The 246,303-nt window shown below is 43.5% G+C and overlaps 2 protein-coding genes across 5 annotated transcripts; one reads left to right on the top strand and one right to left on the bottom strand.

Moving 5' to 3' along the window:
- The first annotated feature begins 3,990 nt into the window (after positions 1-3,990).
- LOC119978808 (urotensin-2 receptor) lies at positions 3,991-19,511 on the top strand. Its single transcript, XM_038820686.1, has 2 exons — positions 3,991-5,470; positions 19,237-19,511. The coding sequence occupies exon 1, from the start codon at positions 4,371-4,373 to the stop codon at positions 5,433-5,435; it is 1,065 nt and encodes a 354-aa protein (XP_038676614.1). The 5' UTR covers positions 3,991-4,370; the 3' UTR covers positions 5,436-5,470; positions 19,237-19,511.
- A 56,116-nt stretch (positions 19,512-75,627) lies between these two features.
- On the bottom strand, positions 75,628-239,116 carry smurf1 (SMAD specific E3 ubiquitin protein ligase 1). 4 transcript variants are annotated; one of them, XM_038819401.1, is made up of 18 exons: positions 238,849-239,116; positions 150,788-150,826; positions 147,427-147,535; positions 140,890-141,023; positions 133,080-133,145; positions 125,392-125,476; positions 119,493-119,731; positions 116,393-116,477; positions 116,152-116,298; positions 113,570-113,774; positions 113,295-113,398; positions 103,433-103,547; positions 100,998-101,176; positions 100,197-100,334; positions 94,121-94,241; positions 90,508-90,709; positions 82,135-82,219; positions 75,628-81,505 (listed from the first exon to the last, which is right to left on the bottom strand). In XM_038819401.1, the coding sequence occupies exons 3-18, from the start codon at positions 147,501-147,503 to the stop codon at positions 81,406-81,408; spliced, it is 2,082 nt and encodes a 693-aa protein (XP_038675329.1). In that variant the 5' UTR covers positions 147,504-147,535; positions 150,788-150,826; positions 238,849-239,116; the 3' UTR covers positions 75,628-81,405. The 4 variants fall into 4 exon arrangements, with proteins under 4 accessions (XP_038675329.1, XP_038675331.1, XP_038675330.1 ...); XM_038819403.1 differs by lacking the exon at positions 140,890-141,023; XM_038819402.1 differs by lacking the exons at positions 147,427-147,535; positions 150,788-150,826; positions 238,849-239,116 and adding an exon at positions 133,823-133,912 and having other exon boundaries at positions 140,890-141,013.
- Positions 239,117-246,303: the final 7,187 nt, after the last annotated feature.

Raw genomic sequence — 246,303 nt, forward strand, 5'->3', positions numbered from 1 at the left:
TGGCGATGGTCATCGCTTGTGTTATGGGTCCAGACCAGGACTCCAATTTTGGTAAAGATCCTGGATGAGAACTCAACTATTTAGATTTGGCAATGATTCTGGATCCTGACGGCACAATACATCAAGTGTGGGGCATAAGAGCTTGCTGTAGTTCCTCTGGTTTTCTGTGTGACTGAGGTGGTGATGCTGATGATGGAGAGGATGGGTGCATTGGTGTCAGCTTCCTCCTCCTCTTTGGGGTCTTGCTTAGTCTCAAGGCTCTCCTTAATCTCTTCCTTCAACTGTGGACATGAAGACACTTCATAATTTTCAATGCTATCATTCTTATGCATACTTTCAATCTCCTTTTGGACCTGTGCCAACTTGAGTGGATTCAGTCTATATGGATGTTGCTTAATTGGAATAGAATTTCCTACATCTACATCATGTATAATCAACCTTGTACTTCCTGATTTGTCCCCATATATAGCTCTAGGTGATTGTAATAGCTCTTTCAGGTCACTCTGATTTTCCTCCGGATGGTAACTCAGTAATTTATCCCAATTTGTTATTATTTCCTTGTTGTTCAATCTAATTTGAGGAATGTCCAATTCAGAATCCTCTGGATTTATCTCTTCTCCCTGAGTTATAACAACTAATATATGCTCCTGCTTTCTTTCCTTATCAAAATACCTTTTCAGCATATTAACATGACACACTAGCTTAGTTTTCCGTCTATCTGGTGTTCTTATCACATAATGCACCTCATTCCATTTCCTTTCAATTTGGTAAAGCCCATTAAATCTTGCTTTTAAGGGGTCACCTATCATTGGTAATAATATTTTCTCCCCACCAATAATACTACAAGTTTTTGATTTCTTATCCTCCTCTTTTTTTCAGCATATGCTGTGAAACGTTTAAATGCTTCCCAGCCAACTCACCAGCCCTATTTAATCTCCCCCTAAAGTTTGGTACATAGTCCAAAACGTCTTAGAATTATGTCTCACCAATTTCTCCTCAATCAATTTAAGCGTACCTCTTACCTCATAACCAAAAATCAATTCAAATGGGCTGAATTTAGTTGATTTTATTAGGTGCGTCTCTAGTTGTAAATAGTACGTAGAATTCCTTTACCCCGATCCTCCGGATAATCCTGACTATAGGCCCTCAACATGGTCTTTAAGGCTTGGTGCCACCTTTCCAATGCTCCGTGCGATTCTGGATGATACATGGGTGATTTGAATTGCTCTACCCCTAAGCTATCCCTAACTTCCCTGGAGAGCTTGGACTTAAAATTTGATCCCTGGTTGGATTTCCTTTGGGAATGAGTATCTGGTAAAACAATTTGATTAACTCCTCTACAACGCTTTTAGATGCAATATTTTGTAATGGAATGGCCACTGGAAATCTAGTAGACACATCCATTATAGTCAACAAATACTGATTCCCACTTTTTGTCTTAGGAAGGGTTCTCACGCAATCAATTAGGACCTTAGTAAAAGGTTATCATTGACTCCAGATTTACTGGGGCTCATTAATGCTACAATGTGATCCCAAATGATTAGCTCTTAAAGTTTAATGATAAATTTCCAATTGTGTTTATTGAAAGGTATATGCATGCACCATGAAGATGTGAAAAAACAACCCCCATGACACAACATCCAGGATGCAGACATAACAGCTAGAATAAAGAACACAAATTGATGGCTAGAAAATGTGAGCACAGTAAGAAGTCTTACAACACCAGGTTAAAGTCCAACAGGTTTGTTTCAAACACGAGCTTTCGGAGCACGGCTCCTTCTTCAGGTGAATCTCACATTCACCTGAAGAAGGAGCCGTGCTCCGAAAGCTCATGTTTGAAACAAACCTGTTGGACTTTAACCTGGTGTTGTAAGACTTCTTACTGTGCTCACCCCAGTCCAACGCCGGCATCTCCACATCATAGAAAATGTGAGATAATGGAACCGATGCTCACTGTGGAACTGTATTGATATAATAGATACAATGGATAACATGTTCATTCTAGGAAGATTTCTTTATAAAATAGCTGGCAAAAAAGACTTGTTAATTGGGAAAGGAAAGTCAGGAATAGTTTTGGATTAGGATATTGTACTTACGGTATGACTATAATCTTAACACAAATATATGTGATGTGACATATGTTCAGTGTCTTGATGTAAGCATTTCATACAGGGTGGCACAGTGGTTAGCACTGCTGCCACACAACTCCAGGGACCCGGGTTCAATTTGGGCCTCGGGTGACTGTGTGGAGTTTGCACCTGTGGAGTTTGCACTTTCTCCCAGTGTCTGTGTGGGTTTCGTCCCACAGTCCAAAGATGTGCAGGTTAGGTGGATTGGCCATACCTTTTTATTAAAGCAGTAAAACATATATACAAGGCCAAACGGTACCATGCTAAATTGCCCCAATGGTCAAAAGGTTAGGTGGGGTTATTGGGTTAAGGGGACAGGGTGGAGGCATGGGTTTAAATAGGGTATCTTTCCAAAACTCGATGGGCTTAATTGGGCCAAATGGCAACCTTCGGCACTGTAAATTCTATGACATGTTCCTGAACTGCTTAACAAATCTGGGATTCATTCTTTGATTATTCGTTTATAAAAGAAATCAGGTTGCAAGTGATGTTTCCCCTTTAAATAACTCAAATTAACACTGCAGTCGAAAATATCACATTCGTTTCCTCTAGGCTAGTTTGAAAATTAAGTGGAAACTACGCGCTGTTCATTTTCTCTTAACATTAAAACAAACATTTATACTAAGTTTACAAAAGTCTAGAGGAGGTCAAACAGATAGCCTGGGCATTTTGTATAAAGTAACGCCATATCCTGCTATGTAACAGTTGCTGTCCTGTAGAAGTCATTTCCAGCTAAGTGTTTTGAGGAAGTCAATGTGGTGCTGAGTAAATACAAACATAACAATGCAGCTGATAGAAAGGTCAACGAGGGAGATTGTCTCCCAGATGAAACTTCAGGTTGGTCGGCTGCAGGGCGTTAGATTAGGAGCGAACTCCGTTGGACTGGACACCCGAAGCTTTTAAATATAACCGAAATGTTTATTCTTGAAAGCCGAGTTTAAGGTGCTGAGGCAATTAGATGAACCGTTTGATAAATATTCTTGTCCTTTCACATAAATGCTGGTTTTTGAAGCCAGTTTCATCCCTGAAAATTATTAAATCACACAGCACAAAATGAGGCCATTCGGCCCCTCCTGACGGTACCAGCCCTTCGGCAAAGTTGCCTGATTAGTCTCAATCTCCACCCACCTCTTCGGGCATTTCTTCGCTCCCCCCCCCCCCCCCCCCCCCCCACGAACTCGTAAGAATTGCGACGGAATCTGTTGCTACCACCCTTTCACTGCCGTGTATTTTACATCAGAACAGCCCACAGACATTTTTTAAAAAAGAACAAATGATCATCTCCACTCTGGTACATTTGCCCCTTATCTGAAATGTGTTTTCCTCTGGTTGCTGACTCTCCCGCCAGTGACAATTGTCCTGATCAAACGTGGGGGACGCACAGAAAGCAAATAAACTGGTATTCTTCAAACCTCTCTCTCTCTCTCTCAGATCCGCCACGTTGCCTTTGACAGACACAGAGAACCCCTCCTCTCTCCACCCCCAACACTCTGAAACCAACCCCCATGCTGGCTGTTGGAGAGACTTCCACTTGCATCTTCCCAGACTTCCGATGCAAAGTGGGAGATGTGCAGTTTGTTCCAGCTCCTGTGTGTGAAACCATGGGCAGCAGGCAGAGATGCAGTCAGAGCGGAGCCCCCGGTTAAACTGTGCAAAACATTACAACAGGGAATAAGCACCCAATCTCGGTGGCTCAGTCTCCATCATCCGGCTCTGCGCATTATTTTGATGTTTCAAAACACTTTTGAGCAGGTGCAAGACTTCTCAACGGTCCCGAATTCGAACCTTTGAAGGATTTCACATCCCAAGTTTTATTATTATTTTTTCTGGGACATTGAAACTGCCTCCGGGCTGCAGGAACTGCAGAGGGTTACCGAACGCTATCGGATGGAGTGTTTCCTTTGAGGATTTGGGGTTATCGAAAATCTGCTAATATTTCCAAACGGGGTGCAGTGTCAATCTGGGCGAGGACAACCTTATCAGTCAATGTTTTAACCACCCTGGCCGCCGTGTTGTTCCTTGCTTGAAACTGACTTTGTTTAGATGTACTGAGCAGGTCAGTTACTGACTGAAATTGTCATGGACATTGAGAAGCGGTTGCACTAACGGAGAGCGGTTAACTTTTCCATCTGGTTGCCCCATGTCGAGATGAGCTCCCTCCCGTTCGCTCAAACGAATTGAATGAATCAGCCCACGTTCCGTTTTTACCAAATCCAATTTAGGGTGGACAGGATTTGAAGCATGGAGGCAATTGTCTCTGGGACGCCCGGCAACTTTTCCTCAATGACAAACTCTTCGTCTTCAGTTTTGGAGTCATGGAATGAGGCGTTGATCACATTACTGCTGGGGACCGTCCTGACCATAATGTGCCTGATGGGGATTATAGGTAATATCTATACCCTGGTGGTGATGACACTCTCCATGAGGTTTGCCGGTTCCATGTATGTGTACATTGTGAACCTGGCTTTCGCTGATCTTCTGTATCTCGCCACCATCCCTTTTGTGGTGTGCACCTACATTGCCAAGGACTGGTACTTTGGAGAAGTTGGCTGTCGGATCCTTTTCAGCTTAGACTTTCTGACCATGCAGGCCAGCATCTTCATCCTGACTATTATGAGCACTGAGAGATACCTGGCAGTGGTCAAACCTTTGGCTACTTTGAGGAGAAACAGAGCCTACAGAAGGATCATTACTTGTGCAGTTTGGTTCATTTCCTTTCTCCTTGCCCTCCCTACAATGATAATGATTGATCTTAGACAATTTAACAAGAATGGGTCAGTGAAACGCATGTGCCACTCTACATGGCCAAAACAGGCATACAAGGTATATCTGACTGTACTCTTTCACACCTGTATATTGGCTCCAGGGGTAGTCATTGGATTCTTGTATACAAAGTTGGCCCATACTTATTGGATATCCCAAACCAGGATATTCAACAGCAAAGAAGTGAAGAGATCCCCCAAACACAAGATCCTCTACATGATCTTGACTATCGTCCTTGCCTATTGTGTCTGCTTCTTGCCTTTTTGGGTGTGGCAACTGTTCCCTCTCTATTACAGTGAAATTCCAAATCTCTCTCCCAAAACATATGCATATGTTAATTTTTTTGTGACTTGTTTGGCATACGGCAACAGCTGTATCAATCCTTTCCTCTACACCTTACTGACAAAAAATTACAAGGAGTACATGACGAATCAACAAAGGAACTCCCTGGAGTTCTCACAAAGGAAACAGTACAGGAATTCATCCCAAAGATCATTTTCTTCTGGCACTCAACAGTGCACAGAAATTGTAGCACTCAACTAAAGAGAATTGGAGGGAGAGCTGGTACAGTTTAACATGTGAGTATGCACAATTTGTTTTCAATTATTTTTTATTTTCCCATTTTGAGTAGGTTCTTTCCCCTGACAGATCATCTCGACATACCAAGGGTGATCTTATCTTACTGCTTGTTCTATATCATGTGTACACATGGGTGATGTTATCACACTCCACGTCATATAAGTAATTGAAATAATGTGTTTGGTCTGGTTGGGCTTTCCTAACTAGTCTGTTTAAATAGAAGGAGAGCCTGGGAAGATAACCTTCTGTTTAAAGTACAGACTCCTTTTTAAGAGTAAAAAAACTAGGACTTGACCAAATCTGCTTTGACTTAAACAAGCAGCTGCATAAGTATCTATTATCAATAACAAAATACGTGAGTAGCAGAACCATCTTTCCGTTATTCTTTACAGAAGGTTTTGTAAAATACACCAGATGTATTAAAACAATTCTGCTCTGCGTCCCCCTCAATAACTTCTTATCCATGAACGAAAATCAGAGTTTATAATGATTCGGCAGTCACAGAGCGATACTGACACTGAGCAGAACATTAATAAAAATGTTGATTAGAATTGACATCTGATTGTCAATTGAATATTAACAGTTTGCGAGAGAGGGTACAGGACCAGGTATTTCAGGCTACAGTCTGATCAGCACTTGCATTTTCTATACCAAGCCATGTTGGGTGTACAGTTGTATAACTGACTAAACCGGGTTCAACCTTATTAATTAAAACAAGTAAATCACAAGAAATCCCATGCACCATTGATTTAAAACACAGGAGTTCACTAGTCTCCTGGCCAGCATTTATCCTTCAACTTACATGGCTAAAGAATATCTGGTCATTATCACATTGTTGGTTGTGGAATCATGTTGTGCCCATAATGGTTGCACCATTTCCTACACAACAAAGGTGACTGTACTTCAGAAGTACTTCATCGCTTTAGGGTGACATTGATACATAAAGGCCGGTCTTTCCTCTTTAAACAGTTGTTTTTTTTTGACTGGTTGAAGCGTACAATGTTCAAATACTGTTGTGCGAGGCAGAACAGTATGAAAGGAATATTGTACATGGTGTGCTTTGAGGCAAATTGTGGATCTGCCGTAATTTAACACAAGTGGCAGAAAGGACCATTCAGAATTCCGACCCTTCAGGCAGACAAAATAAATTGTTCATGGTGAGCAGCTATTGAGGGGGACCCAGAGCAGAATTGTTTTAATACATCTGAATTGAGGGGGGAAAAGGTGATCTCTTAACAAACATTTATTTAGAGTGTAGATTGTAAACTTGCATCATGATATAAAAAGCTCAATATTTGCATTTGACCCGTACCTATCAAAGGTGAGTAGTTTTCAGCCACTTGTCAAAGACTGCTATACCTCAGTTGTTTTCATCACATTTGGTTAATATTGGCAAATGAGCCAGAGAGGAGTTTAGAAGATTTTATTTTAAACCCAACTAGTTGCGATGATCTGAATGGTGAAAACAGGTACAGGCATAAGATTTCAATTGGGAATTACAAAGCTTGGAGAAGTGAGTGTAATTGGATCGTTCTTTTGAAGATCCAGCAAAGGCAGGATTGGTGATATTGTTCTCAAAGATTCAAAAATTCCCTTTTAAATTCTAAAACAAAAGTTGATTACTTTGTTTGGATATCTGAATGTGCCCATTTTGTAGAAATGATAACATTTTATATCGTACACTTTAACGAGTGTTTAAAGTAACAATTTAGATCAACTCTGTCCCCCTCAATAGTTTCTTACCCGTGAACGAAAATCAGAGTTTATAATAATGAGGCAGTCACTGAGTGATACTGAGCAGAACATTAAAAAAACATTGATTAAAATTGACTTCAGACCATCAATTGAATATTAACAGTTTGCGAGAGAGGGTACAGGACCTGGTATTTTCAGACTACAGTCTGACCAACACTTTCATTTCTCATACCAAGCCATGTTGGGTGTACAGTTGTACAACCTAATTGTCTGGTTTCAATCTCATTCCTTTTTATCCTCCGTATCACTCACAGTGCACATAGGAACAAGCCATTCAGCCCCTCGAACCTGCTCTGCCATGCAATAAGTTCATGGATGATCTGAAAGTAACCTAAAATCTGCATTCCTCCTACCCCGATAACCTTTCACCCTGTTGCCTACCAAGAATCTGTCCACCTCTGCCTTAAAATTATTCCAAATATCTAATTTCACCACCTTTTTCAGGAAGAGAATTACAAAGACTCACAACCCTCTGAGAGGAAATAATTTGCCTTATCTCTGTTTTAAATGGGTGGCCTCTTATTTTCTTTTTTTTTTTAAAATAATTTTAATTCAAATTTTCCAACAACAAATTTTATCCCAACAACGAAAAGAGAAAAACAATAACCCCTTCCCCCAATACAAAACCAATAAATTAACAATAAGAAAGAGTAATAAACATAGAACCATAAGAACGAACCCCCGTAACCTTCTTCAAATCCACCCAGTCAAGGCCGCTCAGGATCTTATATGTTTCAATCAAGTCGCCTCTTACTCTTCTAAACTCCAGCAGATACAAGCCTAGCCTGTCCAACATTTCTTTATAAGACAACCAACCCATTCCAGGTATTAGCTCAGTAATACTTCTCTGAACTTCTTCCAACACAGTTACATCCTTTAAATAAGCTTACCAATACTGTATCCAGTACTCTGAATATGGTCTCACTAGTCCCCTGTACAGCAGATGCATAACCTCCCTACTTTTGTCTTCAATTTCCCTTGCAATAAGTGATAACATTCTATTATCTTTCCTAATTAGTTGCTGTACCTGCGTACTGGTTTTTTTGTAATTCATACACTAGGACACCCAGATCCCTCTGCATCTCAGAGCTCTGCAATCTCTCACCGTTTAGATTATATGCTTTTTTTATTCTTCTTGCCAAAATGGACAATTTCACATTTTTCCACATTATACTCCAGATCTTTGCCCACTCACTTAACCTATCTATATCCTTTTGTAGCCTCATGACCTCTTCACAACTTACTCTCCTTCACAACTTACTCTCCTATCATTGTGTCATCAGCAAATTTGGCAACCATCCCTTCATCCAATTAATTTATACAAATTGTAAACAGTTAAGGTCTCAGCACCGATCCTTGGGGCACATCACTCGTTATATCTTAACAACTTGAAAAAGACTGATTTATGCCTACTCTCTGCTTCCTTCCAGCTAACCAATTTTCTATCATGTCAATATATCATCCCCTATACCAGGGCTTTTATTTTTCAGTGACCTTTGAATGAATGAAATGAATGAAAATCGCTTATTGTCACGAGTAGGCTTTAATGATGTGACATTTTATCAAGTGCTTTCTGGAAATCTCAGTACAGTACAACCCCCTGTTCATCTTTATCCATGGCATGTGCTACTTTCTCAAAGAACTCCAATAAGTTGGTTACACATTATTTCCCTTTCACAAAACCATGTTGACTCTGCCTGATTAACTTGAGCTTATCCAAGTGCCCTGTTAACTGCTTTAATAATAACTTCTAACATTTTCCCCATGACAGATAAGCAAACTGGCATGTAGTTTCCTACTTTCTGTCTCCATCCCTTTTTGAATAATGGTGTTTGCTACTTTCCAATCTAATGGGACATTTCCCAAATCTAGAGAGCTTTGGAAAATTAAAATCAAAACATCAGCTATCTCACTCACCATTCTGTGAAAACTCTAGGACTAAGTCCATCAGGACCTGGGTACTTGCCAGCCCATGGCTCCAACAATTTACTCTGTACCATTTTTCTGGTGACTGTAATATTCCTAAGTTTATCCCTCCCTTCCATTTCCTCGTCTATCACTGCTTCTGGGGTGTTACTTGCATCCTCTGCAGTAACAACTGATGCAAAATATCTGTTCAATTCATCTTCCATCTCATTCTTTCCAATTATCAATTCTCCAGACTCACTTTCTATGGAATGAACGATCTCTTTGTCTTTTTAAAATATTTATAAAAACTCTAACTAATGTATTATATTTCTGGCTAGCTTTCCCTCGTACTCTAATTTTTCCCTCCTTATTAATCTTTTAGTCGTCCTTTGCTATTACTTACATTTTGTCCAATCTACTGAGCTGCCACCCGTCTTTCAACAATTCTATAATTTTTCTTTAAATTTGATACTCTCTTTATAATCTTTTTAATTAATCACAGTTGGTGTGTCCATTCCATCTTTTTCTTACTGGGTAGAATCTATCTATTCTGAGCATTCTGGAATGTCTCCTTAAATGCTTGCTACCGGATCTCCACTGACCTATCCCTTAAGCTAACTTGCCAATTCACTTTAGCCAGCTCAGCTTTCATGCCCTCATAATTGCCCTTATTTAAATTTAAAAATATAGAGCGGGATATACCGAGCAGCCCTTCAAGTGTTTCGCAGTGGCAGGAGGTGGCCATTGTCAATGTAGTTTCCCATTAAATGCAATTCCTCCCTGCCAGGAAACCCGTGGGGGGAGGGGGGGGGGGGGTGCGCTGCGCTGTTGGCGGGACTGGAATATCCCATTGGAGACACTCAAGTGTGTACACAGGGTTGATTGAACATCACACCCACCACGTGGATTGTAGCAGACTGGTTCATCAGTCTGAGTAGCTATAGAAGGATTAACAGTAGTGGCAAATCCGAGTAGGAGAATTGTAAATAATTTAATAAACGTGTTGAAGTTATCTCCACGTCTGAACCTTCCTTTGTCAGAGTGAACATCAAGGAAGCAGCTTATGCTACGCCAAGAGCATAACAAGACATGGTACCAGTGAGTGACTGTCTCAATCCATATAGTTACATCTCAGCAAGCAGTGACAACCAGCAACAACACCTAGGCAAGATGATCGAGATCCCGGTTCCACAGCGACTCAAGTGCCACAGCAATCTCCGTGAAAACTGGCGGGCATTCCGGCAAAGGTTTGAGATCTTTCTGATAGCAGCCGATCTACAAGACGTGGCCGATGCTGAAAAGACAGAGCTTCTGCTCACCATCGCCGGTGGTAGAGCAGAAGAAATCTTTAAAACAGTCAAGTTCTCCAAAGGGCAAAACAGGAGCGACTTCCAGGCAGCCCTGGACAAATTCAGTATATACTGCGAGGAAACCGCAATCAAATCAACAGAAAACGGTAAGAGAGGCGCCAGTACTCACCACGAGGCCGCGATCCCGGAGCAGAGAACGACAATTTTGATTGGCGGCCATCTTGCTAAAGGTATTGCACATGCGCAGTTGCACGAGAAGCGCACAGAATGGGAAGGACCATTTGCAAAAAAGGCCCCAGTACAGGAACAGTGATATGCGCATGCGCAATTGCTTCCTACAACCGATGTCACATGGTTCGTGACGTTTGAGGCCCCGGACCATGCCCACTTAAAGGGGAAATGTCCCAAAACACGAAAAAAATTCTTAAAGCCGTAAAACAAGATTTTTTTCACCTGGAATGACAGCACAATGCCTGAAATTCGACCAGTAGCTGAAAGTAACCTCCGCTGAACCCTGCAACAGGCAGTTAGCACCGTCCAAAGAGATTATACAGTCCTTGAAGGCTAGGACACAGATCTTGAATTCTTCTTTGCACATCACGAGCCTAATGCCAGCTCCGACACAAAACGTGATGATATGGTCTTTTGAAGACAACGACTCAGACAAACCTTTCACGTTGGGAGGCTACCCCAGTACCAAATCCGAACCACAACTAGATGTGTTGTACATTCAAGACCCCGATGACGAGTTCTTCGGATTTGAGGATCTTCCGCCCAGCATATACGAAATCCCGACTCGTGAGTGCAGGATTATGCTGTGGCCTGACACCAAGTCACAGAGAGCGGTACAAGCCTCCACAGTGAGCTTGTGGACAGACTCCATGATAGAAGAAATGCAAGACTTCACACCGCAGTCCTTGTATGAACAAGGAGTGACTCGAGTGACACAAGCCTCCACTGCGAGCTCGTGGACAGCCTCCACGGTAGAAGCTATGCAAGACTCCAAAGCGCAGTCCTTACATGAACAAGACCATGACGGTTTAGCAACCTCCTCTGAGCAACCAGCAGCAGACGATGCAAGTCTGCCATGCTCAAGTGAACAACAGAAAGACTATGACAGTCTGCCATGCTCAAGTGCACAGCAAGACGACTATGACAGTCTACCACGCTCCAGTGAACAACAAAGCGACTATGACAGTCCACCCACATTGTTTGAGCCACCAGAAGAAGACACTGATAGTCTACCCAGCCCAAGTGAACAACAAGAAGCTACTGAGGCTCTACCCACTGTATGTGCGACAAGTGACGATGGCATCCCACTTCCCATACAAGATGTGCAATGTGACAGACCTCAGCTAGTGTGTACAGAGGCACTCGATAATCACAGTGAGACTACTGGTGACTCCGGTGACACCACGTTACTTCAAACCTCATTCGCTTGAGCCTCTCCACAAGCAAATGCATTCCTGAATTTTTTGACTCCTGACGTGGAGCATCAAGAAACCTCAGCTGACTCAAGTGAACCTGAAATGACTCCGGACGGGGAGCAACGACAAACCAGAACTGACTCAGGTGACACAGACCAGACTCCAGATGGGGAGCAACCACAAGCTGAAGCTGATTCGAGTAAGCCGGACATGACTCCAGACGGGGAGCGCCGCCAACTCAGTGACGGCACGCTCAAAAAAAACAGCAGATGCCACAAAGCACGCTGACACGAGTAACTGTGTGAAGGACCCGTATTATCCACAGAGTGTGGTCCTTGAGCACAGCGAACACAACAACAGAACCATCCAACACAACATCACAACCTATGAAAACCATATCAAAGACAATGACATGACGCGTACCAAAGGCAACATCGTCGACAGCAATCACGACAAAGACTGCACCAATGGTACGACATGGTACAACTCTGCCCATGAGGGACACTGTTACTGCTCAACTCAGTACAATGACATACCATGGCAGGACGATGCATCTTCTCAATTCACGTGTACTGCACTACCAACAGGCCACCTGGCTTTCAGGACAGATGCCATCCAACATCGCTATCAACAAGCATCGGAAGAAAAAAAGACTCCCAATCAGACAACAAAGTGATTTGACTACTTCTTGGTTCCTTATCCACAGGACACTGATGGCGTTCACAAGGACATGCCACCATCAAAATCACCAACTCACCGACCCAACAAGAAAGACATTCGACCATGATAATTGATGGGTTTTGGACTCGCACATATGATTTGGACTTATTGTTTAGTTATCACTGTTATCGTGACTTGTGCAGAGCATCGATTATCTACCTGTTTTTTTGTACAATTTTCTTTAAGTGTACAGAAAATATGTAACACGAAAAAAGGGGGGATGTGGTGATATGCATCACTGTAGATACACAAGGGGTTAATGCAAGTACACATAGGCTAGCTCGACACTAGAGGGAACACCAGAGACATGACACACAGACTCTCAACCAATAGGTCAGTAGGATAGGACACGACCAACGGACATTCACGATACACACAAGAGGTGACACTACCACAGGGGGGCATTACACCAACCCATATATAAAGGACACAGCACACATGATCTTCCTCTTTCCAGTGGAGACACTCAGTGTGTACACAGGGTTGATTCAACACGTCACACCCACCACCTGGATTGTAGCAGACTGGTTCGTCAGTCTGAGTAGCTATAAAAGGATTAACAGTAGAGGCGAATCCAAGTAGGAGAATTGTAAATAGTTTAATAAACGTGTTGAAGTTATCTCCACGTCTGAACCTTCCTTTGTCAGAGTGAACATCAAGGAAGCAGCTTATGGTACGCCAAGAGCATAACAAGACACTCAGATGTTCATTTATATTTTGGCTGTTCATAATTATTGCGAAAGTTGTTGTGGAAATCTATCGCATTAGTGAAATACCATACAGAAATGTTCCATCTCTTTGTAGAAATGGCATGTGGCTTCTTGTATGTTGAACGGCTACTGCCGATTGGATGTCAGTTACAGGAATGTTCAGTTACAACAATTCTTCGTTCCAAGTTAGATATTTGTGTACCACAGATCCTTCCAACACATCTTCATCAAAAAGTAATGGGAAAATAAGAGGTTGCAATGCATTGGAATTCTGTTGTTGTCTCTTCTTAAGAGATCCCTCGTGATATAGAACTGGACATGTCTGTGACATTTGTTTTGGCAGGGGATGGAAGATGGGGGGTGATGGTAAGCAGCTCTTATGTTTCCAATCAGCAACACGATTCCCATCATTCTGAAAATGTGAGTTGCCTCAAGCACTTTTGCTGGTTAACATCAAGATATTTTAGCTGCCTGCATCTTGCAAAATACACGCCATATATTTTGATAGTAGTCAACTACAGAGGGTTTAGTGCTGAACTTGCTGAAATTAAGTCATAATCACATTCCTTCTGTGGGAACACCATGATCTATCAACAGCAGGGGTGGTGCCATTGTGAAAACAGAATAAGACAAGCTCAAAGATTTGCTGGCGTATTAGCCAATCTTGTGGTGTTGTTCACGGTAACTCAGAACACTATTGGAGGATACAATGCTGTTGTCTTGGAGTTGCCACTTGTCTGTCCCATTCTACTTTTGACACTCTTTTTTTTCTCAAGATTTAATTTCTTTCCACCACACTTCTCTGCATCTCTCTGCCAGTTTCTTCTTTCTTCTGGGTGTGAGGTGGTGTAGCGTGGTACACCTGGCAAAAGAACTAACAACTGAGTGAGGATTCTGGGGAAGCCTCATCTGTCCCCTTAATGTCCCTACCTTTGGACCAGAACCTCCAGGTTCAAGTCCCAACAACAGGACTCGTCGACCATGGAAGGAGCGTTAATAACGTGGTTCAACGGGCTGATAATCAGCTTGGGAATCTTCCCACTGCTTCCCCCATTCCCCAAAGGGGAAGAAAAGTGTGTGACGATATGCTAAAAATCCTATCTCACCAGTTATATATACTTCCTTCACCAATAACATTTATATAGCACTTGTAATGTGGTAAAGCATCCCAAACGTTTGCATGAGTCACATCATATATTAGGCCAGATGACAAATGTTTGGCCAAAGGGGTAGGTTTTAAGCACCATCTTCGAGGAAAGGAGAGGTAGAAAGGCAGAGAATTCACCCCCTCACTTCCTTTCTCTTCACCACTATGTCCTCCTCTTCTTGCCACACACTCACTCTCATTTCTATGTTTCTCTCTTATTCCTTGTGCTCCAGATTCAATCCATTTATCAGCCCCCACGTGAATCAACCTGGGTCACTGCTTTCACAACACAGCAATTGCCCTACATACTCCACGGCAGGGTATGTGGCCTGTCTGGCAAAGGCCATCACACACACATCTTGTTGGCAACCAATTGAACACAACAATGCGCATCATTGAACTCGCTGCTCAACTCCTCTCCCCTGGCTTCCTGTCCTCACAACATTCCCCTATGTATCTGCCGACTGACGAATATCCACAAACTGGTTGAAATAATCTGTGCTGCACCTCGCTTGTCACTCCATGACGACCTGCTCAACCTACCTACTGCTTGCCATCCATAGCCGTGGCCCATATGGTGCACTCTTCCTGAGCACATCAACCAGCAAACATCTTTGGATGAAGGAATGGAAATCCCGGGAAATCGTTAATAAGTTCCTTGTGACAAACCCCATCTGTCCAATGACAGGCTTTGAGCTGCCACAATGACAGTGGTCCTTGCTAAACAGGTTCAGGACAGGCCAGCGCCCCTGTGCGGCCAACCTCCACCACTGGGGCCTCCGTACAAACCCTCCCCAGAGGGAAAAATCAGTAAAAGCTGGGAAATAAGAATACTAGCCTGATCTGTTTTTTTCTTTATGGGATCTGATGACTTTTGGAAAGACACAAACAAAGCTGCACATTACTGAGGAATGCCTCTTCTACAGAATCCGCACAATGGTTAGCACTGCTGCCTCACAATGTCAGGGATCTAGCTTCGATTCTGACCTTGGGTGACTGTCTGTCTGTCTGTGTGGAGTTTGCATATTCTCTGTGTGGGTTTCCTCCAAGTCCTCCGGTTTTCTCCCACAAGTCCTGAAAGACGTGGTGTTAGGTGTATTGGACATTCTGAATTCTCCTCCGTATACCCGAACAGGCGTCGGAGTGCGGCGACTAGGGGATTTTCAGAGTAACCTCATTACAGTGTTAATGTAACCCTACTTGTGACAATAAAGATGATTATTTACTCCATTCACTCATTCCTTCAAAAGTAGTGACAGGTCCTATCGTCCTTTCTACCTATTGATCTCAGAGACTGTTTACTTACAACATTCAAGTTACTTTTGTGCCCAATCCAAAGCTTTCAGGAGCTTCTTCCAACAGGGCTGATATGGTCTTGCCCTGAATTTCAGCCCCCATCGCTCACACACAGTCCTCTTTGCAATTCCCACCCCTGACCTGAATGATTCTTTGTGCTGGTATATCATTTAGGCAATGGACTGGTGGTGTTACAGAATTACCAACTCAAGGCATTTACCGAATGAGACCCGCAAAATGCTGCTGATAATGAGTCAGATGTTCTATGAACATAGGGATTGTAGACTAGTGTGTAGACGAGTGGCTTTGACTTCTGGGATCAGTGGAGGGAAGCTCAGTATTCAGCAGCATTTTGATGGGTGTACCAGGGTCTGAGTACTCTCGAGAGTGATCCAATGGTTTTGCGAACAATGCAGGGGAAATCCTAAGAGTTCTGGGGAGAGAGGCGGCATCTGACACCAATGAAGAAGGATTGTTTCTGGCCAACAGTAAAGGTAAAAAAAAAGAGTTAGTGATGTGTGTGAGATTTTGAAGCTGCCTAACCCCTGTGTACACCTATGTATGCTGGGTGGGTTCTGCACTCTGAAGAAATAAGACTTCCTGTTGAACTGTATTTTGTAGGTGATGATGCCCCACGTTCAGCGCCAGTATCTCAAGACATTACAACACTGGGATAGTTCCTCAGTACTCAGAACATCCCAAAATGCTTTACAATCATTTAATTAGCTTTAAAGTGCAGTCACTTTTGTAATGCAGAAAATGAGGCAGTCAAATTTTCACACAGCAAAGTCAGATAATTTCCTTTCTCATCTTTGAAATAGTGTCATGGGATCTTTTACACGCAACTGAGGGGACAGACGGGGCCAATGTAGATCTTTGGGATCAAGTCTTTGGAGTGAGTCTTGAATGCACAACTTTCTGCGGAGACAGGCTTCAGGAATGGATAGTGGCAGTTTGGATGTGGGTCCCATTTCAACAAGACTGATGAGATCTTTGAAGCATCAGAGGTGAAACACTCAGTAATGGGGGTTGCTGGCATCCAGTTGTATCGGGAGCAGTCTTTAATAGGCTTGCAAGGAAATGGTTCCCAGGAGAATAAAGGCACACATTTCATTTTTTTAATAAATTTAGATTACCCAATTATTTTTTCCAATTAAGGGGCAATTTAGCGTGGCCAATCCACCTACTCTGCACATTTTTGGGTTGTGGGGGCGAAACCCACGCAGACACGGGGAGAATGTGCAAACTCCACACGGACAGTGACCCAGAGCCGGGATCGAACCTGGGACCTCAGCGCCGTGAGGCGGTTGTGCTAACCACTAGGCCACCGTGCTGCCCCTAGGCACACATTTCTGATACTCCCTTTGAAACTGTCCAGTCAGAACCCAACCTTCATCATTTCCCGTATCCATCAGCCTCCACTCTTGATCCATCCATAGCCCATTTTGTATCCTGAAGGAGCTCTGCCCACCACTTTCCCATTGTTAGTCAGTTCCTGTCCTTATGCGCCTACTGTAAAGCATTTCTGCATAAATTTTCTGCTTCTTAAAATTGATGGACAATAAATCACTGTCTTGGGACACAATTTCCTGATATGTATTTCTAGTATCTGCTAGGATTACATCAAGAGAAAACTTACTCTTTCATATAGCGTTAGTAAGTTCTTCTACATACAGTCATTATTAATGTCAGTTTCCTAAAGCCTCAAAAATGGGTCCAAACAAGATTTTCTATAAAACTTTTCAACAGCAATAACTAGCAATCCGTTTCCTCTCAAGTATCAAAGAAAACATGATAACAGACGTTCCTGCCCACACGTGCATGAGGAGTTCATGACAGAAGTGCACAATTGCTAGTCTATTTATATAAATGTAATCATTCGCCTGAAATAAAGGCTTCAAGAATTCAGTCCCCAGAGCCTTTTAACCATTCCAATTGTACAGATTACTGAACAGAATTGCAGCATCCTTGAAAATTATGTACACTCCGCATCCTCAGATTAAACAATCCAAATTCCGTTCGCAGTATCATTGATCTGATATTGTTGCCAGATCGAAGTCAAGTCTCTGCCAGAGACTGGACGAACTGACAGAGAAATTTTGGCTAGCCAGGGGGAACGAACTACGGTATCTGCAGCTCAAAAACTTCCTACGAAAGGAGACAAGGACATACCCACAACCGCCACGACAGACACGACTGGAAGACCTACTGGACGCAAGTATCCTAGAGAAAGGGAACTGTAGCGACATGTATGACCGACTGGTAGAAAGGGCCGACACCGTACTGGACGCAACAAGAAAGAAATGGGAGGATGACCTGGGAATTGAGATAGGGTGCGGACTCTGGAGCAAAGCACTGCATAGGGTCAACTCCACCGCCACGTGCGCAAGGCTCAGCCTGACACAACTAAAAGTGGTACATAGAGCCCACTTAACAAGAAACCGTATGAATAGGTTCTTCCCAGAGGTGGAGGACAGATGTGAACGGTGCCAAAGAGGCCCGGTCAACCACGCCCATATGTTCTGGTCTTGCCCCAGACTTGTGGAGTACTGGACAGCCTTCTTCGAGGCTATGTCCAAAGTGGTGGGGGTGAGGGTGGAGCCATGCCCGATAGTGGCGGTCTTCGGGGTTTCAGACCAGCCAGATCTATTCCTGGGGAGGAGGGCGGACGCCCTTGCCTTTGCCTCCCTGATCGCCCGCCGTAGAATCCTGTTTGGCTGGCGGTCAGCAGCACCACCCAAAGCTGCAGACTGGCTGTCTGACCTCTCAGAATCTCTCCAAATGGAGAAAATCAAATTCGCCATCCGAGGGTCAGACGACGGCTTCCACAGAACGTGGGAGCCATTCATGCAACTGTTCCGGGACCTGTTTGTGGCCAACGAACAAGAGGAAGAATAGTCGGGTGGCCAAGAATCAGGGGACAATGGACGGGAATCGGGGGAAGGTAGTGGGGGGGGGGGGGGGGGGGGCGGCTACGGGTTCATTATGGGGGTTTGTTCTCATGGTTTTATGCTTATTTATTTTTCTTGTTAATTTACTGTTTTTGTATTGGAGGGGAGGGGTTACTGTTTTTCTCTGTTGTGATAAAATTTGTTGAAAACTTGAATAAAAATTATTTTAAAAAAAAAGTCTCTGCCAGAGGTTGGGGGTCTTCACAGATAAAAAGAAACATTCGTGAAAGCATTAAAAGGCAATTTAATCATAAGTGTTACTGCATTACTGTTTTGTCTAAACTCGTAATTTAGACTTTAGAAATTTTAGTTACTGAGAAAAGGAGTGGGAGAGTTTAATTAAAGCAGAACAAATGCAGGCACAGGACCTCGATGGAATCAGAAGAAAGTACCTGACGCCATATATTATATCTCTTTAAAGTTTTGCTGAACACAGCACCTATATTAGGCATGTGTGTGTCTGACAGTCAGAATGAACATAGGTTAACCTATCATATTATTGCCAAATGAAATAAACTACAATTTTTTTCTTTCATTGCAGGAATATCATATGAATCATACTTCTTCCCAAGAGTATTGTACATTTTCAGCCAATAGTTTCTAGCTATTGGTCCTTCAACACGCCCTCAGCTCTTCGCCCTGCACCATCAAAAGCAGCAACAGTTGCAACCATAGAGCTGAAATGTCTCGGATCCACAATTGTTTACACACTAAATACAGAATTACACTATAAAAAAGCAGAAGACATTCACACAAAGTGTTAGCTGGACTGAATCAAACTGTGTTCTTTACTGTTTCCATATATCTGATCTTTTAAAAAAAGCTCACTCCATTAGAAACTGCCATACAAATGGCTTAGTAAACTTGCTTTTAAAAATCTTCATTAACAATTTAGTTGAAGGGTACTGATACAGACATTCTCCCACCCAAAAGTGTTATTCCCATTTCAGCGAAACAATTTCTTTCCCTTTATGTACGCTTGCAGCTTAAATTATAAAGTCAATATAGCTACTTGTTTTCACAAACGCAGTGAGTATTAACACCATTAATTCAGTGAATCAATTAAAGATGGGGTCAGACTTGCATCAAGCAATCTATTTACTCAGCACAATCAACTACGTCTATTTAAACAGAGTCTTTATGAATCACAGCACAGTTATTTGCTCAGAAGCGGAGTCCTTTTTTAAAATGTATTTACGGGGTGTGGGCTTCGCTGGATAGACCAACATTTATTGCCCATCCCTAATTACCCTCGAAGGTGGTGGTGGTGAGCTGCTTTTTGAACCACTGCAGTCCCTGAGGTGTAGGTACACCCAGAGTGCTCGTAGGGAGGGAGTTCCAGGATTTTAGCCCAGCAACAGTGAAGGAATCAGTGAAGGATTTCAAATCTGGATGGTGAGTGACTTGGAGGGGAAAATTCAGGTGGCGGGGTTCCCAGGTACCTGCTGCCCTTGTCCTTTTAGGTGGTAGTAGCCATGGAAGATGCAATAGTGCATCTTATGGATGGTACACATGGCTGCCATTGTTTGACAGTGGTGGAGGGTTTGAAAGTTTGTGGAAGGGGTAGCAATAAAGGGGGCTGCTTTGTCCTGGATAGTGTTAAGCTTCTTGAGTGTTGTTGGAGCTGCACTCATCCAGGTAAGTGGAGAGTATTCCATTACACTTCTGACTTGTGCCTTGTAGATGGTGGGCAGGCTTTGGGGAGTCAGGAGGTGTGTTACTCACCATAGGATTACTAGTCTGACCTGCCCTGGTAGCCACAGTATTAATATGACTAGTCCTGTTCAGTTTCTGATCATTGGTAACCGCCAGGATGTGGGGGCAGCTTGGTAGTGCAGTGGTTAGCACTGCTGCCTCATGCGCTGAGGACCCGGGTTCAATCCCAGCCCTGGGTCACTGTCCATGCGGAGTCTGCACATTCTCCACTTCTCAAAGATGTGCAGGGTAGGTGGATTGGCCATGCTAAATTGCCCCTTAATTGGAAAAGAATAATTGGGTACTTTAATTTTTTTTTAAAAACCAGTTGATTGTGGGTGATTCAGCAATGGTGATGACATTGAATGTCAAAGGATGATGGTTAGATCATCTCTTGTTGGAGATGGTTATTGCCAGGCACTTGTGTGGTGCAAATGTTTCTTGTCACTTATGAGCCGAAGCCTGGATATTGTCCAGGTCTTGCTGCATTTGGACATGAACTGCTTCATTATCTGAGGAGTCGCAAATCGTGCTGAACATTGTGCAGTCAACTGCGAACATCCCCACTTCTGACCTTATAATGGAAGGAATTTCATTGTGGAAGCAGCTGAAGATAGATGAACCTAAGACACTACCCTGAGCAACACCTGCAGTGATGTCCTGGAGTTGAGATGATTGACCTCTAACCATCATCACCTTCCTTTGTGCCAGAGGGTCTACGAATTATATGACTGAAACTACAGCAAGATGAAAGCCAGGTTATTTCTCCAGTAAACTGCAGTGAATAGAGATTCATTATGTATGTATGAGGAGGCATTCCTTCATCCTTATAAAGTTAGTTGTTTCATGTATAAAAATACGCTCAGTGTTCTGAGATTATATTCTGATGCCTGCATGGAATTATATCATCCTGAAAGCAGAACTAGGAGGCATAGCCTCAAAATAAGGGGAAGTAAATTTAGGACTGAGCTTAGGAGGAACTTCTTCACCCAAAGGGTTGTGAATCTATGGAATTCCCTGCCCAGTGAAGCAGTTGAGGCTCCTTCATTAAATATTTTCAAGGTAAAGATAGATAGTTTTTTGAAGAATAAAGGGATTAAGGGTTATGGTGTTCGGGCCGGAAAGTGGAGCTGAGTCCACAAACGATCAGCCATGATCTCATTGAATGGCGGAGCAGGCTCGAGGGCCATATGGCCTACTCCTGCTCCTAGTTCTTATGTTCCTTCTGTGAATATGTTGGCTCTAGAGCTCAGTTGCAATATTCTATTTAGTCATATTTGGAAATATTAGTGTCCATGTAATAACATGACTAAAGCTGCAGCATAACTACACATTACTTGAAAGGAGACAGAAAATGGAGGGCTATGGGGAAAGATCAGGGGAGTGGGATAAATTGGGTAACTCTTTCAAAGAACAAGCGCAATTACTAGAGGCTGAGTGGCTTCCTTCTGTGCTGTATGATAATTAAAGATTGTCATATCAAATACAACAACGTCAAGTTGAGCAAAATCAGCTCCTCAAGCTCTCCTGGTTACTCATCAAGTTTAGGCGAAGTATAGCTGAGTAGTGCAAAAAAAGAGAAGGCCTACTAGTCGATTTGGGTGACACATGGTGTCATTCAATTAGTCTCAGTACGGTGGATTCCATGGGGAAGTGGTGGCATAGTGGTATTATCACTAGACTAGTAAACCAGAGACCTAGAGTAATGCTCTGGGGACCCAGGTTCACCCAGATGATGAAATTTGAATTTAAAAATAAATCAGGAATTAATGATGACAGTGACCAATTGTCGTTAAAAACCCATCTGTTCACTTCAGGCGGCACAGTAGCACAGTGGTTTCACAGCGCCAGGCTTGGGAATCTGTGGAATCTGCACGTTCTCCCTGTGTCTATGTGTGTTTCCTCTGGGAGCTCCAGTTTCCTCCTACAAGTCCCAAAAGAAGTTCTTGTTAGGTGAATTGGACATTCTCTGTGTACTCGAACAGGCCCCATAGTGTGGCGACTCTGGGATTTTCACTGTAACTTCATTGCAGTGATAATGTTGGCCTACCTGTGACACTAATAAAGATTATTATGTACTTAACTGGTCTGCACTACAGGTGACTCCAGATCCACAGTAACGTGGTTGACTCTTAACTGCCCCCTTAAGGGCAATTAGGGATGTACAATAATTGCTGGCACTGCCTGCGATGCCCACATCCCATGAACGAATGAAAAAAATGGCCTCAGTACCGTGGGTCAGAGGGGGATACCTGTTCAGGTTGGTTGTTTTGCTTGTTTTCCACCAATCCCACTGGACATTTGCGTATAGACACGGCAGTGGGTATGAGTGGGATTCAAGAGAACCCCTATTATGCGTTGTCCGTGAATGGTGGCAACTAGGGAAAATGGTACACATCATCGAATTGAGGTACAATCCTCCATGATCTAATAGAATGGCCGAATGGGCTCAATGGGTTTGTAAGGCCTATTCCTATTGTTATGTTTCCCAACCAAAGAATCAATGGCTGTAAGAAATTAGGGAAGAGAAAAAAAATTAGTCACTAAAACTTTTCTTTTAAAAAAAGCAGTAATTTGATCTTTTATTGACAAATTAAAATTCTCTGGTAGAGAATGGGTAGACCGGTTGACTTAGCCTGACAGTGTTACATGGATGATACTGAATCACAGCACAATTTTGAATCTCTGATGATTTCTAATTACATTGACTTCACTGTAAGTAAGAACAGAAGAGACAAAGCAGGCTTTCGCCTTCCCTTTCACCCAATTTACACTGTCACACAAAGCAAGGATCTACACCAAGTGTGGGAAAGAGAAAAAACCCACCTTCTCAAATTAAATGTATTCACAAGAACTGTCACAAGTCAGCTCCGAGTCAGCCTGGGTATGTCCTGAAAGGATTATGGGATTACTCTGCAGCATCTTTTAGGGAGGATTAAAGTAGCAAATTGCACCAGAACAATTAAAAATAATGATTCAACTGAAAATAATCTGGTGCAAAATGGTGTCTGTTGACTAACAGTGTAGATATTTTATGCTGTCATTGTGCATAAACATGTAAAAATGTTGCCACCTTCATGCAATAGTGTGACAAAAAAATATTAAACAGTGGAATGTTAGTAAATGCAGATTGGTGTTTCTTCTGGATATCGAGTAAGTTGCATGACCTTCAGCAGACTGATTTCCTAGCTGTAAAGTTCTTAAGAAGGATTGTTCAACAATGCAGTGGCTTTAAGAAATATATTTTGCACTTTTTTTAATATGCAAGAGAATATTTATCACATTTATTGTATGTGCCAAGATAATTGGTACCAGGATTTGTGACATTATTAAAATAAATTTAAAGCTGGTGTCTGTTCGAATGTATTGAATGCACAAATGAAGGCTGAGACATCAGATAAACGAGTGATAAACATTGGAACATTCAGGAATGGGTTTTAAATTGAGGATGACACAGGCCACTTGCAAGGCTGGTCTTATTCTGCTACAATGCACTTCAAATGAAGTGTTTATGAACAACCCACTAAGTACCAAGTACATTAGTTATGGTCTAATTTAGAAAGGATACTAATTAGTTTAGGGGGTAGTTCTATTCTAATCACATTGAATCGTGGTGAGGTTTTAATGTCAATGGAAAAACCTTTGATCACCTAGCAGGACAAGGGCAACAGGAGCATGGGACAACCACCATCTCCAAGTTCCCGTCAACCTCACTTGAACAATATCCACTTCCCCTTCATTGTCACTGGGTTAAAATCCTGGAGTTAGGTACCAAACAGCACTGTGGGAGTAATTTTACCATTGAGAGAAGCACTTTAAGGTGGTGGTTTTCACCATGACCTCTCAAGGGCAATTAGGAATGAGCAATAAGTGTCGAGCTCAGACTCAAAGCCAGTGACTCCCACATTCCGTGAATGGATAATAGAAAAGGAGGGGTCAGGACAAGAGGTGACACAAGAGTAAGCTTCTTTACTGAGTGCCAGTGACCCTTCTTTTATTCCCCCCACAGTAGTCCGCTGCCAAGCAGCATTCTGGTGCCATCTGCTGGCTAGCTGCTGCATTGCGCGAGTTTCAAACAGCAGGCTCACTTGGCTTCTATATCTTGTGGTTTTTCTTTTCTTCTGTGCTGAAGACAAGGTTGGATATTTGCCAGGGCTGTGGAACCATGTCCCTCCCTCCTCCCTCCTACAGGATCTAACATCCCAAACGTTATGTCGAAGCTAGTTCTTGATTTCACCTGCCCTCTCGTCTCTTATGCATTTCAATTATGATAGCAGCAGTATAGAATCCCTACAGTGCAGAAGGAGGCCATTCAGCCCATCGAGTCTGCACCGACCGCCCGTAACTCCACCTAACCTAAGGGATGCTAAGGGGCAGTTTAGCATGGCCAATCCACCTAACCTGCATATCTTTGGACTGGGAGGAAACCGGAGCACCCGGTGGAAACCCACACAGTCATGGGGAGAATGTGCAAATGCTACACAGTCACCCAAGACCGGAATTGAACCCGGGTCCCTGTGGCTGTGAGGCAGCTGTGCTAACCTTATGTGCTTTAAGCATTTTTCATAGACTCAAATCCCAAATTTGTGAACTAGGGTAAACGTTTCTGAAGCAGATCCAGGGGAAGGGTAGCTATATTTCATGTGTCGGTTAGATGGATTGGCTATGCTAAATTTCTCCTTAGTGTATAGAGATGTGCAGGTTAGGTCACAGGGATAGGGCAGGGTGGGTGGAGGAGTGGATCCAGATAGGGTGCTCTTTTGGAGGGTCTGTGCAGACTCGATGGGCCGAATGCCCTCCTTCTGCGGTGTAGGGATTCTATCTTTTGGGGGGGAACCCAGGTCTGCCAAGTCACTGGCTCCTTTTTATAGAGCGAAATCTAGAGATGAAGGTTGTGGCTGCGTTGTGTGTCAGCTCTCCCTCTGCCAAACGCACCAAGGTGAGGATATGAGAGGCCCAATGCAGACTGGCTCCCATAGAAATAACATCACATGCACCTCACCTGTCCTATTTATGAAGGATACATATTGGGTGCAAATGACCGAATTGCAATCCAGGATGTCAGAATAGTACAAGTGAGCCACACGGTGCTGGTTTCTTAGTGGTTGCTTTACTATTAGGAAGATGGCAAAATGTAATATGTCAGAAAACAAAATGCATGGGGGTGCTGTTACTCTTTCGGCACCAATAATGTTGCCAAATTAACTAGATATGGTAGTTATTAATGATAATATTGCTTTTCAGAGTCGCCAGGTATCAAATGATATCACCACAAGGCTTTACCGGATATCGATCAAGATCAAACAACCAGTTAGTCAGTTCAAGTTCAAAAGATAGTTTATTTACACACAAGGATTACTTAGACATGCAACATAAAACACTACAAGTTAAACTACACCTAACAACTACAATAACCTAATTGTAACTTCAGGGCAGCCGGCTCTATGCAGATGAACAAGGCTTTTGTTCGGATCTTGCGTGGCTGGGTAGAAGAAGTGACTTCATTTCTGCTGGGTCATCCATCTGGGAGCGATCGTTGGTCTTGAACTTGTCTTCTGGTCGTAATGCTACACTTGGTTTTAGGCGTAGGCCGGGTCCAAGAGAGACCAGACACATGGCTGCGTCTCTTTTTATCCCTCTGGGATTTCGCGCTCTTTGGGGTGGTCCTTAGCTTTGGACCCAATAATTCGACAGGCTTCGATCACTGCCTTTGATTTTGGCCAATAAAGGGGCAGGTGCCTTGATGGCGGGGCGTGTGCTGAGCGGTCATTGACCTTGGCTGTTTGGGCTTTCTTAGCAAAGGGAGTGGCGCCGGTTAGTCTGCATCTGTATCGGTTACCTGAGTACAGTCCTTTTGTTCTGGGGACATGGGCAATTAGAATGCAAACGAGCGGGGGTTTCGATTGCGTCTAGCTATCTGGGTTGCAAATACACACACAAGCTATGAGTGTGTCTGAGTCCTGGGTTGGTCATAATTCCCATGGTCCTTTGCAGATGACCATCTGGGATGGCTACAGTGCACAGAAACTGCAAGATGCCCCTCCAAAACTCCTGCTACTTTGTGAGGTGGGTGTCAACGGAACAGCAGGATTGGTGATAGCGTTATTTCCAGGTTTATGAAAGGGGTCAGGAACAGGTACTTCTACACTTCACAAATTTTGGCCTTTTGGTTTTATTTTGCTCAGATCGAATAGTTTTAAAGCTAAATGTAAATGTCTCTTAGCAACAGAGCTTCATCGGGAAATGACCGCCCAGAAAATAAGGGCAGAACGTTCCCCTTTATTTGGTTAAGTGTCATTTTGGATGGGAAAAGCAGTGAGTAGCCTGCTGGCGATGCTGGCGGCTTTTCACACCGTATTTTTAGGTATTTTTGAAAAAGAAACTTTGCCCGAGTTCCGTGCTGCGCCCAAGGCAGGCTGACTCTGATTCAACAGCCCCGGTATCTCTTGAGTACGTCAATCAGGGGACTCCATAAACAGCTCCCCAACACTTGTTCCAAGTCCAGTCAAGTGGATGGCTTCTCGGAAGATGGCCGTGAGGTTTTCTGAGGGAGCACTCATCAAAATGCTGGTCAGGGTGGAGGAAAGGTGGGGACATCCTGTGCCCTCACGCGGGCAGAAGACCAACTAACAAAGTTACCAACCTTAGGCCAGCACGGTGGCACAGTGGTAAGCACTGCTGCCTCACAGCGTCGAGGTCCCAGGTTCGCTCCCGGCTCTGGGTCACTGTCCGTGTGGAATTTGCACATTCTCCCCGTGTTTGCCTGGGTTTCGCCCCCACAAACCAAAGATGTGCAGGGTAGGTGGATTGGCCAAGTTAAATTGCCCCTTAATTTGAAAAAATGAATTGGGTATTCTAAATTTTAAAATAAAGTTACCAACCATGCATAGGAGGCGGTGGCAACACTGGTCAGCACCAGTTCCCTGTGCAGGAGGTCAGGCATTTGTAATGATATCTAGTATATCATCTTTGTATATATGAATGATCATGTAGAATAATGTGTAATTACAGCATCCAGCCACTGGATGGAGTAAGAGCACATCTCACAACCCACACGGTGGTCCATGTGCTCTTGGAGTTAGTTAGTCGAGAGGGTTGGAGACAGTCGTGTTTTTCAGTAGTTCTGTGTATTGTAGTTATTTGATCTAATACTTTTTCAGCATACTTAAGAATTCACAATTTATAGCGCAGTGTAAATAAATTGACTTTGATTTAGAGGAGAGAGCCCTCCTGCATGCCTGAGAGAAAGAGGACCATTCCGGTACTGATGAAGAGGTGGGAGGTAGCGAGAAAAAGCAATGTCCCACAAGACACTCATCCATCTCACCAACCTCACCTGAGTTTTCTCTCTCCTATCCTTATGTCCCTGCCATGCATAAATGTCAACCATCTTCCCTTTCAGGAAAGGCAGTGGAGGACCTCAGTACATCCACCAGTACAGCATTGGACAGCAGCCAGGAGAGCAGCTCCGACAAGTTAGAACCATAGAAATCATAGAAAAGTTACAGCACAGGAGGCCATTCGACCCATCTTGTCCATGTCAGCCCGAGACCACCCAGGTGCCCTTTCAAATTCCACCTTCCTGTACCCGGCCCATAGCCCTGTATCTTAGAGCACTCAAGGTGCAGATCCAGGAACTTTTTAAAAAGAGTTTAGGGTCTCTGCCTCCACCATCAACTCCGAATTCCACTACCCTCTGCGGAAAAAAGTTCTTCCTCATGTCCCTTCTACACCTTCTGCCACTTTCTGCCACTTCTGCCACCTTCTCTATCCCCTGGTTCTAGAATTCTCCATCAAGGTAAATAATTTTATCCCATCCGCTCTATCCCTTCCCCTCATAATTTTATGCACCTGAATTAAGTCACCCTTCAGCCTTCCTTGTTCCAACCTCTCCTCGCAGCTACACTTTTCCAGCTCTGGCAACATTCATGTAAACCTCTTCTGCAATCTCTCCAGGACAATTATCCTGTCATGTGGTGACCACAATTGCACACAACTCTCCAGTTGTGGCCTCACCAGTGTTCAATACAATTCCAACATTATATCCTTACTTTTATATTCTGTACCTCTGCCAGTGAAGGACAGCATTCCATATGCTTTTGTTATAACCTTGTCTACTTGAACTATGCCTTTAGGGACCTGTGTACTTGTACGCCAAGATCTCTCACTTCATTTACCCCTCTTAATATATTCCCATTTATTTATCTTTTTAATAAACATTTTATTGAGGTATTTTTGATATAGTGACAACAACAAAATAAACAATATACATGAAACCATAAACATGGTGCAAAAGCCATTTACCTCTCGTACAGGTCCCACCGTTATTGACCACCTACTCTAATCTAAACTACTCCCCCCACCCCCCGTCTGCTGACGATTAATTTCCTGCAAAGGCGGCGACGAACGGTTGCCACCTCCGGGTGAACCCTAACCGTGACCCTCTCAATACGAACTTGATTTTCTCCAAACAGAGAAAGCTAGCCATGTCCGACAGCCAGGTCTCCGAATTTGGGGGCTTTGAGTCCCTCCATGCTAATAGTATGTGTCTCTGGGCTACCAGGGAAGCAAAGACCAGAACGTCTGCCTCTTTCTCCTCCTGGATTCCCGGGTCTTCCGGCACCCCAAAAATCGCCACCTCTGGACTCAGCGCCACCCTTGTTTTTAACACCGTGGACATGACGTCCACAAACCCCTGCCAAAATCCCCTAAGCTTTGGACATGTCCAAAACATGTGGCCATGTTTCGCCGGTCCTCCGGCACATTTGCGCACCTGTCCTCCACCCCAAGGAATCCGCTCATCCAGACCACTGTCATGTGAGCCCAGTGAATAACCTTAAATTGTATCAGGTTGAGCCTGATACATGTTGCAGACGCGTTGACTCTACTCAACGCGTCCGCCCATAGACCATCTTCTATCTCACCTCCCAGTTCCCCCTTCCACTTGCGTTTCAGCTCCCTGGTCTGCGTCGCCTCCGACCCCATAAGCTCCTTATAAAAGTCCGAGACGCTTCCTTCTCCTACCCACCCTCTGGAAACTACCCTGTCCTGAAACCCCCTTAGCGGAAGGAGCGGGAAGGTTGACACCTGTTTGCAAAGGAAGTCCCGCACTTGCAGATACCTGAATTTGTTTCCCCTCGCCAACCCAAACTTCTCCTCCAGCGCCCCCATACTCAGAAAGCTCCCCTCGATAAACATGTCCCCCATCCTCTCAATCCCCACTCTCCGCCTTAACTGGAACCCCACATCCATACTTCCCAGGGCAAACCGGTGATTATCACAGATTGGGACAAGACCGATGCTCCCTCTGCTCCCACATGTCTCCTCCATTGCCCTCAGAATTTCAGGGCCGCCACCACCACGGGGCTGGTGGAGCACAGTGCAGGCGGGAACAGCAGAGGCGCAGTTACCAACACCCCAAACCTGTCCCCTTACATGAAGCCGCCTCCATACCCTCCCATGCCGACCCCTCCCCCACCACCCACTTCCTGATCATGGCTATATTAGCCGACCAGTAATAGTTACTAAAATTTGGCAGCGCCAGCCCGCCCTCTCCCCAACTCCGCTCAAGCATTACCTTCCTTACCCGCGGGGTCTTGCCCACCCAGATGGAACCCGTGATCACTCTGTTGACCCGCTTAAAAAAGGACCGCGGAATAAACATGGGGAGACACTGAAATACAAATAGGAATCTCGGGAGGACCGTCACCTTCACCGTCTGCACCCTCCCAGCCAGGGACAACGGAATCGCGTCCCAGCTCCGAAAATTGTCCTTGATTTGGTCCACCAGCCAGGCCAGATTCAATTTATGCAGCCGGTCCCATTCCCTCGCCACTTGGATGCCTAGGTACCTAAAGCTTCCCTTTACTAACCTAAATGGCAGCTCTCCCAGTCGCCTTTCCTGTCCCCTCGCCTGGACCACAAACATCTCACTCTTTCCCATATTAAGCTTGTACCCCGAAAACCGGCCAAATTCCCCTAGAGTCCTCATGATTTCTTCTATCCCCTCTATTGGATCCGAAATGTACAGAAGCAGTTCATCCACATAGAGCGAAACCCTGTTCTCCACCCCACCTGGACCAGTCCACTCCAACCCCTCGAGGTCTCAGAGCAATTGGCAACGACTCTATAGCCAGCGCAAACAACAGTGGGGAGAGGGGGCATCCCTGTCTCGTCCCCTGGTGCAGTCCAAAATAGTCCGATGTTGTCCTATTCATCCGTACACGCCACAGGAGCCTGATACAGTAACCTGACCCAGTCAACAAAGCCCCGCCCAAATCCGAACCGTCCCAGTATCCCCCACAGATAGTCCCATTCTACCCGATCAAAAGCCTTTTCTGCAACCATTGCAATCACTTCCTCCACCTCCCTACCTTCTGGGGGCATCATGACCACATTTAACAGCCTTCTTACATTGGCCACCAGCTGCCGGCCCTTAACAAACCTCATCTGGTCCTCCCCAATAACGTCCGGAACAGAATCCTCGATCCTGGAGGACGAGATTTTGGCCAGCAACTTGGCATCTACATTCAACAGGGATATCGGCCTGTAGGACCCAGACAGCTCCGGGTTCTTGTCCCGCTTAAGGATCAGCGAAATTGTTGTCTGTGACATCGTCGGGGGCGGCACCCCTCTTTCCCTTGCCTCATTGAACATCCTCATCAACACCGGCCCCAATATCCCAGAGAACTTTTTATAAAACTCCACTGGGTACCCGTTCGGACCCGGGGCCTTACCCGCCTGCATGGCCTTCAGACCCTCCACTATCTCTTCCAATCCGATTGGGGCCCCCAGCCCTTCTACCAGCTCCCCGTCCACCTTTGGGAATTTCAGCCCCTCCAAGAAGTGCCTCATCCCCTCCGGCCCCGTAGGGGGTTCCGACCTGTACAGCCTACTGTGGAAATCCCGAAACGCCTTATTCACACCTGCTGAATCTCCAAACTGGTTCCCATCTCCGTCCTTTACTTTCCCTATCTCCCTGGCTGCCTCCCTCTTTCTAAGCTGCTGTTGCAAGCGTCCGCTGGCCTTCTCTCCATGCTCATAGATCGCCCCCCCTCGCCTTTCTCAGCTGCTCCACCGCCCTCCCTGTGGTCAGCAAGCTAAATTCCGCCTGTAAACTCCGCCGTTCCCTTAAAAGCCCTGCCTCTGGGATCTCCGCATACCTCCTATCGATCTGTAGTAACTCCTTTACCAGACGGTCCGTCTCTGCCCTGTCCACTTTCTCCCTATGGGCCCGTATCGAGATCAGCTCCCCTCTGACCACCGCCTTCAGTGCTTCCCAGACCACCGCTGCCGAAATTTCCCCTGTGTCGTTGACCTGCAGGTAGTTCTGAATACATTTCCTCAGCCGCTCGCACACCCCTTCGTCAGCCAAAAGTCCCACATCTAACCTCCATTGCGGGCGCTGGTTACTGTCTTTGCTAACCTGCAGGTCAACCCAGTGCGGAGCATGGTCTGAGATTGTGATCGCCGAGTACCCCATGTCCACCACCCCTGCCAGTAAGGCCCTGCTCAAAATAAAGAAATCAATCTGGGAATACACTTTATGCATGTGTAAGTGGAAGGAGAACCCCTTCACCCTCGGCTGCCCATATCTCTAAGGATCCAACCCCCCATCTGCTCCATGAACCCTTTTAGTTCCTTTCCCTTTGCTGGCACCCTGCCTGTTTTCGAGCTTGACCGGTCCAAGCCAGGGTCAATAACTGTGTTGAAGTCCCTTCCCATGACCAACCTGTGCGAGTCCAGGTCCGGTATCTTCCCCAGCATCCTCTTTATAAACTCCACATCATCCCAATTTGGCACATACACATTTACTAATACCACCTGCACCCCCTCTAGCTTCCCACTGACCATAATGCATCAACCTCCCACATCCGAGACTATTCTACCCGCCTCAAACACCACCCGCTTATTGATCAGGATCGCGACCCCTCTAGTCTTTGAGTCTAGTCCCGAGTGAAAGACCTGACTGACCCAGCCTTTCCTCAATCTAATCTGGTCAGTTACTCTAAGGTGCGTCTCCTGCAACATTACCACGTCCAACTTCAGTCCCCTAAGATGCATGAACACACGTGCCCTCTTGACCGGCCCATTTAACCCTCGAACATTTCAAGTGATCAGCCTAGTTGGGGGGCTCATTGCCCCCCCCCCCTTCGCCGATCAGCCAGCCCCTTTATTAGGCCCGCCTCTAGTCCATGCTCCGCACCCCCACCGTTTTGCCCCTAGACAGCCCCCGCCCCAACCTCTTCACTGTCCCTCAGCCCAAGTCCCTCCCTCGCCAGCAGAACATTTACCCCTCCCCACCCCCAGTAACAACACTCTGTAGCCCAACCCCTTTACTAAACCAAACATATACACCCCCCCACTGCACGTCTGAGAGCTAGCTCACCCAGCTAGCTTGGTGGCCTGGCCCCCATCCCTGGCACCAGATAGTCTCCCACCTATTGTTTCTTCCCCACCCTCCCCCCGCTCATACAAACAGACTCCAACATCAAACAATCCCCACAAAATTGCCCAACAGAAAAACACCAAGATCAAAACAAGCACCCCTCCATCCTCCAACAGTGCAAATGAAAACCTAAATTCACTCAGCTCTACCGCTGGTCCCAAATCAATGCAAACGGCATGACAAACAACTTCCATGAAATGCAAAACGGGAAACTTCTTACAAAAACAGAGAAACAAAAAGAAAACACAAAAACATGAAGGTTGCAGCCAAGTTCAAAAGTTCTCAATCCATCACCAGCCCTTTCTTTTTTACAAAGTCCAACGCGTCCTCAGGCGGCATGAAGTAGAAGTGCTGATCTTCATGCGTGACCCAGGCTGGGTATAACAGTCCAAACTTCACCTTTTTCTTAAAAAGGATCGACCTGATCTGGTTGAAACCTGTTCTCCTTCTGGCCACCTCTACACTCAGGTCCTGGTAAACCCGCAGGATGCTATTGTCCCACTTACAGCTCCGTGTCTGCTTGGCCCACTGTAGAATGCGCTCCTTATCCAGGTACCTGTGGAATCTCACCACCATTGCCCTCGGGGGGGGGGTCTCCCATTCACGGCTTCCTCGTGAGCGCTCTGTGAGCCCTAGCCACCTCCAAGGGCCGGGAGAATGCCCCAACCCCCAGCAGGTTCACAAAAGTGTCTGCGATGTATGCCCCAGCGTCCGTTCCTTTGGACCCCTCCGGGAGCCCGACGATTCTTAGGTTCTGCCGGCGGGACCTATTTTCTAGGTCCTCCACCTTCTCCAGGAGCTTCTTCCGCTGGTCCCTCAGCATCCCCACCTCCAGCTCCACCGCAGTCTGATGTTCCTCCTGCTCATCCAGCGCCTTCTCTACCTTCTGGATTGCCCGATCTTGGGCGTCCAATTTAAGCTCCAGCCGCTCAAACGACTCTTTTATCAGGTCCAAGCAGTCCCGTTTCTGCTTAGCAAAGCCTTCCTGAATGATTTGCATCAGCTGCTCCATAGACTGCTGGGTCGACAAGCCAGAGGTCTGAACCTCTGTCATGTTGCCTTCTGTTGCAGCTACAGCGCAAGCCTTCTCTATATTTTTGTTCCTGCCCTTACAAACACTTCTAGTCCTTCTTTCCATGTAAACAATTGCCACTAACATCCGTTTTACAATTCAAGTCCAGTAGAAAAACGGGGGAAAAGGTCCAAAAGTCGGACCGGAGTAGGAGCCACCAAATGTGCAACTTACTCCTTCATAGCCACAACCAGAAGTTGTATATTCCCATTTATTGTGTACTCCCTACAACTGTGTGTCCTCCTTAAATGATGACCTCACACTTCTCGGTGTTAAATTTCATCTGCCATTTTATCGTCCACTCCACCAACCCATCTAGATCATTTTGGAGTTATCCTCCAAACCCTCCACCACTCGGCCAATCTTGGTGTCATCTCCAAATTTCCCAATCGTTCACATCCAAATCGTTAATATAATAACACAGACAGTAAGGGTCCCAACACTGAGCCCTATGGAACACCACATGAAATAACTTTCCAATTGCAAGGGCAGCCAATGATCCACTTTGTTTCCTGTTACTATGCCAACTTTTTATCCAGTTTGCCACATTGCCCTGTATCCCATAGGCATGTGGGACCTTGTCAAATGCTTTGCTAAAGTCCATGTACACAACATCAACTGCACTACCTGCATCAACCCTTCTTGTCACTTCCTCAAAGAATTCAATCAAATTTGTGAGGCAAGACCTTACTTTAAAAAATCCATGTTGACTATCCCTGACTAGTTAATGGCTTTCTATGTGACAGTTAATCGCATCTCTCAGGATTGATTCTACTAATTTGCTCACCACTGACGTAACACTAACTGGCCTATAATAGTTTGGCATTTTGTTTGATCCCTTTTTAAACAATGGAACCATGTTTGCATTTTTCCAGTGCTCCGGTATCTCCTGTGTCCAGTTAGGATTGGAAAATCATCCTCAGAGCCTCTGTTGAAGCCTCCCTGGCCTCCTTCAGTAGCCTTGGAAACAATCCATCTGTCCCTGGTGACTTATCAACTTTCAAGGATTCCAGCCCTTTGAGTACTCAATCCAATATCTCATAATGTTCCTCCTGGACTACTATATCTGCGTCATCCATTTCCTTTGGAAACAGGGAGTCAAAATATTCAGAGAAAACCCAGCTCACAGCCTCTGCATCTACACACAAGTTCCCTTCTTCATCTCTGATAGGTCCCATTTTTTACTTAACTAATCTTTTACCATTAATATATTGGTAAAACATCTTTGGGTTGGGGCAGCACGGTGGCGCAGTGGTTAGAACTGCTGCCTCACGGCGCCAAGGACCTGGGTTCGATCCCGGGTCACTGTCCGTGTGGAGTTTACACATTCTCCCCGTGCCTGTGTGGGACTCAACCCCACAACCCAAAAAGATGCCCACACCTATCCTCCACTCCTGCAAAGAACTGGCTCATCCTCATAACCGTCATGTAGGACCTACCCACCACCTTAAACTGGATGCGGCTTAACCTTGCACACGATGAGGACGCGTTCACCCTCCGAAAGTCCTCTTTCCATGTCCCGACCCACACCTCCGCCCCCCCCCCCCCCCCCCCAACTCCTCCTCCCATTTGCGCTCAATCTCCTCCACCAGAGTGCCTTCTCTCCATCAATTCACTGTATATCCAACACCCTCCCCTCCTGTACATCATCCTCTGACAACAGCTTGTCCTGCAACACCAGAGATGGCAGTCCGGGGAAGACGGCACTTCTCTCCTCACAATATCCTTCACCTTGGGCAACACACACAATTCCTCAAGCCCCACGAATTTGCCCTGATAAACAACCCCCTAAAATACTTGATCCCCACCTGCCGCCACCCCCGAAACCTCACATTCAGACCCACCTGCACAAACCTATGGTTGTTGCAAATCAGCGTCCACAACGACATGCCTTCCAACCCAAAATGCTCCCTGAACTGGCTCCACACCCGTAAAGCCAAAACCACCACCAGGCTCACGGAGTATCTGACTGGCGAGAACGGAAGAGGCGCCATCAACAGAGCCCTCAAACACGTCCCCCTACACAATGACACCTCCATCCACCCCCACACCGATCCCTCCTCCACTGGCCATTTTCTCCCCATTGCAATGTTTGCCGCCAAATAATAATTTATCAAATTCAGCAACGCCAGCCGCCCCCCTCCCTCCCCACCTCTCCAGGAACACCCTCCTCACCCTTGGGATCTTTCCCTGCCCAGACAAATCCCCAAATTATCCCGTTAACCTTCCTGAAAAAGAACTTGGGAGCAAAGTTATGGAGGTTCTGGAACACGATCAGGAACCTGACCAGAATGATCATTTTCAATGTCTGCACTCGCCCAGCCAGTGACAGCAGCAACACATCCCACCTCTTAAAATCCACCTTCATTCCCTCCATCAGGCAAGCCAAGTTCAATTTGTGTAGTTGGGTCCAGCTCTGCACCACCTGGATTCCTAGGTAGTGAAAACTCGCCTCCACGACCTGGAACGGCAACTCTCCAAACCTCCTCTCCTGCCCTCTGCATTAATTGGGAAAACTTCACTCTTCCCCATGTTGAATTTGTACCTTGCAAACCAGCCAAATTCCCTCAGGATCTGCATAATCATTTCAATGCTGCCTACCGGGTCTGAAATGTCTAACAAATCGTCTGCATATAGCGCAACTCTACGCTCAGCACCCCCCCAGCTCAATTCCTTTTCAATCCCTCGACACCCTAAGCGCCATTGCCAATGGCTCCATCGCCAAGGTGAAAAGCAATGGGCAGAGAGGGCACCCCTGTCTTGTACACGATCTAACCCAAATACGCCAAACTCGTCCTGTTTGTCCAAACATGTGCCAACAGCGCCCTGTTCAACTGCCAAACCCAATCCACAAACCACTGACCAAACCCCCGACCCAGGACCTCCAACAAATATGCCCACTCCACCCGATCAATGGCCTCTCTGCGACCATTGCCATTACTACCTCTACCTCCTGTCCCTCTTGAGGGCAACACAAAAACAATAAGCAGAATACGCACATTCGCCGACAACTACCGTCCCTTCACAAATCCCGTCTGGTTCTCCCCTATCGCCCCCCAGCACACAGTCCTCTATTCGCGATGCCAGCACCTTCGCCAAGCACCTCGGGCAGCAGGGTAGCATGGTGGTCAGCATAAATGCTTCACAGCTCCAGGGTCCCAGGTTCGATTCCCGGCTGGGTCACTGTCTGTGTGGAGTCTGCACGTCCTCCCCCTGTGTGCGTGGGTTTCCTCCGGGTGCTCCGGTTTCCTCCCACAGTCCAAAGATGTGCGGGTTAGGTGGATTGGCCATGCTAAATTGCCCGTAGTGTCCGAATAAAAGTAAGGTTAAGGGGGGGTTGTTGGGTTACGGTTATAGGGTGGATACGTGGGTTTGAGTAGGGTGATCATGGCTCGGCACAACATTGAGGGCCGAAGGGCCTGTTCTGTGCTGTACTGTTCTATGTTCTATGTTCTATCTTTGCATCGACATTAAGCAGCGATATCGGGCAGTACGGCCCACATTGCTTTGGGTCCTTATCTTTCTTCAAGATCAGGGAGATGGAAGCTTGCGACAATGTGAGGGGAGCTCCTCCCCATTCCTCGCTTCACTGTACGTCCTCACTAGCAGCAGCCCCAGCCCCGCAACAAACGTCTTATAAAACTTTTCCGGGAACCCATCCGGCCTCGGGGCTTTCCCTGCCTGCAATCACATCCTCCCCTCCCTCAACCCAATCGGGGCCCCCAGCCCCTAAACCCTCTCCTCCTCCACCTTCGGGAACTCCAACCCATCAGATACCATCTCATCCCCTCCTCCCCGGCTGGAAGCTCTGACTCGTAAAGCCTCTGTTGAAGGCCTCAAATACCCCATTCACCCTCTATGGGTCCGTCACCACATTACTCCTCTTGTCCCTTACTCTACCAATCACCCTGCTTCCTCAGCTGATGGGCCAGAATCCTTCTTGCCTTTTCCCCGTACTCATACACTGCCCCTCTGGCCCTCCACAACAACCCTACCGCCTTTCCCGTGGACACTAACCCAAACTCCATCTGGAGCCTCTGCCTCTCCTTCAACAACCCCTCCTCAGGCATCACTGTGTACCTCCGATCCACCCTCAGAATCTCCTCTACCATCCTAGCCCTTTCATCATAGAATTCACAGTGCACAAGGAGGCCATGCAGCCCATCATGTCTTCACCAGCCCTTGGAAAGAGCACTCTACTTAAGCCCACGCCTCCACCCCATCTCCCCTAACCTTTGGACACTAAGGGGCAAATTAGCATGGCCAATCCACCTAAGCTGCACATCTTTGGACTGGGGTTCCATCCTCACCCTCTGCGCCCGGACCAAAATAAATTCACTCCTAACTACCGCCTGAAGTGCCTCCCAGTGTGGCAGCCGTGATCTTCCCCGTGTCATTGAACTCCACATAACCCCGAATGACAGCCCTCACCCGCTCACACACCCCTTCATCCAGCAACAGTCCCACATCTAACCTCCATTGCGGCCATTGGGCCTCCCCCTCCCCCCACTCCACCACATGCAAATCCAACCAGTGCGGCACGTGGTCGGAAACCACAATCGCCGAGTACTCCGAGTTGGCCACCCCCGCCAGCAGCTCCTTATCCATCACAAAAAAGTCGATCTGGGAGTACATCCGGTGCACATGTGCAAAGTACGAGAACTACTTCCCCCTCGGCCTTCCAAATCTCCACCGGTCCCCCTCCACATCCCCATGCCATCCATGAACCCCTCAACTCTCTAGCCACCGCTGACGCCTCGATGACTTAGGACTCGACCGGTCCAAACTTGGATCCAAGGCCAAATTGAAATCACCGCCCCATAACCAGTATATGCGTGTCCAAGTCTCGGATCCTCACGAAAACCCGCCTCATAAAGTCCACGTCACCCCAATTTGGGGCATAAACATTCACCAGGACCACCAGCATCCCGTCCAACTTCCCACTAACCATCACATATCTACCCCCCCCCCCCCCCCCCCGGATCGGGCACATTGCTCCCCACCTCAAAAGCCACGTTCGTATTAACCAGCACCCCCCCCCCCCCCCCCCCCCCTTGGCTTCATGTCTAACCCCAGGTACAAGACGTGCCCCACCGATCCTTCCTCAGCCTCATCTGATTCCCCACCTTCAGGTGCGTCTCCTGCAAGAACACAACGTCTGCCTTCAAGCTCTTCAAGTGCGTGAAAATACTCGACCGTTTAACCTGCCCATTCAACCCTCGCACATTCTGTGTGACCAGCCTGTTCAGGGGGTTCCCCACCCCCCTCCCCTGCCAATCAGCCACACCCCTTTCTAAGCCAGCCCATGGCCCACATCACGTGCCTTTTCTGGCCCGCCCCCAGATGTCCACCGCCATCTCTCCCTTCCCAACTACACCACACTAACCAAGCCCATGTCAGCAATCCTCCCCCACTCCCCCACAGCCAAACAAAGAACCAATCCAATTCCCCCTCCCCCACACCTTCCTCCTGACAACTCCCCATTGCACTCCTGTTAACTAGCCTGTCCAGCTAGCATGGTGGCCCCTGCCCAAGGCCTCCGACTTCCCCTCATCCTCCCAGTCCACCCCTCCCCGCCCAACCCCCCCAACCATCAACAAACAAAGAGAAATAAAACACTCATCATCACCGTTCCCCCTATCCCCTCATGACCTGCCTCAATCCACCCACCCAATAGGCCCCACAATTTACACAGAACTCCTCTGCAAAGTTCAACGTTCTCACACTCCTCTCAGTCCATGGTCCCTCAAAGTCCATCGCCTCCTCCGGTGAGTCAAAATAAAATTCCTGTTTATGAATCGTCACCCACAAGTGGGCAGGGTATAAAACCCAGAACTTCACTCCCTTCTTGGAGAGGGTGTCTATTATCCAATTATACTTGGCCAGCTCCGCACCCAGGTCCTGGTAAATCCACAGCTCACTCCCATTCCAGGTGCATTTCTTGGTCTGCCTCGCCCATCTCAAGATCGTCTCTTTATTCAGGAACCAATGCAGCCTCACCACCATTGTCCTCGGTGGCTCCCCCACCTGCAGCCTCCTCCTCAGCGCCCTATGCATCCGATCCACCTTGAAGGGCCGGTCAAAGGGCCCCACCCCATCAGCTTCTCCAACATGCTTGCCACAAACTTGGCGGCCTCCACACCTTTGATGCCTTCAAGCATCCCACCAATCCTCAGATTCTGCCTCCTGGAGGGGTTCTCGAGGTCCTCTAACTTCTCTCTCAGCCTTTTCTGGCTGCTCATCACCATCCCCACCTCCAGCGAGGTCAGCCAATCCTCACCGACTCCTTAACCTTCTGGATCGCTAGGCCGTGAGCCTGTCTCTGCTCCACACGCTCGATCACCACCCCAAGCGGTTCCACTACCTTGGTCAAATCTTCTCAGGCCTCTTTCCTCTCCTGCTGGAATTTGGTGTATAGAAACTCCACCAGCTGCTTCGTTGACAACTGGGAAGGCAGCACTACCCCCTTGCTCTCCACCATCATCACCTGTGTCATACCACAAAACTTTTCTGCTCCAACTGCTCTCGTGGCATTCCTCATCAGCTGATCTATACACCTATCTCACCAGAGGAGTATTACCTTCCCTGGGCACTCGTACACCTTTTGCCCGGAAACACCCTCCACCTGCTCAGAGAGTCACACTTCAGTGGGAAGTATTAGCAGACAGGCTTCTGGGTCACTCACTGGCACCTCACTTCTGATGCTCCACAGCAAGCGGGAGAGGTGGGGTGGGGCAGATATGTCTCAGGGATCCAGCATTCGAGGAAGACTGGAGGCCAGGACTCTGCTGAGACCCAGTCAGATGATGTGCCTCTGGACTTGGTTGCCCTTCAGCTGCTAGTAAAAGGGGATGGGATGTCCGCAACGCTCCTCCGATTACAAGGCCGACTGGTGGAGTCTTATCACATTCTGTCCAAGGAGATAGTGCCAACACTCCAAGGCAACCAGGCCAATACTGCAAGGGTGGCATCTGCATTGAACACTTTAGTGCAGGATGTTCATTTCATGACAGGGGATGTTCTCTGTATGGCTCAGACCATCAACTCTATGGTGCAGGCACTTGCACGCTTGTGCGGCAGAGGACGACACGGCTTCTGGATCTCACTCCAGCTGCCCCTCTATTCCAAGGAGGAACCCAGAGGCACTCGAGTAGCCATAAGGAGGAGGGTCAGCTGGTGCACAGCCCAGGGCCTTCCATGCAGGAGCTCCTGGGGGTGTCCAGCCCATCAGATTCTTCCTGTGAATGACACAGCTCCAGCCCCGCAGCTCCAAGAGGGTGGCACTGCCACACCTGTGGACCTCACAGGCAGGCCGGGCCCTCCAGGTGTTGGCCGCCTCAGACAACAGTGGCAAACAGAAAAACCCTCCCCCTCAGCTGTGCATCCTGAGGTAACACCAAGACGTAGTGGCAGGGTTAGGAAGGGTAAGGAATTGTAGTTGCACAGTGTGGACACGGGTGTTGTCAGGCACTTGTACTTGGCCAGCACGTATATAAGCATAGGAACACCTCCGTAATGTATTAAACCTCAATTGTGACTCCCTCATTGTGCCTCCCTGCTCTCATTCCATTGCTCCATAACCTGCCGCATGCACAGCGAGTGACGTCCATCTAACACACGGAGGCCGGATGTTGATAAACCATTCCACCTCCATCGCCTGTCGGCTCACTGGTTGGCATTCCATCACTCTGATAGGACACAGTTATGCCAGTGTTATGCTGATAACTAGGAACACGCCCCCTCCCCCATCCTTCTGGAGCCCACCACTCAACCCATTCATTTGGGTAACTGATCTCAGCACAAGGAACCCAGTAGCGACAACCTTGTCAGAGCCGACTCTCTGGCACTCACTTGCAGGATGCGCTTGGCATGGTCGCAGATAATCTACAAATTCAGGGAGTGAAGGCCCATGCAGTTTATGAAGGGGACACCTTGACCCCTATGAGGAATGGAGAGCCACGTTGTGCAATCAGTGTCTGCCTGCACCTGTGGGAAGCGAGGTCTCTGGGCGAAGCCCATTGCTCTCATGTCTTGGCTAACTTGATTCAGGTCAGAATTTGTGTTGTGATGCACCTTCATGAAGAGAACATCTGTGACCTCTCTAATGTACTTATGTGCGGAGGCCTGGTCACAAAGGTCACTAGTGGAGCCCTGAAAGGAGTCACTGGCAGAGAAATTTAGGATGGCTGCGACCGACAGGACCTCAGAGTCCATATGGCGGCAACTCTTGGAGAGCATGGAAATGCTGAGCCACCGTGTCCTTCGACATCCAGAGTCTCCTGCTGCGCTGGTTCTCACCGATCTGCAAGAAAGCCAGCTGGGATCTATAAACTCAGGGCCTGTGAGGCCACCGGCGGGCAACCCCTCACTGTAGCCCTGCCCCACCACCTGAGCAGGCCCTGCCATCCCTTCCTCCTCAGGGGCCTGTGAGGCCACCGGCGGGCAACCCCTCACTGTAGCCCTGCCCCACCACCTGAGTAGGCCCTGCCATCCCTTCCTCCTCAGGGTCCTGCACCTGCCTCTGTGAAGCTGCACGTTGACGCAGGCTTTGTCTCTCTTGCCTGCCGGCGAGAAGGACTGCCAACATTGCTGGCTCCAGGTTTCAATTTCTGTACAACTGCAGAGAGATAAAGAGTGAACACTGAGGAGTCCAGTCCATTCTGTGACCCATTCCCCATCCAACCCCCGGACCATCCTCCCAATGTCCAAGAGCCATCACACTGAGCCCCACTCTCTTACAATAACCCACACTGGCCAAGACCCCACACCAATCTCCCCTTACTCAGTGTGGCTGGTGGATGTCTACTATGGACACCCGTTTGAGCCCATGAAAGGCAAGGGCATCAGCCCCATGGGTTGTGTAAGGCCCTATGCGTAACTCTCTTCAAGGTGCGGTGGGGCCGGGCGGGGGATGGCCTGCAACAACACATGTTGGAGCAGGGACAACCTGCTGAGCTCGGACACCTTTGGCCCTTGCCTGGGATACAGTACATCTGCTCACCCTCTCGATGAATGCCTTGGAATTAACTGATGGGGAGCTTGTCATGCAAAGGGCTACCACGGGAGCGGCAATCAGAATTAAGTTAGTGGGTATAATTGGCTCACCTGCAAAAGCTCAGTCATGGTAATTGACCAGTGGGTTTCTGATTTGACAGGCAAAGCTGAGATCATTGCTCCCAAAGCTCCATATTCAAACTCACATGATCATGTATGACCTCACTGGTAGCCCTCCTGCCCCAACGTTGGAGTTCCTACAGGCCTTGCATTCTGGACACTTGGCCTGCCCAGCTACCAGGGCTCTTGGAGAAGACATAGGCCCTTCAGGACAGGTGAGCTTTATAAGTGGCTGTGTTGCCCTCTCATCTCCAAGTCCTTCTCCCCATTAAATGGATAAACCATCCCCACCTCTTAGAGTCCAGCCAATGGCAGACCCCCCCCCCCCCCCCACCTCAACTGCCCCCCACCCTTGCTTATTAACATTGCCCTCACCACAACCCACTCCCACCCTCCCATGACGCCCCAGGAGTCAGAGTCTCAGCCCTTCCCCACAAACACCCATAATCCCGCTGTTGGGCTAGCCTCTCACCTCTCTCCCCCCCCCCCCCCCCAAAAACACGTGATGCTCCACTGGGGGCTTCCGCCCTCCCCCTCGACCCCATGGCAACCCTGAACCCACAGCCCCTCCCCCACACAGCACAACATCCTTAACTGGTTCCCCTCCCGTGGCACTCCAGTGCTCGCTCTCCGCGGACACCATGTTGGGTAATGGTGATGTGGTAGTATGACTAGAGGTACTATGGTACCTGGGAGTGTGAGCTGCTATTGGTGGAGAAGGTTCGCTGCCCATTGGCCCAAGTGTTGCTTTCCCATTGGTCGAGATGAAGGTAGCTCAGCCCACGAGGCGGAGTATAAGAACCCGTGTTTCCCAGCAGCCATCGTTCTTTCTGTACTCAAGCTGCTGGGCACACTTCTTGTTCGGACTTCGATTCGGACTACTCGTTCGTTTCTGTGCTTATTGATCGCGCATCAATTTAATCTACAAGATTTTAAAGGATGGAGCTCCGCATCAAGCTGGAGTGTCTACGACACAGCCCTCACGCACCGAATGCAGCAGCCGCATTTAAGCACTGGCTGGCTTGTTTCAACAGCTACCTAAGCACGGCGGAAAACATACAGACGAGGGAGCAGAAGCTACATATCCTCCACTCGTGCATCGGCACCGCCATCTACACGCTCATCGAGGACATGACCGACTACGACGCGGCCATGAACCTGCTCAAAGGACACTTCATCTGGCCAGTAAACCAAGTTTACGCTCGGCACTTACTGGCCACAAGGCAGCAGATCCCTGGTGAGTCGTTGGACGATTTTTACTGTGCCCTCCTCGTACTGGGGAGGAACTGAGGCTGCCCGCAAGTGTCGGCTAATGAGCACACTGAACTCCTCTTCCGAGACGCCTTTGTTGCGGGCATGCAGACCCCACAGATCCGCCAGAGACTATTAGAAAGGGAAACCTTGAGCCTCACGGAGGCACGGTCCCTCACTACCTCCCTAGATGTCGCAAACAGAAACGCCCGCTCATACGCCCCCGACCGCGCGGCGGCCCCCTGGGCAGCGTGGAATTCAGCGTCTCTCTCCCCCAGGCCTGAGCCGTAGGACGCCCCAAAAAACCCGCGGGGCCCCGCTGCTATTTTTGCGGCCAGGCGAAACACCCCCGACAATGGTGCCCAGCCCGATCTGCAACCTGCAAGGGCTGCGGGAAGAAAGGCCATTTTGTGTCCATCTGCCAGGCCTAGGCGGTCGCTGCGGTCCCGGGCAGCGACCGCGGAACTCCCCCCTTCTCTCTCTCCAGGGGCCCTGTGCGGCCCGCAAACCTCACTGCCCCCATCCCCCAACGCAACGTGCGACATCCAGGCGCCGCCATTTTGTGCCTCCGACACCACGTGCGGGGCATGGGCGCCGCCATTTTGTCCACCCCCCACCATGTGCGACCGATGGGCGCCACCATTTTGGACTGGCTCGGAGGACCCCGCGGGTGACTATGCACCGCCCGATGAAGACTCCGACTATCTGCGACGACTCGCTTCAGTCACTCTGGACCAGTCTCGACCCTGCACCCTCTCTACGGCAACAACGAAGGTCCTGCTTAACGGGCACAAAACGACCTGCCTACTGGACTCCAGAAGCACGGAGAGTTTCGTACACCCTACCACGATAAGACGCTGCGCTCTCCCTGTCTACCCGGTCAAGCAAAAAAAAAATCGCCCTGGCCTCTGGCTCCCATTCAGTGGAGATCACGGGGTGTTGTATAGCGGACCTCACGGTCCAGGGGAGGGAGTTTAAAAATTATAGACTCTACGTCCTCCCCCACCTCTGCGCGGCCGCACTCCTGGGGTTAGACTTCCAGTGTAACCTCCAGAGTCTAACATTTAAATCCGGCGGCCCTATGCCTCCCGTCACTGTCTGCAGCCTCTCAACCCTCAAGGTCGATCCCCCGTCCTTGTTTGCAAACCTCACCCCGGATTGCAAACCTGTCGCCACCAGGAGCCGACGGTACAGTGCCCAGGACAGGACCTTCATCAGGTCCGAGGTCCAACGGCTTATGAAGGAAGGGGTCATCGAGGCTAGTAACAGCCCCCGGTGAGCACAAGTGCTGGTGGTAAAGACTTGTGCTTTACCACTTGTGGGGAGAAGACTTGTGGGGAGAAGAATAGGATGGTCATAGACTACAGTCAGACCATCAACAGGTTTACGCAGCTGGGCGTGTACCCTCGCCCCCGTATATCTGACCTGGTCAACAGGATCGCACAGTACAAGGTCTTCTCCACAGTGGACCTCAAGTCCGCCTACCACCAGCTCCCCATCCGCGCAAGCGATCGCAAGTACACTGCGTTCGAAGCGGACGGGCGGCTCTACCACTTTTTTAGGGTTCCCTTCGGTGTCACAAATGGGGTCTCGGTCTTCCAAAGGGAGATGGACCGAATGGTCGACAGATACGGTTTACGGGCAACTTTCCCGTATCTCGATAATGTCACCATCTGTGGCTACGATCAGCAGGACCACGACACCAATCTCCGCAAATTCCTCCAAACCGCAAAACTCCTGAATTTGACTTACAACAAGGACAAATGCGTGTTTAGCACCGACCGTCTAACATCCTCGGCTACGTAGTGCAAAATGGAGTGATAGACCCCGACCCGGAACGCATGCGCCCCCTGATGGAGCTCCCCCTCCCCACTTCCCCAAGGCCCTGAAGCGCTGCCTCGGCTTCTTCTCATATTACGCCAAAGCCCGCCCCCTCATCCAAACAGCCACGTTCCCCCTGTCGACGGAGGCCCGCCAGGCCTTCAGCTGCATCAAAGCAGATATCGCAAAGGCCACGATGCGCACTATCGACGTGTCCCTCCCCTTCCAGGTCAAGAGCGACGCGTCCGATGTAGCTCTGGCAGCCATTCTCAACCGAACGGGCAGACCCGTGGCCTTCTTCTCCTGTACCCTCCATGCTTCCAAAATCTGCCACTCCTCGGTCGAGAAGGAAGCTCAGGCCATAGTAGAAGCTGTGCGACACTGGAGGCACTATCTGGCCGGCAGGAGGTTCACCCTGCTCACAGACCAATGGTCGGTGGCCTTCATGTTTGACAATGCGCAGAGGGACAAGGTCTTGCGGTGGAGGATCGAGTTATCCACCTACAACTATGACATCTTGTATCATCCTGGGAAGCTCAACGAGCCTCCCGATGCCCTTTCCCGCGGCACCTGTGCCAACGCACAAGTGGACCACCTCCGAGCCCTCCACGTGGACCTCTGCCACCCGGGGGTCACCCGCTTCTTTCACTTTGTAAGGACCCGCAACCTGCCCTACTCCATCGATGAGGTCAGGACAGTCACTAGGGAATGCCACATCTGCGTGGAATGCAAGCCGCACTTCTACCGCCCCGAAAAAGTGCATCTGATAAAGGCTTCCCGTCCCTTTGAACGCCTCAGCATGGACATCATAGGTCCCCTCCCCTCTACCAACCGCAACGTACTTCCTCAATGTGATTGACGAGTACTCCCGCTTCCCGTTCGCCATCCCCTGCCCAGACATGACCACACCCACCATTATAAAAGCCCTCCACAGCATTTTCTCCCTGTTCGGATTCCCCGCTTACATTCATAGCGATCGGGGGTCCTCCTTTATGTGCGACGAACTGCGTCAATTCCTGCTCAGCAGGGGCATTGCCTTAAGCAGGATGACCAGTTACAACCCCCGGGGTAACGGACTGGTAGAGAGGGAGAACAGTACGGTCTGGAAGACCGTCCTGCTGGCCCTACAGTCCAGATATCTCCCAGTCTCCCGCTGGCAGGAGGTCCTCCCAGACGCCCTCCACTCAATCCAGTCGCTACTTTGCACGTGTACCAATCAAACGCCTCACGAACGCCTTCTTGTCTTCCCCAGGAAGTCTTCCTCAGGGACCCCGCTCCCGACCTGGCTGGCTGCCCCCGGGCCCATCCTGCTTCCGGAAACACGTGCGGGCGCATAAATCGGACCCGTTGGTCGAGAGGGTCGAGCTGCTCCACGCTAACCCGCAATACACAAATGTGGAGTACCCCGACGGCCAACAGGACATGGTCTCCCTACGGGACCTGGCGCCCGCCGGATCCCCGCCATCACCCCCGGCACCAGCCCCACCCATCCCCCTCCAACCGCAACTGCTCCCCGCAGGTGTTCCCCTCCCTTACCCGCAAACCCCCTCACCGCCTAGAGGACTAGACGCCCCCCCCCCCCCCAACGGCCCGGCCCTCACCAGCTCCTTCTAGGGGTGTGGAAACCTCCACGAGGATCGGATCATCGCTCCCGGAGTCACGGACGCCCGCATCTCCAACGTCTCCGACGAAGCTCCGCAGGTCGCAGAGGACATCCAAGGCCCTCGATCGTCTGATCGAGTCGATATGAACTTTTAATGGACTTTTTTTTCCCCCCGACTCTGTATATAATTTGCCGTGTGATAACACATCTCTGTATATAGTTACGGGCCAGTGGGCAGCCGCCGTTGGAGAGGTATAATCCCATATCACTAGTCATACTACCAGTGTCTTGTCCCACCCGCACTGGACAGCCCCCCCCGACTTCTCAACAAGCACATGCCCCCTCTCTCCTCCCCCCCACCCTTGTTCCTTTCTCAACCAGAGGTGAATGTGGTAGTATGACTAGAGGTACTACGGTACCTGGGAGTGTGAGCTGCTATTGGTGGAGAAGGCTCGCTGCCCATTGGCCCAAGTGTTGCTTTCCCATTGGTCAAGATGAAGGTAGCTCAGCCCACGAGGCGGAGTATAAGAACCCGTGTTTCCCAGCAGCCCTCGTTCTTTCTGTACTCAAGCTGCTGGGCACACTTCTTGTAGATTAAAGCCTTCGATTCGGACTACTCGTTCGTTTCTGTGCTTATTGATCGCGCATCAGGTGACCTACGCGTTCACCTCCTATATCCCCCTTGGAGACGAGGTCACTAGGTACCCACTTTTAAAAACCTCTTCTTAATCACACTGGAGTGACATCTCACCGGCATGCTTGGATATTTCAATGAGCGGGGAGTTTAACGTGGGACTGCTTTTCTGTGAGGCTTGCTTACCTCTTTGACAAATTTGAAAAAATTAGGTCAAACCAGGCCAAGGCTCCTGCCCATTAACAACTCAGTCAGGATAACCTTAGTGTTGGTATGCGGGGTTGAATTGTACAAGGGCAAGAGGTCTTCTAAGCGAAGCAGTAGCGGCCGATCAGCTTGTTTTTTCTTTCATTAATGTTTTGAAGGTTTGGACAGCTCTTTCAGACAGCCTGTTTGATGTGGGGATGGAGGGGGCTAGTTGGAGGGGGCTATTCTTACGTGTTGGATTCTATTGGACTTCACGAAGAGTTGAAACTCTTCGGCTGTGAAGGCAGTACCGTTGTCTGAGACAATCACCTTGGGTAGGCGGTGAATGGCAAAGATCTACACAGCTTGCCCACGGTGTCTGCTTCAGTAGTCAAAAGCAAAGGTTGGACAGCCAGCCACTTCAAATGGGCATCTTCAACAATCAAAAACATCATACCCAAAAAGGGATTCACAAAGTCGATGTGGCGCCTCATCCACGGGCACCCTGGCCACCCACAAGGGTGTGTTGAGACTGACGGTGGTTGCATCAATTGACCGTTCTTTCTATGTCCTCGTCGATCCCTGGCCAGGGTGACCACCCAGGGTGACCGCTGTGCAATCCTTGAAAAAGAGGCTGCCATCCCGGGGGTGGCATTCTCAATCTGCAACCCCACAGGAGAACCCCGTCTTTGAAAGTGACTTCGCCCGTACGTTGCATATAGGGCCTAACCTGTTCAGACACCTTAAAATGCCAGACCGTAAGAACCATCCTTCCAACTCTCAACAACACAGGACCTCTTGTTGGTCCACACTTTAATGTCGCCAGATGAAATAGGTAAAGTATCAAGAAGATTTAGAGCCAGGACGAGCTCCTGTGGAGTGTGATATAGGCTCAGATATTGTTTGTGGCAGTGGAAGTCTACTCACAGCATTTGAAATCCGGTTACTGCTGAAAGATATACGAGAATGCAGCCAAGAGCTGTGCCTATCTTTGCTCTTGAACTAATGCTATTGACAGGACGGGTTTATCTTCACAAAAAATGCCAAGTAACATGGTCCAAGATAATGGTGAAGTGCCAGCCTAAAATATATTGATCAAAATTTTTTAAGGCATAAATGACTGCCTGATTTTCTTTATCGATGTGGGAATATTTCCTCTCAGCACCTGAGTGTTCTGGATGCGAAGGCGGCAGACCTTTGCACGCCATCTTCCATTTTATGTGAGAGCAGAGCACCAATGCCTTACGGTGATGGATCGTAAGGAGCAACGATGGGTATATCCAGGTTGAAACGAACCAGCAAGACCGATAACTGCAGTGCTTGATTGACCTGATCAAAAGACTTCCTCTGGGAATCTTCCCACGCCCAACGATGCAGTCGCCCCTGTATCAACCTCCATTTTATGTGGACGGCCATTGACGAGGAGGAGGACCTTAATTGGTGGGCGTTACTTAGACTTACCATGTTAAGCATGTATACTTATTGGGCGGAATTCTCTGATAATGGGGCTATGTCCCCACGCCACTGAGAAAACGGGTGCAAATCACTGTGGACTTTCATGGAGAAAATCCAGCGTGATTCTCCGTTTTGAAGAGGGTCTGCAGGGCCCCGGAGTAGACCGTGCAGCTCCGGCTGCCGATGTGGGGCCCTGCACTTCCGGCCGCGGTTCCGTGCCTGCAGCCCCGCACAACATGGCGGACCCACACTGCGGGCTGGCCCCGACAATATAGCCCACCCCCCCCAGATCGCACGTGCCTGCCAATCAGTGGCCCCCGATCGCGAGCCTGGCCATCTTGGAGGCCCCCTTGCCCCGGTGACAGATACCCCCGCCTCCCCCCACCAGGACGGCTGCGGACTGGGTCCACAGCCACCACTCCAAGCTCCCGCCGGGTGGAACCATGAGTGAATCACGCCGGCGGGAACTTGGCCAGTTGTTGGCGGACAATCGCCGCGGGGGCCTCTTTCAATGACCCCCGACCGGCACGTGTCGACCGCGCGCGACTGCCGGCGATTCTCCGGTCCTCGGAGAATTGTGGGAAGGCGTCGGACCCGATGGCTGGTCTAATGCCCCAGGTTCCGCCCCCGCGCTGAGCACGATTTTGGCTCGGAGAATCCCGCCCATTATCTTTCTCCAGGGTCTTCCTCAAGCTTGTTGACTGGAGTTACCATCATTTTTTGGGGGGACTAGTAGTAGACTGATTCTGCATCTGGCTTGCAAATGACCTTTCTTATTACACCTGAAACAGCTGAATTATTTTTACCTGCACCTGTCCTTGGAATGTTCTCTCCACAATGGTAATAAACCTCTAGGCCTTGTGATTGCCAGTCACGTTTCTTCTTTTTGACTCTGTTGCTCCCTTGATTCGGGAACCTCGAGTGGCCGCCGCCTCCCATCATAACTGGTTCACCTGGGTGCACGCTTTTGAATTCAAAGCACTTTCAGTTGCTTGAGCCAACTCAACCGCTTTGTCCAAGGAGATCTTAGCTTCTGCCAGCAACCGCTTCTGAATATTTAAGTTGTTGATTCCACAGAACAAGCGATCATGCAGCATGTCGCTGACAGAGTACCAAATTCACAATGATCTGACATTTGTTTAAAAGTAGATATGGTTTCACCTGGACCTCTGATGGCTGGATGAAATTTGTAGCACTGCATATTAATGGGGGGTCAGGCGTTGGAATAGTCCCTCACTAATTGCACCAATTGATTAAAGGACTCAAAGTCCGGAACCTTAGGCGATGTTAAGCTTCAAATGAGGTTATATGTTTGTGGGCCGCAAACATTAAGTAATATTGCTTTCTGTTTCTCTTAAGACGTGATTTCAGCAGCATCTATATTTGCCCCAACTTTCAACCTCCCAATCAAACAGATCAATTGTTTCAAATAGTGGCATCGCTATTCTACTGCAGGTGATCTTTTCAGGACTCAGAGACTCTTCCTCCATGCCCCACTCTTCCAATTTTTGATGGGTTTCTTTCAACTGGCTTGATTTATTCTCGTTGTCAATGTTATACTGTGAGGCTATCGACAAGGAAGTGTTAAAACAGAACAGAGGTTTAATGAACTAAGAAAAACTATATACAGAGGACTGCACAACTACTACACAGGTCTTCTTCCCACGAAGCCCAGGCTAATTCTGACAAGTCCCAACAGCCAGATCCATGCCAAAAAACCGCTCTCCAACCCCATAGGCTCAGGGCCCGTCACGTGTCTCACAAATTATTGCCCCTTAAAGGGGCTACATTAGCACTGAACTGTAACAGTGTTTATAATCTAGAAGCATTTAACATTTACCACAAGTCAATATCACCCTCTATCAGGACTTGATACATTTTCTAAATGAAGAAGTCCATACTTTCATTTGCAAACCAATCTATAAACAAAGTTCAATTCTGATACACCCAAGGGTTAAATAGACAGTCTGGCTTTGGAATGATTTATAAACTGGTAAATTGGAAGCAAAGAATGACTCATCGTATGCTTCGTTTGAACCAAACAGCCTCTGTGTGCTTTGGTTTAGCCTGTTCTGAGTCTGTGGTCATTGGAGTTCACACGCACTCCTTTGGCCAAGACACAAATTCAGAAAGGATATTACATTCCACTGTCATACCAATGGTTTTGCCAACCCGACTAAGCGAGGACATCGCCGCATCAACCAATTCATTCGTTTTTTTGCTTCAGACAGACATGTGTCTTTGAGGGCAACTTAGTCCAGGCAGTTAATTATGCAAAGAATGCATTACCACGGGTTGAAATACGGACTTCAACATAATGATTGAAGCTGAATAAAAACGTCCTCATAATCCAAATTGCATTTTATAATACTGGCCAATAGCAGCCTTTCTGTACAAGATAAAGATTTGGACCACTGTTGCATTACATATCGATTTCAGTGTACTGATGAACAAACCTCATGTGTTATTTTTGAATCAAATATTCGCAGTACAACGCCCACAAATAGCCAGGAGACTATAATCTGTTTTAGAGACATGGGGGGAGGGCTAAACATTGGACAGGACATGGGAGAAATTTCCTTGTTTTCTTTCAAGTGGTAATTATCAAGAGTAGCAGATTGGAGGATTTATTTTTGTTTTAAATGTTTTTATTGGTTTTCGCATGTTTTGTTACACCTTTTAGCTTGTACTTTAAATTACAGGTTTAGAATGGAGGACTTCTTATAAAGAAATATTATGGCAACTGCCTGGAAAGCAAATACACCTGTGCATGTTGTGCAGATGCCCACACAGCCGATGCACATTGGTGGAGTGGAAGCCCTTGCCATTCATGAAGACAGTGAGTACAAGTGCAGGAGCCCATTAAGTGCAGGAGCCCATTAAGTGCAGGAGCCCATTAAGTGCAGGAGCCCATTAAGTGCAATCAATGTTACCTGAGGTCTGGGGGAAAACCTGCAACTTGTGCATGGCCCAGAGTCCTATCCTGCTGCATCCAATCGTCTATAGGACAGGTCAAAGGCTAGGTAATGCTTACACAGGCTTTTATGCCTTACGCTATAGATATTAAAATTGAGAGAGGTGTACAATAGCTAGTTGATCTGATATAATCCCCCCCTTCCACCCAACCCCAATGAAATATACCCCCAATGTCACTTGAGGTTTCGGACAGACTTAATTCAAAGTGCATAGTTTGGACCCAATTTTCCATCCTCAGGATCATTTGAAGTGATCTGCTACTACGGAGTTAATAGTGACCTTTAAGTGCTGGAGAAGTGGCATACACTTCATTGGAAATGTTCACCATTGAAACTTCTCCCAGCGCTGTGTATCAGCTTGCATCCAGCACTTTTTGGATTCTGGTCCATTTAGCGGCAATCCCCACCCTCATTCTTTTCAACAGGCTTCTCAAATTCAATCTGTTTGACCATATCGTTAGTTAACGCTCCTAAGTTCTCTCGCATCATTACTATGTGAGATACACCCTGAGAAGTGGTTTGGACCATTTAGTGCTGTTAAAAGTGCTATATATGTGCAAATTTGCTGTTGAATTCATAACTTGTGTTAATACCCTATTGACAGCCGTATTAGCTGTATTTCAACACATTAAAGACATTGGACCTCCCCCGTTTTCACTCCTCCGCTTAAAATACTGACTGCCAGAAAATATACTTTGTGTCATTTAGTCCTCAGTGACACCACTGTGCTCTTTGAACTTGAGGCTGGATTAAATTTAAAAATGTAATTTTTCCCAGTCCAGTTGATCACGGAGTTTTAAAAAAATACCTTTAATTTCTCCAGGTTTCTTTCCTTTATGAGCTGGATATTTCTGATGACAATTACACTCATCAATTTACCTTTTTTCTCAACTTAAAAGAGCATATCATTGAGCTCGAGAGGAATTCGAGACAGTTTTCAAAACTTCCAGCTCTGAACAATCAAGGTCTGAACTATCCACAGACTATTATTCCATAAAGTATTAGGCACCAATAGCATGTGTCGTATTTATGAGATGTCACAGAAAAATGTTTCACCAAGCTCACAAAAAAAGGCACACAATTCCACGGCTTACATGCAGCCGATTTCTCGGAACTAATAAACTAAACAATTCTGAATTAGGAACAGATGCAGTGCTACTCATTGTGAGAAATTTCATCTCGTATGTGAACAATACACTATGCCATAAGCAAACTGATCTGTACTACATACCACCGCACCGTAAGAATGCCGAACCATAATAAAAGAATAGAACTCAAGAAAAAAATGACTTGCTTCAGCCAAGACCATCTTGCCCTCATTGTTAAAAAAACGAGGCCCAAAATTTATTGCTGATATTCAGTAGTTAATTTCTGTTATCTTCTGAAAAGAACATTTTGGCATCCAAGCAGTCCTTTTGTCACATATTGTCAATTGTCATACTATTTTAGATCAATTGTTGAGGCATATTTTACTGCTAATGGAAACTGCTGTACAAAACTACAATATTATCAATGTAATGTTGGCCAGGCATGGGGCTGGGAAGTAGAGAAACCTTTCAACAACGGTCAAACCAAATTCTTGAAACATCAATATTAATAGATCCCAGACCAGACCCCAACATTTGTCAGGATACTGGACAAGAATCCCAAACGTTTTTTTTTCATCTGTATAACTGTGAGGAAAGGATATTTCAGCTCAGGAGTGATGACTCTGATCAATAGGTGTATTTTGTGTTAAAACACACTTGAATCTAATCACAGGAGTAACCACATTATCAAAGAAAATGTATTTCCAATTATAAGTTGAACAGTTCTTGAACACAAGGAAAAATGTAAACTTATTATCTATACCTGCTACTAACTCCAATTAAGCAACCCAATACTGTTTACTGTTGAAATACCAATAAATAAAGTTAATATATTACTTGCTTAGTTGCGTAGACCTTTGAAGAAAGTCCCTTTCAAGAGCAGATGCAGTATACTTCTGCTCAACCTAGCAGCATTTGGCAAAACTACTGTTCAACTTGTCAGACTCCAATCGTATAGCAAACTGCAAAACTACAGACAGACCTGGCTCTTCCTTGTAATTACATAATCTGTAACCCAGTAAGATGTCATATGAGCTGCTTAGCTAGGACTAAATACTACTCTCCAGCAATGATAACAATATCCCATTTGCCCGTTATCTGTAACCTAGTAAGAGATTGGAGTGAATCATGACCTCACCTTTTATGACTTCTTAATTACAGCTTCAGCGGACATACAAACTAGATACCTTAACCTAAGTTCTTTAATTATAGTCCTGCAACAAATATATATCTTAACCCAGGCTTTTAATAACATTACTGCCACAAGTATAAAATATAATTTCTAACAATTTCTACATTCATCACAGTAATTTCCATTTACTTGCTATACAATGTATATTCTCTCAATAATCAACAATTTGCATTACTACAGTACTTTTAACATATAGCATGTAGAGGTAGAGAAGTTTAGGGAGGAAATTCATGAGCTTAGGGCCAAAGGAACTGTCCAGTTTATGTATGGGGTGCGAGTGTAAGTGAGCTTCCTAGCTGCAACATATTTTTTGGGCAAAGCGATTGTTTCTTATATTTTTTCATGTTATAAAAATGACATAACCACAGTTTTATTTAAATACAATCATATATGCAACACAGGCAGTGTTTCCATATTGCAGAAAAGACGGATAAAAGTTGAATTGGTGTTATAGTGGGTGGGAATCTGGGGTCACAATCTCCATTCACTTTCTGTTCCCCAATTACCCAAATATTACCCCAGATGCGGGGAGCAAGGATACAACAGAAACTCTGGAGCATGAAGTCCTGATAAATTGCTGCAGGTTTGGCCCACTTTGGTTAAATGTTAAAGCACACAAACACATGAATTAGGAGCTGGAGTAGGCCATTCAGCTCTTTGAGCCTACTCCACCTTCATTGGCTCATCGGATTGTGGCCTCAGCTCGCCTTTCCTGTCTGCCCCCTATATCCTTCGACTTCCTGGTCAGTCAAGAATCTAACTCAGCCTTAAAAAAATTTCACAAATGCCTCCACAGCTCTCTGGGGAAGAGAATTTCTCTGAGAGAAAATAAGATTCTCCTCACCTTCACCTTAAATGGCAGACCCCTTATTCTTAATCGGTGTCTCCTAGTTCTAATCTTTCCCACAAGGTGAAACATCCACTTGGCATCCAACCTGTCAAGCGCCCTCAGGATATTATTTGTTTCAATAAGGTCACGTGTCACTCTTCGAACCTCTAATGGATACAAGCCCAACCTGCTCAATCTTTTCTCATTAGGTAACCCCTTCATCCTGAGAATCAGTAACGTGAACCTTCTCTGAACTGCTTCTAATGCAATTATATAATTTCTCAAGTAAGGAGACCAAAGCTGTGCACAGTAATCCAAGCTTGCAACAAATTTGCTATACCTGCACATCAACTTTGCAATTCATGTACCAAGACTCCCAGATCTTTCTGTACCACAGAGTTGCACAATCTACCTTCATTTAAATAATATACTGTGGCATGTTCCAATATGTTAGAAATTTTGAGTCAAATAATTTTGAACACCAACAGTCTATTAAAATGACCACTGCAAATCATGTGACCTTCTGCTTTCTAAGCTCCAGACGGTCCTGAATCACAAGCAAATATCTGGACATTCACAGGCATCCAGAGAATTCACACTTCCCTTTGTTTAAGGATGCACTATCTGTGGTGATATGCTTCACTGTAGATACACAACGGGTTCATGTAAATACACGTAGACTAGATAGACACTAGAGGGAGCGCCAGAGACATGACACACAGACATTCAACCAATAGGCCAGTAAGATAGGACACGACCAATGGGCATTCACGACACACACACAGAGGTGACACTACCGCAGGGGGGCATTACACCAACCCATATAAAAGGACACAGCACACATGATCTTCCTCTTTCTAGTGGAGACACTTAGTGAATACACAGGGTTGATTGAACACGTCACACCCACCACGTGGATTGTAGCAGACTGGTTCGTCAGTCTGAGTAGCTATAGCAGGATTAACAGGAGAGTCAAATCCAAGTAGGATAATCGTTAACAGTTTAATAAATGTGTTAAAGTTATCTCTAAGTCTGAACCTTCCTTTGTCAGAGTGCACATTAAGGAAGCAGCTTATGCTACGTCAAGAGAATAACAAAACATGGTACCAAGGAGTGAACTGTTTAAATCCATATAGTTACAACTCGGCAAACAGTGACAACCAGCAACAGCAGCCAGGCAAGATGATGTTCCATAGCAGCTCAGGTACCAAGGCAATCTCAGTGAAAACTGGCGTTGGTTCAGGCAGAGATTCGAGATCTACCTGGTAGCGTCTGACCTAGATGGTGTGGCGGATGCAGAGAAAATAAAGCTTCTACTTACCATCGCGGGTCCAAAAGCAGCTGAAATCTTCCAGACCTTCAAATACTCAAAGGGGCAAAATAAGAGCGAGTTCCAGGCAGTCCTGGACAAATTCCAGGAATTCTGCGAGGAAAATACAAGAGAAAACGGTAAAAGAGGCGCCAAAACTCACCACGAGGTAGGCTTGCAGCAACAAACGGCAGTTTTGATTGGCAGCCATCTTGGCAAAGGAGCCGCACATGCGCAGTTGCGCGAAGAGCGCACAGAACGGGAAGATCCGTTTGCGCATGCACGAGAAGCCGCGCATGCGCAATTGCAAAAAAAGGCCCCAAGTAAAGGAACAGCGATCTGCGCATGACGTCAGAGTCTCTGGACCACGCCCACTTAAAGGGGAAATGTCCCAAAACACAGAAAAAAAATTTAAAGCCTTAAAACCAGATTCTTTCACCTGGAATGACAGCACAATGTCTGAAATTCGACCAGTAGCTGAAAGTAACCTCCGCAGAACCCTGCAACAAGCAGTTAGCACCGCCCAAAGAGATGATACAGTCCTTGAAGACTATGACTCAGACCTTGAATTCTTCTTTGGACATCGCGAGCCCAATGCCAGCTTCGGCACAAAACAAGATGATATGGTCTTGGAAGACAACGACTCAGAAGAAGATTTCATCTTGGGAGGTGGCTACTCCAGTACCAAATCCGAAACGCAACTTGAGGTGTTGTACATTGAAGACCCCGACGATGAGTTCTTCGGATTGGGGAATCTTCAACCCAGCATATATGACATCCCGACTCGTGAGTGCAGGGTTATGCTGCAGTCTGATGGCAAGAGACAGAGAGCGGTACAAGCCCACAGAGAGCGGCCTGCTGCTACATAGAGAGTGGTCCACACACCGCGAAGGGTCCCCAACTCCACACAGAGAGTGGTCCACGCACCGTGAAGGGTCCCCGACTCCACACAGAAAGCGATGAAAGACTCCACAGCGAGACAACTGCACGTCTCCACACAGAAAGTGACTCCAGTGACACAAGCCTCTGCAGATAGCTCGTGGACAGACTCCACAATAGAAGCAACGCAAAACTCCAGAGCGCAGTTTTTACATGAATGAGACCATGAGGGTCTAGCAACCTCCTCTGAGCAACCAGCAGCAGATGCAGGACTGCCACGCTCAAGTGAACAACAGAAAGAGTATGACAGTCTGCCATGCTCCAGTGAACAGCAAGAAGACTATGACAGTCTACCATGCTCTAGTGAACAGCAAGCAGACTATGGCAGAATATGACAGTCTACCACGTTCAAGTGAACAGCAAGAAGACTCTGACAGTCTACCCAGCTCAAGTGCAAAGCAAGAAGACACTGAGGCTCTACCCACTGTATGTGCGACAAGTGACGATGGCATCCCACTTCTCATACCAGATGTGCAACGTGACAGACCTCAGCTGGTGTGTACAGAGGCACTCAACAATCACAGTGAGACTACTGGTGACTCCGCTGACACTATGTTCATTCAATCCTCATCCGCTCGAGCCTCTCCACAAGCAAATGCATTCCTGAATGTTTTGACTCTGGATGGGGAACATCAAGAAACATCAGAAGATTCAAGTGAACCTGCAATGACTCCAGATGGAGAGCGGCAAGAAACAAAAGCTGATTCAGGTGAACCAGAAAGGGCTCCAGACGGGGAGCATCAACAAGCCAAAGCTGACCCAGTAAGCCGGGCATGACTGTAGACGGGGAGCGCCGCAAACTCAGTGACGGCACGCTCAAGGAAACAGCAGATGCCACAAAGCACGCTGACACGAGTAACTGTGTGAAGGACTCCTATTATCCATAGAGTGTGGTCCTTGAGCGCAGCAAACACAACAACAAAACCAACCAACGCAACAGCAACATCAAAGACAATAACACGAAGCGTACCAAAGGCACAACGTCGACGACAAACACGACAAAAACAACACCAATGGAACAATGACTGGTACGACATGGTACAACTCTGCAAATGTGGGACACGGTTACTGCTTGTGGTAGGCTATGTTAGGGGTATCGTGGTACCTAGGTGGGATGTACCTTATACTGTAGTATGGGTGGTAGAATCTGCCTGCTGGTTCCACCCAGCAGGCGGAGCATAAGAGTCTGTGTTTCACCCACAACAGTCATTCTGTACCGGAGCTGCTGGGGTAATTACTTGTTCATTAAAGCCTTCAATTGGACTAAAGTCTCGCTTCAGTAGTGATTGATCGTGCATCAATTTAATGAACAAGATTGAAGAATGGCTGCTCTCCGCATCAAGCCAGAGTGCCTACAAATCAACCCCCAAGCGGCAAATGCAGCAGCAACTTTTAAACATTGGCTGGCATGTTTCAACGGGTACATTAGGACGGCCCCGACTACCCCCACGGAGGAACAGAAAATGCAAGTCCTCCACTCAAGGGTGAGCCCAGAAATCTACACGCTTATCGAAGACGCGGACGGTTTCGCCGACGCAATGACTTTGTTAAAAGAGGACTACATCTGCACTGTGAATCAGGTATACGCTAGGCATCTTTTAGCTACCAGACGGCAGATCCCAGGGGAATCACGGGATGATTTTTACCGTGCATTGTTAGTGTTAGGTAGAAACTGTAACTGTCCACAAGTCTCAGCCAATGATCACACCGAATTCTTAATACGGGATGCTTTTGTTGCGGGCATGCTGTCCTCAAAAATCCGCCAGCGACTGCTGGAAAACGACACGCTAGGGCTTAAAGAGGCACGGAAACGTGCGCACTCCCTAGATGTAGCCTCCCGCAACGCCCAGGCCTACGTTCCCGCCCGCATGGACAGGGTGGACCCCACCCGTGTAACCTGCAAAGTTTAACGTTCAAATTCGGCGGCCCCATACCCCCCTCACTGTTTGCGGCCTCGCGACCCTCAAGGTCGACCCGCTTTCCCTGTTTGCAAACCTTACCCCCGATTGCAAACCCATTGCCACCAGGAGCAGACGGTACAGTGCCCAGGACCGGACCTTCATTAGGTCGGAAGTCCAATAGTTACTAAAGGAAGGCATTATCGAGGCCAGCGACAGCCCCTGGAGAGCTCAAGTGGTGGCTGTAAAGACCGGGGAGAAGCATAGGATGGTTATAGTCTACAGTCAGACCATCAACAGGTATACGCAGCTCGACACATACCCCCTCCCCCGCATATCTGAAATGGTCAACCAGATAGCGCAATACAAGGTTTTCTCCACAGTAGACCTTAAATCAGCTGACCACCAACTCCCCATTCGCCTGGACGACCGCAAGTACACTGCATTCGAAGCAGATGGGTGGCTCTATCACTTTCTAAGGGTTCCCTTTGGTGTCACAAATGGGGTCTCGGTCTTCCAATGGGAGATGGACCGAATGGTTGACTGGTACGGTCTGCGGGCCACGTTCCCGTACCTCGCCAATGTCACCATCTGTGGCCACGACCAGCAGGACCACGACGCCAGCCTCCGCAAATTCCTCCATACCGCAAAAATCCTTAACTTAACCTATAACAAGGACAAATGCGTGTTTAGCACCGATCGCCGAGCCATCCTCAGCCACGTAGTGCATGATGGAGTCATAGGCCCAGATCCCAAACGCATGCGCCCCCTCATGGAGTTTCCCCTCCCCCACTGCCCCAAGGCCCTGAAACGTTGCCTGGGCTTCTTTTCCTATTACGCCCAGTGGGTCCCCAATTATGCGGACAAGGCCCGCCCACTAATCCAGTCCACGGTTTTTCCCCTATCGGCAGAGGCCCGCCAGGCTTTCAGTCGCATCAAAGCAGACATCGCCAGGGTGACGATGCACGCAATCGAAGAGTCCCTCCCCTTCCAGGTCGAGAGCGACGCATCAGACGTAGCTCTGGCTGCCACCCTCAATCAGGCGGGCAGACCTGTGGCCTTCTTTTCACGCACCCTCCACGCCTCAGAAATCCGCCATTCCTCCATTGAGAAGGAGGCCCAAGCCATCGTCGAAGCTGTGCGGCATTGGAGGCATTACCTGGCCGGCAGGAGATTCACTCTCCTCACTGGCCAACATTCGGTAGCCTTTGATGCGGCCATCAATTCATTCCGAGACACGAGTTGAAGTAAACTGAGGCTTTAATCGGCTTACAACTGAGTCTGCCTGTGACCATACTGAACTGAGGGCGGACTTGCAGGACCGCAGCACTTATACTTCCTGCTGGGGGCGGAGCGTACATGCTCCTCATCTCCCCGTGGGCAGAGCCGCGCAACGGCCCACAGATGGAGCCCACAGGGACACAGTAAAGTACAGTGTGAATTTATAGTGGTTACACATTCACCACATTCACCCCCTGTTAAAAAAATCAAGTCCGGCGGGGGTGACGGGTCTACAAGTTCAGTCGGTCCGGCGCCCGAATCGTGCGTTGAGACCGACAAAGCACTGGTGTTGCAGCCGTTTTGGATGGCTGTGGAAGGATGTTCGGTGCGAACCCAAGGGTGGACTCCGGGGGTGGTTCTTCCAGAGCTTCGTTCCTGCGGACCGGTGTGACGGGTAGTTTCCTGCTTTCTGTCTCCCTCTTTTCTTTAACAGGAGTTCCATTTGTTGCTTTCCAGAATCTAGGGAATTTTTAAAAGTTACAACCAATGCATCTATTATCTCTGCAGTCACTTCCTTTAAGATCACAAGATTTCACTTTGTACACACTTTATTTTGTCAGCACGTAGAGTTTCTACACATACCTTCCCCAAAAATACTAAATATTTAAGCAAGGGGTGCACTGTGGCACAGTGGTTAGCACTGCTGCCTACGGTGCTGAGGACCCGGATTCGATCCGGCCCTGGATCACTGTCCGTGTGGAGTTTGCACATTCTCCCCGTGTCTGCGTGGGTTTCACACCCACAACCCAAAGATTGCAGGTTAGGTGGATTGGCCACACTAAATTGCCCCTCAATTGGAAAAAAAAATTGGGTACTCTAAATTTATAAAGGAATGGCATTCTTGAACATGGGAGAGCCGATTTCGGCGGCTAACTACAACAGTCATTTTCAAACCGAGGATCATGACCCGTGGGTGGGTCGCGGGCGGTATCGGGAGGGTTGCTGGGCGATCGGTCGCAGCATTCCTGATCGCGGGAACAGTGCCCAATGGCTGCGACCAGCTTTCAAGAATCCGAGTTGTCCCATGCATGGGTGCCCCCTGAGCTGGATCTAGTAGTGCGCAGGCCCTGAGCCCAGCGGGGGAGACCACTTCATCCTGCGGTCAGTGCGCTGTCCCAGGTCCAGATTTTCAAAAAATCAATGGAGTCTTCCCACCAGTGGCAGTGGCAGAGACCAGGTCCCACGTCCCATACACTGACGTCACCTGCTCTGGGCGAGAAATCAGAGAAGAGGGATTCCTCCGTTAATAGTTGCCAGGAATTGTGAAGAAGCCGGTGAATGGGTCCAGTATGGTTAAGCCAATTAAAACACAGGGGAGTGTACAAAAGATGACCAGACAGATGGTCTGAGAAAGCAGGGCAGAGAGCAAGGGAAGTCTAGATTAAACTGCATTTATTTCAATGCAAGGGCCTGACGGGCAAGGCAGATGAACTCAGGGCAAGGATGCGTACATGGGACTGGAATATTATAGCCATAACTGCTACATGGCTAAGGGAGGGCAGGTCAATGGGCAGGGTACAGATGCTATAGGAAAGATAGAACAGGGGGGTGGAGTTGCGGTTTTGATTCGGGAGAATATCACTGCAGTACTGAGAGCGGATATATCCGAGGGTTCCCCCACTGAGCCTATAAAATGTAGAACTGAAAAATAAGAAGGGAGAGATCACTTTGATAGGATTGTACTACAGGCCCCCAAATAGTCAGTGGGAAATTGAGGAACAAATATTCAAGGAGATTACAGATAGCTGCAAGAAAAATAGGGTGGTAATAGTTGGGGACTTTAATTTTCCCAACATTAACTGGGACAGGCATAGCATTAGGGGCTTGAGTGGAGAGAAATTTGCTGAGTGTATTCAGGAGGAATTTCTCTTTCAGTATATGGATGGCCCGACTTGAGAGGGGGCAAAACTTGACCTCCTCTTGGGGAATAAGGAAGGGCAGGTGACAGACGTGTTAGTGAGGGATCACTTTGAACAAAGAAAGAAGAAGAAAAATTACAGCACAGGAACAGGCCCTTCGGCCCCCCCAAGCCTGCACCGATCCAGATTCTCTGTCTAAAACTGTCAACTTTGTTCTAAGGATCTGTATCCTTCTGCTCCCTGCCCATTCATGTATCTGTCTAGATACATCTTCAATGACGCTACCGTGCCCGCCTCTACCACCTCCGCCGGTAATGCGTTCCAGGCACCCACCACCCTCTGCGTAAAGAACTTTCCACGCATATCTCCCTTAAACTTTTCCCCTTTCACCTTGAACTCGTGAACCCGAGTAATCGAGTTCCCTACTTTGGGAAAAAGCTTCTTGCTATCCACCCTGTCTATACCTCATGATTTTGTAGACCTCAATGAGGTCCCCCCTCAAATCTATCTTTATAATGAAAGTAATCCTAATCTACTCAACCTCTCTTCATAGCTAGCGCCCTCCATACCAGGCAACATCCTGCTGAACCTCCTCTGCACCTTCTCCAAAGCATCCACCTCCTTTTGGTAATGTGGCGACCAGAACTGTACACAGTTTCCAAATGTGGCCGAACCAAAGTCTTATACAACTGTAACATGACCTACCGACTCTGGTACTCAATACCCCTTCTGATGAAGGAAAGAATGCCGTATACCTTCTTGACCACTCTATCAACCTACACAGCCACCTACAGGGTACAATGGACCTGAACACCCAGATCTCTCTGTACATCAATTTTCCCCAGGGCTTTTTCATGTACCGTACAGTTCGCTCTTGAATTGGATCTTCCAAAATGCATCACCTCGCATTTGCCCGGATTGAACTCCATCTGCCATTTCTCTGCCCAACTCTCCAATCTATCTATATTCTGCTGTATTCTCTGACAGTCCCCTTCACTATCTGCTACTCCACCAATCTTAGTGTCATCTGCAAACTTGCTAATCAGGCCACCTATACCTTCCTCCAGATCATTTATGTATATCACAAACAACAGTGGTCCCAGCACTGATTCCCATGGAACACCACTGGTCACAGTTCTCCATTTTGAGAAACTCCCTTCACTACTACTCTCTGTATCCTGTTTCCCAGCCAGTTCTTTATCCATCTAGCTAGTACACCCTGGACTCCTTAAGACTTCACTTTCTCCATCAGCCTCCCATGGGGAACCTTATCAAATGCCTTACTGAAGTCCATGTATATGACATCTACAGCCCTTCCCTCATCAATCAACTTTGTAATTTCCTCAAATAATTCTATTAAGTTGGTAAGACATGACCTTCCCTGCACAAAACCATATTGCCTATCACTGATAAGCCCATTTTCTTCCAAATGGGAATAGATCCTATCCCTCAGTATCTTCTCCAGCAGCTTCCCTACGACTGGCGTCAGGCTCACCAGTTTATAATTACCTGGATTTTCCCTGCCACCATCCTTAGACAAGGGGACAACATTAGCAATTCTCCAGTCCTCCGGTACCTCACCCGTGTTCAAAAATGCTGCAAAGATATCTGTTAAGGCCCCAGCTATTTCCTCTCTCACTTCCCTCAGTAACTGGGATAGATCCCATCCGGACCTGGGGACTTGCCCACCTTAATGCCTTTTAGAGTACCCAACACATCCTCCCTCCTTGTGCCGACTTGACCTAGAGTAATCAAACATCTATCCCTAACCTCAACATCCCTCATGTCCCTCTCCTCGGTGAATACCGATGCAAAGTACTCGTTAAGAATCTCACCCATTTTCTCTGACTCCACGCATAACTTTCCTCCTTTGTCCTTGAGTGGGCCAACCCTTTCTCTAGTTACCCTCTTGCTCCTTATATATGAATAAAAGGCTTTGGGATTTTCCTTAACCCTGTTTGTAAAGATATTTCATGACCCCTTTTAGCCCTCTTGAATCCTCCTTTCAGATTGGTCCTACATTCCCGATATTCTTCCAAAGCTTCGTCTGTCTTCAGTCGCCTAGACCTTATGTATGCTTCCTTTTTCCTTTGAGCTAGTCTCACAATTTCATCCGTCATCCATGGTTGCCTAATCTTGCCATTTCTATCCCTCATTTTCACAGGGACATGTCTGTCCTGCACTCTAATCAACCTCTCTTTGAAAGCCTCCCACATATCAAATGTGGATTTACCTTCAAACAACTGCTCCCAATCCACATTCCCAGCTCCTGCCGAATTTTGGTATAGTTGGCCTTCCCCCAATTTAGCACTCTTCCTTTAGGACCGCTTTCGTCTTTGTCCATGAGTATTCTCAAACTTACGGAATTCTATTCCCAAAGTAATCCCCGACTGAAACTTCAACCACCTGACCGGGCTCATTCCCTAACACCAGGTCCCGTATGGCCCCTTCCCGAGTTGGACTATCTACATACTGCTCTAGAAAACCCTTCTGGATGCTCCTTACAAATTCTGCTCCATCTAGACCTCTGACACTATGCATATCCCAGTCAATGTTGGGAAAATTAAAATCTCCTATCACCACCACCCTGTTGCTCCTACATCTTTCCATAAACTGTTTACATATTTGTACCTCTATCTCACGCTCGCTGTTGGGAGGTCTGTAGTACAGCCCTAACATTGTTACCGCACCCTATGGGACCAATGACTAGAATTCCGTTAGTTTTAAGATAGCTATGGAAAATGATAGGTTTGGCCCAAAAGTTAAAATTCTAAATTGGTATTTACTGTTGAGAAAGGCATGGATGTTAGGAAACTTGGGGAAATAAATAGTGATATGTTGAGGAGTGCATGTTACAAAGGGGATGCTTGAAGTCTTAAACCGCATTGAGTTAGGTAAATCCCAGGACCTGATGAAATGATTCCCAGGACGTTGTGGGAGGCTACAGAGGAAATTGTGGGTTGCCTAGCAGAGATATTCGAATCATCGACAGCCACAGTTCAGGTGCCTGAAGATTGGAGGGTAGTAAATGTTGTGCCTCTGTTTAAGGAGGGCTGCAGGGGTAAGACTGGGAACTAAAGGGCAGCACAGTAGCACAGTGGGTAGCACAGTTGCTTCACAGCTCCAGGGTCCCAGGTTCGATTCCCGGTTTGGGTCACTGTCTGTGTGGAGTCTGCACATTCTCCCTGTGTCTGCGTGGGTTTCCTCTGGGTGCTCCGGTTTCCTCCCACAGTCCAAAGATGTGCAAGTTAGGTGGATTGGCCATGATATATTGCCTTGAGTGCCCAAAAAGGTTTGGTGGGGTTACTGGGATAGGGTGGAGGCGTGGGCTTAAGTGGGGTACTGTTTCCAAGGGCTGGTGCAGACACGATTGGCCGAATGGCCTTCTTCTGCACTGTAATTTCTAGGATTCTATGAAGACTGGTGAGCCTAACGTCTATGGTAGGTAAGTTGTTCGAAGATATTCTGAGAGACAGGACCTACAGGCATTTAGAGAGGCAAAGACGGATTAGGGACAGGCAGCATGGCTTTGTAAGTGGAAAATCATGTCTCACAAATTTGATTGAGTTTTCTGAAGGGGAACCAAGAAGGTCGATGAGGGCAGTGCAGTCAACATTGTCTACATGGGCTTTAGCAAGGCGTTTGACAAGGTACCGCACGGTTTGTTGGTGCATAAAGTTAAATCTCAGGGGTCCAGGGTGAGGTAGCCAATTGGATACAAAATTGGCTTGATGACAGAAGACGTGGTCGTAGAGGGTTGTTTTTCAAACTGGAGGCCTTTGACTAGCGGTGTGCCTCAGGGGTTAGTGCTGGGTCCACTATTATTTGTTATATATATTAATGATTTGGATGAGAATTTAGGAGGCTTGGTTAGTAAGTGTGCAGATGACACTAAGATTGGTGGCATAGTGGACAGTGAAGGTTATCTAGGATTGCAACGGGATCTTGATCAATTGGGCCAGTGGGCCGTTGAATGGCAGATGGAGTTTAAATCAAATAAATGTGAGGTGATGCATTTTGGTAGATCTAATCGGGGCAGGACCTACTCAGTTAATGGTAGGATGTTGGGGAGAGTTACAGAACAAGGAGATCTATGAGTGCAGGTTCATAGCTCCTTGAAAGTGGAGTCACAGGTGGACAGGGTGGTGAAGGCATTCGGCATGCTAGGTTTCATTGGTCAGAACATTGAATTCAGGAGTTGGGACATCTTGTTGAATACATCAGTAAGGCCATATTTGGAATACGGTGCACAGTTCTGGTCATCCTATTATAGAAAATATATTAAACTAGAAAGAGTGCAGAAAAGATTATACTAGGATGCTACCTGGACTTGATAGTTTGAGTTATAAAGAGAGGCTGGATAGACTGGGACTTTTCCCCCTGGAGTGTAGGAAGCTTAGGGGTGATCTTACAGAGGTCTAAAATAATGAGCGGCATAGGTAAGGTGGATAGTCAACATCTTTTCCCAAAGGTAGGGGAGACTAAAACTAGAGGGCATAGATTTAAGGGGAGAGATACAAAAGGATCCAGAGGGGCATTTTTTTCCCAGAGGATGATGAGTGTCTAGAATGAGCTGGCAGAGGCAGTAGTAGAGGCTGGCACAATTTTGTCTTTTAAAAAGCTTTTGCACAATAAATGTGAAAGATGGGTATAGAGGGATATGGGCCAAATGTGGGCAACTGGGACTAGGTTAGTGGTAAAAACTGGGCAGCATGGACAGGTTGGGCTGAAGGGCCTGTTTACATGCTGTAGACCTCTATGACTCACAGAATGACACTTTACAGATAATATCCCACCACTATCATCACCCCGGAGTATGTCCTGTCCCACCAGCATGACAGCCCCAGCAGAGGTGACGGCACAGTGGTACACAGTCGGGAGAGAGCTGTCCCGAGTCCTCAACATCACCTCTGGAACCATGAAGTCTCACGGTGAATCAACACTCCTCCATGCTGAACACCACTTGAAGAAAGCACTGAGGCACTATACCTCAGAATATAGAATATGCTCTGGGTGGGGGGAGTTCAATGCTCATCACCAAAAGTGACTCAGTAGTGCCATTACAGTTTGAGCTGGCCGTGTCCCAAAGGGAAAAGCTGCTAGACTGGGACTGCGGCAGGTGGTGATGGGACCAACAAAATGGAAAAATATACTTGACCTCATCCTCACCAACCTGTCTGTTCCAGATGCATCTGTCCATGACAGTATGATAGGACTGACCAACGCACAGTCCTTGTGGAGATGAAGTTCAGGCTTCACCTTGAGGATACCCTCCATCATGTGGCACTATCACCATGTTAAATGGGATAGACTTCCAACAGATCTAGCAATTTAAGACTGGGCATCCAAGATGTGCTGTGGGCCAGCTGCAGCAGAATTGCATTCAAATCACAATCTGTAACCTCATGGTCCGGCATATCCCCAACTCTACTATTACCAGCAAGCCAGGGGATCAACCTTGGTTCAATGAAGAATGCAGGAGAGCATGCTAGGAGCAGCACCAGGCATACCGAAAAATGAGGTGTCAACCTGGTGAAGCGACAACACAGGACTTCTTGCGTGTTAAACAGCATAAGCAGCAAGTAATAGAATGAGCTAAACAATTCCACAATGATTGGATCAGATTCCAAGCTCTGTAGTCCTGTCACACCCAGCCATAAATGGTGGTGGACAATTAAACTCACTGGAGGAGGCAACTCCACAAGAATTCCCAGCCTCAATGATGGAGGAGGCCAACACCAGTGCAATATCTAGCCAAAAGCGCCAAGTGGATAATCCATCGCAGCCTCATCCGGAGGTCCCCAGAATCACAGATGTCAGAATTCAGTTAATTCGATTCATTTCATGTGATATCAAGAAATGACTGAAGGCTGGATACTGCAACGGCAATGGGCCCTGTCAATATTCCGGCAATAGTACTGAATGAAGACTTGTGTTCCAGGACATGCAGTGCCACTTCCAAACTGTTCCAGTACAGCGACAACACTGGCATCTGGCCAGCAATATGGAAAATTTCCCGGGTATGTCCTGTACACAAGAAACAGAACAAATTCAATCCTGCCAATTACCACCACATTCATTTATTCTCGATCATCAGTAAAGTGATGGAAGAGGTCATCCAACAGTGTTATCAAGCAGCACTTATTCAGCAATAGCCTACTTAGTGATGCTCAGTTTAGGTTCTGCCAGGGTCACTTAGTGCCAGACCTCATTACAGCCTTAGTGTAAAAATGGACTCCGGAGGTGAGGTGACAGCGATTGTCCTTGACAGAGTATTACATCAAGGAGGCCTAGCAAAACTTGAGTCAATGGGAATCAGGGGTAAAATCCTCTGCTGGTTGAAGTCGTGCCTGGCTCAAAGGAAGGTTGTTGTAATTTTTGGGAGTTCAATCACCTCAGTCTCAGGACATTGCTGCAGGAGCCCTTGGCTCAATCATAGAATCACACAATTTACAGTGCAGGAGGGCATTGGCCAATCGAGTCTGCACCGGCCCTTGGAAAGAGCACCATACCCAAGCTCACACCTCCACCCTATCCCCGTAATCCAGTAACCCACCCAACCTTTCTGGACACTAAGGGCAATTTAGCACGGCCAACCACCTAACCTGCGCATCTTTGGACTGTGGGAGGAAACCGGAGGAAACCCACAGACACTGGGAGAACGTGCAGACTGCGCAGACAGTGACTCAAGTCGGGAATCAAACCTGGGACCCTGGAGCTGTGAAACTACTGTGTTACCGTGCTGCCAATAAGCTGCTTCATTAATGACCATCCTTCAATCGTAACGTCAGAAATGGGGATGTTCGGCATGTTCAGTACGATCCCTGACTCAAATATTGAAGTCCATGTCCAAATGCAGCAAGACCCGGACACTATCCAGGCTTGCACTGACAAGTGGCATGTAACATTCGCATCACAAGTGCCAGGCAATAGCCATCTCCAACAAGAAAGGATCTAACTATTGCCCCATGCCATTCAATGGCATAATCATTGAATCCCCCACTATCAACGTCCTGGTGTTACCATTGACCAGAATCTGAACTGGACGAGCCATATAAATAAGTGTGGCTAGAAGAGCAGGTCAGAGGCAAGGAATCCTGAGGTGAGTAGCTCACCTTCTGACTCCCCAAAGCCCGCCTACCATTTAAAAGGCACAAGTCAGGAGTGTAATGGAATACTCACCGTTCCTTCACTTTCACTGGGTCAAAATTATGAATTTCCTTCTCACATAGCTCTGTCTACGTGCCTACACTTCAGGGACTGCAGCAGTTTAGGAAGGCAGCTCACCACCACCTTTGCATGACAACTAAGGATGAACAATAAATGCTGGTCGAGCCAGTCTAGGCTGCCCACATCCCGTAAAAGGATTTAAAATAATGTCTGAGCATCAGTGCCTCAGACTCCTTTAGCATATTATTGCTAACATCTGCAGATTATTTGAACAAGATCTCCTTCCCAGTGAAGCATGTGGCCATGCATTGCCAGTGGCTGATAAAGTGCTTAAATGGAAACACTTCCTTTGACAAAATGAGCACGTCACCTTGCTGCTTGGCTGGAGAACAGGCAGGTGGGATGCCAATGCTATGGCTTAGTTAGAAAGATCTCTGACGAAGGACTACGTTGGGAAAATTCTACCCATTACCTTTTCATTTACAAGTGCTACTGACAGCACAAACACAGTTCTGTATGATCAACAGGGATCCACCATCAATGCCACTCTGATCATCTTGGGTTCAAATAACCATGCCGAGATTGCCAAGAGTCTGGTTCAGCCTCAGTTGACAGGGAAAGAGATGGGAGTGGATGATAAGGGTGCGAACTTTGTGGTGAGGACCTAAGTCAATAGCTTCAGTCTTCCCACCATTTAACTGGAATAGATTTCTGCCTCACACCCGAGTAAAAGTAAAGTTGCCATAGTCCAGATGACCATAGGCTACTTTCCCCTCAGGCGAGGGGAAAGATTGAGAAGGTGGGGTCTTCTCCCTATACTGGATTAAGTCTGACAATTTAGAGACAGCAGAGGGATTGAGAGAGGTGCTGGTAGGATAAAAATGGGTGTCGTCAATGTGCGTATGTAAATTGGTATGTTTTTGGATAACGTCGCTGAGCAGCTTGTATTTGAAAAATAGGTGAAGTCCAAGCATAGATCCTTGGGGATACCAAAGGTAGCTGCAAGAATGGCAATCCTCTGGCTACGATTAGATTGAGAATACAATTGGGTGAGTGTAATCTTACCCAGCCCAGCTAGATGACAGTGGCAAGGCATTAGAGAAGGATGGTGTGATCAACTGTGTTAAAGGCTGCAGACAGATCAAGAAGGTATAGTTTGCTTTTGTCAGTCACATAATGATGATGGCTTGCAGAATTGTCTGAAGCCTAGTGGGAAGATTCACATAATGACATGTCCATCTACCCTTTTCAGGATCAGGCCAACCAATCAATAATCAACAGAGGTCCAGATATTAAGTAACCAATTATTGATTCTGTTGTGCGTGGGCTTCAATTTGAGATATAGAAGCATAGAATCCCTACAGTGCAGGAGACCATTCAGCCCATTGGGTCTACACCAACCCTCTGAAAGAGCACCCTACCTCAACCCACTCCCTATCCCTCTTAACCATTGGACCCTAAGGGACAATTTAGAATGGTCAATCCACCTAACCTACACATCTTTGGACTGTCGGAGGAAACTGAAGCACCCGGTGGGAACCTCAAGCAGACATGGAAGAATGTGCAAACTCGACACAGTCAGATTAACCATCTTTACTCCAGAGATCACATTTATCTTCTGAAAGAGTATAAAGAATTTTTGTCTGCAATGGAGAGAGAGGATGAAATACAACAAATCAATGTAAAATAATAATCTGAACTGCACCTAATCATAAAATGTTAAGAGACATTGATAGCCATATTTGTTGCCTTTCAATTTTGAGAAACACTTTAATCTCTGCCATGAAATTTCTAATGACCAGCATTGAGACTGACTTAATGCACTGCCAATGTTGGCCATATGACTGGGAAAGCGCCAATATGTAATGACCCAAAGATTCGATTTAAAACTGTGACAATAGGAGGAATGGGGTAAATATATGCAAAGGTTGATCAATGTATGAAATTGACTTCTAGGCAAGACAGTGAAGGGAGAATGTTGACCCTGGGATCATTTAACAACTGAATGTTCTGATGGCGATAAAATTAATAGGCTTTTTGCTGGATGAATAAATTAGAATGGTCGAATAGTCCCCCATATATAATGAGCTGCAATACAAAGTTCTGTTCAGAGTGAATTATGTAATGTTTTAAAAAAATCATTGGAATCTTTTGTGTAATTACTGAATTCTAAGTCATCTTTTAAAACAAATATCAAACTAATCAATTCAAAACAGCACAGGTGTTTAAAATTTGAATTTTATTGCATGTAACAAAAACAAATGAGGCCTCGGGTCCAACATCCTCTCAATTACCAGCCATCAAATTCAGTCCATACCTTATTCATTATCAATAATTAAAAATACTTCAATTCACAGTTAAACAAAGATTTTGTACATTGTTCACAACAAATCTGTGCTAAAAAGGTAAGACTTTAGCAGCAACATTGAAGAAAGTAAAACAGCAATAATTTTTCTCAGATTAGTTACTAGTTAATAAATATGTGTCAAAACAATTTAATTTGAAACAGAAGGCTTATTTCAGAAAAAATAAAATAAAAAGGGACAGATCTCTTATGTAGAAGCCTGGATGTGTTTCAAGACTGGAGCAAAACAACTTTGAACCATTTGACCACCAGAGCATTTCTACCTTCAGGAGTGCTATTTTCACAACTTAAAAAAATCTGATTTCAAAACCCCCCACAAAAGTCAAAGTAGAACCTCTAACTCTTGCAGGTAAAGTTCTACATTAGATAAACAAAGGTATAAGTGTATTGTAGCACAAGACAGGGGAGTCAAACTACCACGAGCAATATAAGAAATGGCACAAATACTTTCAATATTACAATAAAGGAATAAAAAGGGAAATAAAGCTGGCGCTTATGGCATCTTCCAAAAATCTATGAAGCTACGATTATTGCAGTATCATTCCTGTCACTGTACAAATTCAGGGGACAAATTAGAAAATTCTGCGGTAATTTTCAGATGTAGCAAATACACACACAGATGTTTTTCTTAATCAACCCATATCATCTCCAATAAAATTACTTGAATTTTACAGTCAACACTCCTATCCCTAGATTAATAGTGAGGTATTGATTCTGCAATGCTAGTGTTTTCCATTGCATAATCAAAGGATTAGAAATAACATCAAAACAATGTTAGCATCAATGGGTTTTTACCATTGATTTCTTGCATCACATCACGCAAGTTGACAGTGTCTGCTGCTGGAAATTATCTACCAGTGAGCTATTTGACAAACTTTCATCTCCGCCAATGCACACAGGGTAGCTGGAGAACTTTGTCACCAGAGTGCAGAAACAAAATGAAAGGCGTAAATACAATCCCTAATGTTTGTGGGTGAAGATAATTGGATATTAAAGTTCCTAATTTATCAATTTAGCAACCTATTTCTTGAAGTCTGAGTTCAGGTTTTCCATAATTTCCTCCTTTTACTGTAAAAAATTATAATTTCACAAATCTGACCATGATCCAATTACAGCCCAAATCATTACTTTCATAAAGAGGAAAAATGCAAATCTCATTTTTCAAATACAGTGCTGCAACATACAGATCTTACTCCATTCTCACAAACTTATCGTACATTATAATCCACACTAATTCTACAGCATTAACTTTACAACCTACCAATGGCAGTACTGATGAGAACTCCTTCAGGAAGAGGCTGTGAACCTAAAAACAAATTATAAAGATCCCATTCTTATTCATTTTGATTTTTCTTCTCATAAATAGGATGTAACAAAGGAATCACACTTAAAAAAAAAACAGCAGCGTGTGGCTATTCCTTTCCAATAAATTTTGTGACATTTCTAAAGAGACATGAAATGTGCTGGGAACATATTGCAATAAAATTCTACACAGCAACATAAAATAAATATATTATGACAATTCCCATTAGTGTTCAGATATAACAGTTTGTTAATTTTAGGGGAAGCAAAGGGGATGAGGGAGGTAAAGGCTATTTGTCACAGTCCATACTGTATTGCATCGTAAGCACCTGTACAGCATGGAATAGTTTCAGTGACAGACTCAGCAGGTCTGAGGCAGTTAGGTTCTCTATGTTACTTGCAGTTTTCTACTTTCATAAATAAAATTACCACTTTATCAAATGCTGCAATACCAGTATGTACAGAAGAGGTGCTCAATGACTATTTTCAAAAACACTGCTACACCCACGGAGCCTGGAACTATTGCAGACGATACAACATTGGAACTCAAACCACTTCTGTATAATTCAGTTCATACCCAAGATTCCAACCGTAACTGTCTCATTGAAGGAAATATCAAGTTTGGTGCTTCATACAGAATGGAGAGAGAAGTGAAGGTTATTCATCAGAGGTTATACCATCCACATCCCGAGTGACCACTTTCTCTCAACTTATCCCCTCAATCGCATGTAAGCATATTGCAGATAGAAGCAAAAATAAAGCAATAAACAAATCAGTTACTCGGTCTTTGAGATATTATTTTTGCGGAGTAATTATATTAGTTATAGTGTTTCAGCTGGAAATAGATTATGATGCAAACTGTTCAGAAAAAATTAAACACACTTTGTTCTTCTGCCCCCTACGCCCAAAACCCTGGAGGGGATTTTGAATTCAAAATCCATAGATCATTGTACACAACCATAATAAAGGGGACACTGCATGAATTTTAGTTCCACAATATCTGACAAAGTATGTCCTAACATAAATTGCCAAACGAGCCATTTAACATTTTTTTCATAATAACTGGAAACAAAAGCCTAATAACCTTGTCACAACGATTTACTGATATTTCAGCATCAGTAATGGTACCAGCATCCATCACAGTCAGAGCACAGTGAAGATCTATTTCAAAGATCATTATAACTAAAGTGGAAACTCGAATTAAACCAAAAAACATTTCTATTACAAGAGGAATATCTAGGCGCAACAGCCATCTATCAGGATATTGTCTTAACATAGGTAGAATTTACATAGAATTTACAGTGCAGAAGGGTGCCATTCAGCCCATCGAGTCTGCACCAGCCCTTGGAAAGAGCACCCTACTTAAGCCCACACCTCCACCCGATCCCGGTAACCCAGTAATCCCACCTAACCTTTTTAGACACTAAGGACAATTTAGCACGGCCAATTCACTTAACTGAACATCTTTGGACATTGGGAGGAAACCGGAGCACCCGGAGGAACCCCAAGCAGGCACTGGGAGAGAGTGCAGACAGTGACCCAAGCCGGGAATTGAACCTAGGACCCTGGAGCATGCTCCTTTCTCTCCTGGTTTTCTTTACCAGGTTTCCTTTACCAGCAGTGAAATTCACTTTGATTCAGGCAATGCTTTCGTTTATGAAATTTGGAGTTCTGGCAAATGGACATAAATTCCCGAAAGAATGACTTGGAAACATCTTTAATTTTAGTCAATTGGCTTGATTTTCAAGCCTGGGGAGGGAACCTAATGCCTGGATCATTTCCAGGTTCTGCCCTTGCACTGCATGAGTGCTCACATGACACAATCTTCAAATGTAAATGACCTAACTGGGCAAGGGCTGGCCCTGGCTGGCCAATTCGCAACATGCGCTCTGACAGGTGGTGGGAGCTGCCTGCTGAGCATGGGTGTCAAAGGTAGATGGCAAATATGACAGGATGTGTCCTACCTTGCAGAAGAGACACAACATTATAGGGCCAGCAGCCTCACCATGCTCAAAAGTGGTCAAAATGCCCAAGTAAAAACGACTTCACCCAATTGGGATCAAAATCCAGTGGCAAAAATTTACCATAAAAATATACTTAATTGTCCTTGCATTGAACACTAATGTGCACCAGACTGTTTGGGTTTGGTGCTTTGTGAATTGAAAATCAATCTCTGGCCCTCCCAGCCCATTAACTAGCTCCTCATGGAGCATGTAGGGCAGTTAATTTGAGGTAAGTAGGTTCCTGACCAACGCACCCTTTCCCACCACACCACTCCCTTGCGTTGAAAATTCCAGCTTGTCCCAGATGTGCCAGGATAATGACAGGGTCTCAGGAGCGCTATTTTCAAAGATGCCGGCTTTGTTCTTTTACCACCACAGAGGACTGAAAATTCCAGCCAGCAGTGACATGCATCAGCTAAGAGTATAAATTTTAGCTTTGGGTTAATTTAGTTATTGCCTCTAAAATGATGAAATCCCACATTTAGGTTCCCAGAAACAAAAGAATCTTAAAAAAAAAATATCTCACATTATCCTTCTCTGCAGAACGAGTAGGATACATCAGGACACAAAACATGGTCATTCCATAAATGTTTTAAAAAACTACTTATTAATTCAGCAATTTTCAACCAACATGAAAATTGGCTGCTGCATTTCCTGCAATTGTGATTACACATCAAAGGTACTTATAGGCTGTAAGGCGCATTGGGATGCCTGAGATTGCAAAAGGCGCAACATAAATGCAAGTTATTCTTCCCTTGGTTTTGTTGCATTATGTGGAGTTAAATACCAAGCTTTCCCAATTACAAATATTTGCCTTTTTTGAATTAAAAAAAGCACTCTGTTTGCAGCTGAGTTTATCATCCACAAATTCAGGGAATAAAATGAAACCTAAAAATCATCCTAATTACAATTATACGAAACTAAAATACTGCAGGTTCTGGAAATCTGGAATAAAAACAGAAAATGCTGGATAAATGTAGCAGGTCTAGCAGCATGTGTGGAGAGAGAAACCGAGTTAACGTTTCGAGTCCATAAGATAGGAGCAGGAAGAGGCCATTCGCCAATTGTCCTCCTATCCCCCAACAAAATAACATGCACAAAGATGCAGGCTTAACTTGTGAAAAACATGTTTTCATAACCCAAAAAACACTATGTTCTCGCTTGCATTAAATCAATACTTTTCCTTCTTCCAGAAATGGGCAAATATTGTATATTCTATGTAAAATCCACACTGATAAAAGGCCGTAGCTTCTATGTGGTTATGTAGTAGTTAATATTCACCAGTTAGCTATAAGTCCTTGGTTACAAAAGTCTTTCCTCCTCAAATTTCCCGAACCAATATTTCTCTTGCAGCAAATTTGTTTTGGTTTATTTCAAATGCTGAAAAATGTTTCTCCTTCATTGCTACCCAAGTACAAAACAGCAATCTGTATTTAACTGAATGTTAATTTGAGATACTGCAACTATGTTTTACATTTACTTAGGAGCTCTGGATAACTATGCTAGTGTTTAACTTTAAAGTGCTATAATGTCATATGTTCAAGTCTTCCATTACCACGGTGGCTTCTGTCGATGAATTGCTATTCATGCAAGCCATTTATTAGTTGAATGAAGAATCACTATCTTTTGATTCACCTTTATGCTCCGGCATTACAATCTGAATTTATAGTATAAAAGCATAACATAACAAATATTTGTGGCATGGGTTTTTAAATATTTCAGAACTATAATCTTTGAATATTGTCATTCTTGAAAGTGATGTCTTCTTCCGAAGCTTACACGGAGAAGTTGTTTTGGTTGTCGTAAGTGATTTTATGTTATCCTTGGCATGGTTCTTTTTGGGGTGAGAAGAGGCAACAAAAAATAAATCATACAGTACAAGGTTTGCAATGCAACTGTGTTTGTATAAAGGGATACCATAACTTTCATACAATTTGTGTAAGGGACGCTTCTCCCAACAGTGCAGGAGATGCCCAGACTAAAATTGCAAATTTTCTGTGGCCTGACATTTAAAAACTTTAGTATTGCTAATTAGTATATTTATAGTATGCAATGTCCCAAAATTGCCAACAGAGCAGCAATTCATTTACTTTATGTAACAATATAATTACTGAAGAATTGCAGGAGGAAATCCCAGCTTCATGATCATTTTGGCCCTGGGTTTAGTGCACAAAGAAGCATTGCATCTCTTAGTAACTTAACATGTGCTTTCAAGGTTGGTGGTAAGCATAATAGATTATTCTTTGCAGCACAACTTTTGAAACAGATTACACCAATTTTATATCAAAGAATTTGCCAACAAACTCTTCACAAAAGATCAAATATTGAGCTTGAATTTAAAGTTGTGGCAATATTCTGAAACTCAGAATTAATGCAAATGCTTCTCTGAATAATGCTGTATGCATACATGTTTGCTCTGACTTGGGACTATACAGCTTCTTTTAAATCACACTTATTTCTTTTGTTTTTGAAACTTCATACAAATGGAAAACTAAGAGATTTGTCATTCAAATTGCCCAATTTCAAAAATCCATATCTTGGGATGCTCTAAAAACTAAAGTATCTTATTAATTAACTTGAACAGCTAAAACAGTTGTCTGTTTATTAAGCTAAAAGGTTACAGAAAGACAACTAAGATTTGCTTAAAAAGAACAATGTAACCATTCATATGGCATTGTTTTCTAGTATTGCTTATCCAAGTAAAATGCCTGATCAAGGTTGATCTAGACCCCTTTTTGTTGACCTAAGATTAGAACAGAAAAAAGCCTGTAAGTAGTTTTTTAAAAAGCATAAATATTAGAATAATACAGTATTTTGACAATTACCAGAACAACCTTGAAAGCCCTGTTCATACCATGTTTAATCACTAGGGTTTGGAAAATATACTTTAAATTATGACTGCGTTTGGACTAAAATATTATGGAAGTTTGACAAATAAACGCTGCACAAATATAGTACACTGAGCAAAACAGTGAAGGTAACTTCCAAAATCTGACAGCACAAGCAAAATTATGGTTGATAAGCATTCGAAAGAAGATGCCACTCAAACCTAGTGTTTGATGAAGGACGGCCGTGAAATCTCTGAAGAACAAAAACCTCTTTGAAGAGTTACCAAAGTAAATGCATTGAAAACCCTAGACACGCGGTTCGCACAACTTTATTACCCAAGACTATAAGGTTTCAGGTATGTTTCAATAATGCAGAAGATAGAATCCTCGTTTCCATCAAGAAATTGATTTTATGCCTTCTTGATTTTAAGAGATTAAACACAGTCTGTATCTGTTGTGTAACATCAACGGTGTAATAAAACTTTTCCTTTCGAAATTTACCAAAAACTCATTCAAAGCCATGATTTTGATGAATGCAGAAATTTTGATCATTCCTGAATTATAAAAACAACACTACAAAAATCTGCTCCTTTAAAATACATTTTGGAAAATATCTTTAGAAGGAAGTACCTATGGTTTTCAGTAGCTATCAAGAGGCATGTAGGAACGGTACTGATGTATTGACTTGATTTTGCTAAAGCCCATAACTGAATAGTGTTGGGCTTAGATTAGACATGGTATTGGTCACATTTCCATATAAAAACAAGGAGCTTCTAAAGCAATTTGCACCATAGTTCTCATCAAATTGGTTTGCTTAAGAGTTAAACAATTTTAGTCGGAAATAAACGGTACACAATTTAACAAAATCAAAAGGGGATATTGTCTCTTTTTTAAAAATTGCAAATGACTCGAATTTATAAAAACAATGGTTGCCATCAACTCATGAATGATTTCTGTTTAAAGCTGCAGTACTCTCTTGAAAATGCCTCAACATCGCCAATACAATATAGATAACTTCCTTTTCACTTACTTAGGTTTCCAAAACAATGCTAAATAATTAAAAATAATTTTCCAAAGTACAAATTTAACATCTAGAAACAAAAGACAAATCTTGCAGAATTTGTAAAAGGTGCAGTAAATTGTTAAGACATAGATGCAAGTGTCAACATATAATGATTTCATAACTTACGCTCTCCACTGATCTGCCTAATATATTGGGACAGTTTTAATTTAATAATGAGGCAACTAGTTTCGCAGTTGGCACATTTCTTACGTTCTGCTTACAAAATTGGAGCATTTCATGAAAGACTGTCATTGCAGGTGCCCACCTTAGCGTCAAACATAAAAGTTTAAAAAAAAGTAGATTTAAAATTAAAACATATTTACAAAAAAAGGTCTTGGAAATGCACCATTTTGTCTAAAACATGTTATTTCCCAATGAACTCTTTCAACGCTGGACTCCTATGGAAATGACATTTCTGGATTAATCTTTTGAGTACTGAAAGACACTTTTGGGTTTCAACACATGCAGACTTCTTTTATAATCAAATGTAAAACTGATATTCTATTTTATGGGCATTATAAAATGGAATTCCAGGAATACAAAACCCACAGGATTTCTTAGGTCAAACTGTTCTTAGAACAAACATCTTAATGTGACAATTTCAATTTTAGAGCCAAAATGTGATTTCAGTACTCAAAGGTTCATCGCATTAGAACAAAATGTTTTGTATTTTTTATACATATATATATTTGTAAATACACCATTTTAAAAAAGTTACTCAGCATACTGTGGAGGAATATAACTCTTTTAACAAAATATAGGTTAAAAATAATCTGATTTGATTAAAACACACTGTAAGTATAGCTACTGCCTGCGCTGAAAGAGTTGATAAAAAAAGGAATACTGTAGCTATAAACAGAGCTATTTCTCCTCTAACATCCTGTATTTCTAAATGCCAGTTCCAGCTTTTGGAAGAATGAAAGGTCTCCGTGAGACAATTATTTTTAATGGGGTAGGGCATAAAGGGAAAGGAATGAAGGAAAGAAGTGAAATGTGCAAGGATCTGTCCTCTTTCACTGTGCAAAGTTTTTGAAATAAAGTTTCAAGCACACAACTTAAAAATGTATAATGCAACTGAAACAGGTCCATTTTTCTGTCTTACAGATACAGTATCTTCTTCACTTATGAGCTTCCTAGATTGCTCTTTTGAAATCCTACTGCCTTTTTGTTTTTGAGTTGATCAGCATCATTATGTCACTTAAGTTAGAGTAACCATGCGAGTGAATGTCAGTTCTCCTGGTCATACAGTGCGCTCGCTGCTCAACAAGAAGCTCATAGAACTTCCTTTCTGTAGTGTTCCTAACAGCTTCAAAGCAAGTATTCAGGTACTTCACTCCACTGCAAAGCCACAAGTCTCTTCGACTGCTGTCAACAACTTCTCGTAAAGCTTCTCATAGGACTCATAAGGAGGAATGTCTATACGGTTAAAGCTGAAGAGAGAGGGAATAGTCAGTAAACATACACACAGACAATATTGGTCACATGATTATATTCTTTGACAATCCATGCACTAAACTAGCTAGTCCATTTAGACAATGAAAAATAATCTCAATGTGGCTCAGAATTTGTTCTGGAGAGGGGTGCAGCCATATTGCTAGCTTGTTCTATGTAGCTGAGTTAAAGGCATTATCACTCACTGGGTCAGAAAACAAATCTACTGAATAGATTATTCCACTGAATTATCAATCAATAGTAACTTTTTGAAAGAATAAGTTAGAATCTCATGATTGAGCAATTGTGCTACAGCTCCATCACAGAAAGCCAAATCCATTACCTGAAGGTTAGCAATTCATTAAAGATAGTGATATACAATTTGGACCTTCAGAAGGAGATTGCCAATAAATATGACTTCTAAAGTAAGGAACTACGTATTAAAGACTGTAAATATGCATTTCCAGGGATTACATGGTCATTTTTAAGCATGATAGTAAAAGCAGACAGTAATTTTATATAATAATCTACTGTGGTGAACGATACAATTTATAAACAATTGATTGGAGGGTTTCAGATAAATGACTATGGTTTGATTGCATGTCACTTTGGTAATAGAGAAACTCACCAAGTATGTGCTTTGGGAAGGTTCTCTGTGTTGGCATCAATCAGATGGATGGTAAAAAGTCTTGGGCCTGCAGCACCTGTAGAACCTTACAAATACAAAATCTAGTTAAACCATACAGCAAAAAACAAAAGTTTTAACTTTGCAAAAGATAAGCAATGTACACTTAAGCCATTCATGGAGATTACCACTAAATGTAACTTATAAATACAGACAATAACTATATATTTCTAATGTGTTGTGCCATTTTTGAACATGCTGGGAGAGCAGGCAAAACATTTTATACAATAATCAATAGGCTGAAGGATCTAATTGCAAACCATTGACTTGGTTACAGATATATGAAACATGATAATATAGTGCAATATTTCCAGAGCATAAGGTCAAAAGATTTGGGAGCAGTAATCGGCCATTTTGCCCATCGAGTCTGATCCACCATTCAAGGAGATCATGACTGATCCGATATGATAATCCTCCACTTTCACGCATGATCCTCATAATGCTTGATTCCCTTACTAATTAAAAATGTCTATCTCAACCTGGAATATACTTAATGACCCACCGCTTCAGCCTGCTGCGGTAAAGGATTCCACAGATTCACTACTCTCAGAGAAGAAATTCTTCCTCATTTATTAAATGGATGACCTGGGATTATACCCTCTGGTCCTTGACACTTCAACAAGGATCTACCCTCTCAAGCCCCCTGAGAATCCAAATGTCTCAATAAGGTCGCCTCTCATTCTTCTGAACTTCAATGAGTATAGGCCAAACCTACTCAACCTCCCTTCATAAGAAAATCCCTCCATACACAGGATCAACCTAGTGAATCTTCTCTGAACTCCCTCCAAGGCCAGTATATCTTTCTTTAGATAAGGGAACCAAAATTGTTAACAGCATTCCAGGTGTAGCCTAACTGGTGCCTTGTATAGTTTAGCAAGGCTTCCCTATTTTATACTCCATTCCCTTTGAAATAAAGACCAACATTCCATTTGCCTTCCCCATTACATCTGCATCTCTTTTCTAGGGGGGCACGGTTAGCACAGTCGCTTCACAGCTCCAGGGTCCCAGTTTCGATTCACAGCTTGTGTCACTGTCAGTGCGGAGTTTGCACTTTCTCCTCGTGTCTGCATTGGTTTCCTCCGGATGCTCCGGTTTCCTCACAGTCCAAATATGTGCGGGTTAGGTGGATTGACCACGCTAAATTTCCCTGTAGTGTCCAACGGTTAGGCGGGGTTGCTGGGTTGTGGGGATAGGATGGAGGTGTGGGCTTGGGTGGGTGTTCTTTCCAAGGGCTGGTGCAGACTCGATGGGCCGAATGGCCTCCTTCTGCGCTGTAAATTCTCTGATTCTATGATTACCTGTTGAACTTGCATGCTTGCTTCATACTAGAGGACACCCAAATCCCTCTGTGCTGCAGTTTTCTGGTCCTTTCAGCTCCTATATTCTCCCTATCAAAGTGCATACCGTCACATTTTCCTACATTATTTTCCATCTGCTAAGGATTTGCCCTCTCACTTAGCTTGTCTCACTCTCCGCAGCCTCTTTATGTCATCCTCAACCACTTGCCTCCCTATCTATTATTGTGTCATCTACAAATTTGGTAATAATACATTCACTTCCCTTATCCAAATCATTAATATATATTGTAAATATACCCGGTACCTGCCCCATCCGGTCATAAATAGCAGTGGACAATTAAGACTAACAAGCAAAGGAGGTAGTCCCTTGAACATCCCCACAGGGCTAAATCGCTGGCTTTGAAAGCAGACCAAGGGAGACCAGCAGCACGGTTCAAATCACGCACCAGCCTCCCTGAACAGGCGCCGGAATGTGGCGACTAGGGGCTTTTCACAGTAACTTCATTTGAAGCCTACTTGTGACAATAAACGATTTTCATTTCATTTGTAACAATGGTGGAGCATAGCATGCAAATACTAAAGTCACGACTAACTCATCTGCAGTTATTTTCAGTCAGAAGTAGAATGGATGGTCCTCCTCCTGACATTCTCACCACAAATGCCAGTCTTCAGCCAACATGGTTCACTCAAAAAGAAATGATCGAGTGCACTGGATCCAGCCCTGATAACATCTCAGCTGTAGTGCTGAATATTTGTACTCTACAAATAGCTACACCACTAGTCACGCTGTTCCAATCCATGTTCAACCTCTTGCAGTCTAACCTTCATCTCCCACAGCATCAAAACAGCCCAAACCAAAGTCAAAATGACATGTTTGAGACTGTTATCATGGTGTTCTATCCCTCAATGCCTCTCCTCCATTGCACTGTTCTATTAGAGTACCTTCTTATGAATGAGTCAACAAAACAAAGAACAAAGAAAAGTACAGCACAGGAACAGGCCCTTCGGCCCTCCAAGCCCGTGCCGACCATGCTGCCCGACTTAACTACAATCTTCTTCACTTCCTGGGTCCGTATCCCTCTATTCCCATCCTATTCATGTATTTATCAAGATGCCCCTTAAATGTCACTATCGTCCCTGCTTCCACCACCTCCTCCGGCAGCGAGTTCCAGGCACCCACTACCCTGTGTAAAAAACTTGCCTCGTACATCTACTCTAAACCTTGCCCCTCGCACCTTAAACCTATGCCCCCTAGTAATTGACCCCTCTACCCTGGGGAAAAGCCTCTGACTATCCACTCTGTCTATGCCCCTCATAATTTTGTAGACCTCTATCAGGTCGCCCCAACCTCCGTCGTTCCAGTGAGAACAAACCGAGTTTATTCAACCGCTCCTCATAGCTAATGCCCTTCATACCAGGCAACAACCTGGTGAATCTCTTCTGCACCCTCTCTAAATCCTCCACGTCCTTCTGGAAGTGTGCGACCAGAATTGAACACTATACTCCAAGTGTGGCCTAACTAAGGTTCTATACAGCTGCAACATTACTTGCCAATTCTTATACTCAATGCCCCGGCCAATGAAGGCAAGCATGCCGTATGCCTTCTTGACTACCTTCTCTACCTGTGTTGCCCCTTTCAGTGACCTGTGAACCTGTAGACCTAGATCTCTCTGACTTTCAATACCCTTTAGAGTTCTACCATTCACTGTATATTCCCTACCTGCATTAGACCTTCCAAAATGCATTACCTTACATTTAGAACATAGAACAGTATAGCACAGAACAGGCCCTTCGGCCCTCGATGTTGTGCCGAGCAATGATCACCCTACTCAAACCCACGTATCCACCCTATACCCGTAACCCAACAACCCCCCCCCCCCCCCCCCCCCCCCCTTAACCTTACTTTTTAGGACACTACGGGCAATTTAGCATGGCCAATCCACCTAACCCGCACATCTTTGGACTGTGGGAGGAAACCGGAGCACCCGGAGGAAACCCACGCACACACGGGGAGGACGTGCAGACTCCGCACAGACAGTGACCCAGCCGGGAATCGAACCTGGGACCCTGGAGCTGTGAAGCATTTATGCTAACCACCATGCTACCGTGCTGCCCTTGTCCGGATTAAACTCCATTTGCTATCTCTCCGCCCAAGTCTCCAAACGATCTAAATCCTGCTATATCCTCTGACAGTCCTCATCGCTATCCGCAATTCCACCAACGTTGTATCGTCTGCAAACTTACTAATCAGACCAGTTACATTTTCCTCCAAATCATTTATATATACTACAAACAGCAAAGGTCCCAGCACTGATCCCTGCGGAACACCACTAGTCACAGCCCTCCAATTAGAAAAGCACCCTTCCATTGCTGCTACTCTGCCTTCTATGACCTAGCCAGTTCTGTATCCACCTTGCCAGCTCGCCCCTGATCCCGTGTGACTTCACCTTTTGTACCAGTCTACCATGAGGGACTTTGTCAAAGGCCTTACTGAAGTCCATATAGACAACATCCACTGCCCTACCTGCATCAATCATCTTTGTGACCTCTTCGAAAAACTCTATCAAGTTAGTGAGACACAACCTCCCCTTCACAAAACCATGCTGCCTCTCACTAATACGTCCATTTGCTTCCAAATGGGAGTAGATCCTGTCTCGAAGAATTCTCTCCAGTAATTTCCCTACCACTGATGTAAGGCTCACCGGCCAGTAGTTCCCTGGATTAACCTTGCTACCCTTCTGAAACAAATGAACAACATTGGCTATTCTCCAGTCCTCCGGGACATCACCTGAAGACAGTGAGGATCCAAAGATTTTTGTCAAGGCCTCAGCAATTTCCTCTCTAGCCTCCTGCAGTATTCTGGGGTAGATCCCAGCAGGCCCTGGGGACTTATCTACCGTAATATTTTTCAAGACGCCCAACACCTCGTCTTTTTGGATCTCAATGTAACTCAGGCTATCTACACACCCTTCTCCAGACTCAACATCCACCAATTCCTTCTCTTTGGTGAATACTGATGCAAAGTATTCATTTAGTATCTCACCCATTTCCTCTGGCTCCACACTTAGATTCCCTTGCCTAGCCTTCAGTGGGCCAACCTTTTCCCTCGCTACTCTCTTGCTCTTTATGTACGTGTAAAAAGCCTTGGGATTTTCCTTAACCCTATTTGCCAATGACTTTTCATGACCCCTTCTAGCCCTCCTGATTCCTTGCTTAAGTTCCTTCCTACTTTCCTTATATTCCACACAGGCTTTGTCTGTTTCCAGCCTTCTAGCCCTGACAAATGCCTCCTTTTTCTTTTTCACGAGGCTACAGTATCTCTCGTTATCCAAGGTTCCTGAAATTTGCCGTATTTATCCTTCTTCCTCACAGGAACATGCCGGTCCTGAATTCCTTTCAACTGACACTTGAAAGCCTCCCACATGTCAGATGTTGATTTACCCTCAAACATCCGCCCCCAATCTAGGTTCTTCAGTTCCTGCCTAATATTGTTATAATTAGCCTTCCCCCAATTTAGCACATTCACCCTAGGACAACTCTTATCCTTGTCCACCAGCACTTTAAAACTTACTGAATTGTGGTCACTGTTCCCAAAATGCTCCCCTACTGAAACTTCTACCACCTGGCCGGGCTTATTCCCCAATATTAGGTCCAGTACACCCCCTTCCCTAGTTGGACTGTCTACATATTGTTTTAAGAAGCCCTCCTGGATGCTCCTTACAAACTTTGCCCCGTCTAAGCCCCTAACACTAAGTGAGTCCCAGTCAATATTGGGGAAGTTGAAGTCTCCCATCACAACAACCCTGTTGTTTTTACTCTTTTCCAAAATCTGTCTACCTATCTGCCCATCTATCTCCCGCTGGCTGTTGGGAGGCCTGTAGTAAACCCCCAACATTGTGACTGCATCCTTCTTATTCCTGATCTCTACCCATATAGCCTCACTGCCCTCTGAGGTGTCCTCCCACAGTAGGGTAGCATGGTGGTTAGCATAAATGCTTCACAGCTCCAGGGTCCCAGGTTCGATTCCCAGCTGGGTCACTGTCTGTGTGGAGTCTGCACGTCCTCCCCCTGTGTGCGTGGGTTTCCTCCGGGTGCTCCGGTTTCCTCCCACAGTCCAAAGATGTGCGGGTTAGGTGGATTGGCCATGCTAAATTGCCCGTAGTGTCCTAATAAAAGTAAGGTTAAGGGGGGAGTTGTTGGGTTACGGGTATAGGGTGGATACGTGGGTTTGAGTAGGGTGATCATGGCTCGGCACAACATTGAGGGCCGAAGGGCCTGTTCTGTGCTGTACTGTTCTATGTAGTACAGCTGCGATATTCTCCCAAACCAGTAGTGAAATTCCGCCACCCCTTTTACATCCCCCTCTATCCCATCAGAAACATCCAAATCCTGGAACGTTTAGCTGCCAATCCTGTCCTTCCCTCAACCAGGTCTCTGTAATGGCAACAAATGTCATTACATTACAGTCTGTAAGCAAATGAATGTAGTCACTATATCACCAAGAATGGCTTCTTTTCACAGCACCACATAGCCACCAGAATGCCCAGAAGGTCTATCCTTCCCCACACCCTCCTTTCCTGATCTATATTCTGCGACCAGGCAACGTCATCCACATAAAAGGGATCATTTTTCACGTGTGCTGATGACATTCAGCTCCATTCCTCTCAACAAGCCCATCAACAGCCACTTTTACTGGTCAAACTACTTGCCCAACATATAGTCTTGAGTGACAAATTCCTCCAACTGAATATTGGCAGCCATTGTTCGAAGCCACACCAAAATCGTCACTGATTACACATGCCGTCCCAGCAATTCCATCAGGCTGAACCAGATTATAAACGTCGACAAACTGTTCAACCTAGACACAAACCACTTTGTGTACCACATGATCTCAAGTACAGCAAAGGCATAAATACTGATCAGTTTTTGGGGGTTTAACTAGGAATTAAAATTGGTCAGGACAGTGGGAATACTCCCCTGCTTTTCTTTGAATAGCTGCATGAGATATTTACAGACAGGCGGATAGCATGATGGACATGTGGCGGATGAAAATTAATGCAGAGAAATGTGAAGTGATATATTTTGGTAGGTAGAATGAGGAGAGACAACATAAAATAAACGATATAATTCTAAAAGGGGTTCAAGAGCAGAGGGACCTCAGGGTAAATGTGCACAAATAACTTCATGCGGGTAAAGCGGGTTGAGAAAGTGGTTAATAAGGCATATGGGATCCTGAGCTTTATAAATAGAAGCTTGGAGTATAAAAGCAAGGAAATTTTGGTGAACCTTCATAAAACACTGGTCTGGCCTCATTTGGAGTATTGTATCTAATTCTGAGAAACACAGTTTAGAATGGTTGTGAAGACATTGGAAAGGTGCAGAAAAGATTCATGGGAATAGTACCAGGGATGAGGGACTTCAGTTGCAAATCAAAGCAACTCAGTTGAGAAGCTTGAGGTTGCTTTCCTTACAGAAAGTCGAGAAGAGATTTGATAGAGGTGTTAAAAATCATGAGGGGTCTGGAAAGAACAGATGGAGATAAATTCTTCCCCTTGGTGGAAGGGTCAAGAAACACATGACATAGATTTTAAGATGAACAGCAAAAGAACCAAAGGCATCATTTTTTGATTTGATTTATTACTGTCACATGTATTAGTATACAGTGAAAAGTATTGTTTCTTGCATGTTGTACAAACAATGCATACTGTACATAGGGAAGGAAGGAGACACTACAGAATATAATGTTACAGTCATAACTGGGATGTAGAAAAAAGATCAACTTAATACGAGGTAGTTCCATTCAAAAGTCTGATGGTGGTAGGGAAGAAGCTGTTTTTGAGTCGGTTGGTACATGACCTCAAACTTTGGTATCTTTTCCCTGATGGAAGAAGGTGGAAGAGAGTATGTCCGGGGTGCGTGGGGTCCTTAATTATGCTGGCTGCCTTTCTGAGGCAGCGGGAATTATATCTAGAGTCAATGGATGGGAGGCTAGTTTGCGTGATGGACTGGGCTACATTCACGACCTTTTGTAGTTCCCTGCGGTCTCGGGCAGAGCAGGCTCCATACAAGGCTCTGATACAACCAGAAAGAATGCTTTCTATGGTGCATCTGTCGAAGTTGATGAGGGTCGTAGCTGACATACCAAATTTCCTTAGTCTTCTGAGAAAGTAGTCGTTGGTGGGCTTTCTTAACTATAGTATCGGCATGGGGGGGACCAGGACAGGCTGTTGGTGATCTGTACACCTAAAAGCTTGAAGCTCTCAACCCTTTCTACTTCGTTCCCATTGATGTAGACAGGGGCATGTTCTCCACTACGCTTCCTGAAGTCGATGATAATCTCCTTCGTTTTGTTGACATTGAGGGAGAGATTATTAAAATCATTTCGTTTTTAAAACACAGCAAAGGGCTATGATCTGGAATGCAATACCTGAGCGTGTAGATTTGAAAACAGAGTTCAATCATTATCTGTAGAGAAAATAAAATCAGGACTGTAGGTACAGGGTGGGGAAGTGGGACTAGCTGAATTGCTCCTGCAGAGAGCTGGCATGAACATGAAGGTTCAAATGGAAACTTGGAGGTTCTCTGCTGTAGCCATTCTACAATTCTATTCTATGATTCTACATACACCTTGGTATCACACTTTATTTTTAAAATGGCATCTCCGGCACTACTCCCTCACTAATGCTGAAGTCCCAGAGTGACAAGAGTGTCACGAAGGGGCCAAATTGACATGTATTTGCAAGGTTATTTTTATTGAAATCCAATATTAATTTAGCAACATGCAGATACATATCAATTTTCAGTTTTGCTCTTTATCTAGTCAGCAATATCAGTCTATTGGATACAAGCATAGTTGTCTGGCCCACTGAAGTGCATGTAAATGTCACTATTACACCACTTACAATTGTCACTGTATTTATAGTGAAGCCACAATACAATTGTACACCTGCGTGGCATAACAAAACCAGGGTAGTTGAACATGCTTACACAGTTAAATTATGATTTATATGACATTCACCTTGTAGTGCCTTGAATCCCTGCAGAGGTACCCGGGAAGATCCGGTCACAAATTGAAGGAGCCGTGCTCTCCTTTCTTCATCAAACATCTCAACTGTTTGCCAGAACCATTTCACAATATTGCTGTCTGAGGTACAATGCTTTAGACGTGTGTTAGCTTTCCAGTCCTTGATGTCAATCTTTCCCAACCCACCAATAATCAGCTGCAGGAAGAAAAAGTCAGATCTACACCTTCTGTAAACATATATTCTGGTATCCACAGTATGTTTAAAGGATTAACATTAGTTGCACTTAAGTGTACAGTTCACTCTCACGCAAACTACTGTAAGGATCCTGCCAAAAAACTGTCTGTTTCATGTTTCTTTTCTAATTCCTGTCTTGCTGGTTACCTTTAATCTACAGTCTTCTTGCTAGCTGTTGCAACATTGGGATTTTTTTGCTTAAACTACAGACCTTGGGCAAACCGAAACACCCCTGATCTGATGAAGTAGTTCAGTACGTCCCCTTTGTGTTCTGTGGCAGAGTCCACAATATCAGTTTGGTAGACTTGGAAAGCAGCCAATCGGAGAGTCTGGAATTCTGAGGCATCGCCTGTTCTCGCTTGCAATTGGAGGAACCATTTGGAATATTCTGGAAGAAAGGCGGGTCATGTGAAGAACTCCATTTTGTCTGGAGTTCTGTGAGGAGATTCAGCTACGAAGCAGCTTGAAGACACTTACCTGAATGCTCGTAGTATTCGGAATAAAGTAAATGAGTTGATGGCACAAATCATCGTAAATGACTATGATTTAGTGGCCATTACTGAAACATGGTTAAAGGATGGTCACGACTGGGAGTTAAATATCCGAGGGTATCAAACTATTCGGAAGGACAGAGTGGATGGTAAGGGAGGTGGTGTTGCTCTGTTATTTAAGGATGACATCCGGGCAATAGTAAGGGATGACATCGGTGCTATGGCGGATAAGGTTGAATCCATTTGGGTGGAAATCAGGAATAGTAAGGCGAAAAAGTCACTGATAGGTGTAGTCTATCGGCCACCAAATAGTAACGATATGGTGGGGCAGGCAATAAACAAAGAAATAACTGATGCATGTAGAAATGGCACAGCAGTTATCATGGGGGATTTTAATCTACATGTCGATTGGTTTAACCAGGTCGGTCAAGGCAACCTTGAGGAGGAGTTTATAGAATGTATCCGCGATAGATTCCTAGAACAGTATGTAACGGAACCTACGAGGGAACAAGCGGTCCTAGATCTTGTCCTGTGTAATGAGGCAGGATTGATTCATGATCTCATAGTTAGGGATCCTCTCGGAAGGAGCGATCACAATATGGTGGAATTTAAAATACAGATGGAGGGTGAGAAAGTAAAATCAAATACCAGTGTTTTGTGTTTAAACAAAGGAGATTACAAGGGGATGAGAGAAGAACTAGCTAAGGTAGACTGGGAACTAAGACTTTATGGTGGAACAGTTGAGGAACAGTGGAGAACCTTCCAAGCGATTTTTCACAGTGCTCAGCAAAGGTTTATACCAACAAAAAGGAAGGACGGAAGAAAGAGGGAAAATCGACCGTGGATATCTAAGGAAATAAGGGAGAGTATCAAATTGAAGGAAAAAGCATATAAAGTGGCAAAGATTGCTGGGAGATTAGAGGACTGGGAAATCTTTAGGGGGCAACAGAAAGCTACTAAAAAAGCTATAAAGAAGAGTAAGATAGAGTATGAGAGTAAACTTGCTCAGAATATAAAAACAGACAGTAAAAGTTTTTACAAATATATAAGACAAAAAAGAGTGGCTAAGGTAAATATTGGTCCTTTAGAGGATGAGAAGGGAGTTTTAATAATGGGAAATGAGGAAATGGCTGAGGAACTGAACAGGTTTTTTGGGTCGGTCTTCACAGTGGAAGACACAAATAACATGCCAGCGACTGATAGAAATGAGGCTATGACAGGTGAGGACCTTGGGAGGATTGTTATCACTAAGGAGGGAGTGATGGGCAAGCTAATGGGGCTAAAGGTAGACGGCTAGGGAAATTGCAGATGCACTAGTGATAATTTACCGAAATTCACTAGACTCTGGGGTGGTCCCGGTGGATTGGAAATTAGCAAACGTGACGCCACTGTTTAAAAAAGGAGGTAGGCAGAAAGCAGGAAATTATAGGCCAGTGAGCTTAACTTCGGTAATAGGGAAGATACTGGAATCTATCATCAAGGAAGAAATTGCGAGGCATCTGGACAGAAATTGTCCCATTGGGCAGACGCAGCATGGGTTCGTAAAAGGCAGGTCATGCCTAACTAATTTAGTGGAATTTTTTGAGGACATTACCAGTGCAGTAGATAACGGGGAGCCGATGGATGTGGTATATCTGGATTTCCAGAAAGCCTTTGACAAGGTGCCACACAAAAGGTTGCTGCATAAGATAAAGATGCATGGCATTAAGGGTAAAGTAGTAGCATGGATAGAGGATTGGTTAATTAATAGAAAGCAAAGAGTTGGGATAAATGGGTGTTTCTCTGGTGGCAATCAGTAGCTAGTGGTGTCCCTCAGGGATCCGTGTTGGGCCCACAATTGTTCACAATTTACATAGATGATTTGGAGTTGGGGACCAAGGGCAATGTGTCCAAGTTTGCAGATGACACTAAGATGAGTGGTAAAGCGAAAAGTGCAGAGGATACTGGAAGTCTGCAGAGGGATTTGGATAGGTTAAGTGAATGGGCTCGGGTCTGGCAGATGGAATACAATGTTGACAAATGTGAGGTTATCCATTTTGGTAGGAATAACAGCAAACGGGATTATTATTTAAACGATAAAATATTAAAGCATGCCGCTGTTCAGACTTGGGTGTGCTAGTGCATGAGTCACAGAAGGTTGGTTTACAAGTGCAACAGGCGATTAAGAAGGCAAATGGAATTTTGTCCTTCATTGCTAGAGGGATGGAGTTTAAGACTAGGGAGGTTATGTTGCAATTGTATAAGGTGTTAGTGCGGCCACACCTGGAGTATTGTGTTCAGTTTTGGTCTCCTTACTTGAGAAAGGACGTACTGGCGCTGGAGGGTGTGCAGAGGAGATTCACTAGGTTAATCCCAGAGCTGAAGGGGTTGGATTATGAGGAGAGATTGAGTAGACTGGGACTGTACTCGTTGGAATTTAGAAGGATGAGGGGGGATCTTATAGAAACATTTAAAATTATGAAGGGAATAGATAGGATAGATGCGGGCAGGTTGTTTCCACTGGCGGGTGACAGCAGAACTAGGGGACATAGCCTCAAAATAAGGGGAAGTAGATTTAGGACTGAGTTTAGGAGGAACTTCTTCACCCAAAGGGTTGTGAATCTATGGAATTCCTTGCCCAGTGAAGCAGTTGAGGCTCCTTCATTACATGTTTTTAAGGTAAAGATAGATAATTTTTTGAAGAATAAAGGGATTAAGGGTTATGGTGTTCGGGCCGGAAAGTGGAGCTGAGTCCACAAAAGATCAGCCATGATCTAATTGAATGGCGGAGCAGGCTCGAGGGGCCAGATGGCCTACTCCTGCTCCTAGTTCTTATGTTCTTATATTTTTGTCTTCAACTATCTAAAGTCATATTTTTACTGAATGTGAACAAGTATTTTACCTCAATTTCCTTCTGATCAAAAGGTTTAAGTAGATGTTGAGGAATAAGCTCATTAAATCCCTTCTGCAAAGCCAGAAATTGTGCCTCAATTCCTCTCATAAACCGCCAGTTCACGTAAAGCCTAAACACAAAGTAAGATGGATTAATAGGGTCAAGTGAGAAATATAATAAATGCAAACACATATATTGGAATTTAGATTTGAAAAAATCACAGACAAATTTAAACAGCTCAGAATAAAAGACAAAATTAAATGCAAAAAATATATAGCTGGCTTCCGGTGGCAGCCGTGGAGTGAGTGGTCGCACATTAGGTGGCACCTGCCTGAGGTTGAACGTTTTTGGTCCTTTTCACCTATTTCACGGGGTGTTAAGCAGGTGATAAATGAATGAGCAGTGAGAGCTAGTGAGTCTCCTTTGGCAGGGAATGTCTGAGCCCTACCAAATGAGGAGTACAACGAGTAAGGGTCAACAGTCAGACCAGGAGGACTCGGGAGGTGCGAAAGAGGAAAAAGTGGCGTAGAGCTCTGTGGCGTTGTAGCCCACATAATGGTCAACGGAGCTATTAGTAGAGCTTTCGACGACTAAATTCCAGCAGCAGAGGAAGGAGGTCTCGGAAGACTTGGTTAAGGTGGCAGGGTCTGGGCTGCCCAAGAGCAGAGGCTGGAGATGCAGAATGCATTGCTCCATAAGGTGGAGGGGTCGGTGGTCGACCACGAAGACTGTTTGATGGGGATGAAGGAGTATGGGAGGGCACAGAGGTTGGGTGGGACAGAGGGGGCTTTGGAGGGGGAAGAAGCTGTTGTCTTGTGTGGGGGTCACCCTGCTAGCAAGTAGGCTAGTTAATGGAAACAAAGTGGAGGGTATTATAGAATCCCTACGGTGCAGGAGGCCCATAGAGTCTACACCGATCCACTCTGCCAGATACCCATAACCTAACCTGCACATCCCTGGACACTAAGGGGCAATTTACATAGAACATAGAACAGTACAGCACAGAACAGGCCCTTCGGCTCTCGATGTTGTGCCGAGCAATGATCACCCTACTCAAACCCACGTATCCACCCTATACCCGTAACCCAACAACCCCCCCCCCCTTAACCTTACTTTTAGGACACTACGGGCAATTTAGCATGGCCAATCCACCTAACCCGCACATCTTTGGACTGTGGGAGGAAACCGGAGCACCCGGAGGAAACCCACGCACACACGGGGAGGACGTGCAGACTCCGCACAGACAGTGACCCAGCCGGGAATCGAACCTGGGACCCTGTAACTGTGAAGCATTTATGCTAACCACCATGCTACCGTGCTGCCCATAGCATGGGCAATTTAGCATGGCCAATCCACCAAACCTGCACATGTTTGGACTGTGGGAGGAAACTGGAGCACCCAGAGTAAATCAACGCAGACACGGGGAATACGTACACACTCCACACAGACAATCACCCCAGGCCGGAATTGAACTCGGGTCCCTGTGAGGTAGCAGTGGTGGAGAGGGTGGGTTGTTGGGACGGGATGGTTTTCTTTGTTTGTGGCTGGGGGGGGGGGGGGGGGGGGGGGGGGGGGGGGGGGGGAGAGGAGGAGGGGGGGGGGGGGGAATTGGCATGGTGGGACGTTTAGTGTTTGGGTTGGAGGAAAGGTGGGGAGGAGGGGATAGGTTGCTGATGTCGAAGGTGTTGGTGTGATGCAGTTGGTTAAGGGGGGTGGCAGCCGCCATCTTGAGGATGTCTGGAGGTGGGTGGGACGTGGGCCCGGAAGAGCTAATTAAACAGTGGATGTGGCTGATCGCGGTTGGGGCCTGGAGCCCTCCAACGAGGCTGATCACCTGGAACATTAGGGGACTGAATGGGTTTATCAAGAGGTCCTGCACTTTTGTGCACGTGGTGTTCATGCAAGAGACTGAAAAGTTGCAGATCAAATGAGGTTGGGGAAAGGTTAGGTGGGGCAGGTGTTTCATTCAGGGTTGAATATTGTAGCAGATCCTAGGGGCAGATTTGGGATGGTGAGCAGGAACTTGGAGGGGAACCTGTGATGTTGGTGAATATATGCCCCCAACTGGGATGATTCAGAGTTTTTGAAGAAGGTGTTGGCGAAGGTCCCAGCCCTGGACACACACACCCTGGGTCTGGACGGGTTCCCAACAGGTTCTATAAAAAGTTTGACATGGAATTGGGACCCCTACTAGTAGAGATGTATAATGAGTCAGTGGCAGGAGGGAGCTGCTGCCCATTTTATCCAGGCTTCAATTTTGCTCATTTTTAAAAAGGATAAGGAGCCAGAGGAATGTGACTCATACCACCCGATCTCGTTTCAAAATGTGGATGCAAAGCGGTTGGCGAAGGTGTTGGCAAGGCGTGTGGAGGATTTTGTGCCGCAGTGAGAGATGAGGACCAAACAGGGTTCGTGAAAGGGCGGCAGCTGTTGGCGAATATTAGAAAACTGTTGAATGTGATCATGATGCCCCCTGGGGGGGGGGGCCAGGAAACGGAAGCGATGGTGTCTATGAATGCGGAGAAAGCATTCGACCAGGTGGAATGGGCGTTTGTTGATTGGGTTAGGGTGCTGTATAGGGCCCCCAGAGCAAATGTTCGTACAAATAATGTACATAACAGTGTCAAGCATGAGTCGCTTCTTTCCAGGAGTAGAGGATAGATGCGGGTGTTGCGCAAGGGGAACAGCAAATCATGGCCACATGTTTTGGGCATGCCCCAAGTTGGAGGAATTTTGGGAGGTCTTTGCAGGAACTATGTCAAAGGTGCTGGGGTGAAGGTGGCTCCGAGTCCAAGGGTGGCAATATTTGGAGTTTCAGAAGATCCAGGAGTGCAGGTGGGGAGAGAGGCTGACGTGTTGGTCTTTGCCTCACTGATAACCTGGAGGCGGATACTGTTAGGTTGGTAGGACTCTGAGCTGTCTAAAGCGACACTGTGACTGAGCGATTTGGCAGAGTTTCTGCACCTGGAAAAGATAAAAGTTTGCGATCAGAGGTGTAGTTGAGGGGTTATTCTAGACATAGAGGTCATTCATCGACTACTTTAAAAAGACTGGTGAATCGTCGGCGGGGGCGTGTAGAGGCGAGGTTCTTTTGTTATTATAGTTGGAAAACGGGTCAGAGGCCGGAACAGAGGGTGATTGGAATGTGATTTGTGAAGGTTGATTTATGATGTTATGTCTCTTTTTTCCTGTATAAAACTGAAAATGTCTTGAATAAATATATATTTTTTAAAAGTACAGCTAATGTTAATATTGAAAACTCTATGCAATAAGCAGATAGAAATTATGGGTGTGATTCTCCAAAAAAATTTCTAAGTGCCATTTTGGGCGCGTTTGACACGATATTTTCCGATAGGTTTTTGGGTGAAATCCAGACTTTTATTCGCCCACACTTAAGTAGTTTATTTGGGGCTTGGTGAGTTTCTCCCCGGGCTGGCCCAAACTTAGAATTTTTTCAGCAGTGGGGAGACCGGCCCGCAAGGTCGGGGTGCTATTTTGAAAGGGTGTCCTGATCTCTAAGTGAGTTTGAGGGTCCACCACCCCCCCACAACGTCGGACAACTGAACTGACCCACAGACATTGGCATCCCCTCACACCCGCAAACAAAGTGAGCACACCCTGCTATGGCGCTACAGAAGCCCCCTCGCCTTCAAGCCCCCCCACCCAAGCTTTCACGAAATCCCTCATCCGCCAAACTTCATGATGCCCCTTCATTTCTTTTAATATAATTTTTATTGGAATTTTTTACAGAAAATATAAAACATAACGACAAACAATGAAATGCAACAAAATAACCCATAATAACTGTGAAACCCCCAGACCGTATCGACGCATGTATCACATCCCCCCACCCCCCATGAACAACAAAAGAACTTAAAAATATATTAAAATTAAATAAACAAACAGTCATTGCCCCCCCCCCCCCCCCCTCCCCCCGGGTTGCTGCTGCTACTGTCCCTGTACCCTATCATTGAGCCAGAAAGTCGAGAAAAGATTGCCACCGCCTAAAGAACCCTTGTACCGACCCTCTCAGGGCGAATTTGACCTTCTCTAGCTTAATGAAGCCCGCCATGTCATTGATCCAGGTCTCCACGCTTGGGGGCCTCGCATCCTTCCATTGTAGCAAGATCCTTCGCCGGGCTACTAGGGACGCAAAGGCCAGCACACTTTCTTCGCCTCTTTCGCCTCCTGCACTCCCGGCTCCACCCCAACCCCAAAAATCGCGAGTCCCCATCCTGGCTTGACCCTGGATCCCACCACCCTCGACACCGTCCTCGCCTTCCCCCTTCCAGAACTCCTCCAGTGCCGGTCATGCCCAGAACATATGGGCATGGTTCGCTGGACTCCCCGAGCACCTGACACACCTGTCTTCACCCCCAAAGAACCTCTCATCCTCGTCCCAGTCATGTGGGCCCGATGCAGCACCTTGAATTGGATGAGGCTAAGCCGCGCACACGAGGAGGAAGAATTAACCCTCTCCAGAGCATCAGCCCATGTCCCGTCTTCGATCTGTTCCCCCAGTTCCCCCTCCCACTTAGCTTTCAGCTCCTCTACTGACGCCTCCTCCGCCTCCTGCATAACCTTGTAGATATCAGATATCTTCCCCTCTCCGACCCAGACCCCCGAAAGCACCCTGTCGCTCACCCCCCTCGCGGGAAGCGAAGGGAATCCCTCCACCTGCCGCCTAGCAAATGCCTTTACCTGCAGATACCTGAACATGTTCCCCGGGGGAGCACAAATTTCTCCTCCAACTCCCCCAGACTCGCAAACCTTATGATGCCCCTTCATAAACCCCTTCACAACTCCCCACCCTTCATACCCCCCTTCACCAGCCTTTTTGTTGGACAGAGCCTTTCTCGGGCCTCTGAGCGGGCAGTGCCAGCTTGGCACTGCCAGGGTTCCCAAGTGCCGGGGGAGTGCCAGGAATCTGCCCTGCCCGACCATCTGGGGGCTCCAATAGCGTCCGAGACCCCTGGAGTGGCCACCATGCCTGGTCTATACTTGTGGAAACCAGTACTAATCAGCATGTGCTTGATGCCTCGCCAGTGTGGCTGGTGACTCCAATGTGCCAGGTGAATGCGGCCTGAAATAGGCCACACCTACTTAAATGAGTGAGTCATGATTATCTGGATCAGACCCAGTGAGGGCATAATCCAGATTGTGCGAGTAGGGTGACTTGTGCGCGGTTTTGCGCCTGGCGCGATTCCTGATTTGGGTCTCACTACAATGCACCCAGATCGGCAACGCAGTGGGGAAATTGCACCCTATATTTCACAAATAATAGCTTACGATAGAAGAAGCACAATAGGATAAATTGGAAAGCAGCCAAGTATTGCCAGAATGGATTTTGTGTGCCATATTGAAAGAGCTGATTGCACCGCTGGACTGCACAATTGTAAAATTTACGATTTTAGGACCATAACCAAGATAGTGAATAATCTTAATGGGAAATAGTATTTTGGTGCGAATATGCTCAACTCTCCCCTTCTGGAAACAAGAACGAGGAATATTTGCTACTTTAATGTGAAACAAGCCCATTTGGAGACAATGGACAAGCCACACAATTTATTTTAATTGATGGTTTTTCATTAACCTCTGGTTTCTTTTTATAATTCTTTTGTTTTTAAAGTGATCATAGATCATAGAATTTACAGTGCAGAAGGAGGCCATTCGGCCCATTGAGTCTGCACCGGCTCTTGGAATTAGCAAGTTACGTTTGCAACTGAGTAAAAACTTAATAAACGCTGGTAAGTTTAGTCCAACTGGCACTCATCCAGAATGTTTTCTGGCTGGAAAATCACAGGCTGGGGGTGCAGAAATATTCTTAAATGCACTCCAGCTAACAGAGTCAGAAAACCTGAATGCAAAATCAGAGATATAACTTTTCCATGAGCAGAGAAAATTTTTTCCAGATATAACATTACTTACCTAATCAAGATGCAGTGTTTGAAAAATGCAGGGATAAAAATATCAGCCACTACTTGGCACATATTGGGAACACGCATTTCAAAACTTTACATTGAGCAATATAGCCCTTCTCATCTTCAGCCCTGCCTTGCCCCAAATAGTAACAGAAACCACTTACCTCACATATTCTCGTTTATTCTCCTCTGTTACAGGAACATTTCTGCCATTTGGTTTCAGCTCTTGTTGAATAATCCGGCCAAAACAGTTGTGCTCAACACAAAACGTATGATCAAGTACAGGTGTGATGTCATTTTCACTGTAACAGTTAAAAAAAGTCAATGAAGCAATTGGCTGGCTCATGATACCTTCATTAATTGCGATTTGATAGAATATCAAATGCAGCTGTCTACGTTATTTTAAAGCAGACACACAATTTGTTTTCGGACTTCAAATATTACCATCCTACTTATACCAATGCTTAGCACTGATCTGTAGATGTATCAAAGCCTTAAGCAACTCCTAATTAATATGTTCATCTTCCACCACAGCGTATTTACCATGCATATAAATAGAGAATTTTACTGAACAATAATACTCGAAATAGACCTGAAATCTCAAAATATAGATGGCAAATCTAAATCAACGGTCCAGAAGCATTACCAAAGTCTCAACAGTATAATCCTTCATCCCTTGTGATTTATTAGATCATGACACACCTAATAGTTTCTGAATTAAACTATCATAAATTACCTTTACGCACCAACTCTTTTCAGATTATACAAGATATAATTTCAATTCCTTTATTCATTTGCAGTAACAGCTATTCCTAGGAAAAGTTAATGCACCTTTCCTTAAGTAGCAATCTCAAACCTCAACTTAATTATTTTCTGTCCAGATGTGCAGCCAGAAAGACATTAGTCAGGAAGGAAAAATTCAAGAGTCAATCTTACAGTTATGTAATTCCATTAGCTCAACTCACAGGATCCAAACCAGGCTCTTGTGCAATTCTGGGTCAACAGTTTCCAAGTCTGATAACTGGATAGGTTTACCCAACAGTTGCTTGTAGAATGGTAATGTGAAACCCCCATTAATGTAGTGCCCATGGAATACGGCAAGTCCCATTATCCGACCCACAAAATGAAAGTATGACAAATGTTCCTGTAGAAGAAATATTCACTTGTTTGATTAAAAAGTAAAATGCTGCCATCCTGTGGCTGACAAGCAAAAGCACCAGAAACATTCATATAATCAATCTTCTCCAATGCCTCATTGAATAATGTAACATTAATGCAAAAGAATACTGAGGCAAAACAAGAAATTAAGCTGATATAACCAGTCAAATAGGAATTATTCTCAACGGTCCAAAATATATTCAGTTTAGCACTGTCATCAAGTAGAAATTAATTTAGAACTGTGACCATGAAAGAGGCAGTTTTTTGCTCAAATTAACAGACCACTATCAATGAAAATGATTTGGACAATATGCTCCATTTACTTTACAGCAACACTGCTGGTAACCATGATTTTAGTAGTAGCACAGCAAAGTGAATGAGACTGCACTGTTGCCTTCAGAGGCATTAGAACTGGCCTAAGAGCAGTTTTCACTGCATTTGCTGAGGCAGAAGCACCACCAGCGGCAGAAAAATAAAATCTCTGATGAGGGGGAAAATAAAGTCGCTACTGGGTTATGTATTTGTGCCACAAATACAGGCCCAAAATGTGACTTCTTGCTTGGTGGCATACAGACTCCTTACACAGGTATTGCAGAAGTTGTCAACTGGAAGTAGAATTGTGAATTTCCACTTATGAATATACTTCTGTACGTAGAATAACTTTGCTGTTAGCTCAGTGATGTGAACTCCGCCTCCAAATTGAAACAGATGTACCTCATGGCACTGGGAGCTTTTCTTGAAATGGTTCTACAGTCTGAAGACATTGATAACAAATGGCTGTCAGAACTGCCTTAAATAGGCGGCACGGTGGCGCTGCGGTTAGCACTGCTGCCTCACGGCACTGAGGACCCGGCCCTGGGTCACTGTCCGTGTGGAATTTGCACATTCCCTCCGTGTCTGCATGGGTCTCAGCCCCACAACCCAAAAAGATGTGCAGGGTAGGTGGATTGGCCACGCAAAATTGCCCCTTAATTGGAAAAATATTGGGCACTTTAAATTTTTTTTAAACCGTCCCAAATGACAGAAATGAACCAATGTCAAGAAACAAAATATCTCTTTGTTGAAATGCCCAGATGAATTTGTTCAAAAATACAATTGAGAAGATTCATACATGTCAACGCGGGGAATTTGAGGAAGCTGTTTAGCATATCATGTCTATGGCACCATTGTTGGGCCATTTATAATTTACTCTTTGACAGCACATTTAACTGTGCTGGGGTGTTCCATCAATTCAATTTAAGCAATGCTAGTTAATTTATGTCTTCAAACTGATCTTCCTAATCCCAAAAAGAATTTAGCATCTAAAAAGAGGAGGAGAAAAATTGCGAAGCTTGCACATGCACTGAAAAGGTTGAATGTTGCATGGTTTAAATCATGAATAAAGATTACTGAAATTTAATAAGAACCAAACATGTAAATTCATGGCCATATTAAGTGGAAATGACTCCACGTCAATGCTTATATAATGTACTACCAGAATTTTAAAACTGATGCTCACTTTTCATCTTATCTAATAAATTAGAAAGCACAATTATTTAGAGGATCTGTGAACTATTTATTAAGAATCAACGCAAGCAGGAATATTTCCAGCATGAAAGTAAGAAATGAAATCCAAAATCTAGTCTATACATTACGAGACTTAAATTGTTACAAATGTTTCAAGTGAATCTTTTAGGAGACTGGAAAATGTGTAGGCATTAAATAATTATAGTTGAGCAGTAATTGGTTGATATTCATACTAAACTCTCCCGTGACAAATTTATTTCAGTGGAAACTTTTGAATTTTCTAGAGGAACAAATGTAATCCCTTGTATTACAATTCAACAGAAATGAAATAATGTTGAATACAAGCTAACCATAGGGTATCTTACCAGGCCTAAGTAGTCTGAATCTTCTATCTAATGGGTGATAGGGGACAATGCAAAAATTCTACATGCAGTTATTTCTGGCAGTTGAATTTTGCTGCACATAATTGCCTTACAGAGCAAATCTACATCGATAAAAGATAATATAATAATCTTTATTATCTCACAAGTAGGCTTACATTAACACTGTAATGAAGTTACTGTGAAAATTCCCTTGGTGCCACACTCAGGCGCCTGTTCAGGTACGCAGAGGGAGAATTCAAAATGTCCAATTTACCTAATATTACAGTCAGATCACTTACAAAACAGTAAGAAAACACAGAATATTCTTATTTAGTTTGTTTTTATTTAGCTCTCACTTGACTTTTGATACTCACAGGATTAACAGCAGAATCTGGGTTGATCTGTAGCATGTAAATATTATCAGTTGAATACTGAAATAGTCCATAGTAAGGATTCAACATTTCATGACAGAGCAAATACAACCACTCCCTGCAAAACAAGAAACCACGAGTAAACGATATTTGAAAGTAATCAGGGCTGTAATAACAGAACCAGCATAGGGCAGTTAGGTCAACAGGCCAGCTTTTTAAACATTTATTACAAGTGGCAGCTCTACCCTTGTAATCTGCCAGGCTCTTATAATGCAAATAAAGATCCATCTTCCTTTTAAACATCTCAATTGGCTTTATATCTATGGTTTTTCGGCCATACTATCCACATTCCATCCATGTGAAGATTTTTAAACCTGGATTTACTTTTAATAACATAGCCACAGTTCGAAAATTAAAGGCAATTTATAGCACAGAAACAGGCCATTTTATGCCATGTGCATGCCCACACAAGCCTCCTGCCACAACTTTGTCTTGCCTTATTCAAATATCTTTCTACTTCTTTTTCCATTCTGTAACTCAAACACCCTCTGAGGTACAAATTTCAGAATCCTATCACCTTCTAGGTAAAGAAGCTTCGCTTGAATTCTTTACTGCATTTTAGCGATTATTTGATCTTTACAGTTCCTAGTTTTGGACTCTCCCCACAAATAGAAACATCTGTTACAAAAGAACAAAAAAAAGTACAGCACAAGAACAGGCCCTTCGGCCCTCCAAGCCTGCGCCAACCATGCTGCCCGTCTAAACTAAAATCTTCTACACTTCCGGAGTCCGTATTCCTCTATTCCCATCCTATTCATGTATTTGTCAAGATGTGGAGATGCCGGCGTTGGACTGGGGTGAACACAGTGAGAAGTCTTACACCTGAGGAAGGAGCAGTGCTCCGAAAGCTAGTGTTTGAAACAAACCTGTTGGACTTTAACCTGGTGTTGCAAGACTTCTCACTGTATTTGTCAAGATGCCCCTTAAACGTCACTATCGTCCCTGCTTCCACCACCTCCTCCGGCAGCGAGTTCCAGGCTCCCACTACCCTGTGTGTAAAAAAACTTGCCTCGCACATTAAACCTATGCCCCCTAGTAATTGACCCCTCTACCCTGGGAAAAAGTCTCTGACTATCCACTCTGTCTATGCCCCTCATACTTTGCTGAACTCCGTCAGAACTGTAAAGAACCCGCGTTCTTTCATTTGGATTTCCCTGCTAGTTTTGTCCTCTCAGTTCTGGTGTTAAGCCTATAAATTGTTTTTTGCATTTTTTATTTGATATCATGTTTGTGATATGGAGACCAATACTGTGCATCCAATAAGTGCAATTTAGGCAAGGTCCTTTGCATGTTTAACATAATTTCTCTTTTTTTGAATTCTATTCCTCTAGGAAATTATCAAATTGTAACCATACTAGATATACCAGTCCTCCTGTGCATGCTATGGGGAACCTTTGGCTAAGGCTGCTCCACCCTTCCACCAGTGCTACATATGTGTATGTTACCTTTAGTTGCAGGTGCTTAGACAGAGCTATGTGGTGTGAGCTGGGATAGGTAAGGAAAGGGGGGCGGGGGGCAGGAAAGTGTGCCAGGGAAGAATGCCAGGCACTCCAGTTTGAAGAGTGGAGAAGGTTAGGGGAAGCTCAGGTGGCGGGATAGAGTCAGTCAGTAACTCAGGGTCGGGAGCAAAGAGAGAAGAGTAGAGTGGTGGGGTGAGATTGTGATCCAGATTGGATAACAGAATTACAAAATGGCTGAGCCATTTGGCTCGTGTCTGCGTTGGCTCTGTGAAGGAGAAATGTGTCTAGTGCCACGCCTCCTCGTAGCCCTGCACACTGCCTTTTCAGATGATAATCTAATTCCCTCCTTGAAATGCCTCCCCCACTCTCAGGCAGTTGCAATCCAGAACCCAACCACTTGTTGCGTGAAACAAGTTGTTTGCCATACCTCCATTGCTTCTATTGCCAATTACCTTAAATCTGTGCCCTCTTGTTCTCAATTTTTCCACCAATGGGATCAGTTTTTTCTCATCAACTTCATCCAGATCCTTCATCATTTTGAATACCTCGATCAAATTCCTCTCCCTGTTTTCTTCTTCAGGGAAAACAGTTTGATTTCACCAATCTATCTACGTTAACTGAAGTTCCTCATCCCACAAGCCATTTTCATGTACCTTTTCTGGACTCTTAGTTCCTTCACATCTTTCCGAAAGTGTGGTGTCCAGAGCTGGACAAAATACTCTAACTGAGGAACAACTGGTGTTCTATGCAGGTTTGACATAAACTCCTGGCCTCTTGTACCCTATTAATGCCCCTATAAATAAAGTGGAGGATACTATATACTTTATTAACCTCACTCTCAACCTATCCTGCCACTCTCAACAACTTATGCACATGTACATTCAGGTCCCTTTGCTCCTCTACCCCCTCTGGAATTGTATCCATTATTTTATATCATCTCTCTGCAGTCTTCTGTCATGGGAGTGTCCCTTTAACAAATGTTTTATCTAATCACATGGCTTCAGTGATGTCATTGTGTGGGTGGAGCTGGGTTTTGGCCCTGTGATTTTTACTTTTGTCTTGGGTTGGGAACTGGTTGTGGCTCTGAGTTTTTTTTTCGCTTTGGGTTTGAACTGGTTTATACTGCACAGGTTGAAAAGAAGGGTTTCTCTATCTTCATTTTAAAGCTGTTTCCAAACGGCTTGATAATTTAAGAGATAATTGCTTTCTGGAAGGAATTCAAACCTGCTGTTTGGAAAGGAAAAAAAGAGTATCAATACCAAGTCTTATATCAGTACGAGGGCCATGTGCTGGGCCACACCTTTGAAAAGGGCGCTCTGATTTTTACTTGGATCTTGTTATTAAATTGGAACAGTAAAGGGGGGATTCATTTTTTAAAATAAATTTAGATTACTCAATTATTTTTTCCAATTAAGGGGCAATTTAGCGTGGCCAATCCACCTACTCTGCACATTTTTGGGTTGTGGGGGCGAAACCCACACAGACACGGGGAGAATGTGCAAACTCCACACGGACAGTGACCCAGAGCCGGGATCAAACCTGGGACCTCAGCGCCGTGAGGCGGTTGTGCTAACCACTGAGCCACCGTGCTGCCCAAGGGGGGATTCATAAGGGCTGTACAGCTGTGTGGGGTATTTATGTTTGTAGTTGATAAAAATGCTTACTGTGTGTTTATAAAAATGTTAACTAAATTCGTAGAATAAAGCTTGTTTTTTTTAATTTGTAGAATAAAGCTTGTTTTTTGTTTAAAAGCACCCAAGACCTCTATTGAACAACACCTGAAAGGCAGGCTCTTGTGTCATCATAACCAAAATCAATAAACAGTTGTAGGTCAGGTGAACTCCATGCTATACTTTGGAGTTTTCTAAACCCTGGCCCATAACACTTCCTACCGGGGGCTGTTTAGCACACTGGGCTAAATCGCTGGGTTTGAAAGCAGACCAAGGCAGGCTAGCAGCATGGTTCGATTCCCGTAACAGCCTCCCCGAACAGGCGCCGGAATGTGGTGACTAGTGGCTATAGGGACATTGAAGCCTACTCGTGACAATAAGCGATTTTCGTTTTCATTTCATTTTCAAAATTAATCACTTGACACTTCTCTACATTAGATTTCATCTGCCACTTGTCAACCTATTCCATCGAGCTGCATATGCCCTTGTGCAGTTCGACAGCATCTTCCTCACTGTTCACAATGCTTCCAAGTTGGACAGATGATGGATAACATTCTTTCCAACTTGTTAGGCCGGATCATGTTCTACCAATGGTTTTGCAACTGCACCACATCTCCCATCTCCTTCCCCCCACCCAAAACCTGGATCACACACTGCCCAATGAATAGAAATGAAGTGATTTCTCAGAAAGCACGGCACTATCTGATAAGTGATATCATTGCACAATGCAAAATCCAGAAGTCATGACACTGTCACTACTCACTTTGCAAAGTAAAAGATAACACCCAAACACTACATATCGGTTTTAAAAAATATATATATTTTATTTAGGCATTTTCATAAAAACAAACCGAATTATACAAGATTATAAATAATCCACAGCCATTCCCCCCTGCTCCCTATTCGTGCCCCCTCCTCACGTCCTGCCTTCCCCATTGTAATCCCCTCACACCCCTCCCTTAGCTGACTCCTCAATCCCTTCCCCCTCTCCTCTTTTGCTGACTCCGCAATCCTCCTTAAAGAAGTCAATGAATGGCTTCCACCTTTGAGCTTCAACCTTCCATCAACTGACTCCTTCAGGACGAACTGCCCTTCTCCAGCCTCAGGAATTCTGCCAGGTCACTCACCCACACCCCCACTTCCAGCAGCTCCGAGTCCCTCCATCCAAGTAAGATCTGCCTCTGAGGTAGGAAAGGGGACAAGGATGTCAGGCAGGCCTTTAGGGAGCTAGGATGGAAGCTCAGAGCGAGAACAAACAGAGTTGTTATCTCTGGGTTGTTGCCCGTGCCACGTGATAGTGAGACGAGGAATAGGGAGAGAGAGCAATTAAACACGTGGCTACAGGGATGGTGCAGGCAGGAGGGATTCAGATTTCTGGATAACTGGGGCTCTTTCTGGGGAAGGTGGGACTTCTATAGACAGGATGGTCTACATCTGAACCTGAGGGGCACCAATATCCTGGGGGGGGAGATTTGTTAGTGCTCTTTGGGGGGGGTTTAAACTAATTCAGCAGGGGCATGGGAACCTGGATTGTAGTTTTGGGGTACGGGAGATTGAGAGTATAGAGGTCAGGAGCACAGATTTGACTTCGCAGGAGGGTGCCAGTGTTCAGGTAGGTTGTTTGAAGTGTGTCTACTTCAATGCCAGGAGTATACAAAATAAGGTAGGGGAACTGGCAGCATGGGTTGGTACCTGGGACTTCGATGTTGTGGCCATTTCAGAGACATGGATAGAGCAGGGACAGGAATGGTTGTTGCAGGTTCCGGGGTTTAGGTGTTTTAGTAAGCTCAGAGAAGGGGGCAAAAGAGGGGGCGGTGTGGCGCTGCTAGTCAAGGACAGTATTACGGTGGCGGAAAGGATGCTAGATGGGGACTCTTCTTCCGAGGTAGTATGGGCTGAGGTTAGAATCAGGAAAGGAGAGGTCACCCTGTTGGGAGTTTTCTATAGGCCACCTAATAGTTCTAGGGATGTAGAGGAAAGGATGGCGAAGATGATTCTGGAAAAGAGCGAAAGTAACAGGGTAGTTGTTATGGGAGACTTTAACTTTCCAAATATTGACTGGAAAAGATATAGTTCGAGTACATTAGATGGGTCGTTCTTTGTACAATGTGTGCAGGAGGGTTTCCTGACACAATATGTTGACAGGCCAACAAGAGGCGAGGCCACATTGGATTTGGTTTTGGGTAATGAACCAGGCCAGGTGTTAGATCTGGAGGTAGGTGAGCACTTTGGAGACAGTGACCACAATTCGGTGACCTTTACGTTAGTGATGGAAAGGGATAAGTATACCCCGCAGGGCAAGAGTTATAGCTGGGGGAAGGGCAATTATGATGCCATTAGACATGACTTAGGATGTGTAGGTTGGAGAAGTAGGCTGCAAGGGTTGGGCACACTGGATATGTGGAGCTTGTTCAAGGAACAGCTATTGCGTGTTCTTGATAAGTACGTACCAGTCAGGCAGGGAGGAAGGGGTAGAGCGAGGGAACCATGGTTTACCAAAGAAGTGGAATCTCTTGTTAAGAGGAAGAAGGAGGCCTATGTGAAGATGAGGCGTGAAGTTTCAGTTGGGGCGCTTGATAGTTACAAGGAAGCGAGGAAGGATCTAAAGAGAGAGCTAAGACGAGCAAGGAGGGGACATGAGAAGTCTTTGGCAGGTAGGATCAAGGAAAACCCAAAAGCTTTCTATAGGTATGTCAGGAATAAAAGAATGACTAGGGTAAGAGTAGGGCCAGACAAGGACAGTGGTGGGAAGTTGTGTGTGGAGGCTGAGGAGATAAGCAAGATACTAAATGAATACTTTTCGTCAGTATTCACTCAGGAAAAAGATAATGTTGTGGAGTAGAATGCTGAGACCCAGGCTATTAGAATAGATGGCATTGAGGTGCGTAGGGAAGAAGTGTTGGCAATTCTGGACAAGGTGAAAATAGATAAGTCTCCGGGGTCTGATGGAATTTATCCTAGGATTCTCTGGGAAGCCAGGGAAGAGATTGCTGAGCCTTTGGCTTTGATTTTTATGTCATCATTGGCTACATGAATAGTGCCAGAGGACTGGAGGATAGCAAATGTGGTCCCTTTGTTCAAGAAGGGGAGTAGAGATAACCCCGGTAACTATAGGCCGGTGAGCCTCACGTCTGTTGTGGGTAAAGTCTTGGAGAGAATTATAAGAGATACGATTTATAATCATCTAGATAGGAATAATATGATTAGGGATAGTCAGCATGGTTTTGTGAAGGGTAGGTCATGCCTCACAAACCTTATCGAGTTCTTTGAGAAGGTGACTGAACAGGTAGATGAGGGTAGAGCAGTTGATGTGGTGTATGTGGATTTCAGTAAAGCGTTTGATAAGGTTCCCCACGGTCGGCTATTGCAGAAAATATGGAGGCTGGGGATTGAGGGTGATTTAGAGATGTGGATCAGAAATTGGCTAGTTGAAAGAAGACAGACGGTGGTGGATGATGGCAAATGTTCAGAGTGGAGTTCAGTTACGAGTGGCGTACCACAAGGATCTGTTCTGGGGCCGTTGCTGTTTGTCATTTTTATAAATGACCTAGAGGAGGGCACAGAAGGTTGGGTGAATAAATTTGCAGACGACACTAAAGTCGGTGGAGTTGTAGACAGTGTGGAAGGATGTTGCAGGTTACAGAGGGACATAGATAAGCTGCATAGCTGGGCTGAGAGGTGGCAAATGGAGTTTAATGTGGAGAAGTGTGAGGTGATTCACTTTGGAAAGAATAACAGGAATGCGGAATATTTGGCTAATGGTAAAATTCTTGGTAGTGTGGATGAGCAGAGGGATCTCGGTGTCCATGTACATAGATCCCAGGTTGATAGGGTTGTGAAGAAGGCCTATGGTGTGTTAGCCTTTATTGGTAGAGGGATTGAGTTCCGGAGCCATGAGGTCATGATGCAGCTGTACAAAACTCTGGTACGGCCGCATTTGGAGTATTGCGTACAGTTCTGGTCGCCTCATTATAGGAAGGACGTGGAAGCTTTGGAACGGGTGCAGAGGAGATTTACCAGGATGTTGCCTGGTATGGAGGGAAAATCTTATGAGGAAAGGCTGATGGACTTGGGTTGTTTTCGTTAGAGAGAAGAAGGTTAAGAGGTGACTTAATAGAAGCATACAAAATGATCAGAGGGTTAGATAGGGTGGACAGTGAGAGCCTTCTCCCGCGGATGGAGGTGGCTAGCACGAGGGAACATAGCCTTAAATTGAGGGGTAATAGATATAGGACAGAGGTCAGAGGTAGGTTTTTTACGCAAAGAGTGGTGAGGCCGTGGAATGCCCTACCTGCAACAGTAGTAAACTCGCCAACATTGAGGGCATTTAAAAGTTTATTGGATAAGCATATGAATGATAATGGCATAGTGTAGGTTAGATGGCCTTTAGTTTTTGACTTCCCATGTCGGTGCAACATCGTGGGCCGAAGGGCCTGTACTGCGCTGTATCGTTCTATGTTCTATCAGGGAGGCAAAGGCCAAAACGTCAGCCTCTCTTGCCCTCTGGATTTCTGGATCTTCCGACAGCCCAAATATTGCTATCTCTGGACTCAGGGCCACCTTTACCCCCAACACCTCGGACATTAGGTCCGCAAATCCCCGCCAGAACCCCTTTAGCTTTGGAAATACCCAAAATATGTGGGATGTGATTCGCGGGCTTCCCCGCGCACTGCCCACACCTATCCTCCAGCCCCTCAAAAAACATATTCATCCACGCAACCGTCGTATGTACCCTATGAATTACTTTAAACTGAATAAGGCTTAGCCTCGCACATGACAAGGACGCATTCATCCTCCGCAGGGCCTCCGCCCATGTCCTGACCTCCATCTCCCCACCTAGCTCCTCCTCCCACTTCCACTTTATATCCCCCACTGTGGCTTCCTCCCAATCCATCAGCTCCTTGTAGACCTCAAGAGACCTTCCCCTCCCCATCTCTCCTTCGACAGCACGTTGTCTCGCAAACCCAAAGATGGCAACCTGGGAAAGGACGACACTTCTCTCTTCACAAAATCTCAAACCTGCAGGTACCTGAAACCATTCCCCCTGGGCAGTTCATACTCTTCCTACAGGTCCTCCAATTTTGCGAAACAGTCCCGACAAAAACGCCCGTGATTCGCTCAATCCCTGCCTGCAACTACCCCCAAAATCTTGCATCCACGCTCACCCCTATGCAAATCTATGATTATCACAGAACGGTGCACACATCGAGGTACCTTCCAGTCCCAAATACTGCCTCCTCTGCCCCCATATCCTCAAGGCCGACATCACTGGGCTCACGGTGTATCCAGGTGGCAAAAATGGCAGAGGCGCAATGAACAATACCCGTTCCCAACAGGAAACCGCCTCCATGCCAACCCCCCCTCCCCCCCCACCCAATTCCTAACCGCGGTGATGTTCGCTGCCCAGTGCTAGTTCATTATATTCGGCAACGCCAATCACCCACCTCCTCGCCCCGCTCCAAAAAGAGTCCTTTTGGTCCGTGGGGTCTTCCCCGCCCACACAAAACCAGAGATCAGCCTATTAACCTTTTTAAAAGAACAACTTCGGTTTAAAGATTGGAAAGTTTTGAAATACGAATAGGAACCTTGACAGCATTGTCATCTTAACTGCACCCGTCCCGCCAACGACAGTGGCAGCACATCCCACCTCTTGAAATCTCCGTTCATCCACTCCACTAACCGAGTCAAATTTTGTGCAGTTGCGCCCAAACCCGCGTCACCTGAATTCCCAGGTATCTAAAACTCGTCCCATTACCTTAAACGGCAACTCCCCTAACTTCCTTTCCTGTCCTCTGATCTCAATCGGGAACACCTTGCTCTTTCCCATGTTCAACTTGTACCCGGAAACCTGCCAAGGTTCTCCAAAATCCCCATAATGTCCCCAATGGGTCGGAAATATATAACAGGTCGTCCGCACACAGCAAAACCATGTGCTCAACACCCCCCTGCACAATGGCTCTACAGCCGAGGCAATGGGGGGGGGGGGGGGGGGAAGCAGGCACCCCTGCCTCGTCCCACGATGCAGCCCGAAATACCCTGAAATCAACCACTACCCTTTCTACGCAATAAACTTTCATGACCCTCATAAAATACCCCATCAGTTTACTGCCGTGAATTGTGATGGTGTGGGTACTTCCAGCTTTCGTTTGGACCATCTGCCCATCCTATTCATGAGCCTGACCAATTGCTTATGTCAATCCTAGCACAGGCCCTATCGCTTTGCAGGGATGTTACTTCAAATTACATCACTCTTATCCGTTCTCTTTGAATTAAATGCATTTCGCTAAACCAATCTTGCAGCTCAAGTTGGGCAGAATAATAAATGCTTCAGCCTCAGAGAATCTCTGAACTCAGGAGTGTGAGCACGATGCTTGTTGTCTGAACTCAGGAGTATGCCCACAGTGCATTCTATGTAAACAGTAGAGAGCTGCGAGTGTTCCTAACCTTGATGGTGCGAGCCTTATCTGTTCGCTAAAGCAGTTCGTGTTCAAATTGCAACAGTGTGTATATTTTAGTGTCATCAATTGACCACTACACCATAGTTGCCCCAGTAATTGAATTTGCTAATGTCTGCCACTGCTGCAGATCTGCAGACAGTGCAGTGTTGTAAACACTTCTACTTTTGTTTTCTATCAGCAATGATACGACTGCGGACTCAATGTAAATAAATCTTACCTGGCAACTCCACCATAATCCAACCCTTCTTCACTTCTAAATTTAACCATTAAACGCTTCTTCAAGTCCTTTGGTCTCATTTTCATCACTTGCCGATATGATTCCTAAACAGAATAAGCTACAGTAAGTTTTTTTTGAAAACAGAACATAATTTAACAATTTTCCTAAAAATATTTCATAAAATGCATTTTTCAAAGCTGCCTGGGATAAGTACAAGCACAAATAATAAGTGCCTAACTATATATACACCCTTCAAACACACATATTAATGTTACCTCAAAGATTTCATCTCTGGAGACTTCAATGCGGCAGTGCCCGGCTTGCGGTTGCTGCAAAGCAAGCTCGTGCCTCAGGACTTTCAACTTCTGTACTAGATCCCTCTCGCATCTTGGGACAGACCATTCACCCTCCCCTTCTTCCACCGGTGCCTCTGTCGGCACTGGCAATGGCTGGTTTGATTCTTTCAACTGTGATGGATTGCTATAAGGAAGCATCAAGAATACACTATGCTTATTAATAAATTAGCCAAAACCACAGTTTGTTGATGTCACAAAGATTAGAAGTATAAGTGGTGCAGATAGTAGCATAAAGTTATAAAGAGGCACTGATTGATCGAGCAAACAAAACTGTGTCAGATGGATTTCTAACACTGACAAGTGCAAAGCCATTCACCCTGGACCAAAAAAAGAGTATAACTGAATATTTTTAAATTGAGAAAAGTCAAGAACAGTGGAGGTCCAAAGAGAATTACCAAAAAGAAGAGTAACTGGCAACCATGTAGTTCTTTGCATGACCACTGGATGTCTCAAAGTCAATTAAGTACTTTTGAAATGTAGTCACTGTTGTAATATAACAAACACAACAGTAGATTTGTGCACAGCAAGCTTCCACAAATAGCAATGTGATAGTGACCAGAAAATCTGTTTTCTGTGACGCTGCTTGAAGGATAAATATTGGCCAGCACACCAGGGATAAATCCCTTGCCCTTCTCTGAATAATGTTACGCCACCCTGGGCAAGTGTGTGGTCAATTTCAGTCCCAAGTGACCCGGAGTCACAACACAAGTGAATAAACCAATAATTCTGATAAAAATTCTCGCAATTTTTGGCTCTTGGCTGCCCAATAATTACAGTCACTGGGTTTGTAATTTGAAACACAATTATTGTTTACTTATAACAAAATTAATGGTGAAATACGCAGCAGATACAGTTGGTTAAATATTAATAAGTACCTAACTCCTATTGTAACTTGCCTCTCCACCCTCTACCCACACACACAAGACAGACAAACACAGGGCAGGAGAGGGGGATGTAAATAAAAAAGTATCTTTCCTTTAGATGATGAGTCCTTATAGGCTTTCTCCACAGTAAGCACGCGGGAATCACACTCCTTGCTTTACAGCCTGTACTCTTAATTTTCCTGGTGAGACAGAGTCCCTCTTTTAGCAGGCTTTGCTCGCACTTTGTACCTGCCTTTAGGTTCTGTTTTCAGAAATCCAACACCCACAGGCTTAATAGAGTGAGAGAATTAGCTGGTTCTTTTATGAAGAGGCTTGGCAGCTGTTTTCTGGACAGGATTTAGTTGGGTCTTTCACCTCTGCTGCCAGAACCAAAAGTGAAACAAAAATGGAACCTTGTGGCTTCTGAGAAACATTCCAGCGGAATAATATCCAATCACTACCTGATACCGGGCAGACCGCAGTCGTTTGTGCCAATTCATTGGCCACCTGCCACATCAATCAAACCGAGTCATCACTAAGGCCAGCCAATCTCCAATCTAAAACATCACAGCCTGCTGGATTCTGCTGTTTGAATTAAAGGCTGCTTCTTGCAGGTGCTCTGCCTTAGTCACAAGTTAATTAAACATCCATGGATCAAAAAGAAAGGGAAAAACAATGGAATAGACAGGAAATAAACAAGAAGAAACAGGAAGGACCCGTACAATTTTGCCATGGGATCTTTTACATCCACCTAAGAGGTGAACTTGACCTCAGTTCACATCCTAAAGCTGATAGATAGATTTAGGATACAGATTCTATGTAAATTCTATGATTAGCCATAATATCACTGAATGGCAGAGAAAGTTTGAAGCACTGAATGGCCTATGCCTGTTTTTAGTATGAATTAGTTACAACAGAGAATTAGATAGCTACGCTGTTTTCACAGTAATGACAGATGTTCACATGTTAAACCTCCAAACATGCTCTTCATTAATAATCAAATGTATTGAGTTGTGTACGGCACCAATGAGAAATTATCCTCTACATATAGCCAAGTGAATGCCTTTAACAAACAAAATATTTGCAGAAAGAAATAGACATGCAGTAAGAAAGATCAAGAGGCATTTAGTCGCCAGACATTTTAATTTCAATGCAAATTAACCCAATTTGAACTAATCATAACACTGAATCCAATTCCTCCATTCATGCAAAAACAAGATGGCAGGTGAAATATAATATTGAGATGTGTAAAATTATTCTCTATGATCAGAAGAATAAAAAAAGCAGAATTTTTTTTTAAGAGGTGAGAAACTTTTAAGTGTTGATGGTGGGTGTATTAGACAAAGATTTAGCAGAAAGTTGTTGATTTAAAAACATTACAGAAGACTAGAAAACAAACACTACTGCAAAGGTTCAATTCAACAATATTCCCCCAAGGTTCCAGGACCATAAATGACACTGGAAAGGTCTGCTCGTCCCCAGGTGAGGCATCTGCAAGAGACATTTGCACAACTCCACAAAAATACTTGCACAAACTCAAAATACTGTCAATTGGAAGAGAACAGACCATTGTGATGATATTTATGTATCACAAGAAAATGAATAATTCTTTTAAAAATTGTCCTTCAAATAACTTACTTCATTATATGGTGCAGTCTGGGATCTGTAAACTGTGTAGTTCGGTTGTTGTGATCCACAAAATATATTCTTCCAGACACTGTACTTCTGACTTCCCACCCAGAAGGCAAAGGACCAAGCTCATCATAGTTGAAATTTGTTAGATCCCTGCACAAACAAATTACAAATCAAATCAGAACAAGTGAAATTATCTATACAGCAGGAACTGTTTGGCAAGTGTTATTAAATTTTGTTAATTAACCTTGGAATTCGAGGATCGTGCCAAGTGCTGACTCCAGTCTGTGTATGCAGGAAATAAATCTGTCCCTGTACAGTTGTTCGCTGCTCTGAAAACAAACAGACAATAATTTAGAACAAGTTCTTTTTCCTGTTGTAGAACCTGAACTGCAAGTGAATCGACACATTCTGCTTGAGCATGGACCCTAGAGTTGCACATTCCATGAAAATTAAATGTGTGTTGTATTAATTCCATCTTCTCTACATTTGTAATTAAGATAAATTTGCCAAGTTTATACTTCAAGTGAGAGAAATTGTAGTTGGATGTGCTGATGAAAATTCTTACTGAGGTTATACCTTCTTTCCATTCCTTCAAAGTTATATATGGGAATCCATGCATTAAAATTCAGTATTTGAAATTAAAACGTCTAGGCAAAAATATCTTGGTCAGGAACTAACTGCACATTCCTAAACCAAGTAGTTTGCTCAAATTAGAATTGCAGGCAATGTAATTCAATATGTTGGAATTTGCTGTGTATTTGTATGCATAATTATCACACAATTGAAGTGTAAGCAAATATCCAAGTGTAAAAGATTAAGGCACAAATATGTTTTAAACATAATTACGTTATGCCCAAATTTAGTTATTGCTTTAGACTAGAGCCATCTCATCAGTGGCTCTATATAACGGCCCCTCCTCCTGGCTGAAGAACATAGAACATACAACAGTACAGCACAGAACAGGCCCTTCGGCCCTCAATGTTGTGCCGAGCCATGATCACCCTACTCAAACCCATGTATCCACCCTATACCCGTAACCCAACAACCCCCCCCCTTTAACCTTACTTTTATTAGGACACTACAGGCAATTTAGCATGGCCAATCCACCTAACCCGCACATCTTTGGACTGTGGGAGGAAACCGGAGCACCCGGAGGAAACCCACGCACACAGGGTTGCAGACTCCACACAGACAGTGACCCAGCCAGGAATCGAACCTGGGACCCTGGAGCTATGAAGCATTTATGCTAACCACCATGCTACCCTGCTGCCCCTAAGAGTTGTATACTAAAATGTTCTGCAATTATGATAGTTCAAATTGGGTGCCAAGTTATACACAAAATTTTAGGTGCGGTAGGAAAGTACCTTTTCTGATGTTTTATTGCTATTTTTAAAAATATATCCTGAGACTGCACTGCATTTCCTATTTCTTTTAATGCTTTTTTAATAGAATAAGTCTAAGTCACGATAAAAACTGAAAAGCTTCCACATTTGCATGTTTTAAAACATGTGACTAAGTGATGGTTCGATAACTAAAATGTTTATACTTAGAAAATAATATTCGGTGTAAGTTTGGCACCTTTCCTGGAGGCCTAATTGTTTATGTTGATTTCTGCTTTTGTATACCCAATTTTACATTTCAGCGTACATTAATGAGATGAGCAAGAAATTTGGGTGTAAAGACATTGACAAAATGGGGATAATTGCAGGTGTAATTTCCTGAATATGCTCCCACAGGGAATTCCACCCTAAAATTCCTTTCCTTCTCTCCAAGCATTAGAAAAGTTTGCAACTTCGAGGGTAATCCCAATATGTGGATGCACCTATTTAACAACAAAAGGGCATCCAATGTTCAAAACATAAACATTTGTACATATGTTTGCCACAAAATAAATGTATCATACTTTTGTGCTTGAACCTTTTTTAAAAACCTTTTGTATGAGCTCTATGCATTTCACTATTTAGTCTTATCACAAATAGAAGGTTTCCAACATTCAAAAATCTTTCAAATTAACCTGGAGAGAATGGAGCGAGGAAAGGAAAGAGAACATTTTCTTTCCAAAATTCACAGAGAAAGTGTAAGCACATGTTTATGCTTGTGTTTATAACGTTTGTGCAAATTATTTTTAAATCTAATTTATTGAGGTGAAGACTGTTTGAGTGCATGAACAATGTAGATGTGTTTTCCCTTCATTGTGAAGTGAGTTGGGATGACCAGTATGATGCAATAAAGTCATTTATAAAACGTGAGAAAGAATACAATACAAATGTTCTGGTGTACTAGTACAAATATTCATGGCATCATTTGTGGATGGCACTCTTCATACTTTCGGTAGAAATTCATTGGTGGGTTGGGTGGTTGAGGGGCGTGGGGGGAGGAAGAGAAGAAAAAGGGGGCGGTAGTTCAATTAATTATCTCCGTACTTCAGGTGCTCTGCGTGACTTAAAATTCATGCTCAAAAGAGATGAAGCTGTCTCCTGTCAATATCTCTCTATATCTATTCACCAGGAAATGTTTACGGTATTACTTCCCATTCTCCCCATGTCTGATCAAATGTACCACTTTTCTTACTAACTTGAAAGTCAAGGTCACTGATCCAAAAAGCCAGAGATATTGACGTATTATTGGGGTCAACAAATCAGATAACAAATTAAGGGAGCTTCAGTCTGGATGTTGTTTTTTTTGCCTTCCTCCACAATTCTCCATCCGATGGATGAAGACGCCATTAAACTCTGGTGTTATTGTTTTTTAAGTTATGGACTAGAGTGGGTGGATATGAGAGGAGAGAGGAAGTCTAAGCTACTCAACAAGAATTTTAACACACGATTATTTGAGAAGGCCTGCCTTCTCAACCTCGTCTCTCGCTTGAGGTGTGGTGATCCTCAGGTTAAATCACCACCAGTCAGCTCTCCCCCTCAAAGGGGAAAGCAGTCTATGGTCATCTGGGACAATTTACCTTTATTTGAGCCCTGTACAATGGTACAGGTGGATCTGCTATGGTTATAGGAGATGTTTTATGGGACAGCTCTTCCAGTGCTCACTCACTTCATCGGTGCTCAGTATCAGGATGGCGTTACCTCATCTATAGTCTCTAGTCCCAGACTAATAAACAGGCTAGTTTGCTAAAACCTCTTCTAAGTATTTCAGAAAACGCCTGGAAATCATACCCTTCAGTTTTAAATGAGTGTGGGAATATGTACATTTTGTTTTATGCATATGAATTCAGGAATGCAAGCATATTTCTAAGTGCCAATTATTTACTGACAATCACAAAATGGCCATTTGATTTTAGCACTCCCTTCTGAATACTAGTTAAAAAAAGCACGACTGAATCCAAGCTTTACCATATCCCTCTGGCAATACAGGTGACTGATGGCCTTGCGGCCGGCTCTGTGGCGTGTGCATTTGAACTCGAACCCCAAAATTTCGGATTCGCTGTGTCTGAAGTCTCTGTTCCTGGTTTGGAGACTCTATCAATTGGCAGTTCCCTCCACCCGCAGCACCTGTCATGTCTGTAAACGGTACGGTGTCCTCCATAATACAGCTTAGCGGCCTTCCAGGTCCAGAATCCTCAAAAAGTGGCCTGATTCAAAATTATGCACATTATTCAAAGAACATTCCATATCTACTATACTGCCACTAACAAAATAATTGTTGTATAAATGTAGACCCAATTAAGTTGTAGGAAACATTAACTGTTACTACATGCCTTATAACATTGTTAAAAACAAGTATACTCTAAACACACATTTTCTCCTGCGTTTCATTGGAGTCAAGGGAAATCATGCATTTGTGAAATATATATTACAAATACTTCCAGCATCTGCCCATATTATAGTAAAAGATGAAATTTACATAACATTAGAGATAAAGAGAAAATTTTAAAATTGCAAGAAAGTTGAGCTAAACTGCATGTTTAGAAGCAAATTTCCCTAAGCAAGTTGTCAGAAGCTACGTTCATTGCTATGTAACTTCAATAAATGTAATTTTTTATAGCCTGTTGAGATAGGACCTAAACCACTAGAAACCAATAATTTTGTAAACAGATACAATCATTATAACCATTTCACATAATAGACTCTAAATACCTATACATGTGTTGAGTACTGTGATTATACAATGCTGCATTGAGATTCTGAAAAGACTTAGGCAGTCAAATAAATCCAAGACCATTTACTATTCACTGAATAATTACCATTCTCAGTTATTCTGAAGAAATATACTCAAACATGTTAATTCAGATATTACAATTCATGCCTTCAACTCAGATGAGGTGCAATTTATTGTAACAAAAATGGAACAGAGACTTAAAGCTTTAAATTATAGTGTAATTGATGGCATGATCTTTCAATGGTTTAAAAAATATATATTACCACGATAATCTAGAAATTATGCCTCCCATAAATTGCATAATTACTTTAAACAAATTCCTACAAAATTACTTTATCTTGTATTTTTTAAAGTATTTTTGTTGAAGCTTTTCATTTGAACAAACAACACCAGAAAAATCACAGGAACGGTACAGCTCAGGAAAAATGTCTCGACATGCATGAATAGAGAGGGGGACAAGAGACCAGCAATTAGTCTGTATAATTATTAGACTCAACTTGGTGCTTCCATATGCACCACTGGAGAACAACGGAGAAAAGATTAAGACCATGAAAACTTGGCAAAAAGGTGCACACCTTCCCACATAGCGATTACCCACAACAACTAGAAGTCAGGATAAGTTCTTCATGTCAATTTCAGGCAGCACCAGTACATATCTCCCTCACTCCAGCAACACCAGAGGCACCAATGACACACTGTAGCCTCCTCCCCTCGATATCAGAGCCACCTGTGCCCCTGATGGAACCAATCAAGGATTCTTTAATCCCACCATAACAAAAATAGAAAAAATACAAAGTAAATTCCCAAGAATCTCAGTTCTTGAAGGATGTTTTACATATAACCACAAGACGCAACATAATCCTAGCCTCAGGCACACTGCAAAACGATCATCAATAGGGCGGCACGGTAGCAGAGGTTAGCATTGATGCTTCACAGCGCCAGAGTCCCAGGTTTGATTACTGGCTTGGGTCACTGTGTGGAGTCTGCACGTTCTCCCTGTGTCTGTGTGGGTTTCCTCCGGGTGCTTCAGTTTCTCCCACAAGTCCGGAAAGACGTGCTTATTGGGTGAATTGGACATTCTGAATTCTCCCTCAGCCGAACAAGTGTCGGAGTGTGGCAACTCAGGGATTTTCACAGTAGCTTCATTGCAATGTTAGTGCAAGTCTACTTGTGACTGGATTATAGTCAGTACAGTCAGCACCTCTCAACAACCTAATCGAGACAGGATGAAAGTAAAAGGGAAAACCACCAGTAGCAGATGATCTCAGGGTAAGGAGGACCAGGGTACAACCACAGGTCTGTATTCCTATGGCGCATGCCCGCCACTGTATGAAGAGGAGAAAACGTGCTCATTCAGACAAGGAAACGTCCCAAACATAAGGGGGGCAACAAGTTATCAACCACAGTGCAGGGCCTGGCTCAACCCCACACCCTCGAATACTAAGGCATCAGTTAACCATGGATACTCATAGCGCATCAAAACTCAGCCTCTTAATATGTCCCTAATAAGTGCCTTCGAGAAGGGATGTCCCAAGCATAAAGGGATGACAGGACGCCAGACCCAGCACCGGACCTGCCTAATTCAGCACAATCTTACAAAAAGGAGCCAGTACCCCCAAGACACCCAGCACATGCCAAGACCTCCGACCTAGCAGGCCACTAACCACACCAAAAGTAGAAAAATCACCTTTGCCTTGACCGAGACCCCACTACTGAAGAGAAGAAGAATCGAGACACTCATAATTGGGTTTCTTGGTAGGGGGGCACCGATTCACTCCACATAATACAATAAGGGAATCCCCCACCCCTATGAAACATCGGCCACTTGAATACCCAGATACCGGAAGTTACCTCAGTAGTTTCATTATTCTGTCCATAGAGGAGACTGCATCCGTAACATATAAAGACACCCTATGCTCCTCCCTGCCCCTCCTTATGAACATAGAACATACAGTGCAGAAGGAGGCCATTCAGCCCATCGAGTTTGCACTGACCCACTTAAGCCCTCACTTCCACCCTATCCCCATTACCCAATAACCCCACTGAACCTTTTTTTGGACACTAAGGGCAATTTAGCATGGCTAATCCACCTAACCTGCACGTCTTTGGACTGTGGGAGGAAACCAGAGCATCCGGAGGAAACCCACGCAGACACGGGGGGAACACGCAGACAGTGACCCAGCAGGGAATCGAACCTGGCACTGGGAAGCCACAATGCTAATCAATCACTTGTGCTACCGTGCTGCCCATGTAATCTGTACAATCTCCTGGAAAGTCGCCTGCCGCCTCAGCTGGTGAGCCAAAAGATGGCCTGCCTTCTCTCTGTACTCATAAACCATCTCCTTTGAGCGCCGCAGCTGGCCCACCGCCTTCCCCATGGCCACCAGATCAAAATGCATTTGCAGCTGCTTCCTAGTTCCCAGCAACTCCGAAGTAGGGTTCTCCGAATAGCAGCGATCCATCTCCCAAGATTGCAACCACCACTTGCTGCCATTCCACCCTCACGCCCCTCTTTAAATGTGCCTTACAGGAGATTATCTCTCCCCTTATAACTTGCGTAAGGGCCTCCCACAACTCGGAGGGAGTGACTGAATCATTCCTGTTAAACCTAATATATTCCTCGCCGGTCACAGGCACAAGCTCACAAAACTCCTTCACAAGGAGCGCTGAATGGGAACCATCTCCAGCACCATGTCCATAAGGTGTGAAGCATGGTCAGACGTTTCTGGAGTGCTTTGACACTCAAGCTAATTTACTTACACGTTTTGCTGGTTTTATACTTGCTATGAAAAACTCTCATGCAAATCCATGACAAAACCAGAATTTGTATAAGGCAAACAGACAGACTTTGTATGGTTCTGACCAATCACGGGGCAATCTAAACAGGGTAAAGCTGACAATCGGAAATTTTAAATTTCCGCATATGTACCTGGCATGTGCTTATGTCTGATGGGTCCCATGGACATCTTTCAGAGTGCCTCCTGTCTCAAGACTATCCAGAGATCAGAAGGTGTGGGCTATTAAAAGACCAAGCAAAAATCTTTCTAACATTCCTCTCTGGGTTAGAATGGGACATGACAAGAACATGAGAAATAGGAGGATTAGACCACACAGCCCATCAAACCTGCTCCGTCATTCAATACGATCATGGCTGACCTTGCGCTTCAGCTTGATTTTGTCAGCAGTATCCCTCAATTCCCTGAGTTTCCAAAATTTGTCTATCTTCGCTTAAATGCATGCAGAGAAATTCAAAGATTCACAAGCCTGTCAGTTGAAGAAATTTCTCCTCATCTCAGTTCTAAATGACCAGCCCCTTATCCTGAGACTGTGCCCATGTTTTAGATTCCCCGACCAATGGAAACAATCTCTCAGCATCCACTTCAGAATTTTGTAGGTTTCATTGAGATTGTCTCATTCAGCAAAGTCTGAAACTTGGCTTGCCTTCAAAAATGTTCATGCATTTTCAGATAGACCATTTTTGTTGAAAGACCATTTTTGTTGAATGAACCATATTAATACTAATATTTCAGTTTCTGATGAGCATAATAACCATTTTAACTCAAAATTAGTTCATTTTTAAGTTGAATGGTGGAAAAATTCCCATTAGAGAAGCATAGAACAGTACAACACTGAGGAAGCCAATCAGCCCATCGCGTTTACACTGGCTGTTTCAAAGAATAATCCAGTTAGTCCCATTCCCATGCTCTTTGCCCATATCACACTTAAGTATTTAACCAATTCCTCTCTGAAAGTTACTACCGAATCTGTTTCCATCACTTTATCAGGCATGTATTCCAAATGTATTCTCACCACTCGTCATGCAAGAAAGTTTTTGCTCATGTTGCTTCCAATTCTTTTGCCAATCACCTTAAAACAGTACCCTCTGGCTATTGATCCTTAAACCATTGAAAAATACTTTCACTTTATCTACCCTATTTAAACCTAGCATGATTTTAAACAACTCCATCAAATCTCTTCTTAGCATCCCGCCTCCAAGGAGAACAACCCAGCTTCTCCAGTCGATCCACTTAACTATAATAGCTCAACCCTAGAACCAATCTTGTAAATCTCTTCTGTACCTTCTCCAAAGTCTGGAAGCCCCTGCTTAAAGTGTGGTTCCCAGAATTGACCTCAGTACTCCAGCTGTGGCCAAACTAATGCCTTATTTACAACATGAACAGAAATGCTGAAAATACTGCACAGATCAGGCTGCATCTGTGGAGAGAAATAGAGTTGATGCAACAGGACGATCATCCTTCATCTCTGTTCTGATGAAGCGTCATTAACCTGAAACGTGAAATCTATTTGTCGCCTCAGATGCTGCTTCACATGCTGCGTATTTCCACATTTTGAGTTTGTATTTCAGATTTTCAGCATCTGCAGTATTTTGCTTTTGCATTCAAGTTTTATTCGCGTTTTGTGCAACTTCCTGATGTCTGTGCCTTATCCATCTATTAACAAAGCCCAGGAAACCCATGTCCTTTTTTTTTAAAACTGTCCTATCACCTTCAATCTCCAGATCTTTATGTTCTTGCATCATCTACCATTCATTGGTCAAAAACAGTAAAAAAATAATTCTCCAAACACAAGAAGTTGAAATCATGCCACATAGAAACATAGAACCGTACAGTACAGAACAGGCCCTTCGGCCCTCGATGTTGTGCCGAGCAATGATCACCCTACTCAAGCCCACATATCCACCCTATACCAGTAACCCAACAACCCTCATTAACCTTATTTTTTAGGACACTAAGGGCAATTTAGCCTGGCCAATCCACCTAACCCGCACATCTTTGGACTGTGGGAGGAAACCGGAGCACCCGGAGGAAACCCACGCACACACGGGGAGGACGTGCAGACTCCGCACAGACAGTGACCCAGCCGGGAATCGAACCTGGGACCCTGGAGCTGTGAAGCATTTATGCTAACCACCATGCTACCGTGCTTAGCATGGATAAGCTGTGTCGGACCCAGTAATTTTTCTAATATAGTAGGGGGTCTTGGAATGTATGGAATACACCTAAACCAACTTTTGAGAGGATTAAAAATTTCAGAAAATGATTTAATTTTACAAAATTACATACATGGTTAAAGCACCTACAAGAAGCCATCCAAAGAAAAGTCACGACTCACCCCTCAGGTAGATCATTGTCCAATAGTCCTCTACAATCTACAACAGGACCACCAGTTCCTATTCGATCTCGTGTTTGTAAACTTACTGGAAAAAAAAATTACAATATTTAGTTTTCTAAATTTTATGCAGATTATGCAACAGAAAGTCTTCAAGGTGAAGTCTCTATATTCTGGAGATGTCAAAACAAATCTGGTACCAAAATTGTTAAGACTGTTGTCATTGTTTCTATCCGTGTGTCTGTGACCCACCAAACATAATGCTGGTACCTCGGCCCAGCATCGACCATTGCGATTTAGACTGGAAAGCAGAAAAGATGAGCCTCATCCTCCTCTCCAACCAGCAAAGTAGAAGCGATGGCATAATGGTAATGTCACTGGACCGTACATCCAGAGGCCCAGACATAGGTTCAAATCAAACCACAGCGGCTCGTGGAAATTAAACTCAATTAATATATCTGGAATCTAAAGATAGTCTGAGTTATGGCGACCACGACAACTATTAGCGATTGTCATAAAAACCCAGATAGTTCACGAATGCTCTTTAGGGAAGGAAATCTGCCATCCTAACCCTATGTGACTCCAGATCCACAGCAATGTGATTCTTAACCACCCTCTGAACTTGCCTAGCAGGCCACTCAGTTCAGGGCAATGAGTGATGCGCAATAAAGGCTGGACACATTTCATGAAAGAATAAAGATAAAAAAGATTACTAAAGTATCAAGCATGGGAATTCTGGCTGATTCGCTCCCTCCCCTGCCCCCTCAATCCTGTGTGTTGAAGTCAATAATAGCATCTCAACTGGAAACAATTAGCATAGTAAACATAAATCACTGGTCATCACAAACACTCAAGGTTTGTATAAAAAACTTAGAATGATTCATTTGTATTACATAGGGAACGTAGTAGGTAATTGACCCTATTAGTTCTGCTTCACTATTCAAACAAGTTTCCACTATTCAACTCGTCCCCATTTGCCCACCTTAGAACCTAAGAACTAGGAGCAGAAGGCAATTCAGCCCCTCAAGCCTGCTCCCCCATTCAATAGTATCATGGCTGATCTCCTCTTGGCCTCAACTCCACTTTCCTGCCTGTTCTCCATAAACCTTCAACCCTTACTAATTAAAAATCTGTCTACCTCCTCCTTAAAATTACTCAATGTCCCAGCAACCACAGCACTCTAAGATAGTGAATTCCACAGGTTCATGACTCTTTGAGAGAAGTAATTCCTCATCTCAGTTTTAAACCTGCTACCCTTTATCCCAAAAATACGACCTCTCATTCTAGATTGTCCCACATAGGCCTAAACTGCTCAATCTTTCTTCATAAGTCAACCCCTCGGGCTGAATTCTCCAATTTTCAGGCTGTGTCCTGCCGCCACCGTGGGAACGGAGGAGATATACAACCTAACAATCGGCGCAAAACGGCCACCGATCCTCTGTTTGGTGAGGGGCTAGCAAACAGGCAACATAGAGCAACTGGATCTAGCTGGCGATACGGCTGGAGAATTGCCGGGTCCGTGGCTGTGCATGCAGACGGTGGCAGCCTGCAGCGGCCATGGCGCCGGCCCGCGCGTGGATCCAGCTGCCAAATAGTTGCCCCCCTTTGGCCAGGCTTGCGACCCCTGGACTGCTGCCCAACAGTGCCCCAGCCCCTGCCAAAGTCCCCCCTGCCCACGGATCGACTCTCCCCCGACTGTGGCGACGCTGGACTGAATCGCAGCCGCCATGCCGAGTTCCCAACACAAAATAGCACACGCGACCAAGGCCGTCGGGAACCCTGCTGATCGGGGCGGAGCATTGGGGGTGGGCCTCGGGTAACATCCTGTGTCTGTCGATAGAGTACGCCGTTTTAGAGGAGGTGGAGCATCATGAAAGCGGCACCTCCCCCAATTTTGGAGAAAACGTTGGTTCTCCAGCCGATCGCCGAACGCGATTTCGGAGTCACCGACTGGAGAATCCCGCCCCTCATCTTTGGAATCAATCTAGTGAACCTCCTCTGAACTGCCTCTAATGCAACTACATCCATCCTCAAATAAGGAGACCAAAACTGTAAACACTACTCCAGGTGCAGTCTCACCAATCCATGGTACAACTGCAGCAACACTTCCCTACTTTTATACTCTATTCTTTTAGCCATTAAGGCCAACATTTTATTTGCCTTCCTTATTACCCACTGCACCTGCATACTAGTTTTCTGCAATTCATGCACGAGGACACCAGATCCCTCTGCATCAAAGCACTCTGACTTTTCTCTCCATTTAGATAATAAGTTTCCTTTCTGATATTTTTCTGACCAAAATGGATAATCTCACATTAAACACCATCTGTCAAATTTTGGCCCACTCTCCTAACTTATCTATATCCATTTTTAAAATGTATTTCCTCATTGCACCTTTCAATCCCACCTATTTTAATGTCATCAGCAAATTTGGCTATCTCTTCTATCCTTAGGTCCAAGTCATTAATATATATTGTAAAGTAGTTGCAGCCAGAGGACTGAACCTTGTGACACCCCACTAGTTACATCTTGCCAACAAGACAAAGACCCATTTATCCCAACTTTAGCCAGTCTTCTATCCAAGCTAATAAATTACCCCTAATCCCATGTTATTTCAACTTGTGTATTAACCTTTTCTACGATCCCTTATCAAATGCCTTCTTTAAGTCCAGATATACTGCACCAACAGGATACCATTGTCCACTTGGCTTGTTACATCTTCGAAGAACTCTAGCAAATTATGCTGACTCTGATAGATTGCATTTTGACTTTCTAAATGCCCAGCTATTACTTCCTTCGTAAGGGATTCAAACTATTTTCCAACGACAGGTGATAAAAATAACTGGTTTATACTTTTTGCTTCCCTCCTCTTTGAATATGGGTGTTACATTTGCCTTTTTCCAATCCACTGGAATCTTTCCCAGGGAATTTTGGTATATTATAACCAATAGATCCATTATCTCCACTGCTCCTTCCTTTAAGACCCTAGGTTGTAGGCCATCAGGCCTGGATATTTGTCTGCCATCAATCCCAATAGTTTGTTTAGTACTTTTTCCCTATTGATGACATTGTTCTAAGTTCCTCCCTTTCTATTATCTCTGCATTACCACTTACTATTGGGATGGTGCCAGTGTCCTACACCATGAAAACTGAGGCAAAATATTGATTTAGCGTCTCCACCATTTCTGTGTTCTATACTATTAACTCCCTGGTCTCATCCGCCAAGGGACCAACATTCACTTTAGCTACTCTCTTCTCTTTGATATATTTATAGAAGCTTTTGCTATCCGTTTTATATTTTTGCATTAGTTTTGTTTTATAATTTATCTTTGCTCTTTTTATTACTTATTTAGTAACACATCTTCCAGCCTATCACTGGCCTTTGCAATATGGTATGTCTTAGTTTTTGTCTTTACATTATCTTTAATTTCCTTGCTTAGCCATGGATCCTTTTCCCCCTCTTACAATGTTTCTTTCTCTCTGAAATATATTTTAGTTGGGATAACTGAATATCTCCTTTAAATAACTGTCATTGCTCATTAACTGCCCTATCTTTTAGTTTTCCTAATCAGTCCACTTGGGCCAAATGTGTCCTCATGCCGCCATAATTACTCCAGAATTAGCGTGAGACTTCAGTTTCTCGCTCTCAAATTGAATTTGAAATTCTAGCAGACTATGATCACTCTTCCCTGGAGAATCCTTAGCTATGAGGTCATTAGTAAATCCCTCCTCATTGCACAATATCAAATCCAGAATAGTCTGTTCCCTGGTTGGTTTCACAATCTATTGCTTCAAGAAACAATCTCTAATACATTCATGAACAGTCTGTTGAGGCTACCCATGCCAATTTGATTAATCCAGTCTATATGCAAATTAAAATCACCCATTATTATTGTTGTAGCTTTCTTACAAGCCTCCAATATTTCCTGGTTTATACTGTACCCCACTGTGGAACTACTGTTTGGGGACCTAAAGATTACTCCCACCTGGGACCTCTTTCCTTTACTATTTCTATTCTCTATCCAGACTGAATCCACACCTTGATCTCCAGTGCCAATATAATTTATCACGACAGCACTGATCCCTTCCTTTACCAGCAACGCTTGAGGGGCTAGTTTAGCACAGTGGGCTAAACAGCTGGCTTGTAATGCAGAACAATGCCAGCTGCGCGGGTTCAATGCCCATACTGGCCTCCCTGAACAGGCACCGGAATGTGGCGACTAGTGGCTTTTCACAGTAACTTCATTGAAGCCTACTTGTGACATTAAGCGATTATTATTATTATTACACCACCTCCTTTACCTTTCTGTCTATTCTTCCAAAATACTGGGTACCCTTGAATATTCAACTCCCAGACATGTTCTCCTTGCAATCATGTTGAAATAATCGCCACCAAATCATACCTCTTTGACTGTATTGCCTTGTTACCTCATTAATTGTGTTCTGATTGCTCTGTCCATTCAAACACAAAGTCTTTGTAAGTTTCTTTCAACAAATTTGAACCTATTTTTTCCACACCAATCTTTGAGCCACGCATTTACCTCTTTAATCTTATTGACCCTATGCCAATTCGATTGCCGTTCATGTTGTAATCTGGAGAATTGTGGTTCTACTCTTTAATTTAGCCCTAGCTGCTCATATTCCTTCAGCAGAACCTCTATCCTTGTCTCCCTATGTCGTAGGTATCAACATGACAACTGGATCTTTAGCTTCCCATTCCAAGCTCCTCTGCAGCTCAGATGAGATATCTCAAACCTGAGCACCAGGTAGGCAACACAACCTTTGGGACTCTCGACCCTGGTAAGACAGAACAGTGTCTAAGCGGCTGGCGCTGCCCAACCTTCTGGGGTACTATTGGGCGGCCAATATGTCAATGGTGTGTAAATGGGTGATGGAGGGGGGGGGGGGGCGTGGAAAAGAATGGAGATGGCGTCCTGCAGAGGTACGAGCCTGGGTGCCTTGGTAACGGCGCCGTTGCCGCTCTCTCCGGTGGTGGCGGCGACCCTAAGACTCTGGGGACAGTGGAGACGGCACAAGGGGCTCAATGGAGGTTCCATTAGGTGGAAATCATCGGTTCATCCCGGGGAACACTGATGGGGATTTAGGGGGTGGCATAGGGTGGGCATCTGTAACTGAGGGACCTGTTTATTGGCGGGAGGTTTGCGGGCCTGGGGGAACTGGAAGATAAATTTGGGCTCCCCCAGGGGAACATGTTCAGATACTTGCAGGTAAAGGCGTTTGCTAGGCGACAGGTAGAGGAATTCCCTTTGCTGCCCTCGCGGGGGGCGATGGACAGAGTGCTTTCGGGGGTGTGGGTCGGAGAGGGGAAGGTGTCTGACATTTATACGGTAATGCAGGAGGTGGAGGAGTCGTCAGTGGAGGAGCTGAAGGCTAAATGGGAGGGGGAGCTGGGGAGCAGATAGAGGGGGGGGGTGTTCTTTATTATTGTTTCTATTTTTTCTATGGATATTTAACTTAACATTGTGTTAATTTAAGTTGTTGTTAACATGCTTTGTTCTTCATTGAGGATGGGCGAATGCTTATGACTGCTATCATTATTGTTGGTATTTTATTGCGGTTCGTTGTTATATAAATACAAAATTTTTCAATAAAAATTATTTTAAAAAAAGAACAGTGTCTAAGACCCTAAATATACTATCCCTGATTATGACCACATTTTTCTTATCTCTACCCACTTGAATGGCTCCCTGTACCACAGTGTTGTGATTTGCTCATCCGCCCCACAATCCCTGCTCTCGTCTACACAGAGCAAGAATCTCAAACCTGTTGGGACAAGGACAAGTGCTGAGGCTCTGACAACACTACCGTAGATCCCTCTACTTGCCTCATTCATAGTCACACACCCCTGTCCATGACTGAATGGTCGGTGAGAGGAAGAGTCCACAGCGAATAAGAGGGTCAGAAAGTGGGATATGTGGCGAAGGAAAGGTTTAGGAAGCAAGATCAGCAGCGAGCAGCAACTGTCGTGAGCAGGGAGACGCTTAATAGGAATATTTATTTTATATTTACCAACATGGAAATTTAGCAAGTATTCCAACTTGCAGGGTATAATCCTTTTTTTCTGATGAGGAATGTCCTACAGAATGCAGCTACACCTTTTACAATGGGAAAATGTGATTTGCTTAAAGTCATTTCATTTAAAGTCGTGATTTCAGTCACACAACTCTAATTTAGCGAGGATTTACTGTATCCAAACCCACAATATAATTATTCAATATTGGATAAGCATTCAATGCCTAATGATAACTGAGATACACAACATATAATTCACCATTTCAAGATCACTATACAGTGGAGCTTTTAAAAAAGGTGTGGCTAGTTTTCAATAATCGGTGTTTAAATTAAACGGTATTGAACATTGACATCGATAACAAAAGTAATCATCTGTTTAAGGAAAATCTAACTGAGAAGATAAAAGAAATTTGATAGCAGCACAACCTTCACAAGTGGAGAAACCAAAAGGAAAAAAATGCCTTTTGAAAGGAAAAAGTATCAGAGGGTGGAGCTATCTTACTACAGATAGGAAGATGAAATAAGGTCAGACAGGGGATTGCAAAACATCTCAAGGGATTAAGATTACATCCCGAGGAACCTCAGGTATATGCGCGTGGGGTGATGCTGGAATAAATACAGTGAGTACTTTTCACTTTGAACAAATAGGGTAGAGATGTGAATACAGAAAACACTGTCTACATTTCATACTTAGTGCCACCATAAATATACAGTGAAGATATAAGATGGACTAGATACATATAGTAACACAGAAATGTGTCTCAACTCCCAATTTCTTCTTGTAGAGAAATATCTCATTTAGGGAAGTGTCAGCCTCTGCCACAATGTACTCGGTTGATTCCATGAAAACTAATTTCACTTTGGACTCAAAAAAGCTGGCAGAGAATCACTTCTATAAAATAACAGTATCATAAATTCAACGGTGCCACCCTCGGTAAGCAGATCTGCCAATAGGAGTGGCACATTTAATTTTGATTTAGAAATATAATCAATATTGTTAACGTCACTCTTAAAAGTAATCAGTTCTGCTTTTATAAGTGGGTTTAAAATCTACTGAATCATAGCATTCCTGACATTTTCCGGCTGGCAAGTATTGAAGTTTGCAACTTGTAGGAAGATGGAATCCATATACTTAGATTGATGACGACTGGATTTTGGGGGTAATAATGTAACTAAATACATTACCAGACATTAATTCAGCTTAGCTAAGTAAATTGAAGCACAGGATGACATGGCATTTGAATTGTTAACCACCTGCTGAAAACATTAATAATAATCTTTATTATTGTCACAAGTTGGTTTCCATTAACACTGCAATGAAGTTACTGTGAAAATCACAGCTGTGCACTTTAATTCCTGCTCTTCATCTCTCCTACCATTTTCTATCTTTACGTTTCTCTCTCTTGCAGCCTGTGTTCAGTCGACATTTCAGCCCATTGCCAGCAGGAGACAAAATTATGTGTAATGCAGAACAAGTGATATCTGGCCTTACTCCCAAGTGCATGTCCTCTGGTTCATCAAAGCAATTTCACACACAATAGGCCAAATTCATTATGCAATGTAATACCTTTAATAAAACAATTCTGGTACACACAGTTATTTCACAAATGATTTATGAATAAACATGCTGAGTGAACCGTGGACATTTAAGATCTTACCTACTATTTGCCCTCGTATTGTATCACTGTCTGGAGGATTGAGCTTGCATAGATCTAACCGCTGGTCTGACAAAAAAGAAGAGGGTGCAATGTTATCTTAACTGTGTGAGCACAGAAATGTATAGCAGCACACTGGAAGTCTTAATACAGTACGAGACAAGTATAGAGTTTATACATGATGCTATTCTCAGAGGTCCAGATCCTGGGAAAACATACTACTCTGCATCTAGTTCAACGAGTGGATTCCAGCAGCCATGGGCTCGTAGGCCCATCTAAATTCAAACCCTTCCACCCCTTACTTGATCATCAAAAGAGGTGCTTCAGGATGTATAGGTAAATTCCCATTGATGTCACAAAGTAACAAGCATGGCTAAGGATCTGACCTGGTAGCCCCAGACAGCAAATGTTAATCAACAATTAAGTTGCTATTATTATAGGTTTGATCATAAAATCCTTCCTCTAGATTTGCCTTCCTCTTCAAGTTTGGCACAGAAATAGAACAAGACCAAAAATTAGACTGTGAACAATCAGCCAACAAAGAGGCACATGCAAAATTTCAAAAACAAATCTGAGAAATCAGTAACTTTTTTCGGTATGAAATGCTCATGAAACACGTAATGCCAGTAAGAGTTCAAAGATGGTCAGATGTGCCTTAAAAAGGGCTGATATGGAATAAGATTGTATTTGCCCCTGTTGGCTAATGTGGAGAAGTTTGTAAATGGGTCAATACATGTTGTATTCACCTCTGTTCATCTTTATCATAAGGTTGACCAAATGGGGAATAAGGAATAAAAAGAGAAAATGGTGGAAATATTCAGTGGATCAGATAACATCTGTGGAGAAAGAAACAGGAGTTAACATTTCAGGTGATCACCTTTCATCAGAACTAGAAAAAGCTAGAGACTTTAACAGATTTTAAGTACAGATGCAGTAATATGAGCATGATGGTTTGGGGGGGGGGGGGGGGGGGGTGAAGAACAAAAGTGTGATCTGTGATATGGTGGAAGGCAGGAGAAATTAAATGACAAAGAGGATGATGATGCAAGGCTAAAGAAGATAGTAATGGAGCAAGTAAAGAATCAAAAGATGGGTCTCGATAAGGTATAAAGGGAATAGCAGAATTGTCATGAACAGCTGCCATGAAAAGGAATTGGGGCATAGATTATGATCCAAAATTGTGCAGAAGGTTGTAAATGACATAATCAAAAGATGCTGTTCTTCAGGTTTTCACTGAGCTTCATTGGAGCAATGTAGGGAAGAGGACAGAGAGGTCAGAAAGAGATTGGAGCACATAATTAATCTGTCAATGAGGTGCTTTACAGCCTTCCGGATTCATTACTGAGTTCAACAATTTCAGATCATAACCACTGCTCTTATTTTATCCAGATGGTAGTGTTTGGTGATGATTCTGCTATTCCCATTTACACATTCACCCAGACCCACCTTTTGTTTCTTTTCTCATGATTTTCTGTTGCTTTGCACCATCATCCTTTGCATCATTTAACCTCTTCTGCCTTCTAGCCCATCACAAACCCTCCCTTGCATTCTTTTGTTTCCTCTCTGCCTCTTTATTGGCTTAAAACCTGTTATATTTCTGATTTATTCCAGGTCTGACTGAAACTTAACTCCATTCCTCTCTCCAGTGATGCTGTCTGGCTGATTGGTTATTTCCAGCATGCTTTGTTTGCTTTTACATGAGAAATAAGGTTTTTTTTTTATCCAGTCATGGGCTGAACAGCATAATACCAGAAGAGAGGCAAGAGTGGTTGCCTTCAGCATCAAGGCAGCAGCCAAACAAGAATGGTGCCAAAAAGCCTTCGCAAAATTCAAGTCAATGCGAAAGTGAATCAGTGGATAGAGGTTATACTTATTGCAACGGAAGACATTTACTACTGTCAGAGGTCATCAAAACTGCTGGGACATTAGCACAGGATTTGCACAAATAATTATCTTGGCCCAGCCACCTTCAGGTCCCCCATCAATGAATGTTCCTCTGTCACAAAGCCCCAAAGAGATAGGGTTGTTCGCTTGCATACAGCTTTATTCAAACTGTCTCATAGTAAGCAGCTCATGACAGCTTACAAGAGGAAATAGATAACCATCAGATAAAAACTGACAAGTAACAGGCAACATCTTGCGTCATGTTAAGTACTGGGTAATAAACATCTCAAACTAAATTAAGTCTAGTAATTTCCCTCAATTTTCAAAGGTACATATATTACCAAGTGCCCCACCACCACCATCTTGGCGCTGACCATTGGTGAGAAGTTGAATTGGACCAGTCATATCAACATGCTACATAACCACAGAACGGGATTAGGACCCTGCAAGACTGGCTCACCACCTGACCCTCTTAAAGCCTTTCCAACATACTCATGCTTCAAGTCAGACGTATGATGGAACGCTGACCATTCATCCTGGATTGCTGCAGAAATAACAATACTCAAGTGTTCAACACCAACCAACACCAAATTTACATGATTGGTGCACCTGCTGCTGGACCATTCCGCCATTGCTGGAAAACGAAGGCTGCAGTTATTGCAATCTACAGGATGTACTGCAGTAACTCATCCAGGCTATTTAAGACTGCATTTCCATCCACTGTGAGTTCCACCAGCGAGAAGTTTAGTTATTACTGTGGCTTAATGAGCAGGAATGGTTTCAGTGTTTTCAGATGGAATAAAGAGGGAGGGATAAAAGGGTAAATTACCATGAATTTAAGAGCAAATAGAGTTTAACTGACTTAAATTAGATATTTATAATGCAATAACAGGAACGATTCATGAGGATAATTAGGTTCACCAAAAGGTGTTTGATAAAATGCCAAAAATAGGTTTGCCAACAAAGTTAAAGTCCATGGAACAAAAGGGACAATGGTTGGATATGAAGTTGGCCGAGTAACAGGAAACTCAGTAGTTGTGAACAGCTGTATTTCGGACTGGAGGAATGTATATAGTGGAGTTTCCCGGGCATTGTATTAGGACCAATGCTTTTCTTGTTCTATATTAATGAAGTAGGCTTGGTGTGCAGGGCAAATTACAAAATTATCCGATGGTTCATAACTTGTAAGTATTGTGCACAAGGTGAGGATAGTGATAGACATCAAAAATGACATAGGCTGGTGGACTGACAGACATGCTGCAGAAGTACGAAACATTCTGGTAGGAAGATGAGCAGAGGCAATATAAACAGTACAATTTTAAAGGCATTGCAGGGGCAGGCAGACTTGGAGGTACAGGTGCACAAATCGTTGAAGGTAGCAGGGCAGGTTAAAAATACATGATCCTGGGCTTTGTAAATAGAGGCACAGAGTACAAAGTAAGGGAATTATAGTGAAACTTTAGAAAACATTGGCTCAGTCTCAACTGGAGTATTCTGTTTAAGTCTGTCCACTTTAGGAATGGTGTGAAGTAATTTGGGAGCATGCAGAAAGATTCATGAGAATGGTTCCAGGGAGAGGGACTTCAACTGAGAGGACAGATTGGAGATGCTGGGGCTATCCCCCTGAAAGAAGGTTGAAAGGAAATCTGACAGGAGTGTTCAAAATCATGAGGGGTCTGAATAGAGTTGATAGGGAGAAATTGATCCCATTGACGGAAGGGTTAAGAACCTGAGGGTACTGACTTAATGTGATGACCAAAGAAAAGGAGGCAAAATGGACAAAAGACAGGAGGATAAACTTTGTTTTTAAACACAGTAATTGGTCATTAATATTAAGGTGTTTAGCATTTTTGAAAGTGGATAAATTACCACCCTAAATGAAATGTTTCCCAGGCTGCTATAAGAAGGGATGAAACAGTAGAGCTCTGACCATCATTTTTAAACCCTACCTAGATACAAACATGGTGCCAGAAGACTAAAGGATTACTGACATTGTACTATTATGTAAAAAGGAAGGGACAGATTGCCTAATTATAAACGGTCAGCCTATTGGTGGTGGACAGGCTATTGGTAACAAATTCTAAAGGACAATATTAATTGTCATTTAGAAAGGCAGAAATTAATCACAGGCAGTCAGCTTGGATTTGTCTAATTAACTTCACTGAATTTTTTTGAGAGATAACAAGGACGTTGAATGAGGGTAGTAGCACATTTGATGCAGTTGATGTGGATTTTAGCATAGCTTTTGACAATGTTCCATATGGTAGACTAGTCAAGGAATTAAAAACCCACAGGATCCAAAGACGGGCAGCACGGTAGCACAGTGGGTAGTACTGTTGCTTCACAGCTCCAGGGTCCCAGGTTCCATTCTGGCTGGGTCACTGTTTGTGCGGAGTCCGCACATTCTCCCAGTGTCTCCGTGGGTTTCTTCCCACAGTCCAAGATGTGCAGATTAGGTGGATTGGCCATGCTAAATTGCCCTTAGTATTGGGTGGAGGTTACGGGTATAGGGTGGAGGTATGGGCTTAAGTAGGGTGCTTTTTGCATGGGCCGTTGCAGACTTGATGGGCCTAGTGGCCTCCTTCTGCACTGTAAATTCTATGAACAAGTGGCAAAATTGGCTGAGTGGCAGGAAATAAAGGGTAATAGTTTACGCATGTTTTTGTGACTGGAAGGCCGTACAGGCTCATATCCCTTATATTTTATGGTAGATATCAATGATTTAGACTTAATTGTGGTGGGCATGATTAAGAAGTTGCAAATGATACAAAATTTGGTCATGTGGTTGAGACCAAGAAAGAAAGCTATAGGCTGCAGGAAGATATCAATGGCCTTGTTACCTGGACAGAAAATTAGCAAATGGAATTCAATTTGGAGAAGTGGGAGGTAGTGCATTTTGGGTGGGCAAACATGGCAAGGTGTTACACTACATTTGGTAGGACACTGAGATTATTAAAGATAAGTTTGCGGAGTACTTGGAAGTGCATGATAAAATAGGCCTGAGTCAGCACGGTTTTGCAAGAGGAGGTCATGTCTGACAAATCTGTTAGATTTCTTTGAGGAGATAACAAGGAAGCTAGACAAAGGGGAACGAGTGGACGTGATCTACTTAGATTTCCAGAGGTCTTTGGCAAGGTGCCGGATAGAAGGCTGTTAAATAAGTTAAAGGCCCATGGTGTCAAGTATAAGATACTGGCATGGATAGAGGATTGGCTGACTGGTAGAAGGCAGAGAATGGGGATAAAGGGGTCTTTTTCACGATGCCAGCCAGTGACTAGTGGTGTGCCTCAGCGGTCGTTGTTGGGACCACGACTTTCACAATATACATTAACGATCTGGAAGAAGGAACTGAGGGCACTCTTGCTAAGTTCGCAGATGATACAAAGATATGCAGGACAGGTAGTATGGAGGAAGCAGTGGGGCTACAGAAGGGCTTTGACAGGCTAGGAGAGTGGGCAAAGAAGTGGCAGATGGAATACAATGTGGAACATTGTGAGGTTATATACTTTGGTAGAATAGTAAGTGGCACTTTAGCTGTGGCCTAACTAGTGTATTACACAATTGTAACATAACCTTCCTACTCTTATATTCTATACCTTGGTTAATAAAAGGAAGTAATTTCTCTTCCGCCTTAACTGCTTATCTACCTGTCCTGCTAATTTCAGGAATGTACAGGGCATGTACCATGTGGGCATAGACTATTTTCTAAGTGGGAAAAGGCTGAGGAAATCAGAAGCACAAAGGGACTTAAGAACCTTAGTTCAAGATCCTCTTAGGTTAACGTGCAGGTTCAGCCGGCAGTTAGGAAGGCAAATGCAATGTCAGCATTCAATTTGAGAGGGCTAGAATACAAGAGCAGGGATGTACTTCTGAGGCTGTATAAGGCTCTGGTCAGACCCCATTTGGAATATTGTGAGCAGTTTTGGGCCCCATATTTAAGGAAGAATGTGCTGGCCTTGGAAAGGGTCCAGGGAAGGTTCACAAGAATGATCCCTGGAATGAAGAGCTTGACATATGAGGAGCGGCTGAGGACTCTAGGTCTGTATTCGTTGGAGTAGGGTGGAAATGTGGGCTTAAGTTGGCTGCTCTTTGCAAGAGCCAGTGCAGACTCGATGGGCCAAACGTCCTCCTTCTGCGCTGTCGGGATTCTATGATACTGAGAGGCCTAGATAGAATGGACGTGGAGAGTATATTTCCACCAGTAGGAAAAACTAGAACCTGAGGGCACTGTCTCAGACTGAAGGGACAATCCTTCAAAACTGAGATGAGGAGGTACATGCCCACAGATTCCTAAAGTTAGCAGGACAGGTAGATAAGTGGTTAAGGTGGCAGAGGAATTACTTCCTTTTATTAACCAATGTATAGAATATAAGAGTAGGAAGGTTATGTTACAATTGTATAATACACTAGTTAGGCCACAGCTAAAGTGCCACTTACAGTTCTGATCACTATATTACAAGAAGAATGTGATTGCATAGAAAGGATACAGAGGAGATTAACAAGAATGTTGTCAAGACTGGAGAATTTTAGCTTAGAGGAAAGATTGGATAGGCTGGAGATATTTCCTTTCTAACAGGAGAAGCAGAGGAGAGATACTGAGAAATTAGGAGGGGACGAGGTAGATGATAGGAAGGACCTATTTCCTTTAGCAGTGAAGCCAAAGAACAGGGGTAGAGATTTAAAGTAATTGTTAGAAGGAATAGGGGGGCATTGAGGAGACTTTTATCATCACATGCATCCAGTGAGTCTGGAACTCACTGTCTGAAATGGTGGTAGAGGCATAAAACGTAACTGCATTTAATAAAAAACACTGGATATGTCCTTGAAGTGTTTAACGTACAAGGTTATTGACCATGAGTTAGAAAGTGAAATCAGGCTGGATTGCTCTTTTTGGCTGGCACAAACAAGATGCGCCAGATGGTTCATTTCTGTGGATAAATTTAGTGTCTCTTTGAACATCTAGAAGAAAATCACCTCTAAATTTCCCTCCAAGTCACACACTATCCTGACTTTGACACACCATCATCAGTGGGTCAATTTCTAGGAATTCCTTACCTCTCAGCACAAATCCTCCAAATGGGTCAAAGAATTGGCCATCATTTTCTTAAGACAACTAGGGATAAGCCATGAATGCACCCGGCGAGTGACATCCAAATTCTACGAACAGGTAGGTATAAAAAAGTTGTGCCGCTTTAAAGAGTCATGGCTCAATTTCTCAGAAAGAGAAGGCCATCCGGTCAAGTCTCACTTGCCCAAATAATCTATGCTGACACTTCAGTGCAGTGTTCAACACGTGCTGTTCCTACCCCTCAGGTGGTTGTAAAACATTCCATGGCACTTTTCAAAAAAACAGGTGTTCACCTGGTTCCCTGGCCAACATTTACATCTCAATCATTGCCAAAATAGATGATTTATTAATTTATCTATTGTCGTTTGTGGGATATTCCGTTTACAAACTGTCTACCACTTTACCCAGATTACTAGTGACCATTGTCAAAAAAAGCACTTAATTGGCTGTGCAGTGCTTTCAAAAATTCTGAGGTCATTAAAGATACCATATTAATGCGAAATCTGTTTTTAAACAGACGTAGCTTTCTCTTCCTAAGAAAGTCCAACACAACTTGGGTCACCTACACAAAGCAAAGGAGAAAATGAACAGTCCAATGCCACTTTCCAATTGTTGACATGCTTTTTGTAAGGAGATATAGTAACCATTTTTCTATTCTCTCCACCATCGGAATACTCCACAATAACAAAGGTCCCAAGCTAACATATTACCGAGGATCAGTTGAAGTTCATCCCATCAGTAACCAGGCTATTAAGAGTGCCAGAAAAGCTTGAAAATTAAACTCAAATAATTAGTTAGTTAATCCTTGCTTATACATTAGTTCTACTGCCAAAAATAATTATCAAGAGTCATACTACATACAGCCAGTGTCCTTTAGCCTACTGATGGCATTTGATAGCAGCCGAACACAGCCCAGGAAGCCAGCTCCCTGTTTCTTATGTATTTTCTTGTGATTCCATATGCTTATAGTAATTGAGTCTGCTTTTCCAATGTACCTGAAAAGGAAGAAGTTATGAGTATGAAAACAAAAGCATCACCACAAACAACTCAAGATGCTGAAACAACCCAAAGGTCTCCAACAATGCTTCCCCCATTTGACAGACTTATTACATATTAACTAGTGCCATGGGGGGGAGAATTTAAACTATTTGGCTTTGGAATGAGCACCAGGGTAAAGCAGAACTGATAGAAACAGGCAGCATTTGAAAGAAAAAATAGTTTAAAAACAGGATGATCTGACTGGGAAAATGCGAGATACACTGGAGTAGATTTGGAGTGCTTGTGTGTAAATACATTGGAGTGTGGTAAAATAAGGTTTGTGAGCTGCAAACTCAAGTGGTCATGGGGATTATGATAGAGTGGCTATAAAGCGACTTAATCAAGGGGAAAATGGCACTTAATCTTCTGGGCTACAAAGTATTCATGAAAGATATAGAAGGAAAAAAAAGGATGGGAGGATTGATCAAACAGAATCATTGAATTTACAGTGCAGGCGGCCTTTCGGCCCATCAAGTCTGCCCGGCCCTTGGAAAGAGCACCCTACTTCAGCCCACACCTCCACCACATTCCTGCAACCCCACCTAAGGGGCAATTTAGCATAGCCAATCCACCTAACCTGCACATCTTTGGACTGTGGGAGGAAATCCGAGCACCCGGAGGAAATCCCCGCAGAAACGGGGAGAAAGTGCAAACTCCACACAGTCACCCGAGGCCGGAATTGAACATGGGACCCTGGAGCTGTGAGGCAGCAGAGCTAGCCACTGTGCCACCCCTATACTGTTAAAGCAGTAGAATGAATCCTCAAGTGCATCAAAGATAGAATTGGTTAGAATTAAGTAATTGAGGAGCTGTTACAATGCTGAGTGTATATTATGGGCCATCAATAGCGGGAAGGAGGGAAAGAAGAATATTTGTAGATAAATTGCAGAAATATGGAAGAACTCCAGATTAGTTATTTTTATTTGTCCATTGGGCATGAGCATCGCTGGCAAGGTCAGCATTTGGTTGCCTATCCTCAATTGCTCTTGAGGTGGCAGGCGAGCCATCTGCTTGAACCGCTGAAGTCCACTTGGTGTTGGTACATTCACAGTGTTGGTAGGAAGGGAGTTCCAGGATTTGACCCAGCAACAGCGAAAGAATGGTGATACAGTTTCAAATCAGGATGATGTGTGTCTTGGAGGAGAAACCTGCAGGTGGTGGCATTCCCATGCATCTGGGTGCTCTTGATCTTCTATGTGGTGGAAGTCGTAGATTTTGAAGCTGTTGTCGAAGGAGCCTTGGCAAACTATTACAGTCGTCTTGTACATGGTACACATTGCTGATACTGTGTACCAGTGGTTGCAGGAGTAAATGTTTACGGGTGGTGGATGGGGTGTCAATCAAGTAGGCTGCTTTGCTCTGCAGGTTGTTGGCCTCCTTGAGTAATGTCAGAGTTACATTAAAGTGGGGTGTTTTCCAACACATTCCCGAATGTGCCTTAAAGATGGTAGGCAGGCTTTGGGATGTCAGGGGGTGAGTTACTCACGGCAGAATTCCAAGCCTCTGACCTGCTCTTTTGGCACTGTTTTTATATGGCTGGTCCAGTTAAGATTCTGGTCAATGGTGACATCGCAAGCTCTTGCTGATGGGGGATTCAGTGCCATTGCATTTCTAGGGAGATGTTAGATGCTCTCTTGTTAGAGATGCCTATTGCTCGCACCTGTCTGATGCGAATATTACTTGCCACCTAGCAACCAAAGCCTGATTGTGCCCCAAGTCTTGCTGCATGCAGGAAAAGACTTCTTCAGTTTGGACGAGTTGCAAGGCACTTTGCAATCGTCAGCGAATATCACCAATACTAACCTTATACTGGACATAATTTCATTTATGAAGTAGCTGACGATGGTTGGGCCTGATACACTATCCTGAAGAACTCCTGCACCCATGTCCTGGGGCTTGAAATAATTGAGTTCCAACAACCATAACCAACTTCCTTTGTGCTCGGGCATCACTTCAACCAGTGGAGAAATTATCTCCGATTCCCACAGACCTCAATTTTGCTAGAACTCCTTGATACCACACTCAGGTCAAGTGCTGCCTTGATGTCAAGGGCAGTTGCACTCAGTTCACCTCTGGAATTCTCAGCTTTTGTCCATATTCAGACCAAGGTTATTATGAGGTCTGCAGCCATGTGTGGCCCTGCAGAACTCAAACTGAGCGTCGGTAAGCAAGTTAATGTTGAGTATGTGGCACGTGATATCACAGTTGACATCTTCCATCACTTTGCTGATGATCAAGAGTAGTCTGATGAGGTGCTATTTGGCCAGATTGAACTTGTCCTAATTTTTGTAGTCAGGACATAACTGTACAATTTTCTACATTGTTGGTAGATGCCAGTGTTGTAGCTATACTGGACATCTTAGCTAAGGATATCTGGAGCACAAGTCTTCAGTACTATAGTTGTGCTGATGTCAGGGTCCATATCCTTTGCTGCATCCAGTACAAAGACCCATTTCTCGATTTCACAGAGAGAATCAAACTTGCTGAAGACTAGCATCTGTGATGCTAGGAACCTCAGGAGGAGGTTGAAATGGATCCGCCGCTCAGCATTTCCGGCTGAAGATGGTTCCGAGTGCATCTTTTGCATGGATGTGCTGGGATCTCCCATCATTGAAGATGTGTATGTTTGTGAGCCTTTTTCTCTGGTTGGGTGTTTACTTGGCCACCAACATTCATGGCTGGATGTGGCAGGAATGTAAAGTTTTTGCCTGATTTGTTGGCTGTAGGATTATTAGATAAAGGGAATTTAAGTTATCTGAATATAGACTGGGATAATAAATGTAAAGGGACAAGCACATTTTTGAAATGCATCCAAGAGAATTTTCTTGATCAGTATGTCTCCAGCCCAATGAGAAAGGAAACAGTGCTAGACCTAGTTTGGGGTAATTAAGTAGGACAAGTGAAGCATGTTTCAGTGGAGACTATTTAGGAAATAGTGATTACAATAGCATTAGGTTAGGAGTTGTCATGGAAATCGACAAAGATAAATCAAATATAAAAACACTCCATTGAAGGAGGACTAATTTCAGTGAGTTGATTTGCCCAAAGTGCAATGAAATCAAAGCTTGGCTGATTAAAAAAAGTAAATGTACAATGGAAAGCCTTCAAAAAGGTGGGTGTTTGGGTAAATGTTAGACATATTGCCAGAAGGGGGAATGAAGATTAAAATGAAACAGAAAAAAGTTCAAAAATAAATGTCACATTCATAATTTAATATGAAAGTGTCAGGGGAATTGACGAAGGAAGCAAGAGGGACAAAAAAAGCATATATTAATAGATGTGGGCTGACATAAAAGGAACCAGCATTTTTAAAATAAACATAACTTTACAAGTATAGACAGAGGAAGGATGGGACGGGCCAGGGAGCAAAAAGGGGATCTTCTTGTAAAGTTAGAGGTATTAATAAGTATTTTGCATTTACATTCACAAGAAAGGGTATGATGCCAACATAGCAGTAAGAGAGGATAAAATTAGCTACAGAGGAGGTCCTTAAAGGTTGGTAGCGCTCAAAGTAGGAAGTCACTGAATTCAAATGAATATGTATCCTAGGTTGCTGATGGAAGTTAAGGCGTCAACTGAGAGGTTCTGGCAACAATCTTCTAATTGTCCTCAGAAATGAGAGTGGTGCCAGAGGAATGGAAAATTGCAAATGTTACACCAATATGCAAAATAGGGGAAGATAAGCCTGGGAATTACAGACCAGTCAGCTTAATATTCATGATGGGGAAACTTTCACAAAACAACAATCCAGAATGAAATTAATTGGTAGTTGAAAAATATGATTAATAAATGAAACCCACATGGATCTGATTAATTTGTTTGAACCAACTTAATTCAGTTTTTGATGAAAAAAAACAAAGGGTTGGTGAGGTCTACATGTTCTTTCAACAGGCATTTGAAAAACAGACTTGCTGGCTAAATTAAATTCATGGGATTAAAGGGGACACTAACTGCATGGAAAATTGTCTAAGGGACAGAAAGCAGAAAGTAGGGGTGACTTGGACATACAGACCATAATTTTGGATGCACGCAGATGGAACAAATATGGAAACAAACGCTAATGAAAATAGGAACAGACATCGGGGGAGGACATCAACAGACTAGTGAAATGGGCAGACATATTGCAGGTGATTTTAACACAAGTGTAAACAAATTCATTTTGGAAGGAAGAATAAAACATTAGGTCATGTACAATGTCAAAGACTGTGTACAAGTGTCTGAAGGTGGCAGACCAGTGTAAAGGCTTTTAAATAAGAGGCATATACTACAAAACCAAAAAAAGTTGCATAATAAAACACTGGATAGCTAGAGTATTGTGGTTAATTCTAGGAAACCACACTTTAGAAAGGATGTAAAATGTTAATTTACTAGAATGGTACCACAGATGAAAGACTTGAGTTATGTGGAGGAACTAGAAAAAACTGACAATGTTCTCATTAAAGCAGAGATGGTCAAGAGAAGATTTAAGAGTGCTATTCAAAATTATGAAAACCTTTGACAGAATAATAAGCAGAAAACTGCTTCCAGTGGCAGAAGGTGAGTAACCAGAGGATACAGATTTTAGATAATGGGCAAAATGTCAAGGTGACATAAGAAAAAAGAAAACTTATTGCAGCAGGTTTTGAATGCACTACCTGAAAGATCAGTAGTAACAAATTCAATTGTAACTTTCAAAAGAAAATTAAATAAGTAGGGATATGGTTATAAATACAGGGTTATGGAGAAAGAAAAGAGAGGTGGAATCAATTGGATAGCTCTTTCAAGAGCTGACACGGGGGTGATGGACTGAATGGCCTCCTGTGTTACAATCATTTGATGACTCTACCACACACAAGACAGTCTCGTTGAATATAAACATACCCTCTTCAATCACAAACAAGCTATATTCACAACACTGAAAGTGCCTACTTTTCTGTGAAATTTACATTCGCTTCGAGCTGCACCATAACAAAACTTGAAGCCATCATCAACCATTTTAATGCAAAGGACTGATACTGACAACACCAAGTCACAGTCAGATCACTCCCATCATCTGGTAGCAAGCTTCAGGAATGGTTCAATATTTGGCCATGGTGACTGAAATAATTAAGACAAATATCCAATGATGAAAAAGTACTAGGTGAACACAGAGACGGAAAGTGAATCTACATCTTGTCACTGAGTTTAGAAAGCATTAATGATCAGTGCATTGGTGAAAATATTTTAGGAATGTGGATCAGTCATTGATTCACAGCTAATTATTCTACATTGAGAATGCTAATCATCTTCAATGATGACATATGGTCTTAAAGCAACATACTTTCTTTTCTCCCAATTTTTATTCAGCAATAGCAATATCACATATTCTACAATCAGAAGTATGTAAAAATCTAAAATTAACTTAACGTGTCCTGATGCCATAATATCGAATTAGACCCTCAACATTTTTACAAATTGTTAGAATTATTAGCCAAAAGTAGTTTGAGGCATTGAATTTTATCTAGTATGGATTCAATACAAATTTAATTTCTCAATTCTTTCAATTCCATTAACCAGAATACAGATTTTATTAACTGGTTGAGAGAACACAAATAAATAATCGGGCAATCGGTTGCGCTGGAAAATCAATCTCTAGTGTCTTCATGAATGAGTGTGCATTGCATAACGCAGGCATTTTACACCTATTTGACACACTTTACTGCTTTAAGACACTCCTTAAAACTAACCTCCTGACCAAGGTTCTGGTCAATTTGATCTAAAATCTCCTTATGTTGCTCAGTGTCATATTTTGTTTTCTAATACTCTGGTGAAGGGTCTTGGCATCCCATTGTTTTAAAATAACTATAACATAAGCTGTTGTTTTTGAGAAACTTTCGTGCAACACAAGGTAAAATAAATGTTATACGAGGAAGCATAAACTCATGATCTTTAACAATTATATGATGGAGGAGGATGGAGCAGCAGAGTCCTTCTGGCTTGGTTATTTTATTCCTACAAAGCAACCATATCCTATATTCTGAAAATACCCAATTAAAAATAATAGAATTAAAATAGATAAAATGTGGCCCCAGATTATGTCCTACTACTAATTACAGCTACTTTCCATTGGTCCCTATTGAAATACTAGTGCATCACTGACAACCGTTAAATTCTGTATTTGGTACTTTTTTCATAAATTAGTAATTTACCATTTTGCATAAAAGATAACAATCCCTTCTGATTCAAACATTTTTTAAAGATTCCTGCACTATTTATATAATGTTTGTGATTTTAAAATAACTAAATTACACTATTAAAAAGGTAATTGAAAGGCATAAGGGGACCCGAAATTACAAGACACTCAAAAAATAAAATGTTTCACTGCAGATTAACTGTACTCACAAGTCATAGTGTTGGTTCCATTTTGGGATCAAGTGTGTTTTCACCGTATCTGTCGAGTGACACTGATCCAGAGCCATCTACAATAATTTGGCAAACGGGTCGGGTAATCCTGTGCAATGCGAAAACAGTATTATTTAAAAGCATCTAAACTGATGATAACGTAACAACATTTTAAATAGTTGGCAACTTCATTCCTGACCAAAAATATATAAAAGAAATCTAAAGTCTTCATTAAACATAATCATATAAACTGTTCATTCAATTTCAGTTTCTAATAGCTCTCAATTAAAATTACAAATGCAAATATTGCTCATGGCATAGGTGCATAAACATCATTACAATTTTTCATTGTACATTGAAAGAGTGACCCTTATTGCTCCCAGAGGTTTTAAATTTAATTTTCATTACTCTTTAAGTGAGTTAGGTTTCTGAATACCAACAGAGATGTAATGATGATTCCATGATGGCATTCACCGAGCATTTTGCAAGGACACCTTGCTGAGTTGAATAAATTAACACAGGTGTTGGATTCAAGAGGCATCACGTTCACCAGTCCAAAGTTCCCTTCCCACACAATCATTTTGGGACATTCCCAAGCAAGTACATGCCTCAGTGAAGTTCCCAATTACAATCAGGCCTGTGTAAATTAGTCCCATTACAAATATCACATTTACTGTTCTTTAGTACTTTAGCCTTACCAGATAAAAACAGCAATTCTTAATTTCCTTACTCTACTATTTAGACTTGTTCAGGCAAAGGGAACAAAGGCAACTGCATGCACCAATTTGGCACCCACCTGAGCTCAGCGCAATCTTCAACCCAGGCATGACTATACCTAGCAAGATCTTGCTATATTGTCTACATTTCACTGAGGTGGCTGTCACTAATTAATGCCAGTTACTTGAGTGTGAAGTCCAGAGTGATCAGAGGAGGAGTGCTTTCATAAGCAAAGTGCTAAAGTCAGGAATTTTCTGCAAGTGGGATCCCTAGATTAATGTTTGACTTAGGACAAGGGGGCAAAGAAGGTTAGCTTGAGGAAGAGGAGCAAGAACAAAAGAAAAAAATAGAAATGGGGGTAACTGGTGGGTACTCAGGAAGACTGTAAAAGTGGTGCTGCAAGAGGAGCTGTATTGTCCTCAGGATATACTGGCACTATGAACAACATGCTTTGCCATCTGTATCTTTATACTAACAGCATTAACACATTCCTTTTGACAACGAATCTGCACAATACACTGACAAGCAGTCAATTTCTCCACCTGTATTTATTATATAAGTGCTTCACTTTTTGCCTTGCCAGTGCTTAATGCAGTATATCAATTCTTATCTAATATTTTTCTCTTTCTCTTTCTAAGTGCTATTTCAGTGGGATGAGTAACTGTAATATTAGCCTGTTGCTCATGATTGGAAAGCGCTCAAGTCAACAACTATGGCACTGAACTTCTTTATATTTGGTCTTCAGATGCCCCTTCAACTATTTCCAGCTTTTGTCAGTCACCTGTCAACTTATAGCTGAAATAGGTGGATCTGGCATAACCTTGAAAGATAACCAAGTGTGTTCCTGAATGTATTCCAGTTGCTGGGTTTCCTTCGCAAATCACTAAATTGTATATGTGCGGAAATATTGGACTACACTGTCAAGTCCAATACCACAAGGTACTCTCAAGCCACTTCTTTAGCCTCTACAACCTAGAACTGAACCCTCCTGGTAAATTTGAACCCAGGATCTCAATAGCCACGGTAACATCTTTACCAAGGAAAATGACATCTGTGTTTTGAACAACTATCCCTCTGCAAATAAAGTTGCCATGGTGGATTGCAAGTTTGCTATATTTTTGCATTTGCTATTTCAGAACTGAACTTATGGCAACTTTCAGACGTACCATGCAAGAACCTGAAATGTTTTCAAAGAACTACATGAAGTGCTTCTTCTATTATTGAGGTCTCCTCTACATAGCCTCAGTCAGGTACAGATCTATGGGCCTTGCAGTACACAATATCTAACCCTAGCCTTTTTTTCCTGTTATTGCCCCTGTATTACATTAACTCGCTCTTCCTGATTATCCTATGGTGTGTATATCTGAGCTGGTGCTTGTGTGGTCAGAAGTGCTTGACGATTGATCAAGTGAAGAGTTGGCTTCCTGCTTGTCCTTTGTGGCAGGCACAGTAATTGGGAAGCTCTATATAAAGAGAAAAGAGCGGTTAGAATGGCACAATTTACAACGGTCCCTGCACACGTAGAAAAGGCAAAATAGTGAGTTGCCATGCTGCTCCTGGACATGTCATTGGGTGAATGAATTTGAATGGTATGCAAGTAGAAAAGGTTAGAGAATACTCGTCTCATTGGCCTGTCACAAAAGCCACCTCGCCATACTCTTAAGGGCCTCCACCATAATGATGTCCTGATCTGCATTAATAGGTCAGATGCTGCAATTGCTAGGGTCACCACCATTGTGCTTTCTCACATGATCATTGTGTGCAGCCTCCACCTTTAAAAGCAGACAAAAATGTAAGCTTTCAGCACATGGTTTGACCTGAGTGGTGTGCCAGTGACCAGCATTCATTCCACCTAATGTGAATGGATGATTGCAGGTGACATTTTGACTTCTGGGCACAACCTACAACAGTTTGAGTGTTCTATTGCAAGCCTTTTTCCATGCCAGGCCTGTTGAGATTGAAGCGTCTTATCAAATGGAGCAGGTTTGTGGTGCCCAATGGCCTACTCCTGCTCCTTCTTCATATGCTCATATCACAACAATGGTGCTATTGGTATGCAAGATACAAGAGATTATGCTAGTGCTTCCCATAGTTACTGCGGGTGCTGCACCATGTTGGGATTTGGTGCCTTTGTCATGCATAGAATGGACAAAGACTCAAGTTGAGTTGTCAACCTGTACGCAATCTTACCTTGGCATGTTTCTTCATGCCGTAGACTTTCTCCCTCATCTGCTCCCACAACCCGTGGACTTGGGAGACAATGCTGACTTTACCAGCTAACTCTGGCCGCGCATACTGCAGATTTGATTGCAAAAAAGGGAACACCTCCACCTGAAATATTCCAATCCTCCTTTATCTTGTCTCTCCGAACAGAAAATGAAAACTCTCCTTATCAAAGATGTAGTTCTTTGATGATCTTTAGGAACATCCCACCTTTGGAGCATGAGCTAACCTCAGAGGCAACAATTAATGGCTGCAAAGAGCAACAGCTGACAATATTGAATCCAGCGGGGTTAGTTTTCCACTTCCTTTCTGCAATTATTTCTGGATATGTAGCGATATGCAACTCCAATTTTACATGTTTCAAGAATCAACCCTTTACATTTCAGAAGCACAATCACAGAAACAACAGTGTAATACTTACTAAAGAAATCCTTCTTAGCCAGATTTTTTGCACACAACACTGGAAGACAAAAAATATGAGATTTAATGTAATTTCTTCCTTCATTCTCTTCTTTTCCAAAAATAACTTATTTTAAAGTACAGCTTCACAAGCATGAAGAATCTGTCAGCTGCTTTCAGAAGTGGCCATTCATCAGGTGAATGTAACTGTCAAGAGATGTCCTAAATAATAGTTTGAAATTAATTTCATTTGTTTTGTTTAATAAATTCTACTTTAATGCATAAAAAGATATTTCAATAAATTCTCAGTGCAATATGATTGTAGCCTCTGCCACAGAAACGTAACGGAGATCTGGCTAATGTTGTAAGTCTGCAATCCACCACTTGGCGTCACTAAAAATCCAGATTTGCAGTCATGAAAATAGAGATAAAAACAACAGGTGGACGGTTTAAAAGTTCAAAACAGTTGGATAGTTCACTAAATTGTCTAAATTGAGTCATTGCAAATAAAGTAATCTTGATTCAGGGAAGTAATTACACACAACTTGATATCTTTCATTTTCATACTCTTGTTCCAAATATTTTGCAATTACAAAGCTATATGAAACAGAATATGGCCAGAAATACGGCCATTCAACTCAACCAATCCATGCCAGCATTTATGCTGCATTCAGTCCTTCTTTCATCCAAAACATAGCCCTCTATTCCATTCTCCTTCATTTGCTCATTCAGTCTTCCCTTAAATGCATATCTACACTATTTGCCTCAACTTCTCTCTGTGATAGCATTTCACTTTCTCACTACTCTCTGGGTACAATATTTCTTCTGAATTCCCACTTGATTTCTCGGTTATTATTTTTTTATTGTTAACTTCTAATTTTAATTTCTAACAAATGGAAACAAGTTCTCTGTGTGTACTGTATCTAAGCTTCCATTAGGTCACCCCCTTGGTCTTGATTTTTCAAGATGTGGAGATGCCGGCGTTGGACTGGGGTGAGCACAGTAAGAAGTCTTACAACACCAGGTTAAAGTCCAACAGGTTTGTTTCAAACACGAGCTTTCGGAGCACGGCTCCTTCTTCAGGTGAATCCTGAAGAAGGAGCCGTGCTCCGAAAGCTCGTGTTTGAAACAAACCTGTTGGACTTTAACCTGGTGTTGTAAGACTTCTTACTGTTGATTTTTCAAGAGAAAGACCACCTAACCTGTTCATACTTCCTGACAGAAATGCAAGCCAATACTTGATACCATCCTTGTCAATTATTTTTACACCTGCTGCAGTGCCTCTGTATCCTTTTTGTTATGACTATCCAAACTGCGCACAGTACTACAGATGTGTCTAACCAATATATGAAGTAAGTTTAGCATACCCTCGCTCCTGTTCAATTCTATTCCTCAAGAAATAAAACCCAGTGCTTAGTTTTCCTTTTTTTAAATGCCTTATTAACCTGACATCTGATTTTATAGTAATGTGTCTGTACTCCCAGATCCCTTTGCTCCTCCACCCCACTTGGATTTTTATTTTCCAATACATGACCACCTAATTTTTCTTACTAAAATGTAAGACTTAATGCTTATGTGTTGAAATTAATTTATCAATTGTATGCCCATTCTGCATGTTTATTAAAGTTCTCTTGTAATTTATTCCGGTTCTCCTCATTATACTATCTCCCCACACCACCATCCAACCCATTTGGTGTCATCTGTAAATTCAGAAATTGTGTATTTTATTCCAAAGTCTAAATAGTTAATATAACTTGCAAACACTAGTCGTTTTTACTGATCTTTGTGGGACTGTATTTTACACCTTCTGCCTCTCTACTTCACCCCTATGCTCTGTTCGCTGTCTTGAAGCCAGCTAGCTATCTGCTCGGTTCCTTGGTCCTGACTTACTGGTCTGTTATGCAACACCTTATCAAAGGTCTTTTGGAAATCCAGGTAAATAATATCAACTACAGCACCCTTCTCTACTCTCTGTTACCTTCTCAAAAAATTGAATAAGTTGGTCAAGCAAAACTTTTCCTTTTGAAATCCACGCTGACTATTATTAAATTTGCAGCCTCTGGCTGTTTTTCCTATTTTCTGCAATAGTGGGGATTCCATTATTTTTCTTGCCACAAATGTTAGTTGGCAAGTCAAAAGCTCCCTGGATATGTTCAAGCTTCCTTTTTAAATATATGTCTTCTGGCACTCCACCTTTTAAATTTATGTAACAGTGCATCCTAGATTCTTTTACAATGCATGAATGTAAATTGTCCTGACCAGGGGCTTGGTAAATGTATTTAATATTTCTCCTCCTTTCATTTAAACGAGACATAAAACTACAACTTTAAATAGAAATAGAAAGATCACGAAACTGGAATGGTGTATAACAGAACGAGGGACAGATGGTTTATGATTAGTGTTCCGAATAGTTGATGGATAAGAACATAGAACATATAGTGCAGGAGGCCATTCGGCCCATCGAGTCTGCAGTGACCCACTTAAGGATTTTAAACATAATGTTTATAAATGTATGAAGGGTAAGGATAACCCTTAATATTTTTTCTGGTACATAACAGTCTGAACATTTCTACTGCAAATATTTAGTGTACTATTTTGGTACAAGATGCATAAAAGTATGGTGAAATTGGAACCAAACCTTCTTCTGGAAAAGTAACTTAAATCATAAGTAAATAAAATTAAAATGGAAAAAAACCAACCAGAATTTTAACAACAATTGATATTTTTTCAGTTTAGATCAGTTTTTCAGATTTATATAAGTTCACAAGTTATTAACTGGATGAAAATGTAACATCTGGGTGGCAAAGAGCTTGGATCAAAGAGTTTTGGATTAGCTCAAGTTTGGGAAGAGTTTTCTCAAAGTTCAATGTGTGGAGTCTTCCTGGAGATTTGTTCGAGAGCCTGGCTTGACAATAAAAGTGTGTAAATTGAGATTCTCGACACAAATCAACTTTCAAACCACATTTCAACAGTGAGGGATCGAATGGGGGGTTTTGTGAGTGACATCTAGTGGTTTGCAGCATCACTCAACCGGTCATGTTCTGGCTAATTTCAGAAATTCAGAAAGAATGTTCCTGATGGTGGGGGGAGTCCAGAACTAGGAGTCATAATTTGAGGAGAGGAGAAATTTCTTCACCCAGAGAGTGGTGAATCTGTGGAATTCACTACCACAAAAAGTATGTAGCCAAAACGCTGTGTGATTTCAAGAAGGAATTAGATTTGCTCTTGAGGCTAAAGGGATCAATTGATTGGGGGGGGGAGGGGGGACAGGATCAGGGTATTGAACTCGATGATCAGCCATGATCATAATGAATGGCAGAGCAGGCTCAAAGGGCCGAATGGCCTCCTCCTGCTTTTATTTTCTATGTAATAATACAATAATAATAATAATTGCCTATTGTCACAAGTAGGCTTCAATGAAGTTACTGTGAAAAGCCCCAAGTCACGACATTCCAGCGCTTGTTCGAGGAGGCTGGTACAGGAATTGAACCCAGGCTGCTAGCCTTGTTCTGCATTACAAGCCAGCTGTTTAGCCCACTGTGCTAAACAGTAAATTAACACTGTCGACTTTACAATTAGGCATAATAATAGGGGAGGCGTTGGCGTTGGCATAGTGGTACTGTCACTGGTCTAGTAATCCAGAGACCCTGGGAAATGCTCTGGCCATCCGTTCTCGAATACCACCATGGCAGATGAAGAAATTTGAATTCAATAAAAATCAGCAATTTTTAAAAAAGTCTAATGATGAAGATAAAACCATTGTCGATTGTAGTAAAAACCCATCTGGTTCACTATTGTCCTCTGGGGAAGGAAATTTGCCACCCTTTCTTGGGTTGGCCTACATGTGAATCCAGACCCACAGCAGTGTGGTTGATTCTGAAATGCCCCCTCTGAAATAGCCTAGCAAACCACTCAGTTCAAGGGCAATTAGGAATGGGCAATAAATGCTGGCCCAGCCAACGATGCCCACATCCCCATAATGAATAAAAATGTAGGGCAGCAGTCAAGAAAGCTAAGCAGCACCGAATTGAATGCAATTCTGTTGATCTCTTCTTAAGTGTGAATTGGCTTAAGTGTCAATAGCAGTACTGTTGCTGATGATTTAGAAAGTTATTGATCTTGAGCATATAAACAGACATTTAAGTGCTGTTGAGGGAGTGTTATATTGTCTGATAAGATATTGAGCCTTGTTCAGCTGGATACAAAGGATCCTAATCTTATTCAAAGCAAAGCAGGGATGTTCTCTCGGTGGCCGAACACTTTTTATCTTTCAAATAACTTAATCGAAACAATTTATATAATCGCATTTCATGTGCTATTTGTGGGACCTCTGAATACAAATTGGCTGCCGCATTTGCCTATAGAATCATAGAAATCATACAGCGCAGAAGGAGGCCATTTGGCCCATCGAGTCTGCACCGACCTTTTGAAAGAGCACCCCACCTAGGCTCACTCCTTCCCCTATAGAAGAAAAATTGCTATATTCTAAGTAATAAATTTGTTGGAAAGTGCTTCTGCGATAGCATGGGACTTAAAAAGCAATATATAAACACAAATCATTTCTTATATTAGTAAACAGTTTTTGTTACAGTAACAATAAACCTTGCATTACATTAAAAAGAACCACCACTGTTGAAAGTTAAGTTTCATGTTTCATAATTGCGATAAATTAGTGATCAGAAACTGATATAATGCAATTACTGACAACCAGAAAAATGCCACTCCTTTTAAAATGTTTGTTAAAACACCCAGAATAAGATGACCAACAGCTTCTTTGAGAGTACAAGCAAAAGCAACTCATACCCAGAATAGTCTCCGGGGTCCCAGACGGAGGAACTGAAACTCAAATGGGAGGAGGAGCTAGGCGGGGAAATGGAGGACGGGATGTGGGCAGAAGCCCTGAGTAGGGTGAATTCGACCGCAACATGTGCCAGGCTCGGCCTGATTCAATTTAAGGTCGTTCACCGGGCCCACATGACGGTGGCTCGGATGAGCAAATTCTTTGGGGTAGAGGACAAATGCGCTAGGTGCGCAGGAGGACCAGCGAACCACGTACACATGTTTTGGGCATGCCCGATGCTTAGGGAGTACTGGGAGGGATTTGCGGGGATCATGTCCCGGGTGCTAAAAACGGGTGGCGATGGGTCCAGGGGTGGCAATTTTTGGGGTTTCGGAAGACCCGGGAGTCCAGGGTGAAAAAGAGGCCGATGTTTTGGCCTTTGCTTCCCTGATAGCCCGGCGACGGATATTATTGGCATGGGTGGGGGGGGGGTTTAAGAGTAGAGTAGGAGGGATTAATTGGCGGGTAGTGCCGGTGGGAGGGGAGCGGGCTTGTGCAGTATGTTACGATTGAAGTACTGAATGTACGTGGATGTTTGCACATTTTTGCCTTTTTTGCTTTCCTTCTGTTGATGTCTGTACCTGCTTCCAATGCCAAAATCTACCTCAATAAAATTGTTTGTTAAAAAAAAAGCAACTCGTACCCATTTCTAAACCCAAAGTGACAGTATTTTTTTATGCTACTGCAACAGATACTATTTAGCAAATAGGTAGACAGTCAAAGCACAAGCAATCCTAAATATGCTCACCTTTGAGGGAGTTAAGTAATATCCTTAAAAATAGAGTTTAAGATAATGAAACAGCACTTAACACATGTCAGTTGGCTAGCCCGTAAACAAATATTCATAATTACGGCACTCACTTTAAACAGCAATATTTAAAAGCTATAGAAAATTGTATTACCATTTATTGATAAAAATACAACTAAGCAGGGCGTACATGCCACTGAACCTTTCACACACAAGATTATATTTTTATTTACTGAACAGGTGTGATTTTTTTCAAGTCCATGGATATTAATGTCCTTAGGATAGGTTGCCTGAGGTTTTAAGATAAAAAATTAAGTCGGGACTTCCGGTGAGCGTGTGGTAGACTGTCGCAAACTTGATGGCTCTCACTCAGTGCAGTTCTTTTTGTCACGGTAACCTTGATTGGATGGGCGAACGTAGTTGGAAGTTTTTTTCCCCAAATACCCAACTAAGTTAGCGGCACTACCCTGAATGATGTCCAGCACTCTCACATCCAAGAATAACGGCAAAAAGAAGGAGCTGCAGGCAGACCGTGAGGCCCTGGAGAGCGAGGTCGAAGGCACGATGGCGGCGGGTTTGGAGTCGGCGCTTCCAGTCCAATGGTCCACAGAGCAGCTGGTGGACCTTTTAGCGGCACAATTTAAAAAGCAGAGCTGGAAAACCTCTCAGGATCTGGCCCAGGGGAGATGTGAAGGGTGGTAATGATGGGTAGGGTGTGGGAGTGATGTGACAGGCCCAGGGAGACTGTGGGCCCCGTGTGCGGGCCACCATACTGGCGGGAAAGACAGTAAACGCAAAAGATGTGGGGGACAAGATGGAGAGAGGAGGACATGCGGGAGAGTTGACTTTGAAAGTACTGTTCAGACGCAGAGTTATAGGAGTCGATGGCGATGGACAGTTTATGGAGGCCTCAAGAGGTGCGATACGACAACCTGGGGTAATTGGCTTAAACTGAAATATGGTTGATTCAAAGGGGTAGCAGGGGGTAGGTGTCCCCTTACTCGACTGGTGACTTGGAATGTCCGGGGACTAAATGGACCTGTCAAGGGGTCGCGAGTATTCACGCATTTGAAGACTCTGGGGCGGACTTGACGTTTCTACAAGAAACTGACTTGAAAGTTGCGGAAGGTCAAGACTAAGAAAGGGGTGGGTCGGTCAGGTCTACCATTTGAGGCTTAACATGAAGACGAGAGGGGTTGCTTTGCTAATCAGCAAGAAAAAGGCTTTCACAATGAAAAAGATCGTGGCTGATCCGGGTGGTTGATTTGTATTGGTGAGCGGGTGGTTGGAGAGCACCCCAAGATTTAGGCCCCAAACTGGGATGATGTGGATTTCATGAGGTGGGTTCTGGCATTGATCCACGATGTGGATACTCACAGATTGATCCTCGGAGGTGACTGTAACACAGTTCTGGACCCGGAGCTGGACCGTTTGTAATCTAGATCTGGGAAGATATCGGCGAAGGCTGGGGAGCTGTCGATGTTTACGCAGTTTATGGGGTGCATGGAACCGTGGCGTTTCTGAGAAAATTAGGACGAGGGAGTTTTCCTTTTCTCCCATGTCCATAAGGGCTATTTCCAGATAGGCATTTTTGTTTTGAATAAGATATTGATGGCACGAGTGGCTGGGACGGAGTACTCAGCAATCGTGGTGTCTGATGACGCTCCATAGTGGATGGGCCTACGGGCTGAAAGGGTGCCGCCCTAAAGATGCCAGTGGAAGATGGACATAGGTCTCCTTGCAGATAAAGAGATTTGTGAAAGGATAGAGGGGGCTATTCGCAATTATGTGAACCAGAATAACACAGGGGAGGTTTCTGCCAGGATGGTGTGGGAGGCACTGAATGCTGTGATTAGGGGAGAGTTCATCTCAATCCAGCGCACAGGTTGAGGTGAGAGTGGAGCGAGCAGAGCAGTCAAGGTTGGTGGAGGCAATTTTGGCAGTTGACTGTAAATACCTAGAATCGCCTGAGTAGGCACTACCAAAGGAGCGACAAAGGCTCCAGATGAAGTTTAATCTGGTTTCTTCCGATAGGTGGCGAGACAACTACGTAAATCTAGAGGGTTGGTAGATGAGGATGGGGAGAAGGCCAGTCGGATTCTTGCTCACAAGGGAGCAAGGGAGGCAAGGGAGATAGGTAGGCTGAGGGATGAGACGGGCAAGGAGGTAACAGACCCGGAAGGGGTCAAGAGAATTTTTGAGACGACGAGGTGAAACTGCAGTTTTTGGATGGATTAGTGTTTCGGAGGGTGGATCAGGCAAGAGCACAGGGTTAGAGGCCCCAATAGGTCTACAGGAGGCGGTGGAATGTGTGGGGTCGTTGCAGTCCAGGAAAGCCCCAGATGAATTCCACAAGTGTTTTGGCATGTTGCTGAGTCCTTTGCTGGTGCGGATGTACAACGAAGCACAGGGGAAGGGCATGCTCCCTTCCATGCTGTCATAATCATCCATCTCACTTATCCTAAAAAAGGACAAGGATCCGAAACAATGTGGATCTTACCGTCCGATCTCACTCCCGAATGTGGACGCGTAACTCCTGGCAAAGATCTTGGCCACACGAATTGAGGGGTGTTTGCCGGGTGCGGCCGGACAAGGACCAGGCCGGGTTCGTTAAAGGTAGGCTACTAGCGACAAGTATATGGAGGCTATTGGATGCAGTTATGATGTCCGCAGGAGGGATGGGGATGGAAATTGTAGTATCAATGGATGGTGAGAAGGTGTTCGACCAAGTAGAATGGGTGTACTTGTTTGACATATTGGAACAGTTTGGGTTCGGACAGGGGTTTGTAGACAGGGTCAGATTATTGTACAAAGCCCCAAAGGCAAGCATTTTGACTAATGGGGTCAACTCGTAGCACAAGTGGATAGCACTGTGGCTTCACAGCGCCAGGGTCCCGGGTTCGATACCCCGCTGGGTCACTGTCTGTGCAGAGTCTGCACGTTCTCCCCGTGCCTGCGTGGGTTTCCTCCAGTTGCTCCGGTTTCCTCTCACAGTCCAAAGACATGCAGGTTAGGTGGATTGGCCATGATAAAATTGCCCTTAGTAACCAAAAAGGTTAGGAGCGGTTATTGGATTAAGGGAATAGTGTGGAAGTAAGGGCTTAAGTGGGTCTGTGCAGACTCGATGGGCCGAATGGCCTCCTTCTGCACTGTATGTTCTATGTTCTAACTAAGTACTTCACCTTGCAATGTGGGATGAGACAGGGATGCCCGCTCTCTCCTTTGTTCTTTGCCCTTGAAATTGAGCCATTGGTGATGGCCCTCCAGTCCTCTAGGGAATGGAGTGGTATTGAGCGGGGGGAGAAGAGCACCAAGTCTCTCTACATAAGTAAGGTTTCAATTAAATCACCTCCTACCCATCTAAATTCTAGTGGATAGAAACCTAACCTGTCCAACCGTTCCTCATAAGACAACCCGCCCATTCATGGTATTGGTCTGCTTCTAACACATTTATATCTTTCCTTAAATAAGGAGACCAATATTGCACATATTCATTCAGATGGGCTGTCAGGGTGCTGCCTCACAGCGCCAGGGTCCTGGGTTCGATTCCAGTTTGGACTTTCTTCCCATGGCTGCATGGTTTTCTTCTGGGTGCTCTGGTTTCCTTCCACCATCCAAAGATGTGCAGGTTAGGTGGGTTGGCCATGCTAAATTGACTCTTAGGTCTCCTCTATGTGCAGATTAGGTGGGGTTGCGGCGAGTGGGTGGGGAAGTGGGCCTAGCTAGGGTGCTCTGTCAGAGGATCGGTGCAGACTCAATGGGCCGAATGGCCTCCTTCTGCACTGTAGGAATTCTGTGTGCTCCCACCAATGGCCTGCATAACTGAAGCATAATCCCCCCCCCCTACTTTTATAATCAATCACCTCACAATAAACAACAATATTCTCTTAGCTTTCCTAATTACTTGCTGTCCTGTATACTAGCCTTTCGTGATTCATGCATTAGGACACCCCAGATCCCTCTACAGTCTCTCACCATCTAGATGATAAGATTTTATATTCTTCCTGTCAAAATGGACAATTTCGCATTTGCCACCATTATTCTTCATATGCCAGATCTTTGACCGCCCTCTTGCTCTATTGTCCCTTTGTAGCCTCCTTACTTCCTCTTCATAATATACTTTCCTACCTACCTTTGTGTAGTCAGCAAATTTAGCAACTATACCTTCAGTCCCTTCACCCAAGTCATTTATACAGATTATGAAATATTGAGGCCCCAACACTGATCCCTGGGGCACACCACTTGTTACACCCTGCCAATCTGAAAAAGACCCATTTATGCCTACTGCTGTTTCTAGGGGGCAGCCAATCTTCAATCCATGCCAATGTTACCCTCTGAACCATGACTTTTTATTTTCCACAATAATCTTTGATGTGGCATTTTATGAAATAGCTTCTGGAAATCTAAGAACAGTACATCCACCGGTTCCTCTTTTTCCACAGCGCACGGGACTCATAAGAAGGAGCAGAAGTCTATACAGCCTATCAAGTCTGCTTTGCCATTCAATAAGATCATGACTAATCTGATGTGATAATCCTCAACTCCACTTTCCCGCCTTATCCCCATAACCCTCGATTCCCTTGCTGATTAAAAATCTGTTTATCTCAACCCTGAACATACTTAATGACCCAGCCTGTACATCCCTCTGTGGTAAAGAATTCAACAGATTCGCAACCCTCAGAAGAAATTCCTTCTCATTTCAGTCTTAAATGAGTGACCCTGACTCTAAGATTATGCCCTCTCTTCCTGGACTCGCGCACACGGGGAAACAACCTCTCAACATCTAACCTGTGAAGACCCCGAAAATCCTGTAAGACTCAATAAGGCCGCCTCTCATTCGTCTAAACTCCACTGAGTACGTCCCAACCTATCCTCATAAGAAAATTCTTCCAAACACTGCATGCTGACTCTGCCTGATTACGTTGAAACTTTCCAAGTGCCCTGCTACGACATCTTTAATAGTGGCTTCTAACATCTTCCCAATGACAGATTTGAAACTAACTGGCCTGTAATTTCCTGCTTTCTGTCTTTCTTCCTTTTTTTTTTAAATAAAGGAGTTACATCTGCTAAATTCCAATCTAATGGAACCTTCCCCATATCTAGGGAATTTGGGGAAATTATAGCAATGTATCAACTATTTCTATTTCCCAAGCCATTTCTTTCAAGACCTGGGGATAAAGTCCATTCAGACCTAGAGATGTGTTAGCCTGCAGACCCAACTATATCTTTCCCATTAGCTGGTGCTCTGAAGAATATAGTGAAGGCACTATATTGCTTCTTAACTCTAACCAAATAGATTGTGTCTTTGACTCCAACACAACATTATCTTTCCTCAGCACTCAATCAATTCTGCCTCCCCATCATCTTTCTTTCCTTCCATTTCTTTCTTGAATACCTTGTATCCAGGAATATTTATGGTCAGTTTTCTCCTTGTTTGCACACAGTCTCCATTATTACCACAGCATCATATTCCCATCTATGGCTGCAGCTCGCCACCATCTTCATACATGCACACCTCATTTCTCCTTTCTCATGCTACATGCCAATTCCTATCCCCATGCCAAATTAGTTTAAATTGCTTCTTATAGCATTAGCAAAACACCCCACAAGTCCAAAGATGTGCAGATTAGATGGATTGACCATTCCAAATTGCCCTTAGTGTCCAAAAAAAGGTTAGGTGGGGTTACTGGGTTACGGTGATAGGGTTGACATGTGGGCTTCGGTAGGGTGCTCTTTCCAAGGGCCGGTGCAGATTCGATGGGCGGAATGGTCTTCTTTTGCACTGTAAATTCTATGATTCTATGACATTTGTCCTAGTTCTGTTCAGGCAAAACCTGCCCACCAACCCGGGTCCTTCCTCCATCAGAACCTGTTCCAATGCTCCAACAATTTAAAGGGCACCCTCCTTCACCATTCCTCTAGACATGCATTTCACTGAGCTCCCTTCTTATATCTATTCTTCCAGCATGTGGCACCAGGAATCCTTACGGTCCTGCTCATTAATCTTTTTTCTAGCTACCTAAACTCCACCTTTAAGATTTAAACCCTTTTTCACTGGTACCAATGTGACCATTACCCATGACTGTTCACTCCCCCGCCACCCACCTTAAAATCATGGTCATAGAGTTTACAGTGCAGAAGGAGGCCATTCGACCCATCGAGTCTTCATCAGCCTTTGGAAAGAGAACCCTACTTAAGCCCATACCTCCACACTATCCCCACACCTCCATCCTATCCCCGTAACCCCACCTAACCATTTTTGGACATGACAGGCAATTTAGCATGGCCAATCCACCTAACCTGCACATCTTTCGACTGTGGGAGGAAAACGGAGCACCCGGAGGAAACCCATGCAAACACGGGAAGAACGTGCAGACTCCGCAGTGACCCAAGTCGGGAATCGAACCAGCAACCCTGGAGCTGTGAAGCAACTGTGCTAACCACTGTGCTACCGTGCTGCGCCACAAATGTTCTGCAGATGCTCACTGACAACCTGGACTTGGAACCAACCAAAGAAGCACTTTCTACCTTGGAAGCACAGTTATGCTGCAGAAATACCTGTCTGGGTCCCTAATGTTCCCAATTTTCTTCCTCCCATTCTGCATAGCTGAGCAAGCCATGGTCCCATTTACTTGGCTCTGGCTGCCCTCCCAGAAGAGCATCCTGGAGTTTCCACATGGAAAACGATACGCATTTCATTGGGACAAGGATCCCTGCCATACTCAATTCAGTTTGTTGTCAATTCAGTTTGTCGTCTAATATGTAAAGAGAACTAGCTTAGGACTGAAATAAGCACTCACCAACTACTCACAAATGTGCTCCTTTGTCCATATGTCATTTTATTTCATAGGTAGATTAACGTGAAGTTTATTCAATTAAAAATTAGAAACCCTTGACTATTCCCCTTTATTTAATTTCAACTTTACCCCACAAGATTTTAAAAAAATGTCATGAAATTTTTTTTGATAAATACAAAACAGTAAAACAAGAAAAACAAACCCAAAGAAACAACAGTACCTCATCCCCAACAGCTGACGGTGATGAGCTCTTTAAAGAACAATAATAAATGATTGCTATCTTTTGCAGAACCCCTCAAATCCACCCCTTATGGTATACTTAATTTTCTCAAGGTGCAGAAACTCCACAAGATCCCCCATATTGAGGCCTTGGGTGGAGAAGCTGACCTCCACTTGAACAGGATCCGCCTGCGAGTGATCAGCGAGGCGCAGGCTAAGACACCTGCCCTCGTACCCACCTGCAACTCAACATCCCAAATATGGCTCCGAGGGAACAAGGCTCCAATTCCATTTGCAGAATCGCTGACATTGTGCTGAAGGAGATCCAGAATCTCACCAGCTCAGGACATGCCCAGAATATATGCACATGGTTTGCCGAGCCCCTCCCACAGCACTCACACTTATCCTCCACCCTCTCAAACAGCCGACTCACCCTAGCCCTCGTTAAATGCGTCCCGTGTACCACCTTTAACTGTATAAGCCCAAGTCTCGCGCACAAAGTGGCATTCACCCTTCACAGGGTTTCACAGCACATCCCCTCTTCCAATTCCTTGCCCAACTCCTCCTCCCACTTGGCTTAATCCTCTCCAGGGATGCAGCATCCTCCACCAAGATCATCCCGTAAATTCCAGAAATACTCCCCTCCTCCGTCCCTGCGAGCACCAAGACCCTATCCAACAGCAACAATGGTGGTACTACCGGGAATGACGGTAACATCTTCTTCGCCAAGTCCCAAACCTACAGATACCTAAAGTTTTCTAACTGTGAAAGTCCAAACATCTCCGATAACCCCACTAATTAATCTCTCCATCCCCACAAAAAACCCTTTTAGACATTGGAATAAAAATAAAATCCATGGCAGAATGTTCAGCTTTACAAATTGAACTCAGCCTGCCAAAGATAAATTAAGGCATTCCCGCCTCTGTAAATCAGCCTTAACCCTACTCACCAGACTCGTAAAATTTAATTTACAAAGCCAGGACAAATTTTATCCTCAGATCTGACTAATTCATTAAACACGGGTTGTAATATGATAAACTACACAAAATACCACAAAATACAACAAGAGTAAAAAATTGTGTATTTTATAAAACTGGCTTATTTTCAGTTGGATATGATCCTGGGCCAAACCCCGGGGTAACCTTTTGCTTAAAATTATCAAAAGTTTGAGACCAAGCCACTTGCAAAGAGAATAAAGCCACATGATTACATGGTTTTGATTACATGGCTTTTGAACAAACAATATAAACATAACAATACACGGTCAGAAAGATAAAACAATTTACAATATCTATCCTATACTCTAACATAGAACATTACAGCACAGAACAGGCCCTTCGGCCCTCGATGTTGTGCTGAGCAATGGTCACCCTACTCAAACCCACGTATCCACCCTATACCCGTAACCCAACAACCCCCCCCCCTCCTCCCCTTAACCTTACTTTTTAGGACACTACGGGCAATTTAGCATGGCCAATCCACCTAACCCGCACATCTTTGGACTGTGGGAGGAAACCGGAGCACCCGGAGGAAACCCACGCACACACGGGGAGGACGTGCAGACTCCGCACAGACAGTGACCCAGCCGGGAACCGAACCTGGGACCCTGGAGCTGTGAAGCATTTATGCTAACCACCATGCTACCGTGCTGCCCCTTAACGTTATGGGTGAATGAGTAAATGTGGGAGGTGGTGGCATAAGCCCAGGGAAATGGTCTGGGAAGCTGGGATCGAATCCCACCACGATGGAATTTAAACTCAATTAAATATCTGGAATTAAAAGTCTAATGATGAGCGGCACGGTGGCTCAGTGGTTAGCACTGCTGCCTCATAGCGCCGAGGACCTCGATTCCATCCTGGCCCTGGGTTTGCACATTCTCCTCGTGTCTGTGTGGGTCTCACCCCCACAACCCAAACAGATGTGCAGGGAGGTGAACTGGCCACTCTAAATTGCCCCCAAATTGGAAAAAAAATAAATTGGGTCAGGCATACTTAAAAATTATTGTCAACCTGATGAAGCTACAACACAGGACAAATTGTGTGCCAAACAGCACAAGCAGCAAATAATAGACAGAGCTAAGCGATTCCACAACAAATGCATCAGATGTAAGCTCTACAGTCCTGCTACATTCAGCTGTGAATGGTGGTGGACAACTCACTGGAGAAGGAGGCTCCACGAATATCCTCATCCTCAATGATGGAGAAGCCTAGCACATCTGTGCAAAAGACGAGGCAACAATCATAAGCCAGAGGTGCCGAATGAATGATCCATCTCTGTCTCCACCAGAGGTCCTCAGCATCACAAATGTCAGTCTTCAGCCAATACAATTCACTCCACGTGATATCAAGAAATGGCTGAAGGCACTGACGCTGCAAAGGCCATGGGCTTTGATATTCCAGCAACAGTACTGAAGAATTGTGCTCCAGAACTTGCCACATCCCTAGCCATGTTCCAGTACAGCTACAAAACTTGCATCTACCCAACAATGTGGAAAATTGCCCAGGTGTGTCCTGTACACAAGAAACAGGACAAATCCAACCCAGCCAATTACTGCCCTATCAGTCTACTCTCCATCATCAGCAAGTTGATGGAAGGGGTCATCAACAGTGCTATCCAGTGGCACTTACTCAGCAATAACCTGCTCACGGATGCTCAGTTTAGGCTCTGCCAGGGTCACTCAACTCCTGACCTCATTACAGCCTTGGTTCAAACATGGACAAAAGAGCTGAATGCCAGAGGTGAGATGAGAGTGACTGCCGTTGACATCAAGGCAGATTTGACTGAGTATGCCATCAAGAAAACCTAGGAAACTCGAGACAAAGGGAATCAGGGGGAAACTCTCCACTGGTTGAAGTCATACCTGGCACAAAGGAAGATAGTTGTGGTTGTTGGAAGTCAATCATCTCAGCTCCAGGACATCACTGTCGGAGTTCTTCAGGGTAGTGTCCTGGGCCTAACCATTCTCAGCTGCTTCATCAATTACCTCCCTTCCATCATATGGTCAGGAATGGGGATGTTCACAGATGGCTGCACAATATTCTGTACCATTCGAGACTCCGCAGATAATGATGCAGTCCGTGTCCAAATGCAGCAAGACCTGGACAATATCCAGGCTTGGGCTGATAAGTGGCAAGTTACATTTGTGCCACACAAGAGCTGGGCAATGATCATCTCGAACAAGAATGGATCTAGATAAGAACATAAGAACTAGGAGCACGAGTAGGCCATCTGGCCTCTCGAACCTGCTCCGCCAATTCAATAAGATCATGGCTGATCTTTTTGTGGACTCAGCTCCACTTACCTGCCCGCTCACCATAACCCTTAATCCCATTACTGTTCAAAAATCTATCGAGCTTTGCCTTAAACACATACAATGAGGTAGGCTCAACTGCTTCACTGGGCAGAGAATTCCACAGACTTGCAACCCTTTGGGTGAAGAAGTTTCTCCTCAACTCAGTCCCACATCTCCTCCCCCTTATTTGAGACTATGCCCCCTAGTTCTAGTTTTACCCAGCAGTGGAAACAAACTCCCTGCTTCTATCTTAACTATTCCCTTCATAATTTTATGTTTCTGTAAGATCCCTCCTGATTCTTCTCAATTCCAATGAATATTCCTCTCAACTCCGGAATCAACCTAGTGAATCTTCTCTGCACCCCCTCCAGTGCCAGTGCATCCTTTCTCAAGTAAGGAAACTAAAACTGTACACAGTACTCCAGGTGTGGCCTCTCCAGAACCCTGTACAGCTGCAACATAACATCCCTGTTTATAAACTCCATCCCTTTAGCAATGAAGGACAAAATTCCATTTGGCTTCCTAATTACCTGCTGCACCTGCAAACCAACTTTTTGCGATTCAAGCACAAGGACACCCAGATCCCTCTGCACAGCAGCATGCTGCAATTTTTTACCATTTGAATAATAGTCCATTTTGCGGTTCCAATCAAAATGGATGACCTCACATTTACCAACACTGTACTCCATCTGCCAGACGCTTGCCCACTCACTAAACCTATCCATATCCCTCTGGAGACTTTCAGTGTCCTCAGCACACTTTACCACCCATCTTAGTGTCATCTGCAAACTTCGGCACATTACACTTGGTCCCCAACTCCAACCTAACCATCACCTCTTGACATTCAATGGCATTACCATTGATGAATCCCCCACAATCAACATCCTGGGGATTGACATTGTTCAGAAACTAAACTGGACGAGCCATATAAATACTGTGACTACCGGAGCAGGTCAAAGCATAGGAATCCCACAGCGAGTAACTCACCTCCTGACCCCCCAAAGCCAGTCCACCATCTACAAAGTACAAGTCAAGAGTGTAATGGAATATTCTCCACTTGCCTGGATGAGTGCAGCTCCAACAACACTCAAGAAGCTCGACATCATCCAGGACAAAGCAGCCCGTTTGATTGCTACCCTAAGACCACACCCCTTCCACATTCAATCCCTCCACCACCGATGAACAGTGGCAGCCGTGTGTACCATCCACAAGATGCACTGTAGTAACTCGCCAAGGTCCCTTGGAACAACACCTTCCAAACCCACGACCATTAACATCTAGAAAGCCAAGAGCAGCAGGTACCTGGGAACCCCTCCAAGCTGCTCACCACCCCGACTTGGAAATATATCACCGCTCTTTCACTGTCACTGGGTCAAAATCCTGGAACTCCCTCCCGAACAGCACAGTGGGTGTACCTACACCGCAGGGACTGCAGCAGTTCAAGAAGGCTGCTCAGTACCACCTTTTGAAGGGAAACTAGCTATGGGCAATAAATGCTGGCACACCATAAACAAATTTTTAAAATATTAACAGGCAAACTCTGGTCTAACACCCACTCTATACATTAAATAGCAAACGCAACTAAGACAGAGTCCCACAGATTTCTCAGCAACCCATGCAAACTTTGGTAAATTCTGCGAGTCAACCAATCTGTCTCTCACAAAGTATTCTAGTCTTTAACTCTGAAGATCTTGCTTTGGAATTCTGTCCAAAGGTTGTTCCAATACCGCCTCAATGATAGCTCATTTTGCAGGGTTTTAATCAGATCTCCTGAGACTCCATTCCCCTGGATTCTAAGTCTGCACTCCAGCACCAAATCACAAGCCCAACATCAGCTCTTCAGCCATGCCCGTCAGAACACTACTGCTCTAAAGGTTACCTTTGCCTCAATAGCCCGCAGGACAGCATTGCCAATCTTCTGCTACCTTTTCAGATCTCAGACCTGTTACTAGTTGAAGCCTTTCTTGGCTCCTCTCCTCAGGGGTCTCCCCCTCCCAGTAGCTCCTTCCCTAATTCTCTCTCTTTTGGACCTTTCCTTGTCCCCTGTTCAGGGATATTTCTAGTATGGCGCTCCTCATCTGGGTTTTGCTCCTTTGTTTTCCCTCTTGGGCCCTTGTCCTTGGCCCAAAGAATTTCAAATGTTGGGTTACATGTGCACAGCCAGCTCCTGATCCTCCTAGCAGGTGCTGAAACTCTTGGGGCTTGTCAGGACTCGGAGCCCTCCACTCGATGGTAAGGCAAGTCAAATCTCATAACAAGTTTACATTCTAATTAGCATTGCATTAAATGTTTACTGCTCCTGAATGTCTTCCCAGAATGTCCCACTCTCAGCCTCACTTTCCCAATGGCACCACTCTCTGACCATGCTGCTTCCAGCCTCGCTCTCTCACACTACGCCACTCTCAATCTTATTCTTTCCTCCTCCAATCTCAATCTCCTTTTCTCTAACTGCCCCACTCTCAGCCTTGCTCTGTCAAGTGGATGAAATGTAAAGAGAGGAATTCCTAGAGAATAATGATGATTATATCATGAGGCTTAGATTAATTATTGAAAAGTACATGTGAAAACTAGAATCAAACAATGGAATTCCTTTAAAGAAGGGATGGATTGGGAACAGTTGAAGTGCATGCTCACAGGAGGGAAAAGGGAGGGGGAACCAAAGCCAAGGGCTCCCTGAAAGAGCTACCGAGTAAGATGAAGCAGAAAAAAGGTGTATGACATAATACAGGTTCTTAAAACAATTGGGAACTATATATAGGTTGAATATAGAAAGTTCAGAGGGGAATGTGGAAAAGGAAATAAGAGTCAAACAGACTGACAGCTGATATAAAAGAGAATCCAAAGGAAGAAGAGTAAGGACGATTAGGCCCCAAAAGGAGAATGAGGTGTGGGGGGGGGGGGGGGGGGGTTGTTGGGTATAGGGTGGATACGTGGGTTTGAGTAGGGTGACCATTGCTCAGCACAACATCGAGGGCCGAAGGGCCTGTTCTGTGCTGTTCTATGTTTTATGTTAGAGTATAGGATAGATATTGTAAATTGTTTTATCTTTCTGACCGTGTATTGTTATGTTTATATTGTTTGTTCAAAAGCCATGTAATCAAAACCATGTAATCATGTGGCTTTATTCTCTTTGCAAGTGGCTTGGTCTCAAACTTTTGATAATTTTAAGCAAAAGGTTACCCCGGGGTTTGGCCCAGGATCATATCCAACTGAAAATAAGCCAGTTAACCCCCCGAAGGGCCTGTTCTGTGCTGTACTGTTCTATGTTCTATATGTGATTTTTCTACTGAATTTGAGGCATTAAGACAATCAGTATGGGCTTAAATATGGAGCTCCATGATAAATCAAGTTTAAGGCTCTAAATGTTCAGGTGGAATGTTGACAATGTTGAACTATTCTTTTTGTTGACAAGTGACATATGATTGATAATGGAATAATCGACTCATGAATCAAGGTTAGTTGTTTCTAAATGGGTTATAAGTCAATTATAGAGTGGCTGTACACCAGGGGTGGGCAAACTACGGCCCGCGGGCCGCAGGTCTTTATGCGGCACACCAAGATCAAGTCATTTAAAAAAATATTTCCTTTTTTTTTTAAATAAGGTTAATTTTGGGGGGGGGGGGGCTGTTGGGTTACTGGTATAGGGTGGATACGTTGACTTGAGTAGGGTGATCATTGCTCGGCACAACATCGAGGGCCGAAGGGCCTGTTCTGTGCTGTACTGTTCTATGTTCTATATGAGGCGCCCAGGATCATAACCGGGTGAAGCGCCATTTTTGAAAAGTAGAGAAAAAGAGGGCTAAATGCAGGATGCCGCCGGGGGAAGCGCTGAGGTATATGCCGCACGCTAATTGGTTACAACCGGGACTATTAATTAATATACTATGTGGCCCTTTAAAATTGTGAATTTCTGAATGTGGCCCTTGCACGGAAAAGTTTGCCCACCCCTGCTGTACACTAATAGATAATAAATACATAAGTGTAAGCCAGAAGAAATAGAGGGATAGGTTACCTGGGAATGATTATTTAGAAACAAAAGTTGTTAAAGAAAAGGTTGAATAGTTCACCATTGTCATCAAAATCAAGATTGGTGTGCTGCCTTGTAATTCCTGAAGCACCATGGTTTCAAACATTCCTGCTTGGCGTATTTCCTGCAAATATTGACTTGCTTATGAAAAGACAATTACCAAAAGAAAACAGTGCTATAATTGCAGAATATGTTCATCAGTATGCAGCAAAGGAAATAATTTGTTTGTGTCAACACTTACAAAAGATACAGAAACATGAGGATGTGTAGAAAACAGTATGGTCCAAGATTCTAGGCGATAACTACATATTAATTCTCTTTTTAGTCCTTTTTGTGCTGATTGTGAGAAATAGGGCAGACTCCAATTGCTAGTGCTCTGTGGCTCTTATGTCAGAAATGAGTAATTACCTTTCCACGAGAAAATTCAAAAATAACTTCCAGCTGATTGCAGGCAAGATATATCACAGGGTGGGTGAAGAATACCTTCTGGAATAAGTGTGCATTGAAAACAACAACAGGGAAATCACCAACATTTTCTTGATAATTTTCATTCCCTCAACACTTCAAGACCTCGCCCAACTGTATCAAAAGTCTATATTGCATTCGCTACTATTTTATTGTGATAATATTTCATTCTGTAACTGCACAATTCAGCCATTAGGTTCTTCCCCACAGCTGCAAGAGTCCTCAACGACTCTCCCTCGGACTGATTTTTTCCCCTGTGAGAACACTATTCACGACGACCTATGCTGCTCTTGCTTTGTTTTGGACCCTTGTTTCGCACTGTAACCAATCACTGTTTGTCGATGTTCAATTTGTCAATGTACTTTGTTGATTATTCTTTTTGTCTTCTATGTACGTACTGTGCACTTTTCACTGTACTTCGGTACATGTGACAAAAAATCAATTAATCAATACATTTTTCAAAAAGATGTTTAAACCAAATTCAATTTTAATACCTTGCTTACAGGAACATATTTCAATTTGTGCACTGGATTACTTTGGGGCTTTTTAACGTCTCCAATTAATTCTTTTACTTGAAAAGCTTAGTTTCTCCCAGAAGGGGAGATGCAGAGTTAGAAAGTGGGACAAAAAGTTTTTTTAAAAAAGAGATGCAATGTAAAAAGGGAGAGAATGGAAAGCAGAGATGTAGTAGCAGCTTCTAACTCCCAATGTCACCATGCCTCACCTCATTACTGTTGAAGATGTATTCAAGTACCCATTTCTGCCGCTGTGATACCTGCTCGCTACTTCCATAGGACTCAGCCACTTTAATTGGACCTTGTGATCTCCATCAGGACAAAATTTCCTGTGAAGAATTCTACTGTAGACTATTCATAGCTGTTTAACCTGCCTGCTTACCATTGGCTGGGGTCTAATGGCAATCCCACAATCCTGTGACAGTATGAGCTTCCCCAATGAGGGGGGCGGAGAAATCATTAGCAGACTCCCTGCATAAATAGAGCTGGCCAGTTTGGAACTAGAGAGAGAGAGGAGTGGGCAGCAAGGGAAGTTGCTGCTGCTGTTGTGTATATATATATATATATATATTTATATATATATATATATATATATGTTATTGTGAATAAATGTTATTTCTTTGTATCCTGAAAACTCGTGCTGGATTCTTCGTGGCCCTCACAAAAATAGCATAGTAGCATATTGAAGAATCATTTGACAGTTCAGCAGCTTAGTGCTGGTGAAGTGGGGTGGGGAAATAAGGAGTGAATGGAGACAAGAGTGTAGTAGGTCAGGTCGAAAGCAGAAGAGGGAAAGGAAGACAGAAAAGAAGAGAAAGGAAACAAACACAATAATTAACACGAGCAAACAAAGGAACAAAGCAAAAAAGAGAGAGAAATCAGACAAAAATGAGGGAGAATCAGTAACATGGAGTGCATAAACATATGGAAGACAGACAGTATATATCCTGTAACTTAACATGAGCAACGGATTGCGAGATCCGTTTTTTCAAATTTTCTTTTGAAAGTGATTATATGTATGTATCAAGGTTGTAAAAGTGGTAGATATATATATCAAATATTTTCTTTCATGTGAAATTTCCAAATCCTTCCCTCAACAATTCACTTCATCCACCTTCTGATTTGTCAAAAACAGTAATATTGAAAAAATGATGCGCCAACACTCCACTTCTAACATCACACATAATTTAACGCAAACGTCTTTAATGCACTTAATTGACCACTCCAAACAAAGCCAAGACTGTTACTCGTCAACTTGTTTATTTAGTGGCTTATTAAATTAAAAATTGACTGAGGCATTCTGGTCAAGAAATAACCTTTTCTGCTTGAAGGCATATAAATTTACTCTGAAGATCTTTTTATCCATTTTAACAACTTGTGTTTGGAAATGTAACTCCATAGATATCAAGGTGGCCTTCCTTCAGGGTAACCTGCTCAAGAAGAAAGTATTCTTCGAACCTCCGAAGGAAGACCAGGAACAGGGGGTAAGCACTGGAAATTGAATAAATGTGTTTATGGTTAAATTACATTTCTTAGGTGTGGTATTTTTTGGTAAGGACGTTTCTATTAAAGTTAGGGTGTTCACTGAAAGCAGATCCAACCATATTCTATTGGCTCTCTGATGGAAAATATTTGGGGGATGATTTTTCTTGGCAGGGGGTGAGGTCATTAATGACTTTGAAGAAAATATTATTCAAATTATGAAAGCATTTAAAATTACCAGTCAAGCTTCTGGGCCTTCAAATATGTGGGTTTGGCAACCAAGCATGGTGAGTAAGATGTAGTTTCACATCAAAGGTCTCACACGGACCATGTCAATCACATCACAATTAGTTGTAGATTCGGACAGAAAGATGTGGCTGCTACTGTGATGAATGTAGGAATTTCAGATATTTATTGTATTATTTGTATTTGGTGCAATAAGATTAAAAGGTGTGTGTATAACTGCTGAAGCAATGTTTTAAAATTCCAGGTTTGCAAGATACCCAGGCTTTGTGGCTAGTAGAGGTGCAATTAAAAAAATTTGTTTATGGAAAGAAGGTTCCCCGGGGAATAGAATCATAGATGTTCCAGTGCAGAAGAGGCCATCCAGCCCATCGAGTCTGCACCGGCCCTTGGAAAGAGCATCTACGTAAGCCCACGTCTCCACCCTATCCCCTGAACCCAGTAACCCAATCTAACCTTTTGGACTCTAAGGGGCAATTTAGCATGGCCAATCCACCTAACCTGCACATCTTTGGACTGTGGGAAGAAACCGCAGCACCCAGAGGAAACCCACGCAGACATGGGGAGAAAGTGCAAACTCCACACAGACTGTCACCCGAGTCTGGAATTGAACCCGGGTCCTTGGAGCTGTGAGGCAGCAGTGCTAACTACTGTGCCATAATAATGATACATTAGGTGCAATTCAGCAGACTTAAAACTAAGTCTGTGTGTTTAGTGGGGTGATTCTCAGCGGCTGCAGCACCGAGAATCACCCTGCTATTCAAATGCTGATCTCGCCAGAAGGAACAGATGTTTGCAGATCGGGGCATCATTTGGATCGGCAGCCACGATCTCTCTTCCTCCTCCCCCCCCTTTTCTGGGCCTACCCCCTCAGTATCAACCTTGTTGATGCCCTGGAAACCCCCTCTCAGCCCCCTGTCCAATTGGCACGACCCCAGGTCCAGGCACGACCTCTAGCAGTGTCAATCTGGCACCTGGGCACCCTGGCACTGCCAGCCTAGCAGTGTCAGGATGGGTCTGCCAGGGTGCCCAAGTGGGCCTGCGAGGGAGTGCCAGGGTACTACCCTGTCCTGTCCTTGACCACCCAGGGGTCTCCAATGGCCTGCATGCTGCCCCCTCCTGACCCCAAGTGCCATTATACCTGGTCCACATTTGTGTGGACCAGTACTAAACAGCGCCCTGGAGTGGTCTCACTGGCATGGCCGTTGAGACCCAGGCACCGGTTGAATCTGGCATTCAGGTACTTAAATGCGCCATTAGGCAAGATTCAAATCACACCAGGCAGATAGAACAGAGTGGTTCTCATAATTCACCCATTGGGCCCAGATCTGCACGGGCCTAATGGGGTCGCTGAATCGCACCCATTGTATTTGGCCTTACTAAGATGATGTAGTTAATGAAAGGAGCCAGGGGCAGAAGCAGTCAGGTGGAGTTCAGTTTAGATCCGTCTGTGAACAGACTAACAATTTCTCTCAAAGCAGTTCAGTTACAAAAGATTTTGCCTGTGAACAGGACAGCAGTTTCTGAAAAGGCTGGTATAGTTTGACATAGGCAAGAATCTGCAAGCTGGTTCCTGAAGGAACTCTTTTCCACAAAGCGGTTTATCCAAGACATCTCTTTACAGAAAGTATTCTGGGTCTGCCAAATATACTTAAAAGAGGATTTTGACACGAGATGGGTTTTGCTTGAGTAGAGATAAAAGGTAACAAACAATTTGGAATTAGTGTTTTATTTCATTGTTCAGCTTTATTTAACTGGTAATTATAAACTATTTTCTTTAATATGTTAAAGTTAGTTTTAGTACACCATTTCCCTATTTGTGCATGGAATCACTCCTAGAGTAAAGTATCCTTTCCTCACAGTCTTACAAATGAAATAAAATATTGGGGTTTCTGTCCGGTATCCTAGCAACTGTTGGGGTCTGGCCAGGGATCGGAATACTACCGAGGATGAGATGGAACAACTAAGGAGTTTTGATGTGCTGGAACTTAGACTTGGCATGAAAATTCCAACGGTGGAGGACAACTTGAGAACAAATAAAATTTAAAAAAATTAAAAATAGGAGTCCATGCAGAAGTTCTCAGCTTTGGGTGATGCGAACATTAATTATTTTTAGTGATCCCCACGTACAAACCTTGGTGATTGGATTTTCCAGTACAGGAGGATTTGTGATATTTCTCGTGTGAGAGAATAGGAAATGTTGCCCCTTGGCATGGAGGCAAAGAAAATACGAAGAGTGGCAAAGAGCATACTAGTCACTCAAATGCTTGCTCTCGCTGATGCTGTTAATATGGTGTTCTATTTATCAAAGACCTTGGAGGAAATGCTATGTAAAAAGAGACTGAAAGAATAATACCAATAGAATGTTACATAAATAACTGATCTTTGTGGGATCATGTACATTCTACAAAAGGTGTAAGTGAAAAAAGGCTCAGGATAGACATAGCCAGTTTAAAGCAGATGTTGTAGAGGAAAGAAACTAGTCATAACTATCAGATTGTTTCACCAAGAGGAATGCCTCTACAGTACAATTGTTGAAAGTTCTAAAATAATTATGTCTCACTACATAACAATGGAGAATCTGAAATTGTTCTTTCACATATGTACATCTATATACCTTTGTCAAAATAAATTTTAAAATTCTTAAAAGGGAATCTGACAATGTTCGAAATGTTCGAGTAAACCAGGACTAGCTTAAGAGTGAATTCAGAGCAGGTGATGCTCATTGAAGCCTGTACTTAAGAGCTGCGTTTTCCCCAGGTGGCTTCTGGACAGAGAGGGGATCCAGAAGAAAGGCAACCGGTATTTGTACTGAATTACAGTACCACTACAAAACAATTCTAAATCGCAGAATGTCTTCTTCTGCCTGAAACCCATCTGTTAAAATGCAAATGTACAGTCTCCATGTGCAATTGGGTTGCTGTGATTTACAGGATATGATATCCTGTAAATTCAGTACAAATACCGGTACAGTAATACAGTACAAATGATGAAATGAAGTACAAAAGTCAGAATTGTAGATAAACTGAGAAATGGTGCCAGCGTTTCCATGCTAGCCAGGGAATATTTTGTGAATGAATCCACAATCAGGTACTTTATACAGTCTGAAGAAAAGATAAGGGCCAGTGTTAGTGCTTCGGTCGTTGTCATGTAATCATAGAATTTACAGTGCAGAAGGAGGCCATTCGGCCCATCGAGTCTGCACCGGCTCTTGGAAAGAGCACCTTACCCAAGGTCAACACCTCCACCCTATCCCCATAACCCAGTAACCCCACCCAATTTTGGACACTAAGGGCAATAAGGCCAATCCACCAAACCTGCACATCTTTGGACTGTGTGGAGGAAACCAGAGCACCCGGAGGAAACCCACGCACACACGGGGAGGATGTGCAGACTCCGCACAGACAGTGACCCAAGCCAGAATCGAACCAGGGACCCTGGAGATGTGAAGCAATTGTGCTATCCACAATGCTACCGTACTGCCAGGTTAACTTTCATGAGCAGGACAATCCACACTTGGAGGAACAAAGAGAATAAAGAAGGTTATAGCACAGGAACAGGCCCTTCAGCCCACCAAGCCTGCGCTGATTCAGATTTCTTATATAGACCTACTACTTATTGTCCAAATGATCTGTATCTCTCCATTCTCTGCCCATTCATATGACTATCAAGATACATCTTAAACGGTGCTATCGTGCGTAGCTCCACTACCTCCACTGACAACCTGTTCCTGGCACCCACCACCCCCTGCTTGAAAAACTGCACATCTCCGCTAAATGTTCCCCCTCTCATCTTGAAACTGTGCCTCCTTGTAATCGAGTCTTTCTCTCTGGGAAAATGCTTTTGACTATTCACCCAGTCTATACCCCTCATGATTTTGTAGACCTCAACCAGGTCTCCCCTCAGCCTCCGTCTTTCCAACAAAAACAATCCCAGTTTAGTTCACCTCTCCTTATAGCTAACACCTTCCAGACCAGGCAACATCCTGGTAAACCTTCTTTGCATTCTCTCAAAAGCATCCATGTCCTTCTGGTAGTGTGGCGGCCAGAACTGCATGCAATATTCCAAATGTGGCCTAACTAAAGTTTTATACAACTGTAAACGTGATCGGCCAACTTTTGTACTCAATACCCCGGCCAATGAAGGCAAGAGTGCTGGATGCCTTCTTGACCACCTTATCCACCTGCATTGCCACATTGATGGAACTATGGACCTGAATGCCCACATCTCAATGCTCTGAAGGGTTCTGCCATTTACTGTATAATTCACACCTGAATTTGATCTTCCAAAATGCATTTGCCCCGATTGAACTCCATTTCCCTGCCCAAATCTCCAATCTATCTATATTCTGCTGTATTCTCGGACAGTCCCCTTTACTATCTGCAACTTTACCTATCTTAGTGTCATCAGCAAACTTGCTAATCAGGCCCTTTACATTTTCCTCCAGATCATTTATTACAAATAACAGTGGTCCCAGCACTGATCCCCGTGGAACACCACTAGTTACAGATCTCCATTCTGAAAAACTCCCTTCCACTGTTACTGTTTCCTGTTGCCAAGCCAGTTCTTTATCCATCTAGCTAACACATCCCGAATCCCATGTGATTTTACCTTCTGTAAGCTGCCATGAGGGACCTTGTCAAACACCTTAAATGGACAAGTTACTCAACTTGTGCATAGAGCATCAGGTTTAAAGGAATACCCCAGTTAATGGTCCAATAATTTGAAACAAAGCTACAGCTTCATCCATAAATGCCTGCTGGGGAAATGCTAGTCCTGAGGCTGTGAATGATTTCACACGGTTCCCCAATACGGAAGCTGCAGTAGCCAGAATTTTCGACTTGGCAAAACAAGTTGGAAGGAAGAGATTTGAAGTCATGACCACAGTTGAAGTGGATGAGTTGCTTCAATCTCAGCAAGAGGAACTCTCTATGGAATAATTGGTTGAACTGATGAGATTAAATGAGCCTTAATAGGAGCAGAAAGGAGAAACTAAAATGACTCAGTTCACAACCAAGCTGATGGCAGAGCACATAAGGTGAGCCGAAGATTTGAAAAAACAGGCAACAGACCATGATACAAGCATGGAAAGAAGCATTACCTTTGCAGAGCAATTGACACAACTATTGCCCCTTACAGAGAGCTTCTCAAAATTGAAAAACAAAAGGAAAAGTGGTTAACAGCAACATTGTTCTTCTCATCCAAATCATTCACATCAATGCCTGCATCAGCCATGTCAACAATTGCATCTACCCCCACTCTCCAGTACAGTATCTGTATTGTACAATAACGTACTGTGATTTGTAAATTGTATTGCAGGCACTATATTTTGCAAGTGACAAGTTTTAAATTGTCAACACGCAAAAACAAGAACAATTTCTTCAGTAAAATGGTCTTCAATTTACTGTACAGTAGTGTACTGTGATTTGTAAATTGTGTCACTGTATTCTGTGCAAGTTTTAAATTATTTCTTGCATTGTCAACCAATTTCTTAAGTAAAATTATCTTCAATTGACGCCTTTGATTTTAAATTGTGAAATTTGGTAATGACTGGTATTGATCTAACTCACTCCCATTGTACTGTGTTTGCGTTTACGATTTCATCCTTCATGGGAACTTGCAGAAACAGAGCACCTGTGAACTGCAGGAGTTGAGTGTATTTTTTTAATTGAATTTGCTTTCTGCATTCAGATGATAGAAGCTAAAAACATGAGGGGATTAGTTACCACAAACCTTCCAAATAATTGTTCAAATACAGAAATGTTAATTCAAAACTGTGGGGCAAATCAAATTATACAAAAACTACAACTAGGCAATGTGACCTTTATTATCAGCCTTAGGCTGATGCTACCATGGAAACAATACTCCACAGCAACCAAAAATGCCCTATTCCAAAATGGGAATAATTTCAAAGAGTCGATATAATGCATTGATATTTATTTGTTGACCAAAGTCAAATCGTAAATTAACTGAATTCATTAATCTTAAATATCTGGCACCAAATTACAAAAACACTTGCTATTATTCAAAGAAATGTTACTAAATAACTAAAGAACAGGACAAAATCAGTTTTGTATTGTACAAATCAGTTAGCTCAAATTAAACTCCCTTCTCATCAAGATGAATAAATCCACCAGCATCGATTGGAGCTAAGTTGATGCAGACTGTCCTTGTCAGTGACATTTCAATATTTGTAGCTTGCAGAATTTTTTGAAAAAATGAAAGTTTCTTTGAACCACCTGGACACTGGAAATTACATAATTCACTATATCCACACACTATAACTGTCCCAAAATTTACTACTTGAGTGAGATTTACGAATTAGTGGAATTTCTGGCTGGAATCTGAGCACACTAAGAACTGGAACAGAATTGTATATTCCTTACAGGAGAACTAAACACAACCAACGAGGAGAAATGTTCTTAACCAGGATTGAATTCAGTTTCTCTGGTCAAGGCCCCCTTGTCTCCTTTTGATTGGATAAATCAACTGGAAAATTTCATTTAACATTTGCATTTTTTTTAGAGCCTTTCATTATGTTTGGTTAATATGTCTGAAAGAAAAAGTAGTAAAACAAGGAATGATTCATTATTTGGTTTGAAGAAGCTAGCACAAATAAAGTTCTTGTCATTTCAGTTCTGCAATAATTTGAACACATTGCAAGTTTGTTTAAAAATGCAAACTTAAATGAGGCAAAAAGTTGTCCAATAAGCAACTGAGATCTTGAACATCAGAAGTTGAAAATTAACATTAGAGGCATGCTACAGACCATCATAACAAACAATCTACTTGAGAAAAAAATTAGATTTATTTGAAAATAGCACAGTTATAGTAATGAGGTGCATCAACCAGCAAAACACAAGTTTAGAACAACCCAAGTAATTTAGAATCCAACTTAGTAAATATAATGTAATGCAGTTAGTTATTAAGTAGCATCAGGGAATCCATGAGGCAGTATTGATAATCCACATTGTAAGTAATCCAGATGACACAAAGGGAATGGGCGTGGCAATTTAAGGTAAATGAGCTTGGATAATAACTTAAGAAAAAAGGCAACATGGAAAACGTTAAACAGAATGATGGAGGGGGCAGGTTTTCATTAATAATTAAAGCCAATTAAAGACCTAAATTACGGATGAAAATCTAAAGGAATACAGTTATGGTATAATGCTCAGGGTACAAGAACACACTAAATGAGTGTGAACTCAAACACAAGCTAATAAATCCGAAGCAAAATAAAGAGAGGATTAAAGAGAAACCTGAAAAAATTATATAAAGTCATTTTCTATGTGAAACTTTAACTCGTGTTTCTTTCTCCACAGGTGCTGCCAGACGTGCTGAGTATTTCCAGCACTGTTTATATTTCAGATTCTCAGCATCTGCAGTAGTTTTGATTTATTTAATTGGTAAAAGAATAGGTGAAAAAAACAGTAAGAATTATTTTCAGTCATAACAGTTAGAGGCAAGTCGAAGAAGTCAGAACTGCAAGACATGTTAACAGGACCAAAACTTGGATGTTTTCCTGATTGACTTTGATCCATTTATTTTAAAACTCAAGAGATTAAAAATCACTGTTAAAATTTGATTGTACTGTACTGTTTACAATTTACCTCAACTCTTTGCAAAAAGCTCATTGCCAACATATTGAATTAATGATAAATTGCAAAAGAATCGTAAATGAAGTAGATAAATATCTAAGGAGGTAGGTTAATGGCAGATTAAATTTAAAATGGATAAGTGTAAAAGACTGAATGTAGAGAGAAATGGACAGGAAAGTGCAAATTCCAGGGTCCCTTGAGCTGTGAGGCAGCAGTGCTAACCACTGTGCCTCCGTGCCACCTCACTCTGTTAAAAATATTACCTCATGTCGCTACTGTTGGTATCTAACTTAACTCCGCATCCTCTGGGTGTTCAATTTTTCCACCAACATGCCAATGATCTCAAAGCCAATCATCTCAGTTCCGGACATGACTGCCAGAGTTCCTCAGGGCAGTGTCCTTCTCCCAACCATCTTCAGCTGCTTCATGAATGTCCTTCCCACCATCGCAAGGGCAGAAGTGGGATGTTCACTAATGTTTGCACAATGTTCAGCACCATTCTCAACTCCTCAGCATAAGACTGGTGTCAGGAGGTTCTTAAACACAGAGTATAATAAGGAATGATAAGGTAGTGGAATCAAAATCGCTGGAATTATTGAACTGTTTGATGTTGTAATAAAGGGACTTGAGGCTCTTTCTGCATGGATCGGAGAAAATGAGTTGAATGGCCTTCCCATTCCGTTTGATCTTACGAATATGTGTGGTTTAAATGATTTCATCTCGTATATTTTAAAGTTCCAATACTATGGTTTAAACACTACAGACTCGGAATGTCACATAGTTTGAGCATGGGAGCAGCTGCGGTTTCGCAAGCTTCGGCTCCACTCACCTTTTAACCGTGTGCACATTTTTTTTAGGTCCTTTCCCGGCTTACATGGTTTTTACAGTGTTCTGAGAATTGTTGGTCAGTGCTTCGCCATTGAGTTTTTTTTTAATAAATTTAGATTAGCCAATTATTTTTTCCAATTAAGGGCAATTTAGCATGGCCAATCCGCCTACTCTGCACATTTTGGGGTTGTGGGGGTGAAACCCACGCAGACACGGGGAGAATGTGCAAACTCCACACGGACAGTGACCCAGAGCCGGGATCGAACCTGGGACCTCAGCGCCGTGAGGCGGTTGTGCTAACCACTAGGCCACCGTGCTGCCCATTTCGCCATTGAGTTGAGACAAAATGCTTAAATCCTCATTGATTTGTGGTGGCTGGAAGGAGCTGGGGTGGGTCCTCGTCTTCAGTGGCACAGCTACTTTTGGGAGATTGCCCACCCTAAAGGTGCAGTGCATACCGACGGTTTACAGTCCAAACATGTGCAGGTTAGATGGATTGGCCATGCTAAATTGCCCCTCTGATGTCCCATGGTTAGGTGGGGTTATGGGGTTACAGGAATATGGTGGGGGAGTGGGACTAGGTAGGGTGCTCTTTCGGAGGGTCGGTGAAGGCTCGATGAGCTGAATAGCTTCCTTCTGCACTGTAGGTATTCGATGACTCTCTGGCCATTTTTGATGATATTAATCCATCTGAATGTCTTGGCTCTGCAGTGTGAGTCGTCAAATCCAATCTCAAGGGTTGCGAGGTATTTTATGGAGATGTTGGGAAGTGCATGAGGAGGTTCTTGCTGCAGAGAGAGCACTGTCGGTGGAGCACATTTCATCCTGTCTTCGAGGCCTGGGGTGGGATTGGCCTCTCGACCTCTGGTCCTGTGCTGTCCTGTTCCTGATGTCAGTCGAGAGGGGTTGGGGATGACTGAGGCGGCCAGATCATCTCTCCACCCCTCTGCTGAAGCCGAGATTGTTGGCCACTGGGCTCAGGTGAGACGGCATGTTGGAAGCAATGAGGTTTCGTGTTTCGGTCGTTGGAATCAGTGGAAGATCCTGAGAAACATGCTCACCGTTTTCGATCCTGCTTTATCCTCAATTCTAATTTCTTTGTGCGCTGGTAAAGAAGTCTTTATCCTGATGACGGTCTTGCACCTCAGTTGCTCTCCTGGACTTCATTCCCTTATCTTCATGTTGTTGTCTGTTGATGTTATCAATATATTTCCTTGAAGGGGTGTGAATAATTTGGGTGTGATGACCTTTCCTGACTTATATCATGTTGTGCTATGCTGAGCTTGGGATCTGTGCACTTTTTCTTTATCTTAATTTATTCTTGGTGGGAGGATGAGCAGAGCTGGGGCGGGATGAATAGTGGAGAGGAGGGGTTGGTAGGATTAGTTTTGTCCTTGCTATGTTTAAGCAAGATTCTCCCTATTGTAAGTTGTATGTTGTTTTCCTTTCTGGCTGCACTTACTCTTCTTTGGACTCAGGCAGAAAGTGCATTATCCTGTTGAAGACAGGGATTTGTCAAGTTCCTCTTTAAGGGGGAGCGGGCCAATTATCCTGAAATGGGTCTCACTCTTTGCTCTCCATGAGAGACCATGGATTCTTCTGGTTGTGCCTGGTCCTCTCTTTGCATTTGTCTTTTGGCACCTCAAAAATGAGGGTGGCTACCTGTTCCGGTCTGGGTCTGGAGAAGAGTTCAAATTGCGTTGCAAGAGTTACCAAATTTGCCTTAGCACTGGGATTCTCGGGGTTTTGTTTTCTTTATCTGTCATTCTGTTTTTAAGCTACAGGTGTGATGGAAGTCTACGTTGTTGCCTGAATCCTGGTTGGATGCAGAGGGGTCATTTTCTGAGGGGTTGGGGGGAGGACCTGCTGGGGATTTTGTCCCTGATTTATCTAGTCTTGTTGGTCCTAATGCTGCAATAACTGTTGTTTTGGACTGTACCTGTTATACATTGACACCTATAATATAATTATTATTATTTTATTGTCACAAGTAGGCTTACATTACCACTGCAATGAAGTTACTGTGAAAAGTCCCTAGACGCCACATCTCCGATGCCTGTTTGGGTACAGAGAGGAGGATTCAGAATTCTCAGCCTGTAGTTGACTTTTTTTGCTCTAGCTTGTTTTGTGTGATTGTGTAAAAAGTGAAAATTCCAATAAACAGAAATTTAAAAATAAAATTCTGCAGACTCATGAGCAAATATACCTTTTCAACACCAATTTGTCCAATCAAGATAAACTTCAAATAATTAAAAACAAAGCAAAACTTGGAAATTGCAACTTCAATTAGTTGACTGAATTTAATACTGTGAGATACCAAGATTAGTTTGACAATTTCCCACCAGCTAAGTGAACACCTAACACCAACTCAAAGTATTCAACTTTTTATTGATACACGAGTGTCTAGTGTGAGCGGTTTAGTTTTTCCAGCTGTCAATCTGTCAACCTTGCTAATCCTGTTAGTCCATTAGTTAGTTCTCAGGGCATCAAGCTTGCAATTATAACCAAATTGCTTTTGACAAATGGACTAGAATTTATTCACACATCGATGGTTCCAGCAATTCATACAGCTCTGAAATCCAAGACTTGGCATAAAGCTTGATTTGAAACAAAAGATAGCACCAAAATGCTGAAGTTGGACATTATGAAGAAAGTAGAGGGCAAAAAAAACTGACATATACAATGGCACAACATAAAACACACCATTCCCACTGGAAACAAAATGTGAAAATGATAACTGAGATAAAAACTAAACCTGAACTTTTCAAGTCATATGGATAGGAACTGGTTTAGCACACTGGGCTAAATCACTGGCTTTTAAAGCAGACCCAGGCAGGCCAGCAGCACGGTTCAATTCCCGTACCAGCCTCCCCGAACAGGCGCTGGAATGTGGCGACTAGGGGCTTTTCACAGTAACTTCATTGAAGCCTACTCGTGACAAGAAGCGATTTTCATTTCATTTCATAATTAAGACAGGATGTGGAAAGACTGTATGCACATGACTGGCCAGAAATAATTTATTGCTCTCATCCATAACACCACAGAGGTGTTGTGTCCAAGTGATACTCTCTGCCAGGCCAAAGAAAGTAAGATGAAAGAGCTTTTAATGGTAACTTTCATAGACTGAAGACATACCAAAATGCTTTACAGCCAATTTGGTTCTTTCTGAAGTGTCATCACAGTTGTAATGTAGAAAACATGCCACTAAATTTGCACACAGCAAAGTTCCACAAACAGCAATGAGATAATGACCAAATCATTGTTTTTTAAACTGTATTTGAGGGAATTAATACTGGCCAGAATACCAGGGAGAACTCCCTACTTTTTCTACACATAGTTCCTTGGGATCTTTCAAAGCCTAAAAGGTCAAACAGGCCTCCATTTAGATTTTAGCTGAAAGACAGAAAAAAGACAATTCATCTCCGCCTCCTGTCATACACTGACTTCTAACCATATTAGTGGCAGAAACAAGGTCCAGATCAACTGCTCAACCACTTTTGCAGAGAAGAATAATTAAGGGAGATTTGGAAATGAAGATTCTTACCAAGAAAATAAAGCAAAAACAATATTACAGCCAACAATGTCCCATGGTATTATCATATGGTAAAAAGAACACAAGGCCAGCTAATACAACAAAATAAATCTGGTTTTAATATGTTCGCGGGTGTATTCTGGTGCACTGTTCGCGACTTTATTTTAATTTCAAATGGAATTACCATCAAAATGCTGAGTACTTAACTAGTACACAAAACAATGGAGTTAGCTCTTATTTTCTGGAATCTATTACTTATGCTTGTATCTGCATGCCTATTACATGACAGCAATTGAATGGTCTTGATATTAGCCAATTTATACTGTTGAAATGGAGACCGGGGGGAGGGAGGTGCTGCAACTACTGAAGAAGCTAACCAACAAGAGTTTTCCATAAATGGCATCAGAAACTTCAGAGTTCATTTTATAAATACAGGTCAAACAAGTATTGGCCAACAGGTTGAGACAAGCTATATGCAACCTCACTTCAATAAACAGTATTTTTTTTACAATAATATCAGTCTCAATGGGAATAATCCTCATGGTGGATGTGCATGTTGCATCTAGATTTATGCATTAAGAAAATTATGAAATGTTACCATTAGCAGCAATACATTAGCATGCCTCAGCTGGCACGCTTAAAAGATTGGGTCACAACACAAGTTGCTATTAAGCCTATAATGTTTTGTTATACTCATCTATCAGACATAACCAGCTACTTTTGGTCACTTGTAAGCAGATATATAAAACCCAAATATTCAGAATTCTAATTATTTTAGCTGTCAAATCTTCATTCTTAGGTTTTGGAGATGGCTAAACTTCACTTCCCAGCCATTTAAACTGCAATAATAGCGTTGGAAAAAAAGTCACCAAGGATATTAATGCAGTTCTTGGATTTTATCAAGACAGGATTCAGACAATTGGTTAATATTTCCTTGCCATTACATAACGTATTGTGGGCACTTGTAATAGCTTTTCTTTTTTCCACGTAAGGGGGGGGGGGGGGGGGGGGGGGAAACCCAAAAGATAAGGTATGGGGTTGGAGGTTTAGAGGATATGTGAGGAAAAACTTTTTCACTCAGATGGTGGTGGGAGTCTGGAACTTGCTGTTTGAAATGGTGGTGGAGGCAGAGATTCTCATAACATTTAAGAAGTATTCACATGTGCACTTGTGATGCCAAGGCCTACAAAGCTATGGGCCAAGTGCTGGAAAATGGTATTGGAATGGTTAGGTGGTTGTTTTTGACCGGCGCAGACGTGACGGGTCAAAGAGCCTTTTCTGTGCTGTAGACCGCTATGACTCTAAGACTGCACCTGTTTTAGTGCCTTGTCCTCTTCGGGACATTATTAGAATAGTTGTTTTTAATAAACAACTAATCAAAAGGAAGAATCTTGCAAAACAAGGATGAAAACCGATAGACTAAGAACACATTGCAGCATCTCACAATAATCAATTAATCCAGTATAAAGAATCCAAAAATAAAGAACAACAAGGCCCAAGATAATACACCAAGCTGCCAAAAACATGGTTGTGATGCTTTGAGCAACACCACCTTTGCTTCTGGTGTTTTTTTAGTGTACCCAATTCATTTTTTTCAATAAGGGGCAATTTGGCATGGTCAATCCACCTCCCCTGAACATCTTGGGTTGTGGGGGAAAAACCCCCGCAAACACGGGGAGAATGTGACAATAACCCAAGGCCGGGATCAAACCTGGGGCCTCGACGCCGTGAGGCAGCAGTGCTGCCCTGCTTCTGGTGGTTACCTATTCTGTCACTAACAATGAAGTAACAGAGTAATTGTGCAGACGAAGCGTTGGCAGCTAACATAGCTTTTGTGGATCAGAGGCATTCCATCTTGAAAATTGTGAGCAGAACCACTACACTGCTGGCATGCAGCATGGAAATTGGGAAAAAATCAAAGAGCACGAGCATAGGGTAGAGCTGCTACAGAATGAGCACATTCACAAAATTCCCATCTGTTGCATTCAATGATAGATCATATATGATGACAAACCATGTTGGAATAACTGGAAGGAGCCTGATGATCACCTGCAAAGTGACAATAAGATGATACTGATGTCCCCCAATCAGTGATTCAACAAAAATGAACTTCCAATTTTATAACCAGACTTCTGTGGCTCAGATTACATTTCAACATTTTCCAGACAGTCATCTTAAAATCCAGACAGTACAGTTCAAAAGTAGATAGATAGCAACCTTGTCCAATACATCACATTCACCAGAGGTAGCCATACTACTGACTAAATTATTTGCAGCATCTAATGAATAGAAGAGGTGTTAGCTTTCAAAATCATTTACATATCATTTATATATGTTTTATGCCAGAACAAAATCAAAGAGATTCCACTCTGGAGAAATCCAAGACCTAGAAAATAAATGTCCAATGTGGGACTGTTCAGTATTTTTTTTTTACTATTATAAATTTAGATTACCCAATTATTTTTCCAATTAAGGGGCAATTTAGTGTGACCAATCCACCTACCTGCACATTTTTGGGTTGTCGGGGCGAAACCCACGCAGACACGGGGAGAATGTGCAAACTCCACACGGACAGTGAACCAGAGCCGGGATCGAACCTGGGACCTCAGCGCCGTGAGGCAGCTGTGCTAACCACTAGGCCACCGTGCTGCCCTACTGGTCAGTATTTTAACCTAACATTCAAACTTCTGAGAAGGGATAGGGGTGGCATGTGGCGCCGTGGTTAGCACTGGGACTGCGGCGCAGAGGACCTGGGTTCGAATCCTGGCCCTGGGTCACTGTCCGTGTGGAGTTTGCACATTCTCCCCATGTATGCGTGGGTTTCATCCCCACAACCCAAAGATGTGCAGGTTAGGTGGATTGGCCACGCTAAATTGCCCCTTAATTGTAAAATAAAAATAATTGGGTACTCTAAATGTATTTTTTAAAACTTCTGAGAAGGTGACTTGCTGTAAAATTATTCTGTACTTTAATGTGTAATCATGTCAAGTTAATACAATAAGAATCCATTCTGTCCATTGTATGCCAAGCAAATTAATGTTTTGTTTGGTAGGTTGTTAATAGCAAATGGCTTCTTCAAAATCTACTGTTCAATCATCAGCTGGTTCAGATAACAAAAGTACACATTTTGAGTGGGTTAAACATGAAATAAATGTGGAGTAAGTTATCCATCCTACTAAGGCTGGTCCCCCATTTTGTTAGCCACAATGTCAGTTTGTAATCTGTATTTCTGGCCAATTCTACTTCCCTTGCCACCGAAGAAATAAACATCTAGCTTCCTTTCAAATGTCTCAATTGAGTGTGAATGGGTGGTGTTTTTGAAGCATCCATAAAATGCACTAATACTTTGATGAAAATGTTTTGAAATGAAATGAAATGAAATGAAATGAAAATCGCTTATTGTCACACAAGTAGGCTTCAAATAAAGTTACTGTGAAAAGCCCCTAGTCGCCACATTCCAGCGCCTGTTTGGAGAGGCTGATACGGGAATCGAACCGTGCTGCTGGTCTGCCTTGCTCTGCTTTCAAAGCCAGCGATTTAGCCCTGTGTTAAACAGCCCCTGCTAAACTTTGATGCAAATTCAACTTGTTTGCTTTCTCACTCTCTGCCTTAACTTCTTTGTCTCCTTTTATTTTCAATAATTCTCATTCGTAGTTCTACATATGTTAATACTGCTTCTAAATCAAGCCCAGACAATGACTCCATCATCCCAATACTATTTCCTTTATTTTAATGTTTGAAAAGCAGTAACTACACTTCAAAAATACTTAATTACCAGTGAAGCACTTTGGGGCATCTGGAGGTTATGAAAAGTTCCATATGAATCCAAGCTCTTTCTTCCTTTTATATATATTGCAATCCATCAATTACCTTCACATAGACTACATAGATGGTCTATAGATTTACAAGCTAACACTGCTCCTACCTCGGAGTCAAATTTCTTTTTATCATTTTAATGTCATCCTTGGTTTGTGACTCTTCTTTGATTCCTACACATGCATTTGCAAACTCATCATATGGCGTTAACTATTCGTAAGGCGGATCGATAAACGTTCACCAAATGTTCCCCTTGTGGGGCACTCTAGAAAGAGAGGCCACAGATAGAGGCTGAGAGACGGTAGGTTTGGAACTGAGTTGAGGAGGAACTACTCGCAGAGTGGTGAATTTGTGGAACTCGCTGCCCCATAGTGCGGTGGAGTCTGAATCATTAACTGGTTTCAAGAAGATATATATATTTCTGATTTTAAAATGGGTTAGTGGGATATGGAGGAACAGGCAGAGATGTGGGTTTGAGACCAGGAAGATATCAGCCATGATCTGATTGAATGGCAGAGCAGACCCGAAGGACTGAATTGCCTACTTCTGCTTCTAATTCCTATGTTCCTATGTATTTCTGATTTATTACTTGGAGCAGTTTTTCCCCCCCCAAAAATTTACTTTTTTCATAGTATTTGTAAGTTAACAGTTTAGATAACAGTTTAAATTGAACATGAAATACAGAACAGATCAGTTCCTTTCAATACATGATGCGATATACTGAGGTGCCTCGCTGCACTTACAATTACAGGTCAAATTTGTGATATTCATTTCATGTCAACCAAATAGCCAAGGGGTTTTATATAGTTTCCACTCTCTATATCCTTGGGTGACATGGCCTTACACAGTGGCCTTTCCCATTGAGCCTTTGCTGCCCCAAGCTTGAGTGTGTCCCACAGCGGTCGTCCTAGACATTGGAATGTGCCAGTCTGTAATACTCAGTCATCTTACTTGTAACAATGACTGTAAACTGCTACATTCTCAGTCGTGAGACATACAATTTTAAGAAAAATAGATCCAATAAGTTTATTGTCTTTTATGCTTATGCTACCTCTCTCAATATATAAGGAAGATAAATTTGCGTATTGACACCACATTTCCTGGATCAAAAGAGATGAGAAACATAATTCAATTATGAGGTAACCTTTTGCTTGAGGCAAGCGCCAACATCTCTACAATTAGATGCACAAACAGCTTCTGTTTGAACTGTACAGATTAGCCTCCTTTACAGGCATCCAGTCAGCCACCTGGTCAAACTTTTCAAGGCATTTCAACATCAGTCGGTCCTCACATAAAAAAAGCAGCTCATCAGAAAATTTCCCCAAATGTTATATTTATTCATGTCAGTGGATGGAAAGCTGTGCGCAAAGCATTTTCTTGTTAGTCCTCTATTGTGAGAGACACTCTGCCACTGATTCCACAGTGGGGAATTAGCGAGAAACATAATGTTCATATTTTGGGACAATTGTATCACAAAAATCTGACCATTTTATGAGTGAACCCGATTTTTTCATTAAATTCCATGTTGACAAAAATGAATTAACTAATGCCATGTTAGATTCGACTAAACAGGCTTTATTTTTGTCACACATTGCCCTAACGTCTGAAAGGCAGTGACTGTTGCTGTTGAAAGAAAACCTGCAATTACAGGAAGTGTTTGTATTAATATATACAACAACTGAAATAACATGCAGGCAAGTGAATACAGAAAGAAAATACAAAAACAGACAGACAGAAATATAATAACCTTGGAGACTTCTTGACATGGCTTTTCAGAAATCCCTGAGTTCAGGAATGCTAGATTTGAAAATCTCTTATTTGATTTCTACCTGTCCATCAGTACAACAGTCTATTAATACTGCCCCTACAGAATAGTTCATTCACTAAATGGCAAATTTTGATTCATGTATTTATAATCAACATTTATTATAGATGCTTATTTGTTAGTTTTGCAATTATTTCAATGATACGATGCCAGATATAAATTCCACCAACCTGAGATAATCTGAATACATTATTATTACCCAAGTATTCCATAAACACTTTTTTAATTCAAAAGAATTCCAGTGACATCAGAATTAAGGCACATGAGCAGACTATTGAGCCCCTTGAAATTGGTCTGCTATTTAATTAGAACACGGTTGATTTGTACCATCTTTTCTCCATATCCCCTAATACACTTGAGTAACTATTTTCACAACAAAATTCTGCAGAAAAATAATATATGTACTCTCAGGAAAACAATCTCCCATCAGATTAGCCAATAACATGTTATAAAGGCGTTGTTATAAAGGCATAATGCACAAAAACATAGGAACAGGATGGACCATTTAGCTCCTCTTGCCAGTTCCATCCATGAACAAGGCCATGGCTGATCTGGGACCTCGCTTCACATGTCCGTTTTGCCACATTTCCCTTGACAGGCTCGAATTTATATAGCACCTTTCATGAACACAGAACATCCTAAAGCACTGCACAGCCAATAAAGTACTTCTGAAGTGTTGTCACTGTTGTAATGTGGAAGCATAGCAGCCAATTTGCACACAGCACACTCTCACAAACGTAATATGATAATGGCCAGATAATCTGCTTCAGTGATGCGGTTTGAGGGATACAAATTGGCCAGGACATTGTGGAGAACTCTACTGTTCATCTTCAAAATAGTGCCATAGCATCTTTAACATCTACTTCAGGGGGGAGACAGGCCTCAGTTTAACGTCTCATCTGAAAAACTACGCCTCCAACAGTGCAGCTCCCACACAATATGCACTGCAGTGCCAGCCTGATTTTTGTGCTCAAGTCTCCGTCCTTCTATTTGAACGCATAACATTGTGACGCCGAGGTGAGAAGAATGCTACCAACAGAGAAAAGACTGACACATTAAGTGATCTAGCATTGATTGCCCTTCACAGAGGTACGTTCCAAACGTCTATAATCATAGAATTTACAGTGCAGATGGAGGCCATTTGGCCCATCGAGTCTGCACCAGCCTTTGGTAAGAGCACCCTACTTAAGGCAACACCTCTACCCTATCCCCATAACCCAGTAACCCCCACCTATCCTTTTTGGACACAAAGGGCAATTTTGGGTGACCAATCCACCTAACCTGCACATCTTTGGAATGTGGGAGGAAACCTGTGCACCTGGATGAAACCCACGCAGACATGGGGAGAATGTGCTGACTCCGCCCAGACAGTGATCCAAGCCGGAAATCAAACCCAGGTCTCTGGTGCTGTGAAGCAACAATGCTAACCACTGTGCTCCTGTGCCATCCGTTAGCCATATCTTTTGCAATTAGAAGCATTTCTTAGCTTCACTCCTGGAAGTCCACCTCACATTTTAGACCATCACCTGAAGTCCTTGACTCCCCAATCAATGGCAATAGTCTCCAACTACCCTATTTCTTGACCTCAATATGTTGAAAACTTTGATCAAATTACCCTTCATCTTTTAAATTAAATAAAATAGAATCTCAGTTTGTATAATTTCTCCTCATTATTTAATCCTTGGAGTCCAGATCATCATTCTTGTAAGCCTACTTTGTTCTCCCTCCAAAGCTTCCTCTTAAGGTGTGGTGCCCAGAACTGCTCACAGTAGTACCCTGGGTGTTGTACAGTTGAAGCATCATTTCTACCCCCTTCGTATTCCAGTGTACTATACGTTTATGGGGCAAGTTTGGTGTTGAGTACGCTGGCTACCATGAGTATGCAGCGGTTAAGTTAACATTTGCTATTTTAAATGCTCACCCACTTTATTCCTAATAAACAGACACGCTTAAAGGAGGCAGTTTTAAAAGAAAATCCATCACGAACATGGCACAGTATAAAACATTGGAAAGCTACTGGAATAACGTTATGCCGTCTTTCCCTTCCTGGCACTCAAACTAATTTAACAAAAATACATCAGAGGAGCAAGGCAGCACAGTAGTTAGCACTTTTGCTTTGCAGCGTCGGGGGCCGGGTTTCGATTCTGAGCTTCGGTCACTGTCTGTGTAGAGTCTGCACGTTCTCCCCGTGTCTGCGTGGGTTTCCTCCGGGTACTCCGGTTTCCTCCCACAAAAGTCCGGAAAGACGTGATTGTTAGGTGAATTGGACATTCTGAATTCTCCCTCTGTGTACCCGAGCAGGCACCAGAGTGTGGCAACTAGGGGATTTTCACAGTAACTTCATTGCAATGTTAATGTAAGCCTATTTGTGACACTAATAAAGATTATTATTATGTATACAGTCCACTATTATGGATAAAAAGCAGTTTCAACAGAATCATTGGGGTTAGTCTAAAAGGAACTGTTTGGATAAAAATGTTCATTTGTGAAAGATAGAAACAAGAAATCCCATATACCATCCTCCACTTGTAATTGCTGTACAAAGACATAAATACCAAAACAGATTAGATTTAGATCATTAACCAATCAATAACCTCAGTGACAGCCCCATGGACATTAAATAATAAAGCACAGCTACAAATTCTTGTGCTGTTTGTACCAGCCACATCATATAATAGGCTCTTCTAAATTGTGTACAATCATAATACCAGCATTAAACTTCATTGCAAACTAAGACACAGAAATCCTTCAGTCAGCCTATAAAAGGTCCAATTCAAAAGATTCAGGAACAGAATTCTTTACTCCAAGTATCCTTGTCTATTCTTTTTGTTAATGTCACAGTTGTATAAATTGTTGGATAACGGGATACAGGAAAAAATGCATTTTAAAGCCAAATGTTGGTGAAAACTACCTATTCAGTGGTTTTTCACTAGGTACTAAAAAGTGTGAAATTGAGCTCAATCCTGATGAAGACAAGACATTATATTTACAGCACAGAAGCAGACAATTTGGCCCCACGGGTCCATGTCAGTATTTATGCGCTACACAAGCCCCTTCTCATCTTGTCCATCTATTTCTTTGTTCCAAGTAGTTCCCTAGCTTCTATCTAAATGCTTCATCACTACTTTCTTCAAGCACTTCATACAGTAGCAAGTCCCAAATGATCACTACTGAGTAAAGATGCTCCCCCTGAATTCCCTATTTGACTCGTTAGCGAATATCTTATATTTATTCATGGCCTCCTTGTTTTCTGCCCCATTCACCCCAGCTATCCCACTAGGACGCAATCCTCTGTTATAAAGCTCGTAATATTCTCTGCAGACATAATCTAAGTTAGGAATTGGCATTTATCTCTGCATTGCTGCGCAGCTTTCACTGCCTGATGGAATTTCACCTCAATCCATCAGCATATAATTCTATTCTGCTCTCCCTCATCTGTTCATCCTGTTAACCCAAATGCCATCCAATTGTTCATTATAAAAGGGTCAAAAGGAGATTTTCACATAGTTTTGTAATAATTACTCTGATGGCAATGCACAAGACACTCAAACCGAGATTCTTGGCTATTCACCCACCTCAAAAATAATTACCTATTTTCAATTTGTAATATTATACACAGCATTTTTCAAAAGCTGTCCCCATAATTTATATTTCAATTAATAGCCACAAATGCATTTAATTTTTATGTTGAACATCCAAGTATAGCAGTTCATATGATACCGCAACAGCACACCTTAAGCTAACTATAATATCTTTTCACTTCTAGAGTGCTACTAATGAAGACAAGCTTATACTCATAAGCCACAAAGGCACAGCAGAATACACTTTTAAAACAAGCTGCAAAAGGAAAATATTGGGTATTGAGGAAACTAATCAACTATTTAAGAAGTGAGTGCCCCTGAACAGAAACACAGCACATCTGGGGACTTTAAGAGGCAGTATATGCTCCCGCTGTCGCTGGCGGGGTGGGTGCAGATGGTGAAAATGACGGTACTCCCAAGGCTATTATTTGCTTTCGAGAACCTCCCAATCTTTATTCCAAAATCTTAATTCAGGAGAATTAATGTTCTGATCTCAGGGTTTGTGTGGGCGGAGAAATCTTCACGGGTAAAGCGCTGCTGGAAGGGGTGCTGGCCTTGCCAAATATAATGAACTATCACTGGGCAGCGAATATAGCCATGGTTAAGAAGTGGGTGGTGGGGGAGGGGGAGGCATGGGAGCAGATGGAGGCAGCCTCTTGTAAGGGCACAAGCTTAGGGGCATTGTTGACGGTACCTCTGCTTCCTCACCGGCCAAGTACTCCGTGAGCCCCGGGAGGTGGTGCCCTTGAGGGTGTGGAGACAGTGGTGACAGCACTGGAGGTTGTGGGTGCCTCGGTGTAGGTACTGATCTGCCAAAATCATAGATTTGCACCAGGGACTTAGACGCTGGGTTTTGAGGGCGGAGGCAGGCAGGGATCGAGCGATTTGGGAAACTTTTTGTGGGGGCAACTTTAGGAGCTTAGAGGAATTAGAAGAGGAGTATAAGCTGCCCAGTGGGAATGGAAGCCGGTACTTACAGGTGCAAGACCATGTGAGGAAGCAGGTGGCGTCCTTTCCTGACCTGCCATCCCCAGGGCTGCAGGACAAGATTATTTAATTTAATTTTTATTAGTGTCACAAGTAGGCTTACATTAACACTGCAATGAAGTTACTGTGAAAATCCCCAAGGTGGTATCGAAAGCAGGAGTGGGTGAGAGTAAGATATCTGAGATTTACAAGGAGTTAATGGATTGGGCGGGAGCCCCGATAAGTGAAAATAAATGGAAGTGGGAGGAGTAGATCTGGGGGGGAATTGGAGGCTGGGTTGTGGGAGAATGCTTTGAGGAGAGTGAACATATCTTCCTTGTGTGCTAGGCTTAGCCTTACTCAATTCTAGGTGGTGCATAGAGCACATATGGTGGTAGCCAGGATGAGCAGGTTCTTTGAGGATTTGGGGGACAGGTGTGGGCAGTGCCTGGGGAGTCCTGCGAATCGTGTTCACATGTTTTGGGCATCTCCAAAACTGAAGGGGTTCGGATAGGGGTTCGTGACGCAATGTCCAAGGTGCTGAACATGAAGTTGGCCCAGAGTCCAGAAGTTCCGATATTCGGAGTTTGGGAAGACCCGGTAGTCCAGGGGCGAGAGAGGCTAACGTTTTGGCCTTTGCCTCCTGGGGACAGATTTTGTTGGAATGGAGGGCGGTTGGGTGTTATTTATTTACTTGTTATGAGGTTTACCATTTGTTCTCATTCTGGTTTTGGGTGTGTTCAATGTATATACAAAATGCCTTAATAAAAATATATTTTTTTAAAGTAACACAGTACCTTAAAATTCTTATAAAAAGATTATGGTGCTCAAGGCACACTGCAATATAGATGAAACATTGTACTCTTAAGACAGTGTCAAAGCCACATGATACATCCAAGCTGAAATGTTGGGAGACGACCTTGAAGGCCAGGAGACAGCTTTTCCTTTGCTCACGAATATATTATTTAATGTTGATTGTGAAAAAAATTGTAGTTCCAAAGAAAACCCAAGCTACATATATTTTCATTATGTTGGGAAGTATTTTGTTCAAGTTACAATAGATATCCATGACAGTGAAAACAAAACATATTTGTCTGCTGATTTTAAGCTTATAGATCTATTTTAAAACAGCATTTATTGCACGGAAAGTGTTCCATTTCTGTAGAGTAAAACAGGAAAGCAGAAATGCGGGTGTTTTTTGTTGCCTAATTTCCTCCACATTCACGTCAAAACGAATGGTAGGCTGAAGATTAGCCATCACCATTGTAACTCCAAATCAAAATGCCTCAGATGAAAGATGAAGCTGTCTTTGCCAAGATCGAGGCAAAATCCAAGGCAATTAGAGGAAAGTAACATATAAGAGCTGCATAAAAATCAGAATAAACTTTTAAAATAGCAAAAAAAATCTCATTCAGAGTCTCGAACACAAACATCAGAGCACGATGATCAGTAAGACTTGGGACAGTAACTGACCTCCAATTTACAGGAGGCAGTGATGTAGTTGTATTGTCACTGGGCGAGTAATCCAGCGACCCACGGCAATAATCTGGGGACCCGGGTCCAAATCCCACCACGGCAGGTGATGGAATTTAAAAACTCAACACAATATCTGGAACTAAAAGTCTAATGATGACCATGAAACCATTGTCAATTGTCGTAAAAGCCCTCTGGCTCACAAATGCCCTTTAGGGAAGGAAATCTGCCATCCTTACCTTGTCTGGCCTCCATGTGACTCCAGACCCACAGCAATGCGGTTGACTCTTTAATGCCCTCTGAAATGACCTAGCAAGCCATTCAGTTGTATTCAACCGCTACGAAAACACAAAAAAGGAATAAAACCGGATGGAACTGCCAACATCAACTCAGGCACCGGAAACGACAACGGCAAACCCAGCCCTGTCACCCTGCAAAGTCCTCTTTACACGTCTGGACGCTTGTGGTTGGGGGAGCTGTCTCACAGACTAGTCAAGGAGCAGCCTGACATGGCCAGCTCACAGAATTAGACCTTACAGACAATGTCCCAGACAGCACTATCACTATTCCTGGGAATGTCCTATCTCACCGACAAGACAGGCCCAGCAGAGGTGGCGGCGATACATTGGGGAGGGAGTTGCCCTGGGAATCCTCAACATCGATTCTAGACCCCTAAAGTCTCATGGCTTCAGGTCAAACATGGATCAGGAAACCTCCTGCTGATTACCGTGTACCATTCACCATTAGCTCATGAATTAGTACTCTTCCATGTTGAACACCATTAGGAGGAAGCACTGAGGGTGGCAAGGGCACAGGGTATACTCTGGGTGAGGGACTTCATGCCCATCACCAAGAGTGGCTCCAGCCGTGAATGGTGGTGTACAATTAAACAACTCACTGGAGGAGGCGGCTCCATAAATATTCCCATCCTCAATGATGGAGGAGCCCAACACATCTGTGCAAGAGACAAAGCTTTCGCAACAACCTTCAGCCAGAAATGCAGAGTGAATGATCCATCTCAGTCTCCTTCAGAGGTCTCCAGCATCACAGGTGTCACTCTTCAGCCAATATGATTCACTCCTTGTGATATCAGGAAATGGTTAAAGGCCCTGTATACTGCAAAAGCGATGGGCCCCTGACAATATGCCGGCCAGAGTTCTGAGGATTTGTGCTGCAGAACTTGCCACAAACCAGCCCTAGCAGTTCCAGTGCAGCTACAACACTGGCACCTACCCAGCAATATGGAAAATTGCCCAGGTACACAAGAAAGAGGACAATCCAACCCAGCCAATTACCTACCTAATCAGTCTACTCTCCATCAGCAGCAAAGTGATGGGAGGAATTGTCAACAGTGCTATCAAGCGGCACTTACTCAGCAATAACCAGTTGACAATGCTCAGTTTGATTCCACCAGGGTCACTCCGCTCCTGACCTCATTACAGCCTTGGTTCAAACATGGACAAGAGCGCTGAATCCCAAAGATGAGGTGAGAGTGACCTCCCTTGACATCAAGGCAGCATTTGATCGAGTATGGAGCCCTAGCAAAACTCAAGTCAATGGGAATCAAGGGCAAACCCTCCTGGTTGGAGTCATATCTGACACAAAGGAAGATAGGGCAGCACGGTAGCACAGTGGATAGCACAGTTGTTTCACAGCTCCAAGGTCCCAAGTTCCCGGCTTGGGTCACTGTCTGGGCGGAGTCTGCATGTCCTCCCCGTGTCTGCGTGGGTTTCCTCCGGGTGCTCCGGTTTCCTCCCACGGTCCAAAGATGTGCAGGTTAGGTGGATTGGCCATGCTGAATTTCCCTTAGTGTCCAAAAAAAAGCTTAAGTGGGGTTACTGGGTTATGGGGATAGAGTGGAGGCGTGGGCTTGAATTCGGTGCTCTTTCCAAGAGCCGGTGCAGACTCGATGGGCCGAATGGCCTCCTTCTGCACTGTAAATTCTATGATTCTATGGTTTTGTGGTTGGAGTCAATCATCTCAGCTCCAGGACATCACTGCAGGGTAGTGTCCTAGGCCAAACCATTTTCAGTAGCTTCATCAATTACCTCCCTTCCATCAAAAGGTCAGAAGTGTGGATGTTCGCAGATGAATACACAATGTTCAGCACCATTTGCGACTCCTCAGGATAATGAAGCAGTCCACGCCCAAATGCAGCAAGACCCGGACAATATCGAAGCTTGGGTTGACAAGTGGCAAGTTATATTTGTGCCACATAAGTGCCAGGCAATGGCCATTGCCTACAAGGAAGGATCTAACCACCACCCCATGACATTGATTACCATCGTTGAATCCCCCACAATCAACAAATGGGGGCTAACCATTGATCAGAAACTGAATTGGACTAGTCATACAAATACTGTGGCTATTTGAGATACGGGTCCCATACTTTTCAGAATGCATCTGATTTAGAACAGATTATAAAAATTAGCAACTCCAATGGGATACATTCCATGATCATTTATGTCAATGCTGAATCTAAGGAGATTTATTGCTTATCCACGAGCAATATTGACAAAAGTCAATAAATCTCCTACCTTGGAGCTCCAGAATTAATAACAAGGATCAAATTCTTAGGACATACCAAATATTCTCTCAAGCTCTTTAAGTAGCCCAGACCACTAGCATTTAAGTTTGACACAGGACCACACACAATGTATGTTGTCTCGCTTGACAACCTTGCATTTTTGGCACAGCGAGATAGAAGAGTCAAACCTGTGTATCAAGCTTGGTGTGATATGCAGGCAGTGTAATATTTTGAACTTAGTCTCCTTCATTTTATAACAGACTGAGTTTCTATTAGTATGTTCGTGTATCTCCTCATCAATATTCACTGTAAAATCTTTTTACCAAGACTGCAGGGTTTCTAATATACTCATACAGGATCTAGAACAAGAGTGTCATAAAACTTGCTGATTAATTGCTTAGGTTCCTTGGATATCAGGACTTTTTCCACTAGGAGACAGAAGTGGCAAAATGCATTGTTGTCTTATTAAGGATAAAGTCTCCGAGTTGCAGATATTTAAAAAAGGAGTAACTTGGGATATCAAATTTGTTGACATAGTTGCTCAAAAGGTAAAACACCACTAAACATGTTGCCCAACCTACAAATACCCCTCTACCTCCAGATATCGAATCCATGGTCCATAAGACTTGGCAGGAAATCAGTGTTTCTCTGAATGGGAGAGAGCGGGAGTTAATTTTGATCTCCCTTTCAGCTGATGGACCATCTTCCATGAGTACTGAATAATTATGGGATTTTCGTACTCGACTGGCCCAGCCTTGTAATCCCTGAAATACAACAAGACCTATCAGGAGTATACAGACTCAACTGCTTAATGTCAAGCCAAATTGAGGAGGGGGTCCTCTCTGACCCATTTCTGAATGAATGTGAGATGAGAAGCTAACGGATACATTTTAATATTCAGCACACCAACCCCCTTTGAGCCAGGAAGCTGCAGTTTGGTGAATTTCAAGCGAGGTGTCTTTTTGTTCCATGCAAATGAACTGAGAATCTCATTGATTTCCTTTAAGATCCTGGCAGACAAGAAGATTGACAGCGTTGGAAAAGGATATAATAACCTAGGCAACACATTCATCTTAATCAGTGCTATCCTCCCCAACCACACTATCGGCAAGGAGGACCAACAGTGCAGGCCCCACTAAACAGATGTGAGTAATGGGGGGATCCTGTGTCAATAATAGCGGCAATAAAAACATCCAGCTTGGATACAAATAGCAACATGTCATCCGCGTATAACGGAATCTTAAATTGCTTCCCTCCACTGTGTAGCCCAAAAACCAAGGGATCCTGTCTAAATGCCTCCGCTAGGGGTTCAATAGCTATTGCAAATAATAGGGATAATGGGCAACCTTGCCTAGACCCTCGCTGGAGAAAAAATATTATCAGACCTATAACTGTTAGTAAGAACTGCCACCAAAGCAGCACGGTGGCGCAGTGGATAGCACTGCTGCCTCATGGCACCTAGGTCCCAAGTTCGGACCTGGCTCTAGGTCACTAAATAATTCCATTCCACCTGATCAAAAGCTTTCTGAACATCCAAGATCACCAACCTATCTACCGCCCACTTTTAAAAGATCTGGATGATATTTATTAATCTGACATGGTTACACAAATTCAGCCCTTTAACGAATGCAGTCTGATCGCCCTGGATGATCACAGGGAGAATTCCTTCTGGGTGCTGTGCCAATACTTTAGACAGTAATTTCATAATCTACATTTAATTGTGAAATTGGCCTTTAAGATGCCCACTCTTAAGGATTCTTTCTAGCCTTCAAAAGTAAGAAATATTAGTTTTGCAAATTTGCATCAAATGAGTGATTATCCATGCCTATCAGTGAGCGGGTCCATTAGCAAGTCCTTATAAAATTCCCATCCAAAACCTTTGAGTGATGGAGCATTAATGAATTGAAGTTCCCAATGGGCAAGAGCCACACCCCTTACGAGAGATGAAAGCGTTCAGGACCGACCTTTGATCCTCGGAGATTGTTAGGAGTTTAAGGGAGGAGACTAAATACTGTGCAAGTGTCAATGCATCCCCAGACTGGTCTGTTTGATAAAAATCAGCTTAGAAACCTTTAAATGCCTTGTTAATATCCTCTGCTTCAATCATCCTATTACCCTCTGAGTTTTGCACAGCAGACTCTTTTCCCATAAAGAAGCGCCAGATATCTACTCAGTTTGTTTTCAAACTTATAGAACTTTGTTTGGGAAACTTTAAACTTCTCTTAGCACGATGCATCAACAGGGAGTCCAGCGCCGTTCAAATTGCATTAATTTCCTTCAGCAGTGAACGGTTAGGATTCCTGCCGTACTCCTCTTTATTTCCGCCAATTTTATACCTTTCGTTAGTCGTATATGACACGAATAGCCCCCTAGCATAAGACTTACAGGTTTCCCACAGGATAGAGGGACTTACAGAGAGGGAACTGACCGAGTACATAGAACATAGAACAGTACAGCACAGAACAGGCCCTTCTGCCCTCGATGTTGTGCCGAGCAATGATCACCCTACTCAAACCCACGTATCCACCCTATACCCGTAACCCAACAACCCCCCCCCCCCCCCCCCCCCCCCCCCCCACCTTACTTTTTTTTTTAGGACACTACGGGCAATTTAGCATGGCCAATCCACCTAACCCGCACATCTTTGGACTGTGGGAGGAAACCGGAGCACCCGGAGGAAACCCACGCACACACGGGGAGGACGTGCAGACTCCGCACAGACAGCGACCCAGCCGGGAACCGAACCTGGGACCCTGGAGCTGTGAAGCATTTATGCTAGCCACCATGCTACCCTAATATAGTTTTGGTTCCCTCATCAAATCATTGATGTAGTAGAAGAGATCAAATTTAATATTAAAGTATGAGGTAAAGGTTGGATTCCTGAAGAAAGATGCATCATATCCCCCAAGGCGTAAATCGGGGTGGTTGGGGGCTGGGCCTCCCTGAAAGAAAAGTTCCAGGAAAACAGGTCCTGGTCGGATTTCACAAAACTCCCTATAGAGCAGGAAGCCATCCGGGTATAGGATTGTGTTTGGCATGAAGAAACAGTCAATGCTATAATCGATGGGGAGCAGAAAAGAACTCTTCATCCTTAGGGTGAAGTGTTGTCCACACATCCAATACCCTACCTCTCAACAAACCGATGCTAAAGCCCTTGCCTGTTGGATGGTTGCTGGGAGTTTATCCACCAAGGGGTTAAGATGACGGGTGAAGTCTCCACCTATAATGGAATTAGCAAACGCCAATTCAGCAATGTCCCTGAAGACTTTATTAAGAAAATCAGTGAATAGTTTGGGTGGACACTAGAATTGTCAAGACAATTTCTACAAAGAGAAGTCCCTTGACAATTACATACTTACCCCCACTTATCCTTCACACAGTCCATCATTTTGAAAAGCACATTTTTATTAACTAGCACTGCAACACGCCAACCTCTTGGTCAGGAACAAGGCAAAAAACACCTGCTCCATCCAATCCTTCTTCAACTTCAGATGTCCCTAGTCATCTAAATTAGTTTCTTGCAACAAAAGTATGCTCATAGAATCCCAACAGTGCAGAAGGAGGGCATTCAGCCTATCAAGTCTGCAACGACACTCCAAAAGAGCACCCTACTTAGGCCCACTCCCCCGTCCTATCCCCGTAACCCCATCTAACCATTGGAAACTCAGCGGCAATTTAGCATGGCCAATCCACTTAACCTCTACATCTTTGGACTGTGGGAGGAAACCCACACAGGCATGGGCAGACTCCACATAGACAGTCATCCAAGGTCGGAATCGAACCTGGATCCCTGGTGCAGTGAGGCAGCAGTACTAACCACTGTGCCACCGTGCCGTTCTTCTCTCTTTTTAAAGAAAAGATAAAATCTTTCCTCTCTTAAAAGGATGATGTGCTCCTCACACATTCCAGGAGCAAATTTTCGAAGTAGCGAACCCCATTGTTCATTCAGAAGAAAATATAGGAGACGATTTTTGTGCCCCTTCGAGCATGCACCCAAACATACCTCCCCCAACTCCAATTATACCAGAGACACCAATGACACATCATAACGTCTGAACATGTGTTATTCTTTATCATGTTAACAGTAGCCATCTAAATCAATCACTTTCAAATATGTATCCAGCTCTCTTTTGTAACTTCCTGTGGAATCCGTCTCCACCTCTCTCCCAGGCATTCCGAATCGCAACAACTCTGAGTAAATAAGTTACTCCTCATCTCACTCCTGACTGTTTTGCTGACCATCTTGAAATTGTGACCCCTGGTCACTGACAGACCAACTAGTGGAAACAAAATAAAATTGTTCATAATTTTGAACACCTCAATAAGGTCACCTCTTAACCTTTTCTGCCCCATGGAGAACAAGCCCAATTTCTCCACTCTTTCCTTGTATCTAAAATTCCTCATTCCTGGTATCATTATAGTAAATCTCCTCTGCACTCTCTCTAGGGCTTTAGCATCCTTCCTTAAATGAAATGTCCAGAACCAAACACAATACTCCAAATGTGGTCTGACCAATGATTTGTAGTGGTGTAGCATCACTTCCTTGCTTCATACTCTGTGCCTCTATTTATAAATCCAAGGATGCTATAAGACTTCTTAACAACTGTTTGAACTTGCCTGGCCACCTTCAGAGAATTATGCACTTGAACCCTCTGCCCCTGTATTCTCCTCAATGTTGTACCATTGAGCCTATATTGTCTCCCTATGTTTCTTCTACCAAAATGCATTACCTCATGTTTTGCTGCATTGGAGTTCATAATAATAATCTTTACTCTTGTCACAAGTAGGCTGACATTAGCACTGAAATTAAGTTACTGTGAAAATCTGCCAGGTGCCTGCTCATTTGGCCAACTTGTCAATGTCCCTCTGAAGTCGCTCAGCATCATCCTCACAATTCACTATTCTCCTTAGCTTAGTATCATCTGCAAATTTAGAGATTTTGCCCTCAACACCCACCTCTAAATCATTTATATAAATCATAAAAAGCAAGGGACACAACACTGAGCCCTGGGGAACATCACTTTCAAGTCAAATCCAGTCTCAAAAATGCCCTTCAATACATATCCTCTGTTTCCTATCACTTAGTCAGCTTCTAATCCATGCTGCAGAGGATCCATCAATCCCAAGCATCTTTAATTTGCTAACCAACCTGCCAAGTGGTACCGTATCAAATGCTTTCTAAAAGTCCAAATATACAACATCCACGGCATGACCTTCATCCACTGCCTGTGTCGCCTCGTCAAAGTACTCAATTCAATTTGTCAGACATGATCTGCCCTTGACAAAGCCACGTTGACTGTTTAGTATAATAATAATAATAATAATTGCTTATTGTCACAAGTAGACTTCAATGAAGTTACTGTGAAAAGCACCTCGTCGCCACATTCCAGCGCCTGTTCGGGAGAGTATACGCTTGTATCTGCATGCCTATTACATGACAGCAATTGAATAGTCTTGATATTAACCAATCTATATTGTTGAAATGGAGATGGGTGGGAGGGAGGTGCTGCAACTACTGAAGAAGCTAACCAACAAGTTTTCCATAAATGGCAGCAGAAACACTTGAGAGTTCATTTTATAAATATAGGTCAAACAAGCATTGGTCAACAGGTTGAGACAAGCGACATGCAACCTCACTTCAATAAACAGTATTTTTTTTACAAGAAGATCAGTCTCAATGGGAATAATCCTCTTGGTGGATGTGCATGTTACACCTAGATTTATGCATTAAGAAAATTATGAAATGTTACCATTAGCAGCAATACATTAGCATGCCTCAGCTGGCACGCTTAAAAGATTGGGTCACAACACAAGTTGCTATTAAGCCTATAATGTTTTGTTATACTCATCTATCAGACATAACCAGCTACTTTTGGTCACTTGTAAGCAACGTCACTTGTAAGCACTTGTACGTTTATGATGGTAGTCTATGCTTTTTGGTCTCCTGGCCTTAACTTATTTTTCACCAATTGTATATTTATCTAATGCCGTATGGTGGCCTCCATCAGTTTTCCAACTATTGATGCCAAGCTGACAGCCATGTAGTTGCCTGGGTTATCCTTTGCCCCTTTCTTAAACAACGGCGTCACATTTGCAATCCTCCAGTCCCCCGGGACTATCAGAGGGGCCTGGAAAATTTCTGTCAACGGCTCCGCAATAAGCCCCCTTACCTCTCTCAGCAATCTAGGATACATCCCATCCAGGCCTGGCGACTCCTCTACCTGGAATGCTGCCAGCCTTTTCAGCACCTTTTTGTTATCGCTCACTAAACAGTTCAGTTGCTCAACACCCAATTTTCAACTGGGCCATTGTCACCATCTTCTAATTTGGTAAAGATAGAAGCAGAGTACTCATTTAGTACCACTGTCATACCACCCCCCCCCCCCCCCCCCCCCCCCCCCCACACACACACACACACACACACACACACATTTCAGTGAGCAGTTTACCCTGCTTGACCCTTTTGGGCCCCACTCTATCCTTTACCAATCTTTTGTTTAATTTTTCCAATTAAGGGGGCAATTTAGCATGGCCAATCCAGCTACCCTGCACATTTTTGGGTTGTGGAGTTGAGAGCCACACAGACGTCGGGAGAATGTGCAAACTCCACACGGACAGTGACCCGGGGCCGGGATCGAACCCGGGTCCTCAGCGATGTGAGCGAGCAATGCTAATCACTGCACCACCATGCCACCCTGCCCTTTACAAACCTTTTACCATTAATATGTTTGATAAACATTTTGCCATTTGTTTCAGCACAGCCTGCCATCCTTTTCTCATGCTTCCTCTAAGCCTTCCTTATTCCAGCCTTAGCTGCTCTCCTGCATTTGAGATACTCTTCCTGATTTCTATTGCTATTATTATTCCTTACTTTATCATCAATATAGAACATAGAACAGTACAGCACAGAACAGGCCCTTCGGCCCTCGATGTTGTGCCGAGCAATGATCACCCTACTCAAACCCACGTATCCACCCTATACCCGTAACCCAACAACCCCCCCTTAACCTTACTTTTTTGGACACTACGGGTAATTTAGCATGGCCAATCCACCTAACCCGCACATCTTTGGACTGTGGGAGGAAACCGGAGCACCCGGAGGAAACCCACGCACACACGGGGAGGACATGCAGACTCCACACAGACAGTGACCCAGCCGGGAATCGAACCTGGGACCCTGGAGCTGTGAAGCATTTATGCTAACCACCATGCTACCGTGCTGCCCCGATATCTTCAGTCATACAGTTACTCTAGCTTTGGATACCCCGTATTTATTTCTCATGGTACGTACCTAGCTTGCACCCTATTCATCTCTTTGAAAGTCTCCCATTTTTCATCCATTGTTTTATCCACCAAAATGCATTTCCAATCAACCTGCTCCAGTTCAACTTTTAGACCCCTAAAATTTCCCCTTTTCCAGTCTCGAATTTTATTCCGTAACTGATTTTTATCCTTTTCCAACTTAATGTTGAATCGTTTTGTATTATGATTGCTTTTACCCAACTGCTCCCCCACTTGAAAGTTCTCCACCTGTCCTGCCTCATTCCGGAAGACCAGATCCAGCGCATCCTGCTCCCTGGTAGGACTGGAAACGTACTGCTCCAGAAATTTCTTCAGCGCACACTGAAGGAATTTCTCCCCTTCCATTCCAAACACTTTATCCTTTTCCCAGTCTATTTTTGGGTAATTGAAATCCCCAACTATCACAACCCTACTTGCCCTGCAGGTTTTCATAATCTGCCTATAAATGCTCTCTTCCACTTCCTCCCCACTATTTGGAGGTCTATAATAAATACCAAAAAAGGCCACCACTCTCTTCCTGTTTCTCACCTCCAACCATATAGATTCTAATTCAGGAACTGCATCTCATTCAAGGGCTACGATACTATCTTTGACCAAGACTGCTACACCTCCTCCCTTTTTCACCCACCTTGTTTTTACTAAAAACCTTATAACCCAGGATATTGTGTGTCCTGCCCTGTTCTGGCTTGAGCCACGTTTCTGTCAATGCTACTATGTCATCTGCCCCTAGAGCAACCTCTGCTTCCAGTTCCCCAATTTTGTTCACATGCATTTACATATATATATATATAATTTAACCCTGCCCTTATCTCTTTCTTGCCCTTCAGGGGGTGACCATTTATATGTTCAGTCAACACTCAAGCCTTCTCTCACTTCCTTTTCCCTGTTCACCTTCTCTCCTTTGCCCTCACTGGTACATCTAAAACTAGGCCAGTTAGTCAACCCACCCCTCTGCCGTACAAGTTTAAATCCACCCCCACTACACTATTTACTCTTTCAGCCAGAAGATAGATTCCATTTCAACTCAAATGAAGCTCATCTCCTCTAAACAGCTTTCTCCTTGCCCAAGATTGATCCCCACAAACAATTATCTAACAGCCCCTCCCTCTCTCTTTTTTGGTTTGAGGAGGAGAGTAGAAACATTACAGCAATGTAATGTTTGGACTTTACTATTCTTTGACACTGGATCCTCCAAGATCCCCTTCTCAGCTGTGGTGAGTGAGCTGACTTCTCCAGGAATCCTCCTCAGTCACTTCTCACAACTGCCCTCTGTTGGATGCCCTTCCGCCTGTTGAGCACTGGGTCCTCCTGCCGATCGATTATCGATTCCCATCTCAGTTGTGGTGAGCGAACAGACTTCTCTCAAAATCCTCCTCAGTCTTCTCACTACCACCCTGTTATAACTTCATGCATTCCCTTTTGGCTTCAGTTGCCTACATTCGTGTCGTTGGAATGCAATTTTGAAAATGGGCCTTAATTTCCCATTTTTCTGCTGTTCAAGTTTGAAGCACGAACAGTATTCTCTCTGGGGAGTGGTAAAAGGGACTAATCCGAGCTTGTTCAAATCACAGTTAGTCAAAAGGTAGCAAACAAAACTTGTATTAAAATTGTACATTCTGAAAAATGGCTTGAGCATGGTGATGCAGCAACAAGATATTCCAGTCCTTTTAAGTACTGATTCTTAGTATTGTAGATGTTCAAATAATTTTCCAACCTCGGTTTTGAAACAGGCTTGATTTTTTGGCTTAAATAGAAACAGAAAATGCAGCGTCTGTGGAGTGAAAGAGAGTTAATATTTTAGGTTGATGACCTTTCATCAGAATCAGAAATATTAACTCAGTCTTTCTCTCCACTGGTGCTGCCTGACCTACTGAGTATTTCCAGCATTATTGCAAGTTCCCTTCCAAGCCACACATCACCCTGACTTGATGCCGTTCAGTTATGGTTGTTGGATCATAAACCTGAAACTCCATTCTTTCTTAAAATATTTTTTATTCTCTTACTTTTTCACATTTTCTTCAAAATTTACACCCACCAACAATCAACAGTAACAAATACAATGTCAATCCCCTTATCAACGACAACAATCCCAACCTCCCACCCACCCCCAAGTCAACACAAACATCAAATAAAAAAGGAATCAGGAATCACCCATAGTCACCATCAACATAACAGCACTTTGATTGTACCCACACCAGATGGAATGCAGAGGATGAAGGCAGTGGCTCATCACTGTCTTCTCCAGGGCAACGAGGGATGAGCAACAAATGTTGGTCTTGACAGCGATACTCAAATACGATGAACAAGTAAATGTAAATGACAATCAAATGTAAATGACAATCACCTTAATCTTCATAGGCCTGAATGTATAATCTAATCAAACCCAATCCACTATACTATAACTGCAGATGCACTTTGTGCTCTCAAAGGAAATACAAGTATGTAAATTACACACAACTTTAATTGTCCAAAGAATAATAATGCATATGAATGTTCACTAAAATGTTTAATGAGATTGCAAGCCAACACAAAAAGTTCAAGTTTCATAATCACCATTAAAAGTCCTTGAAAAACACAAATATTTAGTCAAATACCATCCCATTTCAAATACATTTCATAGCAACCTTTTGATAGTGGTATTCAAATTCCCCATTGCAGTATTTTCCTACATTTGACAAAAATATCAAATGGTGAGAAAATTAAGTGATATATTTCAAACAGTATTTAAAATATGTTAATGAGAAATGTGTAATAATTCAAGTAAACCAAGATATACTTAAAAGACCAATTGATTTAAACTGATGTAAAATAATACACTCCTCACTGCATGCTTTTGGAAGACAGGAGAACTAATATTGTGAAATGTTATCCTGTAAAACCTAGTGGTTTCGTATTACTAGCATAAAATCTTCAGCATCGCAGCTTGTTTTCAGACAACAATCAGGTTGCTAACACTGTGACATAAGCCCTCTACATTCTAGACAATCAGGTTGGCCTGTCCAAAATGTATAGCGCTGGAACAATCTAATGTTGTCACTGGCAGCCATGGAGATGAAGCTAAGACCTGACTTACCTGAGGAGATTAAGTCATTAAATAAATTAAGGGGGGGGTTATTATCTCAGAAATACACATTGTCAGTGTGCATAAAATATGTGAATTTATTCACAACACAAAATAATCCAGATCACCTAGCAAACAAGTTGCACTGGTTTTGCATAAGGAGTCAATTACCTTCTTATATCCCATAGATCAAAAGTAAGGTTATATTTCCAACACTCATACAATCACGAGGTTAAAGAAAGGAAAATGCATAATTACACTTAAAATGTAAGGGCAATAATTAAGTATGGATTTAAAATGGATATTTGATTGTGTGTATATACTGGGGTTGGTGTCAGCATTGACAATATCTTGCAATTATTTTTGACATCAGAAAGTAGCTGAAAAAATAAATCAGATTTTATTATCTGATTATCTTACTACACGACCAGCAGTTGACATTAACGAAAAATCTCAATTTAATAACCAGATTCCTATAACAGATCTGCAGGTCATAGAAGTGTTGTGTGGCAGTAAAAACTAATTTTTGGTTTAATTCAAAGTACAAACACTCAAGTTGTATGTACGTGGTTCTCCTTTTTGCTTCCACTAAAAGTGAGGCATCATATTTTTTGCATTACATATACAAAATTCTCAGTTATGTGGATGATGCTTTTATAGGACTTCATCCAGGCGCTAAACAGCTTGGCATTGAAGCCTATACTCCTTTTAAATATTATCCTGGACTCAGAAACCCAAGGGAAATATGGTTAGATTTGCTGACAACACCAAATTGCATGGGTTGGGGGGGGAGGGTAGAGGAATCAAAGGAAACTGTTGACAAATTATAGAATCAGTTCAAATAAGTGTGCGCGGGCAAAACAATAGCAGATTGAATTTATTCCAGAGAATGGCAAGTATTACATATAGGAAGGAAAGAAGTAGCCAAGGTTAAAGCCAGAAAAAAAAACCTTCTGAACTTTAGTAGATACAATGCTTTATAGATGCAACTAATGTAGGGCTTCCCAAATGGTGGGTTGTCACTCCCAGTGGGATAGCAAGGCGTGATTTTGGGTCTCAGCAATCAGCAATGGTTGATTTCTAACAGCTCAACCGTACTCTGAGGCTCAACTGCAGTTGCAAAAAGAGTTTGCAAAAGTGTGAGAGTTTTTTTTAGAACCCTGACTTTTCTTCAACTCTAGCTCCCAACACCCCCTGGTCAAAAGCTAGTCTCCCCAGATCTCCTCTCTGCTCCACAACTTTCATACTCCCAGATTTTCTTCTGCGATAGGGTGACTGGGCATGGGTAGAGTGCTCATTCGAAGGGTTGGTGCAGACTCAATGGACCAAATGGCCTCCTTCTGCACTGTTGGGATTCTATGATTTGGGAGTCACATATAATCTGAGGCATTAAAATGGGTTCACATTGAGACATTTTTTGGGAAGCACTGAGCAGCAATCGACAAATTAAAATAAAATATTTAACTGTATCTAAACAGTACACCGCAACTGAGAAATTTGTATTCAAATTGTACAGTGCTCTAGTGTGGCCATACTCCAAGACACGTGGAAAATATCCCAAGAAATAGAGGTAGTACAGAAAAAGATACAAGGCTCAGCCTAGTGTGAAAGGTCAGAATTATACAGAAAAGATTTGTCAAACTTGGGCTTTTCAGTTCAGAAGGAAGTCATTCATCAGAGAGGTGATCCTATGGAGGCATATAGGATAGCTAAAGAGATGGAAATGTTCAAACTATAATAAATTGCAAGAGTGCAATATCATGAATCTGTCTAGGAACAGCAGTAAAACAAAGTGAAGACATAATAGGATTCAAGATGTCCAGCAACAGGTAGAACTCTGCCTTGAGACAGCGGTAGATAGTATTGAAACGGCCTCATTGATAAGAGATTAAAAGGTTGTTTAGATAATAATCAGGTGTGAATGGCTTATGAGGAAAACAGCTTACAGACGATTGGAAAGGTCAATGACATATACATGGTAATGTATAGTCTAGGAGGGCAGCTGAGAAGGGCAGGCAGCCGAATGCACAGAAGGCATAATCACAGAGGAAGCCAGGGAAGCAACTAACATCAAGCATTATCAGAAAACAGACAAGCCGCCGGTTTTTTGGGACCGAGGACAAGTGTATTAGGTGCTCAGGGAGCCCAACGAACCATGTCCACATGTTCTGGGCATGCCCAGCGCTGGGGGAATTTTGGAAGGGTGTAGCAAGGAGGGTATCGAGGGTGGTAGGATCCAGGGTCAATCCAGGCTGGGGACTCGCAATATTTGGGGTTGCAGTGGAGCCGGGAGTGCAGGAGGCGAAAGAGGCCGGTATTCTGGCCTTTGCGTCCTTAGTAGCCCGGCGGAGGATTCTTCTTCGGTGGAAGGATGAGAGGCCCCCAAGCGTGGAGGCCTGGGTCAACGATATGGCGGGGTTTATTAAATTGGAGAGGGTGAAATTTGCCCTAAGGTGGGTCAGTGCAGGGGTTTTTCAGGAGATGGCAACCATTCCTAGATCTCCTGGCAGAACGGTAAAAACAAAAGGTCAGCAGCAGCAGCAACCCGGGGTTGGGGGGGGGGGTTCTCTTTGTTTTTGTTTTGGGTTGAATATCTGTTTTTTGCCAATGACGGGCGTTAATTTATTGTTTCTCTTTGGTATTTACGGCGGGAGGGGGGGGGGGGGTGTCTGTTTTTTTTTGTTCTTAGAATTTTCTGTTATTGTTTTCGTTTTTGTGAAAATGTAAAAATTTGAATTAAAATTATTTTTAAAAAAAGAAAACAGACAAGCCAGTTTCCAGCCAATAAGCCTGAAGGGAAAAGCTTCTCAGCTAGCAGCCTAGAGGTCAAGTTTACATGAAACAAGTGTGTCGTAGAGCCAAGAGCCAAGGTAGTGCAGAAAACCTTGGTAATGGCAGTTTTAAATATCTTTGTTGAACCAGGAAAATTTATTTCTCACGCGAGTATCATCCCCGTATTGTATGGTAACTATAAGCTGGTTATTTAATTTTGGCGTTGTTTGGGGAAATAGGGAAGACTTACGGAGTTCAGGTATCGTAGATATACTTTGGAACAAGGGATACGTTATATATAAATGGTGTGTGTTTAGCAATACATACATTTTAATTGCATGAGAACAGAGTTATCCTGTTTGTGTGTATGTTTTTTTACTTCAATAAATAGTCTTTAATAAGTGTTACACGACGACTGGGCTGTTTATTCTCACTGGGGTTTCACTTTAGCGCGGCACAGTGGCTAGCACAGCTACCTCACAGTGTCCCGAGACACGGATTCAATTCCGACCTTGGGTGACTGTATAGAGTTTGTACGTTCTTCGAGTGCCTGCGTGGGTTTCCTCCGGGTGTTCTGGTCTCCTTTCACAGTCCAAAGATGTGCAGGTTAGGTGGATTGACCAAGCTAAATTGTCCTTTAGTGTCCATAAACATTGGATGGCGTCACGGGGATAGGACGGGGGCCTGGGTGCTCCTTCTGGAGAATTGGTGCAGAATCGATAGGCCAAATGTCCTCCTTCTGCACTGTAGGGATTCTATTTGTCTCCTCACACCAAAATTAAATACATTCCCACAGACCGGTTCCAAATTGAGATACCCTCGCAGATAACATCAGTGTGCTTTGTGACAACAAGGAGACGTTGATAAGGACTGACAGTCTCCATAAAATCAGTGTTCACTTGTAATGGAAGCAAAAGCTGTAGAACGAACAATTGTGTGCTGCAAAAGGGTGAGGCAGGGCAGGGAGCTGTGAAGCCCTCTGGATGGATTAATGGCCTTTTTCATCTATGATCTTGGCACAGTATAATTTGGCTAGCTACCAAAATGTTCAGTAGCATTATTTCAACCTCTTAATCCTATCTTACCATCTTTGTTACAACATTGTTGCAGGTCAAGCTCAACAGAAACTTCAAGAGCAACAGTTCATTTTTCTTCTGCAGACGTTTTGGCCTGAACATTGATTTCAGCAACCAGGTGACAGCCATGGCACAGTAAGTAACATTTTCACCTCCAGGTCAGAAATCTGTGCTATAAAAGTCCCACTGCAGGATTTGAGCAGAATAACAAAGGTTGACACACCACCGGTGTGCATTGCTGAGGGAGTACTGCATTGACGGATGTACTGTGCTTGGAGACAAGACGGAAATATTTCAAGTGGATGTAAAAGATTCATGGAACTATACTTTCAGGTGTATGTAAAAGATCACAGGGAAGGTTTCCCCAATGACCTGATCTTGGTCAATAGTTATCCCTCAACGAACAACACATCATCACATTGATGTTTGTGAGAGCTTGCTGTACTTCACTGGCTTCAAAGTGCTTTGTGATGTTCTATGATATGAAAGGCACGAGATAAAGCCAGATTGTTCTTTCTTTTTGTATCTCAGCCATCTTCATTGTTTTCATGTCAGTTTCCCCAAAATTTCACTCAAGCTCTTGTATAATCTCGACTCTTTTGTCACCACATATTTTTGCAGTTAACCAAGATAATTTCTGTTTCTAACATATATTTATATTCCCATTGCTTTTTTTTTTCATCCATGCTCAAGCTATTAATGTATTCATTGGTCTTCTATTTACCAGTATCAATAAAAATAATAATGTCTTGTCACAAGGAGGGTTACATTAACACTGCAATGAAGTTACTGTGAAAAGCCTAGTCGCCACTTTCCAGCCAGCGCCTGTTCAGGTCCACGGAGGGAGAATTCAGAATGTCCAAATTATCTTTCGGGACTTGTGGGAGGAACCCGGAGCACCCGGAGAAAACCCACGCAGCCATATTAAACCAGTAACTTATACATGTTCTTTTCTTCCCTTTATATATTAGTCAGTCTTATAAAAGGACTTGAGATAAAGGCAAATTACTGCGGATGTTGGAATCCGAAGCAAAAACAGAAAATGAGGAAAATTTCAGCAGGTCTGACATCTGTGGAGAGAGAGAGCAGAGCTAATGTTTCGAGTCTGAGTGACTCTTTGTCAGAGCTCTGAGTTAGCACTGTTGCTTCAGTGCCAGGGTCCCAGGTTCGATTCCCGGCTTGTGTCACTGCCTGTGCGGAGTCTGCATGTTCTCCCCGTGTCATCGTGGGTTTCCTCCGGGTGCTCTGGTTTCGTCCCATAAGTCCCAAAACCGTATTGCTAGGTGAATTGGACATTCTGAATTCTCCCTCTGTGTACCCGAAAAGGCGCTGGAGTGTGGCGACTAGGGGATTTTCACAGTAACTTCATTGCAGTGTTAATGTAAGCCTACTTGTAACAATAATAAAGATTATAATAAAGATTCATCCAGACTGAAACGTTAGTTCTGTTCTCTCTCCACAGATGCGATCAGATCTGCTGCGATTTTCCAACATTTTCTGTTTTTGCGACAAAGGGACTTGCTTACTTTGTCCTCCCAGTTCTGGGTAAGAATTTCTAGTGATCTGTCGAAAACATTCACTATTTTGTGTTTTATCAGATGCTAATGCATAACACATAACTGACATCAATACAATACAGACCATAACATTTCACATCAACACCATGTAGTCTCAAAATAATAAATTACTGTGTATGCACAGTCATGTAACCTACATTTCCAGTTTGTTTTTTGTTTAAGGTACAAGATTCTGCACAAATCATTTTAGATAATTTACCCAGCATCCCAACAATCACTGGGTTGACTGAATACCAATACAGATTCATTAACATAATTTGCGACAGTGCTCCAATGGCAGTGAAAATGAATTAATACTTTTCTCAGTTTGGTTTAGAGAACTCACTGTCCATATTGAAAGTCACAACTTTTTTTTATTTATTCATAGGACTTGGGCGTTGCAGGCTGTGTCAGCACTTATTGCCCATCCCTACTTGCCCTCAATGGGTAGTTAAGAGTCAACCACATTGCTATGGGTCTGGAGTCACATGTAGGCCAGACCAGGTAAGGATGGCAGATTTCTTTTCCTGAAGGGCATTAGTGAATTAGAGGGTTTTTTTTTACGACAATCAACAATGGTTTCATGGTCATCACCAGACTTTTAATTCCTAATTATTATTGAATTTGAATTTCACCAAATCTGGTGTGATTTGAACCTGGGTCTCTGGATTACTAGTCCAGTGACAATACTACTGTGCCACCGCCACCCCATGCAGCCACCAAGAGGAAACAGAGCTCACCACTCCACTCACCATCATCTTTTTTTGAAAGAATAAAATGCTGTGACATGAGGCAATGATGTAACCGAGCAAGAATACCTTGAAAACGAGAGCAGAGATAGAGAATAGGAAAAGCAGCTCCCCAACCAAAAAATGCCTGACCTTTGATACACATTAAGAGTTACTTTGTAGCATATGGAATAGCTACAATGCACTACGTAGGTTAAATATAGCAAGAAGGCAAAGAAACATGCAAGAATTAGAGGTGCGAGAAATTGCACTCTCCAAAACTGGAAACTTGCTCCAGGCTATCTAATGAACTGGATTTTTTTTTCATTGATTTCAGATGAAATGCGTGCACACCAGCAGATGCCTGAAAAGTCTTAACTTGCTGCATTATTTTTAAAAGCTCAACAAATAACATCTTAGGGCGATTCATTGAAAGTTTGACTGTATCATGTTCTAACAACTAAGAAAGAGGGAATTCCACATACAATAAACTTTTGCGTGGTCAGTCTTTGAAGGTACACTGTTCCTAAAGGGAAAAAAATCTAATTACTAACCAATTTGTAGAATAATCCTTTGATTTGAAATTTCCAAAATACATTCCAAGAGTCAGTACCAAGCGGGAAAATTAAATTACTAAATGTTCAGTGATTCACAATCAAAATTATATGTTGTACAAAGTGAATTCTCAGCTTGAATGTATCTTCAATACAGACATTCTTGAGTAGAGACCAAGTATTTCCCTGAGGTGGCAGAGCAGAAAGAGGATCAAAGACATAGAAAGAAAAAAGATATCCCAGGTTACTCTTAACATAATTTAGCCTCCCGCCTCAAAAAAATTATTTAGAAGTGAACAATGTTAACGTGGAATGCCAATTTGCAAAAAAAAAAATTTTTTATTGATTATCTTCAAAATATTTTGCAAGATACAGGTAGTGCTGTATTCATACTGGCAATATTACATAGTAAATTAATATTAAGCAGGCAACCCCATATCTCTAATGGCATCAGAACCTTTTTTAGAAATGTCATGAAGACAACTGGAGAGCCTCGGTTATCGAGAGCTACTAGACCTCCAAAGAAGAGAAAAGATGAGGCTAATGCTTGTAGTTCAGTTTTCTGCTCCAACATTACTCTTACTTCACTCTATCAATAACATACCGTTGTCCAGAAGCTCTGGAATTCAATTTTGTTCTGTAATTAGATGGATGGCTATTGTGGCTAGGTTCAATAATAATCTTAGTTTATTCCAATAATTATGCAGCCAATGTGCTCTAAATAATCTTAGTTTCAGGTAGTTTTTACTTCAGCTCCAGTAAACTAAGAGTATGGCGTGAGCCTACCCAGAGAGTTGAAAACATGAAGCTACTCACATGAACAACATATCTCCCAAAGTGTTGCTAACAAAAGCAATTGAGAAGGAAAATAATAATAATAAGCTTTGTTGTCACAAGTAGGCTTACGTTACACTGGGGCTGGTTTAGCACAGGGCTAAAGAGCTGGCTTTTAAAGCAGACCAAGGCAGACCAGCAGCACAGTTCAATTCCCGTACCAGCCTCCCCAAAGAGGCGCTGGTATGTGAGGACTGGGGTTTTTTTCACAGTAACTTCATTTGAAGCCTACTTGTGACATTAAGCGATTTTCATTTCATTTTCATTTCATTAACACTGCAATGAAGTTACTGTGAAAAACTCGTATTCGCCACATTCCGAGGGCGAATTCAGAATGTCCAATTCACTTAACCTATTATTATGAACAACATCTGCCAAAGTGTTGCTAACAAAACCAATTGAGAAGGAAAATTAACCTGCCAGCATCTAAAAAAGCATATACAGTAAGCATTTAACAGAGTAACTGACTGAGTAATTAGTTGAATTGTTCTTTTATTTTACATGGATGGAGTTTAACCTTGTATTTGCCAATGCTGCGATGTCAGGTGTTATAAATGTGCATAAAATGTCTTGTTCTTAGCTATGGCTCAATTAGCAATATTCTCACTTCTGAATCATAAAGTGTGGGTTTGTGTCCCGCTCCAGGACTTGAGCACATTTAGGCTGAAAATCCAGTGCAGTACAGAGGAAGTGCCACCCTGTCAGAGGTGTCATCTGTTAACTTTTTACAGGTAGTTGGTGAAGGAGGAACCAAGAAGTCAATCTTTAATAAGTTTTAGATTTATTCACAATGTAAGACATTACTAACATACAACTCCTAACTCTACAATCCACAGAACAGGGGAGTTATCCCAGATATTTCTGGTAACATTTATCTTTTTTATCCCCCAATCAATCAATATCAGAAAAAAAACAGATTATTCAGTCATCATCAAATTGCTGTTTGTGGGAACTGCTACGCGCAAATTCACTTCCATACTTCTTATGTTACAACAGCTGCTACACATCAAAAAAAAAGTAAGTCACTGTCTGTAAAGTGCATTGTGGTCATGAAATGCACTACAGCAAAGTCCTGCTATTCGTGACTTCCTCTTTCATGAATTTGCTTATCCACACAAAAGTCTTCGAACACCAGGCCCAAATGTTTACTTATCCATGATTTTAAACATAAAAAGTAGAAACCAACTTTAGAAAATGCCAAAAAGAAAGAAAAAATGCCCAATTATGTTTTAAAAACTGACTACATGTATGTTGTCGGTTATAGTTTGCACCTGGGTGCACCCTTTTGCGATTTAATTCCTTTTTTTTTAAAAATAATTTTTATTCAAATTTTCACATTTTCACAAAAAGGAAAACAGTAACAGAAAATTCAAAGAACAAAAAGAACAACCCCCCCCCCCCCAATATATACAAAAGAGAAACAATAAATAAACACCCGGCGTTAGCGAAGATTCAACCCAAAACAAAAACAAAGAGACCCCCCCCCCCCCCCCCCCCGGTTGCTGCTGCTGCTGCTGACCTTTTGATTTTACCGTTCTGCCAGGAGATCTAGGAATGGTTGCCATCTCCTGCAAAACCCCCTGCACTGACCCCCTTAGGGCAAATTTAACCTTCCCCAATTTAATAAACCCCGCCATATCGTTTTTTTTTTTAAATTTAGAGTACCCAATTATTTTTTCCAATTAAGGGGCAATTTAGAATGGCCAATCCACCTATCCTGCACATCTTTTGGGTTGTGGGGGTGAAACCCACGCAGACACGGGGAGAATGTGCAAACTCCACACGGACAGTGACCCAGGGCCGGGATTCGAACCCGGGTCCTCAGCGCCGTAGGCAGCAATGCTAACCATTGTGCCACCGTGCTGCCCTCCCCGCCATATCGTTGAGCCAGGCCTCCACGCTTGGGGGCCTCGCATCCTTCCACTGAAGAAGAATCCTCCGCCGGGCTACTAGGGACGCAAAGGCCAGAACACCGGCCTCTTTCGCCTCCTGCACTCCCGGCTCCACTGCAACCCCAAATATTGCGAGTCCCCAGCCTGGACTGACCCTGCATCCTACCACCCTTGATACCATCCTTGCTACACCCTTCCAAAATTCCCCCAGCGCTGGGCATGCCCAGAACATATGGACATGGTTTGTTGGGCCCCCAGAGCACCTAACACACCTGTCCTCACTCCCAAAAAACCGACTCATCCTTGTCCCGGTCATATGAGCCCTATGCAGCACCTTAAACTGTATGAGGCTAAGCCTCGCACATGAAGAGGAGGTGTTCACCCTCAGGGCATCCGCCCACGTCCCCTCCTCAATCTCCTCACCCAGCTCCTCCTCCCATTTACCTTTCAGCTCCTCCACCGAGGCCTCGTCTAACTCCTGCATCACCTGGTGCGCTTCCGAGATCCTGCCCTCTCCAACCCATACCCCCGAGAGCACCCTGTCCTGAACCCCATGCGGCGGCAGCAGAGGGAATCCCGCCACCTGCCAAACGCCCTTACTTGCATGGACCTAAAGGTGTTCCCTGGGGGAGCCCAAACTTCCCTTCCAGCTCACCCAGGCTCGCGAACTTCCCATCTATGAACAGGTCCCCCAGCCTCCTGCCACCTGCCCTGTGCCAACTCAGGAACCCACCATCAATTCTCTCCGGAACAAACCGGTGGTTCCCCCGTATCAGGGACCCCATCGAGGCCCCCACCTTCCCCCGTGCCGCTTCCATTGCCCCCAAATCTTGAGGGTAGCTGCTACCACCGGGCTCGTGGTATACCTCGTTGGAGGTAGCGGCAGCGGCGCCGTTACCAGCGCTCCTAGGCTCGTGCCCACACAGGATGCCATCTCCATCCTCTTCCATGCTGCCCCCTCCCCGTCCATTACCCACTTACGCACCATCTCTGCGTCGGCAGCCCAATAATACCCACAGAGGTTGGGCAACGCCAGCCCCCCCTATCCCTGCCCCGCTCCAGAAACACCCTTCTCACCATCGGGGTCCCGTGCGCCCATTCAAATCCCGTAATGCTCCTGTTAACCTGCCTGAAAAAGGCCTTCGGGATAAGGATGGGGAGGCACTGGAACGGGAACAGAAACCTCGGGAGCACCGTCATCTTGACTGACTGCACCCTACCCACCAGAGACAGCGGCAGCATGTCCCACCTCTTAAACTCCTCCTCCATTTGCTCCACCAGTGCCATTTAATTCCTGATCACAGTTCTTGCTTTATTGTTTTATTAAACAATTTCTACAGCAAAATTCACTTTATATGTATTGAGTATAGTTTTTATTGCCTTTGATCCTTTATACATGTCAAAATTTGAGGAATTTTGGAGCCTACCTCATTGACTCCCATTGTAAAGTATGTTCGCCGTTTGCGATTGTGCCTTTTGTGAGATTTTCCTGGAATGTATCCCCAGTGAACGTTGAGACATTACTGTGTATAAATGCAAGTCTTTTTTCATTTTCTCTGGTAGTATAATTACTCTGTAAAATTCACAGCACTTTTGAAGAATTTCATGAAATGTTTACTTTTGACCCATTTTCATTCTTGGTTTCAAGGAGAACAATACATTGGTGCTCCTTCCTTTCCATAGCTTTTCTCAGAATGTGAAAAATACATAGACTCACAGACCAAACATAAGCATGACACTGTTAAAGGCTTGTTATTTTCAATAGTGACTTTGGTTCTTGAAGATACAGAAAAAAACTATTGTTAGCCTTTTGGGGTGTCTTACACAAGATCCACTGTGAAAGGGGGGCGCTGAATTGAGGCGTATAACATTATGAGGGGCAAAGATAGAGTGGATAGGAAGGAACCTTTCCCCTTAGCGGAGGGGTCAATAACCTGGGGGCATAGATTTAAGGTAAGTGGCAGGAGGTTTAGAGATCAGACACAAATCTTTTCACCCAGAGTGGTTGGAACCTGGATCTCGCTGCCTGAAAAGGTGGTAGAGGTGGGAACCCTGATATCATTTAGGAAGTAGTTAGATGAGCACTTGATATGCCATAGCGTACAAGGCTATGGGCCAAGTGCTGGAAAATGGGATGAGAGTAGATAGGTGCTTGATGGCTGGCAGACACTATGGGATCAAGGGCCTTTTTCTATCCTGTAAAACTCTACAACTCTGATTTGGAAAGACTCAATTCTCCTACAAAGTATCAGCTGTTTCAGACATATTGGGAAAGGTAAGAAATAAAGACACACGGTGGAAACGTATGAAGCAATGTGCACTACAAAGCTGCAGCAAAGTGCCAAAGAGGCCACAGAAAGGAATTTTTTCTGGGCGACAAAGACAAATCCAGTGGATTTGCGACACATTAACTTTTTTAAAACCTCTGATAAGGTACCACGTGGGAGACTAGAAACAATTAAGGGCCATGAAATTAGAGAGAAGGTAGCAAATTTGAATAAAAAACTAGTTAGAAGTGAAAAAACAGAGCAATTATGCTAAATTTCTTGGATTGAATACAATAGTAGTGACCAAGAGGAGAATCTGTTCTGGGATAACTTTTGTTCATCAGTGATTTGAAATATAAGTTTAGCAAATAGCGGTACCCAAGTTTGTAGACAATAGCAAAATGTTATGCTTGGTAATTAAATGAGGACCAAAGGAGGTTGCAAAGAGGATATTGATGGGCAATTGAGATCCCAAAATATACAAGGATTTTAGGCCAATTGCTGGAAAATTAGATTAAAATAGGTGGTTATTTTTGAACGGTGCAGACACGATGGGCCGATTGGTCTTTTCGGTGTTGTATGATTCGAAAACAACATTTTACTGGTGCTATTCTCTTTATTTAACTAAAATTGTCCAGGTTATGTAACCTTTATTAAAGCAACCAAGTTAGATGAAGCAAATGTTGAGGACATCATTACACGTCGCATAAAGTTAATCTACCATCACACTGTTATTCATACAAAGATTTATACTCAAAAGTATGATGAATATCCATTCAGATATTGAATTACTAAGTATTATTTAGTCAAGTGCATTACTGCAGAAAAATGTCTGATGGTTGACTTCCCCCTTGTTCTGCATTTCTCCAAAGTAAAATGCACAACAGGATTTAAGTTGTAATAAAATTCAAGATGACAAAAACGAAAAGTTGCAAATGGCCTGCACGCAAAATGTTAATTTATCTTATCTGTACTTCCAAAGTTGTTAATTTTATTTCTATAAGTTCCATTTGTTCAAGGCAAAATCCCACCTGCAAAACAGCTCCAAACTTGCAATATAATTCCTGTCATGTTTTTGTGTCAAATCAGAATAACATTAAACATACAGTATTTCTTAAAATGGTTAACAAAAATCAAATCAAGAAAAACATGGCTGTTCCCTTTAAATTAATATTTTTAACGTTTAGGCCAGAATTTTACAGATGTTCATGCCAGTGGAATCGTCCGATCCTGGCAACAGCAGACCTACAATATGGGTTTCCCAGTGACGAGGGGTGCATTCAACGGGAAACCCTGTTGTCAACGGCAGGACCAGAAAATCCCGTCACTAGCCAATTGAGGGTCGCCGACACCACCATAAAACTCGCGGCAGGTTGCGTGGAAAATCTCATGCTAAGATGCAGTGCCACTACATCAATTGCTGTCTTACTATAGCGACAGCTGCTAGTTTATCTTCTTTCTATGAAAAGCATATCTATACTCAGTCTTCAAATAGCACATGTCAGAAGCACCTTTGACCATTTCAGATCTTGTGAACTAGTAAAAAAAACATATCAGTGGAAAAATATTTTTAATTGGCACCAAGGTGAATTCCCAATGCATATCTCAAAGACCAGAGACTTCAGAAGTTACAAATGGATAAAGTACATTGTTGGTAACTTCACTGATTTTAAAGAATGATTAACCATAGCACCTATATTCCTGCACAGCTGGATCATAATAGCCTTTACACAAGGGAAACTAAAATCAGATGGGAGATAAACAGCATCATTTTCTGTCATTTTTAGCTTTTTTTGCACTATGAAAAAATGCCAAAGAACATTTTGAACACTCGAGCCCAAAGTACTAACCCATCCTATCTGTATAACTGCATCATTTCCAACATCAAGTTTCATTATATTTATTTCATACTACTGCATTACACACAAAAGCCAAGACCACAGAATTGTTCATGTCAAACAGAGCTAAGAAGCAAGGAGACAACCTTGCGCAACCTTGGGCAGCACGGTAGCACAAGTAGTAGCACTGGTGGCCTCACAGCGCCAGGGCCCCAGGTTTGATTCCCCACTGGGTCACTGTCTGTGCAGGGTCTGCACGTTCTCCCCATGTCTGCGCAAGTTTCCTCCGGGTGCTCCGGTTTCCTCCCACAGTCCAAAGAAGTGCAGGTTAGGTGGATTGGCCATGATAAATTGCCCTTAGTGACCAAAAGGATTAGGAGGGGTAATTGGGTTACAGGAATAGGGTGGAAGTGAGGGCTTAAGTGGGTCGGTGCAGACTCGATGGGCCGAATGGCCTCCTTCTGCACTGTGTGTTCTATATTCTAACCGAATCAAAACTGGGAATAAAAAAGAGATGAGAGTGAAGTGGGAGGGCAATTGCGAACAAGACAAGGGAAAGATGGGGTCACGGAGAAGGGTAGAAATGGGGAGGTGGAGAGTGCTGATGAGAGAGGAATTGTTTAGTGACCACTGGATTAGAATGGGTAGTATTTATGATCATGAAGATATGGGATATCAAATATAAGTGGTCGAGATAGTGAACAGGATCAGTGGCACAGGTGCTGAATTTACGTCAGGGACAAAAGACATGGTGTTGGTCTCCCCAAAGCATTGAAGAAAAGCAGTTCCCCCAAGACTGGATGACTGACAAGAAAAAGCGTGAAGGGGATGGGGAATTTGAGAAAGAGTGATGAGAAGGTACAGCTGCCTGTGGGCAACCTAGAAGCTGACACCATGTTTGCAGATGTTGGCATTGCACATGTAGATGAACTGGAAGGATAAAGGGTGAATCTTTAGGGCCAAATGAGAAGCTTATTGTTGCAGATGTTCTGGCTATGATTGTAGTAATAAGAATGGAAGCATGAGGGTAAGAGCACGGGCCATGGAGATTGTTTTAAGGAGACATGCTTTTCTTTGTTCTCCAGGATGATCCTGACTGCCTGGCAGATGAAAGTGAGACTTGAAGGCACATCCTGTGGTGGCTAGCCAAACCAGATAAGATCAAGTCTGTATCTCAAGTTTGAAAGAGACGAAGGACTAACATTGCACCAGCCCAGTGGGAAATAATCAAAGTTTAGCTGGGAAAAAGAGCAGCAAAGATTAAGGCTAGGCAGCTCCAGACGTATAATGGCAAACGGAGAGCCAAAGTCATGCAAGTGGGACCCTGACTGTAAAGCTGGAAGTGACTTGGGAATTTTTTTCCAGCTCAGACACAGAAGCAAAAGGAGGGAAGAGAATGGGGTCATGATCAATGTAAGCAAGTGGTATGGATGGCCTCATCAGAAATTGAGAACACGGGAGTAGACAGGTTATGGGAGATGACCAAGAATAGGAGATGAATACTGGTAGAAGTTAGATGTAGAGACAGAGATTTAGGGAGGTCAGTGAATTAAGAAGGCAGGAAATGAGAGATGATGTACTTGAACAAAAATATACAAAAGAAAAGGATCAGTTATTTGGCATGTAGAATTTCACTGAAAGGATCAAAAATGAGCTTCATTGGCACAATCAACCACTGGAATCACCGGTTTTCAGCAGGTATTAAAATCAGTGGGCAAGAATGGAAAACCTGGCTTTTCTGTAGATTTCATGTCTCCATGAGGACAATATTAGCCTCGAACTTTGGATGAAGCTAACTCGGCATGGACCAGTAATCCAGCCTGGTATTATTGTGGTTGGTATAGTTCAGTGCTTATGTCGGGTGGCACATTAAGTTTGGAGAATGGCCAATAGGCAAGCCATCAGAAACTAGGCAGCATGTAGTCCCTGCATTGAAGAAATAAAAATGCACCCTAAGTCATTAATAAAATTGTCTACACCCATTTGTAATGGTAACGCCACATTTTAAGAAAGGGAAGTTTGATGAGCCACTTGGCTAAATTTATTGAAACGGAACCCTAGTTTAGATGTTAACGGAAGGCACAAATTTATGTAGCAGCAAAAGTTATCTGCACTATTAGTCCCTCAATGAATGTAATTCCCGTGCAGTACTTGTATAACTGCTACTATAGAAACAGTAGAAGATAGAAGTAGAAGGTTATTCGTGAAGGTCTGCCTTCTCAACCTAGCTCCTGGACTGAAATGTGGTGATCTTCAGGTTACATCACCACCAATCATCTCTCCCCTTCAAAGGGGAATGCAGCCTATGGTCACCTGGGACTATAGCAACTTTACCTGGTCTTTACTGCAGAATCAGGTTTCACTGAAATTACTCAAACTAATCTGGGTCAGGCAACCTAAAACATTCCAATGGAAGGCTAGATTTTCAAATTATTTATCACAACAACAACAAGGATACCAGGCTGCATTTTTTGTCTATTATGTTTGTGCTTGCTTATTTAGTAATACAAAGCAAATAGAACAAAGGAAAGGAAAATTTAATCTCAAAATTAAAATTCCAATCAAAATCAGGTTACCGTTTTCTGCTAACAATTGAGGATGAAAACTATAAAACACAATCATTTTGCTATCTGAGGAAGATTTATATATTTTTAACATAAAAGAAATCTTCAGTAAGCACGAACCAAAAGTTAATTGTATTAATTTTGGGAACGATCCACCGGTTGCATTGCACACTTGCTCGAGAGCGGTGCAGCCAGTGGATGCCAGAAGAGGCCTCCTGCGGGTTTCCCGGCAGCCTTCATGCCCCGCGGGATCTACCCAAGTTCCATGAGGCTGCGGAGTCAGAATCACGCCCAAAAGAGGCACGACCAAACGGCACGACTTCAGCGAGCTTACTCAGGATCTACCGGCCTCCCGAGATCTATCAGTCTCCCCAGCAAGGCCACAGCTGGGCGCTGTTAAGTACTGGTCCACACAAACCGCATCCAGGGAATTTCCTGGGCCTAGTCAGGGTCAGTGCAGTGTGGCTCCCTGGCCTTCCCCCTGGAATGCGGGCACCTTGGCACTGCCCAGCTGTGAACTTTGCACTGCCACCCTGGTACAGCCAAGATGCCTGGATGGAACTGCCAAGTTGACAGGAGGACTGCCTGGGTGCCAGTGCAAGGGTGCCAGGGTGGCACTGCCAAGGGTCAGGGGCCATGGAGGGGGGGGGGGGGCTCTGCCATGAAAGGAGGGTGGGGGTGGTTGAATGGTGGGGGGTGCATGGCAGGTAAGTCGGGGTCGCTGGGTGGAAAAGATGGGCGCCTGAAGAGTGGAGACCTCCAGGAACCCCATAGCAGGGTGTCCTCACTTGGGGAAGAGGGGGGTGGGGGGGTTAGTGCCTATGTGTGGGGGTGACATTGTCCATGAGTGAGAAGTGCGGGGGACCCACAAGCTCACTTAGAGATCGGGGCACCCTTTCAAAATCATGGCCTGATCTCAGAGTTCAGCTCCCCAGTGCTGAAAAAAATTCTAAGTGTGGCCTAAACCAGTGCGAAACTCCCCAGGGCCCAAAAAAGTGACTAAGTGTCATTGGATAGTGGTGGGGAACTTGGTGTTAGAGCCAGCGGGAAACTCCCTGAAAAACCCACTACAAATGAACTTAGAAATTTTTCCATTGAATTCCACCCTTTGAAGCAGCACTTCAAGGAAGTTTGCATTTTTCTATTCTGCTAACTCCAAATCCATATTTTAATTGCCTTCATACTATCGATTGTAGTAATTTTAGAGGCTAGACTGTAAGAATAAAGTATTTAAAAATGTTCAAGCACTGGACAAATGATAGCAGCAATCTAACAAATTCTGATAAATTCAAAATGAGGACACAAATGAATAAGCCCAACACTGGTTTAGAAACCAATAACACATTAACTAGGTGCAATATCGTAATTGTAGTCATAGTGATGCAAAAATTTGATGCTCTTCATTTGGCATACATTCAAATCTATTCATATACTTCAATTATCCTAATGTAGACTGTGACAGTAATCATTTAAAGAACAGAGTGAAAGGAAAAGCGTTTCTGAAGTGTGTTCAAGAGAATTTTCTTGATCAGTATGTTTCCGGGCCATTGAGGAAGGAGGCCTTGCTGGACCTGGTTCTAGAGAATTAGGTTAAGTGTTTCATGCACCAGTTGGGGAACATTTAGGGAACAGTGATCACAGTATCATACAGTTTAGGTTATCCAGGGAAAAGGACAAGGAGCAATCTAAAGTAAAATTACTAGACCCAAGGAGGACCAATTTCAGTGGGATGAGATCAGATCTGTCCCAGGTATAGATTAGCAGGTAAAACTATTACAGAACAATAGGATGCCTTTTAAAAGGAGATAACTTGGGTACACCTGAGCTACATTCCCATGGGGGGGGGGGGGGGGGGGGGGGGGGGGAGATAGGACAAACAATTTCAGAGTTCTCTGGATATTAGACAAGCAGCTTGACAGCTTGCAGGGCTTGAGAGAAGGGATGGTGGAGTCAAAGTTCTGCACCATCAGCATACATACGGAAACTGATGTTGCATTTGTAAAACATGGAGATGACAAACCAAGGATACAATATCCAAAGATCCTACAGGTAACAGTGCAGGGGTAGGAAGAGAAACCATCGCAAGGAATTCTCAGGTGACAACTGCAAGGGCAAATATGGAAACAGACAAGGGCAGCCTCACTGAGCTGGACAACAGTGATGCAGCAATGGAGCATTGTTTGGTTAACTGTCAAAGTCTGCAGACAAGTCAAGAAGGGCGAGAATGAAAAGTGCAAAACATGTCACAAAAAATGGCATTTGTGACTTTGATTGGGCCTATTCAATGCAATGATGAGTGTAAAATATTTACTGGTGAGATCCAAACATGGAGTTACAGGAAATACCGGTACAGAGCAGGGAAGCACAAACCAGTTCAGTGATCTTATGAAGGAATGAGAGATGGGTGTCATAGTTTTCAAAGTAAGAAGTCTTACAAAACCAGGTTAAAGTCCAACAGGATTGTTTCAAATCACTAGCTTTCGGAGCACTGCTTCTTCACCTGAGGAAGGAGTTTAACATGGTGTTGTAAGACTTCTTACTGTGCTCACCCCAGTCCAACACCGGCATCTCCACATCATAGTTTTCAGAGACAAAGGAGCTGTCACCAAGATCACTATTATCCCCTAAGCCAGCTCTGACTATCTTGGAATAAGTTTGGTTTTAGTGAGCAAGAGAAGGAAGGGAAACCGAGGCAGCCGAATGGATAATCCCAATCTTATTAACAAAGAAGCCCATGAGCTTCTTGCACATCACTGGAGGCAAGGATAGTAGGGGCGTGCATGAAAGAGGAATTTATAGAGAGGGTTGCAAAAAGTTGGGTGTTTTATCTTTGCATTCTAAGATGTTCCTGAAATAGTGGGCAGTTTTGGCAGAAGACAGCAAGGCCCAATAATGCTTGCTATGATCTAACTTTGGTAAACAATGGCAAGACGGGTAAATATACAATTAACAAACAGTACTGGAAGTGCTGTGCAATTTAACTTCTTTAAAACTATACCATCCTGATGAAAAAGCTCCCAATATTGTAATACAGTTGATTCCAACAAATGTGAAAATAGATTCATTAAAATTCATCTCCACCACGGCACCGAGGTCCCAGGTTCGATCCCGGCTCTGGATCATTGTCCGTGTGGAGTTTGCGCATTCTTCCTGTGTTTGTGAGGGTTTCGCCCCCACAACCCAAAAGATGCGCAGTCTAGGTGGATTGGCTACACTAAATTGCCCCTTAATTGGGAAAAATGAATTGGATATTCTAAACTTATAAACAAAAAAAAAATTCATCTCCATATCAGCAGCTCATTTAGAGTGGGGCCGGGAGAAGAAAATTAAATCATGTAAACGACTTGCATCCTTAATTTTGTTGAGCACTGACAAACTGTCATGTCGGAGTATAATGTAGCTCATCTCTTCATACTTCACCAAGTTCTTCTTTTCTCCTTCTCAATTCTTTCTGGAATTCTATCAGCTCTGGCAGTCCAACACTACTCCATTCAAATACCATTCACACATCAGCTTGGATGATGAATATTGTTATTAAGCATTATCATTAAACCCATCCATTTCCACCCAGCATTTGCAATGCATTGTTTCAGGGGACAACACTTGGGAGAAAGAACAAGTGGCCAAGCATATTTCTCTTCCCTACCCCACTATGTCAAGACCAAATGTTGTCAACTACTGCTCAGACAATAGTCAGTAAACATAATGGAGAAGACCTTATACAATATTCCATATAGCTTAGTGCTGTACTGCAGTGGGAATTGAGGGGCTGATGTAGCTCATTAATACAGTATTCGCTCAGAATCACTTTGTGATCCTTCACAGTAACAGTCAGAAAGTAAATGAGATTAATATTCTTAAATCAACTTTAAAAAACTAACAGAAACATGATTTTCAACCATTTGAGTAAAGGTGAGAATCTCACTCAACTTTTTTTCTCTGAATTAGATGCAAGTCTATTCAAATTAAACATCGAAAGGATTGAACCCAGAACTATTTGTGCAGATGTGAAACAAATAAAAATACCCTGCTTTCACAAGTTCGAGCAGAAAGTGCAATTTACAATTTGAGGGAAGACAGAGAAAATCAATAAAAAATTTCCGACTGCTGAGAATGCAAACAATATGTAGCCAGAGGAAATTCACCAGAATGGTTCCAGGTATGGGAGGGCTTGAGTTATAATAATAATAATAATCACTTATTGTCACAAGTAGGCTTCAATGAAGTTACTGTGAAAAGCCCCTAGTCGCCACATTCCGACACCTGTTCGTGGAGGCTGGTACGGGAATTGAACACGCGCTGCTGGCTGTGTTCTGCATTACAAGCCAGCTATTTAGCCCACTGTGCTAAACCAGCACCTGCAGTTAGGTCAGGTCAGAAAGGTTAGGTCAGAAAGGCTGGCGATGTTTCCCATGAAGCAAAGGAGAGATTTGATAAATACATACAAGATTAAGACGGGCTTAGATAAGGTAGACAATGAAAAGCTCCACCCATTAGCTGATGGTACAGGGACAAGGGGACACAGATATAAGATTCTGGGAAAGAGAGGCTGAGGGAATGTGAGGAAAAGCCTTTCTACAGTGAGTAGTCATGGCCTGGAACTCGCTGGCCACGTTAATCTGAACAGCACAATAGTCAAAGCTCCCTACCAGTATCCAAACAAGCTGAAGTTTGGATGCCCAGTGCAGAAACCACCGTGATTCTAGAGATACGGATAAGCAAAACCTAAGTCCATGAGCAGCATCAGCTGGATCTAAAAGAGCATTAGTTAAATTTGGACATTTTTTCACTTACAGAAGATTATAAACCAATGAAATGCCTGTGATGAGGTTTTCAAAATAAAAATGTCAATTATTATTGCCATGAAATCTCAGTTTACAGATCTGAAATATACGTGAAAATAAAGTGGGCGAGAATATTGGCAAACGATGAAGTGGAACATTTAAAATGTGTTCAACAAGACAACAGGAAAAATATTTTCCACCAATAGGGCTGTAGAGGCTGGATCATTAAGAATGTTCATGGCTGATAGTACGATCCCGAACCAGATCCCAATAGTTGCAAGGATAATGGACAGAAACCCCAATATTTTATTTTATTTGGAAGACTGAGAGGAAAGGATACTATGCTCCAGGAATGACTCCATTCACAAATTGGGATATGTTATCTTAAAACAAACTTTATTACGAACACAATATTACTCAAACTTAAACAACATACAAGAAAATCGTTTTGTTTACAATTATCAGCGAAACAATCTTTAACAATTAAACAAAACACTCCTATCTGCCATCTTTTATCTCTAATCAAGCAAAACCCATCTCAGGTCAAAATCCCTTTTAAATACAGTTAGCAAGCACAGATTCCATTTTAAATGACTGATGGGAGAGAGGGAGTGAGAGAGAAAGAGAGAGAGGAAACTGGTCAAGAAACAGCATGCAACTTCTTATCTGTCTCAGACTACTATTTAACCTGCAAGCCTTTGGTAAAAGGCTCCTGTCCTGTTCACAAGAAAATCGATAACTCACTGTTTTGAGAGAAGCTGCTGGTTTGTTCATATATTTTTAATTAAACTCCAAACTGAAACTCAACATCTGATTGCCTCAGTCCCTAGCTCCTTGTATTAACTACATCATCTTACTGTGGCTTAACACAATGGGCACTATCTACTGGCCATGTCACGCCGGAATTGGGATGGTACAGGAAAGTAGGATCCGGGTATTGAACTTGATGATCAGCCGGTAGATCCCTGGAAAGGTCTTCCCCGAGATTGCTGACTCCATTCCGCCTCGCAAGATCTAACCAGATCTAGTGAGACGCCACGATCTGGATTCCACCGAGGCCCGAAATAGCAACAGTATCATCAGATAGTGGGGTCATTCCCAACCCCACTAACCCCCCAGAACAGACTCTGCATTTTTTGAGTTAAATCATGCCCAATGTCTCTAATTATCTACTCCCCAGGGGACCTTATTTATATAAACAAAATTCCGTTAGTCCAACTTTTACAATGCTTTAATTATTCATTTTGTAGCCACAAAGCCTGGCTGACTTTCAAAGCAGGATATATATTTTTCAACATTACTACAGTCATCACATACTAACCCAGGCTTTTAACACTCACTGCACCAAATACATATAATAAAATATATCTGAAATGTTTACATTCATCACACTGAGATAGACAGATTTTTAATCAGTAAGGGATTCAAAGGTTAGAAACATACATAGAAAATAGAAGCAGGAGGAGGCCATTCAGTCCTTCGAGCCTGCTCTGCCATTCATTATCATGGCTGATCATCAAGTTCAATACCCTGATCCCACCTTCTCTATATCCTTTGATCCCTTTAGCCCCACGAGCTACATCTAATTCCATCTTGAAATAACACAATGTTTTCTCCTCAGCTACCTTTTGTGACAAATTCACCACTGTCTGGATGGAGAAATTTCTCCTCACCTCAGTCCTAAAAGGTTTACCCTGATCCTCAAACTATGACTCTTAGCACTGGACTCCCCCACCATCAGGAACATTCTTTCTTAATCTACCCGGTCTAATACGGTTAGAATTTTGTGTTTCCATGGGATCCCTTCCCTGACTCTTCTAAACTCTAATGAATATAATTTTAGCTGCAGATCAGAACTCTTTCATACTGGCTTGAATGATAATTCAACCCTGGTCCCAGCAGTGAAAGAAAAATTTCTAATACACAAATGAGCATTTCTTAACCCAAGAAATACAACACAAATGCAAAGGAATGAAGAAGAGAATAGAGATTTGCATTGATGGATTTACAAAAAAAAGATGGGAGGAGGCTTGAATGAAGCATAAACACTGGGGTAGACTAGTTGAGTCGAATGGCCTGTTTCTGTACTGTATATCCAATGTAGGTTGAGTGTGAAGATGTGAGAGACTGACAAAGCATACATTGATAAACCCGAGTTATCCCGTGTTGATGCAGACATTGGGAACTATCTGGAGGATGAAGATTCAGGAATTAAATAGTCAGATCTCTGTTCCATAGATTTGCGATTACTCACTGAGACGAAGTAAAAGTTCACCAATCTGTCCTGACTTTGAACAGCATGATCATGGCTAAGGCACACGTCATCAAAATCCTGTAGGGCATCATCCTTGACCAGGATGAATAGCTAAACTTATGACTTTTCAAAGTCTTCCCACCACCTGCAAGATTCACGTGAGAAACATATGGGAATACTCACCACGCACTGGTTAAATACAACCTCAGCGGTACTTGAGAAGCGTGACACCATCCAGAATAAAGAAGTTAATTTGATTAGCACCGCTGCATTTGAACTCAGTATCCGTGGTCGTATTGCAGCTACAATCTCCAAGATGCATGAACTGGCCAACGTTACCACAGGGGCTAAGTTGACGCAAGATGGTCTATCACGTTACCAGGGCAATTTAGGATGGGTTACACTCCAAAAACAAATAAAAATAACTAAGTATGGCATGAAATAATATATGAACAGGGATGCCATCTGATGACGGTTATTAAGTTCAACAGAAATAGCTTTTCTTCTGCAAAACAATTTTTTTTAAATTCAAATTACCAAAATAAAACAATGAGGAAATAGAAAGTAAGATCTGTGGCAGACAACTTGAAAATTAACTGACAGCAGGTGTGACGTTCACTTTGATCTTCTATATGTAATTTCTTTTGACGAATGGACAATATATGGCATGCAATTTGCTGTGGAATACTATGTTATCTTTTGCAAATTAAACTAAATTATAGTGTTAGCTAAAACAAAACATCAAAAAGCTTTATAACAAGAATTGAGAAGTTTGATCAAATCAGAAAATGCTGATGAATTCAACTTCACTGAACCAAAAGGAGTGAAAGTCAAAGTTGAAGAAGAAATCTTTATTTATAAGACTAATTGTTTATCTCCTGCCATAGCAATCAGATTTTGTCTAAAACAGTAAATATAGCTTAAATGTATTAACAAGTCAACATAAACACAAAAAGCTTCAGAGTTCATGTAGCCCCACATAATACATTTAGCGCTCAATTTAAGTAAAAGGTTAGCGATATTACCTAAAAAAATATTAGAAAAGAGCTGACAAACACAAATGATGATTTTATCCGAGACTTGTTGAAAACAGGAAGATTTATTTGACAGGTGTTGAGAAACACAAATTTTAGAGACAGTCACCGCTTGCATCTCCTACAATCCAGTGTATATTTCATCCGAGTCACTGGTCATTATAATTATTGATCATGATATCGTAGAAAACAGATATGTGATTGATTGGTGAATATTTTGCTCATTTATCTTCAAAATTCATCTAATTTATTAGAAATTGTGAAGTTTTATTAGTTGCAGTAAGGTTTAATAGAAATAGAAAAAGGTTATTAGGAGTAGCAGTGTTAATTAATTATAAATTAAGATAAATTAATTAACACATAACAAAGATGGCAGGGCAAGATATGTTGCAACCACAGAATGCTGACGATCCTGGACATCGGGGTTATCCAGGGCAATCGCATCTGCAATAAGTATCTGTGGCTTGAGCTCAGAGTCACTGAGTTTGAGGCAGAGTTGTTGACACGGTGATGCATCAGGAGGGGGGTGGGGTTATCTCAACACAATGTACCATAAGGCAGTCACACCCCTTCGATAGAGTCTTATGATTTGGTCAATGGTTAGGTTCAGGAGACGCGACTGCGAATGTGGCAGATATGGGGACCCATAAGTTAAAAGTGGAGGAGCCTCAGCCTTGACAATTGTTCATTAGGTTTGAGGTCCTTGCAGTCTGTATGGAAAACAGTGGTGGCTGCAGGATGGTTGAGCAAAATGACCATGGCACCATGGTACAAGTCATTCAAGCTTGGTGACAGTATTGTCAGGAGGATAGACATTTCTCGGAGACTGAGAGTGCGAGCTCAGATGGCGGTATTGTCTGCCCAGTGCCAGGGTGCAGAACATCTGCAAGAGGAACTTGCAGTGGGAGGGGGAGGTTCCAGTGGTGGTGGTCCACATAGGTACCACCGGCATAGGCGGAACTAGGAAAGAGATTCTTGTGGGGGAATATGAGCAGCTAGGGGCTAAATTAAAAGGCAGAACCTCAAAGATCATAATCACTGGATTACTACCCGAGCCACAGAAAATTAGCACAGAGTAAATCAGATTAGTGTCAAATTTATGGCTCAAAGAATGGTGTGGGAGAATTGGTTGCGATTCATGGGGCATTGAACCGTGCTGGCATGAGTGTCCTAGCGAGTCATATAACTAGGGTGGTTGAGATTCAAATTAAACAGTGAGGGCAAGAGATCAAGTCTGGAATGTGATAAATTAAGTAGCGAGGACAAAGCAAAAGAGCACGGTTGGATAAGGGAAATGATGACCAGAGCATGGAAAGAAGACATAGGGGGTACAAACCTAAGAGTACATCAGCAGATAAGGCTAGAGGTACACAATAAAGTAAAATGACAGAACTGAATGCATGTAGCATTTATAACAAAATAGATGAATTGACAGCGCAAATAGAAATAAATATGTATGATCCGATCGCCATTACAGAAACATGGCTACAGGATGAAAAGACTGGGACCTCAATATTAAAGGTACGTGGCATTTAGGAAGGACAGGAATGTAGGAAAGGTGGTGGCGCAGTTCTGTTAATTAAGGATGAACTGGACACAATAGAGATAGATTACCCGAGTTCCGGCGATCAAGATGTAGAATCAGTTTGGGTAAAGATGGGAACGAGTAAAGACAAGTCACTTGTGAGTGCGGTTTATAGGTCATCTCACAGCAGCCACACTGTAGGACAGGGTATGCAAGAAGATATAATGGGGGCTTGTGAGTAGGATACAGTGATACTCGTGGACAATTTCAATCTACATATGGATTCGTCAAATCATATTGGCAAAGGTAGCCTGGATAAAGAGTACATTGTATTTTCAGGACAGCTTCCTCGAACAGCATGACTTAGCACCAACCAGAGAGCAGGTAATATTGTATATGGTAATATGTAATGAGACCTCCTAGTGAAGGCCCCCCTTGGTAGCAGTGAAATATTACTGAATTTCACATTCAGTTTGAGAAGAGTGGATCCAAGACTTGTGTTTTAAACTTAAATAAGGGCAATTAAGAGGGCATGAAGACAGAGTTGGCGAAAGTGAACTGGGAAATTAGGTTACGGGATAGGTCAGCAGAAATGCAGTGGCAGACATTGAAGGAGATATTTCAGAATAGATACATTCCAGCGAGAAAGAAAGACCGTAGGGGAAAGATGCATTAGCTTGGCTAGCTAAGGATGTTAAAGATGGCATCAAAATTACAAAAACCTATAATTCTGCAAAGATGAGTGGCAGATCAGAAGATTGGACAAGAAATAAAATTCAAAAAATTACGAAAGATGAATAAGGAGGATAGTATGAAAAAAACTAGCTAGAAATATGAAAACAGATAGTTTCTGCAGGAATTTAAAAAAGAAAAAAAAAGTAAAGTGAGTGTTAGTCCTCTGGAAAGTGTGAATGGGAAATTAATAATGGAAAAATATTGAAATGGCAGATGAAATGAACATTTTCTTCATTACATGTCTTCACTTCAGAGGATACAAAAAACAGTCCAGAAATAATTATAAACCAGGAGGTAAAAGGGAGGGAATCACCAGTAAAACAGTACTGAGAATATTATTAGAATTAAAAAGCTAATAGGTCACCAGGTTCTGATTGCCTTCATCCTAGGATCTTAAAAGTGGCTGCGGAGATAGATGCACTGGTTTTAATTTTCCAAAATTCCCTAGTTTCTGGCAAGGTCCCATCAAATTGGAAAATAGTGAACGTGAATCCTCTATTAAAGCAAGGGGGAGGCAGAAAGCAGGAATCTACAGGTCAGTTGGCTGAACATCTGTTGTAGGGAAATTGTTGGAATCGATTATTAAGGAGGTTATAATGGGGCACTTAGAAACTCTAAAAGTAATCAAGTAGAGTCAACATGGTGTTCTGAAAGGGAAATCAGGTTTGACTAATTTATTGGAGTTCTTTGAGAAAATAACAAGCAACATGGATAAAGGAAAACCTGGGGATGTTCTCTACTTCGATTTTCAGTGGACATTTGACAAGGTCCTACATTAAAGATTACTACATAAAATAAAAGTACATGGTGTAGGGGATGGGTTGGCCAACAGGACCCAGAGATAGGACATAAATGGGTATTTTCCACTTTGGTAAGATGTACCAAATGGAGTGCCACAGAATCAGTTCTGGGGCATCAACTATTTACAATTTATATCAATGTCTTGGATGAAGGGACCAAATATATGGTTGCTAAATTTGCTGATGTCACAAGATTGGTAGGAAAATAATGTGCAGAGGACGTAAAGAGTCTGCAAAGGGACACAGTTGGGTTAAGCAAATGGGCAAATATTTGGCAGATGGCGTATGATAGAAAAGCAGTACATTATTTAAATGGAGAGACTGCAGAACTTTAGATACAGAGGAATCTGGGTGTCCTGGTACACAAATCAGGAAAAGTTAGTATGCAGGTATAACTAACGATTAGGAAAGCAAATGGAATATAGTCATCTGTGCAAGGGGAATGAAATATAAAGGTGGGGATGTTTTGCTACAGTTGTACTGGCATTGGCGAGGCCACATCAAGAGTACCGTGAACATTTTTGGACTCCTTATATAAGGAAGGATATAAATGCATCAGAAGCAGTTCAGAGAGGGTTCACTTGACTGACAACTAGGATAGGGGTGTTATCTTACAAGGAAAGATCAGTTAGGCCGGGCCTATATCTGTTGGTGTCAAGAAGTTTGAGAAGTGATCTTATTGAAACATATACGAACCTGAGGGGACTTGACAGAGAGAATGCTGAAAAAAATGTTTCCCCTTGTGGAGACTAGAACTAAGGGACAGTTTTAAAAAAGGGGTCACCCATTTAAGACAGAGATGAGAAGAATTTTTTTCTGAAGTTCATGAATCTTTAGAACTCTCTTCGCCCAGAGAATGGTGGATGCAGGATCAATTAAGCCAGATGTAGAGAGATTCTTAACTAACAAGGGAGTAAAAGCTTGTGGTGAGGTAGGCTGAATGTGGAGTTAAGGCCAGAATCAGTTTGACCATGATCTTGTTGAATGGTAGACAATGCGCAAAGAACCAAATTACATACCCCTCCTCCCAATTTGTATTATTGATATTAATTCTAGTGTGTAAAATGAATGCCACAGACTTTAAAAGTCTGCTGGTTAAACATTTTACTTGCATGCATTCTTACCATGAAACAGAAAATCTATAAAATTAACCAATTGAACAATAATGATCATGTTTTCTTTAACATTAGTGCTTGTATGGTTTGCGGTGATATTTGATAAACACACAACAAAAATAAAAAGAAGCGCCTCAATACATCTGACAGTTTGAAGTGCAAGTTTACATCTAGAAATGGGGGGGGAACACTGGGTGCCTTTTAAGTTCTCCAAATCTCATTTCCCACACACACAGTGGAGGTTAAAAACGCGGTTGCGCAACAAGAGGAACAAGGCTGCACATTTCCCAATCGCGGTGCAGTTGGTTTTGTGTGCATACTGTAAACGATGAGCCAGCCTTGAGTGAGATGGACATTTCCACCCCCATCAATGGCTGACTGGGACAGGAAGCGGCCAGCGCGCATGCGCCGCTAGTGGCTCGGGTCGCCTTGTCTGGACTGAGGGAGAAGCCGCCGCCGCCGCCAACCCGGCACCGAGCAACTCAAACAAACAAGCAGGGCGCCGCTTTAACAAACTCCCTGTTCCTTCTCCACCTCCGCCCCGGTGGCTCCAACCTCCGCGGTTCTGTGCGCAGCTGAAATTATCTCAAACATTTGCCCGAACTGAACTTCTTTTACCTGTCAGCCGGATTTTGATGCTTGACCCGTTCCGTCGAGCTCCGGGATTCGACATTACTTAGAAAAAATCCCCTTTTTTTCCACAGCAGGTTGGTCCTTTCCTGCACGCTAGTCGTAAAAACATATATTCAGAGCGAGAGCGAGTTGGATTTCTTCCGCTTTCTTTTAGGAAGTAAGTAATTAATAAAGCGGGCTAAACGCACTCCCGGGGGCCCCCCGACACCATCCAGCGTTCGCACGAGACACAACTGACGGCGGCGGCAGCAGCAGCAGCGCGCGCACCCGCAGAGCCGCGGCGGCGCGCTGACGTCAGGAGACACGCGCGCGCACAGCGGTGGCGCGCTGACCTGACGACGCCGCCGTGCGTACGCGCGGACTCCCCTTCCCAGCGTTACCCGGATGGCTGCGTCGTTGTCGTTCAGCCTGAAGCTCAGAGAGAGCACAAGGCATTTACCCATTTTGCACTTGGCAACGGCCCACCTTAAAAACCCTCACTTAGCCTGGCTCTCACCCTTTCCTGACGAATCATGGAGGGAGTTGTCAGGGCAGCACGGTGGCGCAGTGGGTTAGCACTGCAGCCTCACGGCACTGAGGTCCGATCCCGGCTCTGGGTCACTGTACGTGTGGAGTTTGCACATTCTCCCCCTGTTTGCGTGAGTTTCGCCCCCCACAACCCAAAGATGTGCAGGCTAGATGGATTGGCCACACTAAATTGCCCCTTAATTGGAAAAAATGAATTGGGTGCGCTAAATTTAAATAAGAAAATGAAGGGAGTTGTCAAGTCAAAGTGCCCTTTTATCAGAGAGAGATGACTAATGAGAATATGGACCGCACCATAAATCAGATTTAAATAAATAATATTTCCAATGTCCCCGTCCCTGCAGTACCCACAAGTTGTGGCAGGCCTCAAGTACAGTATAAGGGTGACAGTGGACGAGAGCCCATCAGGGTTGCAGGCAGTCACATTCCCCCAGGGCCTCTGTTTGTATGGTTGGCCGTAAGTAGCAGAAGGGTTTAATAGCCCCGCACCCTGCCCCACCCCAGAAAAAAATCTGTTTGGAACAGAATTCTTATTTCCCCGTTCTCCTGGTTTTTTTCCCTTCTGGGATGAGGGGGCACAGATTTAAGGTGATTTGCAAAAGAAGCAAATGCGATGAAAGAAAAATCTTTCCACAGTGAGTGGTCGAGGTCTGGAATGCACTGCCTGGAAGCGTGGTGTAGCCAGACTTAACATAGGCATTCAAGAGGTCATGACTTCAGTAGAAACAATGTGCAGAGATACGGTGAAGAGGTAGGGGAATGGCACAAAGCCATAATGCTGGTTTGGAGAACCGGTGCAGACACAATGCCCCAAATGGCCTGCACAATAACAATTCTGAAAAGTTTCATCACAAGACCTCTCTCCCCTAATGTTCCCACTTTCACAACTGATCTTTAGGGGCAGCACAGTGGTTAGCACTGCTGCCTCATTTGTGCCAGGGACCCAGGTTCAATTCCAGCCTTCTCTGATGTCTACGTGGGTTTCCTCCCCAATCCCCAGTTTCCTCCCACAGTCCAAAATTGTGCAGGTTAGATAGAGAGGCCATGATAAAATTGCCCCTTAGTGGCCAGGGATGTGTGGGTTATGTGGGGTAATAGGGTTTCAGGGATAGGGAAAAAGCCTGCTTAGGGTAGCACTGTGCAGACTCGACGGGCTGAATAGCCTCCTGCACTGTATTTGTTCCATAATTCTACCAATACATAAATGCAAGAAAGACTTGTATTCATACAGCACCTTTCACCGCTTCCAGTCATTCCAAAATGCTTTACTGCCAATTACTTAGCATATTTTCCAGACCACAAGATGCACCAGGATTTTAAAAAAAACATATTTGAACCATACTATCAGATCATAAAGGCACACAGTAATTTCAGATGACTGCATGTTGTGATTCAGCAACTATAATTCTTTGAAAGTTTATTCATTGTTGTCATGCAGGAAATGACACCGCTGACCGGTGCATACCAAGGCCCCACATAGAGCAATATGGTGCCAATCAGATAACCTATTTTTAGTTGTTAGGTGATGAATAAATGCACTTCTTTGAATAGTGTCAGAAGGAATTTTACTGCCATCTGAAAGAGCAGATATGGTTCCCTTTCATATCTCATCCAAAATACAATACACACTCGCTCAGTACAACAACAGAGTACCAACATGGGCTATGTGTTCAAGAACATTTGTGATTTAAGTTGGGGAAGTTCCAATCAGCCCTAGGGCTTGCCAAATCAGGCAAACAAAACCTTCAACTCTGTGGCACTCTCTTCAGTGTTGTGATGGGATTGTCCATGTGCCAAATGGCTGCCTGACAAAGAAAAATAAATTGGTTTCGCCATTCTCAAACATTTCACAGCCCTGGCCTTTTTGGGCTATGCTGTGTATCAAACATGAGTGATAAATTTTGACTATTCTCACTCAAATGATTCCCATGCCAAAAACTAAGTTAACTGGGACAAAGTTACATATAAAGATTCCTGAAACTGGCATTGTGGATAGATTTGCAACTGGAAAATTTTCAGAGACTGAGCACATGGCACATTGATCAGTACAACCAAAACCTGGTCCAAAATTGCATGTCACTAGATAATATCCAAATAGGGAGTGGTGCAATTAAAGTTCTGGGCTTAGTCCTCTTCCTACCTCGCCGACTCAGCACAGATCAGAGAAGGCGTTTGAGACGGTACAAGGAAGATTCAGTAGAAACGTACCGGGGATATATGAGATTTTAGTGGAGATATGAGGGAAACTGGGATTATTCTCAATGAAGACAATAATTTATGGGGGGATTTCGCAGAGATTGTCAAAACTCCTCATAATTTTGAATGAATAAATAAGGAGAAACTTTCTTCTGAGAGGAAGGTCAAGCACAACAGCACACAGATTTAAGGAAATTGACAAAAGAACCTGAGGCAATACGACAAAAAAACTTTCACGCGGAGAGTTGTTATGACCTGTATTGCACTGCCTGAAAGGGTGATGGAAGAAGATTCAATCGTAACTTTCAAAAGGGAAGTGGACATGTGCGTGAAATGGAAAATAAAAGCAGGATTTTCTCTGAGGATTGCTATTACCAGTTGTCGATTAGTGACCTCTGGTGGACAAATGACGTCATCACAAATGATTTTTTTTTAAAAAGAGAGTGACTAATGATTTTGTTATGATTTGGAAATCTCCCAGCAATTTCAATTTGTATTCATAGCAAAAAAGTACTATCTATAAGCAGAGTTGAGTTTCCAATGAGCTTTGAACGGCGTGAATGGCAGAGCAGCTCATGAGACTAAATTGCCTTTTCATTTGTGGAACCCACTGGGGGATACCAATCTTGTCTCCTGGAAGAGCCAGTAAATACCATCCTGTTATATCATTGATTCAGGATAAATTTTCTGCCAATCTAATTACACAGATGTAGAAAGCCACTCTGATGGCATACAGATTTAGAAGACAAAAATTAAATCAGTGCACAAGAGTTTAAAGTATTTATTGCTGATTTGAATTGTCTGCAGGACGTTTAACATGAAGTCTTTCATATCCATTCCAATACAATGTACCCAAGTGTTGTGATATTCCTGCCCAGCACATAGAACCAAAGTGCCTGTTGAAGAGACTGAAACAAAATGAAGAGCTGACATTGCAGCTTGACACTAAAGCAAGGGTAAGGAACCGTGCTTTTATGCAAAAATAATCTCCTTTTGAAGATGATCCTGCCACAATGGGTCAGACTAATTTGAATGAATTTATCTACTTCCTTTAATTTACAAACGCACATGCTTTTAACACTTTTCAGAATGCTAAAAATATGATGCAGGTTAATAAGACCATTTTTTAAAAAGCATACACCGCACTGGGTTTCATTTCCAGAGGGGTAGAATTGAAAAGCAGAGAGGTTGTGTTAAATGTGTAGAGAACCTTATTATATTTGGAGTGCTCTGAACAGACCTGGTCTTCATGTTATAAAAGGGATGTCGAGGCGGTAAAGAATTCCACAGATTCACTACCCTGCAAAAAATGCAGAAAAGATTTACAAAATGATACCAGAATGGAGAGGTTATAACCATGAAGAAAAATTGGAATAGCTTGGGGATTTTTTCTCAAGAACATTCAATTTCACTTTATTGTCCGCATCATTTTGGGTACATTGGTCATACGTTAAGAAATTACATATAAATGAGAAGGCAACAAAAGAAAGAAAATTACCCATCACATTTTCACTTGAATTAAAATATGTATTTAAAAGATTAACAAACCAATGCATTAAAATAGTCACCAGTGAATCCCACCTAGAGTGCAGATCACCAAAATCCTGTTAAAGGTTCTTAGAATGAAGAACACAAATAGGTTCAGGAACCAATTTGTCCAGTATCCGAGGGATTGTATCCTTTTACTTTAATGCATCCAACAGTAATAATCCAACAGGTGGTGGGGTACATGACACCCTTTGACCATAGGGCCATAAGACGTAGGAGCAGAAGCAGAAGGCCATTTGTTTCATCGAGTCTGCTCCGCCATTCAATGAATAGATCCTGGCTGATCTGATACAATAATCCTCAACCCCACTTTCCCACCTTATCCCCATTACCCTTGATCCCCTTACTGATTAAAAATCTGTCTATTTCAACCTTGAAAATACCTAACGATCCAACCTCGACAGCCCTTTGCGGTAAAGAATTCCACAGATTCACTACCCTGTGAGAGAAGAAATTTCTCCTCATCTCCATCTTAAATAGGTAACCCCTTACTTTGGAATTATGCCCTCTGGTCCAAGATTCTCCCACAGGGGAAACAACCTCTCAAGCCCCCTGAAAATCCTGTGTGTCTCAATAAGGTTGCCTTCATTCTTCTAAACTCCATGGAGTACAGGCCCAACCTACTCAACCTCTCCTCATAAGAAAAGCCCTCCATACCCAGGCTCAACCTAGTGAACCTTCTCTGGACTTCCTCCAATGCCAGTATATCTTTCCTTAGATAAGGGGACAAAAACTATTCACAAATTCCAGGTGTGGTCTAACTAGTCCCTTGTATGGTTTTAGCAAGACTTCACTATTTTCATAATCCATTCCCTTTGAACTAAAGGCCAACATTCTATTTGCTTTCCTTATACTTGCTGAACTTGGATACTAGTTTTTTGTGATAGATGCGCAGGATCCCAAATCCTTGTGTTGCAGCTTTCTGCATTTAAATAATATTCAGCTCCTTTATTCTTTCTACCAAAGTGCACAACTTAACACTTTTCTACATTATATTTCATCTGCCAAGTTTTTTGCCCACTCTACATCCCGCTGTAAACTCTGTGTCATCCTCACCACTTGCCTTCCCAGCTATCATTGTGTCTTCCGTAGACTTGGTAAAAGTACATTCACTTCTGCCCAAAGCATTAATATATATTGTAAATAATTGTGGACCTGAACTGATCCCTGTTCCACTCCATGAGTTACAGGCTGCCATCCTGAAAACTGCCCCCTTATCCCAATTTTCTGTCTTCTATCAGTTAGCCAATCGCTTATTCATGCTAATATACCACCCCCAACACCATGGGCTCTTATTATATTAAATAGCCTTTTCTGTAGTAACTTATCAAACACTTCTTGGAAATCCATGTATATTACATCTACTGGTTCCCCTTTATCTATCCTGCTCATTATCACCTCAAGGAATTCCCCTTTGTGAAGCAATGCTAATTCTGCTTAGTTATACCACATAGTTCTTAATGCTCTGCTATTATAACCTTTAGAATGGACTCTTAACACTTTCCCACTGATGGATGTTTAGCTAACTGGCCTATAGTTCTCTGTTTTTTGTCACCCTCCTTTTTGAATAAGCATGTTACAGTGGCTGTTTTCCAATCCCCTGGGACTTTTCCAGAAGTTAAGAATACTTGGGAGATTACCACCAGTGCACCCGGCCTCTCTATAGCTACTTCCTTTAATATCCTAGGACGCACCCCATCAGGTCCCAGGGCCTTTCGCCCATTAATTTTCCTAATACTTTTTCTCTAGTGATAGTTACTGTATTTGCTTCCTCCCCTGCCCACCCATTTGCCCCCTCATTATTTAGTACTTTTGGAATGTCAATGCCTTCCACCGTGAAGGCTGACACAAGTATTTATTTAACTCCTTTGCCATTTCTTGGTTCCCCATTACTATTTCTCCAATCTCATGTTCACTTTGGCCTCTCTCTTCCTTTTTACATATTTAAAGCAGCTCTTATATCACTTGCTAGCTTACCTTCATAGTTTACCTTCTCGGTCTTTATTTTTTTTGGTAATCTTTTATTGGTTTGTGGTTGCCTTTTGTTGGTTTTTAAAACTTTCCCAATCCTCTGGCTTACCATTAATCTTTGACACATTGTATGTTTTTTCTTTCAGTTTCCTTTCAATTTACTATCCTTAACTTACTTGGTTCATTTCCTGGAATCCTTCTCCCTCACCAGGATATATCTTTATGGTGAGTCATGAACTATTTTCATAAACATCTGCCATTGCTGATTAACCATCTTTTCTGTTAAATTCCTTTTCTAATCCACTCCCGGCAACTCTGCCCTCATTTCTTTGTAATGACCCTTATTTAAGTTATGAACAGTTCTTTCTGACCCAAGTTTCTCACTCTCAAACTGAATGCTAACTTCTGCTATGTTGTAGCCATGCTTTGCCAAAATTCTTTCAGAGCAGAAGACAGAGGAGGTGGCCTAACAGGTCTTCATGAATAAACAAGTTTGATAGGGTAGAAGTAGAAAAGGCATTTATGATTGCGAGCAAGTCCAGAACCAGGAACCATTAAGATAATAACTAGTAAATCCAAAATGAGAGAAACTTAATTTCACTGAGTGGTTAGAACGCAGAACCCACGACCAGAAAAAATACTTAAGACAAACAACATGGGGGCTTCCGGTGGCGTTTGCGAGCGGGTCGGCCGCATCGAGTGGAGCTACCGCCGGTGGCCACTATTTGCAGCGCTTTCGGGGGTTTCCCCAATTCTTCACTCTCTCCCCCTCCCCCCCCCCCCCCCCCCCCCCCCTCCCGGATTATTGTCGGCCTCTGGGGCCGTCCCGGGCATCAAGCGAGGAACCCCGCATGGGTGCAGGCGGCTGGTGCTGAGCCGTCAGGCCCAGCGCGCGCACGCGGAGGCCAGAGCAGCGGAGACGGAGCCAAACGGAGGTCGAGGCGGCAGACCCGAAGCCAGGGCGCGATGTCGGTGAGATGTCCCACATCAGGTGGCTCCCGCCTAGAATGTTGAAAGAAGACCGAAGTCCGGTCCCAGGGAAATTCTTGAGGAATACAAAAATAGAAGAGAAAGAAGTTTTCAAGAAACTTGGTGAAAGTTTTTGTTTCTATTTCTGAAGGAAGAATTTTTTGTTTTTCTATAAAAAAAGATTGAAGAAGGAAAGAAGGGTGAAAAAGAAAGGTAAAAATAATAAGTCGT

The sequence above is a fragment of the Scyliorhinus canicula genome, chromosome 15, assembly GCF_902713615.1.
Source record: "Scyliorhinus canicula chromosome 15, sScyCan1.1, whole genome shotgun sequence".
NCBI classification, from domain to species: Eukaryota; Metazoa; Chordata; class Chondrichthyes; order Carcharhiniformes; family Scyliorhinidae; genus Scyliorhinus; species Scyliorhinus canicula.

What these genes read in the sequence shown, in the direction of transcription:
- LOC119978808 (XM_038820686.1), top strand. Translation starts at nt 4,371, where the DNA reads ATGGAGGCAATTGTCTCTGGGACGCCCGGCAACTTTTCCTCAATGACA.
- smurf1 (XM_038819401.1), bottom strand. Translation starts at nt 147,503, where the DNA reads ATGGCTCTGGATCAGTGTCACTCGACAGATACGGTGAAAACACACTTG. An exon ending in CAGATTCTGCTGTTAATCCT is followed by an intron (nt 101,177 to 103,432) that starts GTGAGTATCAAA and finishes TTTCTTCTACAG; the next exon opens with GAACATTTGTCATACTTTCA. An exon ending in GGGATTCAAGGCACTACAAG is followed by an intron (nt 82,220 to 90,507) that starts GTGAATGTCATA and finishes TGTATTTGTAAG; the next exon opens with GTTCTACAGGTGCTGCAGGC.